This window comes from Antechinus flavipes, chromosome 3, assembly GCF_016432865.1.
Source record: "Antechinus flavipes isolate AdamAnt ecotype Samford, QLD, Australia chromosome 3, AdamAnt_v2, whole genome shotgun sequence".
In the NCBI taxonomy this organism is placed as follows: domain Eukaryota; kingdom Metazoa; phylum Chordata; class Mammalia; order Dasyuromorphia; family Dasyuridae; genus Antechinus; species Antechinus flavipes.
The window spans coordinates 450,395,691-450,639,483 of NC_067400.1; the positions used below are offsets into that span (position 1 = coordinate 450,395,691).

The 243,793-nt window shown below is 34.5% G+C and overlaps 1 protein-coding gene and 1 long non-coding RNA gene across 2 annotated transcripts; one reads left to right on the top strand and one right to left on the bottom strand.

Annotated features, from left to right (window-relative positions):
* The first annotated feature begins 58,128 nt into the window (after positions 1 to 58,128).
* On the top strand, positions 58,129 to 242,950 carry LOC127557311 (uncharacterized). Its single transcript, XM_051990676.1, has 5 exons — positions 58,129 to 58,981; positions 129,048 to 129,188; positions 158,304 to 158,438; positions 239,010 to 239,043; positions 242,946 to 242,950. Exons 1-5 carry the CDS (start codon positions 58,244 to 58,246, stop codon positions 242,948 to 242,950), a joined length of 1,053 nt encoding a protein of 350 aa, XP_051846636.1. The 5' UTR covers positions 58,129 to 58,243.
* Positions 106,786 to 113,334, bottom strand: LOC127554677 (uncharacterized). The gene is made up of 3 exons (XR_007952037.1): positions 112,682 to 113,334; positions 109,039 to 109,115; positions 106,786 to 107,281 (listed from the first exon to the last, which is right to left on the bottom strand). It is a non-coding gene; the product is annotated as an uncharacterized LOC127554677 (long non-coding RNA).
* Positions 242,951 to 243,793: the final 843 nt, after the last annotated feature.

Below are 243,793 nucleotides of genomic sequence, written 5' to 3' on the forward strand. Positions count from 1 at the left end.
TTCATTTGGCTTGGAATTCTGACATCGTTTTTATCTGTTAGATGAAATAGAGGGAGTCAATGTACTCTCAAGGACTAGTACAGTTGACTCTAATAGCTGCCCGAACAGGGAGTTTGCTCCCACAGGGAGGTCTGGGAGAGTAGACTGTTGCTCAGAGGTCTTCTCTGTAAGCTCTATGATCTTGTGATCTACTTGCCGAGAGCTTACACTTAGTAAATGGCTCTAAACTTTCAGCTGTGGGCTATTGTTTAGTGAAGACAGACAATATTGTACAATATTATTACGATAGTGTTATAATCTTCACAGTGGACTGACACAGGACAATGATTAGGTCCCTTTAGGATTGCTGGGGAAATCCCTACTGGGTCAAGGAGGGAAAAATTTGGATCAGAATCCAGACAAGTCTAAACTAAGGGCTGATTTAGGTTAAGAGACTGGATTTCTTTGGAAGGCCAAAAATCCAAGAGTCAATAGGGCAGGAATGTAGGCAATTACAGAACTTACCAATTTATGATTAAGATTATAACTAAGTTACTGAAATCTTTGTCCATATAAACTCACAAAATAACACTTGCTAAGGCAAGATAGTAATAAAATTTATTGAACTCTGGCATTCAAGATCCTCCACAATTTGGGCACAGCCTACCTTTACAACTTTATCTTCTACTACTATCCTATATTTACAGAACCAAAACATTGCAAAATTTGAGTGAGGAAGTCACCTAGTCTAATCCATATCCCAAAATAATTTCCATTATAATATACCTGACCAGTATAATATATCCATCAAAATTATTCTGTTCCTTTAATGAAAGAGAACTCACCATTTTTTGAAACTAATTGTTCCTCTTTTAACCAGTTGTTAAAATTTTTTCTCCATGATTTTTAATTTTGGTTAGTTGCTTCTGGTTTCATCTTCTGTAATCAAATGAACAACCTAATTTCTGTTTGAGAGAACATCTCCAAGTGCATGTCCCATTGACATCTTAAACTCCAACATGTCCAAGGCTGAATTCATTCTTTCCCCACAAACTCTTTCCCAACCTCTCTATTATTATTAAGGTCATCACCAACCTCCCAGTCATCTGAGCTCATAATCTAAGTATCATCCTCAACTCTTCAATTACTCTCATTGCACAAATTCAATTCACTGCTAGATTTTTTTGACTACTTTTGCAAGATTTCTAGTACTCTACCTTGTGTTTCCTTGTACTCTGACAAGGTTATCACCCTGATGCAGGCCTTCTCTTATACATGGACTATTGAAATAGTTTGCTTGATGGTCTCGCTGATGTAGTCTTTTCCCCACTCCAGTCCAATCTCCACTCAGCTATCAGCAATCTTCCTAAAGCTCATTTCTACCATGCCTTTCCCATTATTCAATAAACTCCGGTTTATTTAGTTCCATAATACCTCCAAAACCAAACAGAAAATTCTCTGATTGCCCTTTAAAGATCTTTACAATCTAGCCCCTCTATCTTTTCAGTCTTTTTATTCCTAATTCCCCTCTTTAGTCCAATAATACCTTCCTCCTTTCTATTTCTCATAAAAAACATTCTAATATCTGACTCCGAATTTTCAATGACTCTCCTCCACACCTGGAATTCTTTCCCACCTCACCTCTGCCTCCTGGATTTCTTCAAGTACTAGATAAGCGCACACTTTCTTTCTGCAAGAAGCCTTTCCCAATCTCCCTCACTGCTAATGCCTAACAAGTGGTTATTCAGGTTCTACAGAAGATCTCCAAGGAGGAAGAACCCACTACCTCTTGAGGCAAGCTATTATTGCACTTTTGGCCAATAAGTGAGATCACTTCCCACTCCCCTTATATATGTTTCATATACACATGATTGTTTGCATGTTATCTCTTACATTAGACTGTGAACTCCTTATATATAGATGTTTGTGTCTTTCTATGTATCCCTGGCACTTAGCACAGTAACTGGGACATAGTAAACACTTAAAAAATTCTTGTTGATTTGGCCTCCTGAACTTTCATAGATTTAAAGACAATCCTTGGGTCTCCCTTAGTTTTCTCTTCTCTTGAAAAAAACAATACTATTTCCTTTAACCATATCTCAAGATCCTGTGCCATTCTTATTGATTTTCTCTGGATACTATCCATTTTATCAATTTCCTTAAATTGTAATGTTTAAAATTGAACACAATACTCCTTTTTTTTTTTATTATGTAAATTGGATTTAAATGAGGCAGAGTTGCACAAAGTTGTCAGCCTCTCTCTCTCTCTCTTCCATAATCTCACTATCCAGTGGCGGGAGAGAGACAAGATGACTGGTGATGACTTGAGATGCAGAGGATGACCTTGGTGTCTCTGATGTCAAACTACCTCTAAGCACTCCACAATACCCGCTTCACCTGATTTCATGGCAGTTGGAATAAATTGTTTTCATTCATCCATTCTGACCTTGGGAAGTTTTAACATGCTTGGGATAGACACACCCCTAATTCACCATAGAGTTTGGGACTCCTTGGTTACCCTCAAACTGGTTTAGCCCATCTGCTTAAATGATTTACCCACATATGGCCACTGTAAATCCTACACCTTCTAGGAGCTACAGGTGAGAGTTAGCTGAATCAGGTGGACACCAAAGGTAAAAAGTAGACCTATAAAGGGCTCAGTAGCCCTCATCTCAGAGCTACTAGTCTTCCCTGAACACATCTTATACTCCACAAGAGAGAGAAAGGACAAAGTAGAGATAGAATGTAATATTATTCCTGGAAGCAATATCTTTGTTGATGCAATCCAAATTCATTTGAGTTTTTTAGCTGCTAAATCACAGTAGTGACTTACTTTGAGTTTGCTTTTCACTAAAACTATACACACTGTTGTCTATGTCTTGTTCAGTTTGTACTCATTGTGGTATATGAAACTATAAGAGACAGAGTACCTGGTATAATTAATTAACTTACTAATTAGGTTGGCAAATAATAAGTCAAGATCAATGATTTCTCTCAGTGACCAAAGACACAAAAGGGCTGTCTAAGGTTACTTTAAGTACCAGTTTGTAGGAACGTCCCCTTACAAGCAAAGAGAAACCCTAATTCATAGTTACTTAATGAGAAGGTAGACTAAAAATTCTCAACTTCTCTAAATTATTTCATTTTAGTGGTGCAGAGAGAACGAAGAAGGGAGGACCAATTTAGGCTAGTTCACGAGCCAGCAATTTTCAGCAAACTGGGCAGGGAAAATCAACCCACTCAGGATTTCTCTGATTTCCTTTCTCTTTTGTAAACCAGGTCCATCCAACTTTGATTAGAAACTGAAGACACAAGAGTCATTTCTTAGTAGCAACTAGCTTTGATTAGCTTTTGTTTGTGGGATAAACATCCTATTGAGAGTCCCTACCAGGCAAATGCTTTGAGACTTGGGAGTAATTCCATGGCAAGTTGTCATATTTGTAGATGGCACAAAGCCAACAGAGTCAATATCCAAAACAGATCCTGACAAGATAGGATATTGGGCTGCAACTAATTAGGTGAAATCAAATAAGAAAAAATGTACCTGAATGTACTTTAAAAATGAACTTATACTTTTTAATAAAAATATCTCTTCATGATGAAGAAAAACTAATGCTGCATCACTATTATTAATATCAATTTGTATCATTTCTTCTCTGTTAAAACTTCTCTCTTTTATCTTTCCCATTCTAGCTAAGGAATGAATTACTAGATAACAAAAGCAGAGTATAGAAAGGTTGTAACACTAGTCTACAACCACCCAGCTAAGAAAGGATTTAAACTTCAGCCTTCCCAACCCCAAATCCTGTATTCTAACCATTGTGCCACCTACTTGTCTCTAACCATTTTTACAATTTCTTTTCTTATCTTAGCTATCAACTCCTTATCAGTCTTTATTATTATTTTGCTATAGTGCAAAGTGAATTTTCTTTGAAAAAGAATGCAAAAAAAGTGTGACTAGTCAAAAGATATTTTTTGTTGTTTAGTGGGGTTTTCTTGGCAAAGATACTGGAGTGGTTTGCCAATTCCTTCTCTAACTCATTTTGCAAATGAAGAAACTGAGACAAACAGAGTGAAGTAACTTTCCCAGAGTCCTGCAGCTAGTAAGTATCTGAAAGATAAGTCATCCTGACTCCTAGGCCAACATTCTATCTACTGGGTCATGTACCTGCCCTCAAATGACATTACAATATGCTGTATGTGCTATAACATGATATGCTATAACATGTGATAGGATGTTACATATGATATATCATCAATTATGTCATTAAAAGCAAATTTAATAAGCACAATTTTCTTTTCTTTTTCTCTGTGTGTGTGTGTGTGAGAGAGAGAGAGAGAGAGAAAGAGAGAGAGAGAGAGAGAGAGAGAAGGAAAGTGAGAGACACACACATACAGAGAGAGAGAGAGAGAGAGAGAGAGAGAGAGAAATTTATTAGGGTTAAGTGACTTGCTCAATGTTACATAGCTAGTTAATACCTAAGACCAAGATTTGAATTCAGGTTCTCCTGACTTCAGGGCCAGTATTCTATCTACTGCACCTAGCTTCTCCAATCAGTGCATTTTTCTATGGAATATGTATTTCCATCATGTCTAACATGACATCTTACACATAGTTCCTAATAGAGCGTAAGTCCTGTATGAACTTAATAAATGATGTATGAAGGGACAAATGAATGAGTAATAAATGTCATATGAGGTGATGAACAAATAAATAGATATTACTTAGATTCACTTAGTCTGAATCCCTTTTTTCTTTATTTGTTTGTTTTCATGGTATATTATTTTTCTGATTACAATAAGGATAATTTTTAACATTCATTTTTGTAAGATTTTAGGTTCCATTTTTTTCTCTTTCCTTTCCTTCCTTCTCCTCTCCCCAAGACAGTAAGCAATCTGTTATAGGTTATACATTTACAATCAAATTTTAACATATTTCCCATATGAGTCATGTTGCAAAAGAAAAATTAGAACAAAAGGGAAAAAACACAAGAAACAAAACAAAATTAAAAGGCGAAAACAGTATGTTTCAATTCACATTCAGTTTCCATAGTTCTTTCTCTGGATGCAGATGGCATTTTCCGTTCTATATCTATTGGAACTGTCTTGAATCATCACATTGCTGAGAAGAGCTAAGTCTATCATAATTGATCATCACATAATCTTGCCTTTGCATGTACAATGCTATGATTTTGCTCATTTGACTCAGTATTAGTTCATGTAGGTCTTACTAGACTCTTCTGAAACCAGCCTGCTCATCATTTCTTATAGAAATATAGAATAATAATCCCTTATATTCATATATTACAACTTATTTAGCTATTCCCCAATTGATGTACATAATCAGTTTACATTTCCATTCCACCACATAGAGTTGCTGCAAATCTTTTTGCACATGTGGGTCCTTTTCCCTTTTTGAACAAATTTAGACTCAGTACATGCTCAGTCTGAATTTCCATGAGACAAATACTTTCATCAGTGGTAAAAACGTGGGAAGGAAGAGCAAGAGGACAGAATAATCTATTAGCCCTCCAGGTTTCACAAATCCATCTTCTTGAAGCAGAAAAGTAGTATTTGAATCTTGCTGTGCACATTGAACTTAGCAAGGCATGATCACTTTGACCTTCAGTTTCCTTAGCTGTAAGAGGAATAATACTTGTGATTTTTGACCTTACAGGGCTGTTATAAGGAAAATGCTTTGGAAACTTTAAAGCATATAAAATGGGGAAAACCATTCATTCACTCTTTCAGTGATTCAGTTCAACAATTATATATGACTCTGTATAGACACTATGCTAGGTACCAAGGATACAGTGACAAACAGGAAAATAGTTGAATTAAAAGATATCATCATCTATATACACCACAGGAAGGCAGCCTAGTGATCTGTGGTACACAAGGATAGCATTCCTTGTCCCCTTTATTGTAATCAAAACTAGGGAGAATCCCCTCCATTTAACCATGCATAGGAATGTTTCTTTAATAAGCACTGGGAAGCATCACATCTGATAAACAACTAATAAATAACAAAAATAACAAGTATATGTAGCCTGTGTTTTTTTAAAAGTGACTATACTCTTATGGTACTGAGAAGACAAATCAATAGTGGTATCTTGCCATCTTAGCTCCAAAGATAAGGAAGCAAATAGAGGTCCTGGAGAGAAAGAGTTGTACTTTAAATATGATTTTAATTTCTTGATGAACTTCTGCTCCTGAAGTAGGTGCTGCAATTAGGGGCTGCCATCAAATTGAAAGGTTTCTTTGTATCTCCTCTAAAGAGGGGTGGAAAGGTAGTTGCACTTGGCTGACTAACGATCATCATGGTATCTAAAATAGCTCTAGTTTTCCTAGCACAATTATTCTTAGAAGCTTAATCAGGGTTGAATATTTGGTGCTTTTTGTTAAAGTACAAATTTATTCCAAAGATATGGAAGGAAATAGAAGTAAGAAACCCAGTCAGGAGTCCTTTAAACAACAGATAAATGGTCAAACATATTCTCCTCTTCAGATGCACAAATCTGTTTTGATTTAATGGTAGGCATCTGTAGTATCAGAAGCATCACACAGTGGAGTAATAATCATTAGTTAGTAGGAAAAGTTTATTTCCCTTGATTTATGGATTCTTCTTGAAAATGCTAGGCACATTGTAGGAACTCAAAGTATTTTGTTGATTATTTAGAGAGACAGGAGTTCCTAGCTATGTAATCATAGGTAAGTCACCAAAATCTGGGTCTCCATTTTCCCATCTGCAAGGAAGAAAATAAGCAAATGAAATGTCATATATAAAAGCTTATATATGTATATACATACATATTCACATGTATATATATATACACACACATCCATACAAATATATAAAGTGTTTTATAAACTCTAAAGCAGTCAATAAGCTTTATTTAATACTTACTATATGCCTGCTCGGTACTCAGTGCTAGGACTATAAAGACAATAGACAGACTCTTCCATTGAGGAGCCCACATTTCATTGGAAAGAGATAACATACAAGCAAGCTATGTACAAGAGAAATAGGAAATAGTCAACAGAGAGGAAGTCCTAGAATTAAGAGAGACTGAGAAAGGCTTCCTACAGAAGATGGGATGTTAAAGGGACTTAAAGGAAGTCAGAGAACCCAAGAGGTAGAGAGGAAGAAGGAGAGCTTTCCAGGCTTGGAGGAAAGCCCAAGAAAATTCCCAGAACTGAGAGAGTGCTTGTGGCACTATAAGGAAGGTCACAGAGCAATTGAGAAGAAGTGTATTGGGTTTAAAAAGACTAGAAAAGTGGGAATGTACTAAATTTAAAAGGGCTTTGAAAAGCAAACAAGATTTTGTATTTCATCTTGGAGGTGATAGGGAACCACTGAAGCCACAAATAAATGAGTGCTTGTTTTTGCTGCTCCTTTTATCTATTTACATAGATCAGGTAAAGTTTATACAAGTTCAGAAAACCATTCATTTATTCAGTGATTCAGGTCAACAGTCATATATGACTCTGTGTAGACACTATGCTAGGTATGAAGGATACAGTGACAAACAAGATAACACTCTTTGCTCTAGAGAACTTTGCATTCTACTCATGGGAAACAATATGTTTACAGACAAATAAATATAAAATATATGAAGCAAGTATGCTCTCTGGCTCCCTGCTCTCAAAGGGGGGCTGGCTATATCTCTCCCTCAGGATTTTAGAAGTATTCTAATAGATTGGGGTCTGTTTTCTAATGTTATTGGCTTGAGTCTCCACTGGTTGTGTTCTCTACTGTTAAATGGCTGACTAGTTCCCTAGTTCTAAGTAATCACCTAATGTCAATTAGGTTTTTAAAAGAGATATACTTCCAAGATAGAGCAAAAACAAAATTATGAACATTTGCCCCAACATATTGGGAGCATACTCTCTCCTATACTATCTTGGTCTGTGGGGACAGTGAGTTCAAACCTAACACAATTTTTAAATAGCATTACCTCTATTAAGTTAATATTTCAATGTATTTTTGTTTCTGAATGGGTTTTCATCTCAATTATGGATGAGCTGGCTATTTGAAAATCTTGTCATATACTCCTGGACTAATGATCATTCTCCTACCTTTTCAAAACTAATAAGATCAGATTAAATTTCCTTCACCTAAAATAAAAGGATATCTAGGGAAAGCAAAACAACAAGACCGGCTTCCCCTGGACCACATACCCTCCTCAGAGGGAAGGGTGCAAAGATGCTCACTTTGTCTCTCACCAAATGTCATCAGGGAAGTCAAATCAAGACCTAATGTTCTCTGCTTCAATTTTCTTGGGGTGTCTAGGGGAAGCCTTCTTTTCAGTTCAGTAATCACCACAAGAACAGCCAGGTGTTAAAAGTCCAAATTTTTTATTATTTCATTCCTGGGGCTGGGCAGCTTTCTTAGAGGCTTTCTGGAGTCTTGGTTTCAGTGCAGAAAATGCAGAAGGAGAGCCTGACCAAAGATCAAATGAATCTCTCTCTTGGTTCCAAAAGCTTGAGCTTCCACCCCTAGTCCTTTGGCTTCTCTGCCTCTCAGTGAAACTCGCTGAGGCTCCTAGCTTATATGCTCTACACTGAGTATAAACCAATCATTATTTGTTGTAAGATTAAATTAATCATACTGAACTTAGAGAACTATTAAGCATCCTACTAAACTAGATAACCATTGTCTCATCAGTTCCACTTAGTTAGTACCTTGTAAGCCTCCTTGTTTCAAGTTCAGAGTTCTGGCCCATAACATCTCCCACTTCCTTTTGTTTTAGAATATAAGGTAGTCACATGCTTCTTGACTTCTCAAGGAGGTGAGAACCCTTAAAAAGGAGGTGATCACACCTTTCCTGACTCCTCAAAAAAGGGGTGAGAACACCATAAAAGGAGTTGATCACACCCTCCCTGATGTCTCAGGAAAGGAGATGAAAACACCAAAGAGAAATGGGAAATCAAACCAGATTAGTAGGTTTGTTTCTGAAGGATCTCACTTAAAACAGGTATACATAAATCCATCAATATGGGAGGTATTATACATAATTATATTACATAAGTATATAGTAACATAGGCTAGTAGTGATGTAACAAATAACACGAATCAATATGAGGATTATACATGTCCATAAGTCCTAGAAATAGTCCAAAAGGAATCTATTGTCCATTACTTCATGTGTGAAGGGAATCCAATGATTCCTGCAAGTTTTGAAGTCCTGTGTCAGTCTTATCATGTCTCAGAGAATCCAATGATTCCTGCTGGTTTTGAAGTTCTGCAACAGTCTTAGCAACAATTTTTCATTTCAAGGAATCCAGTGATTCCTGTGGGTTTTGAAATTCTGTTACATTCTCATTATCAGCAATGTTCTTTCAGTGTCAGATATTTCTTAGGTCTTCTCCTTTGTTTCGAGGTTTTTCTCTTTTTTTTTTTGGTCTTTCTCTGATGGACAAGGCGAATACGGCTTGTTGGCACCCATCTTATTCCTTCTCCATCTGTAGAGACACAAGCAAACCCTCTCCCCCAAGCAGTTAACCTCTCTGGTCCCTTCCATCCAGCACTTTCTAGATCTCTACACATCATCTGGCAATTATCTAAAGATAGTGGAGCTGCTCTCACTGGACACTGCCCTTCAGGTGGGTTATAAATATCTTGTCCTTTTTTTTTTTCTTTAACTAATGCCTTTTGTAATCTTGTCATAGGGTGCTTCTTAGGTGGTGCTGATAGTGTCACTGCCCCTCCCCTTCCTCCTTCTCCTTCCACCCATGAAGAGTTAATTAAGGGGGGTAAGTCAGGGGATAGGGAATGCCCTAATGGCTCCTGCTGTGAAGCACCACACTCCTAAATTTCATCAGAATTATACTTAACTCCTTTCTTGTCTAATTCTTCATCCTTTTCACCTAATTTGTCTGTATCCTCTCCCTCCTGCTTTTTCTTCTTTTTTCTTATTCTAATACTTATATAATTTCTTAAAGCCAGTTGTATGAAGTTTATATATATATAAAGTGTTTCTTTAGAAATTGAGTCAGATCCATTATCATTGTAGTATTCACATAGTTGCTCTCCTACTAATTTCCACTCATCTAGATCTAATTATTTTTCCTTAGAGAACCAAGGAGATGTGTATTGAAATGTTTCTAAAAGTTCAATGATTTGCTCTCAAGTTACAACTAAACCTTGGTTTTTTATGTTTAACCAAGCTTTTGACACATTTTCCTTGAAAAGGAAAAGAAGGCTGTTGTCTAAACATCTGTCCCATTTCAGCTGAAGCACTAGATTAACCCTTTACAAAGTTTCCTTATTGTAGTCAGTCTAATTTCTGGGTCACAGATGAAGGTTCTTGGCCCCACATGGGGCACTAAAATGTAATGTTCTCTAGTTCGGTTTTCTTGGGGTCTCTGGGGGCAGCCTTCTTTTCAGTTCAGTAATCACCACAAGAACAGTCAGGTGTTAAAAGTCCAAATTCTTTATTATTTCATTCCTGGGGCTGGGCAGTTTTCTTAGAGGCCTTCTGGAGTCTTGAGTTCAGTGGAGAAAGTGCAGGAGGAGAGCCTGACCAAAGATCAAATGAATCTCTCTCTTGTTTCCAAGAGCTTGAGCTCCCACCCCTAGTATTTTGGCTTCTCTGCCTCTCAGTGAAACTAGATGAGGATCCTAGCTTATGTGCTCTACACTGAGTATAAACCAATCATTATTTGTTGTAAGATTAAATCAATCATACTGAACTTAGAGAATTATTAAGCACCATGCTAAACTAGATAACCATTGTATCACCAATCCCATTTAGTACTTTGTAAGCATCCTTGTTTCAAGGTCAGAGTTCTGGCCCATAAAAAGTAGGGATCCATCAAGAGCAAATTAACAAAAAGAAAAATTGAGGCCGTGGTCACCTAGTCTTTTAAAGGGATCTTCTCTTCAGGTTAGGCGTCACTTGAAAAAGCTTTACTAACTATGTGGTTAGGAGGCCAAAACTAGTTACAGAATATTAATGCCTCAGATTGTCCTCAAGAAACTTCCATCACATGACATGATAACTCTTCCCACTTCTATATGGGGATTTTGCATTGATACATGCTTCCTCAATTAGGCAAGTTGATACATGCTTCATTCTCTCAAATTCAAAGTAATTTGGGGAAGTAAAAACAAGGGAGGGTAGAACTAACAATGTAATATATCTTTGAATAGTTTTCAATTCATGAAAGCATTCATTTCATTGCTTAGTCTTTTATTGATATCTGAATCTTTCATATTGAATATCCTACTCACCTCTTAGGGTTTGTTTTTTTTTTTTTGAAGACATGACTTTTTTTTTTTTATTGATGATTAGGCTTATATATCTAGGGTGTGTTTTATATATAGGTTATTGTTCAAAGATAAAATCTAAGAAAATACCAGTGGTTGGAAAAAGGCACTTTAAAAATTAATCCACTTAAAATAGGGATCAATGTTTTATAATAAAGAATGAAAAAAAGTTTTATTTGCATTCAGTTTGAAAAGTTCAACAAAACATTATGAAAATAAATTTATTTTGTCTTATAAATAACAAAATTTAGCTTATAATGATCATTTGTCACTGATTCGTAGGGGAGAAAAGAATGAATGGATCATTTGGCACAATTTTTCTTTCAAAAATGTTTAATACCTTAATAGGACATCCTTTACGTCTATATTTGACTTTGATTCAGAACTATAAAGCCATTGTTGTAAAAATGTTTAAGACTTCATTAATTGTCTCAAAGATCTCTCCTAATGCTTTCATAATGAGAAAATTATCTTTTAGAAGATTCTACTGAGAATTAATAATTAAGGAATTGACCAAGATATTGATGGGAATAAGCAGAGATGGATAAATTCAGATTCTAATGGTGAAGGGAATGTTTTAATAGGGATTAATATCATGACTGATCAAATCATTAGTGAATATTTTTGTATTACACTGACTTTTACTTCTTTACACAACTGGTTATGGAAGCTACATGATGCAGTATATAGAATAACAGTCTCAGTTAGGAAAACATGAATTCAAGTCTTGTCTTGCAAGTCATTTGCTTCTCTGGCCAGACAATTCTTTAATTTATAAGTTAGGTAATGACATTGACCTGCATTGGTGGAGGAAAATTCCTTTTACCAATAAAATTCTAGGCCTGATCTATAATAATACTTGATATTGTTATTGGAATAATGAATACTTGGATAGCCAAGTATTCCTGTTTTTAAATATTTAACTTTTTCTTCATTCAGTAAATATTTATTAAGTACCTACTATTTGAAGAACACTGAGATAGGTGCTAAAACAGAAACATTTATAGGAGACAGTTTGCGCATTATGGAGCTTTCAGATTAATAGGATAAAATAGGAACACAAATAACTATAGTATACATGATAATTGCATTAGAGACTTGCAAAACAAAGTACTATATTTCAGTCTGTGGAAAATTCTCTTTAGGAAAGATTACTATTTGGGAGGGATTCAGGCAAAACTTCAAATAATATTTGAATTGGACTTTAAAGAATTATTATAAATCTAACAGGAGAAGAGAAAAAGGGAAGAATTGTTTCAAAGGAATAGCATGAACATAAATCAGGATGTAAGAAGGTAAAGTGATGAGGTAAAAGGATAAAGAAGTACTGAACTCTACAAAATATATTCCAGTTTCATAAGGTAAGCAGTTCCTAATAAACCCAAGAAGAAAGTGGAGGATTAGTAGGTTCTCTTAATAGGAGAAAAATTACCTCAGAGTTGGAAGGGGACAGATTGACATGATAACTCGGCCTTCTGATTAAATACAGTAACTGTGGGGTAATTATAATTTTGTGAGTGTAAGGAATTCAACAGAGGAGAGTGGGATAATCCTGTTAGTGCTCCTCTTTGCTTGAAACTGAGGCCCACTTAAATTCCACTTAAATTCAACAAAAGCTTTCTGTCAGATGCCTCTCCCTATGCCCACCTAGCTATCTTACTGAACCCATCAACAGGAAAAACAGCTGTAAATTAAGTAGCATCAGATTATGGAGGACTTTGAATACTCAGGGATTTCTTCTTAGATAATAAGAAACCACTGAAGATTTTTAAGCAGAGAAGTGATATTATTACTAGATCTACATATAATAAAGATATTTTGGCAGTACTATTAAGGTCAAATTGAAAATAATACATGGAAAAATCAGCATGAGAAGATGTTTCATCTCTGTTCCAAAGTTTCTGAAGTTTTCTTATATTGCTAGCATAGTTGTTGGCTATATGGAACACCATGCAGACATAAACATTATGTTGATTGACTTCTGGTAATTGGCTGTCCATTGTATTGGAATGTCTTAATGATATATTCAACACAGACCCCTTCTAATACTGTAATAAAATTCTATTGAATGCAACAATTATTAAATGTTTACTATATACAAAATACTGCACTAGGTGCAAAACAATAAAATTATTCCTAGTCTCAAGAGTTTACATTCTAGTTGGGAAAATAATATACATACAGAGAAGCAAATCCAAAATATTCAAAAAGTGAGAGAGCACCAACACCTGGGATTGTTAAAGGCTTCATGGAAAAGACAACAGCTGCAGAAGCTTAGAAGGAGCAGTTGACAAATTCAGTCAAAGATTATTTATTATGAAAGTCACTTTGGTGCATGAAACCAGAAGTACCAAGTTCTGTTAAGGGATATACAGAAATTCAAAGATAAACTTTCCCTCCTTTCATACAAATGATTTTCTGTCACAATATGCAGTTTTGTTGAGGAGTGAGAATTGAAGGTAAGAGATCCCCTCAGGTCAATATTGCAGATTCTTTGCAAAAGAATTCACAAACCCAAAGTTTGTGGCAAAAGTGGATTTATTTACACTAAGAAGACAGTACTCTAAGAAGACAACTTTCTTAGTGGGCAAACTCCTGATAGGAATTAGCAAAGATGGGTTGACAAACTCTTGGTTATATTGGGTCAGTTTTGGCCTGGAGCTGGAAAGCAGTTTGAGCCACTCAGTAGAGGATGTTGACTATGAACCTGACTGAGATTTCCAATTGAATGAGATTACTTCTCTGGGAGTTGTCTGGGAAGAGTGTGACCCTTCCAGAGGCTGGGAGGGTTTGAGAATTCCACCAAATATTCCTTTCCAACCCCTCTCCCAAAAAGGGTCCAAAAAGGACCCACCCAAAAAAAAGATTAAAGGGGACACAATTTACATCATTTTCACTGGCAATTTTGCAGCAATTGTAGTTTTCAATTCAAGTTAATGTGCTAAAACCAGAATCTGTGTTTTAAGTCAAATTCAGGAGGATCTATATCCTAGAGAGACCTTGCACAATATGAACTTGTTGCTGGCAATATCTAGAGTATTTGTAATTTATTTAGGTGACTGTAGTACAAAGAGAAGGAGGATTGAAAGCTTGGAAGAAGCTGGAGAACTAGCTGCATAAATCCAAATCCTTAAAAAAGCATTTTTGTTCAAGAATTGGAGAATATTTTGTAGATCAGTGGGATTACCTTTCCTGGTAACCCGTACCATTTCTCAATCTGTGACCCATTTGACACATACCTTGGAAGGTGCGGGAAAAAATGGTTGCTATTTTGGTGACCTCTGTACTTGAGTATGATGTGAATTAAATATTCAAGAAATCTGCCTAAAATTAACCTTGGCCAGACCAAATAAGTCTTCATGATGAAAAGAAGAAGGTTATGTGGTATAATGTGCATCTCCTGATTTAAGGTGAAAACATATAAATAATAATAAAAACTAATACTTCCCCCAGTTAGAAAATGATAATTTCAGCATTTTAAATCAATTTAATTCAACTCAAAAAAGCATCATTAATATCTACTATATGCAGGGCACTGAGCTAAGCAATGTTGGATTCAATAACCAAAGCAAGAGACTTCCTGTCCTCAATCAATCCTTCCTTAATCTTACTTTGTGAGATACAACCTGTATAGTGACAAATAAACACAATGTATATAGAAAGTAATGCAAAGTAATTTCAAGTGTGGAGAAAGTACAACAGTTATAGGATCAGGAAAAGTCTTTAAAGGAAGTAATATTTGAATTGTGCTTAGAAGGAAGCAAAGACTTTGAACAAAATGCTGGGATGCCAAGGCCAAATAGACAGTACCATTTTTGCCTGGGATAGCAAATATATAAAGAATAGTAGGTGGGAGCTGGGATCTAGAAGGCTTTAATTGTCAAGATGAGAAAGGATTTTATATATTTCATCTTAACTTATGCATTCTTTGAGCTTTCATTCATGGCACATCAAGAAAAATCTAAATGACTATAATTGCAGAATAGCATTATATACATTTTAATGACATGGTAAGTTCTCTTCATTCTTCAGTTTGTCTACATCGTATTTGTTGGTCACTATTTGATTCCTTCTCTAGTCAGAGGGACAAGTAACTTGTAAGGCAAGACTTGAATTCAGGGTTTTCCTAGCTGAGACTGTTATTCTATCCACTATATCATGTAGCTTTCAAAACAAGTTGTGTGGAGAAGCAAAAGTCATTGTAACACAAAAAAAAAAATTCACTAACGGTTTGATCACTCATGATATTAATCCCTACTAAAACATTCTCCTCACCATTAGACTCCAAAGATTGACTTCTTTGGGTCAATAGTACTATTATGTAATGTGTAATAATAGTAATATGTACAGTTACATAGCTCTCTTACTTTGGAAGAAAAGAGACAGGAAGTGTCTCTTTTCATGATGATAGTTGGAGTTTTCTCGTGGTTAGTGAAGTGGTTTGCCATTTCCTTCTCTAGCTCATTTTACAGATGATGAAACTGAGGTGAACAGGGTTAAGTGATTTAAACAGAGTCACATAGCTAGTGAGTATCTGAGGCAGGCACTCTTCCTGACTTCAGAGGCAGCACTCTATTTACAATTCCACCTAGCTCCCCAACGGTACTTGATACTAGAATTGTTGCACACCAGAACTAAGAACTCAAGAAGTAGCTATGGGAGCAAACAGCAATACCAAGATTTCATCATAGATATGACATTTGCTTTGCATTCTGGGGAATCATCAGATGTAGTTCACAAAATCCTAGTATGCCCCTCTCCTTGATTTAACATCACCATTATAGCAACATAAAATATCTCAGCTGAAGCAGCTACATTAAACATAGTTTCCCCTCAGATATAAGCAGCTCTTTCAGGTCTCCTAGCAACAGAGTCCTGGATCATTATGGCAACTGATGCTGCAGGTCCCAGCTGAGATAAGCCCTTGTAATATAGTTATTGGCACATAAGAAAATAGGTTATTGGTCTGATCATCTACTTCTGAGGTCTTAGCAGCATGTATGAGAGAAATTGCTTTTTTTCTTTAAGATGAAATCTACTGAAAGTACAGAATGGTAAATCAAATGACCATAAGCCTAATTCTTGGCTTTCAGTCAAAAACCCAATAGGTGAGGAAGTACAAAGCTAATTCGAGAATGCCTTTGCTTCCTTTTCCCCTACTTAATCACCCCAGGAACAGCGAGAACAAAAAAGCAAGAAACTTGCAAAGCAAGTTCAGTTTAGGTAAAGGTCAATTAAAAAAGGGCATGTTCCCAATGTAAACTTCAGGCACCCAGGAAATGTTTCTAATCACTCCACTAACAAGATAAGGAAACCTAGTCACTTTTGTTGAATGTCAAAGGAACTTTCTTTTGGAATCTAGTAAACTGAGACATACCTCTAAGGTAATCTCTAGTCTCTTTAGAAAAAAAGAAAGCCCTGTGTTGCCTTGACATTTAACTGCCCAGCTCTCCCCATTCCTGTTACAGGAAGGATCAAAAATACCAGAATTCTGGTCCTTTTATAGTGGAGATGTGTGGCTTCTTTCAATTGGTACTTTGTTTTCTGCATTCATAAATTCTGTACAGTTTTCTTGTATTATTATTATTAAATAGCAGTACCTGGGGACACAGTGACCTTGGAGTTAGGAATACTTGAGTTTAGATACTACCACAGATACTTACTGTATAACTCTGAGCAAGTCAACTAACTTCTGCCTGCCTCAGTTTTCTCAAATGTAAAAGAGGAATAATAATAACACCTACTTCCTAGGGTTACTTTAAGGCTAAAATGAGATAATATTTGTAAAGTGCTTTGCAAACCTTAAGATATTATATAAATGCTAATTGTATTCAGTTTATTTTATCATATTCTTCTGAGAAATCTATAATTGCTTCTTGTCTTTGAGAGCAATATATTTTATTTGTATAGAGAACATATATTCCTTTTTAAAAGTTTATTTTTTCAAATTATCAATGTTTACTTTTTTCTCCTTCCTACCTCACCCCACCCATTCTAAAGGAAGGAAAAAAGGAGGAAGTTAGGGAAAGAAAAAAGGGAGAGAGGGAGAAAGGAAAGAAGAAGGAAGGAAGGAAGGAAGGAAGGAAGGAAGGAAGGAAGGAAGGAAGGAAGGAAGGAAGGAAGGAAGGAAGGAAGGAAGGAAGGAAGAAGGAGGGAGGGAGGAAGGAAGAAAGAAAAAAAGAAGGAAGGAAAGAGGAAAGGAAGGAGGGAAGGAGGGAGGGAGGAAAAGAGGGAGGGAAGAAGGAAAAAAGGAAGAGAGGGAGGAAGGAAAGGAGGAAGGGAGGGAGGGAGGAGGGAGAGAATGGAGAGAGGAAAGAGGGTAGGAAACTACTAAGAGCAGAATGGAAGAAAGGTATTTTCCTTCATTTGAGGTGTTTACACAAAAGCTGGATGACCATTTGTCACATACACAGTATACTTTGGAATAATTCAATAGGATCACTAAGAGCCCATCCAACTCTGAAATTCCATGAAATCTTGTTGACTGATATTAGACAAAAGATAATGAAGAAGGAAACCTTAAAATGTTAAAAATTGGCATTATCATTAAACAACTAAATTAGCTTCTGAAATACCCATCTTCATGTTTCCTCAAACCTTCCTTTTGACCTTGCAGGGTGAGAAATGCTGCCTTGTGCTTAGGCAATGTTTGAATTGCCCAGAATAAAACCACTGCTTACATCTAAGATAGTATCAGGGATAACATTTTCTGTTCCAGGCAACAGGAGTTCATGGCATTTGAGAAAGGCAGCACATTAGGTGTGAGTAGTTTCCTTGATCTTTTGCCTTCCAAAGTAAACTTCCCAGTGCAAACAAATGAACTTGGCTTGGGTTTGGTGTTTCATGAGAAAGCTGAGCACTTTGTGATTAGGATGGGATTGTTTCCTATTGTAAAGCCAATAGGACAGCTTTGCAGAGAAATTCATATTTCTCTAAGGAAATTCATATTTAGTAGATTCCCTACATGGGTCATCAGTAACTATGAGTCATTATGGATGTTACTGAGAGACAAAGTGGTATCAACTAGAGAGCAACAACCTTAGAGTCAGGAAGAACAGAATCCTGCTTCAGCTACTTTCTCACTTCTTGTGAGTGAGACCCCAGCAGTGACTTAACTTCTCAGTTTTCTTATTTCTAATACCCTGCTTCAAAGGTTGGCTAGAGAGATCAGTATTCCGATCAGAACCGGAAGGAACCTCAAAGCTATCTAATCCAACCACCTCATTTTATAATTTAGGAGATTGAATGACTTGCCTAGGAGAAACAGGTAATAAGAAAAAAAAGGCAAGATTCAAACCCAGGATTTCTGTCTGCAAATCCTGTGTTTTTCCCATTGGACTACATTGCTTTTCCATGCAACAAAATAATACATATCAAGAGCTTGGCAAATTTTAAAGTGCTTGTGTAAATGTGATCAACTATTATTCTAGGTCTGTTTTTTACACAAAGTAAATTAAGAAGTTGACATGTAGCAGCTTATATATTTTTCTGAATTCAGAAAATCCTTTTTTTCCTCCCAGAAATGTATGTCACAGCTCAGATCTAATAGGATCTGGTTCGTGATCATCAATAGGAAGTTATTTCTTTTCCTAATTCAATACTACACAATTCTCTTGTGATAGTAGATAGGAATAAGGATACCAACACATCATTATTTATCCATGTGAAGCCTTCTACATCACTGAACATAGAATCTCCTTGTATATTACATGATATACATGATTACATATGATTATACATGATTCATAATATATATTTGTATGTAGATATAAATATAGATATACATACCTATGTATGTTTGTGTCTATGTGTATGTATATGTATGACAAATCTCCAAGTAACTGAAGCTATAATAAAATGAGACATTCTTTCATTGGAATTAGAAGACTATAGACTTCTAATTCAGGGGTGTTAAACACACGCATATAGAATCACAAATGTCCCACAACTCTCCCTAGTGTAAGATTAAAATATAATTGGGAAATATTTAATGAAATAAATAAAAAATAATAAACATTAGATAATACTTTATTTTAAAAGAAAGTCACCATGTGACCCAGGGATCCTTATGACTAGATTAGTTTCTGACCCTCTTTCTTTTTAAGTTAACTTTGGAAATTACAGAGTCAGTATTAATACATTTTGCCAGGCTCAACATAAATCATTTTGACATGCTAACAGTCTTTGCCAAATATATTCTTTAAACAAATAATTCAATTGAGAAGAAAATATCAATAAAGTTATAGCCTATAAATCTGTTGTACCTTAACTCAAAGGAGGACTTTAGTTGTACCATATATACCTAGCAAGGAAACACTTGGAATTCAAATTATGCTGTAAGTGCCTATTAAGCACAATACCTGGAATATAGCAAATACTTTATAAATGTCTATTGGCTTGACTTGGTTATTAGTTTCCAGGTCCTAAAAAGTAATAATATATAAATGTAGTTGGCAGTCCATCTGTTGATAGAACAGAATACTATTCTAATGCATTTTATACAATCTCAGCAAGAAAAATTTGTGTTTGACAAGTTTTCATTTATTCAGTAGTTATTTATTATGAGTCTTTTGAAATGCAATGCAAAGACAATTAAGACAAGGTTCCTGCTAGGAGGTAATTTACAAACCAGGATAGGAAGGCATGATTTAATCTTTACCACTTTGAATTTGCTTTCTTCTCTAGTATTAAAACCCAAAAAACACTAGATTTCTTCTCAGTGACAGAACAACAGTTTATCAAAACACTAATTTGTGAGCTTGCAATAAAATTGTAACTGAATACCCAATTCGACTGAATGAATCTGTTCTTTATGGGACACATAAAATTCGCTTGGTTAAATTGAAGTTGGTCTGAATATGCAAGTCTGATTTATTTTTAGATTGATGGTTTTTATTATGTATTTGGAAGGATCAAGGTCTAATTGAAATTAAGAGTAACTTTTTAGATGACATTAACAATTTCCTATATTACCCCTCTAGGACTTATAAATCTCAACCTCTGATTACAATTTAAAGGTTTCCTTCTAAGTAGCTATTTAAACCAAGGGATTCATTTGTTTTCAACTTTTAAGATCCCTACCCAAAACATTTTGACTTTGATGATGAGATCATCACTAAGTGTTTTAAAGCTCTGACTAGCTAGTCTTGATGATACTCGAGTGTAATGCTTATTGATCACATCTGGGGCAGCTGCTTCTTAAGTTGCTTCCCAGATCTTGTTTGCATAAATATGATCACTTTTGAGTATTCTAAGTTATGCTGAGAAAAAAGTATTTGCTTGCAATCCCCTATCAGTACACATAGGTTCTATTATATTTTTATCAGTACACCTGAGTGCATACAGATATAAGGTGAATTTTAATGAACAAAAAAAAAAAAAAAAAAAAGAACAAAAATATAAGCAGGTATGGACACAGTGGAAGTAGTATTCAAAAGACTAATAATGCGTTGGTAAATTATATCTTCATAGGATCAAGAATAGCAAATAGTAACAACAATAATAACAATAATAACAACAACAACAATAATAACATTTTTATCTTTTTTAAAGATTGACAAAGCCATTTCTACATGCACTATAATATTAAATCTTTACAAAACAACATTTTAAGAGAGGTGCTGTTATTTTCCCCATTTTTCAGATATGGAAACTTTGACTCAGATGATTAAATGACTTAAGAGTCATTTAACTAATGTCTGGGGTAACATATGAACCCAGATAGTATTGACTCCAAGTCTAGCACTCATCTGTCAACACAGTATGGTGGGGAGAAAGTTTAATTTGGAGTTGGAGTATCTGCTTTCTATTCCTGACCATCCTAACTATCTCTGACCTGGGCAAGCCATTCAGCCTCTACCAAAGTCAGTTTTTTCATCTATAAAATAAGGAGGTTGAATTAGATGACCTTTACATCTATGCTCCTTTGGCACAGTCCAAGCATTTTATATATGAGAAAACTAAATTCACTAATATTAAATAACTTACTCAAAGTAATACATCTACTAATTTATTAGGCAGGATTCAAACAAAGGTCCTCTGATGTGTCTCTTCATTCTATTCCATTAAGATTTCCTACTATTTTTTCCTGCTATTTTCTCCTTAACAGTTCAATTCCATAGATTTAGCACCAAAGAGATATAAGATTCACCTACAGGGGTTGAATAACCCCCTTAAGGTAACACAAAAGAACCCATATCTTCTGGCTCTAAAACTAGGGTTCTTTTCCATTCTCCCAAATATGCTTCTATTTTCATAATCTTGGCTAAAGTTCCACAGCCATTGGCACAGCTGCCAGAAGGATGGCATTTGGCCTGACTCTAACTCTTAGCAACATCCAATTACCTGCTGCCTCTATGTACCATGACAAGCTGAGCATCATCAGAATCAATGTTTTCATTTTGTGGAGCTCATCAAATATTGAAGCTGAAGCTTAAAGACTTTGGCCACATAATGAGAAGACAGAATTCATTGGAAAAGACCTTGATGCTGAAAAATATTGAAGACAAAGGAAAGAGGGATAGCAAAGGATGAAACAGATAAATAGCATCATGGAAGCAATGAACTTTAGCTTGGACAGACTTCAAGAGATATTGGAGGACAGAAGTCACTGGAGCTCTATGGGCCATGGGGGAACAGAATTTAACACAATTAAACAACACCAAATATGTACCTACCTTCATGTCCCTCTGGTCATCTTTTCCACTGCCATTCCAGGCTCTCCATTATCATCCCTGGATCCTCCCTGAAGACCTTAAGTTCCAAGTCTCCTGATATTTCTTATCTTTTTTATTTCCATTCAAACTATAAAAGGAGAAGAAAAGGGCTGAGCCCTCATTGTCTGCATACTGGCACATGCCATTTCCGTAACTAATAGAATAGTGCAATATATTTAACAGTGAGCTCCCAAAATACTAATGGAGAACATAATACATCATCTCACAAGGTGCAGGGGTCCTCAAACTTTTTAAATAGGGGGCCAGTTCACTGTCCCTCAGACTGTTGGAGGGCCGGACTATAGTAAAAACAAAAACTTTGTTTTGTGGGCCTTTAAATAAAGAAACTTCATAGCCCTGGGTGAGGGGGATAAACGTCCTCAGCTGCCGCATCTGGCCCGCCGGCTGTAGTTTGAGGACCCCTGAATTAGAGAGATAGCTGCAAGTACCTTCCCCCTGAAATTACTTTCCATATACTTTGACTCTAACTTATGTGTACCTATTATTTGTATCACACCTTTCACATCAGAATGAGAATTCTTTGATAAAAGAGACTTTTTCTATACATTGTACTTAATACAGAACCTGAAAAATGCTGAATGCTTATAACTAATTGCTGACTGACTGGGGTAGAAAAAGGGAGAAGAAAAGGGAGGTCTTCTAAGTTTGTGTTCTAGAATTCTGAAATGGGGAATGAATTTTTTAAATTGTGTCCTGGAAGTCTGAACTGTTTGTAACTCTCACCTTAAGTCTAAATCCATTCTCCTATAAAGGATATTATGATCTCAGGACCTTGGAAAAGTTGCATTATTCTGGAAAACAGATTGTGTCCTATTGCCAATTCCCTAAACAATATGGCACCTCTTCTCTAATCCTCTTATGACTCCCATTGCCTCCTTTAAAAACCTGTTTCTGAAACTAGCAGATTAAGCAAGATATGAGACAAAAGCACCTTGGAAAATGAGGCTTGAAAAATAAAATCAAGTTATAATTTTTACTTTATGGATGCCAAAGGTGATTTAATTCACATGCATGAATAACACTTCAAATTCATCTTTAAAAGCCAAAAATTTTTTTAATCCACTTTCTTGGCCTCCAAGCTAATGAAACTGTCAAATGAAAAAATCAACTGGTTTTGTTGCTTTTTAACTAAAAGGAGCTTAACTGATTTTGATTAGTTTGGACTTTAAAAAATCAGCCTCTGTAACGAATTATATATTGGGGTTTCAGCCTCCTGTGACTTAAACTCAGGGAACAGGATTGCTGACAGACATTTAATTACTGGCCTTCTTGCTAGCAGGAATTATAGCCTATAATCAAGGGTACCTAATATGCATATAAAAGAAGTTTTAATTAATGAATAAACATAGTCCTTACATTAGCACTTCCCACCCAGGTCAGGTTTTAAAACTTCCCAAGTAATAGGCTATGGTGGGGAGTTTTTCCCATATCTCAGGAGAACAAATTAATTAATTTTCCCCCTGTTTATATGTCATCACTGGATCAATGACCATCCTCTGTAGACCTGCTCATCTACAGAGGATGCATATCACCAAACCTAAGCTGGGAAGCTACCACAACAAACAAGAAGGGACTGATTTTTTTCAGTGGAAATGAATTTGTTGGAGTTGGTCCTAAACCTGAGGCAGAGGGGTATGGCAGAAAGAACATTAGCTTGGGATTCAAAAGATCATGGCTCTCTGCCCTTTGCTACCTGTGTGAGCTTGGACAAAAATAAAGCAACTTCTTGGCTCTATTTGTAGCTTCTTCCCTAGTCTCTCCAGTTCCCATTTTCATTGGTGCAACTGGTGTTGAGAAGACTTCTTCCAGAATGACCTTTATAGATAACGCTTAGGAATTTGGATTTCAATACTATTGCTCACAAGTTCAGATCTAATGTGCTCCCCTGGGAAAGTTTAGCAAAGACAAAAATTATAATAACATCATTCCAAATCTGAGATAAATTTCTCCCTTATGTACATAAGAATACTGGGAATACTGGGCTCAAATTTAAGTACATAGATAGTCAGACATGTAGATGTATTTTTTGGGGGGGGGGAAGTACCTTATGATTCCTGCCCCTGAAAGCCCTTTTCTTCTTTAAAAAGGTCCCTGCCAAAGTTACTTTAGGGCATTGTGTGAGTGATAGAAGAATTGCTCCCCTTTCTCAGCTGGGTTAATTCCTTGCTTAGATATAGTTTCCCAATTGATGGATCAATAAGTTCACTGCTGGGCTGAATCAGACACTTTTCTTGGTTATTGGATTCAGCCACTATTGGATCTGATGAGTTTTGCTTCTGACTGTTTGTTGAGGGGACTTCTGATGATTCTTTCAGCATTTCATAGCTTATAAAGTCACAACCTGATCAGTTCCATCCTGAATACTCATTCACTTAAACATAGGAGGTGATAAACACAAAAGAAACAAAAGAAGCAGAGTCACCATGTTTCATGGATGCATGATGTCCAATGTTAATGTAATCATCACCTGCTAAATGAATCTTTATTACAAGAATATAAGGTTGATCAATAGACTAATGCAAACAATTGTGGAGTACTATGAGTTGGAAGACCTAAAATCTAACTGTGATTTCTCTGTTAATTTTCTAAGTGGTCATGAGTAAATTAAGTCAATAAAGTACATTTCATTTTCTTAGTCTCTTCTTTGTCATAGCTATGTATGTCCCTCTTCTATATTTCTAATAGCTTTCCCCAGTTTGGCCACCCCAGACTACTCTTTGTCCCTCTCTTTCCTTGCACTTCTCAAAAATAAACAAACAAACAAACAAAACTCCACTAAATTTGTATTCACCCTGAGGCACTCATGTTATTATTATAGCTTAACTTCCTATATTTTGCCATTAACTTTTAAAGGAAAGGAAAAAATAAAACTCCACATTAACTAAGTATCTGAGGGGGAAAAAAGAAGAGAAAAACAAGTTTACTTAGACCAAACTCTAAGTAACATTAACTATGTGGGGGGGGAACCAAGAAACCAATAATTTTTCAAGGTATCTAAAATAGCAAATTGTATAATATATACTAGAGTTGGAGCAATATGTAGAGCAATTCTAATATAAAATGGATTGATGTATAAAAAACATCTTCCAAGTAGGTGATACTTTAATAATGTCATGTTACTACAGTGAGAAAAATGTGCTAAGCTTTTATATAAGACATCCGAATCCAAATTGGAAGTCAATGTAGCATAGTGCAAAGAGTCCTGAATTTATAATGCAAGGTCATAGTTTTGATTCTCTGCCAGTCACTAAATTTGTTATCCCTGAGAAAGTTCATCTCTCTGGTCCTCAGCTCCTCACCTGTACAATGAATGGGGGACTGAACTAGATGACCCCTAAAATTCCACTTCTAGTTCTAAATCTGTGGTGCTATGGTCTCTTTCCAACCCTTATTAGGAATATAATTCTTAGCAAGTCATGTAGTTCTATTAAATGGGGATAATGATACTGATGCTACTGTCTTTTTTCATCCTTAAAATGCTATAAGAATAAACATTGTAAAACACTATGTACATTTTATTAGGTATATTCAGCTCACTGCACGTATGTATGTCTGACACTTAGAATGCCTAAATATATAGAAAAGAAGTTTATAATATGAATGAGATATCTCTGGAATCTTGACTACCCCTATCAAAGGTAGCCTGAAATTCCATCTTGAAGGGAGCAGTATCCTTGACTGAGGAAGCAGTCAGTAGAATGGCCACTCTGTTTTATTCTAAGAGAGAGTTAAGAGATTAGAATTTTATCTGCTCTCCTAAATATTGTTGATCTGAGGACAAAATATATTCAGAACAAGAAATCATTTTGTTGGCCACTATCGTTTAAAAGAGAAGATTCCTCAAGTTTACACCCATTAGTTTGACCTCTTTCCACCAAATGCTGGTTATATAAAAGACCATCACAAATAATTAATAATCAGTAAACTAATTGTATACAAGGAAATAACAAACAGAAACTTGCAGTTATGCAGATTAGAATATTCCAAAAAATATACAGAATAAATTAATCCTCTAGTAGACAGCTCGATTCAACTAAGAGAGAGAGGCTCTAATTTCACCCAAGGGGAAATTGTCCATTCTTTATAGAGGAAAATCAGTAATATGTTGAAGAGTCAATTTCCCATGTGTGCTATTATTTTTTAAAAAAAGAAAGAAAGAAAGAAAGAAAGAAAGAATAAAGACCATCTCTCCAAAGCTCTTATTCCTCACACAATGTACAATCAACATTTTCTCTACCAATTAAAAGTGTCTCATGCAAAATGCTGCAAGTTTGATTACAAATAAATGGCAAGTTTTCTCAGAAATTAGCTGAGTATTCCATTTATAAAAGATGTAATTTGCATTCTTCAAACATAATAGAAATGTAGTTCAAAACTGTGTGACACTCAAAATGGGACCTAGGCATAAAGAATGAGATTATAAATAAATTGGAAGAGCATAGGATAGTTTACCTCTCAGACCTGTGGAAGAGGGAGGAGTTTATGACCAAAGAAGAACTAGAGATCACTATTGACCACAAAATAGAAAATTTTGATTATATCAAATTGAAAAGTTTTTGTACAAACAAAATAAATGCAGACAAGATTAGAAGGGAAACAATAAACTGGGAAAACATTTTTACAATCAAAGGTTCTGATAAAGGCCTCATTTCCAAAATATATAGAGAATTGACTCTAATCTATAAGAAATCAAACCATTCTCCAATTGGTAAATGGTCAAAGGATATGAACAGACAATTCTCAGATGAAGAAATTGAAACTATTTATAGACATATGAAAATATGCTCCAAATCATTATTAATCAGAGAAATGCAAATTAAGACAACTCTGAGATACCGCTACACACCTGTCAGATTGGCTAGAATGACAGGGAAAGATAATGTGGAATGTTGGAGGGGATGTGGGAAAACAGGGACACTGATACATTGTTGGTGGAATTGTGAATACATCCAGCCATTCTGGAGAGCGATTTGGAACTATGCTCAAAAAGTTATCAAACTGTGCATCCCCTTTGATCCAGCAGTGTTTCTACTGGGCTTATATCCCAAAGAGATACTAAAGAAGGGAAAGGGACCTATATGTACCAAAATGTTTGTGGCAGTCCTTTTTGTAGTGACTAGAAGCTGGAAAATGAAAGGATGTCCATCAATTGGAGAATGGTTGAGTAAATTGTGGTATATGAATGTTATGGAATATTATTGTTCTGTAAGGAATGACCAGCAGGATGAATACAGAGAGGATTGGTGAGACTTACATGAACTGATGCTAAGTGAAATGAGCAGAACCAGGAATCATTATATACTTTAACAACAATACTGTATGAGGATGTATTCTGATGGAAGTGGATTTCTTCGATAAAGAGAGCTAATTCAGTTTCAATTGATCAAAGATGGGCAGAAGGAGCTACACCCAAAGAAAGAACACTGGGAGATGAATATAAACTGCTTCCATTTTTGTTTTTCTTCCCGGATTATTTATACCTTCTGAATTCAATTTTCCCTGTGCAACAAGAAAACTGTTCAGTTCTGCACACGTATATTGTATCCAGGATATACTGTAACCTATTCAACATGTAGAGGATTGCTTGCCATCTGGCAGAGGGGGTGAAGGGAGGGAAGGGAAAAATCGGAACAGAAGTGAATGCAAGGGATAATGTTGTAAAAAATTACCCTGGCATGAGTTCTATCAATAAAAAGTTATTAAAAAAACAAACAAACAAAAACTGTGTGACACTGGGCAAGTCACTTAACTCTGCCTCAGTTTCCTCATGTGTAAATGAGTTGAAGAAGGAAATGGCAAACTATTCCAGTGTCTTCTGAAACAAAACCAGAGATGGGGTCTTGAAGAGTCAGTCAAGATTAATTGACTAAACAACAACAAATTCAAAGTAATTCTGCTTAACAATCAGCTTTTAATTAAACTCACTAAAGGATAAAAGCAAGTGGTGCAGTTAACTCAAATGCCTGTTTTATATTTATTTGAGGAATATATTATATGACTTTTTTAAACAGTACTTTGCCTTCCAAATTATGCTTTGATTAGACAAATTTAAATTATTTTTGCATTCTCTCAGCATAGAAGAAAGCCATCTAATGCAGTTAATAAAGGAGGCAGGTTAGAGTGAAGATTTTTTTTATTGTTGTTGGTTGGGGAGAACTTAGGAATGTTTATAGACAGCAGGAAAGAGCCAGAGAGATTGAAGATAAAGAAAAAAGAAATAAATGAAGAGTAAACTGTAGAAAGAGCGAGGAGAGGATGGAATTGAGGACACAAGTAGAGGGCTGACATTGACAAGGAGAAGCATTGGCTTTTCCTTAAAGAATAGAATCAAAGAGGAAAGAACAGGAAATGATACAGAGGATTATTGAGGTCCAACATATCTTCTCCTTTTCATAACTAAGAATAGAAAGAAGGGGACGTTTAATATTTTCCATATAGACAACTCCCAGAAGAAACTTTATCTGTGCAACTTACAACTGTAATTTACTGTGTTAAGAATGTTGCTTGGAGGCTGGACTTGAATCTAGGGTTTTTTTTGCCCCAAGGCCAAGATTCTATCCATAGCCATGCTGCTTCCCACAACAAGCTCTTTAAAAACTCATCCACACTCATTGCCCCATTTTCTCACCTTCCAATTACTTTTTAGTTGAATTTAAATTTAATTTAATCTTAATTACTTTGCAATTTGACTTCCAACTATCTCGAATGGTTGATTACCAATAGCTCTCTGAACTACTAAAATATAATTTTTTCTTAGGTTTCATTCTATTTGACCTCTTTTTAAGTTTTGACCCTGCTTATCACTCCTCTTTGGGGAACAGTCTCCCCTTTTTACTCCTGTGATATATTCTTCATTGGCTCTATCCCTGCCTGTCTGACATTTTCTTTCTCAAATTTTAGGTCATCACCCCACCACCACCATTTCAAGAGTCTATCTTAGATCCAGTTCTCCCCTCATCTCTCTGTCTCTCTCACTGCCTCTGTGTTTCACTGTATTTCTTTGCTCTCCCTGCCTCTCTTGGTCTCCATCTGCCTTTGTCTGTCTCTCTCTCTTTCTTTCTTTCTCCCTCATATGTAATCATGTTCAATTGTTTATATGCATTTGTTTGTTGGGGCAATTAAGGGCTCAGTGGACAAAGTGCTAGACTTGGATGAAGAAGATGAGTTCAAATCTAGTCTCAGACACTTACTAGCTAGTGTGACCCTGGAAAAGTCATGTAACCTCTGTCATTCTGAGTTTCCTTGTGTGTAAAATGGAGATAAAAATAGACATAATTCACAGGGTCTTTGGGAGGATAAAAAAAGTAATAAGTACAAACTTAAAGCTCTATGTATTATTAAGTCTTCCAAATCTTGTACATGCAGGTCCAGTCCTGCATCCCCCCCTGCCTACCCAACATCTTCACTCAGCTGTCCCATAGACATCTCAAACTCAATGTCTCCAATACAAAACTTGTTATCTTCCCCCCATAAAACCACTCTATTTCTATGGAAGGCACTACCTATCCTTCCAGTTACTCTAATTTACAATCCCAGGGACATCCTTAATTTTTCCCTCTCCCCTTTACCCAAACAGTTGCCAAGTCTCATCACTTGTACTCCTAAAACATTTCTCATATCCCTTTCCTTCTGTCCAGTCACATAGCAGATACCTAATTCAAACTGACATCATCTTACATTTGGACTATTGCAAGAGTCTCCTATTTAGCCCCCATTTCCTCCAATTTATCTCTTCTCCAGTGTATCTTGCAAAGATCTTGTTATGTTGAAATTCTTGAAGCACGGATCTAATTGTATAATTCCTCTACTCAGGAAACTTCAGTAGATCCCTATAAACCCTAGTTTATTGATAAAGCAAAAAATCCTTAGCTTAACATTTAAAGCCCTCCACTATCTGGCTATAGTCTACCTATTCCAGTTGCATTTCCTACTTTTGTCCTTAAGGTCAAAGTGCTCTATTGACTATTCCCAAAATTGACCATCCATATCTTATCTCTTTGCCTTTGTATAGTGTGTCCCTTCTTGTAATCAAATTCCTAATCCCCTCCCCCAAGACATACACTACAAATTCTTGTCTTCTTTCTAGTCTCAGTTTAGATTCTACTAAGCCAAAGATTCTTAAAGTTTTTTGCACCCTTTTAGCAGTCTAGTGAAACCTATGAGCCCTTCTCAGAATAATGTTTTTAATTGCATAAAACAAAATATCTAAAACTACAAAGATTATATACTTTTATACAATTATGCTAAATTGTAGTTATTAAAATGTTATTTAAAAACACATTAATAGACCCCAGATCAAGAACTCCTGCACTCTCTTCCATTATCCCTGAATTTGTCAAATACTTTCTCTTTCTTCAAATGTTTTTATATTGCTTGTATCTTACCTGTGTATAATTTGTCCACTCCAAGTAAAATGTAAAGAGCTTGTGAGCAGGGTGCATTTTTATCTGTATCTCCAGCCCCGAGCATAGTCGTTTGCACACAGCAGGTGTTTAATTAAATTTGTCAAATGGAATTGATCTTAGAGGCAATATGAATTTATTGAAGGCAGTAGGGAGATGGTCTGATTAGACCAATGCCAATTATTTTGGCAGCTATGTGAACAATGGAGTAAAACAAGTGAGGCAAGAGGAAAAGATAACTTTTACTCCCCCAAAAAACTATTACAATGATCTAGTTGACAACATATAATAACAGCTCACAGTGATATAGCATTTTGAGGTTTGGAAAGCACTTTCCTAATAGCAGTCTCCTGAAATAAAAGATACAACAATTATAATCTCCATTTTACAGGTAAGAAAACTGAGATATTGTTTAGAACTATAAAGCTAGAATTTGAAATAACTTATAGACAAAATAGAGGGAGCAAATAAAAGCATAGATGTGGGGATGTTCATGACATGCTTAGAATACAGTGAATATAGAAGCCATTTTGAAACAGAGCCTTTATTTTGGAAATATCTAGGAAATAAGAGTTGGAAAGATAGATTTGGCCCCTGATTCACTTTTGAATTTGATCTTAGCATCCAGAGAGGATGTGCAAATATAGGTAGACTAGTGTACAGTCAGTGGAGCAGTGTATTGGTCTCACCATTTTCAGGAAACAATTTGGGAATCTTCTCAAAGGATTAAACAGTGCATATTCTCTGACCCAGCAATACCCCTACTAGATATACCCCTAAAGATATCAAAGAAAAGGGAAAATAATTGATATGTACAAAAATATTTATAGTAACTCTTTTTGTGGTGGCAAAGAATTGGAAATTGAGGGGATGCAAATCTTTTGGAAAATACATAAACAAATCCTTCCTTCCTTCCTTCCTTCCTTCCTTCCTTCCTTCCTTCCTTCCTTCCTTCCTTCCTTCCTTCCTTCCTCTCTCCCTTCCTTCTTTCCTTTCTTTTCTTTCTTTCTTTCTTCCTTTCCTTTTACAATATGGTTACTACTAAAATATATTTTATGTGACTTCACATTGTAGATGATAGAGAGATACTTAAAAAGTCCTAGAGACTGTGGGGGTGGGAAAGATAATATAATCTACCTAAAAGGAAATATACCCTGCAAAATTTCAATCAAAAACCAGAAAAAAGAAACAGAGAGACAGAGAAAAAGAGAGATTTTTCTTTCCCTCAAGAAAGAACTTTGCTAAGCAGTATTTTAGTTTATTTTTAGTGTTTTATTTGTGACTTTTATCTTTATATCATAGTCACTGGAAATGGAGGGGAAGAGATCTTTTCTCCCTCTCACTTTGAATATTCTCTTGCAACAAAGAAAAGAAAAGAAAAAAAAAAAAACACCCACCTGTTATTGAATCTGACAGTGCATATATCAATCTGTTCTCGTATCCTCCAACTCTTGTCTGAAGTGGGAAATATATTTTATTACGTGGTCTTCAGTACCATTATTCATTTTTCAATTAGGATGATTTTGGTTTTTTCCATTGTTGAAGTTATTCCATATTGGTTTTTGGCTCTATGAATTTTATTCTGCATTAATTCATACAAACTTTCCCATAAGTCTTTCTGTTTGTAAAAGCAGTATTTAAAGGATTAACCTGGTGTCAACATACATAATAGATTAGTAAAAATACTATAGATAATGGAAAGTGTATTTTTCCCTACATTTTCAAAAGAGACTTGGAAATATCCTAACATTACTAGTTCATGATAGCTAGACAAAGTTTAATGATGTATGTGATGAGTTTGAAACTATGACCAAGGGACAGAAGAGTAAGCATTGTCTTAAGGTTCTGAACCTGTTGTCATTGTTCAGAATGGCTCTGATGTTAGCACAATGTCTATCAAAGTGAGCCATGTGGTCAGCCAAGGGGGAAAACAGAACCAAAGTAGCTTGGATGGATGTTAGTACTTAATGATCCATGGTGACATGGATCATTTTTTTGCATAACCCATCTAAGGTAAAAACTCAGATGTGTAGGTGTCTGGTTTTATAAGGAATTTGTGGAGTTTAAAGCTCTGGTGACTGGACATTGCATTCCACCAGTATCTGGCCTTTTAGCTAAGTAAGCTTGTTGATCGAGGGGACTTATTACACCTGTCAAACACAAGATGAACTTGATCCCTGAGTGTTTCCCCTGTCCCCTCACACCCACACACAATTTCAATGTACATGAAAACATCCAAGCTAAAATTAATGGAGCATTGGTAACACATTGATGTTTTTATTGGATGAGCAGAGATAGTCCAGCTCCCCAGGTATTATTTATCAAAAGTATTAAATATTATTGAAAGAATAGACTGTAATCATTTAGAGCTTCAGAAAGGAACCTAAACAGAGGTCTACAGAAAACTGTGGCAAAGAAGATCATAACAAACAATTGAAAATATTAGATAAAAGTCTGTGAGACTCCTAATACTTGTTGGAGAAGAAAATTCCACAGTGCTTCCTATCTATTATTGAGATCTTCCACAAGGAAGGGGGGAAAGGGAGAGGAAACAAGCATTTATTAAGCATCTATGGTATATCCAGTAGAGGCAATTAGGTGACACAGATAGAACAGCTGGCCTGAAATCAGAAAAACTCATCTTCTTGAGTTCAAATCTAGCCTCAGATACTTACTACCTATGTTACCTTGAGCAAATCATTTAACCTTGTATGCCTCAGTTTCCTCATCTATAAATTGAGCTGGAGAAGAAAATGGAAAACTACTCTAGTATCTTTGCCAAGAAAACCTTAAATGGGGTTATGAAGAGTCACAATTGAAATGACTGAACGATAAAACTGTACCAATCACTGCAAATATTTTACAAATACCTTATTTGAATCTTACAATAATACTGTGGAATAAGTTTTTTATTATTATTATTATTATCCCCATTTTATAATTGAGAAAACTAAAGTAAACAAAGATTAAGTGATTTACCCAGGATGATGTAACTAATAAATCCCTAAAACAGATTTGATCTGTTTCTTTTCCTTGTTTTTTTGTTCGTTTTGTTTTGTTTTTGAAACTTGGCTAATACAAACATAAGTTTTGCATAATTTCATACATACATGTGTATATATATAATTGATATCATATTGACTGTATTCTCAATTGATGGAAAAGTGTTTTGAGGTAGATAGATAATTTGGAATTAATTTTTTTAAATAAATAAATAATCATTAAAAAACTCCACAATATCTTGGCTCTGAGGTGTTTCTGAACCAAAGGAAAGTGATCAATATGGTAATAATTGTGGGAAACTACATAATTCAAAAAAAGATTGCAGGACCTGGGACTACTTAGAGAAAAGAAAAGACTTGGAGAAGACAAAATAATTAGCTTCAAGTATCTGAAGGACTATAAAGTAGAAATAGAATGATTTATTCTCTGTGGCTACATAGAGGAGAGATAAGACTAGACTCAGACTTTTTGCAGAAGATGAAATTTTTTTCGGGATATAATCTATGGTTGAGAGGTTTAGGCTGAAATCGTATAATAACTGATTTTCAAATAGCTAATCTAACAGCAAGTAGGTTGTTCTTCTCTCCATTATACTCTGTCTTAAATTTACAATCTTGCTACCTCTCCCCTGAATTAGTCTAATAGTTATCTAATAGTTTTTTCTGCTTCCAGATTCTCCTTTCCAACCAATTCTCCTCAAAGATATAGATATTCAAACAGATACTCATAAAATACAGATCCAACTGTGTACCCCCATCTGCAATGAAAAGCATCAATGACTCCCTATTACCTTTAGGTTAAAAGGCAAAATCTATGGGCTAGCATTCACGGTTCACTATAATTTGGTTGCTACCTTTTTAGATTTATTTCATGCTTGCTCTTCTTTACATACTTCCCATTCAGAGAAACTGGATTACTAGATATTTTCTTTTGTTGATAAATAGAAATAGAATAATACTGTATTTCCTAATTTCATGCCTTGGCAGAGTTGGTACCTCCATCTTTGAAATATATTTTCTTCTCAATTATGCTTTGCAGGAATCCTAGCTTTCTTGAATGTATCAGATAGGTCCTATACAATTCCTTTCCAGATTCTTTTTAGTACTCACTTCCTATTGAAATTAACTTTACATATACTTTCTCGTCTCTACATATTGTGTTATCTACTCTTTCAGGAGACTATAAGATTCTCAAAGGTAAGGACTGCTTCTTAGCATCTAGTATAATGCCTTGCCCATAGTATATATTTAATAAGTATTTTCTGATTAGATGGAATGGAATGAAATTTTTTTTCTTTATTCTCTTCCTTTTTTTTTTTAAATGAAATATTGGGAATAACTTTATTTTTAAAATCTTATTTAATATTTTATTTTTCCCAATTACATGTAAAAACAATTTTAATCTTTTCTTTTAAAAAATTTTACTTCCAAATTCTCTTTCTCCCTCCTCTCCCCAAATTGATAAGGCAAGCAATTTGACATAGGTTATACATGTCACACAAAACACATTTTCATGTAAGATTCTTTGAAAGAAAACATAGACCAAAAAATCCACCAAAAATAAAGAAAGTAATGAAAAAATATCTTTGATCTGCATTCAGTCTCTCCCAGTCCTTTCTTTGGAGATACACAGCACCTTTTATCATAAGTCATACAGAATTGTCTTGGATTGTTGTATTGTTGAGAATAGCTAAGGGAATATAGAAACTTTGAGGAAAAGGAGTAAGATAGGGGAAGGAACTCTAAGGCAGGGGGAGGGCTGTGAGAAGCAAGAGAATAGCTAAATAATTCCTAGTAGATCATTGTATAATATTGCTGTCACTATGTGGGAATAAATTTTTTTAAAAAGAGATTTCAGTTCTTTGCAACGACTTTTCTTTTTTGTCTTTGTAACCTCAAAACCTCACACAGCATGATGCATATAATTATTGTTTCATTAATAATTGTTTAGTTCTTTAATAGTTGCAAAAGCAAACCCTTATCTCCACCCAGTTCTTTGAAAGTAGTCTCTCCATCTTCAACTTATCAATTAGTTTTTCAAAAAACTGTTTTTTTCTTTCTTTTCTTAATATTTTGTTACAGAGTAGATTAGAAGGAGAATATATATTAAAAATTATTATAATGAAAAATAAAATGCATCCATAAAATAGTCAATCTTAAAAAAAGTAAAAACAAGAATAGTAAATTAGAACACAAATGTTTCTTTTAATAATATAATAATAAAGCACAATTCCCCCTAGAATGTCTCTAAAGTTTAAACTCCTCAGGATTTTAAAATTAGGAGAAAGCTCAATCATCCAACATATTTATGAAAAAGAATGAGTTTCTCAACTGATAGCTTCCCTAAATTTAAAGATCTATATATTAGATGTATCTAGGTTATAGACTATAAGAATAAAATATCATTTCTGTACCACAGTACAAAAATGATGCCCTTGGTACAGCATCGCTCAGATTCTTCTGCTGAGCAGATTCAAAAGGATTTTGTGTTCAGGATATATATTTAATGCCAAGGGTATTTACTATATGTAGTGTGATCACTATCTTCCAAAAGTAATGACTAAAATTGATCAGATAGTCTGTGATGCTATGAGCTCCTAGATACTCACCCCACTGGAAAATACATTTATTTGAAATGACATTGAGTTCAACTGTCATTTGGAAATCCTTTATGTGATTCTTGTGTTAGGAAGTTTAAGGCTGTATTTCATTGTCCTGAAAGGCCAGGTTTGAGATGACTGGCTGCAGGGCAAATAATTTGCAACTATCCTCATTAAAGGCCCACCATTTCTAATGAAAGATTAATAAATATGGAACACCAAAGTATCCTGACAACCAACCTTCTGTTCGCAATAGTTAAATTATGGCAAGAAGGGAGATGAGAGAAAGGCTAATTTTAAAACTAATTGTCCAGGAAAATGTTTCATTGTGTTTTTGAAGCATTTAATAAATCAAATTCTACTTATTCAAGCTCTGTTAGTATGTTCTGAATTAAACATTAGGCTGTTAATGTGTTGTGTTTGAGACCCTCACAACTGACATTTTTTTTGTTGTTGTTATTAAAGAAAGTATCATAAATCTGTATGTTAGGTGGACTATAATAAATGGATTTCTACAAACATTGATTCACTACATGAAACTCAACTCTGATGACTGCTTCTGAGTAATCAGAAGGAAGTATGTAATACAGATATGTGTTTCTGTTTTCCATGACAATTAAACTGGAATGCTGATACAGACTTTCATTTTGTGCTATTTCCCTGCCTTTATTTGAATTCATCTGGTTCAGCTTGGCCCTAAACCAATCTAAGCCACTCTTATTTGCTCATAGTCCATCTTCTTTTTTCTCTTCTCACTTATGCTGAATGTTACATCTTGATCTGTTTAATTATCAATTTCTTTTCAGGTTTAGCTTCTTAGCAATACTAGTAATTTATATTCTTCTTCCTTTTTTAGAACTTGATAGGATTCTTGATTTATTTAATTTTAAGACTGTAAAAATTGACATTTTTATTATAAAATTATAACTAAACAGAAAATGGCTTCTTGAAAAACCTTTATTTCTTTATACATATTCTGCTGTGATGGAGTTTATGTATACTACTATCATAATCATTATCATTATCACCCAAATATAATATGAGAAAGAACTTTATAAAGGTCAGTTCATTCAAGTGCTTCCAAGAAATTTGTTTCCTTAAATCATTAAGTCTGATAACACTATCCTGAGACAAAAAACTTACATAGACTAATTTTCTATCCACAATATGCGTTAATGAGCAATTCTAGTGTTTGGTAATATTGGCTTTCAGGACATTTTTAATACTATATAACTAAATAAAACTTCTTATGCTACATTGCCTTGCCCTATCTTTGGAGGAGATGAAGATCATTTGGTCATTAGAATCTCTCCAATAATCATAAAACACTCCTCAGAGACTTTGTTCATTTGATAAAAATTTTCAGGACCAGATATGATTGATCTTGTGTTTTCAGTCATTAGAATGATTATGGAAGAGTAGGATAATTATGCATTTATCACAAAATCTTCACCAAAAATAATAGATTTAGCTATCCTTGTATAAATACAAGCATATTTTCCACATTATACTGAAATCAATTTTAAATTTTTTCTTGTACTTTTATTTAACCCTTAATTATGCATGACAAGGTCAGTTTGGTAGATTTGGGATCTAGAAGATTAGACTTAAATATGGTGGTGCAGTAAATGGAAAATTTATCCTAGAAGACCTCAGTCCAAATTTAGCCTCAGATACTTAGCTGTATGAATCTGGCAAGCACTTAACTTTTGTCTACCTCAGTTTCTTCACTGGTAAAATATGAATAATAGTATCACCTACTATCCAGGGTTGGTGTAAGGATAATATTTGTAAAGCATTTTTAAGCCTTAATTTTCAGTTTTTTTTTCAGTAACATCTGACTCTTTGTGACCCCATTTGGGGTTTCCTTGGCAGATACTGAAATGGTTTGCCATTTCCTTCTCCAAATTATTTTTCAAAAAGAGGAAACAAGGTAAACATTGTTAAATAATTTGCTGAGTCACACAGTGAGTATTTGAGACCAGATTTGAAATTAGGAACATGAATCTTCTTGATTCCATTTCTGGCACTCTATCCACTGAGCCACCTAGTTTCAAACCTTAAATCACTATATAAGTATTAGATTAGCTATTAAATTCTCAAACACTTACTAAACTATCCAACCATCATTGGACAATGAATCTAATTACCCTCATCTCCAAGCATCTCTCTATGATGTAGCTACTAAGTTATAGTTGGGTTCTGATCTGAGTCAGTATTTCACATAGGAAATTACAGATACAGACGTAACCATCTTTGTGATTTTCCTCTTGATCTTTTTCATATTTTCCATTTTCTTTTTGAGTTCAGAATTAAACATAGACATATAATGTTCTTGAAATACATGTTTCTGTACTATTAAAATTGATCTTATTTCTGTTTTTTACATTCTTAATATAATTTGATCAAAGGAGAGCAGAAACTTAACTGTTAATAATGACTTTTAAAAACTTACCATTTTTCATATTTTGGGAGCCAAAAACTCTTAGTTTTTTGTTTTGTTTTTATTTTATTTTATTTTATTTTGTAAAGCAAGTGGAGATAAGTGACTTACTTGCACAAAGTCATACTTTGTCAAGTGTCAAATGTCTAAAGCTGGATTTGAACTCAGTTCCTTCTGACTCTGGGATACTACTAGATCTGTTTCCAAAAAGACAAAGAAAAAGGAAAAGATGTATCTATAAATAGATATGGACAAAAACAGCTATCTATAGAAAAATATAGACATGTGCATATCTATAGATCTTTGTCTGATAGATAGAAAGATAGATAGATAGATAGATAGATAGATAGATAGAGGTCCACACAAACTATTTCTACCAGTTCTTTTTGGAGTAGCAAAGAATTTGGTCATTGAAGGTATGTCTATCAATTGGAGGATAACTGAACAAATTATGGTATGTGATTGATGATATGATGTCATATTAGAGAAGATGGAGTTAGTTACATAAAAACTTAGGAAAAACCTATATATGAAGAGCTGCAAAATGAGCAGAACCAAATCATTGTACACACTAACAGCAATATCATAAAGATAGTCAACTATGAAGAACTTAACTACAATGATCTAAGACACATGATGAATAATACTATCCACCTCTAGAGAGAGAATTGATGAACTCTGAATACAAACTGAAATAAATTTTTTCAGTTTCTTTACTTTTCTTGCTTTTTTTTGCAACATGACTAATATGAAAATGTGTTGCATGATTTCATATGTATAATTGGTATTGAATTTTTTTGTCTTCTCAATTGGTGGGGGGCTGGAGAGAGAGAGAATTTGGAATTAAAGTTTTATTTAAATTATTAACATTATCAACTATTATATATGTTATGTATATAATTGATATATATTATAAATCAATTATTAACATTAAATAAATATTAATAAATAATAACTTTAAAAATACAATAGGTTTTGATAAAATTTGTAATTCATTTTTATTTAGAAATGTTAGTAGCTGACTTTTAAAAAAGCTGTTCTTGGATAAAATGATTTCTGGGCCACAGAATAGTTGTTTTTTTAATGTGTTTAATTGGGAGTGAGGGGTTTAAAGACACACACAAAAAAGTGGGGAAGAAAAGAAAATTTTTCTTCTGATTCTGCTCATTTCACTCTGGATCAGTTCATACAAATCTTCTCAAGGTATTTGGAACCCATCCCTTTGAATATATCATGTAGTAATATATTACTATGACAAAGTTTGTATATCCATACACTCATTTATAGGCACCTTCTTTGTTTCTATACCTTTGCTAAAAGAAAAAGTACGACTGTAAATACTTTTATGTATATCAATCCTTTCTATTTTTTACCTTTCTGCTTCATGTGTCTAAAAGTAGTATTGTTAAGTTAATAGGTATGAATAGTTTAGTGACTTTGGGAGTTATAGTTGCAAATTGATTTCCAAAATGGTTGAGTCAGTTCAATGCTCCACCAACAGAGCATCATTGTGTCTGTCTTGTCATAACACCCTCTCCTCAATAATTGCAATTTTCCATTTTGTCTTCTTTGTCTAATGAGTATGAGATGAAATCTCAGAATTATTGTAATTTGTGATTCTTATTTAGAGCATTTTCCACATTGTTATTAACAGCTTTCTTTTTTTAATTTTGAAAACTGACTGCTTTATCCATTTGTCCTTGTTCTTCTATTTTTGTATCATTTTCCTCTATAGCATAAAAAACAGATATTTATCAGCAAAATATGCTATGAAGATTTTTGTAAGTCAACTATTTTCTTTCTAATTCTAACTGTAGATTTTTTGGTAAAAAAACTTTTCAATTTTATGCAATCAAAATTGTGCATTTTATCTTTTATGATCCCTTTTCTCTCTTCTTAGACCAAGAACATTTCCCTTATCCATTGTTTCTAAAACTATTAGCTTCCTTTTTACCATAATTTGCTTTTTATCTACATATAGTACATCATGTATCCATTTGGAGTTCAATATATATTATTCTAAACCTAATTTCTTTAATCTGCAACCATCCTAGTAGTTGGTGTCTTTGAGTTTATCAAAAATTATGTTACTATGACTGATAGTTCCTATGTGATAGGACCTGTTTATCAAATCTGTTTCAATGATTAACTTTTATAATTTTGACTAATAACAAGTAACAGTGATGATTATTGCTTTATGTAGTTTGAGCTTTAGTACTTTTAGACCTCCTTCATTCATGTTTTTTTAATAATTTTTTTGAGATTAATAACCTATTGCTTTTCTAGATGAATGTTGTTATTACTTTGTCTCATTCTATAAATAACCCTTTCATAGTTTGACATGGCACTAAATCAATTCAAGTAGCATCATCATATTCACTACTTTAGCATAGTCCAAAATATGAGCAATTATTATTTCTCTACTTAAGCTTTTATTTTTCAGAGATTTTTGTAGTTCTAGTCATATAATTCCTATGTAAACATTAATAGATAGAATGTGTTCTTTTAATGTCCTATAGTTATTTTGAATAGTAGTAATTTCTTTAGCTCTTCCTGTTGGGTATTTTGGGAAATATGCAGAATGGGTAAAGATTTTATATATTTATTTTATGTTTTGACACTTTACTGAAGTTATTGTCAATTTTCAATTTTGAGTTGATTTCCTATATTTTTTCTATTATCTGTAAATACCTGATAATTTTATTTTTGTACCTGTTTTCTAAATGTATCTTTCCTTATTGAAATATCTAGCATTTCTCAGACTATATTGAGTAATTGTATCAATTGTGGATATCCTTACTTTACCTCTGTTCTTACTAGATAGGCTTCTAGAATTTTTCCATACAATAATAATAGTTTTTGTTTGTAATAGATACTATTAACACATTATGGAAAGGTTCACTTATCACTTTTTTCTTTAATGCTTTTAATATGAATAGTATTATAGTTTATCAAAAGCTTTTTATGGAGTTCTTAATATAATTATATACTTTTCAATTATTTTTTAATATTAATAATATGATCTATTTGACTTGCAATTTTCTTAATAGTGAATTAAATCTGCATTTCTGATTTCTTTTTTTAAGTGATAAAAATCCTTTTTATTTGTATTGTATTTTAAAGCTTTAACATTTATTAAAAGCTTGTTTTAAAATTTGTTTTTCAATGCATATTTTCCCTCTATTCCACCCAAAAAATTGTCCCTTTATTATTATTATTTTTTATTATAACTTTTTATTGACAGAACATATGCATGGGTAATTTTTTACAACATTATCCTTTGCACTCACTTCTGTTCCGACTTTTCCCTTCTCTCCCTCCACTCCCTCCCCTAGATAGCAGGCAGTCTTATGCATGTTAAATATGTTATAGTATATCATAGATACAATATATGTAGGCAGAACCATACAGTTTTCTTGTTGCACAAGAAGAATTGGATTCAGAAGGTAAAAATAACCTGGGAAGAAAAACAAAAATACAAATAGTCCACATTCATTTCCCAGTGTTCCTTCTCTGGGTGTAGCTAATTCTGTCCATCACTGATCAATTGGAACTGAATTAGATCTTCTCTATGTTGAAGATATCCACTTCCATCAGACTATAACCTCATACAGTATTGTTGTTAAAGTGGATAATGATCTTCTGGTTCTGCTCATTTCACTCAGCATCAGTTCATATAAGTCTTTCCAAGCCTCTCAGTATTCATCCTGTTGGTTATTTCTTACAGAACAATACTATTCCATAATATTCATATACCACAATTTACCCAACCATTCTCCAATTGATGGGCATCCATTCATTTTCCAGTTTCTAGCCACTACAAAAAGGGCTGCCACAAACATTTTGGCTGCATTTCTGATTTCAATCCAAGCTTGTAATAATAATCTTTTGTAGCCTTTCTGGTAATTATTTCTTCAATAAATTTGCATATATATTCATTAGAAATAGTGATCTCTAGTTTTCTTTCTTTGTCTTATTACTTCCTAGTTTGGTTATCAAGACCATTTTATAGAATAAGTTAATCTCAGAGTACATCTTTATTTCTTTAAAAATAGTTTATATAATATTGAAGTTAATATTTTTCAATATTCTATAGAATTCACTTGTAAATTCACCTATGTATGGTATTCCCTCCCCCCCTCCCCCACTGGGAGTTCATTTATGATTTATCCAATTTTTTTTTCTGAAATTGTATTATTTAAGTTCTCTATTTCTTGTAATTTGGTTATTCCTGTCTTACCATTCCAGGCCAACTATACATAATTCCCTAATGAGTCCCCTGAAATCCTGTGAAAATGAAATATTTGCTATTGCCTACACAATACATTTTTTCTCCCATCTCTGTGCCATTGTAGACATCTCCCCTCATCTCTGTCTTTTGAAACTACCCTTCAAATTTCAACTAATTGCCACTTTCTTCAAAGGCTTTTACAGATTTCTACAGTCATCAACATCAAAAGAATGGGGGGGAGGGTGAAAAACGATATGCAAAGAGCTTACATTTTAATGAGGCATATTGAGAAAAAAAAATACAAGATTGTTAAATACAAGATAATTTGGGAGTGAAAGTACAAGTATTTAGAGAGCAGGAAAGACTTCATGTAGAAGAAAGATATTCTATGGGATATAAGGAAGAAAGGAATTCTATAAGGATTCTGATAAGGGAGTACATTCCAAGCATGAGGTCAGGCCAGTGCAAAGGCATTTAAAAAAAAAAGAGAGAGAGAGAGAGAGAGAGAGAGAGAGAGAGAGAGAGAGAGAGAGAGAGAGAGAGGTGAATAACAGAGGGAAGATCAGTTTAGTTGGAGTACGTTGTGCAGAAAGAAGAACAATGTCCAGTGAAACTGAAAAAGTAGGTAAGTGAACAGCTGTGAAAAGTTAAACAGAAGAGTTTATATCATATCCTAGAGGAAACAGGGAACCGAGTTAATTAAAGGATTAATATGGTCAGATCTATAAGGAAAATAACTTTGGGGTCAATGTATAGGATAGAATGAAGTGGTGGAGGCTTAAAGCATTAAAAGACAGTTGTAATAATCTAATTGAGAAGTGATGAGAGCCTGCAAGGTGAGTTAAGATATGGATCTCCGTAGTCGCTTCTTGTGGGAAAGGATTGTCTTGCTTTTGTATTTGTATCTTCACCTTTTATCATAGTGGCTTTTACAAAGTAGGTACTCAATAAGTGCTTGTTGATCGACTGATCCAATTTCCCTTCTTCCTCTCTTCCTCTCCCAACTCTGAAGTTAAGGGGAAAGGACAAGACAGAAACATTAAGATAGTAGTAGTCCATTATGTAATCTAGAACACACTGAGAAAGAATACTAGAAATTTATTATTATTATTTTATGTGTGCTTTTGTTATATAAGCTAAGTGAAGTGGGTGGGTAGAAGCAAATTTGCATCATAAAAAATTGCATTACATAGCATGAAGTGTCTGTGATTAGATTTCAACCTCTCTTCCTATAGAATAAAGAAGCTTCAAAACTGGCCTTTCCCTCTCTGCTTTGCCCCTTCCTATCAGAGATGTCAGCAAAGAACAATGGCTGTTTCTGAAAGGCTTCAAAGGCAAAGGCTATTTGGGTTTTCCTTTGTAATCTTAATACAGTGCCTGTGCTAAGGTAATTTTAAACTCATTTCTCACCTAGCTTTAATCACTGAATGGGCGTTGCCTCAGACAAACTGAGACATGGGAAAGACCTTAGCTTAAAGAAGCCAAGGTCTCCCACTGCATCCAGAGCTACTTCCAGTTGTACATCTTGCCACAGATGACTCAGGAGGACAGAGTGAGGTTGGTGACTTTGCACAGCCCTGCCTCACTTAAATCCAATTCACTTTCAAATCATGATATCACCTTTCTTAGGTTATTGGTCCTTTTTTTAGAACAAAGTACAAAAACCAATAGCACAATGCCTGCCACATAATAAACACCTAAGAAACACTGTTGACTGAATGAATGAATGACTGAAGAGCAATAGCTTAAGTGGAAACTTTCTGTGAATGAACTTGCCTGTTCCTGATGATGGTTTCTTCATATTCCAAAAGAGAAGTTTCTTGGTACTCAGTGATTCATCTTTTTCCACAAGAGGTAAAAATTCATGAATTCTCCCTGAAGAAATCAATTATCCTTTTTAATTATCTCATGATCTCCAAGAGTCATTTGATTCATTATTTTGTAAATATTAACCTCTTTAGTTTTAAAAACATTTACAATCAGTTGAATCCAGGGACTTTAATCCTCATTAATCCTTCAGTTATTCTACACTCCTCAAAACAGTCTTTTTAAAAAGAGTATCTGAAAACTTTTCTTCACATTTTTTTTTGTTTTCTTCACATTTGTTTCTTCACATTATATTTTATGTTTTCTTTTTTTAAAATAAATTATTTTCCTGACAACCTGAGGACTGTTTATAGACAAAAGGGATATCACCTTATATCCTTTACATGATGATTTAACTCTTTTTCATTTAGACTACAATTTTTTATTCTCCCAGCAAGCACACTGTTTACAACTTTTCTGGGTGAGAAAAGTATTTCATTGCATATATATATTTTAGCAAACAAAAGTTCCTTTCTTACTCCTTTCAACTACCACACTGTTTGCCTATGAAAGGTTCATTGCTTTCTATCCCTCACCAATTAATGTATTTCTTCAAAAGTTCATGTTTTGCCCTTTGTAATAATCAGACGATTTATAACTTAAAGGGGCAATGACTTACACTACAATAAAAAACATTTATATTGTCCCAGATAATAAATAAGTTCCTAGAACAAGGTACTTTTAAAATGGGATAGGAGTAAAAAAAAGAAAAAGAGTTAGGGAGCAGTATTTTGCATGCTTTTAGTTTTTTTCATTCTAGATTATCATTTCTTTTACTATTTTAAGCTATTTGTTTCAATTGGTATTGATTAATAGTGGGAAAAAATCTTAAAAGTGCCATTTCCTTCTCCAGCTCATTTTACACAGGAGGAAACGGAGGCATACAGGATTAAGTGACTTGATCAGAGTCACATAGCTAGTAAGTGTCTGAGGCTAGATATAAACCAGGAAGATGAATCTTTTTGACTCCAAATTCAGCACTCTATCCACTGTGTCACCTAGTTGTCCCTATTAGAAGCAGAATAGTTCTATAAAACTTTAATATTACCATGCTTTAATTGTAAGCCTTGTATTGGATCCATATAAAACAGCAAAAGGTAAATCACAACAAATGCATTTTAATGGAAGTATGTAAGTAACCACCTCAATAGTAGTTATTATCAAAAGAAAGATCAATTAATTGCTAAGGGAAACTTGAAGTAAAGATGTATATTTTTGAATAATTTCCCATTTCAACAAAATATGATTCAAAACAACTCTATTAACCAGATGTTGGAGACCAGTCTCCTTTTTTGTATGAATAAAAAGGAATCTGGACACAAGAATAGCACTATAGAAAGATTTATGGTAATAGTCTATTATGTACAACAATTTAGTGTTTTGATTTCCTTGATATTTTGATAGATTTCTCAAAACTGGACTAGTACCACAATTTAGTGTTTTGATTTCATTGATATTTTGATAGATTTCTCAAAATTGGACTAGATGATCCTATGAGTAATAAAAATATTATTAGAATTTAGTTTCTTTACATGAAGAAAATGAGTGGGAAATCTCAATATGCAGACATATAAACATATAAAGAGAAGAAAATAAAGTTTTATGAGGAATTTATACAAGTATGAATTAAAAGATTGTTTGAGAAGAGAAGAATGATATCTACTATTAGTAGCATCTTGTTTCTTATCAGCCAAATTTCTGTTTACATTATGTAAGCAAAGATTTAGGTTAAGTCAAAGTCAAGCTATTTTAAATAAGTATGGTTTTAATATTGCATCAGAATCTCTATTTACTAAACAAGTCAAATTAGCAAGAAAATAGTCTTTCAATTATTTACCACCTACCTTTTTGTCCTCCATTTTGTCATTCTTTTATAATCCTCCTGATCCTTGGCCTGGTTTGGAAATACCTTCATTCCGATAAAGATTATAAATAGCCTACCTGGGGCCAAAGTATCTTAGGAGACAATGAGACCAAAGTCTCCCATAAGAGATTGCTTATGGGTTTTTCCACTTTTGTTTACTACTGACTTTTTAAAAGTTACTTCTCTTATGAGAATGTGTGTTATACAAATCTGCCTTGTCTTGTGTCATCACACTGTCCCTTTATTGTAAAATGCTTTTAACCCATTCCAGAATTCTTATGATGTGAGACACCTTACCCTTCTGTGAGGAGGAGGCTGGGAGGAGGGGGGTAGCTTTATTTTCCCAGCAGCCACTATGGGGGAAAAAATTAGGGCCAGGGGAGAAAGAATAAAATCTACTTTTCTTGGGCATATATACTAGATGTCTGGCTAGACTCCATGGCTATAATAGTGAATCTTTATTTCCCTGATGAAAAATGAGCTTCCCAAAGAGTTCTGAACTGATAAATTTTTGACAAACTTCTAAAAATTGGGAATCCCTTGTGTGTGTGTGTGTGTGTGTGTGTGTGTGTGTGTGTGTGTGTGTGTTATATATATATATATATAAAATCATCAACTTGTTTTAAATATTGTAATAGATAGACTTTCTATATTATCTACAAGATTTCTGGTGTAAAAAGCCTTTGCTTCCTGGAACATTTCTCAGAATGACTACTACTTGACATGGGTTCAGGTAGGGGAAAAAAAAAACAAACTAGGCTCTCTCTACTCAAATCAGGACATCTGTCAACTTAGTGTTAATATTTTCAGAAAAATAAAGTAACTTTAAAGATTTCTGGAGAAGCAAGTGGCAAAATTTAAACAAATGCATTGGCAAAATAGTCATCTTCTCTACTTAAATAATTCAGAATCCAGTCAAAAATGAGGTTTCTACTCATTTCTTTGGTGAACTTAAGGCACATCTGTATAGTTCTCATAAGGGGAAAAAGAATGTGTTTGGTTTTTTTCTTACAAAGATCTTTAAGAACATCTCATAATCTGTAAAGTAGCTATAGAAGTAGGTGCAGAAAATGTTATTTACATATGGGAAAACCCCAGAAGGTAAATGGCTGAATCAGAGTCCTCAGCTAAGGAACTGACACTATGGCTAATAATTCATGATTTGTAGGGGGTTGTAACATGGGGTTTGGGGGTAAGGGGAGGGTGCTATGTCCTGCTTAGGTTCTACTTCCTTTAAATATTTGGACTTTATTGTTTCTTTCACAAACATATTAATTCTCGAGTATACATATTTTTAAGTTACATAACATGTATTCTGCTGCCTGATCATGAAAGACATTCTAGACAATTAACTTTTTTTTTTTTTTTTTTTTTTCTGAGGCAGTTGGGGTTAAGTGACTTGCCCAGGGTCACACAGCCAGGAAATAGTAAGTGTCTGAGTCAAATTTGAACTCAGATCTTTCTGACTTTAGGCTGGTTCTCTATTCACTACACCAACTAGCTGCCCTGACCATTAACTTTTTAAAAATATGTGTTTAATTTTTTTCCCAAATCTTTTTGTAAATATTGCTCTTTTGTAAATATTGATCTGAGATATTGTTTTTTAATTTAATTTATTTTATTCTGAATTTAAGAAATAAAACAAACATATCCATAGCATAGTAGAAGAAAGAGGAAAAATTATTATATATGCAACTACAAATCTATAGGGTACAACTTGGTATTCCTTTCAAACATATATTTATCCTATGAGTTTCTTTTTTTCCCGTTTTCCCCTTCTACTCTATAGATGGCTCATTATTATGTTATAACCATTCTATATATACTTTTATTTATCAGTTCTTTCTCTGAATGTAGATAACATCTTCCTTCATATGTCTATAGTTAAATTGGATATTTGTAACAAAGTGACTTATTCACCCAATATTTTTCTTAAAACAATATTGTCATTACTGTATACAATGTTCTCTTCATCCTGATAATTTCACTTTTTATTATTTCATGTAAGCCTATACATGTTTCTCTAAGATCATTGAGTACATCATTTCTTAAAGCGCATATTCCATCACAATCATATACCACAATTTGTTCAGCCATTCCCCAACTAATGGGCATTCCCATGTTTTCTAGTTCTTTACCACCACAAAGAGAGCTGCTTATAAATACTCTCGGACATATAGATTCTTTCCCTTTTTTTAAATCATCATGACAAAATGACCTAGTAGTGGTATTACTGGGTCAAATAATATATAGTTTTATAATTATTTGAACATGATCTGGGACATTGTGAGAAACATCTAAATATTTCATAACTTGTTGAAATAATATAAACTGAAAGTCAAAAGTTTATGCTTAACAATACATGGTGTATGCTTCTTGCTGAGAAAATTGTAATTTTTGTTTCTCTATTCTGTAATTATTAATAATCACCTTAGTCAAGTCACTTCTCTGTCATTTTTCTTTTCTCTAAAAATAGAAGGTTAAATTAGATGACTTCTAAAGCCTTTTCATCTTTTTTGATTCAATATCACATATTTTGAAAAACTTGAGGAAAGTTAAAACTACTATTATTTACTGCAGCACTTTAATGCTTCTGAAATTTCATTTATGTGGATATTCTCTCCAACGGTACAGATTGCAACCTGTCCATGCCTTTTCATCACATCTTGTCTGTATTTTCTCCTAATGCCTCTATGCAAGATTCTAGGGCATGCTTCAAGATTTCTTGACATGAATATCAGTGGAGAACTTTGGTCATTTATCAAGCATTCCTTCCTCTTGTTACATAATTGACCCATCTTCTTTCAGGCATCTATCTCCCTGAAAATATCCTTTATATTCTTTCTCCTATACAAAACTTTATTGGTAATATTCTGTCAAGCTAGTCATGTCCACCCTATGTAAGAAAACCAGTGCCCTTTGGGTCACCTCAACTTTACTTCTTTAGAGACTGTAGTATTTCATGAAACATAAGTATATAATTTCATAAAATGAATACTAGTGTTTAAAAGATGGACCATCATTTCAGGGAGAAGCTTTGGTTCATTAAAAGTACAACAGACAGTAAATGTCTCAGCCAGATTTTAAACTCACATCCTTGAACTCTGTTAGTTTTCCTTTCCATTGTACCACTGTACTCTTGTCTCCTGTTGTATCATTCAAGGCAGAAGGGAAACCTTTCCCCTTTTTTACAGCAACCAGACTGTGTTAAGATCATAATTTCTCATGATTTTTCTTAATTACAAAGCCAAGTATAGAAAGCAGGATAAAGACATGTATATAGTGACAGGCCATATCAAGTCTAAAACTGAAGTAAAAATGTGTGTGTGTGTGTGTGTGTGTGTGTGTGTGTGATAGATATTTATATAGTATTGTAATTAATGTACTGTATGTCTATATGTGTGCATATATTTATATGCCTCAAGTGTGTCTCAAGTGATTGTTTCAGGTAAATTCAAATATTTAAATTTTTAATCACACTATATCTCTGAAACTGTCCTCAATATAATTATTAGAGCAAAACAGTTCCATAGACCATGTATTTATAAAGCAAGAACTTCTAAAACCATATGATTGAGATATACATATGTATATGTTTATATATTTATAAATACAACATAATGTACAAATATAAACATATATAATGCATGTATTGTATATACACAGAAATGAACACATATGTGTGTATATGATATTGTGTATATTGTATATATGCAAAAATGCACACATATGTGTGTGTGTGTGTGTGTGTGTGTGTGTGAAAATGTCAATTAGTATTTCCTGAGGTATACATGAGTTGGACCTAGGAAGTACTGAAAATATTTATGGAAGAAGGGGGTGAATGTACCAAAAATATGCCATCCAGAGATAATAATTGTGGCAAATGCTTTTAATTTCATGTAGGCAAGAAAATGAGTATTAGTTATTTAAAGCCAAGATCTGGTATCAAATTTTGTAGAAAAACAAAGAAATGCAATAGTGAGATCCTTGATATACTTAAAGATGCTATAAAAATGAAAAGCATAAAAAGCAAGAAGTTCAAAGAATGCAGATAGAAAGGGACTTTAGAAATAGATCAATTTAATCTAATGTCATTTTATAAAAGAAAAAAAAACCCTCATAATGCCAAGAGATCTAAGAAAATTAGAAAAAATGTGAATGATACAATAACTAAAGTACTTATCCATTTACTTATCCATTCACCCAAAGGGAGTATGACAAGTTGTAAAGATCTCAGTTAGAATTGCTCAAAGAGATGATTAGTTTTAGGAATAAAGTTCTTTTTTTTTTTTTTTTGATGAACAGAATGCTGAACTCTGTATTTATACTTATCTTTCAAAGTAAACTGGGGTGGAAATGTGTTTTTTAGATTACTAATAATGGGTTACAAAATATGATGCCTCTCTCATGACCCTTAAACAATGATCAACATCTAAAGTTCAAGGTCCTTGTGATCCCTCAAAAGTATACATGTAAAAAGTGTGTGGCAATACTGGATTTTTTACTTTTATTTTCAGTTCCAAATTTTCTCCCTCCCTCTAGTGCCTTCCCCATCCATTGATAAGGTGAAAAAATATGATGCGGCAATACTGGTGCTTCTTTAATATCAATCAATAGCGCAAAATTCATGCAGAAGTCACCCCATAAAATCAAAATATTTATTTTAATCTAAAAATTATGGAAGCATTAAAAAAAGATCTATATTATGCAAAAGAAATTAACTGTGGCCCTGGAAAGGTATTGTTTACCATGTTAGTGCTCCAGTTAATATTGTACTTTCTTTTGGATTAAAAAAAAAATTGATGCTTTATGTTTTTGTATCAGTCATTTATCGATGTATCATCCCACCATTGAATCATTCCTTGTAACAAAGAAAAGAAGTTCAACAAAACCAACAAGTACAATTTCCATTAATCTGACAGTACATGCCATATTTCATACCTGTAGTGCCTCATCTCTTTACTGAAGAGGGAGACATTTTATCATCTATTCTGTGGAACAAAGACTAGTTAGTTATTATCATGAATTAGCATTCAATTGTCTCTTAGTTTTTTGTTGTTATAGTAGTAGTTTATATTATTATAGGGATTGTTTATTGTTTTCCCGGATTTGCTTAATTTGTTCTGTATCACATAAGACAAGTATTCTAAATTCCTCATGTTTGTTCTTATATTAAATCATAATGTTACTATATTGTATATATAGGTCACAATTTATTAGCCATTTTCCAATTGATTGGTATCCATTTTATTTCCATCTTTTTGCTATAGAAGAAGATCTGTGATGAATGTTTTTTATGTGCCATATAAAAAAGATCTTTCTATTTGTTTTTGTCTTGGGATATGTATCTAGTAGTGAGAGTATCAAATGATATACAACTAAGTAGATTTTTGGGCATAATTTCATGCATTTCCAGATCAACTGGAACTAGAATTTCACATCACTAATACTACATTAATATGTCTATATTCTCACATTATCTATAACACTAATTTTTTCTTTTAACATTAATGGTCAGAAAGGTCTCTCACAGTTTTTAATCTATCAACTTTGTCACTTTAAAAGGTATGAGGTAAAATCTAAGAATTACCATGCTTTGCATTTATTTTTTATTTATAAATTTGGCACCATCTTTCATGTGGTTGCTGATACTTTTAATTTCTTCTTTTTAAAATTATTGATTTGTGTTTCTTAATCCATGATGCATTTTTTGCAAAATAATTTTGAACCAAAAATAGCATTACTATCTTGTCTACTCACTTATTAATCAAATCTGTATTCATCAAAATGACAAAGATTTGCCACTCCAGAAAGAATATGCTGAAGACCTAAATTGAATTTAAAATTAAAGTACCTGACTTCAAATCTCATTTCTGCTACTAATGATCTGGTTGACCTTGATGCTTAAATTCTCTGGGCCCCAGTTCATTTATAAAACAAAGATACTGGATTTGAAGGTCCCTAAAGTCCCTTCCAGCTTCATATAAAGAGAGAATCAAGTGAGCCTGTGGTTTTCAAGATAGTTCCCCAAATGGTCAAAATTGTTTTGAGTAATGTATTATCAAAAACAAAAGATTTCTCCAGTTTGAACACAAAGTTATAAACCCAAATTCCATAAATTGTGGCAGAGAAAGTAATCTCATTATCTGTAGGTAATGTATATGAATTCATTTCAATCAGTTTCTATTATTTTAGCTTAATTTCAGTTTCATCACTTTTTAGCCTTTGGTGAAAGAATATGAGATTTGGAATAAAAAGATCTGGGTTTAAATTTTGGCACTTTGACTAATGAGTTATTTAACTACAAACAAAGTCATTTAAACTCTCTAAGCCTCAATTCCTATTTTGTAAAAGAAGAATGATAAGACTTATATCTACTTAATAGAGTTGTGGCAAGTTTCAAATTGTGAAATGTATGTGAAAACAGTGCAATAATAAAGAACCCTTTATCAAGATCTTTGTAATCTAGGTATGGAGATAGAGCTAATAAACATGAAGTAATTAGAGAATATTTAAATGCTAAGCTATGAGCATTATTCTATTTTTTCTTTTCAGGACCTGGTGCAGGGCCATTGGCTATCCATGGTCTCATCAAAGCTTTCTGTCACAGGGGAATGAAGGAGAGGTTTCAACCAATACATTACAATTGAAGCTATGTGACAAAGGAGAGTTCAGTGACTGTAGATATAGATTTTGGAACAAAAAGAGCCAAGTAGTGGACTTGTCAGAAATAGAAGCCAAGATCAGAGGCTGGGGTTTCCAATCATGAAGATGAATGGGTTAGAAGAATAATGTCTAAACAAGGCTCAGAAATAAGAACACAACCAAATATAGGGAGGCTGGTAGGAGATAAGGACCAAGATTAATAAATTAAGGATCTTTTAACTAGGTAAATAATAGAGCACTGAGCTACACATGGAAAATTTCAGTTATCCAAAGTAATTTAGGCTTATGGACACATGCCCTGCTGTGGGCAATTCAGCACTCCTGTCCTCCAATTTTCATCTAAATTCCTTTTTGGCCCAAGAACTCCTGAGTCCACTAAACTTATATAGCTGAATTTATCCTTCATAATTTTAAAAACTGAGCTTCTGGTTAAAATATATTACTTCTTCATATTAGGAAGGTCTCCTAAATCTTTAACCTCAAAGGTCACCTTCATACTGGCACAAAAACCAGTCTTTAGAATTTAGTTATATTTGCTGATTTACCTTTCTGGTATGCAAATTCCCCAAATGCATATTTTCATAGATCATATAGAGTTCTGTGGTTGCTGGGAAAGTGTTAAGTAACCATTTCAATTTCAGCCTCTGTCTCAGGATTTCTATGTTTTCACTTTCAAACATATTGAGCATAAAATGGATTAACAACAAAGCTTTTGGTTTCATTTAGCACTGTGATTTGACAGTGACCCATAATTGTTAATTGAAACAGGAATGTCATATATTCATTTCTTTTGTTGTCTTCCCATTAGAGAAAGTGGGGAGCAGGGATCCTTAGGGAAATGCACAGACATTTTTCAAAAGGCCATTAAAAATCCATCATCTGAAATGTGTACTAACTCTAGTAATACATTGTTATTTACCTAGTAGAATGTAGCAGCATTAAGTACTTTTACAATCTATTAAAGGCATAATTTGTGTAATGTAATTTTGTATTTACCTAATAACCTATTGTCTAAAATTTCAATCCAACATAGATAAATATGTGGAACACACATTTTTCAATGGTTTGTAGTAGCTTAGATAAGAATACATGTTAACATACATTTTTTCAAAATATAAATTATAATGATATTAAACATCTCTAAATTTTGCAGCTCCAGACATCCACTTATTTTTTTCTTCTTTCAGTGAATATAAAATATAGTGTCCTTTGAAATTCTGAGGATAAGATTGATATATTCCAGTGTCCTATAGCTAGAATGTTGCCCCTAATTAGGAAAGGAGCATTATGATTTGAGGGGAGAGACCATTGTGCCAATGCCTTTAAATCTTATTATCAAGTTAGACTATCCAGTAGAAATGAACATTTTCTCCTAGTTGCTTGATTTATTAAAAGACGGAACCTTGAGAAGTATTTTATAAGCCTGACCTCTTTTTTAAGGGTAAGCTTTTGTTAAAAATAATAAAAACAGTACCAAATATAAATGCCTGGGAATATTGGGCTAAGCAGGAGTCTATTAAAAAACAAGATTGTGGTTACTTTCCAAATAGAAGAAAGAAAACTTGTGATGAACTGAATAATTATAAGTTTATGATTTGTACCCTGCTGTATAATTTAGTAGGTTTGTTTTTAATCTTCAATTCATTTAAAACTCGCCAGCCTTTGTTACTGCACAGCAGGGTACTAAATAAGGGTCTTAACAGACACAGAAAGCAGAACAGTCAGACCTACAAGGAATGAAGAGGCAAAACAAATAAGTAGTCTGCTGCTGCAATTGGCAGTAGGGGTAAGTAGGGACAGACACCAACAATAGAGGACTTCCATTTCAGTAAGTGTAGAGTTTGAAGAAACTGCTTTAGTGAACAGAGACTGACAACAGTTAGCTGTCTACCACTGACAACCAAGCATGTATACACTAAGTATAATTTGATTTTCATGTTAGAAGAGAAGATATATAAGGTGAAGGAACACTCTCTATTCTCCAACATATCAAGGATAATGAAGCATATCCCTGTAAGATTGAAGAAAAGACCTTGAAAGAAAATAAGAAAAAATGCTAAATCAGAGTTATTAAGATCTTGAAAAGTCAGGGGGGGAAATGTCCTATTTGTTTTTCCTTGCATATGATATCCTATTTTTGCATTATATGTTTTTGTACAGGTTCTTTACAATGCTTCCTCACTTAGAATTTCTTGTTTCCTTCAAAGGTCTATAAAAGTGCCACTTCCCAAATGAAGTCCTTCTTGATCTTATAATTGCTGTTTGTTATCCCCCTACATAAAATCCCATCATGTTACTTTTTAAATGGAAAAGCAGAATAAGATACTTATAGCTTATTGTGCTTGAAAGAGTCATCCCAGTTTCCAACCTGATTTAAAGATACTACTCACTCTCCCTTCTGTCCACTCTAGAACTCTAGATAATTTCCTTTTTAAAAAATATTTGAACTAGGCACTTGAAACAATTCACTCCTCCTACCTCTCCTTTCTCCTCCTCTCTTTCTAATACATACCATGGCATTATTTATTTCCATTAGGAAGATCACCTAAACCTTTGATTCTTATGGTAATCTTGACAAAAACCAATCTTTAAAGTTTAGTTGCATTTGTTAGGCAGACCCCTTGCTTCTATTTTTACTCTTATGTTATTTTTCATAATTGCTTTCTGACTAGCCCAGATAATAGATAATAACCTTCAAAATAATAACCAAATAATAATCTTGTAGCCTATAAATATTTATTTCTCATGTTATATTGACTTGTTTATTTTTATAATATCTCTGAGACTACACATCAAAGGATCTACATATATATGTTTTTCTTAGTAAGGTTTTGAAAGTATTTCCTACATTTCTCAAGGAGGAATATATGCTCAGGTTTTCAGGCTAGGTGTTCAAATTGATTTCTTTTGCTTTTTAGCATATTCCTTTCCAGTCTTGTCTTTCACTTCTAATTGAGAATAAGTAGTCCTTTATGATTCAACTGATATTCACTAATGTGAATTGTCTACTTTTAGCTACTTATAAGTTTCTTTCTTAAATAATGAAGTGCTGGAACTTAAAACTGTATCCCTCTTCTGACTCTTGCTACTTATATGATTTTAGGAATTTCTGATTCTTATTTTTCTGATCTATTTGGTTCTGAGTTTCTATCCATCTCTAAGCCTGTGATCCTAAAATATTTGTGAATGAATTAAACTATGACATTCCTTAACAGTTACTCATGGATTCTACTACTCTGTACTTAGTCTTCTGTCACCAATGATTTGGGGAAATTTTCTTGTAAATTTCCCAAAACATAACCTTTAGTATTTTTGTTTCATTAGGCTTTTCAAGGAGGTCAGTAATGTTTAGCTTGTCTGACTGAGCTTTGTCTTTAAGATCCTAAATTTTATAGAAACTTTAAGTTCTCTTCCAATTGAGCTCTCTTTTTATTTCAAACCAATATTTTGTTTTTGTTTCAACTCTGTATTTTTGTGTTTGGACTCTGCCTTTTTGTTTCTTTCATATGTTTCCCACTGTCCTAAACCTTCAATTGGGCAGCTAGGTGGCACAAAGGGATGGAAAATTGGGCTTGTATTTAAGAAAATTCACTTTGATGAGTTCAAATCTGGCCTCAAATACTAACTATGTGACACTGGTTAGGTCACTTAACCCTGTTTGCCTCAGTTTCCTCATCTGTAAAATGAGCTAAAGAAAGGAAAAGCAAACCACTCTTTGCTAAGAAAATCCCAACTGGAGTCATGAAAAACAGAACCTATCTGAAACATCTCAACAACAACCAATATTCAATTCTTATCAGTCATTTTGAATTCCTTTTTAGAGCTCTAAACTCCATCGAAATTTCATTCTTTATTTCTTCCTTTAATTCTTTTATGAAATGAGTATCCACACTAGAGATTTTTATACTTGTTTTATTCACATTTCTGGATGTCAAGTTGTTATATAATTTCTTTCCTCTAGATGTTTCTCCTTGATTTCCTTTTCCTGGTTGTATTTATTCATTAAAAAGATTGTAGCTAGGAAAAGCATAAGTTAGAGTAGTTAGAGCACTGCATCTGGAATTGAGAAGATCAAGTTCAAATCTGGATTCATATCTTTATGAAATATATGACTCTAGGCATTTAAATTATTTCCAACATACTTCAGATTCCTTGACTGTAACATGGGGATAATAATAATACCTATCTCCCAGGTTATCATGAGGATAAAATTAAATAATATTTATGAAGCACTTTGTAAAATTCATGTGCTATATAAGTGCTAGCTATTATTATATTGAGGTCATTTTTGTATTTATTTATTTCTTAAGCATATACTAGTTTTTTCTGCAAGATTTTCCATTTATTCATCTTTTAACTGTCCTCTCTATTTTATGTTGTCCCTTTAACACATTTCCTGCTATTTTGAAGTGATAATGGAGAGCTGGGCTTAGGCATGACCACTCATTTAGCCATTTTGCTAAAAGTCCTCATGTTTTCAGTAGACAATATACTATTAACAAAGGTTAATATGAAAGATATAATTGTGGGTGATCATAATTTTCCCACATAAAAAATATAGCTCTATGTTGACTGTTGGATTGAAGAATCATCTTAGTTTTGCTAAGACAAGCTACTCTCCAAGGTAGCCAAAGTACAGATCAGGACATACCTCATTTCTTGGCTGTATAATACATGTCTATATAAGGTACAAAGTAGACATACACCAGTCTGTTTATTAAATACTAATAGAGTGGAATTTTGATAAGAGAATGGAGATTAGGGTTTGTCATGCCTCTTGATGATTTTTTTATGCAGAGAAATATTGCTGAGAAAGGATATCAAGTTCACAACCTTGTAGAAAAAGGTCAAGGTTAGAAGATCCATGCACACATTACAAAGCTAGAATCTAATTCTTGAGACTCATAATTAGTAGTTTTTATCTGATTCAAACTATGTAAAAATATGAGCTTGTAACTCATAATTTTTATTATAATTAATTTTGAATTATAAACATTAGCAATGTTACTTTCAAGATCATAATAACCTTAACATAAATTATATTTGTGATTTTTAATTTCAGAGAAAGAAAGAACTTTTTGGAGATCCAGAATTTCATAATGGTGAGAGGACATAATATGGATAATTACAATTACCAAGCCAACCAGAAATAAATTCTATTCAAGGTGCCAGAATCTAATGGATGAAATTTATTGGAATGGAAACTAAATTTGTTGAAGAGAAGCAGGTACCCTCTTTTTCTGTGCTTGCCAACAATCCAAGGCCATCAAAAGATACAAATAATGGAGGATCAGATAGCCATCTTGGAATGCCTATCATTCCTTGGCAATCTGAATCTCATCCAAAAGATCTTTGCTCTATTCCACAGATACCAAAGCAAAATCATTCATCCTCAGCATACATTCAGGTGCCCAGCTATCTGGATATTACTAATGAATCTAAGAAACATTTCTTTAGGGATTCACTATATCCTACTTCAACTACAGCTGAAGATTATTTTTTTCCTCTCAGGATACGCCCCTCATTACAGCTTTCAAATGAGAAATCTGATGATAAAGTAGAAATTGTTCCTGGAATATATATCATTAAGCAAAAACCCAGCACAATCACTTTTTCCAACAATGAATGTTTAACCCCTGCCATTGACAGTGACCTCCACATCTGTAGAATCATTGATACAGAAATTTCTTCATATGAATCTGTGGAAGAAGTAGAGGAAGGGAATGATGAAGCTTTCCCACAGCTGCCACTCTTGGAGACATTTTTAAGAGATATTCAAACAAGAGAAGTCCCCCATAGCAAACAAGAGGCACTTGGATTTATGAAGGAAAAACATGCTTTTAATGAAGGTAGTTCCTGTAAACATTTGGGGAAAGAACCAAACAAAGAGGAAAACAAAGAAAAAGCAATCAGTAAGATGGTAAGTTGAATTCACACCTCATCATAAAAACAGTGATTCTCATAATTATTTAGCTGATACCTCATGTAGAGTTTTGTTTTGATTTATGTCCAGATTTGAACTTGATGCTATAACACAAGGGGAAAATGAAAACAGTTTATTAGTATTTTGCTGTTGCATAAAGAATAAAAATAGATAAATAAATAAACAAAAAGAAAAAAAGAATAAAAATAGATGATTAACTTTAAGGTAATTCATTCAACTCAACACAAACTTATTAAGGTACTTATAATGACTCAATCAAGTCAAAGTGTTTTTTAAATTGGGATTCAAAGTATTGTATGAAGGAACCATAGCCAAGGTTTTATCTGATTAATTTATAGAGGATGAAATTAGCTTGATTTCACAATATCCTTAGCATTTTGAGAAGGAATAAAGCAATCAAATGGTAGAAGTCTCCAAAGGTTGATGATTAGCAGGCTAGGAAAGATGGAAGATTAGCTGAGGTAAAGTATACTAGAATCATAGTTAGCAAGTCATTTAACTAGTGGTTGTTGGACATAAAGTTAACTACAGAAATAAATAAAAAGAATAGACAGACTAAGAGATTAAGAAGAAGCCAAGGACCAGACATCATGATTACAAGGAAGAGGAGGCTTATCATAAATTAGAATGGAAAGAGAGAGAAAAGTGCAAAGATTGATAATTGTGGTCAAAGAGTTAAATTGATCTTGGAAGTACAGTTCTATGAGTTGAACTCTATATCTAGATCTCCACCTGCTTCTTGGACTTTTCCACTTAGATGCATCAAAAGAAATCTCAAATTCAAAATATCCTAAGCTGAATTTATTATCTCCCTTATAATTTCCCTGTATAAACTGATGGCACTTCCAAGTCACATAGGTTCAAAATCTCAGTCATCTTGAACTCTGACCCCTCAACCTACCCAGGTAAAAACAATCAGATGTTAGTTTTCTGTCAATTTTATCATGTTCTGTCAACATCCTATTTTTGTGCTATTTTTGCTATTTTTGCTTTCTTAATGCTATTTTTGTTTTCTTAAAAACCAAATGTCAGTATCCTATCAGCCTCTTATTACTGTTCAATTGGACTTTTGTGATAACATCCTAATTGGTCTCTATGTCTGCAATTTAACCCCTTTTCTTCTCACAAGTGTCAAAACAATGTTCTTAATATACAGGTCTGATTATATCATTTAACTATTCTAAAACCATCAGGGGTTTCCTGTTTCCAAAGCTACCAGCCCTATAGGATAAAACACAGATTCCTTCTCTTGGTTTTCAAGACTCTTTACACTTATACCCAACCAAAGAGTCAGAAATAACTTTAAATCAACTTAATAACAACCAACCTTTCATTTCATATTACTGCCTTCATGCATTCTACACCCCAACAGAGTATACACCCTATAGATTTTATGCCATCTCCTATCTTCATGCAGTTTTTAGACTGACTCGTATGGTTGGAGTGAACTTCCCTTTCAATTTCTTCTGCTAAAATCTTTCTTTGTCTTTAAGAATCAGTTCTCAGGCTATTTTTATGAAGTCTTTCATGATTTCTCAGATTAAAGCATTGTTTTCTTAGATTTTTCTAAAATATTTTATCTCTCCTTTATAACGTAAGTTTGTGGTTGAAATAAAAAAAAAATCATGGGATCTTAAGGAGGTTGAAGAATTGTGTAGTCAGGATGTTAGATAGGTCTTTAACATGAATATTACTAATATTATATAACCAGCTCTCAATCATGCTTCACATAGACCCTAGACATTTTGCCATCATGCTGCCTCATGCATAAAGTTCCCTTCTCCCTCCAAATTTTCATCTTTTGCTCTAGAAATAATCAAATCAATAATACTACTGCTATTAGAAAAGGTATGATAATATTTAATTCTTCAGTTCTAATCATAATTGCTGATTTCCCGCTCCCTGTATTGTCTCTTCTTGTTAGAACAATAAGTTCCTTAAGAGTCAGAGTTATCTTACCGTTATTTTGTATCCCTAGTATCTAGCACAGTATCTGACACATAATAAACACATAAATGCTTACTCATTCATTCATTTGGGTAGCTAGGGAGGCATCCAGACTAAAGGAATAGTATAAACCAAGGCCAGAGATGGGCATGAAGACAGCATGGGTATCAGTGACACTAGAGATCTGACTAGAAAGGAAGGGGTTTGTGGAGAAATGGAAGGTAAATTTAGATCACTAACTATGGCCAAACGAGGTATGGTCTAAAAAAAGTGGGAGAGTAGTCTGGATTTGATGTGTCAAAAAGTGAGATCTTACACAAGAGAATAATATTTATTTAATTTGTGTGTTCTGAGACTCTAGAAAAATTAGGGGGGCAGTGGAATGTAGAAGGGATAGGGAGGAGTACAGTCAGTTCATTTAGGAGACTATTACAGTGATCAAGGTATAAGGAGATAATAACCAGCACAAGAAGAGTGTTGACATAGAGTGTGGAAAAGAAAGAATAAATTCAAGAGGTAGATTATTTTTGAGACAGTTTTTTTTTTTTTTAAATATATTACTTGGGAGCAAATCTTACATGTGACATGAAGGAAAGTAAAAACTAAAAAGATAATTCCAAGATTTCTATTTTAGAAACTGGACAAATAGTTCTATAGAATATTGGGAATGGGAACTGCCTTAGGAGAAAGGCAATGAGTTCTGTGTTGATATGTCAGGTCTGAGATGGTAGCAGGATACCCAAATAAAGATTTCCAGTAAAGTTACAGTTTTCTTAACTTTTGCTGTTATTCAGTCTTTTTTCAGCTGTGTCTCACTCTTCGTGACTTCATTTGGGTTTCTTTCTTCTTCTTTTTTTTTTTTTTTTTTTTTTTTTTGGCAAAGATACTGAAGTAGTTTGCTATTTCCTTTTCCAACTCATTTTACAGATGAGGAAATTGAGGCAAATGGGTTAAGTGACTATTACTAGGCTGTAAGCTCCTTATCTGGTGATAAAATTATATATAGAATGATGATATATATATAGATATATAAAATGTACATAATGTATATAAATAATGTACATAAAACTCTCTGGGAGGGTGTCTCATGCTCCCACTAGCCTATGACTTTTTTATAATTTATCAATTATATATCATATGATATAAAGTATGAAAACACTTCGCAGTTTTTAAAGCATGATCTAAATGTTATCCAATCTTTTTATTTCCCTCTTCCCATTAGTGTCCAGCATAATACTCTACCCATAGTAGGTACTTAATAAAAATTTGTGGTACTATACAAGACTATAACATTTTTGAATGCTAGGTCCAAGTCTTATTTTTTTTTTTTTGTATGTCTCACAGCATTTAGCACTATGCCTTATACATAGTTACTCAAAAATGTAGAATAAATGAATGAATGAATGAAATCTCTTATCTTTGCTTGTGGCAACAGTAAGCGAGAAATGCCCATTCATCCTTGGTATTTATGTTCAGATTGACAATTGGATTAACAATAAAGCTTTAAGTAGTGTTTCTGTTAGATATTGAGATTCAGTTCCATAATAATGTACTAAGAGTGGATGAACATAGTCATGATATAACTCTCTGATAAATAGACATAATAAAACCTGTTAGAGATCACAAATATTCTGACTCCTGCTAGTGGCTGCCCTTTGCCTGCCAAAATGGCTGCTGAGCACTGGGTCATATTATTTGAGATATAGATATAGAGAAAGATATAAAAGATATATATGTGTATAAAATACACACACACACACACACACACACACACGCGCGCACACACACATCTTTCAGAACTCTGAAGTAGTCAAATGTTTCACTGTAACTCTTTAATTTTAAGGTCCATCTTTGACTAGAGAAATTATATGACACCTAGACCACAGGCACAAGTTAGTTTTTCTTAAGAGGAGTAGTGTGACATAGTGGATAGCACGAGAAATTTAAAGTCAGCAAGACAAAGGTTCAAAACTCACCTTAAACACTTAATAGTCATGTGAACCTAAGTAAGTTACTCAACAGCTATAAAATGAGGTATAATAAAAGCACTTATTTCACAGAATTTTTGTGATAAGCAAGTGAAAACACATATAAAAACCTATTGTCCCACATAAATGTGGATTTTCTTTTGCATATTCCCCTATATTATGAACTTTACTGGAAAAAATGGAAAGGTAGGAAGTGACCAGATGATGAATGACTTTAAATGCCAAAGAATTTTATATTTGATCATTGCAGTAATATGAAATAATTGGAGTTTGTTGGATAGTGGGAGAGGAGAAGAGAGGAGAGTTGTTCATGGTCAGAGCTACACTTTGGAAAAATGACCTAGACCACTGAGTGGAGGCAGAATTAAAAGTTACAAATATGAGGCAAAGATAACAATGAGAAGACTATTGTAATAATCCAGGGTAGAATTGATGGCCTAGGATGGTGGCAATATGAATGGAGAGAAATAGATGCATATAGAATATATGGGTTGTAAAATAAAAACAACAAAAATTGACAATTCTTGCTTTTGTTGGAAATACTAAAATTTACATTTATTACCCTGAATATTAGTTTATTTATTCCCCTACCATATAGGCAATATGGTATAATGGGTAGAGAGTTGAATTTGAATTTGAAGTCAGAATATCTGGATCCAAAATCTAACTACCACTGCTACCAGGGTAACCTCAGATAAAGTTCCTTATGAGACTCAGTTTCCTTATCTCTAAAATGATGCTGTTTTACCATTTGGCCCCAAAAAAGATTCCTCACAGTTCTAAATGTGTGATACTTAATATTTTTTAAATGACATTAAAATTCTGTTATGTATTGAAGTAATTCTTCCTTTAAAGCACTAACAGAGTTTTGAACTAGTCATTTAATACCTAAGGCACAGAAAGATAAGGGGAAAGTTTGTATGTGTATTATTAATATTCCCCCTACCTTCATTCTATAAGTTTTCTGTGCCAACGGCGAAATAAACTCAATCTTCATTCAACTAATTAGGAAGTATCTAATTTGCACACAGGGCTGTTCTTGGACTAGTCTATTCCCACTCTGTTAAATTCATAAAACCTATTTCTCTAGAGGGGATAGTAGTTATTAGTAGTCATAAAAATGTATAAGACAGATTTACAGGAACCCTGAATTCCCTGCCTTAACATATCATTAGAATAATTCTGGACAAAAATAAGACTCAAATGTATTTTTCATTCAAACTGCTCTGAATTTGAATTATATGGTTAATAAATCTTTTTTGGAATATAAGTTACCAATTCTCACCAGGGTGAAAGTGAACTAAATTTAAATTCAATAAATCATGGGAGACCTTACAAAATATGCCAAATAGACATCTTGCTACATTTATTGCATTCACTATTCACTTTGATTTGTGTATTGACTCTTTCTTATTCATCCAATGGCTCTAGAAATCAGTTCCTGTTCATATCATGAGCATTGACTGACAGGTACAGTATAGGGACCAACAGAAAAAAAATCTTTCAACCACATCTGAATTAGATCATAATAGAAATGAGTTTGATAGTCCTTCATAGTATCATATTAAGAACAAACAAACAAAGCTACCCTGCTTTTTCTTTTCCCCAGCTCAAGAATATACAAGAAAAATTTTGAACTTACCATCTTCTATTTTTATTTAACAAATTGTCCTAACAATGTTTTGGAGAAAATATTTTAAATTACATGTTATACTGATTAGACATATATAAGATAGGCTTTTCCTTTCTTGCAACAGTTCGATTCCTTAGCTAATCAGTGGTCGTACCAGATATTCATGCTGGGACTCTCATAGCAATTGAATGTGATCTCCTTAACAACAAGCTGCAAATTCTCATTTTTGTATTGATTCCCAGTAAGCACCAAAATGGAACACTGGGAGATGCCATAGGAAAACATTATTTTAATAAAGGGGTCATGTAGTAGAAACATTAGAGATAATGAAAGTTAACTTTGCTCAGAGTAAGGTAGCAAGAGGATTGATGAGTTGAAGGAGTGTTATTTTATTTGCTAAATATGTAAAATATTATTCTTATACAAATATATATACTAATATACAAATAAAATATTATTCTTATACAAATACAGCATTTCTTTTTTTAAAAAAAATTGAAATGCAAGCCATTTTCCAAAGGATATGAACAGACAAGCTTTAGATTAAGAAATTAAAACCATTTCTAGTCATATGAAAAGATTCACTAAATCACTATTGATCAGAAAAATGCAAATTAAAACAACTCTGAGATACTACTACTCATCTCTCAGATTGGCTAAGATGACAGGAAAACATAATGATGAATGTTGGAGGGGATATGGGAAAACTGGGACACTAATACATTGTTGGTGGAATTGTGAGTGGATCTGGCCATTCTGGAGAGCAATTTGGAACTATGCTCAAAAAATTATCAAATTGTGCCTACTCTTTGATTCAGCAGTGTTTCTACTAGACCTATATCCCAAAGAGATCTAAAAGGAGGAAAAGGGACAGACCCACAAGATGTTTGTGGCAGTCCTTTTTTGTAGTGACAAGAAACTGAAAACTGAGTGGATGCCTATTAGTTGGAGAATGGCTGAATAAGTTATGGTATATGAATGTTATAGAATATTATTGTACTATAAGAAATGATCAGGAAGATGGTTTTTAGAGAGACTTGATGAACTGATATTAAGTGCAAAACCATTGTATATGGCAACAGCAAATGATAACGTCTATGTGGAACTTAAGGTATAAAGGGGAGATTTTTGGGAGACATATCAGGCAGATGGTATTCTATATGACAGATCTTTAAATCTGGGAAAATATTTACCCAATGTCTCCAACTTTTCTCTAGATTAAAAATTCTCATTTGTTTTAGCTATGTCAAACACAATACAGGTGTGAGATCCTTTGTGACTATTCTGGTCATCTTCCTTTGGGTATACTATAATTTATTACACTATAATACAATTTTTCTGTAGAACTGAAGCAAATGCTCCAGATAGGATCTGATCAATGTAGGACAGAGTGGTGTCTAACCTTCCTTATAGTGATACTTTGTTTCTCTTAATGAAGTCTAAAATTGCAGTAGAAATTATCTCTCCGCAGTCTATCCTTGAAAAGTAGCTCTCCAGTACCCTAAAATAGGGAAAGTCCTCTAGGAAATGAAAGATGTCATCCATGGAGGATTTATACAAGGACAAAGACAAAGAATTACATGATATTAAAAAAAAATAACATTGCCATCTACACTAACTGAAGGGAGATGGTGATGAGATCATATTTACACTGAATTACTAAAGTATAAGATGACACCACCTTTTATTGGCAATCACATCACATTTGACTCCTAGTGAGATTATAATAAAGTGAATGCCTAAGAGTTTTTGTAGGAAAAGTTATTAATTATTCAATACTCTAATCACACACCTTCAGTTGGCTACCAAATACCTAGCTACTTTAATATCCATTGGTATGAGGTCTTAGTTGCTATCCTTGATTGTTTCTCTCTTTTTAAAAATTATTATAAGCTTAATCATAACAAACATTAACAGTTCACTGTGCTCAGATGGCTAAAAATGAGGATTTCATATGAAACTTCTGTTGGAAAATTTTTTGATACATATTGAATTTGAACAGAGTAGTAATAAAATAATTATATTCAATCAGATCAATTTAGCATGTCAGTCATGCCTGAAAATGTATCTCATTTATAACTCTCATCTGCTATCTCTAATTACAAGACATTTATTCCTATTCACTTTGACTTTGTCAGTTTCAGTATTCTCCTTAGGCCTACTAAGATCTTTTTGAATTTTGGATATTATGTATTAACTACCAGTTTTGTGTCACCTTCAGATCTGATTTTGTTGGTACCTAAGTCTTTTATCCAAATCACTGGCAAAAATTCTAAACAAATACTCAACCCTATAGCTTTCCAACAATAACTCCCTCTCCCCTAATCTATTCATTATTTGATACACTTTTAAGTTTAGTCTCACAATTGACTATCTATATGCCTAATTTATTGTCCATCCCACATTACTTTTCTTTGTCCTTGCTAAAATTCAGATACAAAATGTCTAAAGCATTTTCTTTATTGACCAGTCTTAGACAAAATAAAGTTCATTTGTCCTAAAATTCTTGGTTAATGTAAACTGAGTCCTTATAATCATTATTTCCCCTTCTAAATGGAATTAAAGTAATCCATTTTAGAATTTTCTTAAAAATCAGAGCTCATTACACTGTAATTTTTCACAAAACATCTTTTTTTTGGAAAATGGAGACACTTATCCATCTCCAGTCTTCCAATGTTTTCTCCAGGACCTTTCAAAGTTTAATGACAGCTCTTCATAACCACGTTTATTTAGAAATCTTGCAATGTAATGTGTCTAGTCTTGAATATCTTTTGAAACAATCTATTCATTTCCTGAGAAGGAAAGCAAGCACTATAAAGTCTTATGATGTCTTATTATTAATCATCCATATATGCCCTAAGAAAATCCTAAATCAATTTTTTTTTCATTTACAGATTGCTGGGTGTTTGACTTTTTAAAAACAAACAATTAAAAAATGCCAATATTAATTTTCACTATCTTGTTGAGGAGAGTTAGTTATTTTTAGCAATGGGTAATTCATACGCATGTGTCCAATGAAAGCAACACTGTTATGATTATTTGGGGGCATTGCCCAGTTGAAGTTTGGGGAGCATATGTAAACACTTTGACATGAATGTAACTTTTACAGGTACACTAATCTAGAAATTTGATCATCATGCTGAGTGTTTTATCCAAACGGTTTATAAAAATATTGAACAAAACAGCAGCAAAAGCTTAACTCTATAGCTTTCCATCAATGACTCCCTCTGCTCTTTCCAGGATAATAAGCTATTCGTTATTCAATACTCTAACCACATACTTTCAATTGATTACCCAAATACCTAGCTACTTTAATATCCATGGGTATGAGGTCCCAGTTGCTAAAAATTTATAGAGAAATAATTTATGAATGCCTCCTCTCACTATAATCTCAACATTTTGCCTGGCCTCTACTCAGACATCAGTAACTGTGTAGCATGAAAAGAAGATGCCTAATACTATAGTTATTTCTAGTAACTAGTGACAAAATGACTGTTAAGAAGGCCCTTAATGTATGAGGGATAGCAACAAGAGGGATTATCAATCTTAAAAGTACAAAAAGAGAAAGAGTGCTTTAAACTAAAAACCAGAAGAAAAACAATGTGCCTAGGAAAGATTTAGATTAATTTAGGTCCTGCTTCATTGTCTGGGATAGAAGTCTCAAACAAACTTAGAGCAATCAGTTAATGAGCAACTGTACATTAAATTGGGCAAAGGCTAAATATAATAAGGGGCCTATAAGGCAAGTCAAAATAAATGAATGCCTCTATATCAGGAGTTTTTAATATTTTTTGTATTGTGGAATTCTTTGGCAGTCTAGTAAAGTCTGTGGATCCCTTCCCAGAATGTTTTTAAATGCATAGGATTTCAAATGAAACTAATTAATGATGAAATACAGTTATCATCATAATAAAAAAAAAAGTTGAATCCCAATTAAGAGCCCTTTTTACATCCATGCTAGAAGCCTAGATAATACAGCAGGTTGGCATCCAAGTGAGAATCTTATTAGAATTAATACCAATTTTGCCATCTATCTCAGAGACTGAGTGGGATAACCAATGCAATGAGCTTTCAAATTCCAAACTAAGTAAGGGCAGAAAGACACCATGAAAAAGGGGAATAATCTTGTATATGAAAGATAAACACTAAAAAGTGAAAAGCCTCTGTGGGTGTATAGTTCACACTTCTGAAATCCTTATGCAGTTGAAACTAGTCCCTAAAGTATGGACTGCAGGAGTTAGTTGGTCAACAAGCATATGTTGTCTATTATGTGCTATATACAATGATAACTCTTGGGGATACCAAGAAGAACAAAACAGTCCCTATTCTTGCTGAGCTCACAATCTAATGGTGTGAAAATTATATATAAACAAGAAATATACAGGATAAATGGAAGATGATAAACAGAGGGAAGGCAATAAGATTGAAGATAACTGAAAAGGCTTCTTGGAAAAGGTGGTAATTTAGTGGAATCTAAAGGAAATCAGGGACTCTACGAGGCAGAAAAGAGGAAAGAGATAATTCTAAAAACAAAGAGACAGTCAGTGAAATTACATGGAATTGGGAGATGGAGTGTCCTATGTGTGGAATGGCAAGGAATCTGATGTCACCAGACTGTAGAGTGGGATAAAGGGGAGCAAATTAAGAAAAGATTGTAAGGAGAGGAAGAAGCCAGATTATGAAGGGCTTTAAAACCAAACAGGGGATTTTATATGTGATCATGGGCATAATATGAAGCCATTGGAGTTCATTGAATAGGAGGGTAACATGATTAGACCTCTGCTTTAGGAAGATAAATTTGACAGTTGAGTGGAGGATGGATTGTAGTGAAGAGAGACTTGAGCTGGGGAGACAACACAAAAAATAACCAAATCAGCAGGTTATGGCAACAATCCATCAAGGGCCCACACCAGGATGGTGGCAGTGTCAAAAGAGAGAAGGGGCTGTATACAAAACATGTTACAAATATAAATCACTCTAGGTTCCAAGTTTTAGGCAAGATGGGTAGTAATTCAGGGAGGCAATAGATAGGGGAGAAAAAGGTGATTCTATCAGCTGGTAATAAAAAGAAAAAAACATGAGATGGTAACATACTGAAAACCTTTGAGTGTCACTAAGGGAGAGGAACTGGATGCCCAGCAGCAATAATTCTTTCCCATTTATATCCCTTGTCTGCTTTCAAAAACCCTTGGAGCTACATTTTGTCCTTTTATGACTTTTTCCCTTCAGGGCTATCCTTTATGATCATTTGGACTAATGTATTCTCCATTAAAATCTTCTTTTGATACATCATCATGATGGGAAGGTGATACCGGGTTCTCAAAGGTGATGCCAGTGAAATGTCAGAAATAAGATCTACATAGCTACAAGCTACAGAGATTTCAAGTACAAGCTCAAAGATAAGGCTGAATATCTGCTAAGGAAGATCCTAGCTAAATTCAGAGGGACTCATCAGCCAAAGACTAGACACTATGGGATGATTTTTTTTTTTTTTTTTTTGGCCACAGTAATACACAAAAAATCATCTTCTGAAACATAAGGGAATTTTAATCTAGATTGATGGAATGTGTATCTGAATTAATGGAATCATAGATACTTGAAAGAATTACCTACATAAAAATGGGTGTGTATGTGGAAGAACATAGGCCTTTACACAGGCTTGAAAATGTAACTTTGACATTTTAATAACCAAGGTTGTACAGATGATAGAAACAATCTGCAGAAGGCATTTAAAAGCAAATTGAATTCTTTCTTATAACTGATATGTACTTCAATTTTGCTATCCAGGAGAAACAGTTCATCTCTTTCACCAGGGCCATGTTTCATTTGTCACAAGATCTGAAATGACTGTATTATGTAAAATTATGTAATGTAGTTGTCATAAGATTTAATAAATTTGTTTATAAATTCTACTTAGAGCTAGGCTCTGCCATCATCATATCGTAAATTATTAAAGTTTGAAAATGCACAAGGACTTTATAGAGTCTATATGATGAAAAAAAATGACAATATCAACCAGGATAATTAGACTGGGCTAGGAATGGGGAAGCTATAAAATTAGACCAGATAGTAATAATGGGAGGCTTAAATTGCTCAGACATAGATCGATATAATACTGAATCAGAATTAGTAGAAGAATTGAAGAGGACAAATGATTGTTTTCTAAAAGGTAGCTCTAGAAACTCAGAAAAAAAAATAGTCGGAGATTATAAACAACCCAGTCTCAGAAAAAAAAATTTGAACAAGCCTAATGAACTGCTAAGGGTAGAACAAAAAACAAAAAAAGCTGATCCATCTGCTATAAATTTACAAATGAATTATATTATACCATTTAAAATCAATTAATTCCTATGTTATGTAAATTATTCTCAATAACAGGAAAGGAAAAACTCTACCAATTTTTTTTAATGTGACAAATATGATACTGATACCAAAACCAGATTAAAACATGTAAATCCACATATAAACCAGTATAACAAATAAAAATTAAAGGAAGAATCTAAAATAAAATTTTAACAAAAAACAATAACTACACATGTTTATATCAGGATTTATTTCAGGAATGCAAATCTAGTTGAATGTATAGCTATTAATATAACTACTTAAATAAATAACAAATCACATATCAGCAAGAGTAAAAACTTTTGACAAAATACATTGCTTGTTTATGTTAACAAAAATGTCTAAAAGCATAAGCATGAAAAGGCCTTTTAGTGATCAAAAGATGGAATTGAGAAAAGTTATTGCTGAGCCTACCTCTCCTAAAAAACTATTCAAAAAACAAACAAACAAAAATGTGCCAGATGAAGCAGTGATCTAAAGGGAATATCACTAAGCTCCTCCATTTAATCTAGGACTTTATAAGAAGATAATCAAAAACCTGTAGACTTGTTATTTGGGGGCCTTAAGGAGGGCCAGAAGCCAAAGGACAAATAAGGAACAAAAAGAATTGCAGAGAATTAAATGGACAATTCTGATTACATGAAATTTAAGTTTTTACACAAACTAAACCAATGCAGCTAAGAACAGGAGAGAAACAGATAACTGAGGGGAAATCTTTGCAGCAAATTTTTCTAAAAAAGTTCTCATTTTAAAATTATTATTATTATTATTTTATTTAAAACAAATGCAAAAAAAAAGAAAAAATTAAATAGAAAAAGAAAAAAATTATCGTGCTCAGCAGACTATCAGGGAGGATTCAAAATATATAGCATATATAAAAATTGAAGACATTATATTTATTGCTATCTTTGCCTCCTTGTAGTTTTTTATTTGTTCTCTGCTGGGTATTTTTTACTTTATTCTTTTTTCCCCCTTGCCTCCTCCTCATTGCCCCTAAGCAGGCTTTAGTTAAGCATGGATATATTTAGGTATACATACATACATATACACATACGTATATACATCTACACATATTTACATAAGCATATACACATACATATAAAACGATATTAATATGGCTGATATATAATATAGATTTCTTTCTTGATTGTATCTCTTTTAAGTTCAGTTTTGTCTGAGATCAATGATTACTATCCCTACTTTTATTCTAATAAATTCTATTTCTGATCATTGTTATTATGTTTGTATATGTCTCGCATGTCTTATCCCTGCTAAGCTTCTACTTCACTTCTACCCATTAACTTGTCTTGCTTCCCCACCACATCTGCTTCCAACAAGGATCCCTCCCTTATCTTCTCCCCTCACATTTTCCCTCCTTCTTTATCCCATTTCTATTAACATACATATCTTGTCCCATTCCAGTTAATATATATACTAATCTCTACTTTATCTTACTCTCTTATCTCTTCCTCCTCCTCCCCCCCACCCCGCTTATTTCTTTATAGATTTTGAAGAGTGCTACACCCTTCTTTGTATATATGTATGTGTGTGTGTGTGTGTGTATATATATATATATATATATTTTTTTTTTCTGATGTGAGTAGGTTTGGAACCTCCAGCCTTCCTCCCCATCTAACTCCATTGTGTTGATTCTTGCTTTCATACCTTATTCGTATAGCATAATTACTATTTTTTGCCTTTTTCTAGATGGTTTTATTTTTTAGAGTCACGTTATACTTATCTCTGCCCCAATCTTTCTTTTGGACTACCCAATTACTTTGTCAATTATAGACAATTTGACATTTCCACTTATAAAACATAAATAGTTTGTCCTTCCTGAGTTTCTTGAAATTAGTCTTTGAGGTTGGCTCTTATATGTTAAATTTTCTATTGAGTTCAGGTTTGTTTGAGACAAAATCATGAAAATCTATGAGTTCATTGAATGTCAATTTTTTTCAGTTAGTATTATATTTAATTTTGCTGCATATGTTTTCAGTTGCAACCCTAATTCTTTTGATTGTTGATAAATAGTATTCCAAGACCTCTAGTCTTTTATTGTAGCTGCTGATAAATCCTGTACAATTCTAATTGTAGTTCCAACATATTTGAATTATTTGTTTATTTCTTGTAGAATTTTTTCTTGATCTGGAGGTTTCAAAATTTAGCAATAATGTTCCTATGTATTTTTCTTGTGGGGTGTCTTTGAAGTGAATTTTTTTTCTATTTCTACTCTCCCCTCTTGTTCTATCACTTCAGGATAATTTTTAAAATTATTTTTATATTATTATGTCAAGGTTCTTTTTTTGGTCACAGCTTTCAGGTAATCTAATTATTCTAATGTTTTCTCTTCTTGATCTACTCTTCAAATCTGTTATCTTATGTTTCACATTCTCTTCTATTTTTTCATTCTTTGTATTTTGTTTTGTTATTTCTTGATCTCTCATAACTTCACTGGCTTTCCCTTGCTCCATTTTAATTTTCAGAGTCATTTTCTTCCTTAACATTTCTGGATCTCCTTTTTCAGTTGTTTGTCTTTCTTTTCATAATTTTCTTGTTTTTCTTGGAAGATTCTCATTTGTTTAGATTTTCCTCTTAATTTCTCATTTGATTTTTAAAGTCTTTTTTTTTTTTTTAATGTTTTTGTATGAATTCTTTCTGGACAGGTAACCATTTAATGTTATTCTTTGGGGTAGGAGAGCTTTGTGAATCTCCCATACTTGTGAACTCCAATGAGTATTGGTGTGAACACAAGCATTGTATTAATTAGTTCTACTTAGTACCTTTTTTCAAGTTCTGGCCCAAAACATCTCCTTGTAAGATCAGATCAATGATACTGAACCATGCTAAATTAGGTAATTATTGTCTCTATCAACTCTAATGACTTAACAGTTTGTAAAGATTCCAACTGGAGAGGCTTTTTTTTTTTTTAACTTCAGTGTCATTCTCTGACAATTAAGAAGATCTTTATTCCCTTAGTAAGTTTCTATGGTTGGGTTCTTTCTTCTTTGCTTACTTATTTTTTAAAAGAAGAACTTATTAGTGTAACCACCTATAGTCCTGGGGTGGGAGAGATGGTACTTCTGGCTTCACTTCAGTTTTCTATTCTGGCCTGGAACCCCAAATCAAGAACTTCACCTCCTATAAGTGCCCACCCTTTACCCTCATCTCCTCCTCTAGATGGCAAGTAATCCAATATATGGTAAATATGGTAAAATATGTATATTGAATATAGACACATATTTATACAACTATCTATATGCACAAGAAAAATCTAGTCAAAAGGGAAGAAAAATGAGAAAGAAAATAAAATTCAAACAAACAACAAAAGTGAAAATGCTATGTTATGATCCACACTCAGTTCCCACAGTACTCTCTCAGGGTGTAGATGACTCTCTTCATCACAAAATCATTGGAACTTGCCAGAGTCTGGCTCCAATGAAAGACTGGGAATTTGAATGAATACCTGAGGCCAGCAGAAGATATGCTTTGCAGTCTTCATTTTATTAATCTGAGTGCCAGTGTTTTATACTTTTCAGTCTGGTGTCACTAGAATCATTTGCTTTTCACTGTCAATACACAATCCACACTTTGATGTTTCTGTATCCACCTTAATTATTAATACCAAGATGCCTATCACCACAGAACTGCAAGTAGAACAGTTATGATGCTCAGTGACTTCCACAGAATTGTAAGCACTTGTAATATTTCTCACTACAGAACAGAAATTATCATACCAAGATATTTACCTCAAGTATGTCTTTGATTCATTGGATAGGTAAAACACTATTCCTGTCCAAGAATGTTTTTGATTCATTGTACAATAAAATGCCTTTTCTTGTCCTAAGTTTACCAAGCAGTCTTTGATTCATTGTAAAGAATGCTTTTGCTCCAGTCGCAGGCATTCTTTATCAAAATGTAACAGGTCTGCCTTTACAATTGTTTACTGGAAAGATAGCGAGCCAATAAGTCTGAATCAATAATTGTAATAAAGAGTAGGTCTCAAGACCTGAACTTTTACTATTTATGGACTTATTAATTACTGGTCGTCTACAGGAAGTGGTCTAAGTCAACTCATTGTTAAGAAGAGTCATGTCAGCAGAGTTGATCCTCATATAGTATTGTTGTTACCATGTACAATGATCTCCTGGTTCTGCTCATTTCACTTAGCATCAATTCCTATAAATCTCTCCAGGCCTTTCTGAAATCATCCTGTTGGTCGTTTCTTATAGAACAATAATACTCTATAATGTTCATATACTATAATTTATTCAGCCATTCTCCAACTGATGAGCATCCACTCAGTTTCCAGTTTCTAGCCACTACAAAAAGGGCTGCCACAAACATTTTTTGCACATGTGGATCCCTTTCCCTCCTTTAAGATCTCTTTGGGACATAAGCCCAGAGAAACACTGCTGGATCAAAGGGTATGCAGTTTGATAGCTCTTTGAGCATAGTTCCAAATTGCTCTCCAGAATGGCTGGATCCATTCACAATTCTACTAACAATGCATCAGTGTTCCAGTTTTCCCACATTCCCTCCAACATTCATCATTATTTTTTCCTGTCATCTTAGCCAATCTGACAGGTGTGTAGTGGTATCTCAGAGTTATCCTAATTTGCATTTCTCTGATCAATAGTGAGTTAGAGCACTTTTTCATATGAGTAGAGATGGTTTCAATTTCTTCATCTGAAAATTGTTCATATCCTTTGACCATTTATCAATTGGAGAATGGCTTGATTTCTTATAAATTTGAGTCAATTCTCTATATATTTTAGAAATGGGGCCTTTATCAGAACCTTTGAATGTAAAAAATGTTTTCTGTGATGACCAAGCTAGCATCCAGGATACCTTAGAATCAGCCAGAATCAGGATAAGCAAAAGCCCTCAGTCTTTATTCTTGGTCTTTAGGGGTAGAAGTGAACAGGATGGAAACAGAATCTCCTCAACCACCTTCTTCCTCGTCTACCACCAAAGTGTCCCTGGCTAATCTTACTCCACCCCCTCGTCCCTCCTACAATCCTCTATATACAACAATCATCGAGCCAGCACAGGATAGTGGGAAGGGCCATTTTTCAAGCATATGCCCATAGAGTATTGTCCAATCAGTAGTTAGCCTCAAGTGCTCAGCTGTCCTGACCTCAGTGCATCTACTCAAGAGTTTCAGCCCACTACAGTTTTTCCCAGTTTATTGCTTCCCTTCTAATCTTGTCTGCATTAGTTTTTTTCTACAAAAACTTTTTAACTTAATATAATCAAAATTACCTATTTTGTATTCAATAATGAGCTCCAGTTTTACTTTGGTCACAAATTCCTATCTTCTCCACAGACCTAAAAAGTAAACTATCCTGTGTTCTAATTTGCTTATAATATCACTCTTTATGTCTAAATCATTAACTCATTTTAACCTTATCTTGGTATATGGCTGTAGGTGTCAGTCAGTAGGGTGTAGGTCAGTGCCTAGTTTCTGCCATACTAATTTCCAATTTTCCCAGCAGTTTTTGTCAAATAGTGAGTTCTTATCCCAAAAGCTGGGTCTTTGGATTTGTCAAATACTAGATTACTATATTCAGTCATTTGTCCTGTAAACCTAACTTATTTCATTGATCAACTACTCTATTTCAATGCTTTGTTAGGCCTACTTGATTTTATTCTCCAAATTTAGTCATCAAATGGTTTTGATGACTGCTGCTTCATAATATAGTTTTAAGTCTGGCACAGCTAGGCCACCTTCAATGAAATTTTTTTTTTCATTAGTTCCCTTGAAATTCTTGATCTTTTGTTCTTCTAGATTAACTTTGTTATTTTTTTCTAGATCTGTAAAATAATTTCTTGGGAGTTTGATTGGTATAGCATTAAGTAAGTAGATCAATTTAGGTAGTATTGTCATTTTTATTATATTTGTTCAGTCTACTCAGGAGCACTTGATATTTTTCCAGTTGATTAGATCTGACTTTAGTTGTGTGGAAAGTGTTTTGTAGTTGTGTTCATATAGTTCCTGACTTACCCTTGGCAGATAGACTCCCAAATATTTTATATTATCAATAGTTATTTTAAATGGAATTTCTCTTTGTATCTCTTGCTGTTGGAATTCGTTGGTAATATATAAAAATGTTGATGATTTATGTGGATTTATTTTGTATCCTGCAACTATGCTAAAGTTGTGAATTGTTTTTAGTAGTTTTTTAGTTGATTTTATAGGGTTGTCTAAGTTACCATCGTATCATCTGCAAAGAGTGATAATTTGGTTTCCTCATCACCTATTCTAATTCCCTTAATCTCTTTTTTTTTCTCATTGCCAAAGCTAACATTTCTAATAAAATATTGAATAATAATGGTATAGTGGGCAACTTCAACAAGAAATTTCTTAATTCTTTACTTTTTTTCCATCCAAGTGGTATATTGAATTGCTGATATTTTTCCTTCTGGTTTTTGATTCATACAGCCTATTATTTTGTATGATGTTCTCTGCACATGAGTAAACAAAATAATAATAAGGGATAAGATACAGCCTTGTCTTATTTCTTTTCCAATCTTAAACCAATCAGTCATTCAATTCTAACTGTTGCTTCTTGATCTGCATATAAATTCATCAGGAGACAAATAAAATGATCTGGCACTTCCATCTCTTTGAGGACTTGCCACATGTTGTGATCTACACAGTCCAAAACTTTATTGTGATCAATAAAGCAAAAGTAGATGTTTTTGTGGAACTCCTTTATTTTCTCCATAATACAATAAATGTTGGCAATTTTATCTCTAGTTCCTCTGCCTTTTCAAAAAACAGTCTGCTCTTTTAATAATTCTTGATTCATATATCTTAAGCATAACTTTGCTGGAGTGTGAAATGAATACAATTTTTTGGTGATATGAAAATTCCTCTTCTTTAAGATTTAGGTGTAAATTAATCTCTTCCAATTCAGTGACCACTACTGAGTTTTCCAACCTGGTATATTGAGTGTAGCATTTGAGCAGCATCATCTTTTAGGCTTTTAAATAGCTTAGCTGGAATCCTCTCATCTCCATTAGACTTATGGTTGTCAATGCTTTGTTAGATCTACTTTATTCTCCAAGTTGTCTAGCTCTAAATCAATAACCACACCATTATGGTTATCAGTGATGTTAAGATTTTTTTTTTTTGCATAGTTCTTTTATGTATTTTTGTCATCTCTTCTTAATTTTTTCTGCTTCTGTAAAATCCCTACAATTTTTAATATGTCCATTTTTTTCACAAAACATTCCCTTGTTATCTCTAATTTTCTTGAAAAGAGCTCCTGTCTCCCCTATTCTATTATTTTCTTCTATTTCTTTGCATTGCTCATTTAAGAAAACCTTATCTTTCCTTGCTATTCTCAGGAATTCTGCGTTCAGTTGGGTATATCTTTTCCTTTCTCCCTTATCTTTTTTTCTTTTTTCCTCAGCTATTTGTAAAGAATCATGAGAGAGATACTTTACTTTCTTATGCTTCTTTTTCTTTTGAATGTTTTTAGTTGCTACCTCCTGCATAATATTATGAACCTCTTTTCATAGTTTTATATAGGATCCTATAAACAATAGATTTCTTTGGAGTTTGCTACAAGACCCATCCTATTTAACATTTTTATAAGTGATATGGAAGAGCAACATATTCAAATGTGACATTCAGGTTTGAGGTTGTACTTTAAGAGAACTTGGCATTAATATAAAAAACAACTTTTCTTGAGATTTCTTCTGTGGTTGGTTTTTGGGATAGCTATAATTTTTTATTCTTTATCTTTTTTAATTTCTCTGCAGTCTTTGACATGGTTGATCAAACTCTTCTTGATACTCTCCTCTTTCTAGGTTTCCTTGATACTGTTTCATCCCAGTTCTCCTTCTACTTGTGAAACTTCTCAGTTTCCTTTGTTGGATCTTCATCCAAGTCATCCCTGCCAACCATAAGTATTCTCCAGAACTCTATCTTGGATCCTCTTCTCTTTCTTCTCTATATTATTTCACTTTATAATCTCATCAACTCCCTGTTAGAATTGATAGAGACAATAATTATCTAATTTAGCATGATTCAGTATGATTGAGCTGATCTTACAAGGAGATGTTATGGGCCAAAACTTGAAACAATGTACTAAGTGGAACTGATAGAAAAAATGCTTGTGTTCACACCTTTAGAGAGCTCATATAAGCAAGAAGCTATTAGGACCAAAGAGCACTCTGGGACAGATACAGAGGCACTCTGGGGCGGACATGGAGCACTCTGGGAGATTGAGAGCCAGAAACTCTCTCTCGGAGGCAAGACAGATTCATTCCAACTTTCACTTTGGTGCTGGCTGGAGACATTCGGAGTTGAGCTAGAGGCAAAAGACTAGCAACAAGAGCTCTTGGAACCAAGGAAAGCTGAGGCCTCTAAGAAAGCTATCTGGGCCCAAGGAAGGAGAAAATAAACGTTTGGATTTTATCAGCTGGCTGCATTTGGAGTGATTATTACTTTGAACCAAAACTAAAGCTGCCTCCAGGAAACCTCCCCAAGAAAGCTGCTCCCATAGAGAACCATCTTATATTATAAAAAAGAAGAAGAAGACCACAATCATATATCTACTGGTGATTGTAAGACTTAATTATGCAGCCTTAACTTTTCTCCTAAGCTCCGGATTCACATCTCCAACTGCTTATTAATCATCTCAAATTAAATGTCCCAAAGATTTCTTAAAGTCAACATGTCTCAAACCAAACACATTATCCCCTCCTAGGATTCCTGAGTTTTCCTGTTCTGAAGCCTTTTTTTCCCCCTCTTTCTATGGGATTTCATGGCCACCTATCACCTTTTGCCATTGGGATCTAGGGCCATCCTTCTCCCACCCCATCTACACTCCCCAACTCCGCACAATGAATCCTTCTTAGAATTTTTCTTCCATTGCAGCAGGGATGTCTTATGTGGCCTTTTCCACTTGACTTAACTACATTTTTGGATTTCTGTAAGATTCTGGCAGCCTTTTTATGTAGTACTACACTGAGTGAAGTAAATTATGATTGATTCTGTTTATTATTTTTTTTGTATATTTTTAGTGCTTTATTGGGATATCTGTAAAGGATCTGTACTCCTCTTGGTACTAGCACATCATCTCACTATATTTTATTCATAGACAATCATACAGTTTATTTCTATCTATTTAATTTCCCATAATTCAGAAGCTTTTCAACTTGTGTTGAAGAATTAATTCAGTATTCTGTATTTCTTGATTGACTAAGAATTGTTTTAGTCACCTATAGCTATTCAGGAAGAAGCAATTCAAACACAAACACAAAATGTTATAATATGCAGAAGTTTCTACCTTAATTGGAGCAAGGCTGAACTCTCATAATCTTTTTACAGACAAAAAATGAAATAGAAGTAATACACAATTATTGAAAGGAGTTAATATAAAGTAGAGAGGTGAGTGAAGGTACAATTGGTGGGACACAGTGAAAAAGTTTTATTGCAATATTCAAGGAAGTAATAACAGGCTTAACATGGTTGTTTTTGTTTATTTTGTTTTGTTTTTATTGTTCTGCTTAGAGGCAACAAAGTTTCCTACTATAAAGAAAATCTCTCAGTCCCTCAAGGTATCATTGACCAAGGTAGCAATGATAACCTACCCATAGCTCTTCTCCAGGTCATTTATAAAAATGTTAAATAGCCATTTGGTCATTGTACCAAACTCTAAGAAAACCTACAATTACTCCAAATAAAGAGTTCTCCATTTTCATTTTCTCTTTTAGCCAGTTCTCTTGAAGCCCAAGAGTGGCAAAAGTTTAAAGTCTAAATATATTGTCTACACTAATTCCACATTTTATATCTTTAAACAATTATAACAAATTAATCCAATATAATTTCCCTTTAAGTGAGTAGTATATATCCATTTGAAGAAGTCCACAAACTTGTAAAGGGACATTTGGAATGCAGCATGAGTAAGGATGGTAAAATTGGTATGGAGATGGGTTATTTTTTGCTGCAGCAAGCAAATTGTGATCATTGAAAATGATACATAACTTCTTAAACACTATCTGCATAGCCTATTCAATTTCATGTCCCACTTATTGTCCATCTATAATGCTTGCCTAAAGACACATGAATATTGATGACCTCATTTGATGGATTGGTTTTTCAATATGACATAATCAGAACAATATATATTTTTCCAGTGTCAAAAGGTATGTTAGCCTGATTTCTTTTACATTACCATGGATTTCATTAAGGTAGTTTTATAGTATTTTCCATTCAAAAGAAAATAGGTAAAAAGCAATTAAGAAAAAAATTAGGTCATATTTATATATTACTTTAATTCTTAAAGTATTATATAAGTATCCTTACAAGTTCTTTATACATATAATTGTATTTGATTTTCACAATAATCTGAGAGGCAGGAAATTATAAATATCAATATCCCTATTTTATAGATGAGAAAACTGAGGCTTAATGAAAAGTTTAAGTGACACATCCATGGTAAACTCTGGTCTTCCTGGCAGGTCCAGCAAAAGAGGATAACTAGTCATCTACTGTATCTGGAGTAAAAAGAATATTGGAGAATAAGGAGAGGCATAAAATTGGAAAAGTAAAGGTGTACCAAATTTTGGAGGGCAAAGGAATGTGAACTTTACTCTGTAGGCAAAAGGGAGACACTGAAATATTTTAAGTCTATTGAATCAGTTCAGGTTTAGAAAAATCAATGTCAGAAGTTGAATAAAGGTAGATAAGACTAGATAATCAGGCTTCTGAAAAAATCTGGGGGAGCAGGTAGTGCTTTACAAATCAATATTATTCTATAATAAGTCAAATTGTCACATGACAGCCAAAACCTCTAAATGCAATCTTAGGCTACATTAAAAAGGGCACTGGAATAAAGGTCTAAGAAGGTGATGGCATTGTTTCAAATATTCAATCCTGATTAGAAAAAAATATTCCACAGTGCTCTCTTAGGCATTCTAAAGAATTCCTCTAGCCCAATAATTCTCAAACTTTTGTTCTCACTATCTTTACACTATTAAAATTATTGTGATCTGTCCAAAGACTTTTTGTTTATGTGGGTTATATTTAGAGATATTTTCTGTATTAAAAATAAAAATTAATTTTAAATTTGTAGATCCTTTGAAAGAGTTCCAGGGAGCCCCAAGATTCTCTGGGTTACCCTATGAGAACCACTGTTTAGTCTATAAAAAATAAGCAGAAATTAGTAGAAATTTTGAGAAAATCAATCCTCTGAAAGGAAACACCAAATTGCCAACTTTTATTTGAAAATTATATCTGCATATCTTTAAAATATCCTGTACTGTGTAATTTTATGAATTTGAACATGGTCACCCTGTTTTATTTCATTTTAAGATCTGATTATATAGTCAATTAAATGAATGAACAAACAAAAAACAACAAAGAACTCCCAAATGACACTGGGATTTTATTTTTCCAGACCTGACTCATTCAACCTCTTGAATCCAATTCATAAAAGAAGTTGAACTAATATTTCAGATCTTGCAAGTTTCTCAGGTGGCAATATCATTTACATTAGGTAAGAGGTTCACAGCAGAAGAGGCCATTTAAGGTCTCATAGCCAATACAACTCTCCAGGCTCCTGAGAAATCAGACTTCTTACTTTTATGAATATTTTGAAAATCCTGGATATTATAACCTAGTAGGTTTGAAAAGATGATCAATTATGTTGTTTTTGTCTTTAACTGAGAAAAATAAAAGATAAAATGAGTTTTTTTTCCAACTTACATTGGAGATTAAACTAAAAAAGATGACCAGAGGACAGTCTATGCTAAGGAATGGGATAACTCTAGGTTGGGGCTGTTGCTTAATAATATCTCACAAAGTTGTTGGACCAGATATAAATTATTCTTCCATTGTACAAAAAAATTACTCTATTTTTAGTCTGAGTTGCAGAAGGAATAAGTAATTCGGTAAAACAGATAATTTGGTGATATTGAAAATGAAGAGGTTTAGAAGGTTAATAGATGTTTCTTGTTAATCTATGGGCCCTAGCAGTAGACTGTGAAATCTTTCAGTCAGGCAGGAACGGTAGAGATGTCTAAAATGCAATTTGTGACCCTATCTTCACAAAAACAAATAATGGAAGATGTGACATAATAGGAAAGTACTAGTTATTGCTGTGGAATTATTAAACAGTCAAAAGATGGAATATTTTTAGCAATAATTCTGAAGAATAAATAAAATTATTCAATTGAAAGAAAATATGTTTGGTGTAAACAGCTGTAAATTTCGCAAGGCACAACTATTAAATTTTTTTTTTTTATCACTGGGGGTGGAGGGGTGGGAGAATTCTCTATTCTTTGGTAAGAATTTAAACTTAAAATCCCTTTAAGTATTTTAGAAAAAAATCAATAATTTAAATCCTTCTATTTTTTTTTGTTAGAATGTCTTATTTTCAGATGAAGAAATTAAAACCATTTCTAGTTATATGAAAAGGTTCTCTAAATCACTATTGATCAGAAAAATGTAAGTTAAGACAACTCTGAGATACTACTACCTATCTCTCAGATTGGCTAAGATGGCAGGAAAAGATAATGATAAATGCTGGAGGGAATGTGGGAAAACTGGGACACTGATACATTGTTCGTGGAGTTGTGAAGAGATCCAGCCATTCTGGAGAACTATTTGGAACTATGCTCAAAAAATTATCAAATTATGCATATCCTTTGATCCAGCAGTGTTACTACTGGGCTTATATCCCAAAGAGATATTAAAGAAGGGAAAGGGATCTGTATGTGCACGAATGTTTGTGGCAGCTCTCCCAGAAACTGGAAACTGAGTAGATGCCCATCAATTGGAGAATGGCTAAATAAATTGTGGTATATGAATATTATGGAATATTATTGTTCGGTAAGAAATGACCAACAGGATGATTTCAGAGAGACCTGGAGAGACTTACATGAACTGATGCTAAGTGAAATAGGCAGAACTAGGAAATCACTGTACACAGCAACATCAAGATTATACAATTCTGATGAATGTAACTCTTTTCAACAATAAGATGACTGATGCCAGTTTCAATGATCTTATAATGATGAGAGCCATCTACACCCAGAGAGAGGATCGTGGGAACTGAGTGTGAATCACAACACAACATTCTTACTCTTTTTGTTGTTTGCTTGCATTTTTATTTTCTTATTCATTTTCTTTCCTTTTTGATTTGATTTTTCTTGTGCAGCAAAAGAATTGTATAAAAGTTTATATATATTGAATTTAACATATATTTTAACATGTATGACATACATTAAATTGCTTGCCACCTAAGGAAGGAGTAGGGGGATGGAGGAGAAAATTTGGAACACAAGGCTATGCAAGGGTCAATGTTGAAAAATTATCCTTGCATATGTTTTTAAAATAAAAAGCTTTAATAAAAGAAAATAAAATGTGTGTCAGACTCAAAATATAGGTTAAAAAAAATTTCTTACAAGGTTTTGAACTTCTGGGAAAAAAATCCCAGCTTTTTCTAGAACCAGTTGGTAAAAAGAGGGATAACACAAAGAGAGGGAAGTTATCATAATAAGACATTTTTAAAAAGTTGAATGTTGACAACAGTGGGATCAAGGAACGATAGATCCTTTCCTAAAACCTATAATCCTTATTCTAAAAGGATTTCTTTCAAATAGGCCATCATCACAAGAGTACAACTGTAGCTGGTAGTCAACGTAGATGGAAAAATATAGGAAGATTATAGGAACCCAAACCAATTCTAATTTTAGGTTTAACTCTGTGGACTGGTTTATTCTATGTTAAGGGATCTTGGTTTCTGAATGAATTATTGTCATTACTTATAGTCTATCCAAAAGGAAAACAGTAAAAATGTTACTGATATTTCTGGCTAAATATTTGATTTCAATAAAATGAGGCAGTTATGTAGCATAGTAGATGGAGAGCTGGGTCGAGTCAAGAAGACCTGAAGTCCAGAAGATACTTGCTAGCTATGTGACTTTGGGCAGATCACTTAGTGTATGTCTACCTTAGTTTCCTAACAGTAAAATGAGGGTAATAGTAATATCTACATCCCAGGATTGTTGTGAAGATCAAATGAGATAAGATTTTAAAATTGTTTTGCCCACCTTTATATGTAATGCTGCCAGTATAACACCGAATGACCATAGGGAGCTTCTTCAAAAGGAAGCATTATTGGGAGAGATAAAAGTGTCTGCTACTCAGATCAGGTGAACAATTCAAGAAACACTGATGACTTGATTACTATATTCCAGATCCCTGCAAAAAGAGGGCAATCTTTCCTCCCAAGGTCACTGAATGGGGTGGTTCTGGTTGATGGGTCTGAGAACTCTAGATGGACAGCCATACAGGCAAATTGTCCTTGACCTGAGATGAGGATCAGTAAGTATCATTTTCCTCACTGGATCTTTCTCATGTTTCTGGTGCCATTCCTGTGAACTCCTTTCATTGAGGAAGCCCACTGTGAATTGCATAGAGTTAGCACTATCTACCACATGTTCTAGATAATATAGATTCCAGATTCAGTATTTACAATGTATAAGTTGAAGCCTGAGTCTTCATTGTCCAATATTTGGTCATTCTTTCAAGAGACTCTTAGATTATTCTCCTTTTGTTGAATTTGTTTCAGTTTTTCTTTTACTCTCTTAGTGAAGCCTTTGTTAGGAGGTTTACATCCAAACAGCTCCCCTAAAATCATAGAACCATTCTCTAGAAGGCCAAAAGCACTTTCCTTACCTTTACATTTCTTGTTTAAAGTAGAAGATGTCAGTCTTTGAAGTTTTTTAGAAGTTCCTCCACAAGCAGTTATGCAATTGCAGGTCCTTTCCCAGAGGTTTGTTAAATTATGACTTCTTCTAGAGCCCCTAAATGTCTGAATATAATATAAAAGTGTTGATATGTAGTAAAACTGTGAGCTCTCAGCTTCTTTCTTTCCCAACTAACCTGTTTTCTAACATAACAGCATAAAAATCCTTTTAACAACAAGTTGTACTTCTAAATTTCTTGATTTGTGCTCTGGGTAGAATTTTATTTCTGAAATAAAATATTTAGCACTTTAAAAGCAGAAGAAGTTGTAAAATACAAAAGTCACCTTGCAAAAGCCAGTCTGCTGTAGCACTAGTCTGGAAGTCAGGAAGACTAGTTTCTCACCTCAATTTGTCATATCCTAATTTTAGGATCAGAGCAAGTCATTAATCTTTCCAAGTTTCTGTTTGTTCAACTGAAAAAGGAAGAAATTGGACAAGATGAACTTTCAGCTTCCTTCCAGTAAGACAAATCTATAATTTAATAGTCCTTTGTCAAGCTTGAATGGGCTGCAAAAATTCTGGGAATTGTATTTCTTTCCAGCTTGGGAAGAAGGGAAGCTAAGGTAATATGAGAATATTCCCCCCTTCTAGGTGGGAGTTTTGGCAGAAATAAGAAGGAGGAAAGAAGAGGAGGGGAGAGAGAATAAGCATTTACATAGACATATTATGTTCCAGGCACTATGCTGAATGCTTTACAAATAACTCATTTTATACAATAACCCTTCCAGGAAGGTTCTATTACTATTCCTATTTGTCACTTAAGGAAACTGAGGCAAACAGAGGTTAAATAAACTAGGATTATACAGCTAGTAAATGTCTGGATTTGGATTTGAATATCAGGGAGAAGAGAAGGGAGAAAGAAGGGAAAGACAAACAGACATGCAGAGAGAATGAGAGAAGATAAGGAAAAGGAGCAGCAGTTGGGGTCTTCTCCAACACATGGAATGCTAGTAGAAGCTAGTAAGTATAATTGTCTTCCACAAAGATTCTATGGGAGACCACAAGAGGTAAAGTTAAAGGTTCATCGGGAAATATAAGATTTTATTTTTTTTAATATTGCAGGCAGTTACTCAGGTGGGTAGAGCATATTGAAAAAAATGCTGATTCTATACCCAAGTCCCCTGATTTACTTCAGATGATAGTGATGGATACTTAATTCCTAAACATGTTCTTTTATTCTGTTAAAGACAGCATTTTCTATCTTGCATTTCCTTGGTGCTATTGTCCACAGCATAAACATGTAAGATAACTGGGAGTCCAAGAGAAGATGGTAACATTTCTTAGGAATAAGGGGGTTGAGATCCCCCAGTCAATTGTTAAGAGTTTTTGCACACTAACTTGGGATATAATCACAAGCTTTTTAAAAAATTTTCACCTCCAAGGACAGGATCATTACAAATTTGGGCTATTTTCAAAACTGTCTCATTCATTAGACATGAGACTAACATAGTGATTTAGTTACACTTCAGTGCATCTATGAACTCATCACTGTAAGTACTCCCTATGTCACAAAACACAAATTACAATTCACCTATGTCCTCTCATCCTGTGCATAGATATTCTCAGAAATCTTCAAAAGCAGATTCACTCAGTGACTGAGAGTCCCTCTTCTACAAATCCTTGATATAGGATTTCAATAGAGCTGAAGTTGAGGTACCCTTTGCTCTCACCATATAATCAGTCCCCTTTTCTTTCTAGTTATATATGTATCCTTCAATAAAATTTCTGAAATCATTAATCTACAAAAAATGTTTTTAAAGCTTTCCTTTCATTCTATAGGTACACAAATGATATCAGTAAAGGTAACATGCTTTGCTACAGCTTGGCATAAATTAATACTTTCTAAAAGAGAATAAAAGGCAAATCTTGCAGACCCTATCTGTCTACATGAATATCATATGCAAGCTCCTAGAGAGAATGCACATGTAAAGACAAAAATATAAATTTCTTGAGTACAGAAACTCTTTTCCATTTTTTTTTGTTAATCTCATTAGGGCCTAGCATAGTGCCTAATAATATGGTAGGTGCTTAATAAATGACTGGTGATTTGAATCATACATTAAATGAAAAGCAGGGTGATTATTGTAGCATTTTATAACTTCTTTAAACCATGAGAAATGATCTAATTCCCAGGTGACTAACACATGGAATAAACATAATGTTAATGTTTGAAGGGATGGTTGAAGTGAAAATGAAAATTCTTAGCTAAGATGTAAAAAAAAAAATCTTTCATAAGAAACAAACCCTGTTTTTGACAACAGCAGTATTTTTAAATTGCTATAGAACAAAAAGTAGTAATCTATCACATTACTGGATACAATAGCAAAAATTCTGAACCATTAAATGTAGTAACGTTTTATTGTATTTGTTATCAGACATTGTTTAAGGTCAGAAGAGAGTGCAGTAATATAGGGAATGTCAGAATAGGAAAACCAGCATACTACTGACAAGGTCAAAATTTTTAATCTTCCTTGAAGAAAATGTAATACTATTCTTTTTTACCCACATGCACCAATTACATTTCCATCTTCAAAAAGAAAAAGTAAATAATGTGCTAACTCAAATAATGGTTTTAAATAAGGGAAGCATTGTATAAGGGAAACATTACAATTTGCCTTAGAATTAGTTATAGAATATATGGAGAGTTGATGACCAAAGATGGTTCTTCTGAAGATTGAGTTAGCACCCTGGATACCTTAGAATTAGCCGGAGTCAAGATAAGCAAAAGTCCTTGATCTTTATTCTTTGTCAAAGTTAGAAGAATGGACACAGGAATCTCCACCTTTCTACTCTTTCTCCCCGGGCCAGAAGTCACTCTGGCTTGTCTTACTCTACCCTCTAATCCCTCCTATAATTCTCTGTATACACCAACAGATAAAGCCAGCACAGAATAGTGGGGCGGGCCATTTTCCAAGCAAATGCTAATAGAGTATTGTCCAATAAGTAATTAGCCTTAAGTGCTTGGCTGTCCAAGTGCATCTGCTCAGTTTCAGCTCATTCCAGGTTCTATCCCATTCCTATATAATCAAATGCTATATGAATTTCCTTCTAGTGGATGAAAGGACCCTTCCATCATGAATGCCTCCAAGTATATGCTGAAAACAAAATAATATGGAGAGAGGGTAAAGGCAGTAGAAGCTGGGAGTATCAGGAATGGCCTATGTAGGGAATGATGTTTGAGAAAAATTCTGAAGGAAATTAAGCATTCTAAAAGGCAGATGTGGGGAAAGTGAATTCCAGGTCTGAGGAACATCCTTTGCAAAGACACAGAAACAAGAGACAGAAAACCATGAGTGAAGAATAAAATCAGTTTGAATAGACTCTATATTATTTATGAAGTTATAATTGGATAGAAGCCAAATTGTGAAGAATTCCAAATGCCAAAACAGTTTGATTCTAGAAGACTACAACTTTATAGGTATCTAAGAAAAACTTAAAATATTCAGTGGTAATAGAGAATTATTTATATATAACAAGTAGGAGAGTGCCATTGGTAAACCTGTGCTTAAGGAATATCACTTTAACAACTTTGCAGAGGATGAAAATGGAGAAGGGAAAATCTTCAGGCAAAGAGACTAATTAAGGAGCAAATATAATAGCCTAATATTATGAGTAAAAAGAAGATACCAATGTGGAGAGATGTAGAGACAAAATTGAAAATGTTTGGCAATTAATTGGAAATGTGGAGAGAAGGAGAGAGGTTGACGATGACTCCAAGGTTGGGAACATGGAGTCATATCGTACAACATGACATGATATCAAGTTCACCACTATATTTCCTTGTCCCCAATGTTTACTCCTAGTTGGTAGTAAGAGAGTGTTAGTATGCTAGTCCATATCTGGGCAAAGATATTCCCTGCATTTGCAAAATATCATATTGAAGTTAAAAAGATTTTCTCTAAGCTTCAACAAGGTTGTTGTGTCATTTTGAAATCAGGGCTTCTCTCAAAATGGTCATTTAGCATGAATGAATCAGGACTAATTATGAGCCAGGTTAGAATTGTTGTTGTTGTTTTTTTTTTAAACTTGTGGTTAAAACAACAATAAATGTTATTTGCAAAAAGAAAAAAAAATCCTGTTTTTGACAACAGCAGTATTTTTAAATTGCTATAGAACAAAAAGTAGTAATCTATCACATTACTGGATACAATAGCAAAAATTCTGAACCATTAAATGTAGTAACCTTTTATTGTATTTGTTATCAGACATTGTTTAAGGTCAGAAGAGAGTGCAGTAATATAGGGAATGTCAGAATAGGAAAACCAGCATACTACTGACAAGGTCAAAATTTTTAATCTTCCTTGAAGAAAATGTAATACTATTCTTTTTTACCCACATGCACCAATTACATTTCCATCTTCAAAAAGAAAAAGTAAATAATGTGCTAACTCAAATAATGGTTTTAAATCAGGGAAGCATTGTATAAGGGAAACATTACAATTTGCCTTAGAATTAGTTATAGAATATATGGAGAGTTGATGACCAAAGATGGTTCTTCTGAAGATTGAGTTAGCACCCTGGATACCTTAGAATTAGCCGGAGTCAAGATAAGCAAAAGTCCTTGATCTTTATTCTTTGTCAAAGTTAGAGGAATGGACACAGGAATCTCCACCTTTCTACTCTTTCTCCCCGGGCCAGAAGTCACTCTGGCTTGTCTTACTCTACCCTCTAATCCCTCCTATAATTCTCTGTATACACCAACAGATAAAGCCAGCACAGAATAGTGGGGCGGGCCATTTTCCAAGCAAATGCTAATAGAGTATTGTCCAATAAGTAATTAGCCTTAAGTGCTTGGCTGTCCAAGTGCATCTGCTCAGTTTCAGCCCATTACAGGTTCTATCCCATTCCTATATAATCAAATGCTATATGAATTTCCTTCTAGTGGATGAAAGGACCCTTCCATCATGAATGCCCCCAAGTATATGCTGAAAACAAAATAAATATAAGATAATATGGAGAGAGGGTAAAGGCAGTAGAAGCTGGGAGTATCAGGAATGGCCTATGTAGGGAATGATGTTTGAGAAAAATTCTGAAGAAAATTAAGCATTCTAAAAGGCAGATGTGGGGAAAGTGAATTCCAGGTCTGAGGAACATCCTTTGCAAAGACACAGAAACAAGTGACAGAAAACCATGAGTGAAGAATAAAATCAGTTTGAATAGACTCTATATTATTTATGAAGTTATAATTGGATAGAAGCCAAATTGTGAAGAATTCCAAATGCCAAAACAGTTTGATTCTAGAAGACTACAACTTTATAGGTATCTAAGAAAAACTGAAAATATTCAGTGGTAATAGAGAATTACTTATATATAACAAGTAGGAGAGTGCCATTGGTAAACCTGTGCTTAAGGAATATCACTTTAACAACTTTGCAAAGGATGAAAATGGAGAAGGGAAAATCTTCAGGCAAAGAGACTAATTAAGGAGCAAATATAATAGCCTAATATTATGAGTAAAAAGAAGATACCAATGTGGAGAGATGTAGAGACAAAATTGAAAATGTTTGGCAATTAATTGGAAATGTGGAGAGAAGGAGAGAGGTTGACGATGACTCCAAGGTTGGGAACATGGAGTCATATCGTACAACATGACATGATATCAAGTTCACCACTATATTTCCTTGTCCCCAATGTTTACTCCTAGTTGGTAGTAAGAGAGTGTTAGTATGCTAGTCCATATCTGGGCAAAGATTTTCCCTCCATTTGCAAAATATCATATTGAAGTTAAAAAGATTTTCTCTAAGCTTCAACAAGGTTGTTGTGTCATTTTGAAATCAGGGCTTCTCTCAAAATGGTCATTTAGCATGAATGAATCAGGACTAATTATGAGCCAGGTTAGAATTGTTGTTGTTTTTTTTTTTTAAACTTGTGGTTATTAATTACAAAAAACAACAATAAATGTTATTTGCAAAAAGAAAAAAAAATCCTGTTTTTGATACTATCCCCATATAATTGCTTAAAAGAGATATGTAGAAATTCTACTGGATCTGGAATGAGAGGACTTTGGTTCAAGTCTCAACTCTGCTACAAACTACTTTTGTCATCTTGAGTATGTCATTTGTTTTTTCTTAAAATAGTTCTTCATATGTAAAAAAACCCAAAAAAAACCTTTAGGGTCCTGTGAGCATTAAATCTATGGACATGTAAAATTTTGTGTGCAAGATAATAGCCACTACTGGTTTGATTTGGATATATATTTGATTTCATTCATCTATATATTTATGAAACATCTATGAAACCATTGCTGCTTTTTTCACACTAATGACCCTCATCTCTTAACATGACATCATATGTTAAATCACACTCAAGTAGTCTGAAAAAATTTAGCAATGCATCCTTAAGCTCTCAATTTGTTACCAAAAAGAGACTTAGACTTCCATGGGGAAGAATCTGGCATGTTCCCATGAATGTAAAGTGCTTAGTGTGATTTTTTAGAGCTCTGAATTAGCTGCTAATATGAGACTAGGATTATGAGAACTAAAAGTGCTAGGCAATTAAACTTGCTTGTAAATCAGAAGACTGCTTCTACCATATTGCTATTCAAATTCCATAATGGTACTAGACATCATCTTTATTTTGTAATTTACATTTTTCAAAAAGTCATATTTTTCTCCTCCAATAAAATCTTACTCTAATTGCTTGTCACAGTACTTATGGGTTCCAAAGACTAGATCAGCAGAACACAACTATAGGCTTAGATCTTACCAAACCTGACTGTTGCTGGGGTCAAGCAGACCCAACAATGGACTGCCAAGCAAGGTCCAGCCTTCTTGAACATGTGGAGAAAGTTATCATCAAAATGTTGGCTACTAATTAATTAATTTTTTGTTTTTTTTTTTTACCACTGCAGCTCATGAAACAGTTTTATATAACATACAGGGAGTTGCATCTTGAATGAGTAGGAAAAAAACTCATATTGATCACATGATAAATCTTTTTAATTATTGAAATATAGATTTCACAATAAAAAGACAGATAAAAATACAGGAAATCACAGTCTTCAGGATCATGAATCTGCAAACATTAGGATTCTAACAGAAATCCAAGTAATGCTAAACTTTAGCTTATTTTTGCCTATCATTGCTACACCAACTGAAGAATATTAAAAAATGTTAAAAGTCCCATAGTCCATTGTTGTATCTTTAAAACTGCTCTGCAGTACACAAGAATGGGGAAAATTTTATTTAGGGAAAAATTTTTTAAAATTCCATATCATTTGAAAAAGTTAAGGTCTTCCGTGGAGGAGGAAGGAATTTGTGACCAAAGAAGAATTAGAGATCATTATTGATCACAAAATAGAAAATTTTTATTATATCAAATTAAAAAGATTTTGCACAAACAAAACTAATGCAGGCAAGATTAGAAGGGAAGCAATAAACTGGGAAAACATTTTTACAGTCAAAGGTTCTGATAAAGGCCTCGTTTCCAAAAAATATAGAGAATGGACTCTATAAGAAATCAAGCCATTCTCCAATTGATAAATGGTCAAAGGATATGAACAGACAATTTTTGGATGAAGAAATGGAAACTATTTCTAGCTATATGAAAAGACACTCCAAATCATTATTAATCAGAGAAATGCAAGTTAAGATGACTCTAAGATACCACTACATGCCTATCATATTGGCTAGGATGACAGGAAAAGATAATGCGGAATGTTGGAGGGGATGTGGGAAAACTGGGACACTGATACATTGTTGGTGGAATTGTGAATGAATGAATGCATCCAACCATTCTGGAGAGCAATTTGGAACTATGCTCAAAAAGTTATCAAACTGTGCATGCCCTTTGATCCAACAGTGTTACTACTGGGCTTATATCCCAAAGAGATCTTAAAGAAAGAAAAGGGATCTGCATGTGCAAAAAGGTTTGTGGCAGACCTTTTTATAGTGGCTAGAAACTGGAAATTGAATGGATGCCCATCAATTGGAGAACGACTAAATAAATTGTGGTATATGAATGTTATGGAATATTATTGTTTGGTAAGAAATGACCAACAGGATGATTTCAGAAAGGCCTGGAGAGATTTACATGTACTGATGCTGAGTGAAATGAGCAGGACCAGGAGATCATTATATACTTCAACAACAATACAGATGATCAATTCTGATGGACCTGGCCATCTTCAGCAATGAGATGAACCAAATCAGTTCCATTTGTGCAATAATGAAGAGAACCAGCTACATCCAGTGAAAAAACTATGGGAAATGAGTGTGAACCACAACATGGCATTTCCATTCCTTCTGTTTTTGTCCGCTTGCATTTTTTATTTCCTTCTCAGGTTATTTTTACCTTATTTCTAAGTCTGATTTTTCTTGTGCAGCAAAATAACTATATGGATATGTATATGTGTATTGTGTTTAACATGTACTTTACCATATTTAACATGTATTGGTCTACCTGCCATCAAGGGGAGGGGATGAGGGGAAGGAGGGGAAAAGTTGGGACAGAAGGTTTTGCAAGGGTCAATGCTGAAAAATTACCCATGCATATATCTTGTAAATAAAAAGCTATAACAAATTTTTTTTAAAAAGATAAATTATAAAAAAAAAAAAAAAGAAAAAATTAACTTGTATCCAAGTCCAGTACATTATTCACTGAGCCATCTAGCTACCTCAAGTGGCATTTTATTCAGCTTGTGAAGGTCATTAAATGACAAAGAAATTGGTACTTTATTCTAGAATCAATAGTGAAAACCACTCAAACTTCATGAAAAGTGTCATAATAAGATCTATGATTTAGTAATACCATTTTGGCAGCTATATGGATAAAATGGAGAGGAGAGACAAAGCAGGGACAGTGAAGAGAGCATTACACTAGACAAGGTGACAGATAATTAAACCCTAAATTAGAGTAGGGGCCAGGTGAGTACAGGGAAAGGAATGTAGAAGAGAGATGCTGTATGTGATGCATCATTAAGACTTGTTATCTGATTGGAAATGAGGCTGGGTAAATGAAAATAAAGAGCCAAGGATGCCTGCTATATGACATATTATGACCAAATAGAAAAAGACAAACAAACAAAAAATACTATGGTTGTCATAACCTCATTTTGAACTTTATTTATTTTAATTACTATTGGAAAAGTAAAGATCAAATCAATTTTATGAATTGAAGGGTTATCATTTCCATCTGAATGGAATTGTTCTTAGATGGAAACTGAAGCATGTCAGAATTCTTGCCATTTTGAAAAATGAAAGTTTTTTTTCTGGTGTGGGGATTTTGGTGGTGGTAATGGTTTGATTTTATTTTTTAATTTAGATGCCAAAAATTTCATCTAGATGAAGCAAACAGAATAATTCTGTTGGAATAATTTAGTGTAATTTTTTTTTCCTATGGAGAAACAAAACATAGTTCATATAGTATAAGTAAGATTTTTCTCTTTTAAGGTAGACAGTGGTTCAAATGGAGTATTCAGTTGAAGAAAATCTTGTTCAAACAATAAATATTGAATAATTGCTCTGTTACATATCACTTAGTTATCAAAGTTATTGGCATAAAATTGAGCAAAGTAACTCCTAATTATTGCTCTTCATTGGTGGAAAGTTCTCCCTTTTCATTTTTAAGACTAACAATTTGATTTTCCTCTTTCCTTTTAGATTTGCCAGTGGTTTATTTTATTGGTTTTTTCATAAACTTTCATAAAAGTTTCATAAAAATTTTTCATAAGAGTTTTCAACTCTTAGTTTTATTTATTAATTCAATATTTTTTTTATTTTCAATTTTATCAATTTCTCTTTTTAATTTTAGAACTTAAAGTTTAATATTTGATTAGGGGTTTTTAATTTGGTCTTCTAGTTTTTTAAGTTGCAAGCCCAATTCATTGATCTTTTCTTTCTCTATTTTATTCAAGTAAGCCTCTAAAGATACAAAATTTCCCTTTTATTACCGCTTTCACTGTATCCCACAAATTTTGGTATGTTGTCTCATTGTTGTCATTCTCTTGGGTGAAATTATGAATTGTGTCTATGACTTGCTGTTTCACCCAATTATTTTTTAGGATGAGATCATTTAGTTTCAAATTACTTTTTAGTCTATTTACCTCCAGCTTTTTGTTGAATGTAGTTTTTATTGCATCATGATCTGAAAAGAATGCACTTACTATTTCTGCTTTTTTGAATTTAATTTTGAGGTCTTTATGTCCTAATATATGGTCAATTTTTGTATAGGTTTCATGAACTGTAATCCTTTCTGTCTCCATTCAGTTTTCTCCAAAGATCTATCACACCTAACTTTTCTAATATTCTATTTACCTCTTTAACTTCTTTCTTATTTGTTTTGTGGTTTGATTTATCTAATTCTGAGAGTACAAGGTTGTGATCTCCCACTATTATATTTTTGCTGTCTATTTCTTCTTGCAACTCTCTTAACTTCTCCTTCAGGAAGTTAGATGCTATACCACTTGGTACATATATGTTTAGTATTGATATTGCTTCATTGTCTATGCTATCCTTTAGCAAGATATAGTTTCCTTCCTTATTTCTTTTAATTAGATCAATTTTTGCTTTTGCTTGATCTAAAATAAGGATAGCTACTCTTGCTTTTTTTACTTCCCCTGAAGCATAATAAATTCTGCTCCATCCTTTTACCTTTACTCTGTCTGCTTTAAATGTGCTTCTTGTAAACAACATATTGTAGAGTTCTGGCTTTTGATCCATCTGCTATCTGCCTCCACTTTATGAGAGAGTTCATCCCATTCACATTTATGGTTAAAATGACTAATTCTGTATTTCCTGCCATTTTATTATCCCCAGAGTATGCTTTTCTTTTTCTTACTTCCTTTATCCCCCTCCTCAGTATTAAACTTATGGACACCACTTGCCTCATACAGCTCTCCCTCTTTAGAATCCCTCCCACCCCCTTTGAATCTGTTTCCCTTTCTTATACCTTTCCCTTATTACTCTTTTCCTTTTGCTCTCTCACTTTTTAATGAGGTGAGAGAAGTTTCTCTGTAAACCAAATATGTCAATTATTTATTTTTCTCTTTGAGCCAAATCTGATGAGAGTAAGATTCACACAATGTTCCTCCTCCTCCCTAAATTCCCTCAGATATGATAGGTTTCCTTTGCCTCTTTGTGGGATGTAGTTTCCCTCTTTTTATCTTCCCTTTTCCCTTTTTCTGATACTATCCTCTTTCCATTTCTACTTCCCCTTTATATCAATAAAATCAAATTATACATGCACTCTTTATGTATGTCCACAACAGAAATACAGTTCTCAAGAGTTCTTTTTAGCTTTTTCTGCTTCTCTTGAGTCCTATAGTTGGAGGTTTAGCTCTGGTTTTTTCCCTTAGAAACAAATGGAATTCACCTTTTTTATTAAATGTCCATCTTCTTCCCTGGAAGAAAATGCTTAGCTTAGCTGGGTAGTTTATTCTTGGCTCCATTCCAAGTTCTTTTGCCTTTCAGAATATCAGATTCCAGACCTTTTGATCCTTTAATGTGGAAGCAGCTAAATCCTGAGTGATCCTTATTGTGGCTCTTTGGTATTTGAATTGTTTTTTTTTTTTTTTTTTCTGTCTGCTTATAATAGTTTTTCCTTAGTCTGATAGTTCTGAAATTTAGCCACAATATTTCTTGGAGTTTTTATTTTAGGGTCTTTTTCAGAAGGTGTTAGATGAATTCTTTCAATACCTATTTTCTTTCTGATTCTATTACATCTGGGCAGTTCTCTTTAATGATTTCCTGTAAAATAGTGCCTTGACTCTTTTTTTCACCATCATTTTCAGGAAGTCCAATAATCCTCAGACTATCTCTCTTAGATCTATTTTCCAAGTTTGTTGCTTTTCCAAGTAGATATTTAACATTTTTTTCTATTTTTTAATTTTTTTGGTTTTGCTTGACTGATTCTTATTGTCTCAACGAATCATTCATTTCTATTTATTCAGTTCTGATTTTTAATGAGTTATTTTCTTCATTAACTTATTTTTACTTCTTTTTACATATGTCCAATTGAGTTTTTAAATAAGTTGTTTTTCTCTAAGGAATTTTTTTCCATTTCACTAATTTTTTTTTATTGAGTTATTTTCTTTTTTCCAATTCACAAATCTTACTTTCCTGGGAATTTTTTATCTTTTCCAATTCACATTTCAGGAAGTTGTTTTCTTTTTTCACTTTATCAAATTTTTCTTTAAGTAAATTATATGCCTTTTCCGTATTCTCTTGCAGAGCTTCTCTTTCCTTTCTCCATTTTTCTTCTAGCTCTCTTTTAAGATCTTTTATAATTTCTTCTAGGAGAGCTTTGTGTGATAGGGATCAGGTTACATCCCCCTTTGGGATTTGGTCTGGAGATTGTCTCTTATTAGTTTCCTTGGGGTTGAAAATCTGCTCTCTTTCTGTATAGAAGCTAGTGATGGTTAGTGATGGTTAGTGTAGGTTTGACTTTTTTATTCATTTTTTTTTTTTAAGCCTGTAGGGTCTATCTTCAGGGCAAGGAGATTACCAGCTTCCTCTGCAGAGTAGGGATAGATATATGGACAGTAGCTATCTTGCAAACAGGGTGCTAAGAGCAGCCAGGCCCTGGGAAGTGCCCTGGGAAGAGCCCCCCCACCTGAAATGCTTCTGCTCTGGGAAGCCCAGCCACCCTGTGAAAGTTCTATTGCCTTGGGCAAGAGCCCCCTGCTATGCAGATTTGTGGCTTCCCTGGGCAAAAGCCTCACACTGCAGAATGGGGCTACATAGCTGTGCTGTGGTCTGTGCTGAGTCATTTCTGGTGCTAGATGGGTTCTGTTAGATTCTGGCGTTTTTTGGAGTACACACTACTTTTGGCCTTTTTGTAACTTCTCTGCTGATCTACTGCTTTGCAACCAAAGCAGAGCAGCCAATCTGTGGTAGAATCCTCCCTGCAAAATCTCCACTTGCAGAGACCACCCCCACCTGTGTCTGCTCAGTGTGCTAGCCTCTGCATTCTACCTCCCTGCCTGCGCTGGCCTACTCCTGCCAATCAGGACTTTGGCTGGTAATTTGTTATACTCCCAATATTTGTGGATTTATCAGTCAAGCACTATTTCTGAGGCTGAATTTGGTAATCAGTGGTGAGGATAGAAGAGGAGATTAGAATGACACGTGCATCTTCTCCGCCATCTTGGCTCCTCCTCCACTAGAAATGGCTTTAATTTCTTCATCTGACAATTGTCTGTTCAATATCTTTGACCATTTATCAATTGGAAAATCACTTGTATTCTTATAAATTTGAGTAAATTCTCTATATATTTTAGAAATGAGGCTTTTATCAGAACCCTTGGATGTAAAAAAAAAAAAAAAAAAATCCCAGTTTTCTGCTTCCCTTATAATTTTGGCTGCATTGGTTTTATTTGTATAAAACCTTTTTAGTTTAATCAAAATTATCCATTTTGTATTTCATAATGTTCTCTAGTTCTTCTTTAGCCATAAATTCCTTTATTCTCCACAGATCTGAGAAGTAGACTATTCCTTATTATCCTAATTTGCTTGTACTATCACACTTTATGTTTAAATCAGGAACCCATTTTAATCTTTTCTTGGTATAGGGTGGTAGGTGTTGGTTAATGCCTAGTCTCTGCCATAATATTTTCCAATTTTCCCAGCAATTTTTTTGTCAAATAGTGAGTTATTATCCCCAAAACTGGAGTCTTTGGGTTTATTAAACACAAGATTACTATAGTAATTGTGTTTTGCAAAGTGCACATTTTATTGCAGTGCAGTTAGTATACTCAAGTCACAATTTTCAAGGATCATTCAAGCCCACAATACAATAGGAACAATCAACTAAAGTGCAAAAGAAAGTTTAATTAAGTGAGAAAACATCAAAAATTGGCAAATTATTGCTGTAAAAAAACTAATTAATCCCTAGGAAACAGGCAAAAACATTCAGAGAACCATGGCAATGGGAGGGTTGTTGAGTCTTTTTCAAGGCAGTGGAGGTTCCATAGGTTTGGAAGAACAGAGAAACTCACTAAAAACAGCTGCTAATCATTGTTAAGAAAAAAAATTAGAGTGGGCAAGACAGCACAAAAATTAGGATATTAAAAAATAGAAAAGAAATAGAAAAAATATTGAGGAAATTTTTTATTTTATTCAAGATTTATCAAAATTGATGTTAGAAGTTCAAGTAAGCCATCAAGACATGGGCAACTTCATCTGATTTTAAAACGTTCATCCAAAAGTGCTTCAGAGATTTTTTTTTTCACTTTTGGTTGGCCTAAAAAGGTTGTTTCTATTGAGGGAATGATAAACTAACAAATATGTTGAAATAAGGACAAACAAAATTATTCTAGAATTATAGAAATTCCAAAATAAAGTTGAAATATTCAACATATTTTTCATCATGTTACAAATCATGATAGAGTAAGAAATTTGTCAAAGAGATATACACAAACATGTTTCAGTGGCCTAGCATCTCACTTGACAAACTCTGTTGAAAACCCATGAACTAGACTTCATCAAATAAATCTTTACTATGCAATGTGATTGTAGTTTTATGATGAAAGAAAGAGTTGGTGCAAAAGCTTATGAACTCAATGTGAAAATCATGTAAAACAAGTAATTATATCCAGGTTTCTTTAAAAAACAAAAATTAAGGTTAAGATGTTATTTGTCAATAAATTTAATTTTTGATAATTTACATATTGTAATATCTACTACCACTATAGACAAATTCTTTATTGCCATTATTCTCTTTCTTCCTCTTTTTTGTCTCTTATTTCACTTGAATTCCCCAGATTCTTAGGTTTTTCATGAGGCCAGTTATTCTAGTATCCTTATCTTTTTTCTCCTTAAATCTATGAGGCATAATTATTAAAATCAGTTTTATGTTGATGGCTAGACAGGTATACCTAAAGACCAGAAAATAGACACTCAAAGGGGCAGGACAACTTACTGAGGAGGTTCTCAGCACCATTTGGAAATATAGGTATGTAGGTGGTAGAGTAAAGTGAGGTCCAACAGATAATTGACCTAGCAAGGGGGTAATACATGATAACAGGGAAATCCATTAGTAGGCAATGAGCAGAGTTCTAGGGAAGCAGTTTGGTGGCATCAGCCAACAGTGTGGACATAATCAATGAAAACTGGATTCAAGAAGTGTAACTTTAATTCTGGAAGGGCTGAGCAGGAAGTCCTGAAGGAATGGGGTTGCTAGGATAGGAACCAAAGCTGAGACTAGACACAGAGAAACAAAACAGAAAATCAGTTACTAAGGAATTTAAATACCAAGTGGGAGCATAATCACAGTAAATCATGCACACACAAAAAATCACTATGACTTTAAATGAAACAACTAGTCAGTATGATATGAGATGGAAGGTTAAAAATAGCAAGCTATCAAACTATGGACATTTTGGTTGTGACATTTTGTAGCTTAATAGATCCTGGATTTCTGGGTAGAGGTTAAGTGGCCCCACAATAGAGAGTGGAGGCAAAGAGTCAGGATGGCAGTTTACTCCAACATTCTGCTCTTTAGCTCATCTCTGTTGTTGTAAGGGTCTTTTCTAACCCATGTCCAAGTTTATAGATATTACTTCCTTTAATCGTCTTTTACTTCCTTCCTCTCAGGTAGGTTGGACTAGTTTTTTCTCTAAAGGACAAAGAAGTTGTCACTGGGGTTTGATAGTTGGAAAAGGGGGCCAACTATCAAATGGGTCTCCATTGATAATTGCTTCCTAAAGGCCTTGCTGACCTTTTCCTGGTTAAATGATCTGTAATGTTTCATTTTTAGCTAAAATTGAACCTAAACTTGCAGAAGACCAGTCCAAATAAAGCCTGCAAATTACAGCTCTAAACTAACCTTCCCTCTTTTCTTCATGCAATTCTCCATCTCCTGTCTCTGTAACTTTTCCTTCCTCACCAATGCTTCATAGAATCCCTCTTTTTTTCAAACTGAAATTCAAAGTAGTAGCTAAGTTGTAAAATGGATAGAATACCAGCCCTGTTATCAGGAGAACATGAGTTCAGGTCCTGCTTCAGTCACTTGACACTTACTAAGCGTGTGACCTTGGGCAACTCACCAAATTCCAATTTCCTTATAAAAAGAGGGAGGGGAGAAAATGCAGTTCAAGCACTGCTTTCTTTCTTAAGCTTCTTCTCATTCCTCCAATTGCTAGTTCTTTTCCTCTCAAACTACCTTACATTTAGCTGTTTGGAATTAATACGTATTCTCTATATTTTGCATATAGTTTTACATATATGTATATTTATATGTGTATATATGTAAGAACTGTAGCTCAAATACTGCAAAAAGACAGTATTTTTTTCTAAAACAACAACTGTAATGACCGTGTATTTAAAATCAGCCGGAGTCAGGAATTCAGGTTAAGGGAAAAATCTTCAATATTTATTGAAGTGAAGAGGTGAATAAAGATTGCAATAGCAAATATAGGCAAGAAAGATTGCGATAGCAAATATAGGCAGTTGCGACAGGAAGCCAGCTAAGAGAGAGCGACGCGAGCCGAGCCAACCGTGGCAATGGCCATCCCAAAAGCCTCTCCTCCCCTTCCTTTTCCACTCCCCTGCCTCTACCCACCAAAATCGTCATTTCCTATACAACACATCAGGACTTGCACAAAGAGTGGGTGGGGGCCATTCTTTCTCCAAGCTTATCTATTAATAGAGTATGGTCCAATTACTATTTAGCCTCATATGCTTGGGACCTCAGTGCATCAACTCAAGCCTCAGCCCATTACAAACAACAATAACAACATATAGCACCTATTCAATAGTTAATGATTGGGGGAAAAAATTACCTGCTGCCAGGGAACAAAAAAATGGAAAAATCTCTCCAAGACTAATTCAACATGTGAATATAATGACTATTAAATTAAAAAGAAAAACAATCACAGGTCTATCCCTTATAGTAGAAACATAACATAAATAAAAGAATATCTACAGTGGGTAAGGCACCTGCTAAGGAAAAATTTTATATACCTACCTGAATTCATGTTTGTTTCTCATCTCTTCAGATGCTAACCATGTAAGATGGAGTTCATTACATATTCTTATCCATGGATATTTCTTATTTAAAAAATAAAAGGAAAGAAAAATTCATAAAATGATCCTAAAAGGCAATTTGTAATAATAGGAAATACAGTTGAAAGCAAGGCTGCCATCATGCGGCTCTAATCGAATAAATATACTAAACTCCATGAATCATTTGAAAATAAAATACAATAATATTTTGTGCAACATTGTTATTTTTTCATTATAACACACAGTTATAACTTCTAAGAGAATCTTATAAATATTAGTTATACACCTTGAGGAATTGTAGAATCAGTTGTCGACTTCAGTCAACAAAATAATATAACATTTAACATACTACCAACATATAACTGATTAGCTCTATGTTTTGATTGGGGGTTTTACTTTACACCTTGTCAACCTTTTATTTTGTATTCATTCTAATGATAAAAAATGAATTATTTTTAGTTAAGCATTCTTATTACATAGGTTCAAGTAGTTGATCAACAAATAGAATTTATTGTTTTATTGATACAGTCTGAAGATATGTGCAGGAACACAATAGAAATAAAAACACATTCCTTTCCCTAATAAAATGTAAAGTCTAATAGGAGAAAATAAAACATTTAAAAATGCATTACCACAATCAAGGAGTCAAAGCAGTTTAGGGATAAAGTTACTAGATATTCCTAACAAGGACACAAGGTTCTCTCTTACTTTGAAGCTGTCTGTTTGTAGCAGGAATAATCATGAACTAAAGGCAGTCCCATTCTAGAATGGTTATAGAAATAGGGAGGGAGAGGAATGGGAAGGAGAAAGGAAGGAAGGAAGGAAGGAAGGAAGGAAGGAAGGAAGGAAGGAAGGAAGGAAGGAAGGAAGGAAGGAAGGAAGGAAGGAAGGAAGGAAGAAAAGAAGGAAAGAAAGAAAGAAAGAAGGAAGGAAAGGAAGAGGAAGGGAGGAAGGGAGGGTGAGAGGGAAGAAAGGAGGGAGGGTGAGAGGGAAGAAAGGAGGAAAGGGGGAGGGAGAGAGGGAGAGAGAGAGAGAGAGGAGAGAAGGAGAGAGGAAGGAAGGAAGGAGGGAGGAAAAGAGGAAAGAAGGGGGGAGGGAGGAGAGGGAGGAAAGAAGGGAGGGAGAGAGGGAGGGAGGAAGGAAGGAAGAAAGGAAGAAAGAAGGCAGGGAATGAAGGAAAGAAAGAAGGAAGGCCGGGAGTGAAGGAGGAAGGGAGGAAGATGGGAGGGAGGGAGGAAGAAAGGCAAGTGAGATCTCTTTATGAATGAGTAGTGTAGGTGTCGAGATCTGGTATTCTGGAGTGACCCTGCCTCTCCCCTAGGTTAGTGTATCTTTGGGAGAAGTTTTCTGTAAGGACCGCTATAAGAGGCCTGAGGATTTAGATACCGAGAATAGATGCTTTGAGCTTAAGCTCTTATTTCCTAAGGAAAGATACCTGCATCCTTGATAATATTTTTACCTGTATCACAGGTATCTGAACAAAAGGAACAGAATCATAAAATATTTGAGCTAAAAGGAGTTTTCAAGATTACTAAATCTAGCATTTCCCCAAACTTTAACAACAAAACCTATATATATTCCACCCACTAGAAGTGATGTTTATATAAAGAAAATAAAAAACAATGCTAATAGTATTTTCCCCCTGAAATATTAAATATGAAATTGTATATATATATATATATATGTATGTATGTATGTATGTATGTATGTATAAAACTATCACTAAAAATTTATGCTGATGATTCATTGTGACATAGACTCAGAACCTGGATTCTCCTATCCCTTTAAGAGTGCCTTGCAAGCTATGCTACATCCTATGACATTGGCCTGATTTTTCAGATGAGGAAATTGGTTTTTAGAGAGATAAATTTAACCAAATTTACCTAACCAAGTTACTACCAGACAAGAATTAGAACCCAGGCCTCCTTAGTACCATCTGAGTATGTTTGTTTCACTATATCCATGCCACTTCTAACTAGTAAAATCTCTTCATTTCATTGGTGAGGAAATAAAGGACAACTGAGGTTGAGTGATTTATTTTGTCACACGACTACCTATATAAAATAAAATCTCATAAACACAAATATACCTATTTAGTAACTTGGAAAAGGCTAGTTTAAATTAGTGAAAAATGTGAATTTTGGAATATTTTTCTAGAAATGCAATTTATATGCAAATGGTACTTCTAAATTGCTTAAGTGATTAAAATGTTTTCTTAAGTAAATATTTCCCTTTGTAATGTAATTGACACTATTATTTTAAAATAATATATTGTTATTTACAAAATTTCCTTTGCTATGTAACAACTCACTCATTTGATATAGTAAAAAAAAAAAATCTGAATTAAAAATATTTTTTACAAAATATAGCTTTGTTATTTTCAAGTAATATAAGTGTGAACAATAATATACTTTTACAGCAATTTACAATTTCTTGGTAGTTTCTTTTTACATGAATCACTTCATTCACCAGTGTTGAGGATGGAGGAAATCAGAGCTCAGTTTTGAACTGATAAAATTTACAGAGCCTGACAGCACTGTGCAGTTCTTTCAGCAGTGTACAAACAATTAAGTTTTGTAACTACTTAACAAGAATCTAGTTTTAAGATGGGGAGCTCTCAAGTGTTGCTCTGAAGATTCCTCAAGTGCCATGGTTTCTCACTTTAGGATACAGGACAGTGTCTGAGTGTTTCCAATCCCAGGATAATTTGTTTTAAGAAGTTGCTAAGTGTGCATGTCATATCATTTGCACTTCATGCAAATATGGTAAGTTTTAACTCTTACTTCTTAAAACAATACTGTGGAGTAGGAAGGATATTTATACTTATTCTCATTTTATAGAAGACTAAACTATTGCTCTGAGATGCTAAATAGTTGACTTAAGATTACATTTCTAATGGAACAGCAGTAAAGCTCAGTTTTTCTAGTTTGGGGAAAAAAGGATGTTGGCTAAATTTTATTAGTGAATGGCATGAACTATTTTATAAGTTACTGTTTTTAATTCATATATAACTTCAAGTTAAGAATGCAAAATAAAAATGTTAAAAATTGCTTATTAAATCTTGTCTTCCATCTGGTAAGACCAAGGGATGGTCTCATCATATGTATATGCCTAATGCATTTCTATTCTCTTTTGCTTTATAATTATGTACTTTAAAGCTAGAAATTATTTAAGTGGTTCTTTCATGATATTTCCTTCTTCTCTTAAATCAGAGGGAAATGTACCACAGTTCCTTTAACAGCAGCTAATCTACATATCTTTGCCTTGTAATTTTCCTTTAACAAGTGTAGGCTGATTAAAATCAATTTGAAATTGCTTATGTGTTATTGAAATGCCACTTGAAGGAGACCTTTCATTTTTAAAAAGGCATTTCAATGAGTAGAAGTACCATTTTATCACTCAGCTTTTATATTTTGCACAAAACATAACTGGCAACATTTGTTTTGATCCACTAAGTAACCAGGATAAAGAACACCTTAAATTTTTATACCATAAACACATTTTCTCTATTCTCCAATCATATCTTCTGTAATTCAACAAATCTGTCATAATTTTGCTTGAAATTATAATTGGAATTATAATTTTAACATTTTGAAAAAGTACAAAATTTCTATTAGTCTTCATTGACCTTTAGAGCCATATATTTGGAACAAAAATTAAGTAAATATCAACATATAATGCATCTCAATGTATTTCTAAGATAATAGCCACTATCATGTGGCTATTACAATATTTCAAGCAGACATACTATATTATTATTTATAGTTTTGATGAATGGAAGTAATCTTTTAAAGTACAAATATAACAACAAATATGGCTAATAAAATATTTGCATTCTGATGAGCACAAAAAAAAGGTCATACAATTTAAGGTTTAACAAAACTTGTGGTGCATTAAAGTAAGAATATATAAATTCACTGTATCAGTATACAACCAGAATATTTTTTAAATTGAAAAACATTTTGTTTTCTTCAAAGGATGAAACTATAAAAAGACTAATCTAATAATTAAAACATGTTGTATAAGTTGTAACTTCATAAATGAATCATATATTCCATTCTGAAAAAGGGTATGAAAGAGAAGGAAAATACACTTAAACAAAAGAGTGTTATAAGAGAGCTTAAGAGATAAAAGAAAGAGAATAAACAACTTATTTATTTATTTATAACTTTTTATTGACAGAGCCCATGCCTGGGTAATTTTTTTTACAACATTATCCCTTGCATTCACTTCTGTTCCGACTTTTCCCCTCCCTCTCTTCACCCCCTCCCCCAGATGGCAAGCAGTCCTATGCAAGTTAAATATATCACAGTGTATCCTAGATAAAATATATGTGTGCAGAACCAAACAGTTCTCTTATTGTACAGGAAGAATTGGATTCAGAAGGTAAAAATAACCTGGGAAGGAGGACAAAAATGCAGATAGTTCACATTCGTTTCCCAGTGTTCTTTCTTTGGGTGTAGCTGCTTCTGTCCATCCTTGATCAATTGAAACTGAGTTAGAGCTCTTTGTTGAAGAAATCCAATTCCATCAGAATACATCCTCATACAGTATCATTGTTGAGGTATATAATGATCTCCTGGTTCTGCTCATTTCACTTAGCATCAGTTCATGTAAGTCTCGCCAATCCTCTCTGTATTCATCCTGCTGGTCATTTCTTACAGAACAATAATAGAGAATAAGCAATTTAAATAATTATAAAAGAGACATAGTAATTTTTTAAAGAAATGCTATTGATTGTTGGCTGGCAAACAGGTCAATATCAATTCAACTAATGACAATTGAAATTGGTTATAATATCATGACATTGAGTTGTCAGGTCATATTTAATTTGTCATATCTATAAAAATCTTTATGAAAATTCTTTACACATAGATTGTATCCTTAGAGGATGGTGAGAAATCAATGAGCAGACTTTGGAAAATTATACTGTAAAAAAGACTATCTATGCATATATACATACTATACCCAAGTGTGTATTTTGTAAATATTTATAGCCTATCAATCTGTTTAATTAGATCATAGACATGTATGTTTGCCACATAACTATAGGTGGAATAGATATAGAAGATACAGATGTATAGACAGAAGTATATAGATATCTAACAAAGAAGTACCATTGCCATAACTTATAAGATTGGAGTTTTGTACCATTCTTTATCCTGTGCCCAGATTTTTCCTTTGATAAAATTAGTTGTGTGCTAGGGAAGTATTCCCCTAATTACAGCAATTAGGCTCTATTGCCACACTTATTTGATCATTAATTCTCCACTCCAGAGACCTGGGGACAATATTTCTTTTTTGGCTTAATCCTGTCTAAAAAAGGGAAATAGGAAAAAGTGGTATTCAAAGTATAAACCTAAATATGGAAAGAATCACAGTATGCATTTACAGAATTAGAACAGCATTAAGAAATTTAACTTATCTCTATAGCTATAGTTGTTGAGAAGGCAAACATTTTAAACCTCATCAGGGACTTAAAAGTAAAGCAATTGGGCTATAATGGTAATTAGGCACTTCACCTTTCACCTTGGCACTATTCAAACAATCTTGATCTTTGCAGTGGCTTTTCTCTCTAATTTTGCCACTACTACTCTAGAGACAAAAGATTTTGGGGTTTTTCAGAATTCACAAGGTTATAACCAGTCTTGAATACAACCACCGCTAGACATTCAATTACCTTAAAACAGGAAAGAATAATTACAGAGTCAAAGTGTTTATGTGTTCAATGCTTCATAGAAGCCAAGGGGAGACAGAGCAGGTGGCTCCAACTCAACTCTACACAGTATTTCCAAATAGTCTGTGCTTTACAGACAGAAGGAGATCCTTAAAGAGCCCTGTATCTTACTTTTGCACAATCCTTGAAGTTACCACCAATTCTTCTCACTTAGCAACCAATAAGAAGATTATTCTTCATTTCATTTTAGTGCAAGCCCTTCAGCAATGAATTAGACATGTCTAGCCCCAACAGTTCTTCCTCACCCCCACCCCAAATTGATAGGTAATAGAGATTATCTCTACATGCTCCAAGAAATAGCATCTAGAAGCCCACTCACCTAGATTATATATGCTTGTGTATAATTTTATACACAATAACATATGATGTGGTCCAAACCTGTGATTTTAAACTTTGTTCACCATTTAGATTGGCAATACTTGTGGCTTTCACTTCCTCTCTTCTTATTTCTCTATACTTTGAAGTATGTTTTCTGACCTTCATAACTCAACTGAAACTTCTCTTTCCAAAGTTATCTCTGAAGTCAATGAATATTTATAAGCAATCATTAGGTTACCAAGCACTATACTAAGCAGCAGAGATATAAGTACAAGCAAAGATAATCCTCTCCTCAATAAGCTTATATATTCTAAAGGGGAAAGACAATACATTAAAGAGAACTAAACTAAAAAGGATACCTGTGCAAGAGCATGGTGATTCAAAGTCTGGAGAATGAAGGATGGTGAGTCTGGGTCTTTTTTCCAAAATGGAGGTTCTGAAAAATGCAAATTAAAACAACTCTGAGGTACCACCTCACACCATTCAGATTGGCTAAAATGACAGAAAGAGATAATGATAAATGTTGGAAATGTGGGAAAACTGGGCCACTAATGCATTTTTGGTGAAGTTGTGAACTTATCCAATCATTCTGGAGAGCAATCTGGAACTATGCCCAAAGGGCTATCAAACTGTGATTTGATCCAGTAGCATTTCTACTGGGCTTTTATCCCAAAGAAATCTTAAAGGAAGAAAAAGGACCCACATATGCAAAAAGCGTTCATGGCAGCCCTTTTTTGTAGTGGCAAGAAACTGGAAATTGAGTGGATGCCCATCAGTTAGAGAATGGCTGAATAAGTTATGATATATGAATGTTATGGAATATTATTGTTCCATAAGAAATGATCAGCAGAATGATTTCAGAAAGGCCTGGAGAAATTTACATGAACTGAAGCTAAGTGAAGTGAATAGAACTAAGAGAACATTGTACACAGCAACAAGAAGATTACACAATGATCAATTCTGATGGACATGGCTCTTTTCAACAATATGATTCAGGCCAATTCTAACAGACTTGTGATGGAGAGTCATCTGCATTCAGAAAGAGGACTGTGGGGACTGAAAGTGGATCATAACATAGTATTTTCACCTGTTTTGTTGTTGTTTGCTTTTTTTTTTCCCCTCATTTTTTCTTTTTGATTTAATTGTTCTTGTGTAGCATGATAAATGTGGAGAGAGGGAGGGGGGGAAATTTGGAACACAAGGTTTTGCAAGGATGAATGTTGAAAACTATCTTTGCATGAATTTTGAAAATAAAAAGCTATTTTTTTAAAAAATGGAGGTTTTGAGAAGAACACTAGTAGGAGAAGGGGGATACAAATGCAGGGGTCTGGAGAAAAGGAAAAAAGAAAGGAAGGAGCAAAGGAAAGAAGGAATGAACAAAGGAAAAATAAATCCATTTATTAAATATCTGCTATTTGTATTACCTGGCACTGTACTAATCATTTTATTTTTGTTACCCTATTTGATCTGCCCCAAACTATGATAAATGGGTGCTATTGTTATTATTTTACAGTTGAAGTTGAGGCAAACAGATGTTAGTAACTTGCCCAGTTACACACTTTTGTTGAATTAAAGTCATCCTGACTCCAGATTCAGAACTCTATCCACTATGGCACCCATCCAACAGAAGACAGTTGAACCATGGTCCAGGGAGTGAAGCATGACTGGTTTTAGCTCTTGCTCAAAAATGGAAGTTCTAGAAGAAATTCACCAATGTATGAAGGGGCAGAAGTCAGCTGCCACAGAGTGGAAAAGTCCAGACAAAAGTAATCACTTAATTACTAAATCCAATAGCCTTTCTCAAACTTTGTCCTTTTTGACCTCTTAAAGCTTCTTACTCTATCGAATCCAAGAAATTACTAAGTTTTGTAAATTCCTCCTCCACACCTCTGCCATCCCTTTTCCTCAATTTTCATGGCCACCCTAGTTCAAAATTTCATCACTTCTCAACAAAACTTTCTACCAGCAGTCTCCTTTTCCTACTCCATAAATTTGCTAAGGCGATACACCAAAAGCACAAGTTTGACCATATCACTCCCTTATTCAATAAATTCCAGTAGATCCTTATTATTTCTTGCATCAAAAAAAGTTGTTTCTTTTTGGCATGTAAAGTTCTTTATAATCTGGTTCCCAACTAACTTTCCAAGATTTCCACTTTCATGCACTCTACAATTAGCTCAACTGGTTTCCTTGCGGGTTCTTCATATGCAATACTCTATCTCCTATCTTTATTTTTGTCAGGCACTTTCCCAACATCTAGGATGTTCTTCTTCCATTTACAGTATGCATAGGAGTTAGCTTGAATATAGCCTTCAAAGCTACATTCAATCTATCAAGTCAAATGATTCTTTTAAAAATCAGTAAACATAATAGATTATACTTTCTGAGACACTTCTCAATATGTCCAAGAAATTATCTGCAAAAATCCTATTTTGTAGTTTTCAATACACATGACTAAAAAAAAAAATGTACATACTGTATTCCAAGCTCTGTAATAAGCACCGGGAATAGAAATTTTAAAAGGACATGGTGCTTACAAACTTCAAGGAGCTTACAATTTTTTTTTCCAATTTGTCATGTTTCAATTCAATATTTGTCATGTGCAAGAAAAAAGGGAAAAGAGGAGGAAACCAAGAGAAAGAAAAAAATGAACAAAAAAAAGTGAAAATATTATGCTTGGATTCATATTCCCTTTCCATAATTCTCTCTCTGGATGCAGATGTCATTTCTTTCCCAATCTATTGGAATTACCTTGAATTACCAAATTGCTAAGAAGAGCCAAATTCATCACAGTTGATCTTCATATAATCAAGGGGAGGGGCAGGAATGGGGAACTTTCTCCAAGTTTTCCTAAACATTCCCTACACAAGGTGCACCAAAAGTTTCTGTGCAGTTTCAAGTTTTAATAACTTGAAGACGTCCTAGAACTTTGGGGACCCCTATCCACTGGCAGAAATATAGGACTTTGATGGAAATGGTCCGGTAATGGGGGCCAGAGGAAGCTCGGCTCCGTCCCCGTTCAGAGGAGTTATCAATCAAATGAGAGGTCCTTCTGGAGGAAGGGCCTTCCGGCTTTTTTTTTTTTTTTTTTTCTGAAATTCAACCTCAGAGAGAACATGTTAATTTCCTAGTCACCATTTTAAAAGTGGCCTCTCCAGCTCGGGTCAGACATGGCCGGCGGGGCCACGCAGTACCGGAACAAAAGCTATGCCCGAGATCCTTTAGTTTAGGGCAGATTAGCCGATTGAGATCCGGAAAACCTGCTGCACTCGGAAGAGAGAACGGGGCGGGGGTTGGGGGTGGGGAGGGAAGAAACAGAAATAGGGAGGGAGAGGAAGCGTAGGAAGCACAGCGAAGTGGGGAGGAGACAATGGGGAGAAGGCCGGAAATCAGGCCTAGGGCCAGAGGAGGATAGAGGAGCTAGGTTCAGTCTCTTCACCACACCCAACGACCTGCCCCGCAAAGAGCGGGAACCCACAAAGCTCCTCCAAAGCCAGGCCGAGGTGATTCTACTGAGAGAGGGACTCTAGGCTCCGCCTCCTCCCGCAGGGCGGGAGAGAAGGAAAAGAAGAGTTTTGCGTTAGGACCCTTCTCGGGAACGTTCAGAGGAAAGGGGCGGGGCGGGGCGGGAGAAATCGCGTGCACGAGTGCGCGTTCCATTGCTAGCAGTGGAAACATCCCCCACCAGATGGCGCTGCAACACTTGGTAGCCCGAGCACAAGACGGAGGGGGAGCAGAGAAGGGTGGTGCCGGAACCTTCTCTTCGATCCCACCCACCAACCCCCCTCCTCTGCAGCGCGCAGGCGCCAGGCTCTAGGGCTCAAGTGGGTTACCACAAGGGGACGCGACTGGGGCAGTGACCGGAACTGAGGGGCAACCGCTGCTTTTTTGCGCGCGCGAGTGGTTGGCGCGAGGAGGCGTGGGGGTGGGGGAAGGGAGAACGTGGCGGGGAAGGACTGCGCGCGCACCCAAAGTGGAGGCGGGGTGGGACAAGCACTTTACCTTGGCCGGGAGCAGCCCAGAGCGTGCTGCTGACGCCAACTGCGTCCTCAGACGCCTTTGCAGTCCGTGACCATTTGGGCGTTCTTGGCCTGATATAAAGCTTGGCCTTTTCTGGCGCCCCCACTCCCCGCGTGAGTCGGTGGGCAGGGGCGAGGCTTCTCGGGACCAGGCCTCGGTCTTGGAGCGAGCTCCTGCCCCCTCCCTTGAGGGCGGAAGGGGAAGTCTAAGGGAATCGGCCAAAAACAACCGCGGTAGCATATAGAGCCGGGAAAGAGAGGACTTTGTTGTTGGATGGGGGCGGTGCCAGCCACGACTTTACGAGGGGAAAAAGCGGGTTATGTTGAACTATTGAGAATTGTTGCCCATGACTAACGCCCCTCATATACCCCCCCTAAAATGGTTCTTTGGCGCAATGACCAAACTGCTCAAATGAATCATTTAAGATGCAGCTCATGGCGTCAGCTCTGGCCTGTGTAGTCCGCAGCTCCCTGAAAGAGGGCCTCTTCTTCTTGAGTCGCATTCCTAAATTCTGATCCTCCACGGGCTCGGGTTTTTACAAGGAGGCCATTGTCAGCAGATGGGCCGAAACACTTGAGCTTCCCTAATTTGAATAAAAGCTGGTCTATTGTATGCTCCAACTGTGGAGATCTGTTTTAGGACATTATTCTTAAAATGGGCCTCCAACAGCGTCCTTAATTTTTCTTTTGGCATTGCCTGTAGAGGTAAAGGTTAAGTGAGCTTTAAGAGGATTGCATCAGACGAATGAGATTTCTTATTTTTGGATTTTAATGAGTTCTCTGCTTCCATAAAAAACATTCACTCGAAGTTTTGCAATAAAATACACTTGATTAATTTCAAGAACTGCAAAATAAATTGAGGTGTGTCTATGGCGTAGTTACTTTAGAAAATTAGAGGTTTACAATGCTATTTATTAATCATAAAAATATTTTGTTTAGTGTCCATAACGTATTTTGCAATTCAAATGAAACCTCTGTGCCTTAGATTATAATATGTTACTGACAAAGCTAGACCCAAACACACAGGAAATTAAAAAAAAAATTTTCAAGCAATTGTTCAAACAAAGGTTCAGTTCTTTGTGGTTCTTTGGGTAATAAAAATTGGAAGTTTACTGAAATGGTGAGATATAGGCTGGAATTTGGTTCAGAGTGCTAGACTTTGAAATTAGGTAAGACCTGAGTTCAGATTCCATCTCCAATACAAATTGTGTGACTGGAAATTACTAAATGCTATAAACCTCATTTGCAAAATGTTGATAGCATAGAAGTAATACCTATCTACCTCACAGGGCTGTTCTGACAAGCAAATGAAAATATATGTTAAGTTCTTGGCACATCTTAAACTGTTATATAACTTTGGTCGTTATTACCACATTTCATGTTAAGTGGGCTAGGCTTGTGGTACAAACTGAGAAAAGGGTTGAAGACTAGGGTGAGAGAAGCCTACAAATTTTGAATTGATTGGAACTTTAGAAATTCAAACACCTTCTTTTAAAGTTAGGGAAACTCAAGCCCAGAAAGATGATCTTCAGATTCCACTTGTTTTTCAAATTTAGTATGTGTAAAATTAAACTAATCTCTTCCCTAAATCTATCCTTTTTAATTTCTATGGTTAAGGTCGTCAAATCATCAAGCCTCAGTTTCCAAACTTTTTCATAGGTAGGATCAACTAGTTTAAAGTTAGGAAAGAATTTAAGAGTTGGAAGGGATTTAAGAGGTTATGTAGTTAAAATCCCCTCATTTTATAAATGGAAAAAAAATAAGTAACTTTGCCTAAGTCATGAGGCAGAACTTAAATTGAACGTTTATTTCTACCACACCATGCTACTTTCTTGTATCACTTCTCGAATTCAGTTAGTTGCCCCATCCCATCCACCTCCACAATACTTCTTATATTTTCATCATCTCTATTCACACTACTACAACCCTAGTTCAGACCCATTTCTCACTTGAGCAACTGCAGTGGCCTAACTAGTATCTTTATCTAGTCTATCTTTCACACTTAGAATGACCATGTGAATTTTTCTAATCCTCAGGTCTATCCTTTTCATTCTTCAGTTTAAAAAATCTTAAAATCATAGGATTTAGACCTGTAAGAGACTATGACCTCCAAGTTACCTTTTGCAAAAATATACATTCCTTAGCCTGACACTTAAAAGAACTTTATAGTCCATGTTCAATATATTTTCTCAACTTTATTTTATACTACTCCCTTCACACACTTCACGCACATGTTGGACAAAATGAACTATTCTCCAATCTTGCATCTGCTATTACATTTACAGAGTTTGTTCCCATTTGTTCAGAGTCAGAGAATTGGAGGTTTAGAAGGGACCACAACAGCCTTTATTCCAACGCAGAAAAGAGTCCCCACTATAACATACCATACAAGTGGTATCCATTCTCTGTTTGAAGACCTCTAAGAAAGGGTATTTAAGCAACTCATTACACCAAACTTTTTCTGACATCTAACCCCTTGAATTTGCCTCTTTCCAAATTGCACCCAATGATCTTCTGCTCTCTGTGACCAAAAAGAACAAGTCTAATCTCTTTTTGATAAGATGCAAATGATGAGGTTAGTGGTAGTGAAGAGGTTTGAGATTTGGGGTGGGAAATCCCCTCTGGTCGCCTGGGTCCTATGCAAAAGAATCTGCAAACCTGAAATCTGTGTGGCAGAAGGGATTTATGGGTACTGAGAAGCCAGCTTTGCTAGGAAGACAGATTTCTTAGTGGCAAAAAGTCCTGTTAGGAAGATAGCAAAGATTAACACTGAGAAGAGAATATCTTCACCAATGGGCATAGTCTATTAAGACAAGTGCAAAAAATATCTGGGTAGGTAGCCCCAGATATAGGGCTTTGGCATGGATATGGGGGCCAACTCCTGAGAGACTGGTTTTCAACTCAATTTAAAATTGAATGAGATTACTTAACTGGAGTTTGAGCCACTGAGAATTGTTTGTGGCAGTCCAGTAGAGGGTGATTTAGAGGGTGATTGATCAAGATCTCCAATTGAATGAGACAAACCACTTAACTGGGAGTTTACAAGCTTTTCCCAGGATCTGGGAGGTCCAGAAGGGGATACAGTTTACATCCGGGACCCCCAAAAGATCTCAGTTTATGTCATTTTCTACCTCACAACTTATTAAATATTTTTTAAAATTTTTTAATTTTTAATTTTTTAAAAATAATTATAACTTTTTATTGACAGAACTCATGTCTGGGTAATTTTTTACCACATTATCCCTTGCACTCACTTCTACAACTTCTTAAATATTTAAAAACACCAATCATATCTACTTTGAATTTTATCTAAATTAAATATCAATCAACCCTCTACTGATAATTACTTTTCAGTTTGTCAACTCCTTAAACTATGGCATCAAGAACTTACCACACTACCCAAAGGAAAACTGACAGGATATATAATACAGTTGGTATTATCACTTTCCTATTTTTGAATGCAATGACTTTCTTATCACAGCTAAGCTCACATTTATGACTAATGTTGAAGCTGCCTTCAAATGTAATGTTTAGTAAGTCATTTGTTCCTTTTGAATTGTGTATTAGATTCACTTAGCCTGTCAAGATCTTTTTGGATCCTATTAGCTATTGGTCCCAGAGTTGTGTAATCTGCAAATTTGATGAGTTTATAATCTATTCCTTTGTCTAAATTACCATGTTAAACAATATAGAGCCAAGCACAGATCCATAGATATTCTATTGGAAACCACCTGCCTCATTGATATTGAACTACTAAAATCTCTGAGTCCAATCACCAAACTCATTCTGAGCCTCTGTAATTATCATCTATTTCATATTGCTCCATCTTATATTTTAAAATAGTCTTGCTAAAACAACTAAGAAAACCTTACTAAAATCTGAGTAAACCATATAACACAAAAAATATGTAAAATACCTATTAGATTACAGGCACAATACTAAGAATATGCCCTGTCCTCAAAAAGCTTACCATCTTATGGGAGGAGACAACACAAAGAAAGCTGAAAAGGGAAGTGGAGGTAAGAAGGTATCCTGATGGTGGAGTCAAATCCTAGCAGTGCAGCTGGTAGGAAATAAAAGGTTGTCTGGGCTTGAGTCCTTTTTAAATGGGGACTCAGAATGAGTTTTTGCTTCACTTTTCAGCTCTCTATAATGAGTTTCCTGATAATGAATTCTACTACTCATCTACTAGTTTAATCCCATCAAAAAAAATGAGTTTATTCTGAAATAATTTGTTCTTGATAAAGTCAAGTTCAGCTCTTTATAATTGCTTCCCTTTCTAAATTTCACCAACCATTTTCTTAATGATGCATTTTAGAATTTTCCCAGGAACAGAAGTCAAGCTCACTGGTCTATAGTCTGTAGAGTCTATTCTTCCTTTTTGAAAAATCAGAATGTTGTATTCTTCTCTTTCATTTTCCATGTTCTTTGAAATGCTCATGACAGCGATTTAACAATTATATCTACCAGTTCTCTCTGGTTCCAGAAATGTAGATCAGTTGGGTTAAGTGATTTGAATTCATCAATAATTAAAAATAGTTAATAATGGTAGTAACTCTTATGTATTTTTAAATTCTCATTTTACATAGGAAGAAATTGAGGGACAGAGCAGTCAAATGATTTGCCTAGGGTACTTAGCTAGGGAATGTCAGGTAAGATTGGGTTTTGTTGACTCCAGGATCTGTTGCCTATTCACTGTGCCACCTTGCTGCCTTCTGGATACTTAGCTGCTTTCTTCTTCTTTCTTATCTTTCTTATCTCTTTAGACAAATTCCATTTTTCACATTCACTGGAATTGTTTCTCTTTTTATCTTGAAAATACCATTCTTAATAACTTTATTTATGATTTTTCTCACCTGAGAGCTTATATAACTAGTATATCATTCTTTGGAGAGCAAGCAGGTGCTTCTTCAGTGCATCAATCTCCCTCTAGAGGAAGAGCCTCAAATCTGTTTTTAAAGCTCTGATAATGTAGCAGTCCCTTTTCATTTCCTTTCTATATGTAACAGTTTTCCATTCTCCAAAATTAGGACAAAGGTCATATTTCCTTTCCTCTACCTCAGATCCATTTTCCCCCTTCCATTGAAGTTTTATTCTGCTCCTGCAATTTCTTCCTCTAATTGGTTGGTTCTCTCAGATCCTCCTTTTTAAGAAGAGCACCTAGTTCAGCCATGTCTTTTTTTTTTTTTTTGCACTGAGGCAATTGGAGTTAAGTGACTTGCCCAGAGTCACACAGCTAGGAAGTGTTAAGTGACTGAGACCAGATTTGAATTCAGGTCTTCCTGACTTCAGGGCTGGTGCTTTAGCCGCTGCACCACCTCGCTGCTCCTCAGCCATGTCTTCATTCCACTCTATGCTCTGTTTCTGACTCTCTGGCCTTTGTCTACTGTACCTCCTCACCTGTGTTCCCTTTTCCTGTCCCCACTCTTTTCAGTGTCCTTTTATTAATTTGTTTTTATTATTTTTCCTACTTAGAATATAAGCTCTTTGAGAGACTATAGCAAAATATTCATAGTGGTTGAGATTTTTCAGCCTTATTTTAAAGATTTTCATTTGAGTTTCTTATATTTCACCTCAAAGATCAAATTATCACTTCTTAAGAAAGATAAGCTATTCAACTTCCTTTCCTTTTCATCAACCTCTCTTTCTGCCAGATACTAACTTCTTTTTTGTTGATTGATCATTTTCAGTTGTGTTCAACTCTCTGTAACTTTATTTGGGGTTTTCTTGGCAAAGATACTGGAATGATTTGCTATTTCTTTCTCTAGCTCATTTTACTGAGGTAAGGAAACTTAAGCAAACAGGGTTAAGTAACTTATCCAGGTCACACAGCTACTATCTTGAGTCTTCCTGACTCTAGAACCAGCATTCTACCTACTGCTCCACTTACCGTGTTTCCCTGATAATAAGACACTGTCTTATTATTTTTTTGGACAGAAAAACACCAGAGGCTTATTTTCAGGGGAGGGCTTATTTTAATGAACTTTGACAGCAATTTTAATAAACAGGTAAATGTGAACAAAAAAAAAGTACCTTTATTCAATAATGATCATGTCATCTTCTTCAACATCGTCATAAGTGTCCATACCCTGAATTCCGTCCTGGATGTCTTGCTCCTCTATTTCCTTCAGAAGAAGTGGACCCAATCTGTCATGTCCAGCAATATAGCTCTCTTTAAATGAACATGTCTTGTCCAGATAACCTGCTCGTAGTGCCTTAGCGACACAGCTATCAGTAATTTTATCCCATGACTTCTTCACCCAAGTCACGACTTCTTGCAGACAGGGCTTCACAAAGTTTCCACGCTGATTTCTTTCCATTCTATTTTCAATGTAGTCATTGACTTCCATGCGCAAATGGTCCTTGAATGGCTTGTTTATTGCAATATCAAGGGTCTGGAGATAGGCAATCATTCCTGCAGGAATCATTACTTGATCTATTCTCTCTGTAAGGAAGTTCTTCATTTCTTTAGCATGGTGAGTGCTGGCTGAATCCCAGATTATCAGACCTCTTTGGTTACCTCGCATAACAAGTGGCAGCATTAAATCAACCCACTTTCTTATAACGGCTTGTGTACCCCACGCTTTTTCGTTTCAAGAAGTAAATGCCTGATACACGTTCAATCTTATCTTTCTTACCCTTACTGATGATTAGAGGTGTGGCTTTCTTTCCATCCAAACGAATTGCCAAAACACAGGTGACCCGTGCACTTTCATAGCCAGTGGTGGGAATGTAGATTGATGCTGCACTCCTGTGATGAATTGTTGTTTGAGATCCTTGTCCCACAAACACTGCAGTTTCATCCATAGCAATCATATTGCAGGTTTGGTACTTGGAAATGTCGATCCTATCAATAAAGGACTTGAATGCAAGTGCACGTTTAATAACTTCAGCATCTTCCAGCTTAAACAGTGTTGTTGATCTTCTTAGGGACAGTTCATACCGTTGAAGGAAACCGTCCAATCAGTGTTGTGATGCTTTGACTCCTTCTGAGACCATTTCAAACTCTGGTGCCATTGAAAGGGCAAATGCTTGAATATCAGCCCTGCGCACAACCAAGGCCTTTGCTCTCCTGTCAGCAATCCATTCACCAATGAGGATCTCCAAGTCAGGATATAAGGGTTGCCAACCTGATCCAGACCTGCGCTTTTTCCCTTTTCCCTCATCCACCTGTTGATTGAGGTTATTATAATCTGCTCTCCATTTTCTGACCATTCGAAGATCCAAAAGTTTTTCTTTACAGAAAACTGCAAGATTCTTGCCATGTGACTCCTCTACAATTGCTTTCTTGTACTCAACAGTATAGCTCTTCCTTTTTGTACTCATGTCTGGGGGTCAAAACAGACAGAATAATAAAATTATGACCATAAGTCCTTCTTTTCACTCCATCATGCCCCTCAATAATGTTTTAACCACATCATGCTCCCTGAGTGCTCCTTCTATCCTCCATGATGCCCCCTGAGTTCTTCTTTTATCCTCCATCATGCCCCTTTTATCCTCCATCATGCCCCCTCACTCCCGCTTACATACCGGGTTTTTATGTTGTCCTGCCTCAGCTCTCCTCTGCGGCACTGCTCTCAATGGCGCCAGCAAGCAAATCACTGGGAACAACAGGATGACGTGCTCACTGCTGCAGCTCTGATTGGATGCATCTCAGAGCGCTCACCTGGCAGGGGGGAGAGGGGGAACGGTGCATACAGAGGGTACCGTAATGTACGTAATGCGCAGGGGATCACCTTCACTACAGTAGCAATCTCAATAGGGCTTATTTTCGGGGGAGGGCTTGTTTTAGAGGAATCTTACACAGTAAGGGGAGGGCTTATTTTTGGGATAGGTCTTATTATCGGGGAAACACGGTAGCTGCCTAGGTGAATACTTTCATCAATTTTCCCCACCATCCTATCACTTTGCTTTATATTTAATTGCTTCAATTTATCTTACTTCCTTTTGCTAGCAGCCTTCTTCTTGTATCTCCAGAAGCTGAACTCCCTTCCTTTCTAAATGCTATTGTACTAAGGGGAGTTCTCTTTGTCATCCTAAAAGCTTCCTGTCCTTCAACACCTAGTCACACTAGGCCAGTTATAGCAGTAAGAGATTCTGTTATTCCCAAACTGCCCAGGCGCTGAACTAACACATATTGTCTGCCAGAAGTAAATAAATCAGCTCTGTGCATGTCCTATTACAAGTGAGCAGAAAGGCACTTTCTTACTACTATTCCTGTGTTTGTATGAGTATATTTGTAGTGGATTGGGTTCTCTCTTCCACTTTGAAAATTCTCTTATTCTGAGAGTAGTGGTTTCTACTGAGGATTTTATTCCTTCCCCTCCCCCCCCCAACTGCTTGAATTACTTCTCTCTTGAGTCTCAGTTTCCACATCTATAAAATGAGGTTAGTTAGGTTACCTGCTCCCCATCTAAGATTCAATTAATATTCTTTCCAGTTATTTGAAACAATCCTTTGTGTTTCTTTTCCAAAAATGATAATGCCTTCTCTTGTGCTTATTCCAAAATATTGCTTGCTGATGGATAATATAAGCCTCTTCTATTAGGAGGATAACTTTTTATAACTACATGGCTCAACAAGTGGAGCATTAATTTATAATTCAAACTAGGTTTAGAAATTCCCAACTTTATGCATTTTTAACCTGAAATGTAGTATTTTTCTGCTATAAAACCTAAGGAGTATACTTGTCTTTAGGACATAATTCAAATAGCTACTCTTTCCATCAATACATCATATTAACTTGATTATTCACAAAATTAAGACCCCAAGGGTTTCCATTGACAATAATGCCCAATAAGTCTATTGTACTCTACTGGAAACAAACATTTTTCTAATAGAAGGTTCATGTTGCCTATCAGGGAGCAACATTTAATAGTATCTCAAACTGAGATTCAGTGAAAAATGATTTAACTAGTTAGCAGTAGAAGTAGGATTAAGAAACCTAATGCCTAGCTCTTTACTCTCATAATCATAGATTTTCCGATTTAAAGAGGCCTTAGGGATAATGTAGTACAACTCCTTAATTTTTTTATGACTAAATTACTAGTCCAATTTTTTTCCCTCCATATTGTACTGCTTTTGTATTTCTTTTGACTCCTTACCTGGAATGACCTCATTTCTGTACACAAAATTCAAATCAAAGCCATCTTTAAAGGCCCAGCTTTCTCACCTTCTCTAAGAAACCTTTTTTTTTAATTGACCCAGATTAATCTTTTTCTTATACAAATTCTTGTTGCATTTATTATCTGTATCTTACATTTTATAAGTTGATCATAAATAGCACTTCGTCATTCATTTTATGTATGTGTGTGTGTACATAGGTTGTCATTCTAAGAAGATAAAGACAATTATTTTAAAAATATTTTTATCAATATTCAAATTTTTGTATCACCTAGATTTTTCTGTCTTCCTCCTTTGAGAGTTATTTATCTAAAAAAGAATTTTTTTTAAAAAAGAAGAATAAGAAAAAATTCAACAAAACTGATTAACACATCAAAAATATTCTATAGTATTCTATAGTCTAGATCTCCATATCTGCAGAGCAGTAGGGAAGGTGTTAGATAATTATTCCAAATATCTGATAGCACTTGGCCTAAGTAAATCTACATAATGATATCATTTTTGTCCTCTTTGAAAATGAAGGACAACAAGTAAATAATTCTTCAAATATTTTTTCAATAATTTTCCTATGTTACAAATATGGCGATGAAGCTGTCTTTCTATGCACACTATTTTAGATAATGATCTCAAATTTAGTACATAATCTTGTGAGGTCTCTGCAGAAATAAAAAAAAGTAAATCCTAGATATCTGGACTCTCTTAAAAGTTTATTTTTTCCTGACCTTCTCATTGCCACTCAAATAAATCTCCTTAGGGTCCCTCTCATTGGTGACTCCTTTTCTGGTACCTTCATTTTAAGAAGAATCCCAGCTTTATTTCACTTGCCTCTGGACTCCACCTGGACTCCATCTTTTCCTCACCTGCTACAGTAGTCTTCTTCCCTCCTTTTGAACACCTTTATATTTGATATTTTCAGGTAAGCTTCCTGAGGGGAAATAGTCTTACTTTATTTGTATCTCTAAAGTTTTCTTCAGTCCCTAGCACTTTTTTTTTTTTTTTTTTTTGAGTCTTTTCAATTCTTTGTGATCCCATTTGGGGTTTTCTTGGCAAAGATACTGGATTAATTTGAAAAACTGAAGCAAACAAGTTTAAGTGACTTACCCAGGGTCACACACTAATAAGTGTCTGAAACTGAATTTGAACAAAGGAATATAAGTCTTCTTGATTTCCAGGCGCAGTCTTCTATCCACTGCATCACTGAGCTGTCTTTAAACCTGAACTATTACATTATTCCTTCTTAAAAACAATAGCAAGTATTGAATTTATTTTGAGGAGGGAAAAAAGAAGATGTCATACCAAGGGTAGCTTTCCCATAACCCCGATATATTTATGACTCAAAAAATCACAACGCTTTCTAATTGCAGAGTATGATGTGATCTGGCTGCAGTGGTAACTCTGACCTCTGGGTGTTCTCTAAGCACTTACTGCTTTCTGCAGCATTCCAACAGATTTAAGTATAGATGTCTGGCAGCCATCTCCCCTACTGCAATGCCCAGGCACATCACTGAAACAAATGTGCCTTTGACTGTACTGAATATGATTATTGTTGAAAAATAAGAAGCTGTAAACTAGTGTGAAAAATTCCTTTTATCCCCAAGGCACAAATAATCATTTTGGAGACCTGGAATGTATTTAGTTTGTCTTTATCAGATAAAAGAACAACGACATGTATATTTCACATCTTTAAATTAGTTCAGTTCAAATTAGCTACAATATTTAATATGCAAAGATGAAGTTTGCATACACACAGGGAAAAAAAAAACACTTTACTACAGACTTTTAGAGATTTTCTCATTGTATGCACCATTTATGTTGTCTATCCAGTGTAACCAAGCTGGGTTGTATTTTTTTTTAAACTATTCAATCAATTGACAACTAGTCATCTGTTTCCTGAAGTTTTTTTTTTTTTTTAATTTTTAAATTACTTTTAAATTTAATTGTTAAGGCATTCAGTGATTTGAAACATAATATTATAATCTATTATTTTTCTTCAATTAATGATTAAGATTACTTTTACCTCTCTGGACAAATCCCAATGCACAAAATCATCTTTTGTCAAGTATTAATATCAAAAGCTTATAATCTAATGATAATTTGACATGATGTTTCTGAAAATCTGTAAGCATTGTCAAATGAGGATTTGAGGCCAAATTTATAATTAAAGTTGGTTTATTAAGTTGAATCATTAAGCTTTATGTTACAGAATAATGGAAGCTCATTTTCTTTATCAACTATTATTATCAGCTTTATCAACTATTCTTTATCAACAATTTATCAACAGTTCCAAAAATTTATCAAATTAGAAAAGCTTATCAAATAATAATGAAAATTAGAGGTATTTTCAAATTTATCTTCTTATAGCATTGAGTACAAATTACGTGTAAACTCTCTTAACAAATCATTGAGATTGGGAGTAACCTTATAGTTTCTTGGGAATAAGTAGAAACTTAGAGTTAGGGAGACCTAAGTTTGAATCCTATTTCTGACTACTAGGTAAGTACTATGGATGAGTCATATAATATCTCTGGTTATTTTTATTGGTTAACTTATTGAATAATAGTAGAAATAGGAAATATTTATGAAATTATAATGCTTTATACATTCAATTTAAAAACATTTTTGTCTTATGATGTAACCCTTATAATTTTGTAAAAATTATATGTGCAGAGAGGTATACTTAGAAGAAACCCAATAAAGTCCTCCCAAATTCCTCCAGCTCTCCTAAAGATGGTGATAAAATTTCAAAGTGCCAAAGATACAAATACAAGTAAATATAACATTCTGTCCTTTCAAAAAGCTTACACTCTAATAGAGGGAAACTACAGATAGGAGTGCTGAAAATTAGTGGGAGAAAGAGTATTCATTGTGGAGATGAAGATAGACAAGTCAGCCAAAGGGGAGATAGAGAGTAGGCAACAGGGAAGTGGAATATGGCTGAGGTTCTTTTCTAAAATAGTAGTTTCTTTATCTGATTTCATCCAATGGCTCAAAGTATTTCACTCTTCACACCTATTTACACATTTGACTGTTAATAATTGATTCAATAGAATTGTTTAGTTGCTCATATCTAGTTTAAACATTTAATTGATTCTCACTTAATCAAGCTATCAGGGATTAGAGAATGTTGTTAGTTACCTTAATTGGGTTGAAGGTATACAACATCTTTCTTATAAAAGTATAAAATAAGAATGAAAGAATAATGAGGATATAAACTAGAGTAGAAAGCAGTCAAGTAGAATAAAGAGGATAAAGCTTTCAGAATATAATTTCTGTATATTTGAACTGAATGTTACTCTTCCAATAGTTAATGATAGCAAAAATATTCTTAATTAATAAAAGTTGAAGATAGCAAAGATACAATCTAATAGAGGGAAACTACAGATAGGAGTGCTGAAAGGAGGCACTACTGACCAAGTTACTAAACCGAGTCAGTGATGATTCAAGAAATATCAATCCCATGTTCGTTCAAATGGTTATGTTTTACTCAACACCAAAGGACACTTTGAGGCAATACCTAGCTCTCTCTGACTCTCAGAAAGCTGAATATTTTTTCTCCTTTGATTCAGCTTTTTTGTATTTGATAATGCTGCTTTTGCTAGTCTTAAGAGTTTCAGTGTGTAAAGATTTATAGTGGCTTAGTATTCACCCCCTGGAAACCTCCATCTCTGTCTCCTCTGCTTTATTTGAGTGGCGCTTAATCACACAATTATGGCATATCTGTACATAATCCTTTAATTACAGAGAAAGAAAAAGAAATACAACTCAGCATGTGGTATAGTAAAAAAAAAAAATAATCAATTTGGAGTCCAAGAATCTGGTTTCAAATTCAAATTCTTCCACTTACTGCTTGTGTGACTGTGGGCTAGACACTTATTTCCACTCTCTTAGCTTTAGTTTCCTCATCAGAAAATGAGATTTAACTGAAGTTACTTTGAATTTCAAATTTATAATCGTGATGTATCTCACTATGAGAACTAACACTGGTAACTCCTCTAATACCACATGGCCCCAAATCCTTTATCTCTAGACAAACCAAACCCAAGAGCTCAAATACGATCTATGAGCTCAGATTCAATTCTCCCATTTTTTTCTACAAGCAAATCAAAAAGCAGGTGGTTCAAAAGAAACACAATCCACGTGATTTTATGAATTGAAGAATATATCCTCTATACCATAACCCTTACCCACAGGAAAAAAAGTGCTTATATGGGCTGAAGACCTCAGCTGATCCTACCTAGATATTCCCCAGTTCTTTTCCTCTTGTCTAGCATTCCACCACAACTTTCTCCTTCCCTAACATCATTTAAGCTTTACTCACTGATTGGCCTACATAGTGAATTAAAAATTTCTCTCTAGTTAGGTTCACATCCTGCATCACTTCACCTTCATTGCCAATTGCCATCAATTCACACTCCCTTCATTCTTTGATTCTTTGCATAATTTTCCATAATTGTAAAAAAAAAAAAAAAAAAAACTGTTCACAAAGCATTTCAGTTGGGCCTTCCTTGAGCTAGTTCTTTCTTCCTTTTTTCCTCTCCATTCTCCTATTCTTGTTATAGGGAAGAGGTAGGGCAGAACAAGAAGGTGTGTTTTATCAATAATAATGCACAAATATGTGGTACTTCATGATTTACAAGACTCATATACATCATCTTATTTGATCCTCTAAATAATTTTGTAAGGGAAGTAGTATACATGTAATTCCTTATTATGAAGACATACACTCAAAGTCACTCAGACTGTGTTCCCAAGATTAGGTTATCTAGATTTATACTATTCTCTGGGCTTATAGTCATTGAAACCATTGCTCACAAACTCCTATTGATGTGCTTACTTTTAATAATGAAAAAAAATTACTTCAAAGCAGAATTATTTAATGAGATGATATAAATTTATTGATGTATATAATAAACTTTATACATTTTTACATCTTTAAAAAAGTTAAAATATACAATATGTCCTGCTTTTTCTACAGTAACTTATTTTACAAGATTTGGCACTGAGACATCATAAAACTACACATCACATTACATATTAAACATTTCTTTGATGAACAATCCCTTTTTCCAAGACTAACCTTGATTATTATAACTTTGGGTTTTTAATGTGGTTCAAATCAGATGAATTCTCAGTCTACTAGATCATGTTCATCTGTATCTCAAATAAATTTCTTAAACTTTCATAACTTGTGATAATAGTATGAAGTTGTATTATGTTGAGCCTAATTCCTACTAAATACTTCAAATGTTGTCCCTTCTAAACTTTTCTTTTTACTCTTTTCCTATTTGTCCAGTAGTATCACAATAATTTTTCAAAAGCCAAAATCAGTCCTACTTCTTCCATGAAATGTTCACTATTTTTATATATACTGTCTTTTTGAACCTCTTGATAAATTGACATAATTATCTCACAATTTATCACTTGTGACCTTAATATTTCTCTTGCTAAATTTATCTTCTCCAAATAGATCACAAATTTCTCTATAGATGGTGGGGTCTAGCAAAGATGGTTGTGATTTGGAATCAGGAAAACCTGGATTCATATCCCATCCTTGGCATTTACTGATATGTGACCATAGGCAAATCTCTTTACTTCTCTGAAAGCCCCAGTTTCCTTATCTATAAAAGAGGAGTTAATGGCAATTAGAATACCAATCTCACAGAACTCTGTGAGATTCAAATAAGAAAAGTACTTTGAAAATCTTTGAGTTCTGTGTAAAACCAATTATTATTATTATTGTGGTTACAATGGTGGTGGTGGTAATAATGATATAACCAAATGTTTAAAACCAAGTTGCCTAAGACTTTTGTTACTGGTAGAAGTTAATTTCTCAATAGTGCAAGTCTGCTTAAGGGACAAAATTGGAAGAGAAGAAATCTTGATATTCTGGCTTCCAGCTTCAAGAAAGAAGATATAAATTGTTATAAATTCTCTTCAGAGAGAATACCCTGAAGGAAGAGAGATTTGGGGAAGAAGCAGGTATATAGAGAAGTCAACCTTGATCATGTTCCTGACTCCACTTTACTTCTTTTTAGGTTCCTTTTCCTAAAAACAATCTGGGAACAATACAGAAGGCAAAAACTGTATCTTATGTTTTACTTTGGATCCTCTCCAGTGCCTTGCTTATTTTGAGACACATAGTAGGTAGTCATTAAAGATTGGTTCCTCCCACATCCATCATTTTTTCACTGGCATTTGATTCATAAAAACTAGTCCTAAGAAAAAGTATTGTTTGTTCCCTAAAATTAAAAATACCATGTGAAATATCACCCAAAATAAATGTAAATACATGTTTTCAAAAAATATCCAAAATACTGTCATCAGTATCCAACTCAAAAGAGAGCATCTTTGCTTTTTTAACTGTCTTTCTTTTCTTGTTATTTGCATTTTTGTGTGTGTGTGTGTGTATTTGATGTGGTGATTCATAGAAATATATTTAAGATCATATTTTCTGGGCTACCAGAATTGGAATAACTGAGGCCTATTTGTGTGTACACATATCTGACAACTGAATACATACTTGCCCACTTCTTTTCAAATGCAAATTAAAGTTTTGTGCATGCAAAAGTCATAGATACTTTGAAATGTCAACTATTCATTATGTAAAATGATATATTTAGCTTTCTAATGTCATGATTTTAAAGTTGCAAGACATAACCAAAACCATTCACAAAAATAACTCTCACATGAAGCTTTGGCATGTTCTCAGTATATAACATATGTTTAATGAAAAGAGAATTCAGCTGACTAAAACTTATACAGATTTTTAAGGAAGACATGATAATATAAATTCCTTCATAAGATGTGGGACCTGGATCCTGTATTTCTTGCTTTGGCAGAATTTCTGCTGACTTTCATAGGGGTTACATGTCCATGAAGTAAAGAAGCATATAGTGAGGCCAAATTGTATGCCTTTATTAAGATGAGAAGATGGCTTTCAGCAAAAGTAGCCAGAGGAGAGGGTAAATTTTGAAACCAAGTCTCATATAATATTCATCTTAGCAATTGCTTTTTGTAGAAAATCAATATTGCTATAATAATAGTGCATCTACAGATAGTCTAGAGCTAGGAATAAATTGTAATTTCATATTTTGACCTAAGATAATCAAGCAATTTCTTAGTTTAATTTTCTTTCTCCTCCAGAAGTTCATTTGAAACAAACTTTATAACGAAGAAGTTAATATTTTTAGATTTCATGTATTCTCTTTGGTTTTCCTTGCTTCTAGACACAACCGGAGGGTTCAGAGTGGTCAGACTCTATGGCCTGTGTCATGAAGAAGTTAGAGCGACTAAATTTAGATATTGAAGAAGCTCTCAGTGCTGGCTCTTCCCCTTCTCATACTCCTTCTTTCAAGAGGCGAAAACAGGTAATTCCTTTCATTTTTAATAAATGTGGTATATTCAATTCAACAAATATGAATACTACATATAAAGCATTTCTCCAATATAGTCTCTGCCCTCAAGGAGTTTATAATCTAATAATTACTACATGATAAACTTCGGAAAGTGAACTTTGAATTAGGTTAGGATCTCAGACATTTTTAACTTCTTGGAGGAAAAAAGAAATTGGGAAATGCCTGCTTAGATTTTGGAGTAGGAGAAGTGGTAAATGAGAAAACTTAGAATTTCTCAGACAGACCAAATGGCAAGTAATGTTTTCCTTTAGAAGACATAACAAAATAGGTAAAATATTTGCAATACTTTTGAAGAACTAGTTTCTAGAAAGATTTTTTCCCCCTAACATTCAATGAATTAGCCTCCAAAATATTTTATTAAATATGTTTTTAAATCTTACAATCTGATTTTTTTTTCACTTAAATGCAGTATATGCCGTTTTACAAAGAAGGAATTTAAGGCAAAGAAAACTTCAGCCTTTAAAACCAGAACAGCTTTTTAACTTTGTTCATGAATTCTTTGGACAAACCCATTGGCATGAAATTTACACCTAAAATTGTGAAAATTCAACAGGGCTTGAAAAGATTTTGGCAACATTATTCCACAAAGCCACTAATATAACACAAGCAAACTTTAAAGACTTACTGTGTGTAGAATACCATACCAGATATGGAGAGGTTCAAAATAGAATCAAATTTTATAATATAGTCCTTGTTCTTGAGGAGTAGCTTCAGTCAACCTAGTGGAGGGATGAAACAAATACAGAGGACTGCTTCAAATGTAGTAAAAGTACACATAAAAAGAAGGGGATGAGTTTGAGAGATATCATGGAGATTGAATCAACAGGGCCTTGTAATTTGTTTAATATAAGAGGAGAGAGAGGGAAAGAAGTCAAAGAGTCAATTTGACAATTCAATCCAATATTTCACTTTCTAGCCTTAGCCATTTTCACTGGTTGTCCCTCATGTCCAGAATGCTGTCCTTCCTCAACTACCTCCTGGCTTTTTTGGCTTCCTTCAAGTCTCAGTTCAAGTCCCACATTTTGAAAGAATTCTTTCCTAGTCCTCCTTAATCTTAATGCTTTCTCTCTGTTGATTATCTCCAATTTATCCTGTATAAATCTTATTGATACATAGTTTTGTTTTTTGTTTTCTCTTTCATTCGACTGTGACCTATTTGAGAGCAAGGACTGTTTTTCCCCCTTTCTTTGTTTCTTCAGAGTTTAGCACAATGTTTGGTATATAATAGGTGCTTTAAAAATGTTGTAGGCTGGACTTGAATTTATTAAACAATTACTATGTACAAGACATCATACTATAATCTCAAAATTACAAAAATGAAAGATGGCAGCATGGACAAAAAAAGTGAACTCAAAATTCAGAAAAGATTTACAGAGAAAGGTAATGAGCAATGAATGATATCAAATTTGGACCTGTTGGGTTTGATATTTAAATCCTATAGGCAATTGATGGGTATATGCAAATCACTATTGATCAGAGAAATGCAAATTAAGACAACAATGAGATACCACTATATACCTGTCAGATTGGCTAAGATGACAGGAAGAAATAATGATGAATGTTGGAGGGAATGCAGGAAAATTGGGACATTGACGCATTGTTGGTGGAGTTGTAAACGAATCCAACTATTCTGGAGAACAATTTGAAATTTGCCCAAAAAAATTATCAAACTGTGCATACTCTTTGATCCAGCAATGCCAATACTAGACTTATATCCTAAAGAGATACTAAAGAAGGGAAAGGAACCTATATATGCAAGAATGTTTGTGGCAGCCCTTTTGGTAGTGGCTAGAAACTGGAAAATGAATGGATGCCCATCAATTGGAGAATGACTGGGTAAATTGTGGTATATGAATGTTATGGAATATTATTGTTCTGTATGAAATGACCAGCAGGATGAATACAGAGAGAGGCTTGGAAAGACTTACATGAACTGATGCTGAGTGAAATGAGCGTAACCAGGAGACCATTATACACTTCAACAATAATACTGTATGAGTTTGTATTCTAATGGAAGTAGATATCTTTGACAAAGAGAAGATCTAATTCAGTTCCAGTTGATCAATGATGGACATAATCAGCTACATCCAGAGAAGGAACATTTGGAAATGAGTGTAAACTATTTGCATTTTTGTTTTTCTTCCCAGGTTATTTTTATCTTCTGAATCCAATTCTTCCTGTGCAATAAGAGAACTGTTCGGTTCTGCATACATATATTGTATCTAGGACATACTATAACTTATTTAACATGTATAAGACTGCCTGCCCTTTAGGGGTGGGGGTGGAGGGAGAAAAAGGAAAAATCAGAACATAAGTGAGTGCAAGGGATAATGTTGTTTAAAAAAAATTACCCATGCATATGTACTGTCAATAAAATGTTATAATAAAAAAAAGAAAATGTGTATATAAATCACAGAAGTCAACCCAGAGGACACATGTTTGGGAGTCATCTGCATAGAGAAGGTTATTGATATTCTTGGATTGAATGAAATTGCCAAGGAAAATGTTTATAGAGAAAAGAAGGATAAAGACAAATATGAAATAAGACGGATTTTCTTTTGGGATAATGTAGTGGAAAATATGGCCTCAGAGACAAGAAACCTGAACAAAGCTAGAGAATGCACCCTAACTATTCACATGGACTGTTTGAACCAGATTTGTGGTAGAGCATTCCCAGTTCGTATTGGTCTGTTCAGTCAGTCAGACATATAATTTAATTCTAACATAGTAATGTCTTTTTTGGTCCTCTTCAAGGATGAAGGATCACAACCAACCAATAAGTTGTAGTAATTGCTTCTGCTTGAAGATTTCTATATATGAAAAACCTACCACCTCTTGAGACTACGTGTACCATTTTGGGTCAGGGATAATTGTTAGAAAGTTTTTCCTGACATAGGTGGTACAATGGTTAGAAGGTCAGGTCTAGAATTGGGAAAGCCTGAGTTCAAATTCAGCCTCAGACTCTTACCAGGGCCATAAAGTACAAGTTGAATCTTTTTTCTACACTGAATTCTTTAAAATACTTAAATATAGCTATCATGTGATCCTAGGGTTTCCTCTTTTCCTGGTTAAACATTCCCTGTTCCTTCAGCTACTCTATATGTCATGAACTCAAGCCCCTCAAAGATGTTACCCTAGTTGCCCTTTTCTGGACACATGCCTTATAATCAGTGTCCTTAAATTATGATGCTCCAGAATGAAAATCACACTCTAAGCAGACCTAAGAAAGCAGAGTTATATTGGAATTATAATTTCTGTATTCCTAAAATTGTATTTCTTTTAGTACAGCTCAAAATCTTATTTGTTTTCTGATTCCAACTCACACTGCTAACTAATAATAAGCTTACATCCCATTAAAACCCCCAAATCTTTTTCAGAATTATTCTGTCTAATGCCTCCCCCATTTTATCTTATGAAGTTGATCATTTTTAATATTGAAATTGTAACACTTTTCACCATCCCTAATTGAATTCCATCTTAATAGATTCATTCTATGGCTATAGTTTTTTTAATATCTTTTTGGATCCTGCCTCTATTATTGTTCAGTACTTTAGCTGACCCTCTTCTCTCCTTTCCTCCCAATTTAAGTTTTTAAAAAATCTTTTTAGTGTCCTTAGTTTTTTCTTGCCAACCTCAATTCATTCTGAACTTTAGAATTCCTGATACGTTTTACATGATTGTTATGATCTTATATTCATTTATTCTCTTCTATTTTCTTTTTCTGTCTTTTTTTTTATTAAAGTTTTTTATTTTCAAAATATACGTATGGATAATTTTTCAACATTGACCCTTGCAAACATTGTGTTCCATTTTTTTCCTCCTCTTCCCCCCACCTCCTTCCCTATATGGCAAGTAATCTAATACATATTTAAAATGGTAAAAATATATGTTAAATTCAATATACGCATATAAATACATATATACACACAATTATCTTTCTGCACAAGAAAAATCAGATCAAAAAGGAAAAAAATAAGAAAGAAAATAAAATGTAAGCAAATAACAGCAAAAAGAATTAAAATGCTATTTTGTGATCCATATTCAGTTCCTATAGTCTTCTCTGGGGATAGATGTCTCTCTTCATCACAAGATCATTGGAACTGGCCTTAATCATCTTCTATTTTCTTTTATTTATTTTTTTTATTATAGCATTTTATTTACAAAACATGCATGGGAAATTTTTCAATATTGACTCATGTAAAACTTTCTGTTCCATATTTTCCTTTCCTTCCCCCTACTCCCTCCCCTAGATGGCAGGTAGTCCAATACATGTTAACTATGTTAAAATATATGTTAAATCCAGTATATTGTATACATATTTATAATTTCCTTGCTGCACAAGAAAAATTGGATCTAGAAAGGAAAAAAAAATCTGAGAAGGAAAATAAAAATGCAAGCAAACAATAACAGAAAGGAAAATGCTAAGTTGTGGGCCACACTCAGTTCCCATAGTCCTCTCTCTGGGTGTAGTTGGCTTTCTTCATCACTGAACAATTGGAACTGACTTAAATCATCTCATTCTTGAAGAGAGCCACATCCATCAGAATTGATCATCATATAGTCTTATTGTTGCCATGTTGCCAATGATCTCCTGATCCTGCTTGTTTCACTTAGCATCAATTCATGTCAGTCTCTCCAGGCCTCTTTGTATTCATCCTGTTGGTCATTTCTTACAGAACAATAATATTCTATAGCATTTATAGTTTATTCAGCCGTTCTCCAATTGATGAGCATCCATTCAGTTTCCAGATTCTAGCTACTACGAAAAGAGCTGCCACAAACATTTTTGCACATGTGGGTCCCTTTCACTCCTTTAGAATCTCTTTGGAATATAAGCCCAGTGGAAACATTGCTGTGTCAAAGGATATGTACAGTTTGATAACTTCCAAATTGCTCTCCAGAATGGTTGGATTCATTCACAATTCCACCAACAATGTATCAGTGTCCCAGTTTTTCTACATTCCCCTGCAATACTCATCATTATCTTTTCCTCTCATTTTTACCAGTCTGAGAGATGTGTATTAGCACCTCAGAGTTGTCTTAATTTGCATTTGTCTGATCAATAGTGATGTGGAGCACTTTTTCATATGACTACAAATAGTTTCAATTTCTTTATCTGAAAATTATCTGTTCATATTCTTTGACCATTTAGCAATTAGAGAATGGCTTGATTTTTTATAAATTTGAGTTAATTCTCTCTATATTTTGGAAATGAAGCCTTTATCAAAACCTTTGAATGTAAAAACGTTTCCCCAGTTTATTGCTTCTCTTCTAAATCTTGTCTGCATTAGTTTTGTTTGTACAAAAACTTTTTTAACTTAATATAATCTATTTTGTGAGCAATAATGATCTCTAGCTCTTCTTTGGTCACAAATTCCTTCCTCCTCCACAGGTCTGAGAGGTAAACTATCCTATGTTCTTCTAATTTACTTATAATAATATTCTTTATGTCTAGATCACGAACCTATTTTGATCTTATCTTGGTATACAGTGCTAAATGTGGGTCAATGCCTCTATTTTCTTTTTTTTTTAATTTAAATTGATTGGTAAGTATCCACATATATCTTTGAGAGAAAAAAATTCCATTTTTCTTTTTCTTTGGAATTGTTTCCGTTTCTATCTTTAGAATTTTTATTTTTAAGCATTCCTTATCCCACGTAGGCTGAATTCCCTTTTGTAAAAATTTTTATTCATGGATCCCTATCTATTCTTCTGCCAAAATCTTTGAAATCTGCTTTCTAAAAATCTTAACTGGCATGTCAGACTGTGCTCAGATTCCCTGTCGTCAGTCACTTAGTCTAATGATTACTGTCTTCCAGAATTCTTGTTTTCCTCATTTTTCTTTGTTAGTGAGAATCAGATCCAGAATAGCTGCCCCTTGTTGGTTCCTTTACCATTTAGAGGATGAAATTAAATTGAAGATAAATCATTAATCAGTATACATTACTTAGGTGCCTACTGTGTGCCAGGTACTGTGCAAAGCCCTGAGATATAAAATAATGTAAAATATGTCTGCTTACAATTTAATATCTGCTTACAATCTAATTTTGAGGTTATTTGTTGGTGGGGGTGAATAAATTGGAATAGAGAGAGACTTTTGGCAAGCAGACCATTCAGAGTCTAGGAGTGAGGAGATGAGTGTCTGCCCCAGGCAGCAGTGATGTCAAAGGAGAAAGAGGCACGTATGAGATGCTAGGAAAGTAAAATTGACATGCTTTGTTACATATTTAATATAGGGGTGAGAGAATGTGAAGAACCAATGATGATACCTAAATTGTAAACCTGAGAAAGTGGGAAGATGATAGTGGAGGAAGTTAAGATACAAGTTAGTGGGGAAACTTAGCAGTAGTGGGGAAGTTAAGATAGAAAGGTTTGGGGCTGTGTCTCATACATGTTGGGTTTAATATGTATGTATGAGATCCAATTACAGATGTCTAATAGACACGAGTGAGACTGGTAGTCAGCAAAGACATTAGAAATGTATATATAAATTTGAGAATCGTCAGTATAGTAATAGTAATTGAATTCATGGTCATGTATGTGGACTGATAAACTGATATAAAGGGAGGAAAAAAAAGAAGGCCCAGGACAGAGTCCTGTGGGACACTTATGGCCAGCAGATATGATCTGGTTGAAGATCCAGAAAATGAAACTGAGAAGGTTAATCAGATTGGTAGGTGGAGAACTAGGAGAGAATCATGAAAACCAATAGAGAAGAAAGTATGAAGAAGAGAGTGATCAACAGTACCAAGCCTAGAGAGGTAAGAAGGAAAGAAGATTGAGTTTTGGGGCTGTTAGATTTGGTAATTAGATCATTGGTCACTTTGGAAAAAGCAATTTCAGTCAAATTATAAGTTTTGAAGGCAGACTCAGAAAAAGAAAAAGAAATGAAAGGACAGGCAAAAACAAATAAAATTCACTTACCCAATAGAGTGCTGATAAAGTTACTTTCAATATATTGACACTCTGATTTCTCTGGAAAACATCAATAGCCTAATGGCTAGTTACCAGTTAGCTGTGAATGACTACAGCATTGGACATTTTTATGCTATGAACCAAGTAATGTTGTATCATTTTAACCAAAGCACTTAGGCAGCCTTAAGGTCTTAATATACCTAGGTTAGTTTATATTGCCAAAATCATTGTGGATTAGTTCAAGAAATACATTATATCCAGAAGCATCATTAGCCTAAGCATAAAGCAACAATTTTACTAATACAGTGGGAGTTATTACATCTATAATGATATCCCAAAGCTATTGGAAATGGATACATCCAATAAACGCATGAATAAGTAAACATCCTGGAACTATCTGGCTGCATGTAATTAGGTTTAAGATCTATGTTCTCTGATTAGAGAGACAAGGGAAAGCATATTAAAAGCACCTCTAGTATCAGGTCAATTTTAAAAATAGAAGAAAGAATAGAATGTAAAATGTCCATTTTGTATTATTGATAGGAATCATTAAATATCAATTCTACCTCTCCTCCATGTGTATCTGACTTTGCATTACATAATAAGAACCTTTGCCAGAAAAGAAGCAATACAACAGGACCATTTTGAAGCTGCAATGTGGAGAGATATGGAACATGCAATCAAGAAATACATTTCAGCATTCATCACAATTAAGGAGAATGCCTGTGGAGCTTGCTGAGATGATGAGTACAATTCATTCAAGATTCAGTTCCTGAGCATCAGATAATACCATGTGAATACAGGACTCAAGATTTTGAAGCAGAGGAATAAATTCCTTTTTAGACACCTGCCAGCAAGAATCCGAATATTCCAGCATATCCACAAGTCCCAGCTACCAAGAAGGAAGCTTCCTATGTTCATGGCCTTAACTTCAAGAGAGGAAAAGAAAGATTTCATGGCTATCTCAGGTGGCCTCAATTTATAAAGGCTTTCTTCATCCACAGGAACATTCAGAAAAAGTGGTATGGATGACTTCAGCAAAACAAAGCTAGCTGAGAATGAAGTAATGATGAGGCTGATGATATTTAATATGGCAGAAGTGTTTTTCTAGTTTTTGAACTGGGAGGGTTGTGAACCTGTTTCTTTGTTTTTATTTATTTTTTTTATTAAAGCTTTTTATTTTTCAAAACAGTGGACAATTCTTCAACATTAGCCCTTGCAAAACCCTGTGTTCCAATTTTCTCCTTTTTCTCCCATGCCCACCCTTATATGGCAAGTAGTCCAATATATGTTAAACATGGTAGAAATATATGTTAAATCCAATAAATCTTTACATATTTGTATAATTATTGTGCTGCACAAGAAAAAAAAAGAGAAGCAAAATAAAACACAAGCAAACAACAACAAAAAGAGTGAAAATGCTATGTTGTAAACCACACTCAGTTCCCTCAATACTCTCTCTGGGTGTAGATGGCTCTCTTCATCACTGAACAATTGGAACTGGTTTGAATCATCTCATTGTGTTTTTGTTTGTTTGTTTTTTAATCATCTCATTGTTGAAGAGAGTCGTGCCCATCAGTTTTTGATCATCCTATAATCTTGATATTGCCTTGTATAATGATTTCCTTGTTTTGCTCATTTGTGAACCTGGTTTTTAAAAATATATATACATATATATATTTTTTACTATATTTCAATGATTAGTTTCATTTGTAATCCATTATATATCTTATTTTATGCATTTAATAACATAATTCTGAAGAGTGGTCCACAGGCTTCTCTAGACAGCCAAAGAGGTTGAGCATAGAAAAGAATCTGTAGCTAGAGTGTCTAAAGGCGTCATTGGAACCCAGATCTTTCTAATTTGTAAGATCAGACCTGTATTGGAGCAAGGTTCTATTAGCAACTAGGTAAAGGATAGATTTGAGAGGGGAAAGACTGGTAGCAGGGACAACAATTATGAGATTACAAAAGATAGTAGCCACATATGTAGATATAAAGGGATAATGCAAAAGATGATATAATAAGACTCCCCAAGGCATAAATCACAGACTCTCAGAGTTGGAATAGATTATAAAGGCCATCTGCTCAATTCTTTCTGTAACATATCTGACAATATAATCATCAAAGTTTTTCTTGAAGATATCCAATATGGAAGAACCAACCGCTTCCCAAGGGAGTCTATTCCACTTTTGAATAACTAATTATGAAAAAGGTTCTCCCTCTCCTGTATTTTGAATACTAAACTTTTCTTGACACAAATATAATGAAAACCAGCTTTAGAAAGCTGAGCTATCACATATTGAAATCACCTGTTGTGAAGTCCATTCAAATCTCCTCATCTTTTTCATACAAGTTGATTCCTAGCAAACTCATATTAAACATATTTTGAATTAATATTTGAACACATCTATACCTTCTGATTATTTCTATTAAGTTTGAAATATTTTAGTCTGTCAAAATCGTTTTGGATTCTGATTGTCATTTAGTTGTTTGGCTATCCTTCCCAGCTTTGAGTTATCTGTAAATTTGATAAGTATGCCATCTATAACTTTTTCCAAATCACTGATTTTTTTTTAAAATGGCATCCTGTCAAACATCCATAGCAAGTGGCTAGATATGATGGAGTGAGTGGTGAAAAGTCAAGGATGACTCAAGTTACAAATTTTGATTACTTGGAGCATGGTGTTATTCTCAACTAAAATGGGAAAGTTGGAAAAGAGGAAGTTTGAAGGAGAAAGATGGTTAATTCAGTTTGGGACATGTTAAGTTTAAGATGCTGATGTGCCATCTAAATGGAAATGTCTAGAAGGAAGGTAGATAGTTCAGACAAGTTCAGGAAATAAATTAAAGTTCAATACATAGATTTGGGAATCATTGGCATGGAATTTAACCAATGAGAACAGGTGAAATCATTAATAAAAATATAGACAAAAAAATTGAATCCCCAAATTATTCAGTTAAATTTTATTTATGCCTTTTATTACTTAAACTATGATACTTTCCTGATATTCTGTGTTCCATACCTTCCTCCATTGAACTTTTTTTTATGATAAAAGGAAACAGTTAAGAAAAATTGGTGGACAGTGTGACAGTATTGAATAGCTTATGCAATATTACATATTTATGCCCTTTCTGTACCCTTTTATACACTTGATTTTTCTAAAATAATAACCTTTTTATTTATTTTTCATGCACTTATAGTCTTTTTCTTCCACTACCCCCATCAAGCAACAATAATTTTGGGGGGGAAATTACTTTATCATAAACATACTTAATTAAGCAAAAAAAAAAAAATCTGCACATTGGCCACACTACAAAATATATGTATTTTCTCCATTTTATTTTCATCTCATCTCTGACAGTAGGTAAGTAATATCTTTTACCCTAAGTATTTTAGACACATTTATTATTTCAGTAATGTCTTTCAAGGTGTTTTTCTTGACAAAGTTGTTTTCCTTATATAACTTGTTAACCTAGTTTTATGCAGTTCATTCTTCATCAGTTCATAAAAGCTTTCCTAGTTTCATCTGAAATCATCTATTTCATCTTTTCTAAGGATACAGGATATTCCTAAGCCAGTGTCTTCCATATCCCATATAAGAATTCTAAAATTCTTAGGTGAGACCTTAAGAGTTTTCTTGTATTGTTTTTTCTGACCACCTTATGAATGTTTGCATATGTGAGTTGTTCATAAAATAGTCTTTTTGGCAAGCATACATTTGGCTTTTGTGGACAACGTGGACAGCTCAAAAAAATTGGCAGTTTAGTTTAAAAAAGGACTCATTGTCTAGTACTTATCCCATCAGGTCATCTTCAGAATTTTCCTACATTTGCCTTTGGTGCCTCCCAAATACTGAGCTAGTTCTGCAATGCATGTGTCAACCTCATTATCAATGTAGACATCCCTGAAAAGTATACTGCTAAGGTAAGTGAAGTTATCCACAGCATTCAAAACTTCTCCATTTGCTATAACTGATGGTTCCATATATGTATGATATTTTACTGATTGATGGAGCTTTTTAGTTAGTTAGCTTTTTTAGTGTTAATTGTTAGGCCAAAATTAGCACAAGCAGCAGAGAATCAATTCATACTTTATTGTGTCTCAGTTTCAGAGATTTCATTGAGTGCACAATCATCTGTAAACAAAAAAATTATGTACTCTCCACTTTAGTTTTGACTTGTAGCCTTTTCAAGTTGAAAAATTTACCATCAGTGTGGTAACTGACTTTTATGCCATGTTTGTCCTCATTATCTTCCCTTGGAGCAAGAGAATCTAGTTTTCTTTTCAGGTTCCAAATCTATGCAGCCTTTTCTTCTTCCTCTGTCCAATATTCACAGCTGCTTCTGAACATGAAGGCACAATTATCAGAGATTACTCATAAATGGTGATAGCTATGCACAGATGTTGAAGCTTCATGTCACCTGTGCCACAGACACATGAGATACCTTGAGGTGAAACAAACAATCCACATGCTATTTTTTTCCCCAAAGGAGGAGCTCTTTGGCAGAACATAGTTTTATAGATGAGGAATCTAGAAGTGATAGAACTTAAATAAATCACTTAGGTAATAAATGTTTGAGAAATAATTTAAAGTGAGGTTTTTGGACACTAGATTTAGTGCAATATTTAATACATCAGTGCCTGTATTTTTTCATTTGGTCTCTGAGCCAGGGCCACTTCCAGCCTCAGGATTCAATGCAAGAGATCAAGATGCCTATCTCCAACTACATACCTTTCAGCTTGGCTAAAATGACAAGAAAAGATAATGATAAATGTTGGAGGGGATGTGGGAAAACTGGGCCACTAATATATTGATGTTGGAGTTGTGAACTGATCTAGCCATTCTAGAGAGCAATATGGAACTATGCCCAAAGGGCTATCAAACTATGTAATACCCTTTGATCCAGCAGTATCTCTCCTTGGCCTGCATCTCAAACATATCATAAAAAAGGGGAAAGGATCCATATGTGCAAAAATGTTTGTAGCAGTCTTTTTTTGTAGTGGCAAGGAACTGAAAACTGAGTGGATGCCCATCAGTTGAGAAATGGCTAAACAAATTATGGTATATGAATGTTATGAAATATTGTTCTATAAGAAACAATGAGCAAGATGATTTCAGAAAGCCCCAAAGAGACTTAAATGTACTGATGCTAAGTGAAGTGAAGTGAACCAAGAGAACATTGTACACAGCAACTAGATATTGTGATAGTTTATTCTGATGGCCTTGGGTCTTCTCAATGAGGTTTATTCAGGCCAATTCTAATAGACTTGTGATGGAGAATTAACTGAGTGTGGATCACAATATAGTATTTTAACCTTTTTTTGTTATTGTTTGCTTGCATTTTGTTTTCTTTCTCATTTTTTTTCCTTCTTGATCTGAGTTTTCTTCTGTAGCATTTTCCTTCTTGATCTGATTTTTTTTTGTGTAGTACTATTGTATAGTATTTCTTGTGTGGAAATACATACAGAATTGCACATGTTTAACCTATATTGGATTACTTTCTGTCTAAGGAGGGGGTGGAGGGAAGGGAAGGAGAAAAATTTGGAATACAAGGTTTTGCAAGGTTAAGACAAGGAAGACTTCTAGCCTTCTGATCAGGGTTCTATATATCTAGGGTTGGGCTGGATTCCATTTCCATCCATGGAATTGGACTTTGAATTGGAATCCAATTCAATTCATGGACTGGATTATAAACCAGCAAAGAGTGGGGAGGGAAGATGGAGAAGGGGACCACAGCACACTTTAGCTTTAATTTGCATTCTTAATAATCTCCATTGATTAGTCTGCTGATTTCTGAGATATAAATATTCACACTAAAAACGTAACAATTTGCTCTCCATTCAAATTGATTTCAACACATTATGCATATATCCTTGTCTGTTTCTGCTGTCTGTGAAATAGTCCTCTTTGTGTTTCACAAGATGTAATATCTCCATCACCAGGATAGTGAACCTCAAGCTTAGACCTCAAAACAATCCAAATTCATACTAGATTTTTCTCCAAAATTTGTTCTGCCAAACAAAAAGTTTGTTCACTCTTCAGTAATGATACTTTACCCATTCCAGTAATCCTAAACCAATGTACTAATCCCATTCTTTAATCCCCCATTTCCTTATTCTCATCTACCTCAACCTTAATCCCCACCAATATTTTACTTCAGATATATCCTTTCTCTGAGCCCTATAGAATTCTAGTTCCACAATTAATAAACTTTCTTCCATCTTAAATTCTTCTTTTTTTCATCTTTTGATACTTCCTCAAAGTATCTCAAACCTTCCTACTTTAATGTCAGAGAAACTGAGGCAAGAGAGATTAGAGAGTTTTTAATATTTTATTTTATTGGAGAGTTTAACCAATTTGCTAGATCAGACTCGCATCTCAAAGTATCCAGTTTTGAATGGAAGATTCCAGAGATTCTTTATAGGACTTTAGTGATAAAGGAGAACAAAGACAGAAGCCGGGTAGAGTGAGCACTGGACATTCTGATAAGTTGGGAAGGCCAGAAGCCAGGATGTCTGAAAGAGAAGATCTCCTTACCTGAGATTAAACGTTGACAGTTTATGATCCGAGAATAGCCACCTTAAGTTATCAGTCCTAATGGTCAGGAGGAGGCAGGGTTGCAAACAGGGGGACTGAGGCAGAACAATTCAGGGAAACTGAGGTAGAACAATCAAAGGAAACTGGCATGACACTACATTTCCAGCTTTTCTTTTCTTTTCTTTTTTTTTTTTTTTAGAGATGATAATTTTTTTTTAATTATAGCTTTTTATTTACAAAACATATGCATGGGTAATTTTTCAACACTCTCCCTTGCAAAACCTTCAGTTCCAAAATTTCTCCTCCTTCCCCCCACTTCCTCCCCTAGATGGCAGGTATTCTAAACATGTTAAAATATATGTTAAATCCAACATATATGCATATTCATATAGTTATCTTGCTGCACAAGAAAAATCAGATCTAGAAAGAAAAAAAAAATCTGAGAAGGAAAACAAAAATGCAAGCAAACAACAACAGAAAGAATGAAAATGCTATGTTGTGGTCCACACTCAGTACCCACAGTCCTCTCTCTGGGTGTAGATGTCTCTCTTCATCACTGAACATTTGGAACTGGTTTGAATCATCTCATTCTTGAAGAGAGCCACATCCATCAGAATTGATCCTCCTACAATCTTGTTATTGCCGTGTACAATGATCTTCCGGTTCTGCTCATTTCACTCAGCATCAGTTCATGTCAGTCTCTCCAGGTCTTTCTCTGAAATCATCCTATTGGTCATTGCATACAGAACAATAATATTTAATAACATTCATATACCATAATTTATTCAGCCATTCTCCAATTGATAGGCATCCATTCAGTTTCTAGTTTCTAGCCACTATGAAAAGGGCTGCCACAAACATTTTTGCACATGTGGGTCCCTTTCACTCCTTTAGGATATAAAACTCTTTGGGATATAAACCTAGTAGTAACACTGCTGGGTAAAAAGGTATGCACAGTTTGATAACTTTTTGAGCATAGTTCCAAATTGCTCTCCAGAATAGTTGGATTCGTTCATAATTCCATCAACAATGTAGTAGTGTCCCAGTTTTCCCACATCCCCTCCAGCATTCAGCATTATTTTTTCCTGTCATCCTAGCCAATCTGACAGATGTGTAGTGGTATCTCAGTGTTGTCTTAATTTGCATTTCTCTGATCAATAGTAATGTGGAGCACTTTTTCATATGACTAGAAATAGTTTCAATTTCTTTATCTGAAAATTATCATATCCTTTGACCATTTACCAATTGGAGAATGGTTTGATTTCTTATAAATTTGAGTCAATTTTCCATATATCTTGGAAATGAGGCCTTTATCAGAACCTTTGACTGTAAAAATGTTTTCCCAGTTTATTGCTTCCCTTCTAATCTTGTCTGCATTAGTTTTATTTGTACATAAACTTTTTAACTTAATATAATCAAAATTATCTATTTTGTAATCAATAATGATCTCTAGTTCTTCTTTGGTCATAAATTCCTAACTCCTCCACAGGTCTGAGAGGTATACTATCCTATGTTCTCCTAATTTATTTATATCATTCTTTATGCCTAAATCATGAACCCATTTCAAACTTATCTTGATATACAGTGTTAAGTGTGGGTCAATACCTAGTTTCTGCCATACTAATTGAAAAATTTCCCAGCAGTTTTTGTCAAATAGTGAAGCTGGGCTTGGGTTGTTAAATACTAGATTGCTATAGTTATTGACTGTTTTATCCTGAGAATCTAACCTATTCCATTGGTCAACTAGTCTATTTCTTAGCCAATACCAAATGGTTTTGATGACCACTGCTTTATAATATTTTAGATCTAGTACAGCTAGGCCACCTTCATTTGATTTTTTTTTCATTAGTTCCCTTGAAATTCTTGACCTTTTGTTCTTCTAGATGAATTTTGTTATTTTTTGTAGGTCAGTAAAATAGTTTCTTGGGAGTTTGATTGGTATAGTATTAAAAAAATAGATTAGTTTAGGTAGTATTTTCATCTTTATTATATTCTCTCAAACTATCCAAGAGCATTTGATATTTTTTCCAATTGTTTAGATCTGACTATTTGTGTGGAAAGTGTTTTGTAGTTTTTGTTCATATAGTTCCTGACTTTCTCTTGGCAGATAGATTCCCAAATATTTTATACTATTTCCAGTCTTTTCTTACACTTCCCTTGCTTTGCCATTTCCTGCCATATCCTTTTAAATTCGGAGACACTGTCCTCCATACTAGTTTTTGTATACAACAATCCATTTCTTGACTCGGGGCATTTTCACTGGCTATCTTCCATGCCTAGAACTCTCTCCATTCTCACTTTGCCTATTGGCTTTCTTAACTTCCTTCAGGTCTCAGCTAAAGTCTAACCTTCTTTTAAGAAGCATTCTTAATCCTCCTTAATCATTGTCTTTTTCTCTGGGATTATATCCACTTTATTTTAGGCAATTTTTGTTAATTGATAATTGTTCTCATATGTGCACATTAAGATAGCTGGGATTCCCCCTCACCCCCTACCCCCTTTCTTTGTAACTCCCATAGCTGAATTAACTTGACCTAAGGAGTCTTGACTCCATACTAATGACGCTACTCTCAAAATCCAATACTCATTCATGATTTATTAGTCATAGTGGGAGAGCTGGAATATTCCCTGCTGTCCATTTCCATTCCCAATCTCTCTATCCCTGCCACCATCACACAACAATGTCTCTTCCTTTGATGTTCACAATATCCAAATTTTTCACCAAGTCAAGATCTGGTGACCATTATATATTGATTGCTAAGGCATTTTCCTTTTGTCCTCAATGAGTTCAGTGCCTGGCTTAATCTTTCTCTCCCTTTTAGCTTCTTCCCTCACACTAAGTAAATATTTTGCCCCCTCAAATACTCTTCCTATATACATTCTCAATCTGCTCAATTTTCATGACCTATTCCTCCACTTTATCTCACATATGCACACAGAGATATTCATACACTTGATTTTTACCATAGCCATAAGTCTTTGACTTCCATGTTCATGATCTCAACAATTTCTCTATCAATATAATCCTTTATCCCTTTACTTTCAAATCCCCAGCGTTATTCTACATCTTCATCATGACCTCTAATCTCTCTATCTTTCAGTTTTTCTTCAGGTCTTCACCCCTGTACTACCTATATTTTTCTCCCGTATTTTAACACCAATTCTATACTATTTTCAACTTTAAAATTCCTTGCACTCTTGTTTTACAATGGATCACTCCTTGACAAATCTCAGTCACAGATCATTTTCTCTATCCTTCTCCTTTAGTCCTATTTATTTGCTGCTGAACAGAGCTGGAAGAAATCTTGAAAATTTTCTGACAGGGTCCATTGCATATTTATGCCAGCCAATTTCAACTGGGTCATCACTGCAGCAAAGCTGTCTTCCCTAGTTGATTTACTATCCCACTCTTTATATCTTCTATTTGACACCTCTTCAGCTCTCAAGTCTCCCATCCTTTCAGCTAAGGATCTTTTTTTAGAAAAAAGAATTGAGACCATTCAACTAGAGCTTCCCCTTATCTCACCTCATACATGTTCTCTCAACTATCTCCTTCACTCTTGTCTTGGAAAAAAAGGTAGTTCTTTTCTTGTTGAGACCAATCTCTCTACATGAACCTTTGATCTCAACTCCTCTTGTATCCTTCAACAGATTTCCTCCACTATATTTCTACTTTGTTTTCTTCAGCCTCTCCTTCAGCTTTTCCTTCGCTGCTTACAAACATGCGTATGACCTCAAAAAAAAAACCTTCATTTGCTTCTACTACCATCAGCAGTAGCTTTCTTCCCATAATTCCCCTCCCTTTTTGGCTAGACCTTTTAAGAAAGCTATCTCCATGAAACATGCTACTTATTTCCTGACAGGGAGGTGTTGGCCTCAGGATACAGATTGAAACATATATTTTTGAGACATGGCCAATGCAAAAAGTTGTTTTGCTTGAGTATGCATATTTGTTACGAAGGGGTTTTTTCCCTTTATTTTTCAGTGGGAAGAGGAGGTTTCAAAGGAGACAAAACAAAGGAGACAGATTTTTGTTTATTGAAAAAATGAGTTTTAAAAGAAAAGTTTTTTTAAAAGATTTTTTAAAAACAGCACCTCCATTGACTGTTCTCTCCAAAGTCACCACTGATCTCTCAATTGTCAAATTAATGGCCTTTTCTCAATCTTGATTCTTCTTGACCTTTCTGCAGCATTTGACCCAGCCACTCACCTTCTGGATTCTCTTTTCTCTCTGGGCTTTCATGAAACTGCTCTCCCCTGATTCTCTTCCTATCATTTGCCCATTCTGTATCTATATCAACATATGGGGATGTTTTTTAAGCCTCTGTCTTGGGTCCTCTTCTCTTTAATCTCTAGTCTAATCCCATCAACTCTGATGAATTTAGTTATCTTCTTTATGTGGTTGATTCCCAAATTTTTGTATCTAACCCTAGTCTCTCTCCAGAGTGATAATCCTATACCATCAAATTTCTTTTAGAAATTCTTTGTTTCTAGAATGCTCTGCCATACTTCTCCTCCTTAGATTCCCCAATTTCTTTCAAGATTCAAATTAAATCTCTCTTCTGCATGAGTCCTTTTCTTGTTTCCCCTGCTATTAGTATTTCCTCTCTGTGGTTGCCTTCTATCTACTCTCTATATATTTATCTTATATATTCCTAGTTATTTACATTTTGTTTTTCCCATTAGAATACGAGACCTTGAGAACAGGGATACTTCTTGCTTTTTGTTTGTTTGTTTTTGTATTTTTTGTGCTTATCATAATACTTGGAGCTTGGTAAGTGATTAATAAATGCTTGTCGACCAACTACTGCATCAGTTCAAGAAGAAGAAAGCAAATTCATTTCATTAAATACACTGACAGAAAAAAGCCATAGAAAAGGTATATATCTCTTAAGGCTGTGAAATTTGATAAAAGAAAAAATTCTTTAATAAAACATTATTTTTTTCCTAACATCAGCTCTACAATGTCATCTTTATTAAATTGGGCCATTTTCACAAAGGGCTTTTTTTTTTTTCATTTCTCAACTAACTTATTGATCTTTCTGTGATACTCAGGGCTTATTTTGTAGCCATTAATGATAGTCTTCTTCTTACACAAATAATTCTAAAAACAAACTCATTTTCTGACAGGAATAGAATTAAGCACAAGAAGAAAGAGAATCTCATATGCCAAGTTATTGCTTGATTCTAGAAAAAAAAATTTGGGGTTTTTAATTTAATATATTATGTACCTTAGTTGACTCAAGCTATAATAAAATAGACAGATAAGCCCTACTTGGAAAAAGAGCAATTAGCAATTCATTGTAATGCTGACAGATCTTCCTTACCCAGTAAGGAAGTCACTCACTGGAGGATTTTTCAGTGTATCAGAAATCATTATCATTATGGTTACGCCTTTAGATTAAGGTAACAGTAATGCAAAAGTTTCTTTAATTATATTATATTATAATTTTCTCATTATATGTAAAGATAATTTTCAACATCCATTTTTGTAAGGTTTTGAAAAAAAACCTTTCTTTGGAAAGAAGTTTCAAAATTTTCTCCCTCACCCCTTTTCCTCTTCCTTCCCCAAGACAGCAAGCAATCCAATATAGGTTATATGTGTTAAATCATGTTAAACATTTTCATATTAATCATGTAATGAAAGAAGCATGAAAATAAGAAAAACCACACCAAAAAAAAAAAAAGATAGAAAGCAAATTTATACTTCCATCTGCTTTTAGATTCCACAGTTCTTTCTCTGAATGTGGATGACATTTTTTTATCACAAGTCTTTTGGGATTGTCTTGGATCACTATATTGCTAAAAAGAACTAAGTCTATCTTAGTTGATCATCGCAAAATGTTGCTGTTATGGTGTACATTATTTTCCTGGTTCTTACTTCATTCAGCACCAATTTGTATAAATTTTCCCAGGATTTTCTGAAATTCACCAGTTCATCATTTCTTTTAGCACAATAGGATTACATTATATTCATAGACAACTTGTTCAGCCATTCCCCAATTGATGGGTGTCCCTACAATTTCCAGTTCTTTGTCAAAACAAAAAGAACTATTATAAATATTTTTGTAGATGTGGGTCCTTCAAAAGTCTCTTTTAAATTTTAATTAATTGGTACTCTATTATTCAATAATACAAATTTGCTTACAGATTTTTTTAAATTGACATAACTTAAAAAAATAAATTTTAATAATAGCTTTTTATTTACAAGTTATATACATGGGTAATTTTACAGCATTGACAATTGCCAAACCTTTTGTTCCAATTTTTCCCCTCCTTCCCCCCACTCCCTCTCCTAGATGGCAGGATGACCAATAGATGTTAACTATATTAAAGTATAAATTAAATACAAAATAAGTATACGTGACCAAACCGTTATTTTGCTGTATAAAAAGAATCGGACTCTGAAATATTGTACAATTAGCCTGTGAAGGAAATCCAAAATGTGGGCAAGCAAAAATATAGGGATTAGGAATTCAATGTAATGGTTTTTAGTCATCTCCCAGAGTTCTTTTGCTGGGTGTAGCTGGTTCAGTTCATTACTGCTCCATTGGAACTGATTTGGTTCATCTCATTGCTGAAGATGGCCAGGTGCATCAGAATTGATCATCATATAGTATTGTTGTTGAAGTATATAATGATCTCCTGGCCCTGCTCATTTCACTCAGCCTCAGTTCGTGTAAGTCTCTCCAGGACTTTCAGAAATCATCCTGTTGGTTATTTCTTACCAAACAATAATTCCATAATATTCATATACCACAGTTTATTCAGCCATTTTCCAATTGATGGGCATCTAATTCCTCTAATTTATTTGTAATCTTGTTCTTTATGCCTAGGTCATGAACCCATTTTGACCTTATCTTGGTACATTGTATTAAATGTGGTTCAATGCCTAATTTCTGCCATACTAGCTTCCAGTTTTCCCAGTAGTTTTTGTCAAATGGTGAATTCTTATCCCAAAAGTTGGGATCTTTGGGTTTATCAAACACTAAATTACTATAGTTATTGACTATTATCTCCTGTGAACCTAACCTATTCCATTGATCAACTACTCTATTTCTTAGTGAGTACCAAATGGTTTTGATGACCACTGCTTTATAATATAGTTTTAGATCTGGTACAGCTAGGCCACCTTCCTTTGATTCTTTTTTTTTCAATAGTTCCCTTGTAATTCTTGACCTTTTGTTCTTCCAGATGAATTTTGTTGTTATTTTTTTCTAGCTCAGTAAAATAATTTCTTGGGAGTTTGATTGGTATAGCACTAAATAAATAGATTGGTTTAGGGAGTATTGTCATCTTTATTATATTTACTTGACCTATCCATGAGCACTTGATATTTTTCCAGTTGCTTAGATCTGACTTTATTTGTGTGGAAAGTGTTTTATAGTTTTGCTTATATAGTTCCTGACTTTCCCTTGGCAGGTAGATTCCCAAATACTTTGTACTATTGACAGTTATTTTAAATGGAATTTCTTTTTGTATCTATTGCTGTTTAATTTTGTTAGTGATGTATAAAAATGCTGATGATTTATGTGGATTTATTTTGTATCCTGCAACTTTGCTAAAGTTGTGGATTATTTCTAATAGCTTTTTAGTAGATTCTCTGGGGTTCTCTAAGTATACCATCATGTCATCTGCAAAGAGTGATAATTTGGTTTCTTCATTACCTAGTCTAATTCCTTGAATCTCTTTTTCATCTCTTATTGCCAAAGCTAGCCTTTCTAATACAATATTGAATAATAATAGTGAAAGTGGGCAACCTTGTTTCACTCCTGATGTTATTGGGAATGGTTCCAGTTTATCCCCATTACATATGACGCTTACTAATGGTTTTAAATAGAGCATCCAAATTCTTAAAGAAGAAGTTAAGTCAGTTACAAAAAGATATAGACAATAAGCCTATACTAGTGGGGAATTTCAATCTTTCCCTCTTGGGAATAGATAACTCTAAGAAAATAGATAAACAAGAAAATAAATCTAAGAAAACTTTGATAATTTAGACCTCTGGAGAAAAATGAATGGGGAATAGAAAGGAATATACCTTTCTTCAGTGGCACATGATACTTATACAAAAATTGATCATGGGGCATAAAAAGCTCACAATCAAATGCAGAAAGGTATAAATAGTAAATGCATTGTTTTCAAATCACAATACAACAAAAATTACATGCAATGCAGGACCAGGGAAACATGGAGTAAAAATTAATTATCAATTAAATAATCTGATCCTAAAGAATGAGTGGATCAAACAACAAATCATGGAAACAATCAATTATTTCATCCAAGAGAATAACAATAATAAGACAACATACCAAACATTATGGGATGCAGCCAAAGCAGTTCTTAGGAGAAACTTTATGTCTCTAAATGCTTACTTGAATAAATCGAGAAAGAAAAGATAAATGAATAGGGAATGCAACTAAAAACAAGATATAAAAATGACAAATAACTTCCCCTCAATTAAATGCCAAGTTAGAAATCTGAAAATCAAAGTAGAAATTAATGAAATTGAAAGTAAAAAAATGATTGAACTAATTCTGAAAAAAACAACCAACAAAATAGACAAACCTTTGATTAATTCAATTAGAAAAATAAGAAAAAAGCTAAATTACTAGTATCAAAAATGAAAAGGATTAATTTGCCACAAATGAAGAAGTTAAAGCAACAACTAAGGGATATTTTGTCCAACTGAATGCCAATAAATCTGACAATCTAACTGAAATGAATCAATATTTACAAAAATATAAATTGTCCAAATTAACAGATTAGGAAATAAAATACTTAAATAGCCCCATTTCAGAAAGATAAATTGAACAAGCCATCAATGAACTCCCTAAAAAAAGTCTCCAGGGTCAGATAGATTTACAAGTGAATTCCACTCAACATTTAAAAAACAATTCCAATCCAATATAAATTATTTGGAAAAATAGGCAAAGAAGGAGTCTTGCTAAATTTCTTTTATGATACAAATATAGTGCTGATATCTAGACCAGAAAGAACCTAAGTAAAGAAAGAAAATTATAGACCAATCTCTTTAATGAATATTGATGCAAAAATTAAATAAAATATTGACAAAGAGATTACAACAACATCACCAGGATAATATATTATGAAAAAGTGGGATTTATGCCAGGAATGCCGGACTGGTTCAGTATCAGGGAAATTATTGATATAATTAACCATATCAATAACACCACTTGCAGAAATTAGATGATTATCTCAATAGATGCAAAAAAAGCTTTCAAGAAAACACAGCACCTCTTCTTATTAAAAACAATAGAGAGTGTGGGGAAAAATGTAGTTTTCTTTAAAATGATAAATAGCATTTATTTAAAACTTTCAGCAAGCATTTTATGTGATGAGAAGAAGCTAGAATACTTCTCAATTAGATCAGGGATGAAACAAAGATGGCATTATCACCACTATTATTTAAAATTGTACTAGAAATGTTGGCTTTAGCAATAAAAGAAGAAAAAAGAAATTAGAGTAGAAAATGAAAATATAAAACTATCACTCTTGGCAGATGATATGATTGTATACTTAGAAAATCCTAAAGAGTCAACTAAAACACTACTTGAAACAATTAACAATTTTAGGATAAACACACATAAATCATTGGAATTTCTATATGTTACCAACCAAGCCCAGCCACAAGAGATAGAAAGAGAAATTCCATTTAAAATAGCTGTATATAATATAAAATATCCGTGAGTTTATCTGCCATGATAAACCCAGAAGCTACATAGACCCAATTAGAAAACATTTTTCATACAAATAAAGTCAGATTGAAACAATTGGAAAAATATTAATTACTTCTGGGTAGGCTGAATTAATATAATAAAAATGGCAAATCTACTTAAATTAGTCCACTTATTATTCAGTTCCATACCAATCAAACTGCCAAAAAATTATTTTATAGATAATTCATAAATTCATAAAAATGAATTTTTTCATAAAGAAAAAATAAAGGTCAAGAACATCAAGGGAATTAATGGGAGAAAAATTTGAAGGAAGGTGACTTAGCAGTACCAGACTTAAATTTGCATTACAAAGCATCAGTCAACAAAACCATTTGGACTGGCTAAGAAATGGAGTAGTTGAAGAGTAGACTAGGTTAGGTACAAGACATAATAATCAATGAATATTGTAATCTACTCTGATAAGCCAAAGATTCCAGCCTCTGGGATAAGAACTCAGTATTTGAGAAAAATGATGGGAACATTAGAAAACAGTATGTCAGAAATTAGGCATAGAGCAACATCTCACACTCTATACCAAGATAAGGTCAAAATGTGTACATGATTTAGGTGTAAAGGGTGATACTATAAACAAATTAGAAGAGCAAGAGATAGTATACCTGTCAGACCTTTGGAAAAGGAAGGAATTTGTGAACAAAGAAGAACTGAAAAACATTATGAAATGCAAAATGGATATTTTTTTGATTAAATTTTAAAACTTTTTGCACAAACAAAACAAATGCAGCCAAAATTTGAAAGAAAACAAAATCAAGAAACATTTTATAGACAATGTTTCTGATAAAGGCCTCATTTCTAAAATATATAGAGAACTGACTCAAATTTATAAGAATACAAATCATTTACAGAGGTTTTATATGGAGAAAGTGGGTTCATAGTTCTTAAAACTTACTCATATCAAGAATGGATTAAATAAGAAACATTGTATATACACCATGAAGGGTATAGCATCCTACAAGATCTATTAAAAAAAAAAAACAAAACAAGGAGGGAGGAAATAGGATAAGGTGGAATATATAAGAATTTGTAGATTTATGGCAGTGGAATAAGATGTGTACATGATGGACAAAAAATAAAAGTTAAGGTAGACTATAGAAGAATATGTAGAATTATGGTAGTGAGAGAAACTGTACAGATTAATGGGAAAGGGATAAAGAAAGGAGGAAAGAGTTAGCGGAGAAGATAAGGAAGGAATCCATGATTGGTAGAGGTAGTAGTAAGGCAAGAATTAAAGTAAAAGAGTTAGCAAGGATAGGAAATAAGAGATATACATAAATACAAATCATTACTCAAATGACAAATAGGTGAAAGGATATGAACAGACAATTTTCAGATGAAGAAATTAAAGCCAAATTTAAAAAAATACTCTGAATCACTCTTGATATTAAAAGAGAATTCATTAGGAAAAAGAAAAGCAAAAATATTAAAGGGATTAATGAAAAAATGTAAAAGAAGGTGGCTTAGCAGTACCAAACCTAAAACTATTACAAAGCATCAATCATCATTAAAACCATTTGGTTTGGGGGCATGTAGGTGGTGCATTGGATAGAGCATCAGCCCTGATGTCAGGAGTACCTGAGTTCAAATCTGGCCTCAGAAACTTAATACTTTCTAGCTGTGACCCTGGGCAAAGTCACTTAATCCCAACTGCCTCAGAAAAAAAAATTGCTTTTGTCATATGAAAAAAAAAATGCTCTAAATCACTATTGATTAGAGAAATGCAAATTAAAACAATTCTGGGGTACCACCTTACACCTCTCAGATTGTCTAGGATGACAGGAAAAAATAATGATAAATGTTGGAAGGGATATGGGAAAACTAGAACACTAATGGAGCTGTTAACTGAGCAAACCATTCTGAATAACAATTTGGAACTATGCCCAAAGGTCTATAAAACTGTGCATATCCTTTGATCCAGCATTACCACCACTGTGTCTTGTGACACTGTGACTATATCCCCAAGAGAACATAAAAGAAAGCAAAGGACCCACATGCGCAAAAATGTTTGTTGCAGCTCTATTTGTGGTGATAAAGAATTGGAAAACAAGTGGATGTCCATCAATTAGAGAATAACTGAATAAGTTATGGTATATGAATATAATGGAATATAATTGTTCTATAACAAATGGTAAACAAGCTCATATTAAAAAAGCCTGGAAAAACTTACATGAACTGATACTGAGTAAAGCAAGCAGAATAAGGAAAACATTGTTCACAGCAATAGCAAAACTGTGTGATAATCAACTATGAAAGATTTAGCTTTTTTCAGCAATTTAGATCCATATGGAAAATGCCATCCACAGCCCAGGGAAAGAACTGTGGAGACTGAATATAGATCAAAATATACTGTTTTCATCTTTTTTTCTTTTTCTGTTGTTTTTCTTTTTTTCTGATTTTTCCCCCTTTTGTTCTGATTTTTCTCTCCCAACATGACTCATATGGAAATGCATAAAAAAGTTAATGTACATATATATCTAAAAAAAGAAATTTCAAAATAAGAAAGAATAAGCCAAATTGTGAAAGAGAATAATTCCTTAAACATAGAATTGACCAAATTAAAAAGTTCTACAAAAATTCACACACAAAAAAAGCTCACTGTAGAAAATAATTCCTTAATTATTAGAATTGGACAAATGGAAGCTAATGACTTCATGACATCAAGAAACAATTATACAGAATCAAAAGAATGAAAAAATAGAAGAATACGTGAACTAACTCATTGGAAAAATAACTGACTTGGAAAGCAGATTGAAGAGACATCATTTAAGAATTATTATGCTATGTGAAAGTCATAATAAAAAAGTCTAAACATCATATTTCAAGAAAATATCAAGGAAAATTACACTAATATTCTAGAACCAGAGGGTAGAATAGTCATTGAAAGAATCCAATCATTACTTCCTAAAAAAAAGATTATAAAATTAAAACTCCAAGGAATATTGTAGCCAAATTCCAGAATTATTTGTTGAGGAGAAAATATTATAAGGACCAAAAAGAAATAATTCAAATGTCATTAGACCACAGTCAGGATAACACAAGATTCAGCAGTTTCCACACTAAAAACCCAGAGATTTTGGAATATCATATTTAATATTAACAATTTTCACATTTTTTAATGTTACATGTAATTGGAAAAAATAATATATTTTTTAAAATAGAAAACTATCTGTACTATGTCTTCTGTTATCAATTTAAAGAGTTTTGAGTGAGATTTTTGAATATATTATTTAAAAGAAAGATGCATACTATAAAATCTGATCATTCCTTTGGTTTACATTTTTTGGTCAGTAACTTTTAATTATTTTTTTTTATTTGGGTACCTGGTTATATACTTATTCTAGAGATGATCCCATTAAGTTTTTTTTTTTTAACACAACATTAATATTTTATTTCTTTTTTGTATTATCTATAATACCTCACACTTATAATGCATTTTAAAATATCTTAATTTTTAATTTTTTGTTTATTATGTTTGTTTTTAGTTGTTTTTTTTAAATGGAATATGAAAACTTTATATTTTTAAAAATATTTTATTTTTCTCAATTACACATATAACTATAATTTTTAACATTGTTTGGGTTTTTTTTTTGAATTTTGAGTTCTAGATTCTATACTTCCCTCTTTCCCCTCTTACTAAGATGGTAAGCAATCTGATATAGCCAGTACATATATAATCATGTAAAAACATTTCCATATTAGTCATTTTGTGCAAGAAGGTCCAAACAAAAATCATGAGTCCTTTGGGATTATTGCGCATCATTGTATTGCTGAGAATTAAGTCATTCACAGCTCTTCATCCTGTGTTTCTGTTTCTGTGCATACATTTTTCCTGGTTCTGCTTATGTTACTTTGCATCAGTTCATGTAAGTCTTTCCAGGTTTTTTCTGAAATCATCCTACTTACCATTTTTAAGATAAATCTTTTGTAGAAAAATAAGATATTAAAAGTCAGTTTTGTGCTTTACTTCTATTCTGAAGTTTGGGCTAATGATATTCTATAAAACATCAATCCTTGCGATTTAAATTGAATTAATTGCAATTAATTACTTTTGAATTTTGATACACCTTACATTTTTCAAGGTCCAGCTGAAGAATCTCCTCTCCAAGTCTTTTCTGATTCCTCTACATGAAAATGATCTCTTTTCTTAAATCACGAGAATCCTTTATCAGATTCTCTTCTTTGCCCGTAATATAACCTTACTATATAAAGGATTTTTTAAACTACTATGTAAATTATAGCTCTAACCATTATTATTATTGCCACAAATCATTTTTATTTATGTACATATTGTACCCAAGATTTGTAGACATTTTGAGAGCTTATTCATTTTCATTTTTAAACTTTGTGTCTCTATTACTTATCAGAGACTTAACATAGCATAGGATTGTTTAATAAATATCCCCCTTCACTAATAAATATTTGTCTTATTGAATAAAAACTATTCTATATTTGATCTTCCAGCAAAATTTTTCTACTAGTTCCTCACTACAGGTTGAGGTGAATCTGAGTGCTCTGGAGCTGAATGAATTGAGTGCTATTTGTGAAGCACTAATGTAGCATCTGGTATCTAGGAGGTACTATACAAATGCTACTGCCTCACCTTTTTCTCTGTCATTCACATGTGAGAAAACTAAATATCAGGAAAACAAGATTACACAATTATTAGGGGTTAGAGGTAGGATGATAGATTGTGTGTTTGTCACCTGAAGAGCAGTCTTACAAAGTCCTAATGTTTCTAATCACTATCAGAGCAATTCAAGGAGAGTTTTTCCCAATGTTTAGATAAATCATGATCTTCATTGGTGAAGGAAATATCCACACTGACATTTATACCACTTCATGTTCCTTCTACACATTTCATTTCCTGGTTCTGTATCTTTACCATGCCTGGAGTATGTCCCTTTTTACTTCTGCCTTTTGGAATCCTTAATGTCCTTTGATATTTGAGTGCTACTTCCTACAGAATGTTGGACTTAAAGTCAAGAAAATGAATTCAAATCCTACCTCAGACACTTATTAGCTACCTGATGCCAGGCAGGTCATTAACTTTTCTTAGCATCAGTAAAGTAGGAGTAGGAGTAGGAGTAGTACCATTCACCTCACAGCATTATTGAGAAGATCAAATGAAATAACATGTAAAATATCTTGAAAACCTTAAAGTGATACATAAATGCTAACCATTGTTACTGTTATTATTCCCATAAATTATTTTGGATTTATCTTATATATATATGTGTACATATAATGTGTGTAATAGCTTACATTTATATAGTACTCTTCATATGCTAGACATTGTACTAAGTATTTTACAATTACTATTTTATTTGGTTCTCATAATAAAAAAAAAAAAAGTTTATCTAGGGCTGAATTTGAATGCAGGTCTTCCTGACTCCAGTTCTATCTAACTGCCCTCTTTGAAGGGATGAACTGTTTACCTTTTATCTTTATATACATAGAGTAAGGACTCAATAAGTGTTTGTTGAATTAAGTTGAATTAAAAATCATGGATCTTATAAGTTTTGAAGTATGTATCTGACCAATATTTTTCAGAACTATGATTTTACTGATGTAATTTACTCTTCCCCCAATACAGGTTGCAACCTCTCAATTACTTACGCATGTTTCTGTGCCTGAAAAATTCATCTTCCTTGAAGCCATGAGCTTTTCTAATTTTTGTTAGACTGATCCCAGGATAATATTCACCCTTACTTGCTATACTCATTCATAGTCTTTCCAGTGGACTTACTTTCACTAAGGCGGAATCATCTTCCTAATTAATATTAAGAATAGGACTGTAATAGAAGCTATTTGAACAAAAAATGCTTCTTTTTTTTTCTTTCTCTATTTCTGAACAGGACTCTAAAAAAGTGGAAAGTATCCTTAATAAAGATCATCAGAGCCAGAGACTTTGTGGAACTAAGGAGGAAAGTGCCCAGGATCTAGATTTGGCGCCAAACCCTATGCCAACTGGAGCACGCCCAAAGATGAAAGTAAGTGATTGTATTATACTGTATTACAGAATTTCCTTTCTAATATACTAAGTACCACCAAAGCAATGTTATTTATCATGAGGGAGAAATAACACTATTTATGCTCCTTTAGGATTGCTTTCAATTGACTATAGCACAGGCTATGATGATGTTTTTTCCTCATGACATGTATATGTGGATATGTGTAAAGAAAATCTAATTCTTAATGTAAAAAGAGAAGGGGAAAATACAGCATGCAATGTCATGAACAAGACATGAGACAGTGCCTAGTCCATTATAGTGAAGGGAGAGATATCAGCTGCTGTATGTAACCAGTTAACTCTTGACTTTCAGCTTTTAACACCAGAGTCCATCCTCTACTCTCATGCTAGCCACAGCTGTCCCTCTGTGAATTGTTCTAGAATTGAGAATGGCACACTCCTTACTGCTCAAAGAGACATCTGGTATGGTAAAAACCAGATCCACCAGCAACCATCTACTACATAGAAATTTTATGTATTTGCATAACACTCTTCTGTTTTCCACGTGAAATCATTCCTATTCTTTTATTTTGTTTACATGTTACTTAATAAAAATTGAAGAGCATTATATTAGAAACATTTTTATCCTTCTAATTTTTCAAACTTGTGGTCATTTTGGTGGTGGATCTAGTATAAGTGCTTTGTGAGTTATGGAGTCTATTTGAACTAGTTTGGGATAGAGAAACTTGCTTTGTGAAATAATGGTGTAATGGAACCAGTTTGGGGATCTTCTGAGGCATCTTTTTATTAATTCCTTTCAATATTATATTAGCTTTTAAAATTAATATTTTATTATTGATCAATATTGAAATTGTGGTCTACTAAAGACTGAGATTTTTCTTTTGTACTTGTATCTGACTGGTTATTCCCACCTTGTCTCCTATGTATCAATGCATAAGCCCCAAACATTTTTCTGTATTGAATTTTAATTTGTTTTTGACAGGCAAATTCAGTAATTTTTCATGAAATGAAACTCAATTCCTATCTTCTTAGATATGTAAAATATAAGTTCCTTGAGGGCAGAAACTGATTTGCTTAGTGTTGTGCTTGACACTTTGAAAACACTTGATAAGTGTTAATTGTTTAATTGAGGCTAATGTAATGTCATATGAAGACTTAATTGCCTTTTTATTTCTGTTAGACAAACTGACCTGTGGGATGAACATCATTCAAAGTTTTGTTTCTTTTTTTAATTTATCCCCAATATATTTTCTCTCTACTTCTCTTATGTTTTAATTTTTAAAAGTTTTGATGTCATTTGTTTAAATAACATAATCATTTTAGGGACCTTCCCTCCCTACCCCACCTTCAGTGCTCTATTTTTGGAGCAAAGGAGAGTTAAGAAGCAAAGTCACCTGACAAAGTGAACATTTCTGAAAAACATATGTTTGAGCCTGTATCCTTAGCAGGAGGGAGGTACATTTTCTCAGATCTTCTCCATAGCCCCAAGTTCTTGCCATATGATAACACTGACATAGTTGTTGCATTTGTCTTTTTGTTTCCTTTAAAGGGTCTTTAGTTCATTAGTTGTATTGAAATTAGTTTGACTCCATCTGTGATTTTAGGCAAGTTCTTTTACTCCCTGGGCTGCATTTCCCTTAAATTTAAAGGGTTGATTTCTCAGGTCCCTTCCAACTAGAGCTCCTGGTAGGCTGATGCTTGATCCAGTGAGAGCACATTTTTTCCCACATACTTTTTTCCATTTGAGTTAGTACAGCTTTGGACCTATATAACCTCCTTAAAAGAAATGCCAGTGAGAGTTACAAGTCAATGAATTGGGCAGACAAAAAAGTGCTGTTTGTATCTGGCAAAGGTCCTTGGTTGTTGCCTTTGTTGTTCAAGAGGACCAAATTGACATCACTATGTCAGAGCAAGTTACAGTGTGTCTGACTGTGGCTGATCAGACCAATATGAATTCAGAATGCTCTACCATAGATCAGGTACAAATAGTCCCTATGAACATTTGGAATGAATTCTTCAAATTTATGCATCTTGCATTTCTTTTGAGCTACTTCAATTCTGCTTTGTTCATAGGACACAGCACCTTCTCTGATGAGGGCACACAATGCTGGGTGGTCCTGTGCCAGTGTCTTCTATGTCTTGCAATCAATTCCAGATTTCCTAAGAGAGATTTTGAGAGTGTCCTTGCATCACTTTTTCTAACTTCTGTGTGAGTGCTTGCTCTGTATGAGTTCTCCATAAAGTAGTCTTTTAGGCAAGTATACATTTGGCGTTTGAACCGTGTGGCCCGCCCATTGGAATTGCATCCTCTGCAGTAAAGTTTGGATGCTTGTCAGTGTAATTCAAGAAAGGACTTCAGTGTTTGGTATCTTATCTTGACAGGTGATCTTCAGAATCTTCCTAAGGCATTTCAAATGATGAAAGATTAACTTTCTGGCATAACATTGGTATACTGTCCAGGTTTCACATTCATACAACAATGAAATCAGCACAACGGCTCTGCAGACCTTCATTTTTGGTAGTCATTCTAATACCTCTTCTCTCCCATTTTCTTTTGGAGCCTCCCAAACATTGAGCTAGCTTTGGCAATATATTAACTTCACTGTCATAGTAATTATCAGTTGTCTCTCTTAGTTGCTGCTGGCAAAATTTTTGCCAGAGTCGTTAATAGGCAGATGCTTTAATTGAAAGATGGTCATCTATCTGAGAGCCACTGTAGCTTCATAAAGGGCTAAGGAATGGTCAATAGGGTGTACTCTGTCCCATGTTTTTTTTTTTTTCCTTTAATTTTAATTTTTTCTTTATTTACTTAAAACAAATACAAAGTAGAAAAAGAAAAAGACAGGGAAAGAAAAACAAACATTATCATGTGCACAATAGAACATGAGAAGAAAATATGTAACAATATGTAACAATAAATTTCCATTTCAAAAAAACATATATAATAGTAGAAGACATTGTATTGAGAACTGTTCATTCTTGTAGACAGGGCTTCATAAAGTTTCCACGCTGATTTCTTTCCATTCTATTTTCAATGTAGTCATTGACTTCCATGCGCAAATGGTCCTTGAATGGCTTGTTTATTGCAATATCAAGGGTCTGGAGATAGGCTGTCATTCCTGCAAGAATTATTACTTGATCTATTCTTCTCTCTGCAAGGAAGTTCTTCATTTCTTTAGTGCAGTGAGTGCTGGCTGAATTCCAGATTATCAGACCTCTTTGGTTACCTCGCATAACAAGTGGCAGCATTAAATCAACCCATTTTCTTATAACAGCTTGTGTACACCAGGCTTTTTCGGTTTCAAGAACGTAAATGCCTGATACAAGTTCAATCTTATCTTTCTTGCCCTTACTGATGATTAGAGGTGTGGCTTTCTTTCCATACAAACGAATTGCCAAAACACAGGTGACCCGTGCAGACAGAATAATAAAATTATGACCATCAGTCCTTCTTTTCACTCCATCATGCCCCTCAATAATGTTTTAACCCCATCATGCTCCCTGAGTGCGCCTTCTATCCTCCATGATGCCCCCTGAGTTCTTCTTTTATCCTCCATCATGCCCCTTTTATCCTCCATCATGCCCCCTCACTCCTACTTACATACCAGGTTTTTATGTTGTCCTGCCTCAGCTCTCCTCCATAGCACTGCTCTCAATGGCGCCAGCAAGCAAATCACTGGGGAAGAACAGGATGATGCACTCACTGCTGCAGCTCTGATTGGATGCAGCTCGGAAAGCAGTGTGCGTTTCACTGGGGGTGGGAGGGGGGTGGGGAGGATAGGGGGAACGGTGCATACAGAGGGTACTGTAATGTAGCGTGTAGCGCAGGGGATCACCTTCACTACAGTAGCAATCTCAATAGGGCTTATTTTCAGGGGCGGGCTTATTTTAGAGGAATCTTACACAGTAAGGGGAGGGCTTATTTTCGGGATAAGTCTTATTATTGGGGAAACATGGTATATATCCTTTGTTTCCTATCCCTGCTCTTCTATCTTAATTCTACCTGCCAGTTTGCCTTGCTGTTACTTAACCTACCTCAGCTCCGCCCCAAGGTTCTCTCTCTTATCCTGTCTGCCTCTTTTTCCTCCCTCTTTTTCCTGTTCCTCTTAAACTATATAGCTTATCCCACTCCCATTAATCTACCTATCCTTCTGTATCTCACCTTATCCTATCCCCTCCCCTTATTTCTTTATAAATTTTTGAGAATTTTATATCCTTCTGGGTAGATGTATGTATGTATATATTTATATCTATATATGGCTATATATACGTCTATCTATATATTTCCTCAATCCTGATATGAATAGAATTTCAGAACTACCAGTCCTCCTTCCCCATCTACTTCTTCTGTGTCAGTTCTTGCTCTTGTACCTCATTTATATAACATAATTACTGCTTTTACTTTTTCCTACTTGGTTTTGATGAGGTTTGGCGCAGGGCAGGAAGTTGTTGAAACCCCATTCTGGTTGACGCAAGTCCTTCATAAATGAATTTATGAATCCAAAAAGCTAAACTGGCAATAGAAATTTATTATTAGAATTGAGAAGTCAGCTTTTGCAGGCTGACTTTCTTAGTGGCAAGGTCCTGACAGAAAAGTAAAGATCTAGCAGAGAAATCCCAACAGAGAGATAAATAGGGTCCTGTTAGGGAAATAGGTGAAAGAGATAAAGAGGGAGTAAGGCTGAAAAGAGAATGTCTTTTCAGCGGGCAGAGGGTCGAAGCTATGCCAAGGACAGAGAGAGGTTCTTTGGTATGATTCCTGCTTTTGGCCTTCTGCAAGGAATTGAGCTGAAGGAAGCTTGTTATATGGGCAGCTCTTGGTGGGAGCTGGGAGCAGTTTGAGTTGGAATCAGAATAGAGAATCTTCTAATTGAATGAGGGTCCCTGGACTAATCTCCAAATCAATAGAGTTGTATAGAAATCTTGATCTCCAGCTTGGGCTACAAGTAGGAGTAGTCCTCGACTCAACTAGTCCCACCCAGATAACAGAATGAAACCACTTTATCTTGATTCCCTGGGATGGGTCTTTCAGGGGAGAGCTTCTCTGAGGGAGTTTCCCAAGCTTTCCCCCCAAAGTCTGAGAGAGAGAATTAGCGTTTCGGGGCTCTCCTCATCAGTTTCACTTTTTAGAATCACATCATGCACAACTCTACCCCAATCTTTCTTTTGAATTAACGAATTACTAATGACAATCTTACACATATGGTTTTCATTTCCACTTATAAACCATAAATAGTTTGTTCCTATTGAGTCCTTTGAAATTACTCTTTGATATTTACATTATATTTCTCTTGGTTCTTATATATCAAATTTTCTATTAAATTCAGGGGGTTTTCCCCATCACAAAATTCTGAAAATCTGGTAATTCATCGAATATCCTTTTTGAAAATTCAGTATTGTACTTAATTTTCCTGGATATAATATTTTTGCCTGGAAACTTGGCTCTTTAGATCTTTCATATATATTATTCCATGGCCTGCAGTCTTTTATTGTAGCTCCTAATAAGTCTTGTGCAATTCTGATTATGGCTCCAGCATATTTAAATTGGTTTTGTTGTTGTTGTTTGTAAGATTTTTTTTCTTTTATCTGGGGTTTTCAAAATTTAGCAATAATGTTCCTGTATGTTTCCTTTGTGGGGTCTCTTTCAGGTGGAATTTCTTCCATTTCTACTTTACTTCTTCACATTTCAGAACAATTTTCTTTAATTATTTTTTGTATTTATCTAGATTCTCTTTTTTTGATCATAACTTTCAAATAATTCAATTATTCTTATGTTTTTTCTTCTTGATTTGTTCTCTAGAACTATTTTCCTTGTTTCACATTCTCTTCAATTTTTTCATTATGTACACATAAAACACACACACATTTATTTATTTATTGATCTCTTATAGATTCACTGGCTTCCTCTTATCCAATTCTAATTTTTAAAGATTTATTTTCTTCCTTAAGATTCTGAATCTCCTTTTCTAGTTAATTGGTTTTCTTTTCACTCTCTTTTTGCTTTTCTTGGGTTGTTCTTAATTTCTTTTTCAGTTTTTCCTCAATCTCTCTCATTTGATTTTTAAAGTTTTTTTTTTTTTTAAGTTCATCTATGAATTCTTTTGGAACAGGTAATCATTTAACATTACTCTTTGAAGTAGGAGAGACTTATTATTGTCCTCTGAAGATGAACCTATGACTTCCCTATTCCCATAGTAACTGTCTAGGGTTGGTTCTCCTTTTTCTGGTCTTTTTTTTTTTTAATTTAAATAAGAGTTTGTTAGTGTAATCACTTCTGATCTGTGAGGGAAGGGAGCATGGTGCTTTTGGACTCAAGTTTTATCTTTCAAGCTTTACTTTTCCCTTTTTTTCCTGGAATCCCAAACTGAGAACTCCACCCTGCTGTTAAGTGTTGTCAGCCAGCAGCATCCCTACCCCCACTGCTTCTGCACTCACCCAGCACATGCTGGTTCTTTCATGCCTAGAGCCAAGTTTCCACAGCACATTGGCCCAAATGTTCTTTACCAGCAGAGGTTCCCTCAATCTTCCCCAGCTCAGACACTTGACTCCCTACACTATCTGGAAAATGAAAGTTCCTGCAGCTGGAGCTGAGGCTACTTCCTAACCCCAGGGCTCAATTCTTATTGTTTCAGTGGAACTAGGTTGGTATCTTTCTTCAGATTGTCTCCAGTTTTCCCAGAAAAACCATTGTTCTGCCTCAACTCCCGTTTGTTTTTTACCTACTCTGTTTGCCCTGAGGCACAATTTTGTCTTATTTGTGGGGGAAATCTAAAGAGCTTGGAATTTTCCGACCTATTGAAGCATTTTCCTCGCACTCCCATGCTTTTTAACATAATGTTTTTAGCCATGTTGTCAAATGCCTTCAATGAAATCAAACATGACATCAAAATCAGCTGTCATACTGAGAGTAAATTCTTTTATTTAAAAAGGCTATAATACAAGACCAAAATGAAAGAAATGTTTGGTTCATGATTTTTTTTGTTTGCAGTGTACTCAGTGCAGCATTTGAAGCTGAGATGCAGCAATATATGGAAATTCTCTACTGCTTGTTCTAATTTTGGTCTAATAAATAGCACCAAGAAAACACAAATGCTTCATTAACCAACACCACACCATTCAACATTCACACTATCAGTTACAGCAAATGGAGAAGTTTTCAATGTTGTGGATAAATTCACTTACCTCAGCTGTATACTTTCCAGGGATGTACATATTGATAATGAAGTTGATACATGCATTGTTGGTAAAGATCCATTGACTTAAAGATAAATCCTTCTTTAGTTTCTTAATGACATTTAATTGCTTCAAGTTGGTATCTTGAAATTGGACAGTTCACTTCTGCTTGATCTCATCCATTTGGTTAGGATGTTTCCAAACTAAAAATAAAATGCTTATGGAAAATCATATCACATGCACACACAAAAGCAATATACGTTTCCTCTCTGTTTCTCCAGATGTCAAAGCTCCTTATAAATACCAGCATCAAGATGTAACTTCATCTTTTCCTCCTTCGTTTCATCTACCATAGCATCCAGTAGGCTATCTTAACCCTTACAGCCTCATTTTCAAAGTATTTCTCACCTGATTATTATGATTCAGAATCATTTCAGGGTATAAAATTTTGTTAGAAACCTGCTTACGCCTCTTTTGCAACTCATTCCATCAAAAAAATATCAAGTAGTTTAAGTGTTTAGAGGTTCCAAACCACTTACTTTCCAAATTCCACAAATTTAAAAAAGGAAAAGTAGCCACATCTTAGCAGGAAAGCTATTCTTATGCTGTTCTTATAAAGACTGCCTGTGTAGTTAATGAGCAGCAACAAGACAGATTGTTCGTGTTCAAAATGAAAATATTACAAATTTAGTTAGGTTTTATGACATCTTGGCCTCATTGAGTCTCATTTTTGCTAAAAGAATTTTGAAATTAAACCCCAAGGGCAAACATCTTAAGTAAATATGACTTGGGTTCTAAAAACAGACAGAGTCTTTCATTGCTTTCTAATAAAGAAAAAAGGGAGTTTCTGTTTTGGGAGCATGGAGATCGTAGCACGTAAGTATAGGAAGGGAATCAACCTCTCCTTTGATTAGTATAAGAAGCTCTCAGAGGAAGAAACTCTTTATATCAATGCATGTTGGCACCTTTTCTTTAACTGTAGTCTTAGAGAGTTATCTAAAGCACTGAGGTGTCAAATGACAGTCCCTGTGTGTTTAGAAGCAAGACCTGAACTGATCTTAGCTCCATGACTGGCTCTCTAACAACTATACCACACTGCCCTTTTTATGATATCTAATAGAAACTGACAGTTTAGCTATGTAAGGGTGAGGAAGGATGACTGATATGGATAATAAACTCTTAACACAGATTCCCAGAGCACTCCTCAGTTTAAAGGGAATTGGGGTGGGGAGAACCTATTTTTATTGATTTTATTAAAGATTGACAATAAAAATTTAAAAGTAAAAAAGTCATTATCTTTACCTTTGATATCCTGGCCCTGTACTCATTGTCTCTTAAGGGATTGTAAGTTATTAAAGAGGCCTTTGGGACCTATTTTTAGCTACTGTACTAATGGTTTTCTAAATTCTTATTATTCTATTTTGTAGGGAGCTCTTAATTATCCTAGAGTAAGTAATCTAGTTTGCAGATTAGCCCATTCTGAAATAAGTTGACTAAAAAGCAATTTGGGCACTTTGGAAATTGCTATTATTCAAAACAAAAGTGTAATCTAAAGCAGGAACTGATGTAAGGAGAAGAAGGTAGAAGAGAAGTATTTGACTTTAGATGTTGTTATTATAATATACACAATCCTTTACTCACCACAGGCATTCACTGGGGGCACTTGCTGTGAAGACATATTTCTACTGACAATTGATCTAGTAGAAACAAAACACCTCAAACAATATAAACCGTGTGCTTCTATATTTTTTGGTAGATTGAGAAATTTTGATCTTTCAATTCCATATGTGTAAACATGTAAAATGGCACTTGGAATATAAAAGAATTATAGCATCATTTTCTTGTTTCATTTAATTCAGCAAGCAATTCCCGAGTGCATACAACTTACTCATAATGTGCTCAAATCCTGTCCTGAAATACCTTAAACAAACCTGTTCAATAGCAGCAATTTAACTGAAACTTCTCTTTTATGATTGTTTCTTAGTCCTTGGCCTCTTTGACCAACCTACAATATCCGATATGGTTGACCTCCTTTCTTTTGATATTTCCTTCTCTTTTGACTTCTAAGACATTTCACTCTTCTTGGTCACAACTTATTTTTTTTAAAGATATCACTTATTTTTCCTTTTCTCCTTTTCTCAGGCTCCTCTTTCTGTTCTTTATCCTATCCTTAACATGGACATGCACTAAAGTATTAGCTCATATCTTTTCCTCAGCATTTCATAAATTCATAGGATCACACATTTAGATTAGAAAGCAAGTGCTCTTAGAGACCATTCAATCCAACTTCCTCACTCTTCAAATAAAGAAAATAGGGGTTGATAATTTAAGTAACTTGCTCAAGATCACAAAGGCCATAAAGAATAGAAATAGGATTCAACCTGAGGTTCTCTGATTCCAAATCCAAGGCAGTCTTGGAGTAGTAAGAAGCTACTATCTTATATTTCTATTCCATGATAGTCTCCTCTACTCCCGTGTATTTAATAAACATCTCTTAGTAAACAATTCTTCAGGCTAGTAACTAACATTCTCCTTTCCCTGGCAGTATTGGCCACTGATGTAAGCAATAATTGAGACAGAAAGTTTGGAGGCTGGGAGGTGGGTAAGATAGAAGTGGGGGTGGTACAAATGGGCAACATAGCTAACCAAAAAACTATTCATTCTATCTTCTAACATGACAGATGAGATTTCCTGGACTTTCTTTCTTCCCTGTCTTTATTTCTTTGAACTTTCACAGAACTTAATTTGTTCCTAATCCTAGCATGCATGTGTAGTTTTGCCTCTGAATATCTTCTGCCAATATGATTGTTTTCCTCAAGGAGAGGAATTTTCCTGGTCAGCATTCAGACAGTAATTGGTGATTGCATCCAATCTTTTTATCACAAATAGGTTATACTTATGAAGTTAATCCATCAGTTTTTCATTAATCTCTTATTCTCAAATGTTTATACTCTAGGGGGACTTGTCAAGACTGACACAACCTTATAGCATATAATAGTACAATCCTAACCACCTCTTTCCAATAATTGTCCTTATTAATCTCAATATGATAGCCTCTGGAAAGGAACCTTTTTTTCCCCTGAAACATGAGATGAGTTCTCAGTGGGCTCAAAATGGTACTAGTTGGCTTTGGTACACAAGTGAAGAAACCAAAATCTTTAAGAAGAGTATCATACTTTAGAAGATAATTGCCAGTGGTGTTGAGAACATTAGAAGTCATCAAATTATCTTCAATAAATTTAATGAATTATGATTTCCAGTCAGATTTCTGGAGTGAATCAATTTTTTTCATATAAATCTAAAATTGAAAGTGTTCTATACAAACTGGGTCCAAGAGCCGTTACCATTTTATACATATGTTACTTGGACCTGCTGGGCATGGGATTAACTTATTGAGAATAACTCTCTGCTAATCTTCTGGGAGGAATTCATTTAAGAGTTCCAGCAATCATTTGATAAAGCCTAGGAGCAGAAATGCCAGCTAGAGGGCATAGGGTTTGTACTTTCAAGAATCTGGCTGGGATTAACTGAATGATCAATCAGTTAACAAAGGATAAATAGCCCAAATAGAAATTATTGAGATCTTACTAGTATTCATTCACCAATGTTTTGGAATTGAAACTTGGTTCAGTAGTTAGCAAGGAGGGCTTAAGACTCAACACTCCATTAACTATTCATCAGTTTGAACTTTTTTGAAGGTAGAAGTGGGGAAGAAGGGAAAGAAACAAAGGAAGATGGTACTGTCTGGATAGAATTCAGGAAAGGGATGAGTAGAGTGTCTCATACTCAGGCTAACATAACATGACCATCAAATTGGCTGAGTTATACAATGGTGCCGGAACATTCCAAAGAAAATATAATTCTTAAAACACTTTGTAGGCTTACAAGAGGAATGATGAAGTCAGTCTTCAAAGGACTTATCTAGTAAGTACAGTTTAGAGGTCTTCACTTCATTAACCTTCAGTATAAATACTAAAATCCATCTGTCTAATTTCAGTGATAGAGGTATCCCTCAATGAAATAAATTGCACCCAATCATGGCTGCTCATCTAGTGTGACTATTGTCTACATTTGGCCATGAGTTTGCAAGGGGAGGGGAAAATTCTATCCAGCGTTCAAGGGCTTTTCCTCATTTTCTCTAGACATTACAAGGACCCAAGGGTACCACCACACAGGCTATGCATTGGTTATCCCTTGCTTAATGAATGACTAGCCCACTTTCTTTCATAATCATGCATTTCATGATCATATCCTTTAATCCAGCTCTTCTTTCTAATTTCTTGTTTTTATTGTGCTGTCACCTACTCATTGTTACCCTAGAGACTTTCTATTACACTAGAGAGGTGAATTTCAATTCTTGGGAGGGAGTAGGGTTTTATATCGCACTGCTATACAACAACAAAAGTAGGAGACTTGGAGCTTACAGAATTTTGCAAATTATTAAAGGCAATTTAGCCTTCCCCTTTTTTTCTGCCCTTTTCTGCTCACTTTGTTGTCCCTTTGCAGGGTCTGTCAAAGCTACACACGCATAGATATACATACACATATACACGTGGTTCCAACACTCAGCACCATGACTGGCACATAGTAGGCACATAATAGATTTTTATTTCTTGATTAAATTGATTGTTATATATAGGTCATTTCTCAAAGATCAAAATTTGTCTACTAAGAAACTATTAAAAGACAAACTGTAAGAGTTGACTTGTCTTTACTTGAGTTTTTGCTCCTGGATGTTTTCACTGAGATTCTGTTTATGTGTGTATATTCTCTTGGAGGAGTAACTTTACTGGCCAGCTTTCAGAATCTACTGATAATTCTCTCTGATCTCCTTATCTCTACTACTGCAGCTAATCAGGAACCTAGTCTCTTCAGCTCCCCTACTATATCCCTCAGCAACCTGATTAGGTTTGAGTTTAAAGGGAATAAAAGCAATAAGACAGGATAAATTAAAATTCCAGAATTATCTTTAATTCTTCTCCTTGTCTCAATTGTCATCAAGTTCTTTAGTTCATCCTCTGCAAAAACTCTTTCTGTTCCCCCTCCTTACCATCTCTATGGCTATGATCCTCATGCAGGCCCTTATTACCTCTTGCCTGAATTATTAGGAAATCCTAACAGATCTCTATCCCTAATCTCTTCCTCCTTTAGTTTATCTTTCACATCACTGCCAAATGGTCTCCCTTTTACATAGGTGTGATCATGTCATGTAATTGTTCAAAAGTCATCAATGGCCTCAACAGCCAGATTGGCTTCCACACCTTCCTATAAGAATTCTAGGGGTCTCAGAGTTCTAAAGATACAGATAAAGTTATATTCACATTTAGATAGAAAAATGGTTGTTGAGAGGAGCTAATTGGGATGTGCTTTAGGGTTGGGCCAGTTTTGGCAAATACAGCCAGAGACTAGATAAGTATCTGAGGGAGAGGGGATTAGTAAAGAAAAGATGGATTGGCTTCTGGAGGATTAGGGTGGTATCTTTTAACAAGTGCTTTTGGCTAGAATCTACATTGGCTTAATCCTTCCTTCTTCTCCCTCTCCCTTCCCCCACATCTCTCACAGTAAAGAGGTCATAGGTCCATCTAACCACTTAACATCAATAACCTTTTACAGAAAGATATTTACTTTAAAGATATAACAAGAACAAAACTCCATGCCTTTCCTTCCAACATTTTGAATACACATTTTCTCCTGTCCCACCTTGGTTTTTGGGAGAAGAGGACTCAAATTTAATTTTGTCCTTCCATGTCACTGATCATACAAATGTAGCATGACTACCAAATGAAGCCTCAAATATTGTTGGGCTGAACCCCAAATGTCATTCCAGAAGATCATGCTTGTTCCTTGGTTATTGATGCTGATATTACTGCCAAAACTGGATACTGGAACCTGGGACTCTGGGAAGCCACTATGCCCAGGTGCTTGCCCTCTAATCCCTTTACCTATAATACAGAAGAACAAGTGCTGAACCTCACAAAGGACACAAACTTGTATTTTGAGACCACATTTTGGCCTTGGTGGAAGGATTCAAGGCCTCTCATTTTACAACATTTCCTTTCACCAGACACCATCAACAAGAGTTCAACAAGTCTCAAAGATATAGCCAAAAGAGAAAAGAAGACTGGAGTTATGCTCAAACATTTATTCTTGAAGCCAATCTCAGTTATTCATCCATTCAAAAAACTTTCTCCCAACCTCATCATCACCAGACCAGAACCAGTTAGAGTCTGAATGTGCTCCTAGGCTTCTCTATAGTACTTCATTATGTTTTTCCTAGAAGCTGGCTTCTCAGCCCCTCCCAGAGGGAAAAAGGCCCTCTGTATCTATTTTACCTGCTACAATGTATTTCACCCAAAAGGGTACTATTTACTTTTCCATGCCTCTGCTCACATTGTTCTCCATGCCAATGATGGGGTTCTAGTGGCAGTCAGAGAGTTGTGGGAATCCCCTTTTGGTCAATGCAGATCTTTTGTGAAAGAATTCACGAACCTGAAATATTAAGTGGCCAAAATGGAAGTTTATTGTTGGATGAGAAGTCATCTTTGCTAGAAAAGTGACTTCTTCAGTGGCAACATCCTATTAGGGAAATGGAGGCTGGTACTGAGAAGAGAATGTCTTCACAGTGGCAGCTATGCCAAAGAGACAAAGCATGATACTTTGGACATTCTGCAAAGAAGTGAGTTTAGAAAATATCCTCTATAGAAAATCTGAGGCTCAGGTTTCAGGTTGAAAAGAAAGCCAAATCAGGCCTAGATCTCCAATTGAATGGAAATCACCTTTTGAAGGTTTCTGGAATTTGGAATTTCCTGAAAAGGGTCTGCATCAGTGGGGTGATTTGCCATAAAAAAAGCCCAGGCTGGGAACTATGCTGTCTCATAGACTTTCTGAAGTCTGGGAGACCCCAATCAAAGGGGACAGAATTTCAGAGTGTTAATTTTACAGATCAAAAGGGACACAGTTTCACACCTCCATCACCAGGAATGCTTTACTTGCCCCAGTCTCCTCCTATTGATATCCTGCTAGCTTCTACTCAAATATTACTTCTTCCTAGCTGTCTTCCATGATTTCTCCAAATGGAAATGATCTCTCCTTCATCAGTTCTAATAGCACTCTAGGTTCATGAAATGTAGTTATATTTTGGGTTTGTATTGTCTTTGTATCTTTGTCATCCCTCTGTTCAAGCTTTTTGAGAACAAAGACTATTTATATCTCCCATAGTATCTAGCTGAGTACATGGCAAAAAGAAGCATTAAATGAAATATTTGTTTAATTAATGAATGAATTAATGGGTAGTTTGATGGTTAGAATAACTATATAGGACAGAATGATATGAATGATAAATACACAGGGCTATTTTCCCTCAGAAGGAGACCTTATTATGAGGGCTACCATATCGCATTGTGTCTTTTTTGCTTTTGCCTTTCTCTAATCACATCATACTTTCTATGTAACCGTTTAGTTATATATTTACTGTGATATTTTTAATACTTCTGTGTGTCTGATCCCTCCCATTGGATTGTATTCTGCTTGGGTATCAAGATTATGAATTAATTATCTTCATGTCTCCCTCACCTTAAAACACAATGATTTGCACACAGTGGGCTATAAATAAATGAATGAAAATTCTAGTGATCAGGAAAGGTTTCATTAAAGGCTCAAGCTGAAATTCATATGAAATTAGGCTAAAAGAAAGGGTAAAGACATCTAAACAGGGGAATAGTATCACCTAAGACACAAAAATGGGCATGAATAGAAATTGTTGAGGAGACAATGATTTGCCCTCAGTTGTCTTATTTCTTGTGAGTTCTCAATGACATATATATAGTTCAGATACAGGGGTAGACCGAGGCAGGGGTGGAGGCAGAGTGCTGAGAGCAGGAACTAACAATCCAGTTCTGACAGGGGACTAACAATCCTGTTCTGACAGGGTCTGGGGAGGCTTTCTGATAAGTAGGGAAAGGCTGAGGTCATGATGTCTAAAATAGAAGGTCTTTCTCCTTATCTGGATCATCATGATTAGGAGGGAGGAATGATGTTACAGAACAATTAGGAACCGAGGCAGAACAATAAGGGAAATTGAGTCAGGGCAATAAAAGAAAACTGTGGCACAACAGCATATATACATATACATATATACACGCACATACACCCTTGTTCAATAAACCCCAGTGGCTACCTAATTACATATAAAATCCTTTGTTATTCAAAATCCTTCATAATCTGGCCCATCCCACCCCCACCTCCACTTGTTCAGTCTTACACCTTATTCAGAGCCATGTATTTAATCCAAGGGCTTTGGTCTCCTTGCAGTTCCTCAAACAAGACACACTATCTCTCTATTTGGGATATTTTCACTGGTTTGTCTCAATGCCTGGAATGTTCTTCCTCCTTCATCTCTGCTTTTGGCTTTTATGGCTGCCTTTAAGTTCCAGCTAAAATTCCATCTTCTACAGGAAGCATTTCAAACTTAAGTTGATTATTTCTTATTTATACTATTTCTTGCTTGTTTGTACATAATTGTTTGCATTTTATCTCCCCCATTAAATTGTGAGCTCTTCAAGGGCAGAGACTATCTTTTGTTTCCTTTATATACTGAGAGTTTAACGCAATTTTTGGCACATTGTAGGCACTTAATAGATACTTATCGACTGGCATTTATTTCTAGAGATTTGTATTCTTAGTATGTATTATTCACTAATAGTATTTGCAAATAAGATGAGCTTTTGAGAGGAAACATAACGTAGTTAGGAGGTGCCCGGCTTCGGAGTCCAGAAGAAATGGATTTTGAGTCTTACTTGTGACTCATTCCAGACAGGGTTAGAATTAGAACTCTAATCATTTAGTTTCCCTTGGCAACTCACTGAGATAATAAGTTACAGATAAACTGTGAATCAACATAGGCCTGGGGAGTTTCTATACTGGGAAAGTGATGAAATCACAGGTCAGGTCCAGATCAGACCAAAAGACAATTGTTCAATTTCTATCCTGTATCACACCGATACCTTTTTGACAGTATTTTCACTAGAGGTATCAATCCTCTATTAATCCTTTGACTCAAACAGTCACAAACATGTTTATTGATATATAACTGCCTTCCAATTAGAGTCAAATTCTATTAAATAAAATAATCATAGATAAAGAAACTCTGGATGCCCCAGTGTCCCATATGGAATATGCCTATTTTATAACACTCTGTCTCTCTACTCTACAAGAAGGTTTAGCATTGCCCTGTCACATTTCTTTTGTTGCTCTCATGAACTATTATTTAAATATTTTATTCAGGTCTCTCCTGCAACAGAAGGATTATATGGTAAAAAGAGCACTAACTCTAGAGTAAGGATTCCAGAGTTTGAATCCTAGTCCTTTCACTTATTACCTGTGTGATATTGAGCCAAATCAGTCAGCTGTCAGCTTCTTGAAGCACTAATTTCTTCATCTATGAAAAGGGGAAGTTGGAATACAAAACCATAATCCTATAGAGAAGGCAATATAGAAAAAGCACATGGTCCTAAAGAACCAGAACTATGTCATATACATTTATGCCAACATCTTAGATGATGGGGGTAGGGAATAGAGAAGAAGGGAGAAAACAGCCATCACTACATAATTACACAATAATAACTGATATAGATATACGGTTTGATAAACTGTTATGAACACTTAGCACATGGATTTAGCTTTGTTCCTCAACAGGGAGAGGCAGAGTTTGCCAAAGCAAATTCGATACAGAACCAAGAGTGTGTGTAAGAGCATCTGGCTTAGCATCATGGCCCCAGTGTTTGTTTGGATGAATAAAAAAAAGCAGCAATCAGCAGCAAGCCAGCAACTGCATTCCTTGGCTCACTAGCTAGATCTGCCTGACCATCAAGTCACCCCAGCTACTGATCAAGCATATTTCTCTGAATTATTAAAACTATTTTTGACCTGAGTATAGCTCTAAAACCTAAAGTTTCCATTTTTTTCCCTTGGTTTGTTATGTAGTCACTCCTTGTTACAGTAGCTCCCTCTGTCTCTCTCCAGCGGCTGGCTGGCATCAGCTGTTGTAATAAATTCCCTAATCCTGAAGACCTAGGAGGCACAGATGCTGGGGCCAGAATTATGCACCAGATGGCAACTAAAAATGATTCAGTATTTAGGGGGGAGATGGTGTCAAGAAAAGCAAGTTTACAACTAAACTAGGATGACCATGTTGCATCTTTTCAAAGCTATTTGAACAAATGGTAGATAGCAGATGATTATTTCTTGAGCACCCTGGTCATAGAACTCTATTATAAATGTCATTTCTTGTGTGGAAGGGTTGCTTAGATAGTATTTTACTATACTTTGCTAGTATATTTTTCTTGCAAGAGTAGAAAATATTCCCATGTCTTTTTAAAAAGATTAATAAGTGTTACCTAGAGATAAGAGGACTGACTATATTGACTAAGCTTTCAAAGATGTGTTGTGTTTGGAGTCAGAGAACCTGTTTACTCATCTCTATCATAAGATATACATACTATGGTATAGTGAATAGATCACAATCCCTGAATCCAGGAATTCTGCCTCAGATACTTTGGCTGTTAGATCCTGGAAAAATCATTTAAATTCTTTGGGCTTCAGTTTCCTCATCTACATAACATGGAATGTGAAGGTCCAGTTGGTAAGTATTGGATGACACTTGAATGTCACTTTAATCTAATCTGGTCAAAAGGAGAAAGAAAATATATACACATTGAAATGCAGAAATTCTTTTCACTCATTGGAGAAACAGGAGGGAAAGAGAATAATAAAAAGGAGGATAGATTCAGAGGGGGATTAGTCATAATCAAAACAAAGTTTAAGCAAGAAGACTAGATTGGAAAGTGAGGTTTAAAAGGAAAAGGAAAAAAAAGATAAAAACTTGTGATTAGACTCTGAGCAAGAGAAAAAGAAGGGAGACAGAAGCAAATTGCATTAAACTTTGAGAACTGATACTGAAAACGTTCTTTGTACAGAGAGAGTGGGAAATAAAGATTAAAAAAAAGTTCAAGAATAGAATGGAAAGAAATACAGAATTAACAGCATAAATGCAAATGTGGATGAAGTGAAATCATCCATAAATAAAAGCAGAATCCAACAAGAATTATGTTTGAAACATAAATGGCTAGAGAAGAATTTGTAAAAGCTTCAGCTAATGTAAAGAAAGCAAGAGTGGCAATCATTATCTCAGATAAGGAAATAGCAAAAAGAGACCTAAAAGAAATAACAGAGAAACTACAGCATGATGAGAAATATCATAAACAATGAATCAATATCAGTATTAACATATTCATCAAATGGCATAGCAGATACATACTTAAAGAAAAGTCAAATGAGTTACAGAAAGAAAAGAACATTAAAATTATAGGGGACTTCAATGTACCCATTTCAAACTTAGACAAATTTAACCAAAAACAAAATAATTAAGGTCTCAAATAGAATTTTATAAAAGTTAGATATGATATATTATAATGTGTGTATATTAACATGTGTATGTGTGTACATATACATACACAGTATTTCTAAATATGTATATGTATGTATATGTATGTATATATATATATATATATATATATATACACACAACCTGAGTATAGCATTTCAACAATTATTGAACATGTATAAGAGTATAAAAACCTCACAAAGAATGAATAAAAGAAAAAAAATTAAACATTTATTTTATGAGCCACAGTGCAATAAAACTATAAAAAAGCCTCTGAACAAAAATTGTGCTGTTAGCTACATCTTATCCCTAACTTTGCCCCAAGTTCCAGAATCCCTAGTTCTCTTTATGCCTAGGAAAGGCTATATATAGATAAGCATAACTGTTCCCCCAACCTATTATCTGTGCATAACATCTTTCTCTCCTCTCTCCCCTCCTCCAACTTCTTTTAAGCCTCACTCTACCTTTTCCCTGTGCATTCTCAGCTCTGATATTTTAAAAAGCCAAGTCCAAGGATATGGTTTAGTGTTACCTAAAGCAGAATTCTATAATCACTCCAAATGCTAAAATGGCATTAATCATCTTCCACGTGGTAAAAGACAAACACTCAGGGAAGATTTACATCCCAGCTAGGAGACATAATCAGTCTCAAAAATGATATCAGGCATACAGTCTACACTTTCCAGAGGAAGACATCTTCAAAACCAAAACAAAGACCTTATTCTATAATCCTTTTATATATAAAAAGCTCTCCCTGGGCACACTCTCTATGAGAGTCATTCAGACCAATTGTCAGACTAAAGAGATACTCACTAGTGTGTTGAAAATCTCTAGTGTTAGTATCATAATACCAATAACTCAACAGGAATTTTTGCTTGGGAATTATTGAGAATAAGAAAGAGAAAAAAAAAAGAAGGGGGAGAAATTTGATAAATGCTATCTCTTCACTCCACTTCATCCCCATTTCTCAATCATGCCATGACCAAGGATGTTGATACCTAAAATAAACACATTGAACTTCCTATTCCAGGTCAAAAGGAAAAAGAAAATCTCTCAGTATCATGTACTCTTTCAGTACTTCATTTTTATATATAAGGAGTCTTTAACTTAAAAACTGGTTGTGTTCCAAAAATTCACTTATTAAGTCATGGAACCCACTAAAGTAAGTATAGAATGTTGAATGATTTGTCCTTTACATAGCAAAGGTATAAAAATGAACTATAGAATATTAGAGATAGAAGCACTTTTGTGATTATTTCCACTTACCCACACACTTTTTTTTCTTTCTTTCTTTCTTTCTTTTTTTTTTTTTCAAATGAGGCCTAGGAAGGTTAAGTGACTTACAAGATAAACCACACTTCAGAAAATATGCTTAGACATTGATCTCTGTCAAGCCTATGGAAAATAATCAGTGCCATTGCTCCCTTGGGTTAAATTGACACCTCCTATGAACTTCCTTCAAGAAAAACACAACTGATTTTTACTATCTCCTTTATTAATCTTACTTTCTCTTGGGGGGATCTCAACTACACTCTTTGGAATATAAGGACCGCATTTGTTTCTCTCCATCTAGCACTATCTCCTTTTGGATGCAGTTTCCCACAAAGTCAACTGTTTTCTCTGAGACAAATTGTATGCCTGTAACTATTCTGTCAGTCTGAGTGGCTCATTTTCTTTAGTTATAAGACATTCCTGTAACAATAAGAAAAACAAATTAGACTTCCAATAGATAGCACAAGGATTTGTTTATTTGGCATCTGTGAATTAAGTAGAAAAACAGAAAGAAAGAAACTTATCTCCAAACATAAATGGAATAACTACCTCTAACCTTATGGATATAAGAGTATTTAAATGTAATTTTTTTAGAGGTATGAAATTTTATATTCAGTTTTTAATGAAAAGTAATGCTAGATATGGCAGAAATGACTTCCAAAGGAGGGACCTAGAATGGAAGTTTGGTAGACCAAGATAAGTAGTGATAAAGAGTAAAGGTTAATGATGAAATTTTTTTTAGAGAAATTGTGAATATAAAAAAAATTAGGAAACTTGGAGAGAATGAGACAAAAAGGAATCCAGAGGCTAGTTCAGGGAAAATCCTGTAACTGAGGTGCAATCCAGAAAAACTTCTAGATGAAGAATAAGGTGTATTCAAGAAGACAATTTTGACACAGAACTTCAATGTGTATTTAGGGTCCATACAGAAAAGATATTTTGTTCAATTAAGTTCAAATTGACAAATATTTATTATGTATCTACTATTTAGATACACTATGCAAGGCACTTGGAGAGACAAGAAGTTTAGATAGGAGATGATCATTGACCTTAAGAAACTTGAGTCTAGGTAGGAATATGACATCTGAACAAATAATGATAATGCAAATTTTTAAGTATGTAAGAGAATTGTAAATGAAGCATTCAGAGATACTTAGAGAAATAACTTTGCCATTAGATTAGAGGGTATTAAAAAGAAATTGGAAGGAGAAATTGGGATAGCTGTTATGTGTTATGTGTTTATGTATTAACCTGTGCCAAAGTACAAGTAGCAGCAATCACAATAATAACAACTATTTCCATAGCACGCTAAGATTTTCAAAACACTCAGCTAGATGAGAGCCAGCTTAGTCTCACAGAACAGAATTCTGTACTTGGAATCAGAAAGACCGCAGTTTAAAACCCACCTTCAATACTATGTGATTGAACTAATCAACTGACAACCTCAGTTTCCTCATTTGATAATAATGCTAGTTCTTTCACAGAGTTGTTGGGAAGGTCAAAAGATGAGCTAATATCTGTGAAATGCTTTGGAAACTTTGAAGCGCTACATAAATGTCAGTTATTATTATTGTTTTTACATTCGACCTTATAACAACAATGTGAGGGGCTACCCATTTTACGGATGAAGAATCTATTCTAACCCTATCACATTTATATAGTGCTTTAAAGTTTATCAAAAAAAAAATCATTATCAGCATAGGACATATAATTGCCTAACAATATATATTGATACCCAGAGAGCTTCAGCAGCTGGAATACATTTTGTTTACTTGTTTTTATTCTAAGCCAACTATGAGTGGGCTGTCCTGAAAATGCCCTTTGTGAGACTCAGAGAAATGCAGGCAAAAAGCCCCTATCTTTGGAGGGATCATCTTTAGGAAAGAAACTTTATCCCTGGTTGTACAGTATGGGCTAGCTCCCTGGAGGGTCAGCCAGAGTCAGGATAAATTAAAGGAGGAGAAGTGAAAGAGGCAGGCAAGCAGAATCCTAGATTCGGGAGTCACCAACTTCTCTCCTCCTCCTGCCACCAAATGACTCTGCCTATTTCCCTTCCTCTCCAATCCTTGCCTCTGATTCTCTTAACACCAAATACCAACAGTGAGAAGAACCATTTATCCAAATATATGCTAATAGAGTCATTGGTTCATGTGGAATAGGTAATTAGCCTTAAGTGCTTGGTTGTCTGATTCAAGCACATCTTTTTAGAGTTTCAGCCCCTCCACACCTGGTGAGGACAGACAAAAATATTCTCTTATCTTGAATTTTTTCTTTGAATCTGTTTTGCATGTCAGACCTTCAATCCATTGTACTCATATATAGTTAGCATAAGGGCAATTCCCTTTCTCAATAATTAGTTGTTTTCTCAGCTTTTCCTTTCAGTAGCTTCATAAAAGTGATAAATGATTCCTCTTGGACCCTCAAATAGAGATTGACAGGCAATTTAAAGTTAAGATTTCCCAGTAAGGGAATTGCATCACTGACAAAAATATTTACAGTCTTCTAGGCAATTCAATGCAATGAAACATTAAGGTCAAGCTTTTCTAGTACCCAGTTTTCACTGACCAAAAAGCTTTACTACCCCTCTCCATAACCCCACCCCTACTTTCTTCCTATTCTGTAGCATTAGCCAGCTGTACTTCCCAGTGGTTTTTCCTTTCCACCCACCCAATAGTGCCTTTGAATGGCATCTTCACTCTCTGACCACCCTCCTCCCCCCAACACCCCTTCACTCCTCATACCATAACAATCTCTCTCCAAAGTTTAGATTTCAGGGAAAACTCTGGAGTATGCTGAAATGAAATTTCATGAAAAACAAAAATTGGCTTTCTTAGACAATGATTCAGGTCATAAAAACATTCTTTTTCAATAGATGATAGGTAACTTATTTGCCACTGTGTTCTTTATATTTCTGCTCAGGGAATCATTAACATACACTTAACAGTACACTTCCTTTTTATTTCTAATATGATAGTAGAGTCCAGAGCTCCACAACCATATGTCTGTACTACTGTAGTAATGTCCTAAGTAGTTTCCCAAATTCTAGTTTCTCTTCACTCTGTCTACCCTGCATCTGAACTGGACAATGTTACTTTAACTTGTCGTTCACTCTTCTGTTTCTATACCTTCACATCTTTTTCAGAATCCTCTGTGGGGCTTCCCATTTGTTCACCCTCACCTTCCTCAGCAGACATTGTATTATGCTTAGGTATGTGTTGAATACCAGTTACATGAAAACTCCTTAAGGCCATGGTACATTTACCTGTACAGTATCTTTTACATAGTAGGTGTTCAATACATGTTATTTAAATTAAACTAAATTAATCTTCTTTCAACAGTCTTGCAACTTCACACATCCAGACCCTATTATAATAGTATAATGTATCAAATTCAGGTTTTCTCCCTGTTCTTCAAGTCTTCTATCAATTGTTCACTGATATTTTTTTCTATTCTCCATGATACCTAATACTATGTTTTATATATATTAGTCACTGAACAGATGTTATTGAGAGGTAACAAATGTGCACTTTTTTCTTCCTTCAAATATTCTTCAGTTCTTTTAAAAAGATACATTGTTAATTTTTTTGTCATAATCATTTTCCACTTCTACAGCAACCCCTTCCTTCTGACAGAAACACAAAAGAAAAAACATCCAATACAGAAATCTTATTTGCCAGCATATGCAGTATTCTATTAGTCACCCGACTTTTATGCTGCGATTATCTATTCTTTGTTGTTCCTATATTCAAAATTAGAGACAGTGTGGTATAATTGTTAGAACACTAAATTTGGAGTAAGAAAACCTGAGTTTTAGACTTCACTCTGCTATTTACTAACTGCGAGATCTTGGGCAAATTACCCAATCTCTCTTAATCTTGGTTTTCTTATCTGTAAATTTTAGGGATTTAGCTTAGTACAATGGAGAGTACTCAGGCTCTGTGTTTGAATCCTGCTGCTGATGCTTGTAACCCATAATGTAAAAACAGGTCCATAATAGATATAGGTCTAATAATAGACACAGACCTATTAGCTTTCAGAAGCTTCAGTTTCCCTATCTATAAAATGAGAAATTGGAATAAATAATCTCCACAGTCCCATGAAGCATAGATTTATGATCCTAAGTAGTTTGAGAAAAATTATATACCAAAGGACTGGAACTTGAACTCACGTACCATGTGTTTATTGGGAGGAAGAAGAAGAAAGAAGAGGAAGAAAATTGGAGGAGTTGGGGAAAACTACAAAGTGATAGCCTTTAGCCATTTTTTTTTCCTCAAAGAACTTTTTCTAACCTTTTCCTATTCCTTGCTGCTAGCTAGGTTTCTATGCAGTCTTGTTATTCTCTTCAGAAGATGGTGTCAACCCCTAACTTCCTCTGTATAAAATGAGATAGCAAGAGAATTTTTAAGGTTTCTTCCAGTTCTGAATTGTACTCCCCTGGACAAATTCTTTGTATGTGCATACCTAACTATATTTAAATAATAGCTGAAAATATTTTAATCTGTTCTTGCAATAAGTGAGCATTAATTGAAATATTTTAAAGCTGCTTCTTCCCCATCCCTTATGCCTGGTACTGCCAGGAAAGGAAGGCCATGAGCTTTTGTAATCTTTGTGATATTGTGGCTTTTATCATGATTTTTAATCTTCCATTTTGTCATTAGAATACTGTGTACTGAACTAAGTTTTGAAAAAATTTGTATTTTTTTTATTTTCCTTTGTAAGCAGAAAAAAATCAATTTTTTTTTCAGGATAAATGGTTAGCTTACAAAATATTGATCCTCAGTACACTTGCTTGCCAAAAAAATTAAGAAACAGTTTTCTCATTTTTAATTCTTTTTTGCTTGGATAATTATAAAAATGAGCATTATTGGTTGTTATTTTTAAATGCCATTGCAAAACTGTGGAATTTTTTTTTGGGTGACAAAGGAATTCCTTTTAGAAGACTTAAATTTGCCTCAAAAGATAAGAGAGCATGAATTCATAAAAACCTACATTTCTGCCTGTAAGAATATCCAGCTATGCTTCCATAAATTGGCTCAATTTGTATTTTTAGTTCTTTATGAGATAAAGATAGGGGAATACATTATCATTGGTTATAGCTATGTCCTTAACCTAAGATGATCTCAGAAGTCTCTTCTAGTTCTAGCATTCTATGGTTCTATCAACAGCTGTGTGGCAGATGTAAATAATATTCAAGCATGCTGAGATGGCATATAAAACATGTCCCTTGCCTCTTGTAACATAAGCTCATTTTTGTAATTAGAAATACTGTGCATAGCTCAATATATTGCTCTCATTAATCACTGTAATTGGAGGGTACTGAGTATGGCCAATTGGAAGTGGGGTCCACTTCATATACCATTTATCACCATCTCTGTGGGTTTTCATGGCATATGTTCCTGAAAACTCTAGTAGAAGTAAAAAAAAAAAAGGAAGAGACTACAAGATCTGGAAGTATTCATAGCTATGCATGGAAGGCAGTTAGATAGCAGGCAAGAAAACATTGATACCGTCTTAAGACCCCAAATGTTTATAGGCTCATAGCTGGAAGGGAGAACCAAAAATCCCGAGAAATGGATATTTAACAGATGAGGAAACTGAGCCACAAAGTATCAAAATATGTTCTCTAATGTCACAAAGTAGTAAGGCCAATATTTGAACTAAGAGCTTCCGATTCTAAATCCCCTCTGATTTATAAATTTGCAAAATCTTCATTTCTGCCTAAAATAGTATTCAGCCATACCGTCATAAATTGTCTACATTTGCAATATTAATCTCTACAAAAGATATGAAAGCAATTCATCGTTTATTTTATTTGTATCCTAATCTTTGATTTCAGAAGCCATTTGTAGTACTTTCCCCATTTTGTTGTTGCTTGATAGGTCATCTGCAAGCATAGTATCCCAAGATGCTACAAGTAAACAATGTACAACTATTAATAGTATCATTGTATATATTGTCAATAAAAATTGGGTCACCATAAAGAGTCATAGTGTATACCTCTCTATTTATTATTCCTTTATTATGAGATTTCTTCCAATTCTGAGCACTAGACATAGCATTGTTTAAGAGGCACAAAGATTTCAGATTGTACATGGCTAACACTTGAAGCTATAATATAAAAAAATGTTTATATGAATCTATTAAAAAAAGGAAAGGAATTTTTTATTTCATTTCCCTAGCTCATCTTGATTCATTGCCTCTATTTATTTCTGTTTACCAATATATACTTGAATACTGATATAGTTAGTATGAAATGTTTATCAGACAAAAAACCCATTTGTTCATTCATTTATTCAATAAGCATCTATTTAATACTTCCTACAAGTCAGACATTATGCTAGGATCTTGTATTCTATTTTACTATTTTGATGTCATGTTCCCTTTACCCTTGATTCTTCATTTACTTACTCTGAAACTTTTTGAGAATCCTAAATTTAAATAAATAAATTAATATTTAAATAAATAAATAAAAATATTTCATATTTGCAAAGTAGAAGTAATTGTCTATTGCTGACCTTGACAAGATATTGAACAAAAGATTGGATGACCATAAATAAAATCATTTGAATCCTTCAACAAAAGGATTTTGGTTTGTTCCATGTGGTTATTTATTTTTATAGCTCATATTGATCTAGGATTTCTTTTTCACAACACTATCAGTCTTACTGGCCAAGGATTCCACAGTGGTCTCTTCAGGATGATATGCAGAAAAAGTTAATTTTTCAAAATGTTGCATTCTTTATAAGGTTGAGCCTGGAGAAAAAAAGTGATTGGAAAACTGAATATAAAATAATAAGGACATTTGAATTTTATGCATTTACTCTCACCAGGATCATTTCTGTTATAATCTTCGACAGAAATATTGAGATATAACCAAAAAACTTCAAATTTATCAGCAGAATCCAAGATTCCTACAGCAACTAAGAATTACCGATTACTTGTAAATATTTTATATTGCCTTAAGGCTCAAGAGGAAATGTCTATTTTTTACTGTTTGTAAGGTATTGGATGCTTAAAAATCTTAAGTTTCAATGTGACAGTAGCTGGATTATTCTAATATCTGTCCCTGAAATAAGTATGAGTCATAGTTATCTTTTTATTGACCAATTTTTTAAGGACATTGTTATATTAAGATAGTAAAATCTGCACACACACTGTGAATAGACCTATTTCAGCAATCTTCACAAACTGGAGTAACAACAGAACTTTTCCAGTGAAGGGAAATCAAGACTAACCATGTGCCTCTTCATTCATCTCCAAATCATTGAAATTTTGTTTTGAAACAGGGAGCTTCATATCAGATACACACTCAGAAAAACTGACACTTTATTTTCAATTCTAGCATCCTCCCAAATGAAGAGGACACAACTAATTTGAACACTGAAAGAGAAAGACACATGGCCTATGATACAGATCATCCGTAGTTAAATGAGGACTGATAACTACATTCACATCAGTTTTTAAATTAGGAAGACAATGTATATTAACTAAAAATCAATAGAAAGACAGAAAGGATCAATGAGTTAACTGAGAGTCAAGAAATATAACATCATGAGATTTCTGTTCTACTAATTATGAAAATAATGATAACAGCAATAGTAATAACCTGCATTTATATAATGCTTTAAAGTTTGCAATATACTTTACATTTATTGTCTCATCTTATTCACTGGATCATAGATTTAGAGCTGAAAGAAATTGCAGGCATAACAAACAGAATCACTGATTTCAAATTAGGAAGAATATTATAGGCCATCATATTTCAAATGGGAAAACTGAGGCCCAGAGAACTGAAGTCATTTATTTACCCAAAATAACACAGCTATTTGAAATTTGACCAGAGGTACCTTTGACTCCAAATGCCAGGCTCTTTACATTTTACAAAGTCATATCCAGTCTTTCCCTACCTCTTCATTTTGCAGATAAGAGAGTTGAGCACTAAAAAGGTTAAATGACTAGAGGTAGTATGTGACAGACTTCGCTCCTCTGGCTCCAAATCTAGCACCCTTAGTCACTGTCTCATGTTATCCCCATCTTTCTCGAAATTTTCCCTATGAACTATGCTCAAAAAATTATCAAACTGTGCATATCCTTTGATCCAGCAGTGTTTCTACTGGGCTTATACCCCAAAGAGATACTAAAGAAGGGAAAGGGACCCGTATGTGCCAAAATGTTTGTGGCAGCCCTGAAGCTGGAAAATGAATGGATGCCCATCAATTGGAGAATGGTTGAGTAAATTGTGGTATATGAATGTTATGGAATATTATTGTTCTGTAAGGAATGACCAGCAGGATGAATACAGAGAGGACTGGCGAGACTTACATGAACTGATGCTAAGTGAAATGAGCAGAACCAGGAGATCATTATATACCTCAACAACAATACTGTGTGAGGATGTATTCTGATGGAAGTGGATTTCTTTGATAAAGAGATCTAACTCAGTTTCAATTGATCAAGGATGGACAGAAGCAGCTACAACCAAAGAAAGAACGCTGGGAAATGAATATATACTGCTTGCATTTTTGTTTTTTTTCCAGGGTTATTTATACCTTCTGAATCCAATTCTCCCTGTGCAACAAGAGAACTGTTCAATTCTGCACATATATATAATATATGCTTGCCACCATGGAGGGGGTGAAGGGAGGGAGGGGAAAAATCGGAACAGAAGTGAGTGCAAGGGATAATGTTGTAAAAAATTACCCTGGCATGGGTTCTGTCAATAAAAAGTTATTTAAAAAAGAGAGAGAGAGAGAGAGGAGAGAGAGAGAGAGAGAGAGAGAGAGAGAGAGAGAGAGAGAGAGAGAGAGAGAGAGAGAGAGAGAGAGAGAGAGATTAACCTTAAAAAAAAAGAAAATTTCCCTATGCCTCAATTTCCCAGTTAGGACTTAGGATAATAATACTAGTCAAGCTCTTAGTGAAAATGTCAATGAATAGCAATATCTCAGCTTACACTGAGTTTTGGAATGGAGATGTGATATATTTTTTACATGACTATATTTATATGACAGCATAGCCTCTGTGAATCTCTTTTTCTCTTGTGCTAGTAAACCTGTCACACTCTCAGGGAGCTGGCAAATTAGGGCCAGGGATCATAATGAGTCTTGATGCCTGGCAGTTCTTGAGGTGAATGTTGTTTGCTATTCAAAGAACAAACTGCACTTCTCTGTTTGAAAGGAGATAATGCACTCTTTTCTTTGGTCACATCTGTGTGTCTAGGAGATCACATCAGCAAACCTAGGTGTTGAAAATGAGTGACAGGTGACAGGTTCACCTTGGGGAACCCAGCCTTTCCACTAATGTTTTAGAGGAAAGTGTTAGATTATGATGAAACTCACTTGAGACTAGCTTATCTGGCAGGGGGATGTAGTCTGTATTCTTTAAATTTGTAAATATAAACTTAGATCTGTTTTTCTTCCCTTAAAAGAAGAACCACATATTAAGTAAGTCTGGTGTAAAAAGAAACCAGACCAGGTTTCTCTTAGAAGACATCTGTTTCTTATATTCTTGGGGTTTAGCAAGGAAAATTGATGCTTGTGGGAAAACAGCAAGAAAATGGAGAATATAATTTTGCCAAAGAGTGTACCATCCCGTAACCCAAAGCTATCTTGAAATTAGAACATATAATGGGTGCAGTGTACAAGTGGCAGTGCAGTATAGTGGAGAGAGTGTTGAACTTGGGACCAAGCTTGCCCTGGTTTAGAATCCCACCTCTGACTCTTTAGTAGCTGTATAAGCATGGTGATTTCTCGGCACCTTGCTTTGCTCATCTGGAAAATAACTTGTTGTGAACTTCAAGTGAAATTGTAAAATGCTATTTAAATATCAGTTATTGTTGTTATCATTATTTATAAGGATGGAAACAAAGGATTTAACCCTTATTTGTCTTTGAATATATATATTTTTTTTCATTTAGCAATAGAGACAATCATGAAATGGCTAAAGCATCTTCATCATCATTACTATCATTGATAAATCACTTTGTACTGGTGTGGCACAAAGTGAGTTGACATACTTGGAGTATGCTACTAGAGAATTTAATTTTTTTCTGGAATGCTTTTGTTCTCTTAAAATATTATATATGTTATATGTATGCATATATGCATATACATATTTTTTCTTCCTCCTACCTTATTAAACCATTTGAAAAGAAAAGAAAAAAGGAAAAAGGAAGAAAGGAAGGAAGACTGAGATAAAAGGAGGGAAGAAACAAAGAAGCAAATAAGGAAATTCTGTATCATATAAGCATAATCAGATAAAACAAATTTCCACATTGGCCACATCCAAAAATGTGTTTTTTATTCTCATCATTAACTCATCATCTCTCTGTCATAAGATAGGCAATATTCTTCATTTGTCCTTTGAAATCATGGTTGATCATATCTTTGATCAAAGTTCTTAAATCTTTCAGAATTATTCATTTTTAAAATATCAATGTTAAGACAACACTGATGCAAATGGATAGAAAGGATCCTTGGGAAAAGGAACTAATGCTGAGCAAATCTTTGTCTTGAATAAATACATTGATAAGCAATGTTAGCAAGCATCAGGTGCAAGCAGAAGGGTAATTACATATTGAAAGGTGCTGAATGAGGAAGTTCATAGAATTTGCATATTTTGATAGAGTAGAAGCAACAGGGGCTGCAAACACAAAAATTATAGAAACTAATGATCTTAAATTATTTTTAGGAAAAATATAAAACATGGAATTAAGTGTGACAGTAGTTACTTCACCTTAATGATTTTTTTCTTTTAGAATGTGCTCCAAGGAATGCTATATCTTCTCTGTAATATCCTCCTCCCACTCAGTTGGTTTCCACCACCTGAGAATGAAGCCAATTTGAAGCATTTAGAGGAGGTGACCTAGAACTTTTTTTAAAATTGGAAAATATTAGAGGTGGCGTACTGCAGAATGAATTTTACTAAGCATTCAGAGGTATACTGAAAATACTTTGTCCTCCCTCCTCTCATTCTTTGGTGTCACAAGCCCATGGGAAATCTTAGCCATCCATATCTCTTCTTCTAGCAACCCAAGCCTTGACTCTCTGGCTCCCCTTACTGGTTGTCTTATAGGTCACCATCTTTCTCTCTTTGACCTAGGTCCCTTACTAAATAGCTTTACCTGCAGAGAAGATACAGTATTTTTTTTTTACTTGCATTCCCTTTTTCCTGAAATCAGCATTCTCATTTTCTTTATGGCTACATATGTGTATTTTAAACATTAATCATCACAAAGTCACATTTAAAACAAAGCTTGACAAACCATAGTCTATGAGTCAAATCTGGTCCAGTTTCTATTTTTGTATAGCAGGTGAACTAAAAATATATTTTTTAAATTTTTAAACACAAAATTGTAAAAAAAATCATTTTTAGCTCTCTAGGAAAGTGAAGCATATAAGTGGGATGTGACCCTCCGATCCTCTGAGGTCCCTAACAATAAAGAACAATCCATGTGGATAATAGTTACCAGTTCTAATTTGGGCAAATCACTTCATAGGCTTTAAAGAGCTTGAAGGGACCTTGGGACATCAACTAGTTCAATGCTCTTATGTTACAGATAAGAAAAACAAGACCTTATTTTCATGGAGAGGTGAAGGATCTTATTTACCCTTTCAGCTCTAGTCCAGATGAGGAAACATAAAACCAGAGAAATTATAGGTAGTAAGCAATGAAGATAAAACGAATCCAGAACCTCTAGCTCCAGAGCCAGTGGTTTTACCACTGAACAGTGTTGCTTTTCAGGTCATACTGGTTAAAGACAGAATTTAATCTGAGGCTTCTTGACTCTAAGTCTAAAACTTGATTACTATCTTTTACTACATTAATTAGGGGGATATCTACCCCAATCATGTTAAGACTCCCCCCAGGGAATAGGCAGATGAGAACAGTTTGTTCCAAAGTCCATGATGGAGGCTGAAAACTGGCACTGGGGGACACAGAGCTTGATAAGCATCAAAGATCTCAAGATCATCCACTGCATCCCAGGCCATTGCCACTTGTCCTGACCTGTCTCCTGCCACAAATGACTTTGGAACAGGGGGTGACTTTGTGCAATTTTGCTGAATCATGCTCAAATTAAGACATTGCCTTTGGTCCTTTAAACAATAACAGCATCAACATGATACTTGATTCCCTTCTGAGTCTCAGTTTCTTCTAAAAAATTAATAGTTCATACTCAGTGTTTTCTAATATGCCTTCTATCTTTAAATAGTATTAGTCAAGAAAATCACATCTCTGGGTTTTAGTTTTCTTATTTAGAGAAAGGAAGGTATTAGTCACAAAGGCCTTTCTAACTTTAATTTCTATGATTCTTTGATCCTATTCTAATCTTCCTTTTTCTCTCTAATTGAATTAGCCCCAGTTACTGTCTCCAGAGTTCAGTGGCCTAATCCTGTGTGAACTGGAGAAAATATACTCTGGGATATTTGGTGGAGCTAGAATTGTCCTGTGAAGTCTGCTAGATATCTTAGCTTTCCTAAACTTAGCTCTGAGTGTGAGAGCCCTTGAAGGAGAAGCATTTCTTATATGTCTGATTCTCTACAGATTTTCCCCCTAAGTTTCAGACCATCCTCCAAGAGCATGAGAAATGTTTCTTAAGTCTTTTTCAAAGATTTCCTATGCTTTAGACCTCCTGGAACTCTGAGTCCTTGAGCCCTAGGAAAGAAAGTTTTTTTTTTTTTAATCAAAGTTTCTCTCCTAAATGCATTCTAGTAGATGCATTTTTTACTCTTCTGAAAAGCTTAACTTCACCAGCTCTTGACTCACTCTTGACCCATTTCTCTCTGTTGTGGTTTGTTTCCATCACTATATGTTTTTGTCTTTTAATTAAAACTTCACTTTTCTACTTTTTTTTCCCCAAAAAATAGTAGAATAGATTTAGTATCTACATGTATGAGAGCCCTTACCCCTTAGTGGACATTCTACACAATATCAAGTAATGTGAGATTCAAAGAACGCTAAGAAAATGTAATACGAATGATACAGAAAATGTTTTTTTTTAAAAATTGTGCAAAAATAAAGCTCTCATTCTTCTTTATTAGCTTATATCATTTTAAGAGGGATTGGCATCATCAAGAAAAGAGTTGAGAAAAATCTATCTTCCTTCTTTGTAGAGATGGCATTTACTCTCTATTTCAGTTCATGTGTTGATTAGCTTTGATGAATTCCTTTTTTCTCTTTCCTATTATATATTTGTTTCAATGGATGGCTTTCTGGGTAAGGGAAAAAGGAAGCATATGTTCAGAAATGAAGGTTTTGTAAAAATAAAATAATAACAATATTACAATTTTTAAAGAGTTAACAGAGGTATGAAACAAATTGGTCTAAAGTTTTAGTCACAGTCTTAGATGTGTTCTGACTGCTATTTATGGTCCATACAAGGCTTAACTGAAAAGTCTGACATCACTCCTAGTGAAAGCCAAAGCCGGTGTGGGGTCAGAGAGCCAAGGGAAGTGTGGGCAGGAAACAGAGTCATTGAGTCATGGTAGGGGAATGTGCAGATACTCATTTTTGATAACACTCAGCCAAACCATATTGTTGATTTTGGAAGATTTGGCGTGGGAACCTCAGTAGAATCCAGACATTTTTGGTGTGTATTTGTAAGTATGTTTCCTGGTGTGTTTAAGTGGTTTGAGCTAATTACTCCTTTCTGCACTGCAGTCAAAGAAGCATTGCCATAGTGGCCCCTTGGGAGTCTGTGTGTATGTTAACTCTCTGTTTTAGCACATGTACTACCTAAACAATGGGGTCACAGAATTTCAGAGATAAAAGTGTTCTCAGTGGTCCACCCAGACCAAGCCAAACCTAAAAATGGATTTACAACATGGCTGCTAAGAGGTCATAGAGTCTTTGCTTGAAGACCTCAAATGAAGAGAGTCTGGTTAGATTAAATTAGATAAATTATTTATATTAAGTACTTATTATGTGCCAACCACTATGCAAAGTCCTGGGAATATAAATACAAGCAAAGAGAAAATTCCTACCCTCAAGGAGCTTTCATTCTAAGTGGGGGGAAACAACACATAAATGGGATCTGAAAAGAAAAAGATGGTGATGAATAAGATGAGTGGCAACCAAGGTAGAAAAATAATCAGGAGAATCAATTCTACAAGTTAATGAATAGGAATGGTTCCTTTGGTGCTAGAGGCCCCATTGAATATTCAGTTATCTATATTTGATGAGACGATAAGATTTAAACCCACAAGAGGCCATATTGTCCAATCCACTCATTGTATGTGTATCCTTTAGGAAAGCTCCTTAAAGGCAGGAATGATTTTCATTTTAAATGTATCTCATTATATGAATAGCACCTAATGATGTAATATAGTAGAACAGAGCAAGCCCTTAAGAAATGTTAATTGGATTGGATAAAGAAACTGAAGTCCAGAGAAACTATTATTTACCTGACATTCCAAGAGGAGTACATTTCTGAGTGAGCATTGAACCTGGTTCTCTTGACTCTAAATACCCCCCTCTTTCCATTAAACCTTAGTTCCTCTCTACTATAAGAATAACGAGCTCATTTTTTTTCCACTGAGGAATAATACTTCAATATATAGATCTCCATATACATGAACTTAATTGTTATAGCAGTTTGGAGAATGCAGTTTGGGCTATTTTGTGAAATATATGTAATTGCAAACACTACTTTGAATAAGCATTTAAAATGTTCAGACTATTTATAAGATGGAATAACATTTGGATGGCCAAGTTTTCATTGTATCTTCCTAATTTGCACAAGCCACATGTCATTCAGGCAGCAACCCTGACACCCCAGATGTCTACGGGAAAACTTCCCACATATACATTCCAGAAGTGCATCCACATGCTAGTACAAATATATAGATAAACCTAAGTTATAGGCATGCTCCAAGACCTCAGAAATTGATTTCACTCTGCCTTATGTCTCCTCCCTCTTTACACTTTCCTTGTGGTTCTACCACTTTTGTTTTCTACTTTATTATATCCTAAACACATGAAGCCAAGGAAAAAGTGACAAGACTTGAAAAAGCAGATGGGAAATTAATAAGAATTTATTAGGTCCCTCTTATGTGCCAGGCATTGTGTGAAATGTTGGAATCCAAAGAAAGATAAAAGGGAGTGCCTACTCTTAAAGAAGTTTGCAATCTAATGGGGGAGACAACATGCAAACAACTATGTATAAAGAAGCTATATCAAGGATAAATGGAAAACAATCAACAAAAGAAAAGCACTAGAATTAAGAGGACTTAGAAAAGGCCTCCTATACAAGGATTTTAGCTCTGACATGAAGGGAAGTCAGAAGAGAAGTCAAGAGTCAGAGATGAAGAAAGAAAACATTTCCAGCATGAGAACACATCAGCCATGAAAAACACTCAGGGCCAGAAAATGAAATATCTTGTTTGCATGACAGCAAAATGGTGAGTATCGGTGGACCTCAGAGTACATGGTGGATATGAGGGTATAGAAAGATTAGAAAAGTTGGAGGGGGAATGGGGAAAAAAAAGGGATTGTAAAGAACTTTGACTATCAAATAGAGGATTTTATATTTGATCCTGGAGTGTGAAAGGGAGCCATTGAAATTTATTGAGTAGAAGAGAGATTCAAAGAGGATGCCCATCAATTAGGGATTGAATGAATAAGACGTCCTGCCCCTGAGGATACTGGATATCAGCAGATAGGTTAAAACTAAATTAGTAGATTTGAGAATCATTAACAAAAAGATGATAACTTAAACTATAGGAGCTGATGAGACTATCACTGATGACTTTTGAATGTCAGATGAGATTAGAAGCCAATTGTAATGGATTAAGAGGAGAATGACTGGAGAGGAAGTGGAGATACTTCTTATAGATGGCCTTCTTAAGGAGTGTATCCATAAAAGGCAGAAGAGATAAGGGATGAGAGTTAGTGGGGGATAGATGGATCAAGTGAGAGTTGTTTTTTTTTTTTTTAAATGGGGGTGGGGATCATGTACATATTTGTAAACAACAGAGAAACATCCAGTGGATAGGGAGAAATTGAATATAATTGAGAGAATAGGAGTGGTAGAGGGGGCAATCTATTGGAGGTAATAGGATAGGATGGGATCAGCTATGCAGGTAGAGGGGTTTACCTTGTCAAGGAGAAGAGCCACTTCTTTGGGTGAGATTGGGGTGAAGGAAGAGATAGTAATAGAAGGCATCTGAGTGATATAACATGAAGAGAAGAGGTGGAGGTAGGGGAAGCCATGGGAGGTTTGATGTTTGAGGCTTGAAAAAGGTTGAAAGAGGTATTATTATGAACGAGATACTGTGTTAATTGGGCATAGAAGGATTGTCTGGTAGCCTTGAAGTAGCTGTGACCAGGGAACCAGTTAATATTATATAACATAACTGGTTATTGTACTGGACTGATTTTCTTTACTTTTATCTAGCAGCATATTTATAGAAGCAAAGGCATCAGATGGTGGGAATAATCCAACACTGAGGCTTGGCAAGGCACAATCAGCAAACGCTGCTGAGGGCACATGAGACTCAAGAGAAAGCATAAATTAATCTGGTTTGTCAAGGGACTAATATGGAAAAAGAAGGACACTGTGTGAAGTGCAGGATAAGAATCAGGGAGAAAAGTGGGAGGAGTAGGGCATGAGAAATGAGTAGACTGAAGAATTGGGAGGTTGGAGTATTTGAAGGAGTATTAATAAGTATGTTGAAGTTCCTTATGATGTGAGCAAGAGTTCAAGAGGAAATATGTGAGCCAGGTACTGAACTGAGGAAAGAAAGGGATTATCCTGTAGGTCTGTAGACAACAGATAACAGGATTTTGATTAGGTATTATGTGGATCTCAAAAGAGCAGAGGTTACTGAGTGATAGTTAGAAGAATCTAGACATAAAACATCTAAATACCATTCTTCCTTGATGAGCTGTACCCTGGGCATGCCTAACATCTGGCTGTGATTTCCATTTAAATCTGAGAAAGAATCATGCTTTAAGGCAAGAAAGTAAGAATTAATGGGCTAAACAAGACGCTGGGCCTTTGGTTTACTTGATTGTCAGGGGCCAACAGAGACCAGGAAAGTCTGGGATAGACTAGAGCTAGATGCTCTAGCTGTTAATGAGAATGTTGCATGTTGATATGGGAGGAAAAGAATGTAATCACCTGTGGTGTTCTCTTCTTTTGTATAATATATGATGGTTCTCTGGGTGCAGGTTTCTTGGGGAGGCTTTGTCTTTTCCAAAATACCCCAGTTAGTTTTCTTAGAGGCCTATCTCTCTGCTTGGTTCCAAGAGCTCTTGCAGCTTGTCCTTTGTCGCCTCCAGCTCCCTCTGAATCTTAGTTCTTCTCCTTCAAATCCTCCGTTCTTCCCTATTTCAGTCTCTAGCTTGTCAATCTCCTGAACTGAACTCAGTTCACTAACTCAGCTCTTTTAATGCTCTTTTAGAGATGTAAACTCAAAGGTTGACTCCTCCTCCGAGAGTGGGATTATGGGAGGTGTGAATTCACAAAGTTACAAAGTTAACTCAAAGGTGTAAACAAGCATTGTTTCTATTAATTCCATTGAGTTAACACCTTATTTCAAGTTCTGGCTCATAACAATCACCAACTACCAGAGGTAGACAAGAATACTATTAGACTACTCAGAGTTGTGGTGCAGGAGATGGAAGTTAAGTCATAACCAACAAAATCGATTTGAGAAGGGTTCTGGAGATGCAGAGTCCAAGACAAAAAGTGAAAGAGAAGCTGTGTAAATAGCACCTAAACAGTTAAGGACAACTGTTAATCCCATGCTTCTATATGATTTTTTTTTGCCTAAATTAGCAGAAAGGGTATAATTAAAGAGTTATTCTTGACATAAGGACCTGAATAGCTTAATTCAAAAACTAATCCAATAGGTTTTTAATATGAATCCTTAGGCCTATGCAAATTTTTTTTTAAATATAGTCTACAGTTAGAAACTAAGAAGAAGTCATAGAAAGATCAAGGCTGGTTGACTATAGTTTACTTAAAATTCTGCTACCCCCCAACAATTCTAATTACACCCTTTTACTCTAGGTAATGGGACTGTGAATGGGAAGGGACCAATACTTTTGAATATCTTTTTAGAGATAATCTACCTGCCCTATCTATTTCATAGATAGTCATAGAATCATTCTAATCAATGAACTTCTTGGGGACATTCCCACCAATAAACTTCTGGCTGTCTATATGCATTCCTATCCTGTGAGAAGGTCATTGATTAGAATGACTCTTACTGTCTATGAAGTATCCCTCCACCTTGTTGAAACTGATACCTTTATCTTTATTCTCCTTATAGTACTTTCTTAGTTATTCCAAAATTCTACTCTGTCAACTATCCTTCCTTCTTGTTTTTTTAAATTACTCCTTGATTAGTCCCTTTTTTTTTTTTTTGGCCTAGAAAATGTCCCAAATACTCCTACCCCTAAAAACAAAACTCAAACAAGCAAACAAAAAGCAAAAAGAAAACTATTTTTTAGCTGTTAATATCCTGAACTTTTTATACTATTATCTCTTGACATGAAGCAGTTAGGTGACCTAGTAGATAGAACACTGGGGAATGGAATCAAAAAGACTTGAGTTTCCAGGCACTTGTTAGCTTTGTGACTCTGGGCAAGTCACTTAATCTCTATTTGCCTCAATATCTTCAGTTGTATTAATAGTATCTACCTAACAGAGTTGTTGTGAGGATTAAAGTTTAGCATAGTATCTTTAACTTAGTTGGTTCTTTATAAGAGCTTATGCCATCCATCTTAACTACCAAACATTGATCACTTCTTAATTATTCTTACCATCCCATTCCACCTAGCATTATAAGATGAATCTTTCTGTGATTATTTTGTCAGACTGGAATTCGTACATAATATGGAAACAAAGGGCATCAATAAAAACAAATTATTTTTCAGAAAAGGTTATCAGTATTGTTCTTTAGTCTATCCATAGCCTATTTTCCCTTCTGCAGACCAAATATAAGAAAAACCTTTGGATTTGTGGTTTAGTGGAAAGAATATTGGAACTGGAACCAGAGGAGCTGGGTTGGTTATAGAGTGCTTGGAAGTATGGAAAATCTAGATTCAAATCCTAGATACTATCTAGGTGATTTTGGAGAATTTGCTTAACCTTTTTGGGTTCCAGTTCCCTAATCTATAAAGAAAAGTATAATAGCATTTATTTCACAGGAATGCTATAAGGATCAAATGTTATAGTGAGATATAGTAAAATAAAGCATTTTGTACAAATGTCTGCTGTCATATTTGACATTATTGTCTGTCATTTGAGGTAGGTCACTCTTTCACTGAGCCTTAGTTTCCTTACTTGTAAAATGAGGGCCTAGATCAGATGGCCTTTGAAACTTTAATCTTTGAATGTTTGATCAATGATCTCCAATGATTTATCCCTCATGGAGTCTTTCTACTTGAGCTATTTGCCCTTTCCTAACAAAGGAATTTCTTTCTGCACTAATGATGAAATCATGGATGTCTACTCTCCCCCCAAGTTTTAAAGAAACATATTCTGTTATGGAATATTATTGTTCTGTAAGGAATGACCAGCAGGATGAATACAGAGAGGACTGGCGAGACTTACATGAACTGATGCTGAGTGAAATGAGCAGAACCAGGAGATCATTATATACCTCAACAACGATACTGTTTGAGGATGTATTCTGATGGAAGTGAATCTCTTCGATAAAGAGAGCCTTAATTGATCAAAGATGGACAGAAGCAGCTACACCCAGAGAAAGAACACTGGGAAATGAATATAAACTGCTTGCATTTTTGTTTTTCTTCCCGGGTTATTTATACCTTCTGAATTCAATTCTCCCTGTGCAGCAAGAAAACTGTTCAGTTCTGCACACATATATTGTATCTAGGATATACTGTAACCCATTCAACATGTAAAGGACTGTTTGCCATCTGGGGGAAGGGGTGGAGGGAGGCAGGGGAAAAATCGGAACAGAAGTGAATGCAAGGGATAATGCTGTAAAAAATTACCCTGGCATGCGTTCTATCAATAAAAAGTTATTTAAAAAAAAAAAAAAAGAAACATATTCCATTTACAAAACTTGGCCCATCATTCCTATCTGCTGAGATCTTGCAGACCCTAATTATTTTCTCCAACATATTAGCTATCCCTCTCAGTTTTGAGGCACCTGCTAATTAAATGTACATACCATTTATCTTTTGTCCCAAAAACTTTTCAAACTGTTTTTCTGATTCTTTATTATTCCTCATGCCAATTTGGAGGAATGCTGAACATTTCTGATAGCCCTTTATTGGAATGGAGAATCTAATGATAGTATATCTAAATGAAATGTATATGTATAATACTTGTAAATTTTCAAACTGGGAATGTAAGCAGGTGGTCTTCATGATTATTAAAATTGTTGTTTGTTTAAAACATGATGCACTGAATGTATACATATATGCACATACATATGCATATGTATAATATCTTACATATATTTTCTAATGAACAGCCACACCCAATTCTGTACCGTATCTCCTCATACTTTATTATAAAGTTTTAAATTAAGCTTCACATTTTTGCTCCTTTTGAAAAGAACATTAAAAAAGGGCTTCCAGAAGGATTTGCCACCCAAAAAGAAAGGAAAAGGGCTAGGTTAGATTTGAAGCCTGAGTTCTTTTTTTCAAAATAAGAGCAGAGAAAATGGGCAGAAAAATGAGTGGAAGTGATTAGCCTCATGACCCTATGCTGTTTTGCCAGGCTTTATGCACTGTTCCATTGTTCAGATGAATAAAATTAGCATATTCAATTTGGGTACCAAAAAGAGACTGAATAAGTAAATTACTAAGTATCTTCAAATAAAGACCAATTTAAACATTTTACAAAGGAAGCATGTTGGAGACACTTTCACTTTGTAAATGATTCCTTCCCTTCAATTTATTCTATTGTCTTAATGATTTGAATTATTTTGAGTTGAAACACAAGTGCATGAGATTTGAAATTTTAAAATAATTTATTGGAAATTGATTAAAAGAAGAAAATAGAAGTCATATTTTGTGAAAAATATTGCTTTTGTGAAAAAACAATCTTTGCTTTTGTGAACAATGGCTTCGATAGTAACTATCTTAAACTACTAATTTAGCTTTTAGTTAGTTTTTGATGTTCTAGATTACATTAAAGCACAAGGTCTATGATTTGTGAAGTCTAGTTATAAGGAAAGACCCCAAGGAGAAGTTGTTAATGGAAGAAGCACAAAATATTGAGGTGAATTACGTGCATGTGGGAAATTCCACTTGATAATATGTACTTCTAAACCAAAATTAGAACATTTTAAACAATTTCTAAAGTTTTTTTGAATAAGAGGGAATAATTTATCATCTGACATTTTTTAGTGCCCAATGTATTTTAAGAGTTCCTTGTATCCAAAGAAATATAGCGAGAAGTTTTAAAAGTTGGTAAATTGAGGGAAAAAAGTAATGCTCATAAATTTTTCTTCCTTAAAAATGTCACAAAAGCTTAACAGACCATTCCAATCAATTAATATTCAATTTCCCCCAAATTGTTTGCTGTTGTTTGTCCTTCATTCTAGAAGAGAAACATGACATCAGGAAGGTAATGTATGACTTGTAGATGATTTAGCTTTAAGTGGTTCAGGGCTGTGCAAAGTCACCAACTTCACTCTATCCTCTGGCACCATCTAGGTCCAGTGGCAAAATATAGATCAGGACAACTAGGATCGGTCTCTTTCCCCCATCCTGCTCCATTCAAAATAAAATAATGGATTGAGTATCAGACTTGCAACCAGGGACCTGGTTCTAATCCTGCCATAGTTATTTACCAATTTGACAACATGAGCTAGTCACTCAGTTTCTTAGATCTTTCAGTTTCTTAATCTGTAAATTGAGGCTAAAAACAGTTTTATTACTTTTTTTTTTTTTAAACAGGCTTGTTGAGGAAAATGCTTTGCAAGTCTTAAAATCTATATAAATATGGGTTATTATTATAGAATAGAATTGTTTCTGTATAGTGAAATCAATATTCCTAGTCATGTGATCAACAAGATGAAGAATTAGACATTCTTTCCAACCCTTATGACCTCTCAAACCTCTCCAAAATAGTAATTATGTGCAAGCAATAAAGCAATTTCAGCTGTCTCTCTTATAGGGGACATCAAGATTCTAAATGAAAAACTGCAAGAAGGAACAGAATAATGTGTTCCAAAGAGCAAAGGCTGTCAAGATGCAACCCAAGGTGACCTACCAAGTGAATTTGAACTTAACCATTAATGAAATAAAAAGATGGACATTCAATTTAAAAAGAGACTTGGAAACATTTTGAAGAAATTATTTACTTACCTCCCCTTCCTCCAGACAATAGTTGTACAAGAAGGGTAAACAGATATAGCAACCAAATTTAACAAAAACAGCAAAATAACTACAGAGAAATTATTAAGAGATTGAAAAGAAGTAATGGTGGAGAAACAGGCCTGAAATATCCTTTCTCCACACCCCCACCCATCAGTGAATCAGTGATTATTGAACTAACAGAACAGGAGGGTATATAAAAAAAAGGAAAGGGGGCAGGGAGAAGAAAAGAGAATATGTGATGTATCTTAATAAAATAAAAGGCTAATAATGAAAAAAAAATAACTCCTATATTTCTAGGAAGAAACATGTCTACAATATAATGATAAAGAGGGAAAGGGAAGAATTGAAACAGAGAAAAAGAAATAGGAATGTCTTGTTTCAGTGGTGGGAGGATGTATTATGAATGAACTCTTCCATGGAATAACATATTCTAAAAAGGGAGATTGCTATCTTACAATAGGGATAGGGATTTTGTTGTGCAGCCATTTCAGTCATATTTAATCCTTTATGACCCCATTTGGGGTTTTCTTGGTACAGATGCTGAAGTGGTTTGCCATTTCCTTCATTTAGATGAAGAAATTGAGGTAGACAGGATTAAGTGATTTGCCCAGGGCAAACAGCTTCTAAGTATATTATTATTATTATTATTATAAGTAGTAAGATGAGTCTTTCTGACTTCAGGCCCAGTACTTTATCTGCTATGCACCTAGTTGCCTCATGGTTATGGTGCTTACAAATCAACCTTCTTCATTCCCCTCTCTTTTCTCACCCAAGAGAAGTAACAATTAACTAAGAATATTGTTAATTATTAAATTGTTGTTAATTGTTAATTGTTAAAATGATGACCTATTCAATGGTCTTCTGGAGGTTTTAATACACCAGCAATTCATGTATGATAGAAATCATAGCCTTTAAGCATTTTCTCTCACAGAAGACCACAGACATTTTTCCCATGCCTGAAAAGCATGACTCAATCCTTTAATCATCTGGTATTATGTCTTCTGTTTCCTTTGGATAGCATGTTCATAAAGTTCATTTGCAGAATCATACTAGTTAGACCTGCCACACCTTAGTTATGATCTCCTTCAGCCTAAATGATTTTTAATGTTTTAAATTTATTTCTTGTAGACCATCATGGTAGTCAGACTAGGATTGTAGGAGATTTTGTAATGCTGGAGAAACTGAGCAAGATCGTGATTAGAAAACAATTTAATAATTTATTTAAAAGAGAGAGATTTACTGGTTCCAAATGGCTCCATGGTTTGATCCCAGGGCTGAATGAGACTATTGTCTCAAAGAATCCAGCCCTGAAAGTCAGATACAAGATTCTTTTATGGGGTAACAAGAACAATGACATAATGGGGGAGGCACCTGGATGGGGATGACCTAATGGGGGGAGGCATCTAGGATGACATAATGGGAGGTACTGGAGAGGCTCCTGATATTCTAATGATGTCTAAACTGGATAAAGACTTTTATCCCATCAAACATTAAAAAGGATAGCCTAAGGTCTAAGATATAAAATCTTTATTCTAACAAACATTAAGAGGGAATGGTTATAACCTGAGGCAGAGTAACTAAATAGGACAATTAGGGAAACTGGGTCAGGACATTATAAGAGAACTGTGGCACAACAATTTTAGAGATCACCTAGCACAGAGACATTAGACAAAGCCATTTCTCACATAGATAGGTCACCCTTTGTTTGGAATATTGAACTTGACAGCAGAAATATCTGAGTTCAAACACTACTTCACATATTCACTATCTGTTTGATCCTGGACAAGTCATTTAATTTCTCTCATTTTTTTGTCCTCCTTTATTAAATTTAGGAATAATAGGAATATTTATTATTATTAATTAATATTTTTTATTAAATAGGAATAATAATAACACCTACTTCTCAGAGTTATTGTAAGGGTCAAATGAGATAACATACATATAATTCCTTGTAAACCTTAAAGTACTATTTAATTGTCACCTATTGTTATTCCTATCTGTCAAAATGCTATTGGTTTCTCAAGTAATTGTCACAGAGGGCCAGGTGCATTTTCACTGGCCACTCTCTATGCTTAGAATATTCATTGTCCTTCTCTCCATCTCCTGGCTTCTCTGACTTGTTCAAGTTCCAGTTAAGAATCCCACTTTTTACCTTTTATGATTTTCCCTTAATTCTGGGGCCTTCCCTCTGAGATTACCTTCAATGTACCTTCTATGAATCTTGCATTCACAAGTTATTTTCCTGTTGTGTCTCCTAAACCATGAATTCTTTAAATACAGGGACAGTTTTTACCCTTTTTTGTATCTCCAGTACTTAGCACAGTGATACATACATAATAAGCACTGGTATAATAATGCATACATAATAAGCACTGTGTTGACTATGCAGAAAGACTATACATAAAGCCACATACAGACATTACCAAAAAAAGACACATAAGGTGATAGTAGCCCAGGTTTGCTTGTTATGCCACAGTTCTTTTTTATTGTCCCAACTCAGTTTCCCTAATTATCTTGACCCAGTCTTGCCTCAATTTCCCTACTTCTCAGTTCTGCAAAACCTTCCCCTCCCTCTTTATCAGAATACTTGATAGAACATCAATCAGAATGCCTCTCCCCATCCCAAACAATTAGAATCTCAGACACTGTCTTATCAAGATGCCTCTCCCCATGTCCAGGATGCTTCCCCCATTATGTCATACTCTCTCCCAAGGCTCACCCCACTCTCAGCACCCTGACTCCACCCCTACCTCAGTCTACCTTCTGTGTCTGAGCCACGTGTATGTCTTTGAGAACTCATATTATTGGCTGGATTCTTGGAGACGATAGTCTCATTCAGCCTGGGACCAAACCATGGATTCACTTTGGTTCCAGTACATCTCTCCATTTAATAAACTATTAAATACTCTCTAATCTCTGTCTTGCTGTTTCTTCTACATTACATCCTATCCCACTCACATTAAGGGCAAAATTCAAGGCTTTCAGTCCAGAAACTCAGTCTTCCTCTGTCTAGCTGTCAAATTCCTCATCTGTTTCCTTATTTTGCTTATCAGCCAAAATTTTGTCTGCTTACTGTATATAAGATACATCATTCTTAGACCAAAAGGAAGCTATTATAGCTCCTGATACCATTCTAGAAAAGTACTCTAAATTATAGATGTCTTTGGGAGCCTCTCTAAGCTCTGGTAGATTCCAAAGATCTACAGGAAACCTCTAAAACAATTTTAATTCTGATTACAGCATCGCGGACTAATTTATAGGAAATTATTTTTCTCTTTAGCACTCTCATTTTCTAGTCATTGCAGTTAAGTCATCTTCAGTTTACCTATTACTCTCCAGTTACTTAGTTTAAACTATATTTACATTTTAGCAAGTTCATACATCAGCCTGCTTTGACTTTATAACTCTTCTGTTTTTCTCTCTGCCTGGACTGATCTTTGCTCTTGCATTATTTGAAATAAAAGAGTAGTTAGGTAACAACTACAACAGCAATAATAATAAAATGTAATGTCTCATAGGGATATAGTGCTTTATACTTTCCAGAATGCTTCCATTTCCATTATCTCATTTGATGCGTGACAAAGTGAATTTACGGTAGTCATGGCCCAGAAAGGGACATTTTCGGAACTTTTTTTCAGGAAATTACTTGGAAGGATGCCACTTCCACAGAACTCTTACATGACACAGGAAATTTTCCAGGGATGGAGATTATATTATAATGAAAGTCATTCCATCTTCATAAAAATTAATTTTGATTTTCCCTTTACAAATGAATTTATGCAACTAGGTCAGCTATTGGGGATTTTTTTTTAAGTTTTTGGTTTGAGTATTTATGGATATATAACATATTGGCATAATTTTCTCATTTCCTGAAACATATTTTGAAAGTCAGAAATATCATAAAGCATCTGAATATCCTATATATATTTTTAAAGCATGGTATTTGCTTCATATTTTAAACCATTCACTTAAAATATTTTGTGGTATAATGAGTTACTTCACTTAAGTCATTTAAAATGCTTTTGAGTTTGGGGATAACAAAAGAATAAGTAATGAGATTATCAGTCATCTACTTATTTGGGACATTCACATAAACCAATCTTAAGGAATTTTTTTAATTTTTTATGAGATACACTAGAAATTTACTAAAATATAAGCTTTGGAGGAAAGTTCTAGGTCTCAGTTTCCCAAACCTTCATTGGGTATTTACTATTTTATCTTTGTAAAATTTAAAGTGATGATCAAACTTTAGGCTTTGAGAGCTTGAGAGCACTTTTTTATAAGCATTGTCTCTTTTGATCTTCACAAGAACTTGGGAGGTAGGTGCTATTATTATCTCCATTTTGCCATGGAGGAAGCTGAAGCAAATAGAGGTTAAATGACTTGCCCAGGGTCACACATCTTCTATATGTCCAAGGCCAGACTTATCCAGAATCAGGTCTTCCTTTCTTCCTTACTTTCCCTTGTTCTATAGGTTTAATGAAAGCTTTCTGAGGACAATGATTGTTCCTTTTTTTTTTTTCTTCATATCTTCATTATACACTTTTCTTGCACATAGTAGGTACTTATTGTTTTTTAATTTAATTACTTAATCATAGAAATCAAAGGGATTATAGAGTTCATTTAGTTTACACACTCTCACCCCCACCTTCATTTTGCAGATCCTGAAAATGATTCCCAAAGAAGTTTAGTGGCTTGGCCAACTATAACCAGCAGCAGAACCTAGAATCAAATCCAGGTCCTCTGATACCAAGTTCAATGCTCCTTCCACTAAAAAGTACTTGGTGAGGGAAGAGAAGCAGGAGAGGAGGCAGATAGGAATGCTGAGTCTTATCAAGAAAGAATTTCTACTCATTCTACTTTAGTTCAACAAACCTGTTCTAAGCACTTGCTATACATAAAACAGTTATATGAAGTGCCAGAGATACAAATAGATTGTATTCTCAGAGATTCATATTATGTTTTGAAGGAATCTAAGGATGTTTGGAAAGATATGTACATAAATAGTTGTGATTGATATACAAGACAAATGTTCCACCAACTTTCCAGGCCTTTGTCTCATGTTGTCCTTTTCCATATTACTGTACCTCATCCTTTTGCTTTAAGAGGACTCTCTCCATCTCTACTTACCCTTACCTCAAGCATCCATTACTTTATTCAAGTTCCTTCCTTCCTTCAGAGATATCTTATAACTGCCAACTGATTGAAAGTAGTCTGTAGTAAATACATAAAAAAATATAAAATCAAGAGATGAAGTAGCTTAAAAGTTAATCCCGATAAGCATAACTTCTCCCAGAACTACAATTACTTCTGGTCATCTAGAGGTAGTTGGGGTAGGTAGAGGTAGGTTTTTCCCTCATGAGCAGGAATGTGGACATTTTTACAACTATGTCAATCTAGTATAAGCCTCCCTCTGAGTACATTAATAATGAATAAACTAGATAAGAATAAATTGAGTTGATAGGATTTCCTTTACCTTTAGCATATGCATTTATGAATTTGGCAATCCTTCTAGTTTTTTCTGTCTATATGCCTCTCCATCTTCTCTTTGAGAGGAAAGAGCTTCTTCTAGACAACTGGTATCAAGCTGGGTGGAGATATTCCTTGGGTACTAGGAAATATAGGATAGGCACCCTGGAGAAGGTTCAGAGGCCCAGATACAGATTCAGGAGTCATTTACATAGAGATGATAAGTGAAGCCCTGAAAGAAGATGAGATCACCAAGGGAGAAAGTGTAAAGAGAGAGGGGAAAAGGCTCACAAAAGAATCTTGGGGACACTTGTAGTTAAGGCAGAGAAAAAAAATGAGAATTTAGTGAAAGAGACAGAAAAGGAACGGTCAGACAGAGAGGAGAAAAATTATTCAAGTGCAATATATATTCAAATCAGTGTAAGAAAATGTTAAGTGGCTGGTCCATACAGTTAAATGCTACATAAAACTGAAGAAAAGAGAACCCTAGAATAGATGAAGCCTGGCCCTAGTATTTTAGGTTTGTTATTAGAATGAAATGAGTCACTTAGAGGTTATTGAACAGCTGTTCATCTCAAGTTTATTCAACTTAGGGGAAGAAAAGAAAAAAGGATTAGCATATATATGTGTGCGTACACATATACCTACTATGTGCCACATACGGGGCTAAGCACTTTTTTATAAGCATTGTCTCTTTTGATCTTGACAAGAAATTAGGAGGTAGGTGCTGTTATTATCTCCATTTTGCCATGGAGGAAGCTGAAGCAAATAGAGGCTAAATGACTTGCCCAGTGTCACACATCTTCTACGTGTCCAAGGCCAGACTTATTCAGAATCAGGTCTTCCTGACTCCAGATCCAGCATTCTACTGGGCCACCAGCTGTCTATAACCTAGCAAGTCTTCCCTGCCTCTCTGTTGCCCATTGAGGTCTGTCAGCCAAGCTTCTGAAATAAGCTAAAGCCTTCAACCTATTTTTACTCAAGTGACCTTGAAATGATGTCAACTGACTTAGTTGATAGTTCTGCAATCCAATTAAGTTGAGGATGGCCTAATTAACTTTCCAGAAAAACTGGCCTAACCTGAATGGGGAGGTAGGGAGGGAGGAATGATGGTGTTAAGATATTACTCCTACCGAACTGTTCGGTTCTGCAAATATGTATTGTATCTAGGATATACTGCAACATATTTAACATATATAGGACTGCTTGCCATCTTGGGGGGGGGGGAGGAGGGAAGGAGGGGAAAAAACGAAACATAAGTGATTGCAAGGGATAATGATGTGTAAAAATTATCCTGGCATGGATTCTGTCAATACAAAGTTATTATTAAATAAAATTAAATTAAAAAAAAAAAAGATATTACTCCTACCACAACCCTGACCCCTCACTGAATTGGCCACCCAAATTGGACTTAGTAGAAACAGATCATTAGAGAAAGGGGATAGAAACATACTGCAGCCCATATCAATCAAAATCCCATAACTGAAATATCTCACTGGACTTTGTGATAGCTAGTTGTTGTAGAGCACTAAGGATTATGAAGTGCTATATGTATGTTATCTCATCCCATCTGCGCAATGACTCTTAAAAACAAATGACTTGTGTCTGACTCTGGGACCCCATGAATGCAGATAAAGTCCATGGGGTGTTCTTGGCAGATATTGAAGTGGTTTGCCATGTTCTTCTCCAGTGGCTTAAGACAGAGAGAGGGAAAGTGACTTGCCCAGAATCACACAGCTACTAAATGTCTGAGGTCAGATTTTGAACTCGGGTCTGTCTTCCTGACTCCAGACCTAGTGCTTTATTCATCTTGCCACCAAGCTACCTCCAACTAACAACTCCATCTAGTAACTAGTGTTGACTAGCACATTTAAAATAAGTAATGTACTGCTAATCTAATGTTCACATGGTATAAGACTACCCACAATTTGCCCTAAAAAACGACCTTATCCCATTTTGACCATTTCCTACTAAACTGAACACCACAGAGGAAAAAAAGATTGCCAAGCTGTAGCCCAATATAATGATCCATTTGATAGCTCAAATCAGTAACTTAACTGACTATGAGGACCCGTTTACCACTCCAATTGATCAATTTCTGCCAATTATAGTCTTTGGGAGTTCCCTAAGACAACTGAGTACTCAATTCACTTCCTAGGATTTCACAGCCAATATGTATCAGTAATTCATTTTGAATCCAGAGTTTCTTAACTTTGAGGTCAACTCTCTATCCACTTAATGTATCATGCTGCTTTTCTCCAATACAAGTCTTTTAAGATTTCTTCACCAGTTTAGCAATCCTGTCACAGTTATTATAGTACTGTGCCTCATTTTTGTATTCATTTTCTGGCACTTGTCTTCATTGCCACGTATTATTTTTATATATTATTTTAAAACTAAAGTTGGTCCTTGAGATGCCTGGATATATACATGGGTCCTTATAAATAACACTTGCTTTTCTTTTTCAATGGCTTAGTCTTCTGAATTCCATTCATTAGAGCTTTCTTCCTTTTCTGGCCTTACTTCACTTATACAATTTTAGCTGCTGCATTAGCCTTTCTTTAGACTTTGACATATGCTCTCCCCAAATCAAAGCTATGTAACAGACTTGTCTCAGATTTTATTCCTCTCCTTTTTTTTTTTTTAAATATAAACTCTTAAGATGGAGAGATCACTTTTGTCCAAGGATTCCCATTGTTTCTACCCCAGCAATCAATTTCTTCTTGATGGTAAGATCTGATTTAAAATAAAATTCCTATTGTTGATTCCTTTACCTTTTGAAGGAGTAAATTATTGTTAAGGAAAGTCAAAAAATTATTAGCTATTATTTTTTGGCAGAAAATGCATTCCATTAATCCTTTGTATTTTTGATCAGTCAAATAAAGCCTGTCCTTAGTTGTTTTCTTAATCTGAATTTCTAAATAGAATCTGAGGGTCATTTTCCTTTTTTTTCTGGGAATCTAGACACATTCAAAATGGATATACTTAAGGGAAATCCTGGCCTAGGGATATGACCCAGAAAGAGAATATATTATTCAGAAAGCTTTAGTTTGATCTAGATTAATAAATCAGAACATTCAGTTCTGGAAAACTATTAGACCCTGGTTGACACAATAAACAAAACAAACAAACAAACACCCCAAAATGTATTTTGAAATGATTCTCTATGTTGTCCTAAAGAACTAGGCTAGTAAATGCAGAAAACCTTTGACTTTGGCAATAGTGAATCTTGGATCACTGCAATTGGATCTAAAGAGCTATAAATACAACACACACACATACACACATGTTTTTCTTTTGGAAATGGGATAAGGGAAATTTATATATTACCTATATTACCTAAGATGTGTGTGTTGTATAAATTCCATTGAATTAATGTTAATTCAGAAGCAAATGTTACCTTTATAACAATAATTAACATTTACATAGCACTTTAAGGTTTGTAAAGCACTGTACATGTGTGATTTCATTTTCTCTTCACAATAACTCTGTGAAATAGGAGGTATAAGCCCCATTTTACAAATTAAGAAACTGAGGCCAAAACCCATTTAAGTGGCTTAAGTTTATAAATGTCTGAGGTAGGATTTAAATATAGTCATGTCTTCATGACTCCAAGTCTGGCCCTTTTACCCACTGTGCCATCTATTAAATAAATTCTTTTCCTGGGAAATTTGATTCTTTCATTTATTTAACAAATATTTACTCAATGTTTGCTATATACAGAGATCACTGTGCTAGGTTCTCTGATTGTTACTTTTGTAGGCTTAAGAAGTATTCATATAACATATATGCATTAAGTGAGTGCAAGGGATAATATTGTAAAAAATTACCCTGGCATGGATTCTGTCAATACAAAGTTATTATTAAATAAAATTAAATTAAAATAAAAAAAATTAAAAAATTAAAAAAAATAACATATGCATATGGTGTGCTGGTAAATGCAAAAAATGTACACAGCACACATGTTTAAAGCTGAACATATCATTAACATTTTCTCAATCTTTTTTTTTTAATCTAGACAATCAATAAAATAAGAAAACAAGTTCCAATTTATATAATTTGCTGATTTCCTAAGTACAAATTCTCACACTGAAAAAATTTAACAACTGGCTCCAGCACACCCCTGCATGTAACTATAACAAACATTATTAATAAGTGCAATAGAAAAGTACAAACAGAGCACCATGTGACATTAGAGAAGAGAAAGTTGTTCCTAAAGTGGAAAATTTAGGAAGGATTTTTGAGGAAGTTAGCATTTGAATTGGACTTTATCAGATACATGGTAATTTATCATGTGAAGAAGAGTGACAGTTACATCACTGAATAAGGAAGAGTATTCTGTCAGTGCTAAGAAGGATAGGAAGAAGACAAGAAAGTAGAAGAAGAATTAGCCATTGAGGGAGTATTCAAATAATCCCAACAAGTGACAATGGGGTTTTATGCTAAGGTCCAGGTTATGGGAATAAAGGAAAAGCAACAGACAGATGTGAGAGCTATTGTTATAATGTTATAGTTATAATGTTAAAGATTTGGTCATTGATAGGGAAGAGCAAGGAAAGAGTCTAAGAAGAAAAATAAAAAAAATTATTGGTTTTATTGACTAATAATTTGTCAGTGATCCTTGAGAAAGCAGTTTATTTTACAATAGAATTCTGGGATAGAAAAGATATCATGAGAGGAGGGAATGATAAAGGAAATGAGAGTCAATTTAAGAGCAAGAAATACACCCACACTTCCTATTGGTCAGGTGAATTGGAGGCAGTGAAGGGAATGGCCTCCAATGGATAATGAAACAATAGATGTGTCTTCTTCAGACATGTAACTATATTGCATTTCAAGCATCATAGGAAACTCTAGTTAAAAAGTTTGCAGGTATAAGAAAATTTGCTGAAAATAGAATATGAATTGCATATGGAATGCTCATAATGGAATGAGCTGAGAGATAGAAGAGCCTGGGAATTTTTTTTTTTTTTTTTTTTTTTTTTAGCAATAGGTTAAGTTCACGGACATAATTAGTTTTATAGGTTTTCACTTTTTATTTTGGAACCTTATGTTTCTCTTTCAAAGTGTAGTCATGTTATTTGTCTATCATTTTCAAACAAGATCAAGGACATCAAAAATGATCTCTTTAGTTGTACATGAACTGGATTTAAATGAGGCAGAATTCCACAAAGTTATTGGTCTCAATCTCTCTTCCAAATCTAAAACCAAGGCAAAAACAAGAATGACTGACATTGTAATGCTGGAGAAACTGAGTCAGGAGAGAGATTAGAAAGTTTTTAATATTTTATTAATGGGAGAGTAAGATTGACTGGACAGGACTCTCGTCTCAAATTATCCAGTGCTGAATGGGAGAATGTCTAACCTTTATATACCTCTTGGAGACAAAGAAGAGGGAAAGAGCGAGAAAGCCCATGTCCATCTGGAAAAGACTATAAACCAAAAAAAACCCAGAGACAGGATGTCTGAATACCCAGAGATAAAGATGTCAGTGAAATATCTTGAAATATTTTAGAGGGATATAATTCTTGAGGATAGAAGATAATCAGGAGGTCTACTCTCTTGTTTATCTTGCTTGGGCTAACAATTTATAACCTTAGACTAATTGGTCCTCAGCCTTCATGGACCAGAGGGAGATTTACAGCTTAGGGGAGTAATTAGGAAGACTGAGACAAGGGAAACTTGTACAAGGAAACTGAGTCAGGACAGTTAAAGAGAACTGTGGCATAACAACATTGGCTCAGGATGCAGTGGGATGCCTTTGGCATCTTCTATGTCTGACCAAGCTCTAAGCACTTCATAGTTCCTGCTTCAGCCGCCTTCTTTGTGGCCATTGGAACAAATGTTTCTCACCTGCTCACTCCACATGGGGAGTTTTCATACGCTTGGTATAGACATCCCCAACTCACTAATGAGTTTGAGGCCAGTTTGTTACTCTCAATCCTGCTTAAACCTATTTGCAGACAAAATTTACCACTGCACATTTTATAGCTTCTGGGAGTCACAGGTGAGAGTTGAATGCCAGGTGAATACTAAAAGTGGATAAGCAGCCCTGCAAAAGACTTAGCAGCCTACACATCAGAGTTACTAGTCTTTCCAGCACATCCCACACACCCTATAATCATGTAGACACATATAGAAGAATTTCCTAAGGTTGCTTCAATCCTACTCAAAATTTACCTGATCTGCTGAGACTAATGCAAAACTGACCTGATATCCCCAAAGATCTTGAAACTGTGAACTAAGGAGGTCTTTAAATAAAATTATATGCCACTCTCACCTTTGGCTAGAACCTAATTGGACTCCAGAAGCAGAGAGATGAACTATAGGATCAATGGATATTTGTGTTAGCTACTTTCTCTTCCAAATCAAACGACTTTCCCATGCAGTCCTGAGATCATCTCTCTTTTGTACATTCACATCAGGCAACATCATATTGATTAGAAAGAAAAACAAGTCATTATAGGAATTGCCCAAGTGTACTTTTTTTCCCTTTACTAAAGATTGTTACATGATTTAGGATTTAGGTTCAATATTTAAAAACAAAATAATGAGTTTGTATGACATTATAAGCAAATGCTCCCCCCCCTCCCCTTTAAATTGAATATTGGAGAAATAAACCATTGGGAACTAAAGGCAAAGAAAATCCTAAATGAAAGTGGTCACTTTAATTGAAATAAAAAGCAAACATTAACACAAGAACCAAGTCTAACTCAGACCATCCACTCCAATGCTTTTCATTAACCATTCAGAAGAGGTTACCGGAAGAAAAGGAGGAAAGGGACCATTTGTTTTATAATTTGCTTAAAGGCAAGGTAATTAAACTTTGTAATTTCCTTCTGTAGTCCTTAGATTTACCAAGGAGTTTATATGCAGATATAATATTTCAGTCTCTGAATAACTCATTATGAAAAGCATTTAGAATGAAAAGATTTTCTTTCTGTCTTTTATCTTTAGTTTACTAATTCAATCATCCAGAAAATAGCAATTTTCTGTTAGAAGTGTCTCGCAGTACCTTAGAATAGAATTGCAGGAAGAATTTAAGTGTGCCCTCTGAAAGAATCCTTGAATGTTTCTCAGGAAGGTCATTTTGCTTGTTCAGGAAAAAAATGAAAATGATATGTTTGTCTGCATTGCGGATAAGCATAAAATTGGTTGGTCACATAGCTTTCCCCCCAAGGAGCCAAAAGGCAGCGAGATTATGTGACTGTATTGTGAATATATACACGATGGCCATCAGTTACATCTGAAAGAGAGCCATGCACATGTCCGAGGTAAAAAAAGGAAAGGGTCCTCAAAGGGAATATTCAGTTTTTCTTCTGATCTAGAAGCAAATTTGCAGTGTGTTCCCAACAAACAGAAAAGGCTGGAAGGTTTTTTAAATTGGACAAGTGCACTGAGGAACTTAGAAAGCATTGGAATTCAGACATGCCCTTGCAAAGCATTCAGAAAAGTCAGGTGCTGGCTCTTTCCTTAGCTTTGCTGCCTTTTGTCTTGGGTCATGCAGACCAATCTTTACAGAAAGTATCCTCTTAGCAGACCTCAGATTGTCAGGGTGTTGAATATTCTGTGACACAGGCTGCATGATATTCTGTGACAAAGGGGAGATGTTGGACCAAAAATTATAGTTCTGTTTCATGAGCCTCGCTGAGAGTGACTTTTATGAAATGCCAGTCTCAAGGACATTCCCATGGGGATTGGAGAGAGCTTCAAAGTGAGAGTGCTTTTTGGACTTTTTGTCAAATGAGATCATATATGAAGAGTAACTTATACACTTTAGCATACCTCATAAATGTTAGTTATTATTAACATCATTCATTTCTTTCCCCTCATCCTCAACATCTCTGAGATAGACTCAGGGGATGTGTATTTTAATAGAAAAATAAATGGAATGATGTTCAAGAGGGAATCTGTTTTAGTTTGGGTTCTCCCTCCACTTTACTGAATGAGCTCACATAAATCACTTAACCTTTCTACTTTAGTTTCTTCCTCTATAAAAAGGAGATGATCATAACTTTCCTGGGGATTTCTCATGGATGTTAAGTGTATCAAAATTATATTAAAATGATAGTAATGATAACTAACATGGCATTTACTATATGTGAAAATTCTTTAAAAATTGTGAAGCATTATCTAAATTCAAGTTAGCTAGATATGATGGTATTATCACTCACTCCAAGTTCAACATACATGTATTAAGCATGTATTACATTCATATGTAACTAGCATATAACAACAACAATAAGATTTGCATAAAACCTACTACACGGCAGGCACTGTGCTAAGCAATTTACAGATAACTATCTCATTTGATCTTCACAGGAAGGTATTATTATTCTCATTTTACAGATGAGGAAACTTAGGCAGGCAGAAGTTAAGCAGTTAGTAAGAATCAGAGGTTGGATTTAAATTTGTCTTCTTGACTTCAGGTCCCATGATCTATATTTATTGTGCCAAATAATCATATATAAAATGAATTGTGTTATGCTTTGCAAATGAAAAGATCAAAGGATCACATAAGGAGAGCTAGAAGAGACCCTTTATAGGTCACTGGATCCAACATCCTCATTTAAAAAGAAGTAGAAAGGGCTTAAGTGATTTGCCAAAGTGCTATGGCATTTGAACACAGATCTCCATACTTCAGAGTTTAATCTCCTAAAGAAGAAAGACAAATTCACAGATAACAATAATATACATTATAATACATGCATGGATGAGGTTTTTAAGTAGAATAATATGAGAAATTTGAAAATCATAAGGTCATTTTTAGTTTGGTAGAATAGAGAGCCTTCATAATGGAGGCGATCCCTAAACTGAATTCCAATTTGTAAAAAGAAAGAATTTCAGTAGATAGCTAAGGAGAAACAGCTCCAGGCTTAAAGAATAACATGTGAACAAAATCATAGAGGTAGCAAAAGTTAGGGCAGGATATAGATATAACAAATAGTCTGCTTTTCCTATAATATGTAGTGCATAATAAAAATCATTTTTTATTATTTCTGTCATCATTTATTGTGACAATTCACATTTATGTAACACTTTAAGATTTGTAGAGACTTTTTTTTAGAAGTTATTATGTTTTGAAGAAATTGAGATCCAGATAAGTTAAGTGATTTGCCCAAAGAACACAGCTAATGGACCTATAATTAGGTAGCATAGTGGATCAAATGCTGGGCTTGGAATCAGGAAGACTCAAGTTTAAATCTGGCCTCAGATACTTACTAGCTATATAATTCTTGGCAAGCCACTCCAATATTTTTTTTGCCAAGGAACCCCTACCAAAAGATCACAGAGGGTTAAGATGACTAAAAACAAGTGAATAACAAGGTACCCAAGGTAGGATTTGAAGCCTAATCTTCCACTATTCCAAATTTCACATACTATGTATTTTATTCTACGCCACACTGCTTTTATAGTATGTCAAGTAGTATATGGTAAGGCTAAAAATATAGTTTAGAGCCAAATTGTAGGGAAGCTTAAACATCAGACTATTTTATTCAGTAAGCAATAAGGAATCAATGAAAATTTTTGAATGGAAGTAGGAGTCAGACTTCTACATTAGGAAGATTGGTTGGTCAAAATTGTGACACATAAATTAGAGAAGGGAGAGAATAGAGCCATGAAGACCAGTAATAACCATGGGAATTGAAGAAAGTTGAAAGGGAATCCTTATTAAAAGAAGTTATTAAATTCATATATATATTTATTAAGTACCTACTATCAACAAGGTATTGTAATTTGACTAGCCAAGTTGAAAAAATGAACCTCAAGAACCCTGAAAAATAGACCTTTCCATTGAACTAAAACTATGGTTCTTAGAAACACTTGCATTATTTTTGTTATGGTTAATTCACACTTCAGTTCTCAGCTATGACCATGACCTTTTAGCAAGTTATTTTGGCTCTGTGACTCTTAGTTATCTCACTTGTAAATGAGGAGCTTGTAATTGATGACTTTTAAGATTGCTTCTAGGTCTAAACTCTATGATACTACTTTATAATATAATGGTCAGTATATTTCTTGGGGAACCTTTTCATTCTTTTAACTTTTCTGGTCCTTGGTGCCCTCATTGGTGAAATGGAAGTTATGCTTATTGTTGTTTAGTCATGTCTGACTGCATCCCATTTAGGGTTATCACCTTGGAAAAGATTGCACAGTGGTATGCCATTTTATACCTCATTTTACAGATAAGAAAACTAAGGCAAACAGAGTTAAATGACTTTCCCACAGTCACATAAATGGTGTCTAAAGTCAAATTTTAACTCAGGAAGATAAGTCTTTCTGACTTCAGGTCCAGCACTCTATCCACTATACTTAGCTGCCCCTGAGATATACTAGAATCCCTGAATTCAAGAAGGTGCCTCCTAAATTTAAAATCTAAAAAAACCAGAAGCATTTATTGGACTCTGTTGAACAAATCCATTACCTTAAGAGATATTCTCCACAACCAATTGAATATATAACTCTTTAGATAGATCTTCCATCCTTCTTGACCTTCAGGAAACTGAATGGGAAATGGTAACCCCTTTATCAGCTTTATCAGGCTGCCCAAACAAATTCATTATTCCAAGGGTGATTAGAAGCAAAAATGTAAAAGCTTAGCTAATCTTATCCTTGATTCACTTCCAGGAGGATCCCTGAATCAACCACTGAGGATTAATTCTATTAAATAATGTAGCAACTTAAGATAGGGACTGCTTTCCATGAATTTTTGTTTCCTTAGAGGCTGGAACAATGGTTTGCATATCAGCAGGCACTTAGCAAATTGTTGTTGCATTAGATTGGACTGCATTAGAGTTTGAATGAACAGGGCCAGGAGAAATCACCAAAGCAATTATCTACAATATCTTTAACTATGACAATGACATTGGTTCTCAACTCAGAGATGGATTCAGGAAGTTCTCCAAATCTGCTCTGAAATAAGACCTATGTTTCTGGTATCTGCTTTCTGCCTCTACCATGTAGCCATAAGACCATTTTGATTATTTATAGAAGTATATTATTTTTTTTTCTGCTGGAAAATATGATCAGAAGAATTAGAAGGCCTAAAGAATAGTGAACAAACTTTAAGAAAGAACTACCCTCACTCCCTCAGTATAGTAAAAAATCTAATACTGATTTAAAGGAAACATATGCTTGAAACATTTTCTCTCAAAGAAAACAGCAAAGACACTGTTGACCCCATAACCAGGTCCAACAGTTAGTTTATCTCGTGAAAAAAAAAAGTTGGCCATTCTAATTTTGGGATCAGTGAACATAACAAATATATCTTTTCTTTCTGGTTTGTATAATAAAATTCTTGAATTCAGGGTTTTTTTTTAATTATAGTTTTTTATTCACAGAACATATGCATGGGTAATTTTTTACAACATTGTCCCTTGCACTCACTTCTGTTCCAACTTTTCCCTTCCCTTCCTTCACCCCCTCCCCTAGATGGCAGGCAGTCTTATACATGTTAAACATGTTAAAGTATATCCTGGATACAACATATATGTGCAGATCTGTACAGTTCTCTTGTTGCACAAGAAGAATTGGATTCAGAAGGTAAAAATAACCTGGGAAGAAAAACAAAAATGCAAGTAGTCCACATTCATTTCCCAGTGTTCCTTCTCTGGGTGTAACTAATTCCATCAATTGGAACTGAATTAGATCTTCTCTTTGTTGAAGATATCCACTTCCATCAGACTACATCCTCATACAGTATCATTGTTGAAGTGCTTAATGATCTCCTGGTTCTGCTCATTTCACGTAGCATCAGTTCATGTAAGTCTCTCCAAGCCTCTCTGTATTCATCCTGCTGGCCATTTCTTACAGAACAATAATATTTCATAACATTGAATTCAGGATTTTAAAGAAATCTTTTTGCATTCACAGAGATAATTTTTATTTTCACAGAATTTCCTTTTCGTTCACATTGCACTTTTTACTTTCAAAGTATTTTGGACACACCAACTGTAAAATACTATGTTAGTTTACTCTGATTTTATTCTCTGATATCATCATTCAAATTCTATTAGCAGTTATAAATACATATATATATGTGTGCACATATAGATGTGTATTAGCAATCTATATGTACATATATTTCTATATAGAAAAGTTGGCTTAAAAAGGTTACATATTGGGTAAATAGAAAGGGAGAGAGTAAAAAGTAGCCTTGGCAGATATTCTTTTACTTATTCACGTACTTTGCCTGTCTACTCTTAGAAATACAAGGCAAGTAGGAATTCATAATGCCTGACAACTAACTTCCAAGAGTACTATAAGAGAAACAAAAGCATTTATCCTAAAGCTTTTCTTAGAATCACCTACAAATATAACCTATCAACCTAATGTATTTCAAATGGGGAGGAGACAGCTGTGCCAGATTGAACAAAAACAGAGCTTGTCAATAGGGCAATAGACAAAGCTATTAGAAGAGATAGCATCCTTTGGCCTAATTTATTCCAGAACACTGCAGCACTTTGCTTCTTCCAAACAGAGCCATACTATTCCTAACTATGATAATATGCCTCATTACAAGGTTTAACTTCATTTAAAAGGAGTCATTCCAGGACTAGAGCAATTTCAGGAGGTCTAAAAAAAAGCATTGGGTATATGTATTATAACATGCCATTAATTCACTTCTTTGTTCTAGTTCTGTTGAACTTTAAAGCATGCTGAAAAGCATCCAGAGTTATTATGTAGGAATTGTATAAGACTTCACCACAGCTGAGTACTTGAGGGCTTAATTGCAGAACTGACTGGAAACAGATTCCTTCAGGTCTTGTGATTTTATGAAATCTTGGATGAAAAGAAGATGGAAGTTTTTAGGTATGTGTGTGTTTGTATGTGCGTGCACACATGTGCTCATGCCCATGAATGCACATGCATACATGCTCATTCATGTTTATGTACTTAAGAAGGATTATCATAGTGAATTAATATTTTCTATTTCTTAATTCAGTTCATCAATTTGACTAACTTATATTAGTGCATAATGAATGCAAAACACTGTCCTAGGTGCTGAGAGACACAGAGAAAAATTAGGTAAAACATTTTTCCTGCCTTCAGAGAGATTTCATATTCCTAGGGAGAAGTTAGATACTATTCTCATAACTATAATACAAAATCCTTCAAGATTTCCGTGATTTTCCCTGTTCACATCTCACAATCCCTCTGTGCCTTGGTAGGTTGTCTTTGGGAGTTTATATAAGTGAAAAATTAGACATCCTACATGCAACCTGGTGATGAATATTTCCAAACTTAGTTAAACTTGTCTTGAACTATAGATTTAAAACTGGATCTGTATGTAAAATTTTTCTAGCTTGCATGGAAATAGCCACCATGGGCACACTTTAGTTAAAGTCGAGCAGAATCAAACCTAAATCACAGTTATAGCCTATGTCAAGTGACTATATTTATCTATAATGAATCATATTTATATATGTTATAAACTTAGACATGTCATATACTTAGAGGTCATCTAGTTAACCTCCCCCCTTTTTTACATAAGGAAACTGAGGCCCGGAGTGATGAAGTGATTTACCCAATGCCATGCAGGTAACAAATAGAAAAATCAGAATTTGAACGCAAGTTCTTTAATCTCAGAATCTGATATACCTTGTCATTGCACAGCTCTGCATCTTCTGATTACAAGCCCAATAACACTTTTTCTACAACTCCATGCTGTATGTTGAAATGAAAGCTTTCTTTAAGAAGAATTGCAATGCTCTGGATATGGCAAATAATGAACAATATGACCAAAAAATGAACTTGCCTATATTTCAATAAAGAGGGAATGTTACTAATGTAGGAATCATTTCAGATATCAATGTGTTTTAGACTATTTAAAACAATGATTAAAATCATTATTAAAATGGAAAAAAAAGATGAAGATGAAAAAACAATGTATTCAGTTACAGAAGTTGCAACCTAAACCCTTAAAACAAACTAGTGATGATGAAAAATGGGAGTTGGATAAAGCAAAAAACTTTTATAGTTATTGCCACTATGGCCTATGTTTTATAGAAATAAAAATCACCAAAGCAAAGAGGCCAAAAGAATCTGGAAACCATTTCACCTAGAAAACATTTAATCACTTCTCCAGGGAGAAAGATGACTTAAGCAAGTGGTTATAAATTTATTTGTAGTAGAAATTTAATTTTAAAATGTCTTGGTGAAGGATAGTTGGGCATTATTAGAATCAGCATCTTATAAAATGGGCAGCTTATGTAGACACAATGTATATAGAGCAATGGGCCTGGAGTCAGGAGTTTTAGGGAACAAATGAAGGTTTTTGAACAGAGAAAAGATCAAAATACAGTTTTAAGTAGATTAATCCAGGACTGGTATATGAGGAAGATAGGAGTACCTGGAATAATGACAGCAAAAATGGAAGAGATATGATGATACACAAAAAAAGAATTTAAAGAAATAATTAGTAAAATTTGGCTATTAATCTCTGAGACCATAGGAAAAAGAAGAATCTTCTTGAGAAAAGAGGGAGACCCCTTGGAATATAACTGGGAGAAGAAATTTTCCTTGGTGGAAATTCATACTCCTTTTGGGAGGAAGTGCTTCCTGGGATACCTGGAGGTTTCTACTCTGCTATAATTAAAGTTCACAAAGTTATTACAAAGGTGGCAAGGAGGAAAGGAAACAAAGCTGGCAGCAGGGCAAGCAGGAAAGGTAGAACCCCCCAAGAAGATACATTCTCTAAATTCCTTGCCTCTCTAGTTAAGACATTAAAGTCAGGGTAGGATCTGAGCAAAATTTTGAAGTGGAAATTTCTTCCTTTTCTTTTTACTCCTAATTCTCAAGGGCACTTATGGTACCCTCTAAGTCCCTGCAAAGTCTCATCTGTCACAATCATAACTGGTAAAGTGTCATTTAGGAATTGCAGTAGCTGAAAACTGTAGAATATAGGAAGTACTCCAATTTACTTTAATTCTAGTGTTTTTCCATTGAATTGTCTTCTATTCCAAATATAGCTTGTTTTGTACTTGTTTGTACTTGTCTCCTCTTGTTGAAGACAGAGACAGTCGTTTTGCTTCTTTTGTTACTTCAGAACTTAGCACAGTATCTGACACATAATAGGTGCTGAATAAATGCTGTTTTATTAATCAATTAATATCCTCCATGTCACTTGGACCAGATTTAAATCAGGTATTCAGATTTGCCATCCTTGTTTTTGCTGAATACAGGGACTATGCTCAATTGGTTGGTTTGAAGGAAGGGTAATAAAATATTAGAGTATACTAGCTATCTTCTCCAGTAAGACTTTCCAGATTTTCCCAGACAAAGCAACTTTGCCCTTTTCTGATCGCTTTTAATACTTTGTCCTTCTCTCATTCACATCTTATATTCTAATTTGCACTGTTCTTATGTCTCAAGCTACTGGGATGTGAACTCCTTAAGGACAGTCACTTAATCAACAAAAATTCATTATACATTTAGTAGGTACCAGTGACTGCATTAAGCACTAAGGATGCAAAGACAAAAAAAACAAGTTTTTTTTTCCCCTCAAAAAATTTATACTTTAATGAGGGAAAGAAAACACACAAACAATTTTGAACATACAAGTTCTTCCATTGATAATATGTAGTAATTTCAGAAAGAAGACAGTAGCAGTAAGGGCCAAAGCTTTAGTATAACATCTATTTGTACCTCTCTGGTAATAGGTACTGAAAAAATATCAATGGAATGAATGGAATTGATGGCCACTAAAGAAATTTTTTGATAAATAACTCTTAGATTTGGAAAAGAAAATAGTTCATACATTATCTTCAAGGATTAGAGAATCACAGAGCTTGAGAGTTGGAAAGGACTTTAATGTCCATCTATTACAACCCATACACAAAAGGAATCCCCAGTATAATATACCCAACAAGTGGTTGTTGAATCTATGTTTTATTTTTACTAATTTGAGGAAGGTGATGTTAAATGTGAGAAAGGACCTTAGTCCTCTTATTTATTCTGTGCCCTCTGTCAGTTTTGTAAAACACTCTCTATTTCCATTTTTTCCTGTGTAAGTGCAGTAATATGCACAGGAATATACAGGGGTGGTAAATGTGTTAGCAGATGTGAAAATCCAATGAGTTTGTAGGTGATAGAATCTTAAATAAATGCAAAGCATGGTTTCCTTTCAGTTACTCAGAGAATTTTGTGAATATGCAGTCATGTTTCTTTTTCTTCCTTTGGTCCTTTCACTATTTATCAGTACTTCCAGGAAAGACATGTTTTCATGGACAAAGAACTAGGCTCAGAAGCCTGGATAGACCAGAAAGACCTAGGTAGGTTGAAGCTCTGTCTCTGGTAAATTGGAATATATCCCTAAGCAAGGTACATACATAACTTTTTCACTCTAGGAGAATAAGAGACTTTAAGAGAATAAGTTCCTAAGAAGATGTTGATTTATGTTAGTAGAAGGAGTTGTGTCACCTGTCCCTTTTCCTTAAAAGGAAGCAGAGGCAAGGGAGTTTTTCCCTGTCTATAAAACTAAATGGCCCAAACCCAGAAGTGAACATTATAAAGAGCCAACTATTCAGTTTTCAGTGGAGGCTTAAAAATCAGCAAATGGCTACAAATTAGGTCTGATATATTGTTCAAATTGCGTTGTCTTGATTGATTGTGTAGACTTAAGAAAGTGATGGAGAAAATGTTAATAATGCAGATTAAATGTTAATTTAATTAGTTAAATAATGTAGATTAAACTTGAGTGTGTTGTGAGTTAATGTTATTGTTGTTTTAGAGAGCCAGTTGTTAAAATTTTACCCAGCATATCTTTGGATGAAAGAGAGATGGTTCCTAATATCCCTTTTCTCTCTAAACCCTAGGATTCTATGAACAAAATACATTTTTTTTCCTGTAAATCAATGGCCCTGGTTAACCAAATTTCCTCCCTTCTTTTTCTTTGGAGGATGCTTTTCCCCCTTTTTTGGGCAAAAATTTTTGCATAGCAAAGTTTTATGTAATTCATTCTACGAAAAAGACATTGAAACAGATGTTGGCAGACAATTGATTTCAAATTTAGTGATGAAAAAATTTAAAGGGGAAGGTAGTCAGTGGCTCTCAATTACCCATATTACTACTGAACTCCCAATTGCCAACAGTAATAATAATTTAAAAATTTGGAAGCTTATTGTTATTTATCTACCTCTTCCTTGACTAGACTTTTTTGTCTTTTTTGGGGGCTTCCAAATTGGAATGAAAATTATTCTCTATAAATACCTTAATCACCTTAAGAATATTTTTTCAATAGTTTCTTAACACAGTGGGTGGGGAAAAATCCTTTCTGAACAATTTGCTTTCTTAAGGAACCTTGGGTTCTTTCCTAGATTAGCTTTTTATCTAATATAAATTATCTGAGCTGGAGCTAGACTGAGAATTTGGAACACTCAGCTTCTCATATTTGCCACAGCTGTGCAGAAATAACTTAGTAACCTGATTCTTTTCCTTTTCCCTGTATTAGGCCAATTCAGTTCAAGCCTAAGGCATGAGGGTTAATACCAAAAGTGGAATTTATAGAAGGAATGAGGCCTTAAATAAATGGCCCAAGGTTTTAAATAACTTTGAAAGCAGTGCTTTGTGAGGGGAAAAATAACCCAATATATCAATGAAATATTAAACATATTATCCTGGTCCTTTGCTCTCTCTGTGATCTCATCTATTCTTCAGAATAAACTTCAGTTATTACCCCTATTCAGTTGACTCATAGGTCTCTACATCCCACTCTAATCTCTCATTTCTAACTACCTGGAAATCTCTCCCTGTCACCTTGTAAACAACTCAAACTTGGCTCAAAACAGAACTTGTTATCTCTCCAGCCCTCTTCTTGCCCCCTCCCTACCACTGCCCTAACCTGCTATTCCCCTAATTTTAGTTATTTCAAGGATATTGTCATCCAGATTCACAACACTGGAATCATCTCTGACTCCCCTTTCTCAACACTACCACCTCTTCCCCCATATTTGATCAGTTGCCAAGTCTTAGAGAGTTTAGGTAATAGCAAATGGACTAGCTCAGCTGGAACAATGAGTACATTACAAGGAGTAATATAAAGTCAGTCTAAAAAGGTAAATTGGAGCTAAATTGTAAGGGACTTTAAATGAGACAATGCAGAGTTTATATTTTATTATAGAGGTAATAGGAAGCCAATCAAGGTGGCAAGGGAATGACTTGCCTTCAGACATATTTAGGAAGCCATTTTAGCAGAATTGTGTGGGGTAGATCAGAGAGAGAAAAAAAATGTAAGGAGGGAGTCTAATTAAGAGACTGTTGCATGGGAGGTTATGAGGTTCTACCCTAAACTAGTAGCTATGTGAGAGAAGAAATGGATACATGGGTGATATATCATGGAGGTATCTACAAGATTTTGCAACTGATCAAATATAGGAACAGTTAAGAAAAAGAAGGTTTTGAACTAGGATGACTAAAACAAAGGTGATACACTCATTCAATCACTGGACAAACATTTATAGCCAGGTCTCAATTATTGCAAATGTTGAATGCTGCAAGGTGGTCATGATAAGGTGTGAGAATTAAGGGTAAGAGATCCCTTAACAGCAATGGGATCCCTTTGGCTGGTGGCAGGTTTTGCAAAAGAATTCACAAACCCCAATAAATGCAGGCAAGAGGTTTGTAGCAAAGAATGAGTTTATTTATGCTAAGAAAACAGTAAGCTAAGAAGACAGCTTTCTTAGAGGGCAAACTCCTAATTAGGAATTTAGCAAAGATGGGTTTACACTGAAAAGAAAATATCTTCATCAGTGGGCAAAATCCTGTTAGGACTTCTGCAAAAATGAATTGACAAACGCTTATAGCAAGTCAGTCTTGGCCTGGAACTGGGGAGCAGTTTGACCAACTCAATAGAGGACTATGCCCCAGGCCAAGATTTCCATTTGAATGAGATTATTTAGCTGGGAGTTGTCTGGGAAGGGTGTGCCCCTCCCAAAGGTGGGGAAGGTTTGAGAAGAAGGAGCACCCTTCCCTCCAAAGGGATACAGTTTACACCAGGGCTCCCCTCAAAGATTAAAGGGGACATAATTTACATCAGTCACATTATAGCTCAATTGAAACATGCAATGATTTAAAAAAAAAAGTTGTATCTGTCATTAAAATGATATAATAATAAAAAAGGACAAGAAATACATTTTTCTGATTTGTTTATAACAAACTAATAGAAAGCAAAATTTTAAAAATTTAAAAATAAACCTATATTAATAATATGATGAATATGTAGTTATTGTCATTTAAATAGTTTAACAGCATAGATTGAACTGTCTTCTCTTTCTTTAAATCCTCATCCATATTCTGGTAAATGCAGAGAGCTTTTTCTGCAGCTCTACAAATTTGCATGCTCACTTTCTTACACAGTTAACCAAGTGTAGTTGGATGACCTGATACATTATTTAAAATCAGTAATGCTTTAGATGTGATATTATTGTCCTTCCAAGATGTATCAAGAGCTCAGCTAAAATAACTTGAAAACCAGTCTTTGCAAAAAGCTTTTGTCGTTCATGCACTTTTATTTGATTGCCAAAGAACTGGAAGTGATCGATGATTGTAGTCTCTTGGAGAATGAGAATTTCTAGACCAATAAATAAGCATTGGTTTTCATTTAAAATCCCCTTCTACATCACCTTCCCGTAAAAGTATTTGGTGATCTTTAGATACTTCAAGTAAAGGTTGAGTTCTTTCTTCCTTAAAAGCATAAGTTTTGGAAGGCATCCCTCTCTATAATTAATCTGTTATATCCACATTAAAAATCTATTGATGAGTGTATCCACTTGCTTTGATTTTTTTTTTTTTCAAGACATCAGAATCTATAGCAAATTAGATAGTATATCTTCATGTTCACTAGCTGCTTTCTCTGGTAATTTTAACATTACACATTTGAACTCATTTTTTTAAATGTTTAAGCCAATCAATGCTTACAGTAAAAATTTTTCACTCTCCATTTCATTTCCATTTTCTTTCACTGCCTTAAATAAATTGAAAGGTTTTTCTATCTGAATGGCTATTATGGTAAAAGGAATGTGTTTTTAATTGCAATCTGCCATCCATATAGTTAACAAATTCTCCATTTTTATCATTCTAATAATCTATTCCTCATATTTGTTTGCAAACCACAAAAAAGCTAATATAAGTTTGTCTTTTGCTTTTATTTCACCTGCATCATTTATAATAGTCCATATTATAGATTTAGGTATTCCATTGTTTCATATTTTAAAGTTTACTATGATCACTGTCATGCTATTCAATTTTATTAAATTTTTGTTCTAATGTAATAACAAGCCTCTTCCTTTTTTTTGTGTTGTCAGTGTTTCCATTTGAAATATTCTTCCTTTTGTCCATTTTGTTAAAGATTCCTTTTTTAAAAAATTAGCACAACTATTGCTAATATGGTATGCAGCTACACATCACACCCACACCACATATAATAATAGGCTAGGACAGATACCACACTAGCTCATATACATTGCATTAAATGAATTTTCACACCAAATGTGATCTAGTATCATTTTATAACTTGCACTAAATGGAATTTTGCTTTAATCAGACTCATACTAGTTGTATTAAATACCTATTAATTACGTGTCAGGTTTTGTGCTCAGTGCTGGAAATAAAACAATAAAAGTGAATCAATTTTTGACCTCAAATTTTCCTTCCATTAAGGGAGAAAACATGTACACAAATAAATATATTGAAAAAATATGTTTTTAAAATACAAGGAAATTTTAGTAAGAAAGTCACTATTTGTTGGGAAAATGTGTTTAAAATTATACTTAAGCTGAGTCTTGAAGAAAATCAGGGATTTTAAGAAATAGAAGTGAATAGGGAGCACATTCCAGGCAAGGAAAGCCAATGCACAGGCATGGAAGCAGAACAGATGAATTTTTGAATTTCTGAAGAAATAGAGAGATTCAGAGGAAGTGAGGATTTAAAGTGAAAGATTATTAATTCAGTTTGGGACATCTTATTTTGAGATATGTACTAGCTATTTGGTCAGATTAACTTAAGTAAGGGAGAGAGAACAAGGATTAAGATATAGTCTTAGTTGATCTGGTTTCTGTTAGAGGACCAAAGACTGTTAGCTTTAACAGTAAAGAGACCCCTGATATCTTTGGAGACAATATTTTTGGCTAAGTAGTGAAATCTGAAGTCTGATAATGCCAACATTAATAAGCACCATTTATAAAGCACATTTTCTGTTTTTTTTTTTTGCAGTCATTTCAGTCATATTTGACTATGATCCTATTTGAAGTTTTTCTGACAAAGATACTGGAGTAATTTTACAATTCATTTTACAGGTGAGGAAACTGAGGCAAACAAATTAAGTGGTTTGCTATGGGTCACATAGCTAGTGTCTGAAGCCAAATTTGAACTGAGGTTTTCATGACTCCAGGTCTGATGCTGTATCTACTAAACCATCCAGCTTCCCTGCTGTAAGGTTATATTATGCCTTATATTGTAAACTGGATGCTTTGATATATTCAATTTTTTGTCAAAAAGAGATCTTTAAATTTGTGTGTGTGTGTGTGTGTGTGTGTGTGTGTGTGTGTTTGTGTGTGTGTGTGTGTATACCCCTTCTGTACTTACTAGTTGAGTGACTATGAGGAAGTCCTTTAATCTTTTTAAGGTTTGTTCTTGTTGCCAAGTCTTTCAATTGTCCCTGGCTCTTCATGACCTTATCTAGAGTTTTCTTGGTAGAGATATTGGAATGGTGCACCATTTCCTTCCCTAGCTGATTTTATAGATAAGGAAACTGAGGCAAATAGGGTTAAGTGATTTGCCCAGGTCTCACAGCTATTAAGTGTTTGAAGCCAGATTTGAATTCAGGAAGATGAGTCTTCCTGACTCAACATTCTATCCACTGCAGCAGAATTGCCCCTAAAACTAAGACTTGGCTTGTTTGGTTTTGTTTGTTTGTTTTTTTACAAATAGGGATAATAAAAATATTTACCTTATAGGACAGTTGTTTAGATCAAGTAAGATAATGTTTGTAAAGTACTTTACAAACTTAACATGCTATATAATTGTCAGCTATTATATTATGGTAGCTCAAAGTGACTGCATGTACTCATGGGGAAAAAGAAAGAAAGTTCTTTTAGAAGAAGCAGCTCCAAACCTTTCTTGTCAAATCAGAGCTAATCAGAGTCAGTGGCAAGGTCAGGTTTACAGAAGAAAAAGAGAAACACAAAGATTAGAATCTAAATTGAAGGAAATATGACAAATAGAAATTAAGTTCAGGGACAGACAATCAGAATCAGCAGCACTATATGGAAGCAGTGGTAGAATTGGTCCCAGAGGCAAGAAGAAAGAGAAACTCTGAGCCTTAACTGTTGATCACATCTACTTCTCAAGTTCCTGTACTTCAGACTTAAATTAGAGGCCTGTGCCTCTGCTTACATAGGACCCAAAGCTTGGAACTAGCAAAGCCAGGGAGTACCTCATACATAATCTGGGTGATTCCTCTTTAGGGAGCCAATTCCTACTATTCCCACCTCATCCTTTAAACAAAGCAGGCTGCTCAATTTACCTGCTTGCTTGTGCCACTTGCAGTATTCCCACCCTCTGACACTTTTTTTCTTTTTTTGGCCATATCCCTCTTCGCTAAACACCCTAGGATCTTGCATGATACAGCAAGGAGAAAATGGCTAGTTTTGGACTCAAAGGAACTGGAATTGGATCCTGGCTCTGGTACTTAGCACCTGTATGATCCTGGGCAAGTCATTTCAGCTCTCCAGGCCTTCCCTATAAAGTGAGGGAATTAGACTAGGTGATTTTAAGACATCTTCCAGCCCTAAGTCTATAATACCACAATCAGTGAGAACAGCATATATATAGTTGACTGATAATACTATTCACATTTCTCCCTAGATGAAGCACATTCAGCTCTAGTCCTTCCCCATTGATTAGCTTCTCTTGCTTTCCCTTTTCTGAGTGCCATTTTGCTTTGCTTTGCTTTGGCTCAGGATGATTTGGTTTTATTGGAAGCAATCAGGAATTAAATGACTTGCCAAGGTTCACATAGCTAGTGTCTTAAGGTCAGATTTCAAATCAGATTCTCCTGACTAAAGCTGGTACTCTATTCACAACACCAGCTAGCTGCTCATCTTTGTTTTTATTAATTTGTTTTTGAGCAGAATACCCTTTTGAGTCTTTCTTTGTTGTGAAATAGTGGAAAGACTTCTTGTTTTAGAGTTGGAGAAACTGATTTAGAAATTTGTTGCTACCTCCCACTATGACTTTGGACTAGTCAGTCACATTACTTCTCTGACTCTAGGTTCCTTCTTCCCTCCCCCCTTCTCTTCTCCCCCTCTCCCCCTTCCCCTCTCCCCCTTCCCCTTTCCCCTCCCTCTCCCCCCCCCCCCCAGTTTTCAAACTGTAATTCCAAATCTCTTCTCCCATTCTTGCTACTTTCTAGTGCTCAGTGACATCACTTCAAGTCAAGTCTAGCTGCTCTTTTTTCTCACAGCTCTGCCACAGAGAACCAAGAAAAGGGATTGGTGTAATCCTTATTCCTATTTAAGACTCTTCTTCAGCCACCATTATCCAGCAACCACCTCCCCTTTAGAATTTGCGCAGTCTTATCAAAATCCTTCAGAAGTTACCTACATATTTCCAGATCAATGTCCTTTCACTCAAAGAAATTCAGTACTCACTCACATACACACATACATATATCTCCCCTTCTTTCCCCCCAGTGCCTTATTTTGAATGCCCTGGTTTCCCAATTTCTCAACATCCTCAACTCCTTTGATCTCTATCTCCAGTCTTCTTTAACCATACACACTCTGAGGAGTAGTCATATTTTTGACTCCCTTACCCTGCCCACCCTAAGTGAATTTACCGTAGGTTTCAGAATGTCTAGTTATGGCTATATTGGGGCACATATAAGGAAATGTTTCACAAATCCTTGTGCTTTTAGCAACTTTGTAAAGCTGTTACTTAAAATACTGATTTAGAAGCTAAATTCCTCATGTTATTTTTTAAATGATCCTTGTCATATTAAATATGACTGAACCGAAGCCAGAAAATAAACTATAATCAAGAATATTATTAAGAAAGTTTTCTTTCACTGTTCTTTCTCAGATTTTTTTTCTCATAATGCCATGGAAAAAACAGAAGCAAAAGGGGAAAAAAATGGTCCCTTTGTATATCTACTAATCAGGAAAGAAATGGAGCCACCCAAATATATCATGCACCATCTGTAATCTAAGTTCTACTACAGGATTATAGAGTTTTATGTTTTCTTTATATATGAACTCTAAAATATAAAAATCTTTTTATTAGCCCCAGATGTTGCATGCTTATTAAAATGCCAGAGCTTATCAAATAAAATCATTTTAGACTCATTCCTATACCACTGAGGTTTATTGCATTAAAAGACCCTAGAATTATGTCTCATGCTTTACTACTCCCTTTAAAAAATGACAGAACCAATGGAATTGTTATCATGAACCTGTTTTAAACAACAAAGAGGAACTAGTTGCTAGAATGAAAATGTGTAAACAAACCTGAGGGGCAAGAAACGAATCCATTCCATCTTAGAATCTATGATTAAGAAGGAAACAAAAGCTTGCCATAGTCTGTCATACCTATAGATTTGAAAAGAACTGATTTCAAAGAGTTTAAACTAAAAAAGAGTAAAGTCCCATGGCCTAAAATTCTAGAAGAAAAATGAGCCATACTCAAGCACGAAATTCTAGAGAAAGAGAAATCATTCTCATGAGGAGAAAAAGATTCATTGCCTATGCAAAGATATATTACTGACCACTTTAGATTTGTTTTTAAACAAACGTAGAACAGCAACAAAAACATTATGGTTTGTCTGATGGATATGGTTCTTTTCAAGAGTGAGGTGATTTAGACCAATTCCAATAAACTTGTGATGGAGAAAGCCATCTGAATCCAAAGAGAGGACTATGGGAATTGAGCGTGGATGACATCATAGTATTCTCACTTTTTTGTTGTTGTTTGCTTGCTTTTTTGTTTTCTTTCTCTTTTTAAATTTTTTAATCTGATTTTTCTTGTGCATCATGATAGTTGAGAAAATATGTATAGAAGAACATATATTGGATTACTTGCTGTCTAAGAGAGGGGTGGGAGGAAAGGAGGGAGAAAAAGTTTGGAATACAAGGTTTGGCAAGGGTAAATATTGAAAACTATTTTTGCATATATTTTGAAAATAAAAAGCTGTTACTTAAAAAAAAACATAGAGAGGATAGAAGTTTGCAAAGGTAATGAATCACAAATATAAATGTGTGACATGGTCTTGAAAGATTAGTGTTAGGAATGCAAATATTCAGAATGAGCAGAAGCTTGTAAGGAATGCCAATATAAAAAAAGGACATTTTAGATATATTGAGGGAAAAAAAGGAGCTTCAAAATAGAAATAGGATTTCTGGATTATAGAAATATGAGTTATAGAGAAGACAGAATTGCTCAAGTCTAATTTTACTTGTTTTCTTTGCCAAAATGAATGATGTTTAATAAAGGACAGAACAAAGTTGATGATGAATTGAAACTCAAAATAAGTAGAGAGATAATATGAGTACCTAGCTGACTTTAAAGAATTCAAGTCACTAAGAGCAGTGAATATCAAAGGATTCTGAAAGATCTGATAGATGTAACTGCTGAAACATTATCAGTGTTTTTACAAAGATATTTGAGTCTGGGAGAAATGACAGTAGATTGGAGAAAGACAAAAAAAGGCTGATTTTCAAAAGAGGAAAAAGAATGGAAATTTCCTGCTATGGGCCAATGAATTTGACTTGAATTTCTTGCAACATTTTAGAATGTGTTATTAAAGAGATAGTAAAAACCTCTTTTTAGAAGGCAGTAGAATCTCGGTAAGAACCTACAGAATATGTATGAAAAATGATGATATATTCAGAATATTTAAAATTAATGTTAAGTAATTTAGTTGCTTGTATTGATCTGCAATGTTAAATTCTTAATAATATTTAATGGAAATGAGAAAAAGAAGTAAACACAAAAAGCTAAAGTGGCTTTATGAAGAAAAAGTTGTATCATGCTATCCCCATTTTTTTTTTTTTTTGATAGAATAGCTGGACTAACAAATTTGGGGAATATATTAGATACAGTTTACCTACATCTTTGGAAAGAATTTGACAAAGTAGAGATGAATATTTATTATAACAATTTGTGTGTGTGTGTGTGTGTGTGTGTGTGTGTGAAAATGTGAAGAGTTGTAGGCTATACAATAACGCTAATATGTGGATTCAACATCAACAGAATGGCCAGGGCCAAAGTATAAGACTGTCAACTGGCAAGAAAGGTGGAATGAAGACTTATAGTGATCTATGCTTATCTGTATGCTTATGAACATTGTTATCAATGACTTGAGGAAAAAGGAATTTTGCAAATGATAGTATTGGAAGGATCAGGATCTGAAAAAAATCTTAATAGTTCTTAAAATTGGGCCAAATCTAATAAGATGAAATATAATAGAAATAAAATGTTATCCTTAGGTTCAAAACATCAACTTCAAAAGTACAAGGTAAAGGCAGGCTAGCTAAATGAGTGTTCTTCCAATTAAAAAAAAATCAGTGGGTTTTAGTGAACTACAAACTCAATGTGATGAATCATTGTTGCTATTGTTTGTTCTTAATTTTTGAAAAGAATCATGACATCAGGAAGATGATGCCATGACATGCGAGGGAATTGGCTTTCAGTAAGGGTGGGCTGCTCAATGTCACCAGTTTCCTTTCTTCTCTAGAGCCATCTGGATCTAGTGGCAAGTTATAGATCAGGAGGTGACCTTGGAGGCAATGGGAGATCTTGGTTTTTTTAAGTTTAAGTTAAGGTCTCTGTTTGATTGAGCCAACATCCAACCAATGATTAAGACTAGGGTAAGAAATAAAGCAAAGGATGACCTCTTTTACCTAGTTGTTGTTTTGTTTATTTGTTTGTTTGTTTTTTAAGCAATCTGAAAGGGGAAGATGCTAAGAGTTTCTGGTCAAAAGGAAAATAATTGCGATTTTCATTCATTCTGAGCAATCAGCACCCAAACGACCTCATGGGCTTATTTTGGGACTTTTTGTTGGTCAACCAATAAGAGGCAGAATGATTTGGGTTTAAGGCAGAGTCCTTAAGAAAGAAATGTTGATGATGTAAATTTTCAAATTCAATGGCTTTGAATTTACTTTACTCAGTGATATTTTACGGACCTTGCAGGTCCAAATGTTGTTATGTATGTCCTGGTAGAAATGTATAGAAGGCAGGCAGAAACTTGAGATTGGACCCTTCAGCAGCATATGATATAGTTGATTACTTCCTGTTTCTTGATACCCTATCTTCCCCTGATTCCTATGATGCTAGTTTTTTTCCTACACCTTAAAATATCCATTTCAAATTCCTCCCTTCTTTGTTGTATAAGATTTTTCATCAACTCCTAAAACTCAACATGTCCAAAACTGAATTCCTTTCCCCCTAAAACCTGCCCTCTTCTCCTAACTCTGTTTGTATGGATGACTCACCATTCTTCCAGTCATTAAAATGTAAAACTTTAGAGTTATCTTTGAGATGAATGTATAATCTACACCTTATCTACTAAGGAAATTCTGTCTCTTGATACTGTCTCTTAAATCCCTTCCTTCTCTGCCCCTGCTGCCACCTTTTTCAGTGCCTTATTCAACTCTCACCTAGAGAGACCTATCTGGGCTCCCTTCTTTTAGTCTCTACTCTTTGATCTTTCTTTTGTAGCACTGCCAAAGTAATTCTCTAAATTATCAAGTCTAATCATGCCATTCCCATGCTCAAAAGCCTTCAGGGTTTACCTATAATATAAAGCATTATTTTCAAGGCCTCCCATGGCCTGGCTTCAATTTGATTTCTAGCTATAATTCATATTAATAATAGCTGACATTTATATAGGGCTTTCCAGGTTTGCTAGGAAATTTATATGTGTAGGACATTTTGATTCTTATAGCAACCATATAAAACAGGTGTTATTAATGTCCCCATTTTACAGATGCAGAAACTGAGGTACAGAGAGCTTAAAATGACTTTTTATATACTCTACATTCCAAACAAACCAGACTAATTCCCTTTTCTGCCTCTGTGGATTCATGTGTATCTTCTTCCACACCTGGATTGGACTTGCTCCATATCTCTGACTCTGGAAAACTTTTGATTACTTCAGAGTCCAGCCCTTGGTGTCACTTAGTCCATGAGGACTTCCCTGATGTTCATAACTAAAAATGCTCTGTCCCTCCCCAATCTGTGATGCTTCTCTTCCTGGGCACTTTCAGCCATTATAATAATCTGTATTAGATTATTATATGTAGTTCATATTATATGTATCTCATCTTCTTAATAAATTCTACGCTTTTTAAGGACAGGCAAGACTGTGCTTATTCCATAGCTGTTAAAATAGAATAATTCTTAGGACACAGTAGGTACTTCATAAATGTAATAATGAATGTACTGGGCTCAAAGTCAGGAAGATAGGAGTCCTAACCTTTCCTCTGATCTTAGTTTTGTGGTCTTGGGTAAGTCATTTAGGCTCTCTGTCCTTCTCTTTTTGCATAGGTAAAAGGCAGATAAAGTTGCTGTGATGATCAAATGAAGTAATATATAAAGTACTTTCTAATTCTTAAAGTGCTACATAGGTGAAAGTTATTATTACTAACTTAAATTTCATTTTGGATAAACCTATGAATGAAAAATGAACTAGACCCAAAACTAAGGTGCAGATGGAATTAAATCTTATTTGGAAAGTTGTACAGTTCTTTAGATGATAAACTATCTTAGTCCTTTGCTGTAAGAACCCACTACTTCAACTGCAATATTGCTGAAAGTTTTGGTGAAACATGTAAATGCAAGCTTTTCAAAATATTCCAACCATACTCAAAGGGCAAGGGAAAGATGATTAAGGTGAATGTAAATATGCTGTGGTTTGATCTATATTAAGGAGCAGATTAAGCTGCGTTGGTACCTTGGGTCCTCTGCAATACAGGAAGAGCAAGAACACACTCTTTGTGTGATATTTGTTAAAATATGGACATCAAAATAATTAGGCTTGGATCGATGACAATCCATGTTGGTAAAGAATGCTCACGTAGCTATAATTAGGGATCACGCAAAACAGAGGTACAAGTCTAATGTTTTCAAGTCAGAAAAAATAGATTTAAATTAACTATTAATACTAATTGAGCTATGAAAATAAACATTGCCTTATGAAATTGGAGCCTAAAAGAAATCAGAGAAGAGCCATTAGAAACAAGGCTATAATTGTTTGTAAGTAATTCTGGAAGGGGGGCAATTCTTTTTTTTTTTTTTTTCTTGGCTTGCTTTTTATAAAGCTATCTGCTTTCAGGGGAATTCTGAAAACAGGGAAACTTACAATTTTTGCTATTAAAAGATAATTGTCTTCTCATCAGCCAATGTAGAAAATGTAGGCAGAATAGAACACATATAATATTGCAGCACTATTGATTTTTAAAGTTTTTGCAAGACTGTGTATTAATATTTTGAATCCAAGGCAAATTCAGTCAATAATGAGGATTTAGTGGAAGTAGTTAAAAAATCCGATAATTGTCTGCCATTTTACTTGATCAATTTCCAACAGCAGGGGATACCATGATTGGACTGATTTGTTTTATTTTTCCTCCAGTCAGGGATCCTTACACTCTACAATTGCAGATAACAGTAATTTTAAATCTTTCCCTTTTGCATATTTATATTCATCCAAAATGTATACCTGTTCTTAGATTTAAAAAAATTTAATGGATTGAATAAAATATTTGATTGTGAAATAAAAAGACCAAGATTGTAATTATAGACCAGATTCCTTGCATATGTTTGGTGCTTATATATCTTAATCCCATCAAAGGAAATGTATGCCCTACCCTGGAAAAACTGTAACCCCTTCATTTCTACTTGGGCCTTATTCCTTGTTTCATAGATTGTTGTGCTATTGAAATTCAGGCCTCTACTGAATACACCTCTCTGTTTGAAATAAGCAGGTGGAAATTGTACAAAACAAATAGCCAATAGTAAAGTGAATCACTCCTTTATCATCTGGTTTGTTTACCTTGGGGTTTTATTTGCTGTTTCTTGTTAGAGTGGTTTACTGCAACAAACGGTTTCTTTGTAGTTCAAGAGCAGCAGGTGTTGAAACAGCTTTTTACTGAGACTTGGTCAAAAGTCATTCATCCCTTCACTCACTTCATTGATCATGGGACTGCCTCAAAGGATGAAACTTCCCAGTAAAATATACTCAGATGTTGAGTTTGCTGCATTTATGCCTCCTAACTGGGTGTTCTTGCCTAGCCCAAAATAGCTATTCCCAAATGCAATTACATCCTTTACACAGCTCTTTGGTAAAGTAATTTCCTTAAATGGTGTTATCCTCAGACAAATGGGAACAACCAGTGAGTTCACAGCTATTATGGCACTAGAGAAATTACGAGGTTGTAAGAGTTACTAGGGAGATCCATGTGTATCCCTCTTAATCAGACAACTTATGCTTTCCTGCTTCAATGGACCACAAATCTCTTTCATGTGGGCAAGTGAGATCACCTTTTAGAGTTCAGAACACAACCAATCCACGCCTTTTCATCCTATGCAATTTCTGTCCATACTCTCCCATAATCCTTTATAGAATGTCTACCCAATATGCTGGAATGTGCTAGGGACCATGAGTCCCCAAAGGACCAAAGTCCTTTAAGGTGCCTGGCTCATTGGAGGCGCTTAATAAAAGCTTGTTGGTTGGTTGACTGAGAAGGAGCTAGGTTTTCAAAGGCTTTTTCAGCAACAGACAGTCTGATTGGTATAGGAGAACCAGTTTAGTTAAATATGGAGATATTCATTCTCAATATGCTGACCATCAGGTGATATGTTCTTTTGGCCATGATAACAACCTAGGAAACAATCAGAGAGATCAGACTGTTGTTATTGTTGTTTTTTTTAAGTGCTCTTAGGAGTACAGTACATTCTGCTATAATGCATATTTTAAAAATGTAAATTTGTTCCAGTGCTATTGATATAACAGAGAACATTGTGAACATAACTCAAATTTAAAGTTTTCTTCTGCCCAATTCTTTTTTCCCTGAAAAATGAAAAAATGTAGAAAAATGCATCACTTAACAATAGCTTCACCCCTAATTCTGATGCCTATCCCCACAAGCAAATTTTAAGTCTTTGTCAAGGTAAAATGGAATATTAATTGTTTCTAGGCCACACCATACCCTCCTCCCCTTCAGCTCTCTCAGCCATGGCCTCTTTTACAAGCCTATAATTATGACCTGACCAGTTTTGCTTGTACAGTCTGTCCAAGGCCCCAAATATGGCCACAAATATATTGCTGTTGTTGTTGTGGTTCAGCTATTTCAGCTGTGTCTGACTGCTTGTGACTTCATTTGGGGATTTTCTTGACAAGGACAGTAAAGTAGTTTGCCACTTCCTTCTCAAGTTCATTTTACAGATGAGGAAACTGATGCAAACAGGATTAAGTGATTCACCCAGAGTCACATAGTTAATGCTTAAGACTGCATTAGAATTCAGGTCTTTCTGACCCTAAGCTAGGTGTTCCATCCACAGTGCCATCTAGTTGCCTATTATTTATTGAAATATTTATGTATTTCTTAAACATTTAACATGTATAAAACTGTACTTTATTTTTGTTCCTATATTTCTCAAAAAATGTATTACTAATGAAGTTTCTGAGTTTTGTGCCTCAATCCGATTTCCCCCATAAGCTCTGTGGTATTTATTACACAGTTTTGCATAGTATGCAGTGCTTTTGGGGAACTCATATGCTGAATTATTCCAGAGCTGTTTGTACCTCATAAGACAAGCTTGTGAGCCTACAGCTAGTACAAACAGTGCCCAAACAAGACTTCACTGCTCTTGGCCATCTGGACAAGGAAAGGAAATGATCCCAAGAGGAAAATCACAGATGGTTTCAGGAAACTTACATCTTATACCCCGGGGATAAATGGGATCACATGGTGGCCATTTATGGCCTGATCCTTCACTGTCCTTATAAACAACTTTCTTGGAGTTTCTTGAATTGTCTTTTTAGGAGCAATGGAATAATGAGCCATCAGTACTAATTAACCTTATTATCATGAAGACTTGAGTTTAAAATATAACCTCAAACACTTAGTGGCTGTGTGATCTAAGCAAGTCACTTCACCTGTTCCGGCCTCAGTTTCCTCATTTGTAAAATGGTAAATGTAAAATGTAAAATAATGCCTCCTACCCAAATAAAAGCACTTTGAAAATCTTAAAATGATGTGTAAATGCTAGCTACATTATTATTATTATTATTATTAATGGGTGTCCAGCACCTACTTCTTGATTTGATTTGATTTCCCTTTACCTAGTACCATTCTGTCCTTCAAAAAAGAAACTTATCATTGGTTTATAGATGCAAGCTAAAAGGATGAGCAGAAAAGGAGGGGGAAATCATCAAAATGGGGTCACCAAAGGCAAATTTCATTTATTTCACTGTTTTTTCTATTGTTGACTCAAGATCCAATACTGTAAGTATCTAGAATATACTATATTTGTGAAGACTGTTTTAAAGAGTAGCCTTCTAACCTATTCTCTCTTTTTCTTCAGAAAACCATACTTGGATTTTCACATGAAACTTTTTTTGCAGATGCTTCCAGCTACAACTATGGGTGGCAATTCTTGCCATTCAACCACTGCTTTGCGGTGCCAGGAATGAACATGCACTGATCTTCTTATAACTAAATAACCTATTGTTATTATGCAGAGTAATTTGGATAATATCAACTAACTTATGAGAGTCATAACTCCCTTCTTCCTTGAGAGGCCTTTTAATCTTTCAAGTCTGGGTGCCATTTGATTGGGAGTATTTGATCTTGTTTGGATTTTTTGTGTTGTCTCTTTATGATTGGGGGTGGAGTATGATTTTGAGATAATCAAACGGTGATTTTCTTCTTACAGGTGCTGCCTGACAAACAGATCAAGGAGAGAGCTGGTAAGTCTATTCTATGATATGTGCTTGTACTTTTGTTTTCAATAAGTTGGTACTTTAAAGGACCATGAACAATTTGCATGCCCTTAAATACTGAAGGTGCCTATTGATGAATCAATCCTTAATGTTATGAATTTTTCTTCAATACTTCTGTGTTCCAAAGATTCATGATTTTGTTCATACTTTGTCCTAATGACCCCTATTCTCACTTTTTCTCCTTTTTTTCCTTCTTCATTACCATGCTGGTAATGCCTAGTCAGAAGCATTTGTTTATACACTAATTTCATACTCTGAGTTGCTCATTTGCTTAGCACAAGGTGTTGATGGGAGTAGGCACAGTAGATTTTGATCCATATTAAGCATTGTTATTAGCTTCATACACAGAAAAAAAACAACTCTCTCATAACATTAATCTCTACCCTTTAGCATGCTAATATTTTCTCTGTGGAACAGATCAAAAAATATGAAAGGCTTTATGTAAAATTAGGATTACTACTAGAAAAAAATCTTAAAACATGGGTTCTACTAAATAACTATGTTGTTAGCCAGTCCTTTTTCATTCATACTCAACTTTTCATGACTCATTTTGGAGTTTTCTTGGGAAAAATACTATATTTCTTTTTGCAACCCATTTTACAGATGAGAAAATTGAGGCAAACAAGGTTAATTGACCTGCCCAGGGTTACACAGCTAGCAAATGTCCAAGGCCAGATTTGAACCCAGGGAGAAGAGTCTTCCTAATTCTAGGCTCAACACTTTATCTACTGTACTACCTAGGTGCTCTACTAACTAACAGAGATTTATATACACATTAAGTTGTTTATCTTTCATTCTCAAAGAGACCCATGACATCAAGGGAGCATTGCCATGACATACAAGTGAATTGGATTTGACTACCCATTAAGTATAGGACAGACATAGCCCATATGTTTATGTGAGTATGTGTATATATACAAAAGTTAGCACCTACAAGGAAAGCATAATTCTGTGATGCAACAGTATTTTAAGAAATATTTGAATATGGATTTTTATCTAGGAAAGTTTTACAATCAAGAAATTCAAAATGAGAGGATTTTTTTGTTTGTTTTTGCTTCTAGGAGGGAATAGAAGAAGTACATTTACTTTTAATTCTAATTTTTGCATAATATAGTAAGCACTTGAGGCATCTGTTATAACCTTTAAATCTTAGTTTTTACAAAATATTGTGGAATATCTTTAAATTCTGGTTTTACATGATCTTGCAAAATGAATGTGGGAAATGCTCAAAAGATCTCTGTATCTGTATATACTGCTCACCATCTGGATAAGTGGATGTCTTAAGGAATTGTCTGAGGCAAAATTTGAATAAGGTAGTCTTTATTTCATACCTAGCAGCATTCAAGCTAGACTATCTTGAAGTGCCAGGAAGGCAAGAAGAAAACACCACAATGCTGCTTTTCCCAACTTAACTGACCAGTGTTCAAAAAATGTAAAGGGCCAGAACTCTGAAAAGGTGCACTTGAATCAAGTGCTTATACTTAAGCACCTACTCACGGTAAGATAGTGGTTTGCTAAACATATACTTAATGTTACATGGTGATGTAATGGTTGCACATGCTCAGTTGCTGCAGTGATGTAATACTGAAGTATTTAAGGGCTGGGAGGACTGGCCACAGACACAGAGGACTCTCTCAGACACAGACACAAGAGAAGACTCAGACTCCATCTTTGACCATCCTCATGGTCTCCTTCATCACTCCACTAAGACCAAGGACTTGGGCTGATCCCAAGGTCCTCTAGAAAGCTAGCCCAGACATTACAAAAAATAATGACCAAGGAATACCTTTATCTCCTTTTTTCTTAGATACTTTAAAAAAAAAAAAAAAAAGAGGGACAGCTAGGTGGCATAGAGTGCTAGGTTTGGAGTCAGAAAGATTCATCTTCATAAATTCAAATCCAGCTTCAGACACTTATTAGCTGTCAAACCCTGGAAAATCACTTACCTCTATTTGCCTCAGTTTCCTCATTTCTAAAATAAACTAGACAATGTCTTTTCCAGGAAAATCCCAAATAAGATCATAAAGAGGACAAGACTGGAAAATGGTTCATAAGTATATCTGTTGGTTGCATACTGACTTTGAATACTATATGTTAATATTATCTATGTTCTATTGAATTTTATTTATTTTGTTCAGTATTTCCCAATTATATTTTCACCTGCTTCTACTCCAACTCGGGAGTGTCACCAATTTTCCAGGCCAAGAATTTAACATTTCTGATTTAGCCCTTCAAATTCCAGCATCAACATTTACTAGCTGCATCACTTTCTGCTTCCAAGAGCCTCTGTTTCTTCATCTGTAAAATGGATATAAGACCTCATAACCTATCTTTCAGGGCTGTTGTGGGGAAAGCTCTTTCTAAAGCTCAATAATCTATATAAATATGAGCTTCTAACCAATTTATCCTTCTTGAAAGTTGAATACATTTCTCTAAGTACCTAAATCATTCCATAATGAAAATGCTGGGTGCTTCATTTCTCTTGTTGAAATCTCTAGCTGTATCTGAATGTAGAAATTTACCTCAACAAAAATAAATAAATAAAAATAATAAAATCATGTTTCATATTAGAAGTGACTAAGGAATGCATGTGAATCAGCAATATCTTGCTTTTAGAAAACTAATCATTTTAACTGGAAAATGAGCATAAGAAAGATATTTCATTTTTCTTTTTTAGCTACATAAAAATTTGATTCATCTAGGCTCAAATGCATACTTCTTTTTGACATTTAAAACTCTTCACACACTGGCTCCAATAGTGCTATAAAGCATTTTCAGCCTTATTATACATGATCCGCTTTTATGGACTTTGATGACAATCATTCTCAGTGTTTTTATATGACTTTCTTGATGGAGGATTTGATTTGAATCCAGGTCTCCCTGCCTTTGCATTAACTATCCTCCATTCCAGGAATATGCTTCCTCCTTACTGATATCTATTAAAATCCCTAATATTCTTCTAAGTTCAGATCAAGATCTGCCTTCTCTGATTTCCTCCCAAGCTATTAAGTTTCCTCTTCATCAATTACATTGTATTTCTTTTTTTTTTTTGTATATACATATATGTGTGCATTTCTCTCCCCTAATAGAATATAAGCTCCACTAATAGACTATCACTTTTGATCTTTGTATCCCAGGTGCCTCATATGTGTCAGATGCTTATTGATTTATTTGTTTATGTTCAATATATTTTCCTCACTCAGGGCTTATTCGCTGTGTGATCCTGAGCAAATCACTTAACCTTGTTTGCCTCTTTTTCTTCATCTGTAAAATGAACTGGAGATGGAAATGGCCAACCACTCTAGTATCTTTGCTCTCTCTCCCCCCCAAAAAAATTAAAAATAAGCAAAAACACCAAAGGTTCCAATGCCTAGAAATAGTAGGGGCTTGATAATACTTATTGACTGACTTTTGCACTGACTATAGGGCTTGGGATTAGAAATATGATTTTATGAATCCTTCTGCCAATATGGATCAGCACTTTCTCTATAGTTAACAGTCTCAGAGAATTGCCCAGACTGCAGAAGTCAAATGACTTGCCAGAGTTACAGAGCCAGTATGTGTCAGAAACAGAACTGAAACCAAGCCTTCCTGGCTCAGAGATCAGTTTTCTCCTGTCATTTTCAACCCTTCTTATTTTAGTGCTTTTCTTTCTGTTGATTATTCCTCATTTATGCTGCATGTCATTGTGAGTATGTACTTAACCACAAGCAGTCTCTTCCATTAGATTTTTATCTACTTGAAAGTGGCAATGTCCTTGTCTTCTATCTATATCCTCAGCACTACTGCAGTGCCTGACACATAGTAAGTGCTTAATGTTTATGACTGACTGACTGTACCGCACTGTCCTAATGTTTCTCCCATTACAGCATGAATTTTTGTTTTCTCATCTAAGAAATCAAGAGAGAGAACCAGCTACAATTTTCACCCTTGAAATAACAAGTGTTTTATTCAGTTGCAATTTAATCTCGAAGATCAGCATTTGATGACCCATCATATAATAGCACGTTCTCATATTGTGATTTTTGCATATTAAGAGGTAGAATTTGTGCCTACAAAAATCCTTGGTTTTTAGCTGTTGAAATCTACAGTGCCTCTTGGTGCTCTTTTTCCATGGGGAAATGAATAGGAAAGCAGGCAAGCAGAAAACTAGAAAGAGGCAAGTCTATTTCTATAGAAGTAATTAGAGAGAGCACCATGAGAGTAGGAAAGATCAGTGAAGGGTGGCAGGGAACAATTTTTCTGCACATGTAAATCTGATGAATATGGTAGGCAATTAATTCAGATTCCCATATAACCTAAAAAAAAATAAAATAAAGCAAAGACTTTGAGAATAAATCTGATTCTTTTCTGTCTTTGTCTTCCACAACATCCTTGACTAATTTCAGTTTTGGTGACGATTCTTTTTTGCTGTTTGAAAAAGTGAGTTCTGGTCCAGTCCAGACCTAATTGGATTCCTCCGCAGGCCTTCCAGGCCTCTTGGCCCAGCTGCTTGGTGTATTGGTGTGTGAGGGGAGATGCAATATTCCAGGCCAACTGAAGAGGCCACTGTTAGTACACATTGGCACATGGTGCCGAGTGAAACAGGAAGGAGGAAGTACCCTTGACTGGAGATCAGTATTTGTACTTTTCTTATTTACTAAAACTGACCCATATTCGTGAACTTCCCAAATACGCCTGGGGTTAAAGGGAAGCCTAACTGCAATCCAGAGCCATA

What these genes read in the sequence shown, in the direction of transcription:
- LOC127557311 (XM_051990676.1), top strand. Translation starts at nt 58,244, where the DNA reads ATGAAATTTATTGGAATGGAAACTAAATTTGTTGAAGAGAAGCAGGTA. An exon ending in CTTTCAAGAGGCGAAAACAG is followed by an intron (nt 129,189 to 158,303) that starts GTAATTCCTTTC and finishes ATTTCTGAACAG; the next exon opens with GACTCTAAAAAAGTGGAAAG. An exon ending in GAGCACGCCCAAAGATGAAA is followed by an intron (nt 158,439 to 239,009) that starts GTAAGTGATTGT and finishes TTCTTCTTACAG; the next exon opens with GTGCTGCCTGACAAACAGAT.